At 42.5% G+C, this 288358-nt stretch overlaps 3 protein-coding genes and 1 long non-coding RNA gene across 8 annotated transcripts in view; 1 reads left to right on the top strand and 3 right to left on the bottom strand.

Annotated features, from left to right (window-relative positions):
* ptch2 (patched 2) overlaps positions 1 to 104472 on the bottom strand; it is a 145669-nt gene extending 41197 nt beyond the window's left edge. Inside the window, exons 1-16 of the mRNA XM_067989586.1 lie at positions 104367 to 104472; positions 104139 to 104231; positions 88443 to 88493; positions 85878 to 86067; positions 71348 to 71492; positions 69002 to 69194; positions 32091 to 32280; positions 30044 to 30113; positions 25578 to 25669; positions 16938 to 17133; positions 16072 to 16193; positions 9927 to 10074; positions 3129 to 3260; positions 1336 to 1491; positions 987 to 1085; positions 220 to 345 (exon numbers count right to left, since the gene is read on the bottom strand). Of these exons, the coding sequence (XP_067845687.1) occupies positions 220 to 345; positions 987 to 1085; positions 1336 to 1491; positions 3129 to 3260; positions 9927 to 10074; positions 16072 to 16193; positions 16938 to 17133; positions 25578 to 25669; positions 30044 to 30113; positions 32091 to 32280; positions 69002 to 69194; positions 71348 to 71492; positions 85878 to 86067; positions 88443 to 88493; positions 104139 to 104231; positions 104367 to 104472 (2109 nt within the window). The remainder of the gene's footprint in view (positions 1 to 219; positions 346 to 986; positions 1086 to 1335; positions 1492 to 3128; positions 3261 to 9926; positions 10075 to 16071; positions 16194 to 16937; positions 17134 to 25577; positions 25670 to 30043; positions 30114 to 32090; positions 32281 to 69001; positions 69195 to 71347; positions 71493 to 85877; positions 86068 to 88442; positions 88494 to 104138; positions 104232 to 104366) is intronic.
* Positions 104473 to 115969: 11497 nt separating this feature from the next.
* Positions 115970 to 251440, bottom strand: eif2b3 (eukaryotic translation initiation factor 2B, subunit 3 gamma). Of its 5 annotated transcripts, none has more exons than XM_067990090.1 (13): positions 251165 to 251440; positions 227286 to 227439; positions 222712 to 222871; positions 204243 to 204385; positions 195720 to 195879; positions 189376 to 189487; positions 169637 to 169726; positions 155639 to 155766; positions 152826 to 153016; positions 142317 to 142394; positions 138379 to 138527; positions 127786 to 127889; positions 115970 to 117555 (listed from the first exon to the last, which is right to left on the bottom strand). In XM_067990090.1, exons 3-13 carry the CDS (start codon positions 222857 to 222859, stop codon positions 117503 to 117505), a joined length of 1356 nt encoding a protein of 451 aa, XP_067846191.1. In that variant the 5' UTR covers positions 222860 to 222871; positions 227286 to 227439; positions 251165 to 251440; the 3' UTR covers positions 115970 to 117502. The 5 variants fall into 5 exon arrangements, 4 of the variants coding, with proteins under 4 accessions (XP_067846191.1, XP_067846190.1, XP_067846189.1 ...); XM_067990089.1 differs by lacking the exon at positions 251165 to 251440 and adding an exon at positions 230374 to 230457; XM_067990088.1 differs by lacking the exons at positions 227286 to 227439; positions 251165 to 251440 and adding an exon at positions 226651 to 226929.
* On the top strand, positions 226557 to 228627 carry LOC137325236 (uncharacterized). Its single transcript, XR_010963848.1, has 2 exons — positions 226557 to 227023; positions 227999 to 228627. It is a non-coding gene; the product is annotated as an uncharacterized lncRNA (long non-coding RNA).
* Positions 251441 to 280748: 29308 nt separating the features above from the next.
* LOC137324987 (uncharacterized) overlaps positions 280749 to 288358 on the bottom strand; it is a 73697-nt gene continuing 66087 nt past the window's right edge. Inside the window, exons 16-17 of the mRNA XM_067989686.1 lie at positions 282791 to 283014; positions 280749 to 280964 (exon numbers count right to left, since the gene is read on the bottom strand). The gene's annotated coding sequence lies outside the window, so the exon portion shown is untranslated. The remainder of the gene's footprint in view (positions 280965 to 282790; positions 283015 to 288358) is intronic.

Below are 288358 nucleotides of genomic sequence, written 5' to 3'. Positions count from 1 at the left end.
CAGGTAAGCAACAAGGGCGGTGCAGGTAAATCCAAAGAAGCGTGCAACACCTGGAGCAAAAGAATTTAGAGCCCCTAATCCACCCTCATCCATCCTGCCTAGACCCCACCCCCACCCCCAACACAAATACACAAACATATTGCAGATTGCTATAAAAAGGCACAGCCAACATACTGAGCACATTATATACAATCAAAGCACTTTATATGGTACACCTACCTGTAAGGAAAAAGCACGAAGTGCAGGAATGGGAATCAGAGCAGCCATAAAGAAAGCGATCATGTTATTAATGGATGTGAGGGCGACGCTAGTCCCCGTCCGCCTCAAACATTCTCCTGTCCTATCCTTTAGCACAAAATAAAGTAATCAGTGAAAAGCAATGGAAATGTTTCAAATTGCAACAGATCATACTTGCGGGCAAGACTGAGCAAGTGCACATACACACACAAACATACACTTTCACACCTGTATGCAAATACGTACACCTGTATATAGACTTGCATGCATAGAAATCTTTTTTAATCGACTCCAAACTTATCAACAAAGTCTTTGTTGCTTTTACGTTGGCTGTGGAAGGTGCTTGAGCTGCTTGCTCCTGATACACGGGTCTCCTGCACCCAGCGACAAGCCCAACTTATTAAGTTTGAACTTTTCCTGGGAATACCCAGTAAAAAATCTTCCAAGCCATGTGGATTCAGCACATTTACATTAGTGTCACCACCAAGTGTGCAAGACTTGCGCCAGAAACCTGCGGCAAGCACTTTTTTTAAGGCTAACATAAAAGTTGCTCTTGGCTGTAAGTAAATAGGTTGGATTCCTGATTTCTTCTAATTTATCAACCAATTCAAACTTGTTGACAAAGAAACATACTCTGTCAGCTTTGTGGAAAGCCTCTTTTATAAAGTTCTCCTGATTATCCCATTGTAATAGCAGGAAAGGAGTGAAGTAATATTGAATTCCAGTTTTAAGTAGAGTTTGGTCTTTACCTTGAAAGGAATGTTCTTATTTTGACCGGTCTCAGTGAATGCGTGAGCCAGAAGAAACATATCATCGACACCAATACCGAGCGCCAGAAATGGTAATACCTAGATCCAGGAGATGGAAAGAAATGATTAATATTTGGGATTTAGTATTACAAACAAAATCTGTACCGCAAAAAATTCATTTAATTCCTTCAATGACTAAAACAGATGACTTTTCTACCCCTCCGAGAATGACAATTAACTCAGTTGAAAAATATTCAGCTGTGATCCAGTGGGGCGGGGGGAGGGGGGGAGGGAGGGGGGTAAGGAGTGAGAGGCAGGGATTGAAGCCAGTAAATGTGTAAATGTGTACCTGGGTAGTTGCAGCGTTGAAGGAAATGCCCAGAAGGGAGCACAGCCCCAGTCCTGAAGCTACTGACAATGCCACCAATAGGACTCCAGCCAAACCCACAGCCCCTTGGGATTTTGAGCAGTCCCACCGCAGCATGGTCACACAAGCATATGCCAACTAATGGAGTCAGAAAAAAAAAGAATTAATCATCATACAACAAACAAAGAATACAGCAGAAACAAAAACAGAAAATGCTGAAAACACACAGTAGGTCAGTCAGAACCTGTGGAGAGAACGAACAAGTTAATGTTTCAGGTAAGGGTTGACATTACAGGTGACTACACTTCAAAAGTACTTCATTAGCTGTGAAGTGCTTTGGGATGTCCTGAGGTTGTGAAAGGCACTACATAAATGCAAGTTCTTTCTTTCAGTGTCACTGGAGTTCAAATTGAATGGTACAATGTTGCTTCAGTTCAAATCAGGTGATTCATTGGTAGGAGTTTGCCATCTGTCATTATCGATCATGATTCCCACTTCTGGTGGAAACAAATATCTTGCTTAACATAGAATAAAATATCAAGGCTGCCAAGTATCAGCTTGGCTCAGTGGCAGCACCCTCACCTCTGGATCAGCAGGATGTGGGATTAAGTACCACTCGAGGAGTTGAGCACATAATCTGAACTGACACTTCAATGCAGTCCTGAGGGAGTGCTGCATTGTCGGAGGTGTTGTTACTTGGATGAGACGATAAACTGAGGCCCTGGCCACTTGTATCTATGGCATTAAGAAGAGGAGGGAATTCTCCCGGTGTCCTGGCCAACATTTATCTCTCAACCAACACCACTTAAACAGATTAACTGATCATTTATTTCATTTGCTGTTTAGGGAACCTTGCTGTGTGCTGATTGGCTGCCATGTTTGCATATATAATAGTGACTACACTTAAAACTAATTCATTGGCTGTGAAGCACTTTGGGATGTACTGAGGATGTGAAAGGTGCTCTGTTACTGCAAGCACTTTCTTTAAAATTATATCCATGAATCTGAACAAACACACACATATATATAAAACCAGCCAATCTCCCATGAAGAGTCAAGACCAAAGTGCAGCGGGGTTAGCGGGTAGGGGATAATTAGACCAGGACATGCAGACATAATTCAGTCCCCATTTTGAAATCGTATAATCTGTCCTTATTTTTATATACTGCTTCAATTCTATATTATTATTTAGTTAAATAGCCAAATGGAGAACAGGGTTTCTCTACAGTGCAGGTTTAGGGGCTGGGAGATGCAAAAATGAGGCACTGCAGCACCGCCACTGGCAGAAGGATGTAATTACAGCATAACACATTTACATAGCCAGATTCCATTATAAATATGGACATTGGAATTCATAATGGAAAAAGTTGAGACAGGAAGTGTGTACAGATATAAAATTTTAATATATTGTTAAAGATAAATACACAAACTAGACTGCGTTTTAAGAATGTAATACATCTGATGGTTAAGATGATGCTGATAAATGGCGAATGATGTCGTCTGAACTGTTCAATGTGCTTTTTGCCTTGCAACACTTTCAGCATATGCATTATATCCTACACAGAAACACAGCTACTGCCAATGTTGATTATTCCCCTAACACCATCAATCTGAGATGAATTTAAACCTAGGTTACAGAAGTGAAAGATGAGTTTCCACAAAACTCTACACCTTGTGCCTGTAGATTTCTTTTTTTTTGTGATGACATCACATTCAGAGGCAACCGAACGAGACGTTAACTCTGAACGGATATCCAGAAGTAGAAACATGCTCACCATTAGCAAGTACCCTCCGGCAACTCGGAGTGCGCTAACATCGGAAAAAGACTTCATGATGTCATTAAGGGTGGTGGTGGAAAAGGCGTGGATATTTTGGGAGGAATTCTGAGGCACGGTCTGGTGAGCTACCTACAACAAGAAGTTAAAACAAGAAGTTAAAAATAGCAGTATTACTGCATCATTCAAACCTGCATATTAAAAAGTTTGAAACAACGACCTTCATTTGGTAGTGAAGAAAATCCCTTTAAAATTCAAAGACTCACAATTGCTGAGTTAGGGCTTCTCTGAGGATTAGTTGGTAGAAGAAGTGTGTAACTGAGCCACATGGAACAGAAAGTTCCAGATTTGATATCTGGCCTATGGTGAGTTGGCTGATCTAAGCCAGGGCAGCAGTTGATACATTACAATTGGCCTCAATGTTCTGGGTTAGGAAGAGGGACAAAAAGCAGCCAGGGTTCCCACTGCTGATTGTTATCCAAAGACTCAAGCTGAAAGGTGTCCATGTGTAGACACTGGGTGAGGATAGGGGTTGTCCCCATGAAGGAACAGCCTGCCAACATTCTCTCACAACCCTGAGAACGCTAAGCCCCTTTGTGGCACCCTCACTGCTGCCATGGCTGACATTGCTAGCTCAAAACAGACCTAGAATCAACTTGGGAAAAAACTTCCTGATCTACATAGCTCAATAACACACAGCATATTGCATTCACCCACTAAACCATCGGGGAAACTAGCATTTGTTTTTAAAGGGTATTAATGGTGACTCCTAGTTTTAATATCAATAAAACTGTGGAAAATAGCCACGTTCCAAAACAAATGTCCAAATTAATCTTACAACAATTATTTTAAAGAATCAATCTTGTTGGCCTGGTCTCTCACTAACATTGTCAGGAGTATCATTTTGGAATCAATACTCCAAACAATGGCATTATCCTGATGCATTTGTTATAACACCACAGGTACCTGTATTTTTTATTTAAAAAAAATATAATTTGTAAGGTGTTTAAAAAAATGGAACCTGTTGCTGGAAAATTTTGAGAATAAATATTCACAGACCCCTTCAGTTAAAAAGACTGCAATTAAGGCTTGACACTGTGGCTTGGCACATTGGAATACCAGTGCAGGGTTATTTGCTCCACTCCACTGAGTTCCCAATCTCAAGTGTGCTGTTGGGAGAAGGAAAATCGAATGAAGAGTCTTCCCTGGGCCAGTCCTGTGGGCCTTGTAGTGACTGCTCAAAAGATCCACTTGCAATGGCTTGGGAGCCGGCCGCCCTTCAGTTCTGTTGGCTACAATAGATGCACGGTCTTGAAGGGACTAATAAGACTAGTAAGCTAAGGGGAGAGGGGGGAGGTGAAAGAGCATAATGTGCATAAGGAAGGTGAATACCTCACAAAAAACACACATTTGTAGTATGTTTAAATTAAAACTGAAGATAGAGGACTGAATGCTATTTCTATTAGTTATAAATCTCAATAGGTGGTTTGAATTTGAGCAAACAGTTTGAGAAAATTTTAATTTGACTCCAGATTTTTTTTTCGAAAACATCAGAGAATCTCACATTCCTGTGGAACTTCCTCCGGTTTCGTCTGATTATTGTGTCTTGTCAAAAGAGGAAACATAAACTTGAGGCATGTCTTGCAGCTATCCAACTTATCTGACAGGGTTTATCCAAATCCAAATTTGACAATCCATCTCAGTGATCTTTCTTTTTCTTGGGGTGCTCCTTTTAAACACGTATTTTGATAATATACATTATTTTTGAGTCTTGACAGCTTAGAATAATGGTCGCAGATGCCAAAGATCATTATGGTCAAAGGTCAGGTGAGATCACATGGTCTCTAGAGCACAGCAAAGTTCCCATCATTCACCACCTAAGCTGCCACAGCCAAAGGGACTACAACCTAGGGATTCAGTGAAACATCTTCCACGTTTGTTATTCACCTCATCACAACCCAATTCCCTTTCCAAGCAGGCGTTTCATAGGCCTCAGGTCTTCTCGCAATCAGCATCTGGGTGTCAGTTATCACCAAACAGCTTGTTCCCATAACTCTCCATCTGTCAGAAGCCCAGAATCTGACTCCTTGTACAATACAGCTGCAGACTGATGGAAATCAGCCTGATAAGTAATTCCAGCATTTACAGAAACAATTCTCCCGCACACACTGGAATGAATCCAATTGAAGAGAGAAAGAAAGAAAAGAGGTTTGTTTTCCTTATAATAAAAGAAATCCGTAAAATATTTTCCCATAGAAATGAAACCCTGAAGTTCACTTGGAGGCGTTTATTAAACTGAGCCAACCTGTTAGCACATTCTCGTACTCTCGGTGCTAACACCAACTTTCTTAGTGTGCTCAATATAACCATTGTGCATGGCACAACTAATGGTAAAGGTCAACTCCTGGAGATATGAAATGTCTCTGGTGAAAGCTGACATGGCTTCCAGTGTGTCACTTTTTATACCGATAAAGGCCCACTCATTAAGAATAACTGCAATAAGACCCAATTTCTGCTTAAGGACCAGTTTGCTTTATGCATTTAAAACCTAAGTTTGGAACCCAACCAATCTGCTTATTGATTTATTTCATCTTCCCGTTTCATTTTTGGGGAATTTTCTCTTGAATGCCACCAACTTGTGTCTGAATGTGGTTCCTTGCAACTAGCAGCCCTATGCTACCTTGCCCAAATGGTCATATCTGAGCTCAGACAGTGAGTGTCAAGAGACTATTCCACTGTGGAGGGCATCACAACCAAGACCGATTCTATCCTCATCCCATCATACAAACTTGTACACTTTTCAGCAGGGGTCACTGGATAGGAATCAGTAATGGAAAACCTGGGCTGACTTTTCCTCTCCCTACCAAAGGGTACAGAGTCCAATGTCCCAGCATACACTCTCCATTCTTATGACTCTGGTTTATTGTGCAAAACCCTCCCCTTCACTCTATCATTGGTGACATACCCTTCAAGCACCATGCCGTTGCACTCGAAATTCTCTTCCTAAATTCTTCAGCTTCTCTCCCAACTATCAAAAGCCTCTGCAAATCCTGCCCTCTTTGACCATGGTTTGATCACCACCCCTAACTTATCTCTGTCTTCCTGCTCTGATCTCCCATTAAAGCATCTTGCAATGTTTCATTATGTGAAAGTTGTTATAAAAGTGCAAGTTATTTTTGTTGTGAACTGGCTCGAACCTTCTGGTTTCTAAAGGTTTACTACCACACATTTTCCCATTAGGCCATTGGGAAACCTTTACGTTTTCAGCTTTGGTGCTGTCCAGCTCCTCAACTAGGTTTCTCAATAAAATAAAATCCAAACTTGTCCAAATAAGGACTTTAATGAAGCCATTTAGTTGTATTCTAGTGGAACCAACCACTCTTTATGACATCACAATAACCTCTTTGGTGCTACAGCTTCCTCCCCCTGAAATGAAGAAGCAGCTGAACGAGATTCATAGAACTCACAGCACAGGAGGAGCCATTTGGCCCACCACACTTCTGTTGGTGCTACCTCTTCAACTGAAGCTATCTACTCTAATGCCATTCCCCTATCTTTTCCCTGTGTCATTTTATATTGTTCCTTTTCAAATATATATCCAATTCCATTGAAATGAATTTTATAGTCTCTGTCTCATTAGCCACTTGTGGTAAAGCATGCCATGTTCTAATGACTCTTCTCTGAGCTGGATTTTCCTAAATCTGTCCCAGGAGGGTTGTGGGGACTTCCGCTCGCCACCCTGGCCCAGTGTCCTCTCTGGGACTCATTCTGTATGAAGGATGGGCTCCCAAAAGTATCTCCGCCATTAAGAGGGAGCACCTCTAGATCTCACTGTTCTACCAGTTGGTTAAGAATCTTAATATTTGGTGTATATTTCCTTTCACTGTTTTTTCCCCCAAATTTACTACTTCACATTTGTCTGCATTGAACTGGACCTGCCACCTGTCTACGTCCTCCTGCAATGCCCCTCACCGTTTGCCATGCCCCCTAATTTAGTATCATTGGCAAACTTCATTGTAATTCTTCTGATGCATTTATCCAAATCATTTATATAAATGGAAAACAAAAAACTTTTCAGCACAGATCCCTGAGGCACATCATTACCCACATCCCGCCAATCTGAAATAGATCTGTTTAGCTCCTATCTCTATCCATCCAGCTACATTCCCTTTAATACCATGAGCCTTAATTCTAACAAGCCTCTGATATGTCACCTTATCAAACGTCTTCGGAAAATCTGTATCTACAATATTCAACACATTCCCTTCATCTATAACACTCTGATTTCCGCAAAAGGTAAATTAAATTAATGGAACACGAATTGTTTTTCACAGATTCATGCTGTTGCTGATTAGCCAATGCCTTTCTAAGTTTCACTAATTCCATAAGTCCATCCCATATTAAGTAATCTAGAAGTTTGCCCTCAACCAAGGTAAGATTATAATTTCCTGTCTTATCCTTTTCCCCTTTCTTAAACAGAGATGTAACATTTCTCAACCTCCTACTATTTTTTAAGAGATACCCTCATCTCCTCCCCTTCAGTATTCTGGGATGCATACCATCTGGGCTTGGTGAATTTTTCACTTTTAGTTCTATTAACTTTAAATATAGTGACCTTTTGAATATTTATCTCTAGTAGAGGCTCTTCCACATCCTCCTTAGGTACTCCTACAGACCCACTTTTATCTTCCTATATAAATACTGAGGTGAAATACTGATTAAGAATCTCTGCCACGGCCTCATTCTCAGGAACAAGATGGCCCCCTTCATCTCTAAGTGGTCCCACCCTTCCTTTCACTATCCTTTTGCTTTTTATACACTAATAAAAGGCTTTGCTATTTTCCTTTATGCTGAGTGTCACTCTTCTTTCATACTCTTTATAATCTCCACTTTTGCTTCCCTTATGTATTTTCTATATTTCTCATACTTTGTATATTTGTTATATTTCTGTTAAGTACTTAATTATTCTGACACAATTACATATAGAACGCTGGATGGGTGGTAATGAGTAATGGCTGTCCGTAATTTACTCTAGGGGGTTCAGATGACATTATAAACCATAAAAGCAAAGTCTCAGTACTTTATGGATATCATATAAACCCTAAGATTAAATTACAGCCACATACACACTGTCTGCCACAACAGTGGAATCCTGTTATTCCGATTGGTTTGGCCAGTAGCCAAAATGATCATTGTAGCTGACTGACCAATATATCAAGATAGCAATCCCTGATGTGTACTGCTGATCTATGATCCGTGGTGTGTACTGCACTGCTGAGCAGCACTGCTTAGCAGTCATTGGCACTTTAAACAGCTTATTAAATAACTGCTTAGACCTTCCTTCTGATGAGCTGCTCAGCATTTGCTATAAAAAGAATGTTATATGCTTTTATCTTGTTCCATTCATTGCTCTCAACCCAAAACTGAAAGTGGAGCACTGTGTCAAAGTTCTGGTGAATGATGAGCAGCACTCATGAGATCATCTTTAGGATCCTTTACAGTTAACCAGTTAAGGACAATAACCAGTCTATTAGTAATATCAATAACAATTCATATACTGGATAGTGCAGATCAATGATCAATCAGTTACAACTGAGGCAACTGTTTTTCAACAATGAGGGACTATCATTGAAATGATCAAATCAACTACACTGATCACCAAGAACAATTAGAATAATATAGTAAAATGGATTGTGGCCTTGGAAAGTAGATTTTGATAATTATAAGTGAGTGGTAAGTACAACTCATGATCACTCTAACAGGATTCCATTATATAACGAAGGTAACCTTGAACACTTTGGATGAGCACTTGAAATGCCATAGCATACAAGGCTACAGACCAAATGCAGGAATATGGGATTAGATTAGACAGGGCTTGATGGCTGGCGCGGACACGATGGGCCGAAGGGCCTCTATCCGTGCTGTATAACTCTATGACTCTATGAACCTTGCCAACCTCCAGCCCGTCCTGCTCATCCCTCCCACCAGTTCCCGTTTGGGCTCTGCCAGCAGACCAACAATCTCTGTTCCTCTCCACATTTCCCTCCAGAAGGTGTTCACTCATGAACAAGGCCCTTGCCATCCACAGCCTTATTGTGGATGATTACACTGACATCCTGGCATTGACTGAAACTCGGCTCACAGGTGGCGACAGCTTGTCCCTACTGAAGCCTTCCCACCTGGCTATACTTTCCACCACCTGCCCCGCCCAAACCAGCATGATACCAGTGTGGCTCTTACCACCATATCACGCCTTGGACACTTACCCCTACTCTTCTGCTACTTTCTCCTCCTTCGAGCACCTTACCCTGTTCCACCCCTCTCACCTCTCCTTTAAAATCCTTGTTGTCCACCGCCACCTCTGAGTTTCTATACCGAGATATCCTTCCTCCTCTCCTCCCTCTCTGCACTCAGTGACTCATCATCCTCGGTAATTTCAATTTTCACGTCAACTCCCCTTGCCCTCTCTCCTCTGAATTCACTGACCTCCTGTCATCCCTAGATAACACCTGGCATATTTTCTCCAATACCAATCATCTCCTTAAACCCCTCTCCCCTGCTCCCTCCATCCTCACATCCGACAACAAGTGTGAGGAACTCAAAGATTTTTTGACAATAAGACTGACACCACCTGTTCAACTGCCTCTGTTGCTTCCTGCCCCTTCCCCATGCTGACCAAACAGGTAAGTTCCTTGCTCGTGGAATCAATTTCATATTTCAATTCCCCCCAATATGTAGCATCAACTCCATTCATAGTTCATACCAAAAAAAGTTAGGAAAGAGCACATCAGGGAATACCTCTACGAATTTCCGCTGCCAGCTTTCCAGGATAGCCGTTGCCTTCTCCTCATTCCAGTTGATATCGTGGATTTCATAATCATCCTTGAAATGTTCATAGAGTTGCTTGGGGCTCATCAGTAGATACATGGTCTGGAGAGCTTCGGCACTTGAGTAGGGGAGGAAAGAGGCAAATAAGATGTGTATTTAACAAATACATAAAAAGACTCACATTTATATAGTGCCTTTCACGGCCTCAGGACGTCCCAAAGCACTTTACAGCCAATGAAGTACTCTTGAAGTGTAGTCTCTGTTATAGTAAGGAGGGAAATCACAATGTGTAGTGTATCAGAGGTCACAGCACATCACAGAATGTTTAAGATGAAGACCATATCACTGGGGAGAGGGTGGGTACATATTGTTTATCTATTAATAGTTTCTCTATTAATAAAGACAATATAAGCAATATTTTTATTTCAGAGGCAGGGTGTGGTCAAGGGCAAGGGATTTCACTGCATTTGGTAAGAACAGTTCAGTAGCACAGTGCACTGGAGTTCCAACATGATATAATATGGCATCCAAGGTGGGAAGGAGGTGTCAACATGCTTCCACATAGGGTGGGAAAAAATGGAGGAAGAGGCATGGATGCTTTCACTCACACCCTCGTTTTAAGTTATAGAGGGGTAAAGGCCTGGGAGCGGGTTGGCTGCCCTGCCCTACCCTGCCCTCTCTGCTCAGGGTATATGGTGTGGGGAATCAAGAAAGGGAAACAAGAGGAGAAAATAATCAAATATGTAAAAATAAACACATTTCTAACACATTCCTTGATGGATTTGTGAGTAAATGCACTACCCATTGTGGTACTAAACCAGGTGTCCCACACGTTCTGTGCGGAGTTAGCCAATATCAGCTGGGACAGAAATAGAAGCCCTACAGTTGGCCTTAATGCTCCTGGGCTTGGAAGGGGAGAAATCAGCTAGGGTTCCTACTCCTGATCCCTATCCAGCGACCCACACTAGAAGTGTGCATGTGTGGATATCGGGTGAGGGCAGGATTGGGCTCAGCTGTGATGCCCTCCACAGTCGAACAGCCTATTGACCCTCACATATGAAGATTTTCTACTTGGCTGATCTACGGGAGGCACCAAACTCTGTGGAACTATAGTTTAATATGAATCAGGACAAGAGGGCAAAATTAAAGAACATTTTCAAACAATTCAATAATATTCGGTGTCATTGAAGACTCAGTATGAAGCACTCCGAATGGCTCAGTGAGTTTATGCAGTGAGTAAAATAGTTATACATAGCAGGGAAGTGTGTGAGTTAGCTAATTTCAGCTGGGATGGTAATAGGCATACTATATTTAGCCTCAACAACAGTGATGGATCATGGGGGGGAAACCCAGCCAGCTCCCGACTGCTATCCAGTAGAGCCACAGTTGAATAGGCTGCTGACATTCATTATCAGGGCTAACAAATGAGTCATGACTACTTGAAGGAGGTACTGGAGGGCATCTGTTGCCCCTACAGCTGTGCTCAAGCAAGGAGGGAAAGGGAGCAGAAAAAAATTGGCAAGGAAAAAAAATTAAGAAGGAAGAGTCTCTGATCTGTCTGTGGGTAGAAAAAAACTGCTTTGAGGGAAGATTGATGTGTTTGCTCCAGGAAGAGTTAAAGATTCCTCCTTCAGATTGAAAACTCAAAATTGGAATTTCTTCTTCTCAACAAGCTCATGGTTTCTACAAGTCCCTGTTCTCACTGGTCCACTGTGGCTTCTTACTCATGTAGTTTAGTCACATATACTGGGTCTAAAATTTTAGACCCTAGGTCAGATAATCTATAATAGCTTTGGACATTAGGTGGGTCAGGCCAGTAGAACTCCTCCCAACACTTTAATAACATAATAAATGTTATGGCAGTTCCATCATGGAGACTCCACAGGAGTGTTGTCACAGGTGTAAGTTCAGTTTGTGCTTTCAGCTACTGGGCAGCCTGCTGGTTGGCACTCTGACAATCATAGCTCAAAGAACAAAACTAGGATATCATAAATCATATCACAAAGTAATGTTTCCAAGTCTTTCACGGCCTGTTTAAAGGGATTGTACCACATCCACGGAGATTTCCCAGGTCATGTTCTGGGCAAAGGACCAACTTTGTTGTAATCCCACTCATTTCATATTGGTTTTAAATAAAAAAGAACAGCATCAAAAATACTGGGACTGTATAACATTCCATTCATTTTTTTATGATTTAAAGTATTTCCTTTTTTTTAATTTGAAATGATCTGTGTTATTTTCTCCTGTCTTTGGGTTTATCTGTTTCCGGAGCCACACACTGTTCCCCAGGCAGTCATAGAGTTAGACAGGGAGATCAGCTGCCAATTTCTACCAGTGCCTTTTTGAAGAGTCTGCTGGAAGGTGTAAATTGGTAACCCTGGAAAGGACTTGATTAGTTCGGGAAGAGAGGAAACTCACATAATTGTGATAGCAGCTGCAAACTAGTACACGACCACCATTGACAGTGTTTTACAGAATCGACATCCTGTGCTACTGCACAACTAAAGACAACGATTGCCTTCCCCCACTCAATTAAAAATACACATTTCCATTAATTATTAATGGAAACAAAGCAATATTTTGGGCAAATATATCCAGCATTACCTTAAAGCTGACAGCTGTTCTTAAAGTGAGAGTTTCACTGGCACTATAATATTTTTTTAAAATAAAAGGTGTTATAATATTATTTTTGATATTATGTTAACATCCTTTCCATCCTCCAATGTATTTCTGTGTGATGTTAAATAAAACTGTTAAAATACAGAACGCAGATGGTATTTAAGTGGAGACTGGTTCAGAAGAATTCCTGAACACCACAATGTGAAGTAGCTGAATTAACATGACCACCGTTGAAGATCCAGAGCTTGTCTGGGTTAATGACTGGCCCTGAAGTCCCACATTGACCAAGGCGTTAAGTGTGGCGGATCTCTGGTTGGGGGAACAGGATATGGGGTAGAATGCGGTTCTGCTTGGAGTCGGCCCCATTTGCACCGCTACAAGAAATCCTGGTGGGAGAATCTTCCGCCCAACCCTCCAACCCCTGCATCAAGGGATATGTCTGGAGGAGTCTTCAAGCTATCTCAGGAATACCGCCTATTATGTCCTCAGTAATTCTCAATGGAGCTCTTGCTAACTCTTAGCTGGTTAGAGTTCCATGGAGGCCCCAGAAAAGATCACACAATTCTTTAAGACTAAGGTTATTGGTCCCAGAGTTTGGATCAATAACCTTTCTCAATCCCAGAGGGGATCGATACCTTTCTCAATCCCAGAGGGGATCAATAACCTTTCTCAATCCCAAAGGGGATCAATAACCTTTCTCAATCCCACAGGGGATCAATAACCTTTCTCAATCCCACAGGGGATCAATAACCTTTCTCAATCTCAGAGGGGATCGATATCTTTCTCAATCCCACAGGGGATCGATAACCTTTCTCAATCCCAGAGGGGATCGATACCTTTCTCAATCCCAGAGGGGATCAATAACCTTTCTCAATCCCTGAGGGGATCAATAACCTTTCTCAATCTCAGAGGGGATCGATATCTTTCTCAATCCCACAGGGGATCGATAACCTTTCTCAATCCCAGAGGGGATCAATAACCTTTCTCAATCCCAGAGGGGATCAATAACCTTTCTCAATCCCAGAGGGGATCGATAACCTTTCTCAATCCCAGAGGGGATCAATAACCTTTCTCAATCCCAGAGGGGATCAATAACCTTTCTCAATCCCAGAGGGGATCAATAACCTTTCTCAATCCCAGAGGGGATCAATAACCTTTCTCAATCTCAGAGGGGATCGATATCTTTCTCAATCCCACAGGGGATCAATAACCTTTCTCAATCCCAGAGGGGATCAATAACCTTTCTCAATCCCAGAGGGGATCAATAACCTTTCTCAATCCCAGAGGGGATCGATATCTTTCTCAATCCCAGAGGGGATCGATAACCTTTCTCAATCCCAGAGGGGATCGATATCTTTCTCAATCCCAGAGGGGATCGATAACCTTTCTCAATCCCAGAGAGGATCGATAACCTTTCTCAATCCCAGAGGGGATCGATAACCTTTCTCAATCCCAAAGGGGATCCATAACCTTTCTCAATCCCAGAGGGGATCAATAACCTTTCTCAATCCCAGAGGGGATCAATAACCTTTCTCAATCTCAGAGGGGATCGATATCTTTCTCAATCCCACAGGGGATCAATAACCTTTCTCAATCCCAGAGGGGATCGATAACCTTTCTCAATCCCAGAGGGGATCGATAACCTTTCTCAATCCCAGAGGGGATCGATAACCTTTCTCAATCCCAGAGGGGATCTTGCTTATGCAGGCAAAAGGCTCCCAGTGGAGCTTAAGGTTTTTAAAAAAAGCTCCTTTATCTTCAGTCCAGGAATGCTGTGAGACCTCAGGAAGAGAAACTTACAAGGTGAATTGGGACGGGTGTTGCTGAAGCCCCTTTGCAGGCACCAGTGGCCTGACCCAAATATACAATTGACCCCATTCCCACAATTTCAGATGGGCTTTATGTCTTTGGGCACAGGCAGCCAGGGTTTCTATTCTGCGTAACTGCCGGTGGTGGAGTGGGACTCCTGGAATTTCAGACTCTGCATCTTTACTGATATTAATTTAGCTCCTGCATACTGGCAGGTTCTGTATCTCCTCTTTACGATAGTTCTTCCAATGACATTATCAGCACTCAGAAATAAATAGATAGAAGGATGTTAAAGTTAATGATAATTCTTTTAAATAGTTTATTTTTTAAAAAGAATCTTGGGGGTGAGACTGTCTCTTTAGAAGGGAATGCCAGTGATAAGAACCTCTTCTTTAAAAGGGTTCCTAATGGTGAGATTTCCTCTTTAACAGGGGTCCCAGTGATGAGACCCTCTTCTTTAAAAGGGACCTGATGGTGAGACTCCCTCTTTAAGAATGAAAGAGTGATGTAAGAGGCAGGATTATACGACCATCCACTTACTGCAGCTGGCTACACCAGAGTTCAGGTCAAAGGGCAGCACTGATTGCCCTTGCAAGGAATTCCTTTGCAGTTGGGTTATTGGAAGGCAAATGAGCCTGATTCAGGCTTTAACCCTTTCAAAACCACTTGGGACCAAAACAAAGCAAGCCCACATTAATAAAAAATAATAATTCTGCGTTCGTGTAATGAGACAACCAGCTGGTTATTTCTGATTGGCTAGCTTTCAGTCTGAATGTTCTTTAGCATGTCGTCAAAGTGGGTTCAATGCCCGCACAATTACCAGCGTCAGGTCTAATCATCTAATTCCTGGCAACTGTGATGGCGCCACCCTGAAACACTCCCAAAATGGTACGCACACATTTTCACCCTCATTTGTGAAACACGCATCCTTTTCTGGATGATAGGGTTGGCAGGCATCCTGCAGTCCAAGTCCCTACGTAACTGGCCTGTGACAGAAACATGGGCTTCATCCTGCAGACAGAAGAGCCACGTACCTGGGATCAGAATGCTGGTATACCAAAAGGGCATACACCACACCCACCTCTTAACATCTTGTACTTCTCACTCCCAGGTTAGCTACAGTACAGGTTAGCTGCAAGGCAGAGTCTCTTCGAGAATGTCAGAAATACTATACCGTAACCTGCAATTTCAAAAAGAATATCATCTATTTCCCCACCGTGACACATGCATTTCTCACTCCAGCCACACTTGCAGCCTTTCTGATTGAGTCCCCAGTAGATGCTAATTAGTGCACAATTGGAGACGATTTTGTACTGTGGACTCAAGACTAATAGGAAATGGCTTGAGCCTCCTTAAACTCACTGGGAGGTTTCCCGATTGCCCACTGTAACTTTGGCAGGAGAGCCACGGAAACCCCAGAAAAACGGTTTAAGCAGCATTTACACTGTTTTTCAGGGGTTTCTGCAGCACTTCTGCTGAAGTTACAATTAACAATCAGGAGAACCCCATGGAAATTCATGCCCATTGTACCTATTAGCCTCTTAAGAGAGAAAAGAGACTTTTATCTAATCAGTCTAGTGCGGATTCAAACGGAGGTCACAGAGTTGAGAAGTCAGATTTCTACCTATTTGCACCACTTAGTTCCAATTCTATCTCCTTTAATTTTTCATCCCCCCTCTTGCCTTACCTCAGCAGTATATTCTGGGAATTTTTCTTCACGCCTCCCAAAATCATCTCCTCTAGCCAATGCATAAACTTCTTTGAGAATCCAGGGCAGCCACCAGTTAATTCTATGGGAATATTAGGAGCCTGTAACAACATAAAAATCATGTTTAATTTACACTTAGTAATGTTACTGGTACTTTTTATTGTTCACACTCAAGTGGCAGGTTCTAATCTCAAGTGGGGTTCACGGAGAATAGAGTTTTCCACTAGTTCTCTGTAAAATGTAAGTAGATAACTGGAGCCTTTACTATTAACTTACATGTAAAGGGCCACCTGGATCTGAGTGGTCCCAATCTCTGGATAGTCACACTTGCCTGCACCTACACTTCTTCTGAGAGCCTTCACAAAACATTTAATGCAGTGGATGAACAAAGCAGAAGGGACAACTTTACCGGCAACTGCCAATTTGTGCGTAGGTTTATTCTGTGAACCCATACTCACAAGAAATTGGGTTTAGACTGTTTTATACATAGGACCTGTACCATTGTCAGAGAGAGGAGATTTACATTCTATCAGTCTTGCCTAGATTCAAAAACCCAGGACCAAGAAGTGAAATGGCAGTAATATTCAACAAACTTCACCCGGTCGAAGGCATTCTAAAAAAATATTCATATATCCGCCGCAACTAAAAAGTACACTGGCCACAACTGTCAGAAACTACAGGGTAAATTCTGCTGTTTTGCATTCGCAAAGTAGAGCTTTGTGTGCTGGGGCTGCGCCCAAATTCCCAGTATTACTCCTGGCATGTGGAGCTCTGCACTGGGAGTGCTAAAGACCAAAATTTACCTCGAGGCCGAAAGTACAGAAATAAATTGCCAAAGGGCTTACCTCCAGTGATTGTTTGTTTCGGGCAGTTGGAGGGCACTCAGTGTCCCCTGGTTGTAAGCAGGGTCTATCCATGTATGCATGTCCTACTTGGGCCTTATCTAGCATCTCCCTGAATCCCTCCAAAGATGTAAACTGCCCCAGTTCATCCAGGAGCTGCACAGGGTCAAGGTTCATCCATTGAATATCTGGTTTTCCTCTGTTGAAAGAAAAATAATCCATAAATTGTTCATTTTGGCTAAGCCAGCATATGCTCCGCCACCTCCGATTGATACCGCTGATGCATGAATCATGAGTAGTCTGCGACAGGTAGTCTCTAAACAGAATGAGCAATCAACTCCGCAATGCCTGTATTAATTACCATGCAGGATGAACTCTAAGTGTTCACTGGAGTTTGATGGGATAGCTCATGGACAATTTGTTGTACGCTCAACCAATGGGCTGAAAGTTCAAAACACAGTCTTGACTGGTATTCAAAGTCAACAACTCTCATTGGGCAAGATTTGATGGTTCTTAAGCAAGCCAGTAGATGGAGCTTCATAAAGGACAAATCAAAGAGAAAAAATAAATAATTACCCTTTATACAACACAGCACTATCAAAAGTGCAATAATATTGATCATTATAACACTATGTTTGTCAATCAAGAAGAAGCATCACAGGGTAATAATAGTGGGGGATTTCAACTTCCCCAATATTAACTGGGATACTCAGAGTGTAAAAGGCTTAGAGGGTACAAAATTCTTAACGTGCATCCAGGAGAGCTTTTTGAGCCAGCATGTAGAAAGTCCTACAAGAGAGGGGGCGGTACTGGACCTAATTCTAGGGAATGTGGCCGGCCAAGTGGAAGAAGTGCTAGTAGGTGAGCACTTTGGTGACAGTGACCATAATTCGGTGAGATTTAAGGTGGTCATGGAAAAGGACAGGGAGGGGCCGGAAATAAAGGTTCTAAATTGGGGGAAGGCCGATTTTAATAGGATAAGGCAGGATCTGGCCAAAATGGACTGGGATCAGCTGCTTGTAGGAAAATCCGCATCGGAGCAATGGGAGTCTTTCAGAAGGGAGATTGAGACCATAAAATGGCAACATGTTCCCGTAAAGGTCAAGGGTGGTTCCAAGAACTCCAGGGAACCTTGGATGTCAGGGGATATACGAGAATGGATTAGGAAAAAAAGGAGGGCTTTTGGCAGATACAAAAGGCTAAAGACGGAGGAAGCCCTAGAGGAGTACAAAAAGTGCAGGGGGATACTTAAAAAAGAAATTAGGAGATCAAGGAGGGGCCATGAAATAACACTGGTGAGCAAAATAAAGGAAAATCCTAAGATGTTTTATAAGTATATTAAGGGTAAGAGGATAACTAGGGAAAAAATAGGGCCCATTAGGGACAAAAATGGCAATCTGTGTGTGGAGCCGGCAGATGTAGGAGGGGTTCTAATTGAATTTTTTGCATCTGTTTTCACTATGGAGAAGGACGATGTAGACATAGAAATACGGCAGGGGGACTGTGATATACTCGAACATATTAACATCGAGCGGGAGGAGGTATTGGCGGTTTTAGCAGGCCTAAAAATGGATAAATCCCCAGGCCCGGACGAAATGTATCCCAGGCTACTGTGTGAGGCAAAGGAGGAGATTGCGGGGGCTCTGACACATATATTCAGAACCTCTCTGGCCACAGGGGATGTGCCAGAGGACTGGAGAACCGCTAATGTAGTACCATTATTCAAGAAGGGGAGTAGGGAAAAACCGGGGAACCACAGGCCAGTGAGCCTAACATCAGTGGTAGGAAAATTATTGGAAAAAATTCTGAAGGACAAAATTAGTCTCCACTTGGAGAAGCAAGGATTAATCAGGGATAGTCAACATGGCTTTGTCAAGGGAAGATCATGTCTGACTAATTTGATTGAATTTTTTGAGGGGGTGACTAGGCGCGTGGATGAGGGTAACGCAGTGGATGTGGTATACATGGATTTCAGTAAGGCCTTCGATAAAGTCCCCCACAGGAGACTGGTCAAGAAGGTACGAGCCCATGGAATCCAGGGTGCCTTGGCACTTTGGATACAAAACTGGCTTAGTGGCAGAGGCAGAGGGTGATGGTCGAAGGTTGTTTTTGTGACTGGAAGCCTGTGGCCAGTGGGGTACCACAGGGATCGGTGCTGGGTCCCTTGCTGTTTGTGGTCTACATTAACGACTTGGATATGAATGTAAAAGGTATGATCAGTAAGTTCGCTGATGATACAAAGATTGGTAGGGTGGTAAATAGCGAGGAGGATAGCCTCAGTCTGCAGGACGATATAGATGGGTTGGTCGGATGGGCAGAACAGTGGCAAATGGAATTTAACCCGAAAAAGTGCGAGGTGATGCACTTTGGAGGGACTAACAAGGCAAGGGAATACACAATGAATGGGAGGACCCTAGGCAAGACAGAGGGTCAGAGGGATCTTGGTGTGCAAGTTCACAGATCCCTGAAGGCGGCGGAACAGGTAGATAAGGTGGTAAAGAAGGCATATGGGATACTTGCCTTTATTAGCCGAGGCATAGAATATAAGAGCAAGGAGGTTATGATGGAGCTGTATAAAACACTGGTTAGGCCACAGCTGGAGTACTGTGTGCAGTTCTGGTCGCCACACTACAGGAAGGATGTGATCGCTTTGGAGAGGGTGCAGAGGAGATTCACCAGGATGTTACCAGGGCTGGAGCTATGAAGAGAGACTGGGAAGATTGGGTTTGTTTTCCTTGGAGCAGAGGAGGCTGAGGGGGGACATGATTATGAGGGGCACAGATAGGATGGATACTAAGGAGCTTTTTCCATTCGTTGAGGGTTCTATAACAAGGAGACATAGATTCAAGGTAAAAGGCGGGAGGTTTAGAGGGGATTTGAGAAAGAACTTTTTCACCCAGAGGGTGGTTGGAGTCTGGAACTCACTGCCTGAAAGGGTTGTGGAGGCAGGAACCCTCACAACATTCAAGAAGCATTTGGATGAGCACTTGAAATGCCATAGCATACAAGGCTACGGACCAAATGCTGGAATATGGGATAAGATTAGACAGGGCTTGATGGCCGGCGCGGACACGATGGGCCGAAGGGCCTCTATCCGTGCTGTATAACTCTATGACTCCAGAACCAACTTCTACCCTCACCTTAGTGACAATGGATCCAAAATGCCTTGGGGATTCTGCTGGTCTCCCACTGTAATTCTGGCAGGAGACCAGCAGGAGCCCACAGAAAATGATGTAAATCTGGTTGCACTGGGTCACTGCCATGTCGAGGAGTCTCCTGGTTGTCTTGTATGGGGCAGAATGATGGTCAGGTGGCAGACGAAGGGTGGGGACTCTCAGAGCCGGGAGTTTGCATTCCTCAAGCTCCAGTGGGACCTGTTGTTGTATGTTGTAAACAATTTTACAACACCAAGTTATAGTCCAGCAATTTTATTTTAAATTCACAAGCTTTCGGAGGCTTCCTCCTTCCTCAGGTGAACGAAATGAAACGAAATTTCATTTCGTTCACCTGAGGAAGGAGGAAGCCTCCGAAAGCTTGTGAATTTAAAATAAAATTGCTGGACTATAACTTGGTGTTGTAAAATTGTTTACAATTGTCAACCCCAGTCCATCACCGGCATCTCCACATCGTTGTATGTTGTGCGTGTGGAGGCATAGCGGCATCCACAAGGTGTATGTGAGCCCCACTATATGGCCGAGGGCAGGCAAGCGGCCTGAAACGCTGAAGACAATGATTTTTATAGATCAACTACCTAGCTTGGAGTGCTGAGGGGATGATGGCTGGGGGTGGGTGTGGGTGGGTGTGGCTTAGGGTCGCCTGCTCCACAGGTGGGCAAGTGCTGAAGTTTCAGGCTGGTGTGAACAATTTGGCACTGGAGATGCAACCAAAATGGCACTTGTGCCCGTCTAGCTCATGTAAATGAAGTGCTCTCCCACTAACCCCGCAAACTCCAGCAAGGTCAGCACTGATGGAAGGTCCCGTCAGACACGATCCTGAGCAATTTCAGGCCAATGTATCACGCCTCTTCTGACTAGGCCTTGCTCTCATTCTATTAACCAAGGCTTTTGGATTCTGTGACTCGCTCCTGCCCTCATGCTAATTACACTGCAAGTTTCGGAATACATGGCCAGGAGTTACAATTTCTCTGCCAAGTTTGTTCAAAGATTTTGCTAACGTTGCTTTTTGAACTTTTCTCAATATAACCAAGCAGATGTTATTTGCAGAGGGAGTCTCAATATCAAGGGTCTCTTTAATGAGCATGTTTCACCAGCAGAACCCCTTTAAAATCTTTTTCCTGTCTATCCTGTTGATTAGAGTCATAGAGTCATACGGCACGGATAGAGGCCCTTCGGCCCATCGTGTCCGCGCCGGCCATCAAGCCCTGTCTACTCTAATCCCATATTCCAGCATTTGGTCCGTAGCCTTGTATGCTTATGTGGGATATTGCAATTTGAACAGTGAATCAGAGAAAGGGTGGGTCTGAGTTGGAGGAGTTACAAAGCGAGACGGTATAAGGGAGATGAATTATCATTAACTTGGGGAACCTCTGTATTTTTTTGTTTTGTCTGTTGTCATTTCAACTGTGGGCGTTAATTTATCACTGTCAGATTCAGCAGCTTCTCCAAGTCAATTCCATTGACGATGTTATCCCAGTTACTGTTTGAATAAAAATACCTACTGCCCAAAAAAACCCGACAGAAATAGACATTGCAAAAAGAAGTGTTACTGACAATCATAAATCGCTTTAACTATTCAATTTAAAAAGGGGGCTACTGATGACAAGACTCCCTCTTTATGGAAGTGATAATATCTGTTTAAGTTACTGTGCAGAAAGATTTCCTCTGTCCACTACTTGTAGTGAAATCAAAAACACATGTATGAAGAATGCATGTATAACTTGGCTACAAACAGTAAACAGAAGAAATCTCCCCCATGTCACTAAGTGCTTCTGATTGCTGTGTGCTTCAGTTACTCCACACTTCTAATGTTAGTCTTAGTGGAGAAGGCAACTCTACAGGTAACTTCTGTCAAAGGGTACTGCTTACCCTGAAAGGAACCAGTCCACCATCACCTTCTAAAGACACCAACCACACTGCTGTCCAAAAATCTCACCACATCTGTCCCAGCATTTACAGCAAGAAGTGGACGAATACATAAGGGCACCCCATAAATACAAATATTCTGAAAAATTAACATTTTGTTTTCTCATTGCTAATTTTTTTTCCAAAATAATGAAAAACACATAGAGGTGGTCTGCGGGTAAGTACTTCCTATTGACAATACTTACCCATAGAGGTACCTTCTCCTTTAAGCTTATATCATTGCCAGATGCAGAGTAAAAGACCATGTATTATCCCATTATGGAGGAACAAAGTGAGGGAAAGCCTGATCAGGCCGCGGTGCCCACTCGCATTTCTTAACTTTGTGCAGTGAGACATGACAATTACTGGGGAACTCTCAAATGTCTTGATATTACTGGCGTGTGGTTTGTCCTGGGTCTTTTAAAATTCCTGCAGCGGGCGAGGGGAAGAGACCCTCACTGCCTCTTCTGACTTGATGTTGTTGGGATAGTTAAAGAGATCTGCTTGACAGCTGAAGGACTGACTAAACTGTTAAAAAAAAAGCAACCTGCAAGTGAGTGAGAGGAACAGGCCCTTTATGGAGGCTTTCAGAGGCCGCCCCACCTGTGAGTTTTTCTGTCTGCAGGCTTTATGTTTAAGGAAATTGGACAAATGTCTCACTGGAGAGTGATGCTATAAAAACCCTTTAAAACTAAACTCATCAAAAATCAGGAACATTTTAAAAATCGAAACCAAAAATTAATCTTAACGTGTCAACAAATAAAATATCAATGGAGTCATATTTTGTCATTCAATATTAGTAAGAAAATGTGTTAATGCACTTGTATGAAGTTGCCCTATCCAGTATTTTAATGTCTCAGTTAAAATAGTAAATGCAGGAATTTCATACAAATGTGCTAACATGTTTGTGTTCACACAGCACAATATCAATCACCCTATAGAAGGTAAGCGATGCATAACAATTAGCTAATCTGAAGAAAAAAATCATTTTATAAAGCATTTTGATAGCTGATGTGGCAACACATTAGAATCCTGTTCCCACCATTATTGTTTCTTTAAAGGTGGGATTAGTGTCCTCCTGTTTAAGATCTCAAACTCTTGCTGCAATTAGGTGACTTTTTAATAAACCCATTTTCCTTCAGTGGGCACTCACCACCTGCACTTATCCAGGCAATGTGTCAGTCCCGATCAAATTAATTTTTCATTAAAGGTCTTTCCTCTAAATAATCAGATTACGCCCCACAAACAGAGCCCTGCGGTCTCCAACGCTGGCTGCCACTCTTGATTGTGTCTCTCCCCCTCCCCCATTGTGCTCGTTCCTCCTCCCACTCTCCATGTAACAGCTCTCTTCTCAGCCACATTAAATCATTAATCTCTTCATCTGTAAAATATCCTTTTGTACGGTTTTCTCCCGCCACCACAAAGAGTGTCTTTTTTTTCTCTCTCTTTCTTTCTTCTCATTTCAGTGCATTTCAATACCCACTGCTGCCAGCTCATCACCATTTGGGAGCTGAGCGGTAAACTGGACTCAGGAAGGCAGGATAGAAGAGGTTCCTATATGGATCTTGCACCCTCCTCCCCAGACTGCCTCTCTCCATTTCGACAAGACCTAATAAAGTTCTTCAGAACTGTCAGGTCTCTCTTTACTTAGTTACTTTACTGGAGGGGGGGAAGGAATAAGTCAATCGATTGTCCTTTTTATTTCAAGCCTTTCGGTAACATTTAAATAAGCTAAGATGCTTGGGTGACTCAAGTAACTAATATAAAATGTTACTTTTATGAGCTATAGAATACTGGAACACCGCAGAGTGATAATATGGTAGTATTTTAAGCATAAAGTGCACAAAATATAAGGTTGAAGTTCAAAAGCTTTCAAACTAACAAATGGGATCAGGTAACAATCTCAAAATTGCTCCCTACCATCTGCCTTCATTTAAGATATTATATCTATATATTAAAATAAATGAAGGCAGAGTGAAGTTTAGAGAGCGAGGTGTTTTCTGTGCTGCCAGTGGCTGTCAGCAGATGCTGACTGGTGTCAGACTTCATCTCCTTAATGCATGATGATGTCTGCACAAGAGAAGTGACAATCTGTGACATCACCACCACAGGTTTAACGTTTAGTAGCAAATAATCAGGACAACTGAATAAGTCAAATTCTGAGTTATTGCATGGGATTCTTCGAGTTTATGGGTGTTTTGGGGATTGAATTCCACAACTTTGTCCCTTTTTCCGTGAGAACTATAAGCCAGTGGTCTTGCAAAGAATCTATGACAGATGGCAATGAAATTTTATTGAACATAAATGATTCAATGTTTCAGCATTGGCCATAAAGGAAATTTGAAAAAAGTGTTTTTGAAGGCACTCTCTTAACAAAAAATAAAGACTTTGCTGTCATTTTAGTGATATCTCCTGAGCTTAAGAGCATCACCCAAGCTGAAACCAGAGTTCGGGCTATCGGAAATGAAATGATTAAAACGTTCTTTGAATATTGGTACTGTCTTGTTTTATTAGTTTTCTTTTTATGTCTGCTTTTCAATTTTTTTTCTCATAAATAAAGCCTGCAAATGATTTTGATTTTTTCTTTCCAAGTGAAGGCATTTCAAAAAAAAATCTGTTGGAAAGAGAGACGCGAGTGTACAGGACATCTCAAATAGAAGACAAGGGGGGAAAATGTCCAACTCTGGCAGAATGACACTCCAATAATTCATGAGCAAGGCATCGCATGAAGCAAACTCTTTCTGATTCCCACATACCAGCAACCCCTTCTACTGCAACCAAAGAGAGGCTCCTTTATCTCCTATTTCTTGCTTGAGTGAGCCTGCTCAAGCCCTTTTGTTTTTCCACTTTTGAGAATAGATTGCCATTCTTTGTTCTCCTTTTTCTCTCTCTCTCTCTCTCTCTCTTGCGTTCTCGAACTGGCTGAACTGAAGCGGAAGCTGACGGCACACACAGACTAACCCTCGGCAGTGAAGGGAAAGGGACAGGAGGGGGTGGGTGGGGGAGGAGAGAAATGGGGAAAGTGCTGTGGTTTGGGGGGAGGGAGGAGAGGAAACAAACTCGAAAGATGCTAACTATTGAAAATGTCATACGTACACTGATTTTTTTTTTAAAAAAGCATTTGAAAGAATAAGAGTCAGTGTCAGTTTAACACTACAGAGTAAACACAAAAAAAAAGCTGTGAAAAATCTTTCAAGAATGGAATGCTTGTCAGTGAGTTGATTTTAATCGAAAGAGGGCCTTTTTCTTCTCAGGGGCATTTTTTAAATAGGGCCCGTGGCATGAATAATGTGTACATTTTATTTGTTGGGCAACTTGCAGCAATAAGGCTCAGATTAGCATGAGAATAACTTCAGTTACCGTCTGTTGACAAAGAATTCCCATGGGTCTCTCTGCTCCGCCTGACAAGTAACCACATCGCAGGGGAAGAATGCGAGCCATTGTTCAGCCTCGCAGCACTTTAATTCAGACCAAAAACTTGGGAGAAACGTCCAGTGTGTAATTTTTAGAGTACCAATCCCTAAAACCCCAGAAACATAATAATTAACACAGCCGTACTTACGGTAGGTAAGCAGAACCTCCTTGAAGCTTGGCACCATCCCAGAAACAGTCCAGGGGCGTTAGAATAACACAGGGAAAAAGCTTCTCAATCATCTAGAGGGTGGAAGGAAGGCAAATGAACAAATATTACTACATTTTACCATAAACAAGGCAATAAAAGCAGCAAACTTGGTAGAAACAATTCATTTTGTCTTATTTCGACAGTTGATTTCCATTAATTGGGGTCTGCTGTCAAGGCAAAGTATGTTTGATGATGGGAGGGAGAAGACATTATCCTGTCTATAATTGTTGCTGTGTGTGCATTGATATCTTTGGTTTATGGAGGTGTAATCTCTTTACTGACCCTTCAGTCTCTCACCAAATTACAAGGACTGGAAAAAAATGACTTGATAAAGTGTCATAGTGCTACCACAGTGCTAAAACAAATCTCAGTAGCTAAAGACTGAGGTTTGGGGGAAGGTTTTTCCAGGCTGACCCAAGTTTGTCCTGGATGACTCATGCAATGGGGTACATTCCCAATGCAATGGTAATCCTTCAGTGTCTCACCCCAAATAGTCATTCTTCATGTGTGGTCCTGGACAGTGAAATGTCAACAGGCTATTCAATCATAGATTCCATCAGAGCTGAACCTGATTCTGTCCCTCACCCCAAGGGCCACAGATACATTACCTTCCAGAGGGGTCGCTGTGTAATGATCACCACTGGCTGATTTCCCCCACCTTAGCCCAGGCATGCTAAAGCCAATTGAAGTATCTTTAGCACCACCCTGGTCGAGGTCAGCTAACTCAATATCAACCAGAGACTGGACATGTGACCGTCTTGGTTATTGTGGCTCAATAACACACTAAGTAGTGCATTTACCCAGAGCTATTTGGGGAGCTCACTTTTTAACAGAATTCTTTATAACAGAAAGTGAGTTTTAATAAGCTACCAAAAGTACCCACCATCTTGGGATAGTGGGTACTTTCGACATCCAATAGTTATTAAAAATATTTTTAAACTTTTGTGTTACTGAAATGTTGTTTAGTGGTTTAGGGAGGCTGCACTGTTTCTAGTGAGATTGGTGTGGAGCAGTGGGGATGTGAAGACTAGATGCTGAAATATAACAGAAAATGGCAGGGCTGATTTTATCCCGCCCCACCTGGTGGGAACATGGCAAACGGCTGTTAAAATCACCTCTGAAAACTGACTGCCCTGTTCCTGCCCGCCCCTGCTTTAACTGGGACCTTTTCTGTAGGCAGCTGAGGCGCCTGCCTGAGTCAGCTGGGAGCCTTATTAATATGTGCAAATCAGGGTCCTCTGATACATTAGGACTCCAATAGCATTTTAACTGCCGACTGAGAAGGGCAACTGCTTGGGCCGCCCCCGCGCAGGAGAACCTGTCAGGGAAGAAGCGAAGGCCCTAAAAGGCAAGTTTTAAACTTATCTTTGCGGGGCCAGAATGGAGCAGGAGTTCTCCTCCAGGCCACGCAAGGAAGGTCTGGGCCTCTGCCACCCTGGGCTCCCCTCTTCTCACCCGCAAGACCCTACTGAAACCCCCCCCCCCCAACCATCCCCTGTAACTTATCTGCATGCAATTATCGCCAGCTGCCTCTTTACACCCACTTCGGGCAGGCAGCTGGCCAGCAGGATATAAATAAGACCACTACATTCTCCTGCATCACACCAAGGAAATCGGAGGGTAACAAATTTGATCACTGCAATGGGGCGAAATTCCTTTACTGGTGGAAAATGGCGGAATGCCTGACTTTCACCTGTAATGAATTCCTCCATATGTCACTGTCCTCATTTACTTTTAAATCAGGGGCAGTCACTCTGCGCTCCCGTGCAGAAGGTAGAGATCTAGGGGACGAAATTCAACTTCAGCAAGGGTGTGAAACAGGAGGTAGTGATTCGACCGACCAATATACATGCCGCCTGATTTTCCTTTCCAATGCCCCGGCTGAAGTTGAATTTCACCCCCATAGTTGCTCTATGAGCGGAAACGTGGGGGACTGGCTCCTGAGATTCCCTTAACCTGATGGTACATCTCACTGGCCACAAGGGAGATCCTTTCAAATTCTCAGAAGGCTCTCTAATAGTGATAACACGGTCTACCGCTGGGTTGACAGAGTTTGATGCCTGTCCTTGTAACCAGCAGTTTCTGCTCTTTAACTTCCAGCCCTGACTCTGGTCTGAATGAGCTGGCCTTTTTGGCTAGGTGACAAGACCTGGATCTTCCCACATTGCAGCTGTTTCTCACAATGACCCAGCTCCTCATTTATTTCAAACGGCAAAGAACTCAGAAAAGAATTCTTCCAGGTGTGGTATGGGACTAGACATGGAAGAGAAGGAATACTAGAATACTATATACCGCTGGGTTAAATTACAGATTAGAAAAGTCAAACAAACAGCAAACTGGCAAGTTGTGATGCTTAACAGAAAAAAAGACATTTAACATGATTTAGCAGCACTTTTTATAAGTCTTGAATTCAGCCAAAAACTGTGTGGCTGAGTTTCAAACCTGGGTTTATTAGGCCACAATCATCTGTCATAATTCTTACCTTTTTAAAAAGCTATACTTTTACATATGAAAAGATGCTGTAAAGTACTGATTTCTTGATATAAACAAGAAGATTTCTGATCCTCATAAACTACAATACCCGTTGTGGTCAGTGCTGGATTGATGTTTAATAATTTGTGGTTATGTGTGTGTGCAGGGTGGGGGGTGGGGGGAGGAGGAGGAAGAACGGAAAACAGAGGAGATAATTAATGACGGTGTGTGCCAAACATCCTCTTCCGCTGGAGCATATACAGGCTACGTTGGCAGAGACCACGCTGAACTCCAAAACCATTAGCCAGCCATAAATCAGTGCAGCCTGTCATCAGCCTTCTGCCTCTGCGTCTCGATCATACTAGCCGGCTTTGAAAGCCTGACAGCAACATGCAAGTTCCATTGTACGCAATACCATAGTGTCATATCATGTCAGGATCTCCACATGGGAGCATTTTTTAAAAAAACGTCTGCATCCCCCCCTTCACCATATTAAATTAACCCTTTCGCCTTACAACATAATAAATAATATAGATGCCAATTTGCGTTACAAGACGAAGAGATTGCTCGCTGTGTGGTGTGGGTGTGAGGGCACAGGCCCGTTAGCATTGTGCTCTGCATAAAGAGTAGAAATTTATGTGCGTTGCCAATATTGTTAAGATAATATATGGCTTGCCCAATGATTCAGCAAGCTTATCTAGTGAGTAGCTGAACTATATGGACAAGGAAGGCTTAATCTCCAGTCTGTGCTAAATTAGCTGATCTTAGACGGGGCGGTTGGAGGACTGCTACAGTTGACCTCAGCACCCTTGGGTTAGGGCAGCAAAAATGAGCTATGGTTCCCAGCCCTGACTGTTATTAAGTGATCTCTGCTGGAAGTAGAGGTACGTGAGGATGTTTGGATGGGGACAGGATTGAGTTTGCCTTTGATGCCCAGTGACTATGCCCGGAAAGGAGAGGAGAAAATTGGTGCCTGATGGTGCTAAGAAAATAATCATTGTGGGGAACTGGTTGGTACACTAGTTGGTACACAATTCTCTCTATTTTAGATCTAATAGTTGCACGATCTAAACACAGTTCCAATATATTGGACTTTGGGATATTTTGTTCCCTTCTGTTGGATGGGGCTAACACATGATACTGTTAAACCTTCACTCTGAGTTGCCTCCTGATCGAAATGGCTCACCCAGATCAGAGTGAAATCGATTTTTATACCCACACCACACAGCGAGCAATCTCTTCGTCTTGTAACGCAAATTGGCATCTATATTATTTATTATGTTGTAAGGCGAAAGGGTTAATTTAATATGGTGAAGGGGGGGATGCAGACGTTTTTTTAAAAAATGCTCCCATGTGGAGATCCTGACATGATATGACACTATGGTATTGCGTACAATGGAACTTGCATGTTGCTGTCAGGCTTTCAAAGCCGGCTAGTGTGATTTCATCTCTGGGACATGCATGTGAATCCAGCCCACAATGACAGTTGAGAATTCTCTCTATTTTAGATCTAATAGTTGCACGGTCTAAACACAGTTCCAACATATTGGACTTTGGGATATATTGTTGCCTTCTGTTAGATGGGGCTAACACATGATACTGTTAAACCTTCACTCTGAGTCGCCTCCTGATCGAAATGGCTCACCCAGATCAGAGTGAAATCGATTTTTATACCAACTTTACTTCAATGTGGTCACAGATTCAATGCATAACAAAGGCTCTGTGCACATTTTTGGGATAGAGCAGAGGAAACTTCATCGTACATCAGGACTGTAATGCTAAGTTCAGTGCATAAAGAACGGTTCCCCAGCACTGACATCACTCACTTTGATAATCAACAGAAAATTCTCTGAGAATTATGAATAAAAACAAAAAGCTCTTGAGAGTAAAGGGACACCCTTGAAATAGTGAAGTATAATTTTTGTCATACTCACTCGCTCAATCATTCCATTCTCAATGATAGGCACTCCAGATTTGTGACAGATTTTGTTTAAATCCCAGGACCTGAAAGAAAGGTTAAAGGGCAATGACCTTGTTAAACAGTACACTGATGGAGCCAGCAATGCTAATTACTGAGTGCATGCACATACACATTTGTTTACAACTGTCTGAACATTGTACTGTTAAGAATTTAAATTAAATGTTCTGTAGACGATATTATTTGAGGATACCCCTCGCCCCCCCCCAAAAATACAGGTAAGCAGGACAGGTTTTCAATTGTGTCATCAGGTACTGAGTGGAGGCAAGAAAGAATGACTGAGAGGGAGGAACATCATCCCCGTCCTATGAGATCAGCCGGATGAAGGGGAAAGCCTGAGATTAGGCCATCTGCCATCCTCTTGTCCTGGGAATGATGTGCGGAACTTTCAACTTGAGAGGAGGGCATGAAACGGGCGATATCAGGTTGACCGCCCCACCCGATTTATCCTTTCTGTTGACTTCAAATCAAAAATTGGGCGAGATGTATAACAGGGGGCCAGATTCGCTATCACCTGTTTTACATCCCCGCCCGAAGTTGGAAGTTCCAGCCGATGTGCGGTGCAGGAGGGGGAGAAAATAACATGCCTTAGAAACGAGAGCCAAGCACCCAAAAACAGGAGGCAAGATCGACAAGCAAAATCATCACAATGTTGTCAACATTCACAATTTTGTTAACAAATCATTGATTTTATACTGCTGCTTTAACACGTATGATTCATGGGGATAGAAGGGTGAATCATGTGGATTAAGAGAATAGTAAAAAATTAGTAAATGAATAAAAATGTGATTGTTGGCAACACTGTCGCCATCAGGGAATTATTTTACTTTTGTGTTCTAACTGGGGTTATTTTCGAATGTTCAATGTGGGATCCTATTGCTTCTCCTTACTTGGAAGAACAGTGTTTCAAATTTTGCAACATTAAATTTATCACTATATATAAAAAAATAAATAATTTAACCATTTGCTGTAATATATATGTTTATATACATGTGCATATACATTGAAATTTTGCCACAGTGCCTCAAAAGATTTTGCTTTCACCATGTCAACAGCAAATCTCAACAGGGCTGCTGAGATGTCCCAGCATTATGTAAAAAATCTCTGCTCTACAAGGTTACCCTTTTTATAGGGATACCCTGGTGTCAAGTAAAAATGTTCCCTTGTCCCTAAGAAGCACTAAATGGCAACCATTGACCTCATAAGCAGCCCTGGTGCAGGTAGCAGGCCCCTTACTCTCATTCTCACAATCGAGATTAGTTGATATGGGGTCTGGGGTGATACACTGTGGGGAGAAAATATTTTTTTAAAATTTTGAATAAATTGCTCAATTACACATACAGGCAGGAAAAAGAAGATGCAGAACATTTAAAACCATGATGGGGTGGTGGTGGTGGGGGTGGGATTTTAACTCTTCCCGCTGGGCGGGCGGGTATGGAGCAGGCAAGCAGTTCAAATGGAAGGGCCCTATTTCCTACTCCGTTCCTGCCCTTCACCGATTTTAACACTGCTGGCTTTGGCGGTGGATAAGATGCCTGCCAGGCTCAGGCTGGAGCCTCATGCATAAATCCTAATCGGAGTCCTATGACATCAGGCTCAAGCAGGTCAGCAGCTGGTGGCAGGACGAAAAGGCCCTCCAACTAGTGAAAGTTGCTGCTCCACAAGGAAAGTCGCTGCCTTCCCTGCCTCAGATCACCCCGGCCACCCATACAAGGCCCTCCCGAAACTCCCTCCCCGCCATATACCTGGAAGCGGGCCGGGGGGCCTTGGCCGCCTGATCTTCATCTGCCACCAGCCACTCTGTGCCCCCTTCCTCCCCCAGAATGGATGGGAAGTGCATTGGCGACACTCAGAACGAGGTCCAGGAGTTAAAATATCCCTGGACAGAAAACTTAGGCCAGCGAGTGCGTTTCGGACTTGCCCCGCCTCTCCTGCCCGTTTGAAACCCGCTCTGGGTTAAAACTGACCCTCATGTCAAAATGTGATGGGAGCAGCTTTCTTACTTTCCATATAGCAAGACTTGTACTTTGCTGGCTGCTAGCACGGCATCCAGGTGCTGAAGCAATGCCTCCTGAGTAAGGATATTTTCCTCTTCTTTCTTCGAGGTCTGAATTAGCATCTGTGTAGTGAAGATCGTCTCCTCACCCAGTTTGTCCCGTGTGTATATTAACTCTTGACTCACTCTGCTTCCCACTGCAGAAAAAAACCCACAGAAAAGAACATTTAAAACAATATTATTAATAGTACAATTAACATGTAATTACTGTGACAATAAACCTCAGAAACTTGTTCAAAAAGATATCTATTCACTTCGGCATCAGTCAAGTCGACAATTACCAGCTCTAGCTTAAGGGATGTTTGCTAGGGTCAGGATAGTGTACATGATTAAAATTATCCTTTCACTTTTAGGAACCAGGATCAAATCCAGTTTAGACTGATGGGATGAAAGCCTCCTCTCTGATAGCTGTAAGCTCTGATAGGGGTGATAAACAAAATGAGCATAAGGCGATCCATGAGTCCACGGAAGAAATTGGTACTAAACAGACAGCTTCACACAAAGGCCATAAAAACGGCTGGCACGGGACATGGAAATTTCACATGGTTCAATGGGGTGGCCCTTCTCATCTTGGGGTTAAGCCATAGTTCGTGGAATGGAGTTATTAAGAATTTTATCCTGCATTTAACTCAAGACCTGGAAAGTTTGATTGTGACACTGGGAGAAAAATATTTCACTCCACAGCGCTAACAATCCTCATCTTTTTGAGTACAAAATTCAATCTTCTCCCTCTTCTTCAAAGAGAAATATGCTTTAAATGACATAGCTGCCATTTTGGCTGTCCACAGGCTGAGCATACAGAACTACTGCTTGTTCCCACCCACCTGCAGCCTGGCCCAAAGTTGCAGCACATGGACACCTACAGACTCGAGGGGCTCACGAACACCCACATTGCTTAAGATGGTCCTTAAAACCACTCTTTTGACCAAGTTTTAGGTCACCTGTCCTAATGTCGCCACCTTTGGGTCAGTATCAATTTTTGTCTGATTACGCTCCTGTGAAGTGCCTTATGACGTTTGACTACGTTAAAGACACTATATAAATGCAAGTTGTTGTTGTTGTTGCTCCACCTAACCCAGAGAGGAGGAGAAAGAGGAATTGGTGATGGCTTATTTATGAGCGGCCAACAATTTAACCCTTTTATAAAAAAATGTTATAGTTTTTCTTATTTTAAATTGTACCCTCACAACAGATGTGTGTATATTAAACACTTTAAAACAGTTTTAAAAAAAATTGCTAATTAAACCTTACACAGACTGCTACATTGACTTAAACGCAGTGTTTGAATTTTTTACAATTTATTTTTAAACAAAGGTCTATTGTACCTCATCCCTCCAGAGGGTATTCTAAAAATATGCATAATATTAATTTATGCTGTCGTGCAGCTCTAGCCCAGCTGGTCCTCCCTCCCTCCAGATCAACTGGAAAGTAAAGTAAAATGAGACAGAAAAAAGAAGATAGGAAAGTAAGATATTCAAAACAAGTTAGCCTGTTACCCACAAGAAATAAAAAATACTTTTCCTACAATTACAGTAACTTGGAAATGTGGACCAGTAATTTTTCCACGGTGCTTGATCCATGATCAGGAACTGTGAATTCTTTTTGAGCCCTGAGGTAATATTGTTGACTGTTTACACTCTGTGCTGGATCCATATCAGGGAAAACACAACACTATGCCTTTAAAATAGGAACAGTCCATGCCTTGATTACAGTAATGGGCTGTCTTTTCACTCATAAAAATCTACACTGAGACAGTACAGCCTCTCTTGGCCTGGAGTGGGTAAGGCATTTCCTAGATTGCGTGGTGCATGCCTCTCACTTTCATTCCCCGATAACTGCCCCAGCTCCCACTTCCCCACAGTACGGCTCCATTTCCTACATGCTTTCGTCTGCTGTACAGTCCAAATTGAAGGGCTGGCAGACGTCCAGTGTGAGGTAAAGCAGCATCAGAGAGCAAGACCACAAACAGGGAGTATTATAAAGCATTATTTTTAATATCCTGACAGATGCTGAGTTCCCTCCCCTTGCTGTGGGTAGCCAAACACCGCTGTCTGCTTGGCTCTGTTGATTGGCAGTTTAATACTTGTGCTACTAGGGGGTGGCGAGGCCTACTCAATGAATATCTATGTCACAGCCCAAACACAACCTTCCATTTATACAGGAGCATTCAGTTGTTATGGAGAAACAGAAATGTCACAGTCATTTTATTTTTAAATAAACATGTTTTTGAAGGTATAATAATTAGAGAAACATCCCTAGAGAATAAATTCACCAATCCGGTGCTCCCAGTGGAAAGCTGTGCTTGAAGGGAGAGCAGGTCGAGGAATTAATGCTATCGTTTTGTAGCTGTGTCTCCAGTGCTCAATCTCTTCGAGCATGGCTTCCCACAGGGAGCGCAGGATCAGTGAAGTTATCCTTCTATTTCCTTCCATTAAAGGGGCGCCGTCATCTCATAAAATATATTGCTAAGTAACTTACAAATAAAGGAGAGGTCACCTTTATTATCAAACTCAGATTGTAATCCACTCAGTCACTGGTCTATTGCAAGAACAAAAATCTGATCTCAGTTTCTGTGGTTGTGATATTGTACAGAAGAGAATAGAAGTGTAAAGTCCTCACAAATGTTCCACGTGCCTCAAAACTGGAATGATATGAGTTTTTGCACAACAGCTTGAAAGGGTAAATTCTACACCAATATATTTTGTTTCTCCACCACTGTTAGAAGGGTGCTGCATTCTACATATTTGCTTTGTCCGTCAAAAATCCAAAATTCTTATAACTTAGATGAAAGAGTCACTATACACTGTGAACTAAATCAACTGGATCCCCTGTTAATGCACTAAAGAAGGGCAAAAAAAAACTTTAAAATTGGACAAGTAATGTCATATACAGTTTTATTTTGAAAAGACTAGCCCAGTTCTGAGCCAGTGGCAGGACAGAAGTGCGCACTTATGATTCCTCACAGGGGAGCCAGTGAGTAACAGATCAAGCTCTTCTCTACACTGAGGAGTCAAGGGAAAATTGGAGGGAAAGTCAATCTCAGGGGCAATAGTCGTGCAACTTCTAGCAGCCAGCCATACAGTGACATACAGTGACACTGATCTGGGAGAAGGTCCCCTTTCACCCTTTCGGCCATGGAGGACATGTGGCACTGGAGGGAAGGAGAAGATAAACAATAAAATACCTTACAATTAAACGATTACATGTCAAATGTGACTTTCATTTTTTTGGTTGGTACAGAAATGAATGAGGGCCACACACCAAGCAGTCAGACCCTCAATGAAGAACATACTATTTTATTGGAGCCTTTTGAGTGTGCTGTTTAAAATTACCTACATGTAAATTTAAGCTCAATTTAATTTTATTAGAAATGCTGGAAATAATGGGTACACGAGTATCGTTTTTGATCAAAAATATCTCACAATGGGAAACAGAGAAAGAGAAATCCCTTTCATTTTAAATTTGGCAACGAATTCTAAAGTCAATCGCATATAAGCTTGTAAAAAAAAGAGAAGGCATCCTCGAATTCCAAAAGTTGATTAACTAGACCAAACACGATAAGACAAGATGAAAAATAACCATCTGAAAAGCAACACATCAAAAGAGACACAGCCTCGTTTGATGAGGCCCTGTGTCAATTTCAAACTACTGCTCCCCCCCCTTAACAAGGATAAAACAAAGTTTTTGGACCAACTCGATTCATGATTAACAAAGACATTAACTGGCAAGTTGCACTCTTGAAGAGGGAGTGTTACCATTAGACCCCTTTAAGAGTATCTCTTCATCAGGACCCCTTTTACAGAGGTTAGTCCCAATCGTAACCCTGCTCATTCTGCGGCAACGGTGCGGTGGAGCAGGGGGGTTAAAAAGGAGTCTGGGCGGATGGAACACACTGCGTTCCTGCCCACTGTGCCATTTTAACACCTGAGTTTTCGAGAGCACGGAGGACTCCCACCACAGCTACATTTTTCTACATTAAAGGCGCAATAGAAAGGCAAGTTGTTGTTGTTATTAAAGGATGAGCCCACCTTCTATTTTACAAAAGGAATTTCACCATTAACTTGGAAAGAGGAGTTTGTGTCATTATCGGGGTATCACGCACCATTCATAGCTTGGCAGAGTTGGCAGATGACCTGTTCCCAACCTAATCAAAAGCTCCTCAGAGCATTAAAGTGCATGACCTCCAACTGGTACCACATCAAATCCCCCTACCACAGATAATGTAGTCCTCACCCTCACAGATTCTGTAGCCAAGACTGGGAAGTTACCGCTTGAGCCCTGTGGCTAGGTCTATTGGGGCCCCGTACACATTGCATTGCCATGCCACTTCTTAGAATTCGATACTTAAAGAAATTACATACAACTTTGCCAAAGTTGTGTAAAATAAAAGTTTGTCTCTAATTACTCTCTTTTTGTTTAAATTAGCCAAAAGGACTGTTTAAACAGATAACAAAACCACGCTTCAAATGAATTATGTTCCAGGAAAACCTTTGTAATTTGAATTTTTTTAGTAACTTTGAAAACTGCATTCTGTGTAGGCAAACAAAATGGATACTGTCCCTTTAATTACTGAGTTGCTGAACAAAATTACAGTTATTTGCTATCTCCTGTTCATCCAGCTGGACCACCCAGAATAACCAAGCAAAAAATCTGGCTGACACCCCATCCTGTCATGCCCAAATGCTAGGCGGTATCCAGTTTAAAAACCAACAGTGATGGGAAGCTGTTCCTTCTTTATAATAGTTTTGTTCCTGCAGTCACGTGTTATTTTTCCAAAGCTTCGTTTAAGACACCATTAAGTCAAGTCTGGTTCCTCCTCTTTATCTACAGACATTACTACATAACAAAACAGAATCCCTCCCCGCCATATCAAACTCCTTCATTGACCAAGTGAACATGCTAGAAAGTTGGTCTCATACCTCCACCAAAGCTGCTCCATTCCACCTGCTAGGTGGTGCATGAGAGCAATCCACAGGTGAACATTCATCCCTTTCTGTGGAGAAAGTGCCTGGGCTCCACTCTGTGCCTTCCCATGCCATGCACGGTTGACATTGGGAGGGCAGCAAATGAGGGATGATGGGTATGAACCCTTGCCCTAACAATCTACAGTGCAGTCTGTCAAAGTTCCAACATGTTATACCACCATGATACTCTTTCAAAACAATTTTCCTTCATCAGTTTAAGTTCCTATCTATATCACATTTTACTCCATGGCACAATATAGCACACACATTCCCAACATTGGCCTCTGCCAACGTTGCTCAATAATTAACCACTAAGTGTGATAGAATGAACTCCCAACCCCCAAACTTAGCCTGGAAAAATTTGAAAGTAAAAGCAAAGAACAAGGAGAGAAAATTAGAAAAAATTTGGAAAATGCTAAAATCGCCCCCAAAATATATGAAAATGGAAAATGCACACTAGACTGTTAACAATTGACAAAAGACAATGATTTTCCTGTGCTTCCAATATATTCTAAAGAGGATGACAGTTCTCATATTATGTAATGGGTGCTATAGTTAAGCTGTTAAACTGTTACAGTGCTGAGAGATGACTATCCGATGGTACATCACATCAAGTAACAGAAAGGACCAGCGATACAGGAATATTTTTGCTGCTTGAAGGTTATAATTGCTATAAATTATGTAGAGAATAATGGATACTTGGAGGTGATTACAAGGCTGTAGTCTAATTGACATGTTTGGATGGTTTATATATAGAAGAATGGATGTCTGGGAATGATTATAAGGCTGCAATCTAGTTAAGGGAATGAGATGGTTTATGCGTAGAATAATGGATACCTGAGGATGATTCAAAGCAGTAATGTAATTGAGGGGTTCAGCTAAGCTCAAGTGGGTTTATAATTGTTATCTGAAGCCCAAAGCTTACAGCCCTGAAATTACTCCAGGTAATGCACTTGGGTGGTTTTAATCCAGTTTGGGTCCTTGTTTTTGCTCACATTGACTATCATGAAGGACAGTTCTATGTTGTTGATGTAGGATGACATCCGACTGTAGGGCTGTCAACTGTGAGGTAAACATCGAGCCATAGAGATTACAGCACAAAAGGAGGCCACTCTGCCCAAGTGGATTGACACATTACTATCAAGTACATCTGGCTCAGCTCTATGACTCCGCGTGCTAGCACCCTAACACTTGATGGCATCACCGTGCAGGTCCACTCTTATCTCCATCCCTATCAAACAAACAGCAGCCAATATGGGTAAGCAAGCAGGCTCCAATAAATATATAACCTCCACCTGGTATACAATCATAAGGAATAGAAGTTGGATGGTGGAGATATAAGCCATTATTCAATTCTCAAGAGTTCTGCGATTACTTTAATAACTAGCCACTCTTACCTAGCTTTAGAAAAATGGCCTATTTTAAGTTTCAGTCTCACTCTCCAAGGAGTGACAATAACAATTATTACCAACTGTGTTACAGTGATGACATTTATGATGCCAACAAAACCCCTGAAAGCAATAACTGCCTTGTGTCTTACTGCCAGCCATTTATCTTACAAGTTTTACATCAGTCCTCCTCCCCCGTGCATGAGAGAGAAAAATTGGCTACAAATGGCTCCTGTCTCTCTCCTTTTCACCACGTTCCAGTCAGATCTTGTAACAGATTTGGACTCTTTGACTTGCTGTTTCCTCTTTACTTATTTTTAAGTCAATGGTGTCAATTTTGGAAATACAGTACCAAAAATCTTCATCTGGCAATTTCACTGGGATTTAGTAAAACCCTCACACTGACTGTAGCTGTACTTGAGCCTCAGGGGCACTGAGCCAAGACAAATACACAAGGCAGCATCTTCACTTTTTCAACAGGCAAATGAGCTGTAAAAATATTTTGTACTGGGGAAATCAAAAATGAATTTTTAGATTTTGTTTTAATAAGCACTTTGACCAGCTGGTTATGATATTGCTGTTGCTGTCTACTCAGTACTAAGTTCTGGCTTTCATGTTAGAATTTTGATTCTCTCCCTCATTATTACTGATTATAATAATAATTTTGTTACTTCCTTGATACCTTAATTTGAGTAATTTTCTTCCCCTCCATTCTTTTCGGTTCCCCAATCCATGGACCATACTAAAGTTGATTAAATGGGCAAGCAACACTGCCAGTCCAGCTCTGTAAACAGCTGTCAGATAGCACACAGGAGAAGACCTGGGAGCCTTGCTCTGCCAATTTTTCCATCCCTTCCTGTGGGTAAGCACTTAGCCTCTGTTCTGCACCTTCCCCACAGTCAGAAAGTTGACGGATGTGATCTGGCACTCTACTAATCAGTAGTTCAGGACACTGATACACCAAATCTGCTGAGCCACTGGGCTGCCGAATAGCTGGTAATTATTTTACAAAGTTGCCACATTTTCTATGGATTTGTATTTGGTTTATTTATATTGAATCCACATAATGACACAACAATTTTATTATTTAAATCCAAAATGTGATGATTGCCTGAGCTGTCAAAGTCGATAAGATTTTTGTCGGGTAAGGGTATGGAGTTGAGATACAAATCAGCCATGATCTAATTGAATAGCAGAGCAGGCTCGAGGGACTGAATGACCTACTGTTCCTATGTTCCAATGTCAAGGTCAAAAGTCTTTCAATACCCTAATGGTCAAAAAATAGTTAGGTGTTCAATATCTCGTATTAATAGTCAATCCGTGCATTTAGCTCATTTCTTAAGAACTCTCATTGCTTTAAATATTTTTAAAAAGAGATTAGTTTGAGTGCATCTCTTTCTGTCCCTCCTGTAGATCTGTAGGACAGTAATTACACAAGCTAAGTGCAAGGTGGGTCTAGGATTACTTACACCCCCACCTCCAAAATCTTGCATTTCTCTTAAATATACGACCAGATGTGTGAAAGAAGAGATGAGACTGCTTGTAAACTGTGTCAATGAGACTAAGAAGTCCTAACAACAAGTTGCATTTATATAATGCCTTTAGCATAGTAAAACGCCCCAAGGCACTTCACAGGAGCGATATCAAACAAAATTTGTCACCGAGCCACATAAGGAGATATTAGTACAGGTGACCAAAAGCTTGGTCAAAGAGGTAGCTTTTAAGAAGCGTTTTAAAGAAGGAGAGAGAGGTGGAGAGGTGGAATTAGGGAGGGAATTCCAGAGCTTAGGGCCGAGGCAGCTGAAGGTACGGCCGCCAATGGTGGAGCGATTAAAATCAGGGATGCGCAAGAGACAAGGATTGGAGGGTGGAAGATGGGAGGCCGGCCAGGAGAGCATTGGAATAGTCAAGTCTAGAGGTAACAAAGGCATGGATGAGGGTTTCAGCAGCAGATGAGCTGAGGCAGGGGCGGAGATGAGCAATGTTTCGGAGGTGGAAGTAGGCGGTCTTGGTGATGGAGCAGATATGTGGCTGGAAGCTCATCTCAGGGTCAAATAGGACGCCAAGGCTGCGAACGGTCTGGTTCAGCCTCAGACAGTGACCAGGGAGAAGGATGAAGCCAGTGGCTAGGGAACAGAGTTTGTGCCGAAGACAATGACTTCGGCCTTCCCAATATTTAGCTGGAGAATATTTTTGCTCATCCAGTACTGGATGTTGGACAAACAGTGTGACAAATCAGGGACAGTGGAGGGGTCGAGGGAGGTGGTAATGAGGTGGAGCTGGGTGTTGTCAGCGTACATGTGGAACTTGACATGTTTTTGGATGATGGCACCGAGGGGCAGCATGTAGATGAGAAATAGGAGGGAGCCAAGGATAGATCCTTGGAAGACTCCAGAGGTAACGGTGCAGGAGTGGGAAGAGAAGCCATTGCAGGTGATTCTCTGGCTACAACTGGATAGATAAAAATGGAACCAGGTGAGCGCAGTCCCACCCAGCTGGACAACGGAGGCGAGGCATTGGTGGATGATGGTGTGGTCAACCATGTCAAAGGCTGCAGACAGGTCGAGAAGGATGAGGAGGGATAGTTTACCACGATCACAGTCACATAGGATGTCATTTGTGACTGTGATAAGGGCCATTTCAGTACTGTGGCAGGGGCGGAAATCTGATTGGAGGGATTCAAACATGAAGTTGCACGAAAGATGGGCACGGAATTGGGAGGTGACAGCATGTTCAAGGGCTTTGGAGAAGAAAGGGAGGTTGGAGTTGGGACAGTAGTTTGCAAGGACAGAGTGGTGATGATGGCAGATTTGAAGAGGAGGGGGTCAGTACCTGAGGTGAGGGAACCGTTAACAATATCAGCTAACATGGGGGTCAGGAAGGGAAGTTGGGTGGTCAGCAGTTTGGTGGGAATAGAGTTGAGGGCGCAGGAGGTGGGTCTCACGGTCAAGATGAGCTCGGCGAGGGCATAAAGGGAGACAGGAGAGAAACTAGAGAGAGATACAAGTTCAGGACTAGGGTAGGGGCTCATGCTTGAGCTCAGAATTGCTGTATGACTAAACAGCTCTGTATTTTATTTTGTACAATTATTTTACATCCAACAAGACACTGACTTTTGGAATTTAATTTTACAAGTCAGGAAAAGTGCCGAGTGTAGTTCCTTACAATTAGCTATCAACTAGTACAAAAACCAGACAGGTACTGACAACCATATCAGAAACACAAGTCAGACTGCACTTAACATTATTCCTCTCAACACAGTTAGAGTGCTTTGTAAGATAATTATATGTTTGTACACAGTGGTGAATGCTACAACTTGATTGATAGCGTGATTATGTCTGTGTTCCCAATTGCTTCTGACATAGAACTACATAGAAATTATAACACGGAAACAGGCCATTTGGCCCAACATTTGGCTCCATTTGAGCAGTAGTCCTAATCCCATGTACCTGTTCTGTTCCCATATCCCTTTATCCCCCTTTCCCTCAACCACCTATCTAACCTTTTCTTAAATGTTGATATGGTCTCTGTTTCAATCACTAACTCAGGTAGTACATTCCACAGCCTCACAACCCTCTATGTAAAAACGTTTCTCCAGCTCTTTGTCCTAAATCTCTTACATTTAATCTTATATCTATATCTCCTTGTTCTAGATATCTCAGTCACCGGAAACAGTCTGTTTCTATCTACTTCATCCCATCCCTTCATAATTTTAAACACCTCTATCAAGTCACTGCGTCTAACAAAAACAGCTGGAGGTTTTTAAGTCTTTCATAATGGTATTTCTTCATACCAGGCAGCATTCTAGTGAATCTGTGCTCTGCCCCCTCTACTGCCAAAAAATGGGGCACAATACTACCACCTGAAATTGATTTATTTAGAAGAGAATCTTGCTTTAAAGAAAAGACAACAATCTGAAAATTGCACTGAGAAAGTTGGCACTGAAGTAGATTGTAGGCTGTGCACTTGCCATGGAGTCTGATGTGGCTAGGTAGCAGTTTTTGGAGAGAGGTATTTTATGAACTGAGCCTCCCAGAACCATTCCCTGACACAGCAACTCTGTCCCTTTAAAGGATTACCTAAACTGGTCAATGTAAAACCTTAATAATCACCAAGTGCCTGAGCATAGTGGCTATAAAGGATGCAATGAATGGGGAAAATTTCCCATGTGCTGCATAAAAGAAAATCATGAACCTGTTCTCACTTGAGTCATTTTATGGAAATGAAACTTTATATCACATATCAAACCACAGCACAATTTAGGCACACATTTTTACTGTACAGGATAGCGGTATCTATGATCCCAGTCTTATGTGACAATACAATCTCAAGAGCACAAGTATCCAAAAAAGCTTTGCAGCTGACAAGTTTGAGACCATGAACCAGGACACTAGAAGTATGTGTCAATATATTTTCAATAGCCCAGAGTTTTTGACACATGTTTGTGGGCAGAAGGGGAGGCATTGTGGCCATATTAGATTAATAGTTTCAAAATGCTGAGTCTCTGAGGCAAATTCTCAAGAGGCGCATTCCCTGTTGTACAGGTCACAGTGTTTGCTTTCTACATTAGAGGTTGCTAGTAACCTATAGGACCCCATCAAATTTCACTTATTGGGGGTAATTTTGACTTTGTGCGATAGCGTAAGTCAGGAATCGGCAGCCCATTTTACATCTCTCAAAATTTTTATTTCCATTGTTGCTTCTGATACTGCAGTCATTAATTGTGCCAAATAAAATGAAAAACCCTGTGACTATATGGCTCTTTGTTAAAATGCATAAACAAACACAGCTCTATTCATTGCAGTGGCAGTTCAGTCAGCCTCACTGTTTTTTTCTGATGCTCTTTGCTGCTGATATTTTCTGTTTCTGCTCAGTCTCGCTGGTTTTGGACTGTGCTTACCATCTCACTGAAAATATCCCAAAATTAGATATGCAACCCTATGTTAAAACACTGATTCTCTACACTGCAAATGTTATGGGTGTCCAAAATGCAGCAATTGCACGGCAAAAATCTCACAAGGAAGCACGGAGACTTTGGTTTTAGCCTCTAGCAGCTGTGTGGTGAGGGTGAGGAGGAGGGTGTTGTGTTTGAGAGTCTACTTTCCACAATAAATATACTAAAATTCATCTCTGAAACTTGCTGCTCTGCAGTGATATGACCTTGCCACCTGTGGAAATTTAAGTTTTTCTTTAACTCAGCCTTACTCCCTTCCCCTCCTCCTTCCCTTCACTGTGAACATAGAAATGAAACTGTTGCTGCTGAATCCTAATAATCATATAACTGTTTTTGTGCCAAGAAATGTTGTGCTTGGATCAGGATTTCTATAAACTCTAGATAAAAATAGCCAATTGGCATATCTTTGTACCCTAGCTCATTTAAAGCTTTCATTCAGCAATTCAATTTAAATAAAAACCACAGAAAACATTTAACAAAAGCATTACTTTATACAACACTGATTAGACTTCTAATATGCTGCTGCAGTGAAATTTGGTAGTCTAGAAACTGTACTTAGTACAGATATTTAAGATTTTAATATTTCGTATCAGGATTTTGAAGGAACTGGAAATTCTATACTACAGGAGTGAATGGTTTAGTATTGGGATTTCTAAACCTGGATGAGGCATTGATTCACTTGGAGTTAGTCTCTTTAGTAATGCATCAATCTGATGTCAAATCTGGTCTCTGTATCACAACTTATAATGCAAGGCAAGGTATCTTGAACTTGTGGGCACACCTATCATTGGGGGGATTCTTTAGTCTCTCAGTACAATACAATACCAAATAACCTGAGGGGAATGCACCTGTAAATCCCTCTAAAATGAACAATGAAAATACCAAAGCACCAATTGTGAAGAATCAATCTTTTCATACATTTAAGACAATCGCTGACAGTCACACATAATTTATTCCATTCCTTTCCAAAAACAAATTGGGCCTGTCAATAACTGCTTTACAGCAGACAGCAGTCAGTGGGAGTGGATACAAAATAAAGCTTTAAGAGTTTAATCTCACCGCTAAAAGTCTGTTATATTTGTGAAGGGTTATATGGGAAAGGATATAGCTGACTCTTGTTAAAACACATTAAAAAGGTCTACGAAATGCTAGCACAGGTCACTTTTTCCCCTCGTTAGGCACTCAGCCCCTCCCCCCATGTAACCATGCACTATTCCCCAACATACAAGATGCAGGAAGGCAGGCAACCTGCTCCTAGGACTCTTGGATTGTTGCTCTATGTTGAAAACTTTTACCAGGGGTTGGAGAGAGGAGGAGGTGACTCAACTTCCCATCCCTCCCTTTGAAGTGGCAAACCTTTGCTGTCCATCTTTTCCCCAGTGCACCCTCACTGATAGGACAAATAAGGTCAGGAGCTCGGGCACTGGGGGGAATTATCGGCATGAGCCTGTATCCCATTGCTCCATGGCACAGCGTACTGATACATGAAAAATGACAGTACCACCATCCTATTCTAGATCAAACACAGGTGACTCCAGTCAATTCCAATCCCAAACATAACACTGTAATGTGCCAAATTGCGCCCATTCAAATTTGCTTATCAAATCCCAATCCAGGCAGGTCACTTAAAAAGAATCCCAACTGCTACCACAAACCATTCTCCAATTACCTGTATTTTTTTTATTCATTCATGGGATGTGGGCGTCGCTGGCAAGGCCAGCATTTATTGCCCATCCCTAATTGCCCGTGAGAAGGTGATGGTGAACCGTCTTTTTGAACCGCTGCAGTTCGTGTGGTGAAGGTTCTCCCACAGTGCTGGTAGATAGGGAGTTCCAGGATTTTGACCCAGCAACAATGAAGGAATGGCGATATATTTCCAAGTCAGGATGGTGTGTGACTTGGAGGGGAATGTACAGGTGGTGATGTTCCCACACGTCTGCTGCCCTTGTCCTTCCAGGTGATAGAGGTCGTGGGTTTGGGAAGTGCTGTCGAAGAAGCCTTGGTGAGTTGCTGCAGTGCATCTTGTAAATGGTACACACTGCAGCCATGGTGGTGGAGGAAGTGAATGTCTAAGGTGGTGGATGGGGTGCCAATCAAGTGGGTTGCTTTGTTCTGGATCGTGTCGAGCTTCTTGAGCGTTGTTGGAGTTGCACTCATCTAAGCAAGTGAAGAGTATTTCATCACACTCCTGACTTGTGTCTTGTAGATGGTGAAAAGGCTTTGGGGAGTCAGGAGGTGAATCACTCGCCGCAGAACACCCAGTCTCTGACCTGCTTTTGTAGCCACAATATTTATGTGGCTGGTCCAGTTTAGTTTCTGGTCAATGGTGACCCCCAGGCTGTTGATGGTGGGGGATTTGGTGATGGTATTGCCGTTGAATGTCAAGGGGAGGTGGTTAGACTGTCTCTTGTTGGAGATGGTCATTGCCTGACACTTGTTTGTCGCGAATATTACTTGCCACTTATCAGCCCAAGCCTGGATGTTGTCCAGGTCTTGCCGCATGCGGGCACGGACTGCTTCATTATCTGAGGGGTTGCAAATGGAACTGAGCCCTGTACAATCATCAGCAAACATCCCCACTTCTGACCTTATGATGGAGGGAAGGTCATTGATGAAGCAGCTAAAGATGGTTGGGCCTAGGACACTGCCCTGAGGAACTCCTGCAGCCACGTCCTGGGGCTGAGATGATTGGCCTCCAACAACCACTACCTTTGTGCTAGGTATGACTCCAGCCACTGGAGAGTTTTCCCCCTGATTCCCATTCCCGATTCATTGACTTCAATTTTTCTAGGGCTCCTTGATGCCACACTCGGTCAAATGCTGCCTTGATGTCAAGGCCAGTCACTCTCACCTCACCTCTGGAATTCAGCTCTTTTGACCATGTTGGGACCAAGGCTGTAATGAGGTCTGGAGCCGAAAGGTCCTGATGGAACCCAAACTGAGCATCGGTGAGCAGGTTATTGGTGAGTAAGTGCCGCTTGATTGCCCTGTTGACGACACCTTCCATCACTTTGCTGATGATTAAGAATAAACTGATGGGGTGGTAATTGGCCGGATTGGATTTGTCCTGCTTTTTGTGGACAGGACATACCTGGGCAATTTTCCACTTTGTCGGGTAGATGCCAGTGTTGTAGCTGTTCTGGAACAACTTGGCTCGAGGCGCGGCTAGTTCTGGAGCAGAAGTCTTCAGCAATACAGCCAGGATGCTGTCGTGGCCCATAGCCTTTCCAGTGCACTCAGCCGTTTCTTGATATCACATGGAGTGAATTGAATTGGCTGAAGACTGGCTTCTGTGATGGTGGGGATCTCATTACTCATCCTACTGACCATCATCAGTCCATCATGTCATTTCTCGTTTGCTTACTAACAATATTTTACAAAATATAATCTTTTGTATTTAATATCTGAACTTGGGTTCCAAATTGTGTAGAGCTCAGATACAAATTGTGTCATTTGTCAATTTTAAGGGATTTTATAGTATTCTTGATTCAAGCTGATGTAGATCCAGGAATACTATTTCTTGTGAAGTTATGTTATGTATTTTCAGTTTCATTTTTTTTATGCCAGAAGTGATTCTCTTTGCAGACACTGGGGGTAATTTTTACTTTGGGCGATAGTGCAAAACAGCCGATATCGGATCAGCCGCACATTATACATCTCTCCCGATTGGAAATGAAAATTGTCCAAAGTCAAAATTACTCCCAATGTATCACTGAAGCACGATGCCAGTCACACTCAGAGATGAATGACACCATTACCAATTGTGTGATCAGTGTTTATTTTACAGTGAATAATGAGTATTTGGGAGTGACTACAGAGAGGAAATCACAGCAAAAAGTTCAGAAGGCATCATGGAGTCATAAATGAGCTTAATGTCATAAATGAGTTCATGGTAAATTGGATAATACCCTGTTTTATAAGGACAGGGGCATTATACTATATAATATATAATGTATTATTCTGCTAAGGTGGATTATGTCTGTTTAAGGCCATCATCTAAAGGGTCGATTTTAACCCTGGCCACCCAGCGGGAAAGTCCTGGGGGAGGTTAGAGTTTAATTGTTCCTTAGGCGGTAGAACTGACTGCCTTTCTTTCTCTCTTTTTAAGTGTAATTGGTCATTCAGTCATGGGTTGTAACAAAACGTTCTATTTTACTGCGTTAGAACATTTTCTAAATGCAATATTGGTTAGCTGGGAGTAATTGTACAGCAGTAATTTCATCAACGGGTTCAGATGGCTTCATAAACCACAGCTCAAACAGCTTCGAACCATGTCTAAACCCAGATATATGTATATCAAATCCATTCCATGTTCTATTATTTTTAAATACATACGTGAATTTAGTGGGAGTATTTCTAATTAATTTCTTTTCCATTTCTTTCTCCATTGTCATGTACAGCCAGGACCTGCCGTGCAACTGATATGAAGTGATGGGTCTCGATTTTCTTCCGTGGTGGATTTAGCACTGGAATGGCACCAAAGCTGAACCTCTGCCAGTCAGTGTAATGCCTTCCTGAATCAGTCCAATTTTCCTCAGTTCACCTTCATTACATATTCATGGTGGATTTCTGGTGCTGTCAGCACCCTCTATAGAGAGTAAGTAAATCCTGATAGGGTTAGATGAAGTCGAGTGGGAGGAGGCTCGTGTGGAGCATAAACACCGGCATAGACCAGTTGGAACCGAATGGCCTGTTTCTGTGCTATAAATTCTATGTAAATCTAGTCCTGCTACAAAAGCTGAAAGGGCCACGGCAGCCATTTTGTGTCGGTAATTAGGTGGCACAATGCAATGTCAGAATCTCTGTGGCTGGTGCATCTTCAGAGCACCAAATCATTATCTTTAAAGATTCTTCAGTTGAAATGTGACTGTATATAAACCAGCAAAGGAGGACTTTAGCCCACAGAAGGAGGAGGTCTTAGTAGCCACCTCACCCCCCATTAAAGATACCTTCTTAAATCTGAGTTATATTCCACATGATAGCACAGAGTGCCTTCACTCTCTCCACTTTCTTCTTAAAGGGGAAATGGCTGCCACCTCAATCACCTGGGGGTGGGGGGTGCAGAGGAGAGAGAAGAAAATCACTGTGGCACTTTTCTAGGGTGGGGGTTAGGCAGTAGATACCACCACACATTTTTTTCCTGTTAAATCTCCAGGACCGCCCAAAAAAGAACAGATTCCCAGAGGAACATCCAGGCCAATGTCCTTTACTGGAGGATTAATTATCATAACCAGTGCAAGTTTGTCGAATGATAATCTGGAGTTGACTACCATTAAAGTTATCAGTGGGTAATAATGCCTTTCACTGGGTTATATCAGAGTCCTGCCTATAATAACAGCACTCCCTTTCGCTGGGTTATAACTTTCTCGTGTACATTATACCCTTCTCTCTTTCACTGAGGTACAGAACTCCTGAATATATCACAAGACTGATGCCATGGCCACACAGCTCAGTCAATGTATTTTAAAGTAATGGAAGAGCTTTTATTTTAAAGCTACGCATCTATTTTAATTGGTGATAAAACAAGCGTGTCTCCGTCATCTAGCAGCATCGAGAAAAAGAAAAAAAATGACATGCCCTGCTCTCGGGCTTTTCTTCCAATCATATGGCACACATGGCTTGGGCCACCTTCAAAGTGTTGTGGGTAGGATTAGCTGGATTAGGGCTCCACTGAAAAGATCCATGCTGCTTTGGAGGAAGTCTCACTGTGGACTTGCTGAAAGAGACTTTTTTTTTTATACCTGTCCCAGCCACTCCTGCCTTCTATTAGAAAAGTAGGGGGGGGGGGGTGGAGAAATAAGCCCAAGAGGCTCATAAGTGCTCTCCAGCCAAGTGCTGTCACAACATGTATTGGCCAGAATGTTTTTTTTGTTTTACATCATTGTTCAATAAGGACCTTTCCCAGAACCACCTTCTACATTTTTAAGGGGACTAGGGGTGGGGGGGGGGGGGGGGGGTGAAGAGAAAAAGAAAGAGAGAGAGAGAGAGAGAGGCCTTTAGGAGAAGCTTTGTTGAAAATAAATCTTTCCATTCCCTGAATCAAGTAGCAGATGTGTGCTCCACCTCAGGCCCAATAGGCAGGGCTCATCGAGCCTCCTCTGAATGAATGCAAGGCTTTGTCACTACCATGAATGTCCGTCAGAGATGTTCTGTAACAAACAGGGGAAAAAAAAGAATTCTCTACAACAAAAGCAGGAGACCAAAGCCTCCACATAAAAAAAATAAACCAGGGAAAGTGGGTGGAGGAGAAGAGAAGGAGAAGGTCGGGTGGGGGGGGGGAGGTGGGAGGTGGGGGGAGGATTATATAGAAGACAGTTAAGATCCTTGTAAAATTGGGAAGGGAAGGAAAGGAAGAAGTTGAGTGATTAAGGGTGCAAGGAAAGTGCTGCTGTCTAGTTTGTTTTACAAGCCTAAGCACTCAATCCCATCTGGCTTTAGCCACTCCATACTTAGATTCAGAAACCAAAGACCCTGACTGGGTTTGGGACAGTGTGACCCAAAGAGGTACAGCTGGGAACTATTGAGCCCTGAGACTCCTGTCAGCCTTGACATAAATTTCCACTGGTGCTGGCATTTACGCAGTTGGCATTTCCATATGTATAGACTTGCCTGTACTAATTATGCTAATCATCTCTTCTGTTGGCTCCTGTGAAAAATGGCCACATTAAGCACTCCACTGCCTGCTAATGCGGCTTAATGTGTGGCTGAGATATACATTCATCCTGCTCTGAAAGGCAAAATTTTTCCACATTGCTGGCTTCATTCATGGAAAAAAATGAATTTGTTGAACTCACATCAGTCCTCTGTACCAAGGCAAGTGAAATGTAGGCTAAAATAAAAAGTGACTGTTAATTTTTCTCTCTCTCAATCCTTTCTTTAAAAAAACACAACCCACTACCTAACAAAATAATATGTGCATTAAAAAAGGAAATTACTTTATCCCCTGGCAGTCAGGGCTGTGCAATGGGAAGGAAAATGCCTCAGTCCTGTCTCCCTCCCCATCCCTGCCCACCACCTCCCCCCAACCCATCCCTGTCTCAAGCAAGCTCACACATTTCACATTAGCAGGCTAGGCTCTATTTAAATTGTGTCCTTCGTTCTACACCCTCCCCCACCAAGTGAAAGTTGTTGAGATTTTATGTTAAAAAAGGAAAACATCTACCAAGGAAGTAATGGGCCATTTACCAGCCCATACTAATAATGATTAAAATACTGGGGTGAAGAATATAATAAAAGTGTCTGTCTAAAAAAAAACCCCTCATTATATTAAAAAATAAACAGCCTTCGGGACAATTTGACATCTACAGCAGGTATCAGGCAGCAGTCAGCAGCTCGCAAGTCTCTCTCACTCAAAAAAACTGGGACAGATGTGGGAAGCGATCATCCTGCTTCTGGATGGACAGGGTCAATGCTGTTAAGGATGGAGGTGGTGGTGGTGGTGAGGGGGGTGGGGGTGAAGAGAATGATACGTCAAACAATCTAAGCAATAACAGAGTTGTCGTCCCACCCACACACACACAGGCAGACAACAGTTTCAGCTAGAAGAGAACAGCTGACTCCAGGCAGACCAGCATGCAGTGTCTTCCCAACATATACAGTGCTATCCAGATTTCATCAGTAGACAGGAATCCTCCTATACGTGCAAGCAGTCGCAAATACTGACAGCATCTCATGCACAGGGTCATGGTAACCCAATAATTTCAGAACACTCTGCCCCTCTGTCTTATAACGAATTCATCCATGGTCTCTTATTCTACACACACACACTTACTTATCTTCCACTAGATCATTCTAGCTCAAGCAGTTCTTTGCAGGACTAGCCTATACTACCAACTAGATCTTTATATATGTTGTTATAGTGCTCATAGTCAAAACCTCCACTCGTGCCTTTTCAAAATCTGGTGTGAGATCCCAAGCCTGGAAGCAGTACTATATATACTGCGAGGCTCCTCGCTTCCATTTCAGAGGACAACAAGCAGATGGTAATAAATGTTAAACATACCACTGCAGTGTCATTAAAGAAAAATACTAATGCAAAATATTTTTTTAAAGCTGAAAATACTGCTTACTCCTTAAAAAAACATTGCTTCCCACTCATGAATGCAATTAAACAGGTAAAATACTAAACTTCTATCTTTAATCTGGCTTAATTTCTGCCCTGATTATTAATGGCAATTTATTTTTAAATGAACAAACGCACATAACAACCCTGATAAAGATCATATCGTTCAAAATGTCTCAAAATTCAGAATTGACATCTTCAACTTGATTGCCAAATTGATACCTGTCGTCACTCTGATGATGTCAGGGCCTAAACCTTGGTTTATCAACAGCACTATATCAATTAGTAATACGCTGTTACTTTACTGCCTTCCGACTGGAATCTCCTACTGCTTTCTCATAAGCAGAAATGAACCACATCACCACCACCAATCCCTTTCCTAGCATACAAAGGACTCACTCCCTCTAAACCTCTCACTGCACCTCTATCTGGAGCCCGAAGGCTGTTGCCTCTTTTGTTTATGCTTACTGCTACTAAGGTATGCAGTTCTGCAGCAACAGTTTATTTGTGTAGCTAGTGCCCCACAGTTCATGGGCCATGGCTACAGCCTGTGTTAATAATACCAGCATGAACTAGGCCTCCTGGTTGTGTTGTTAGAGGGACCAGAGTCTTTCTATATCTTTACCTCAATATGCAAATTAGAATACACTCTACTAAGGCGGCACAATGCAATTGAGTGCTCCAATGTACTATGGCCAGGAAATTCCACCGGGCCTCTACCAGTAACCCGCTGTAATTTTGGCAATAAATCGGCAAAACCCTGAAGGAAATGAGGGGGATCCGGTTATGTCATGTCGAGCTTCTGGGTTGCCTTGTAAGAGACAGAATCTCTGTGAACCCCTTACAAAGCAAGTAACAGGCTAAGGACGGGTTAGGGGCAGGGAGTTCCCACTCCTAGTCCTGGATATGGATCCAGCATATCAATATACTGAGTAAGATGAGGTGTATTGGCCTCACCAAGGGCACATGAGGGCCCCACCGGTGGAGTCTACAGGCCTGGAAAGCAACCTAGAATCCCAAAGAGGAAAAAAAATGTTTAAACTTCCTGTTTGGCCCTCTTACATGAGGATCAATGGGAGTAGTGCTGGAGTTGGGGGGTCGGCATGTGCCTGGACAACTCCCCCTCTCTCTGAGGGCAGGTGGCTAACCAAATTTCTGTTGGCATGGGGCAGGTGAGAGCCAAAGAAGTACCCAAATGGCATTTCTGCCTCCCTCCCGGTACCATGTAAATGAGATATCCTCCCACTGACCCTGCAAACCCCAACAGGGGTTAGTGTTGGAGGGCACAATCCTGGGGCCAATGGTGTGGAGTGGTAGGACACAATTTCACAGCCTGATTTTACATCTCAGGGAAAGTCACAAAGCAGATAGCAGTGTGTTACCCCATAAAGTACAGAGGCGGAAAATAAAAATGGGAACTATTTCCATGCTACTCTCCTCTTTATGTCAGCTTGGCTCAGTTGGAGGCTAAAGGTTTTGGGTTCAAACTCTACTTCAGGGCTTGAGCGCATAATCTAGGCTGACACTTCAGTACAGTACTGAGGAAATACTGCAGATTCAGATGAGACGTATCTACCTGTTCAGGTATATATCAAACTACATGTAGTATCATGAAAAACAAAGCTCGATGCTTCCCTGTGGAATATAATTTTCAGTTCTACACATGATGCAGACTGTCATAGGAACAGCAGTAGGCCATTCAGCCCTTCGAGCCTGCTCTGACATTCAATTAGATCACAGCTGATCTGTATCTCATCTCCATTTACCCACCTATGCTCCATATCACTTAATACCTTTACCTAACAAAAATCTATCAATCTCAGTTTTAAAAGGTCCAATTATCCCAGCATCCACAGCCTTTTGGGGGAGAGAATTCCAGCTTTGTGTGAAAAAGTGCTTCCTGATTTCGCTCCTGAATCACCTAGCTTTAATCTTAAGTTTATGTCCCCTGGTTCTTGATTCCCCCACCAGAGAAAATAGTTTTCTGTATGTACTCTATTGAATCCTATTAACATTTTAAACACCTCAATCAGATCACCCCTCAATCTTCTATACTCAAGGGAATATAAATCACTCACTCTTTATATTGAAGTCAGCCTAGATTAGTAATTCATGCCTTAGCCTTATTCATGAAAATAAAAACATTTCCTTTATGCGTACTGAGTATCTTCTATTACAGTAGTAATCAATCAATTCAAAGGTATTCATTAGGCAAATGAACCTCCATCTTTCCTCCAATTTGTATGAAATTATATTATAAAAGGCAGTTACAGAACTCCCAAGTAATCAATGGCAAATCATTTCTAGATAATACTTGTTTTCTGTGTTGAAGGGGATTTTATGAAGGTATGAATCTAAAGCCTACTTACTGCTGTATTTCATTAGTAGATGACCACTCACTGGGTTTGTATATGGTGTATGGTACAATGTAATAGATAGTTTATAGTATATGTTCCACAATGATGTCATGGGATGAATCTAAGTCACGGTCTGCATTAGCCATTCAATTTTTGACAAAATTCAGTCCAACAGTTTATACCTGTGAAGGGGTGTAACATAATATGGGCAAAAATTAAATTCAAAGGGGTAATTTTAATTTTTTGAAGAAAGGGTTTTATTAAGGACTCATTTTCTGTGAGATTTTTTAAAAATATACACACTTCAGATGGGTTTGAGATTTATTTCAACAATTTGTATAACGGTGTTCTACATCCAAAAACAAAAAGACACAGTACAGTTCACGCCATTTTACTGCAAGTTTTTGATATGTTTACACAACTTTTACATTGGGTGGAAATGGTTTGTTTTGTTCCCTCCATCACGGTTTTTGTCAGAAAAATTTGATAGGAAGCTAAAATATTCAATTTGTTTACATAAAAAACTTGCATTTTGTCTTTACAGATGCTGATCTGACCTGCTGTGTATTTCCAGCATTTTCCAAGTTCATTTTGTTTGGTTATAGTCAAAACAGAGACAACAAAACTAAATTAAATTATCTCATGTTGATAACACATTGTCTTACTAAAAACTTAAAAGTTATTAAATTTCTCTTCCCTCCCCCCCCACAAAGAAATGCGGAATCTTTCTGATTCAAAATTTCCCAAGCAATAGATGATTCCAACTTCAGGCACTGGACTGGCATCAGCCTTCATCCTCCATCGAAAAATCTCTGCTTATTTAAGCTCCTTTAAGTTGCAAATCTAATACTAAACACGTACCCCCTCGAACTCAGCTTCAGTGCAGCCAGCTCCTCTTCCAGCCTTCTCTTTTCTTCTCTCTAACAATGGTCCCTTGGCTCTATTATTCCCTCCATCCAAACCTTTCAATGCTTGAGCTCAGATGGCCAGCATTTTCTTTTCTCACTCAGTAGTTTTTCCAACAACTCATTTACATATCCTCTTCTTTTTTGCCAAAAAGCCACAAATTCGAATTAAAGTTGCTCATTCCCTCTTTTCCCTAAGCCTTCCGTAGATCTATATTGTAACGCAGAACACTACAGTAGTATGCCATCAACTGTTTGACCATCTGTAAATAGTTCTTTATTCCTCTTTTGAGTGAGTATTAATAATCAGTGTACATATATATATGTGTATATATATATATATATATAAAACTGTCCTAGTAAGGAATTAGGATACATATGCTTTGTTCTATATGTGTTTTTACATACACTCACATAGAATAAAGCATATAACTGTCAACATTGATACCTGGTGCTGACACAAAACTGACCTAATATGGAATAATGTCACCTCAAAAGATCACTGCAGTACATTTTATAAAAAAATAACAGACACATGGGTGAGATTTCAAGAGTAGATTAAATTACTGCTTCATGGCCATTCCCAGCTATATTTTTAATAATTGAAGAACAGATCTGCTAATCTTTGCATTCCTGGTTCCCTCCCCCTGGACCAACAGATGTGATGCAATTATGCCTCTAACCAACCCACACACAGCCTGGAAAATGGGACTCAGGCTAAAGTGGTTGTAAGTATACATTCGTAATCTGCCAAATTCTCTGTACACAAACGATGATCCTGACATGAAAATTCCGTTATGTGTTTTTATTTTCCCTACTTTCTCTGGATTGTTCTACGGCCAATTCAAGAACCCCAGCTAAAGTGGGGTATTGCCTGAGATAACCTTGTCGACGGGCTTCATACTCCTAAATGGTGGCCAGAGGTCTGATTCTACATAGATCCCTGGTCATCTGTAATGAATCTCCAACAGCCAGGGCATGACAGGAGATGACATGGATGAGGTAGCTCCCTCTAAGGGTGATGCCAGATCTACCCAATCCAGCTGGCTCTCTCAGACGACTGAAGAAGTGTCAAGTAGAAGATCATCCAGATGGTTGGGGAAAGAGAGAGCAAAGATAGAAGTTGCAGGACAACTTGATGACCCAGCACAAAGAAATACAGCACCATGGCCTTGTCATGAGGCCCATTGAGGAACAGCAGACTGCCACCACTGAGGTAGCACTTAGAAGGAGCATGAGATTATGTAGGAGATGCCATACACTCTCATCAAAGGCAAGTACTGGAAAAGCAAACAGGAAGAGAACATACACAAAACAATGTAGGGAAACAAACTGGTTACACATTCTTTTGAATGTTGTTTAAAGATTTATTTTCAGATGGGACTTATTAATGTATCGTTCGATGGGTTGATCGTCATGTATGATGGTGGAAGCAGCGTTGATGATTAGGCAAAGTTTGTTGTTCATGGGGCCAGTATATTGTGCACAAAACCACACGACTGCTCATGCAGACATACACTTCCAAAGTCAAGTAAAAGTTCAATCAATCAATCATTGAAGCACCAATCTCCCTGGCTACATATCACCCTCAACCATCTCTTCTTCGTTCTCCTCTTCCTCTATCAAGGCTTTAGACTACCCATTCTCACTACCTTGCTTACAGTTACCCCTCTCTGGATGGCAATATTGTGCAATATACAGTAGATGCAGACAATTTTCAACACCTTGTTGGGACCATAGAACAATCCCTTCCCAATCTATCCAAACAATAGAATCGCTGCCTTAGCATGCTAATTATATTTTCTATAAGAATTGGGTGGAGCCATTATCTTTGTTTTATTTGCTTTCCACCTCTGTGGCCAAGTGGATACCACACACCTGAGGTGCAATCACTCCCGTCTTTTCTTCCTGCTTCAAATCCTGCATTGGTGTTGGAATGCCCAATAGAATTCCTGTGTTGAACACTGTGGTTGCTGCTAATGTAGTTACTTTGGGAATAGGGTATCTGCAAAAGGAGTCTTACATTGAAAATGCAGCGGCAAATATAAGCAGCAAGTAGTGCACCAAAGATAATACAGATATAGCTATGTGAAAAGCAAAAAAAAACTTTAAACACAATGCTAAACTGTTAATCACATCTTTAGAATCAGACTCCAAAAGACCAGAGCAGGAAATCCCAGCAGCCCCCATTACATAAGGGTAAGTAGAGTGAACAGATGAAAAAGAAAGATTGCTGATTTTGGCATAGGACCAATTTGCATAGGATTGCCTAAAATTGTGGGGTTAATGTGGCATTTACATGCTCTATGCAATGTCTCTAAAAATTGGCTACATTTGCAGCTGATCAACTTTGGCGCTGCACGAATAGGGCATTTGGGCCTACTTGGCTGGTACAGTGAGATGTACTCCTGGAACGCATGTCCACCATTGCTGAATCGGCCCTTATATTATATTAATGTGGTTCACCTGATAAGAACATGCATAACTGGAATGTGAGTTTCGGCCAAATTCAGCAGTAATCGTCACTAAATCTCACTCACAACGGTCACACGGATGCCGAGTGTGAGAAATGAAAGGTCACTCTGAGTCTCTTCTGAAATTGGGGTTATGGTGATTGTTGGGAGCCGTGTAGCTTTATTCTGCATCTAACCCATGCTACACCTGCCCTCAATGTCTGATGCTGACATTGTGGGGAAAATAAGATAAACATATTCAGCTTCTCAGCATCAACATCCCTCACCTTGATAAACACAAATAGTTCACCGAAATGATTAAGAAAATTAAAAATGTGACTATGCGATAAGTATTCAGATTACTTGAAGCTTTAATCATCTGGTTAGGAGTTGAGTTGCACACTTTAACTCTGAACTGTCAAGTGGCCTTGTTTCACAGTCTTTATGGTTTAAATTAGCCAGTCATAATCTAGAGCTCAATTTATATGAGTAGCCTTTTCAGGCACTCTTAGTTGATAGCCCTATTCAATGTGCAAGGAGTCCTTTCTCATAAAGTTTCACTCATAAGAAGGAATTTCATCATTAGTACTGATTAGGAATGGAAAGTATACATTAAGGTAACCCATCACTGCCACAGAACCATTCCCTATCTTTCCCGCCTGGGCTGCTCCCTAGGAACTTAGCTGCTGCTTCCCAAGTTCCCTGCTCCCTCAGGACTTGGCTGCTGGGCTTCCCACTCCAACAGCCTGCTCCTTTGGGTGTCGAAAAGAAAGGAAAGAGCAGGCAAAAGAAGAAAAGGGACAGGAGGCAAAAAGAACAAAAGACATGATAAAGAAAGATCCAGAAAAGAAGACAAAGAGTGAGAGAAATGTAAAGGAGGACAGGGAGACAAGTAGAAAAGAACAGGCAGAAACAGAAAGAAAGTGAGAGAGAACCAGCAAAATAAAGACAATACACACACATGTGTGGTGCTGCTCAGGATCACTTGGATGATGAAGTGTTTCATATGTATTTCATACCAGGGGTGTAATGTTATATAATGCACAATGTATTACAGTGCTACGGTGGCACTGTGTCCCTTTAAGGGCAGAAAGTCTAATTCTTAAACTAACACGGACTGAGGTCACTCAGTGTATAATTGTTTGGTTAAGGAATTTTGAAGCTTGGCAGGTGGTTGTCATTTTGAAGCTGTAATTCAGAAGAATGTAGGATTAAAACAGGATGATATGTGGAGTGTGTGTACACTAGATGTATCATTTGTATTATATTAAAATAATTACAGATACAGACATACTCAGACACGTATAATTGGTAATGCATATTTAACAAAGTTTTATATTTAGCAGACCTTAATAACACCATTATATATATATATTAATTAGGAGATCCTCAGGCCGCTTGGTTTTGACGTATGCTGGGCCTAATTTTTATATATATATATATATATATATATATATGTATAGAATCATACTGCACAAAATGAGGCCATTCGGCCCATCATGCCTGTGCCGGCTCTTTGGGCGAGCTATCCAATTAGTCCCACGTCACTGCTCTTTCCCCATAGCCCTGCAAATTTTTCCTTTTCAAACACAGAATATATTCAATTCCCTTTTGAAAGTTACTATTGAATCGGCTTCCACCACCCTTTCAGGCAGGGCATTCCAGATCATAACAACTCGCCTTGTTAAAAAATAAATTCTCCTCATCTCCCCTCTGGTTCTTTTGCCAATTATCTTAAATCTGTGTCCTCTGATTACTGACTCTCCTGCCAATGGAAACAGTTTCTCCCTATTTACTCTATCAAATCCCCATATAATTATAAACATCACCATTATATTTCCCCTTAACCTTCTCTAGTCTCTCCCGTGTATCTGCATACGCATGTTCTCCTGAAGTACGTAAAATTCCATGTGTAATCACAAAAGACTGATTATGAAATCCTGCATGCCTAGTAGGAAAGCTGAGCTCAAAGGCAGCTCAGGTCAGAGAATGGGATAAAATGTTATATCCTAAATTCTCCAACCTGTGCTCCCTGAGTGCGGTTCTCTGCTGGGATCAGGGCCTAAATTTTAACACGGAGCTGGGGGGATTCCTGAAGGGAAACTCGGAAGTACGGGTTTCCCGAAGGTCCTTATGATTTTGACATAAGGATGTCTTTTTTTTGTCAGTTTCCTGCCTGACAGGCCAGGCTGACTGACAGGCTGGCTGTCAGTCAGACGGGAGAAGAGCTAGGAAGTGGATGCGAGAAGGTAAGTCTTGGATGGGGGGGGGATCAGCCATGGTGGGGGGTTGGGTTCGGGGGAATCGGTCAGGAGTCGTTGGGGTCGGGGGTCATCGGGGGGGGGCCCGAGGTCGGGAGTCATTGGTGGTCCAGAGTTTTCAGGGGTGGGTCGGGAATCATCGTGGGTCGGGAATCATTGGGAGGGGTTCGGGGTCTGGAGGTATCTATCAGTGGGAGTCTGGAATCATCGGGGTTGGGAGTCATGGGGGGGGGGGGGGTGGTCCGTAGTCATCGGGGGGGGGGGTGGGTGTTAAGGAGTCATCGAGGGGGTGGTCCGTAGTCATCGGGGTCTGAATTCATCGAGGGGAATCGGGAGTCATTGGGGGGGGGTCCGGAGTCATTGGAGGTCAGGAGTATTCAGCGGGGGGTCCGGAATCATTGGGGGGGGGGCGTTGGAAGTCATTGGTGGGGGTCCAGAGTCATCAGGGGTTGGGAGTCATCGGGGGGGGGGGTTGGGAGACATGTGGGGGATGGGAGTCACGGGGAGGGTCGAAGATCGTGGGGGGGAGGGGGGGGGGGTCGGAGCGGTCACTGCAGGTAGGTTTGTTGGGCCTGAGGGGAAGCACTCCTGCTCCTCCAGGCCCACAAGCAGTGCTACAAAGGCACTTAGCTGCAGTTTCGAGCCTTCTCGCCTCCTGTTAAATGGCATGGAGTAGAAGGCCCGGGAATCCCGGCCCCCAGAGGTTAAAAATAAAAAAGCTGTAAAAAAGGAGGCCCGCAGCCTCCTTTCAGTGACCGACCCGACTCCTAAGAGTGGGTTAGTTGCCCGCCCATCGTCCCGCCTCTGTTAAAACCGGAAATGGGCAGGTTGAAGGCAGGTTGGGTCGGATTTTAGAATTTTAAAATTTTTACTGCCCCCCCCCGGCCCCCAACCCACCCATTCTTCCGGGTTAAAATTTAGGCCCAGTAGATTGATTATGGAGTAATTCCCTTATATATGCATTTGTAATCGATTTTAATTCATTTCTTGTAGGATTAACTAATCTAAGATTTAAACTAAATTGTAACTCCAACTGGATGGGCAGGGGTAATCTCCACCCTGAGAAATGGAACGTTTTGTGACTTTTTGACCTCCTTCCCCCCACTACAAGCATTTGCACTCCCAGACCATGTACAGCAGAGGTTCGATACAAAGTAAAGCTCCTTCTACAAAGCATTGACAGAAGGGCACCACAGGAGTGTGGTTTTTTTTGTATTTCCCACACTGGCCATCTTGTTACCTTTCTGGGTGACACTGTCAATTTAATAATGAACTATGGGCATTTTTATAATATGGACCTCCATCTTCTAGGAATCAAACCTATGGCAGAGACAGAGAGCAACTGGACTGGTTGCCAGGAAGGGTGTTTGAAGCCAAGACACATTTAAGAAACACTGTATTCTGTAAGAATGAGATAGGTAGGGCTGTTATGTTATGTCATGTACTCAGAATGACAAAAGGTCACCAGGGCCAAAAGCGCTCACCCCATTTCTTACTCGACTTATCCCTGTATTTCCACTCATCTATCTCTCCCTCCACCACCATCTCCTGGGAGAGGCAATTCAGGAACCTATGCCACATATTCCTCTCTGCCCCTCAAAGGAGATCAGGCAACCCCCAGGAGGCCCCAAGGATGAGATCAAATGAACCAAAGGGCCTTTATTCATAACATTGACTGCAACATGATTAGGAATCTAATCAGCTTGCAATCAATTCCTGTTATTTTCCTCCACTCTGCTGAGAAAAGAAGTCTATATGAGAACTAATTGCTGTTTCCCTCATTCACAGAAAAAGCTTTAGGTAAAGGTCAACCAAAGTACAGAAGCCAAAGACAGGACTGTTATTACAGTTCAAATGACTAACTAGAGAAGTTTTTAGTACACGTTGAGTACCTGGATACTTTGAAAATATTTTATTCAGATTAAAATAACAAAAGAACCTGGCTACTCTAGAACCAAGAAAAGGAACTAAATGGTTAGTTGAGCAATTAAGAGACTGAACTATTGAGCTTTCTTTTCACAAAGTCTCATGCGTTTGTGTGTGAACTTTTAGTTGAAACCAATTAGGAAGAACCTGTCAAATGGCATTAGGAACAACTCTAAGATTGATGCTAAATTATGACATGTAACTCATCCAAATTTGCGACATATCTTTGCCAGTTTCTTGGAGCTGTTGGACAGCCTCATTTCTGGTGATCATGTGTACATGATAGGTTATAATTGGTAAAGGTCCTATCATCACAGTTACAGTCTATATACTAAAAAAAAGCAAGTTAACTACAAAGGCTGGAAACCTGAAATAAAAATAGACAATACTAAATAAGAAGAGAAAAGACTGCTTTATGTCCTGGTGTAGATCATTTTTCAGAATGAGTTCTGATGAAGAATCTATACCCAAAATGGTAACCTGTCTTTTCTCTTTTCAAATACTGATGGACCTCTTGTGTCTTTCCAGCATAGAAAGGTTGAATTTGCCTCCACCACTCCCTCAGGCAGTGCACTTTCTACTTTTATTTTTATGCTATTCCCAGTATAGTAGTGAAAGAAAACTCAACATCGCTTTAATACAAATCAGGTAGTACAACAGCATGCCAGTTCAAATCATGAGTTTACCATAGTTGCAATCTCTTACTGTCCACCATGGCACCAGACTTTAGCAAAAGAAAAGCTCCACCAAAGATGTAATAAAAATGCTTCTGCAAACTCCACAATTACAAAGAATTACACAGGATACAGTGTGTTTAAAAACATCACATGATTCAGTGCTTAGGTAACTGACCATTCCAAATTTTGTTCCTGCAGTTTATTGCATCACCTGAATACATCTTTAATTTATTTTTAAACGTAACTTGTAGTTCTAACTACACGATGAATGATTCAGTAATATCAATGTTGGACCCATTGCCCAATGCTTTATCTTGTATGTTTTGTGCTCTATTCTACCATAGAACACACTGGATCATTCATTATAGCAAAATTCTGGCACTACCAATGGCTAAAATTAAAACTTAAATTAAAATTAAAATAGGGCTTTGTCTTTCCAAAGGTTGTTTTTGTTCCAACATATAATATTTAAAAACTATTTAACAAACTTGAAAAATAAACCCCATGGAATCCAAAGTGGCAAGAGATTTCCTTAACATTATCTTAATATGTTTGCCCTCAATAAAAAAAAAATTCTTACTTTGTGCAGCAGTGTGAATGCTGCAAGAGAATACACAATGCACTGAGGTCTCCTGGGCACGTATTCAACAAAAACTACGGGTTACTTTCCAGACAGATTGTAATCAACTCAAAGATTTGCCCAGAGTCCTTTCAACACTGCTTAACAGAAAAGTGCAGTATTTGTGAGAAACTGGCTGGTGAACCACTTAAATCTGATTCAGATAGCAACCCTTTGAACAAGCCATGAGGGATTGCAGGGGGCACTAGCTCCACCAAGACAAGCCTCTGTTCCTTAAATGCAAAATATCAACTCTTCTACATCTTTACTTGTCTTGTTTTAAAGCTGAATATAAAATATTTACATAGGTATATGTTTTTGAAAAAGTTACTGGATTACTGAAATTTACACATGATAAATTAATTTTCCAATTTACTTCAATCTTTGGTATTGTGTGTAAACTCCTCCAAAATGTTTTGACCCACTATCTAGAGTCATTCTCAGCTGCTCGTGTTATTCAGTGAAGCCCTCTGTACATAGTGACTACATAGTGGGACACTTTCAAAGGGTGATCTGAAGCAATCAGTCTTATGAAATACAGTCAGAGGCTTAGGAAGACACAAAGTAATGAGAAGACTCAAGGATAAATCCGGGAAAATTTACATGAGAGCAAAGGCAGAAATGAGACAAAACTCCCAATTCAAATTTCAAGTACATGAAATAATACACACTGAGCAAGTCAAATCATGATGAACTGTTACGCAATCAATCTGATTAATATCCTCTTTCCTTAACATATATAACATGGATTAGCAAATAAGTTATACTGTAACCTATTGAAGCAGTTCACTGCTCTCCCTGTTTATAAGGTGGATTATGGCATTGTAATCATGATCCTTTATTTTTTATATAAACCATCTGCTCCCTTTAACAGAAACACTCCCTTTTAACTCATTTCCATCTATTTTCTATATGACATTATCCTGAACACAAAAAATTCTCGTTCCAAATATTTTGCTTCCAAATATACACCTAAAATAGCTCAGGTGCAGCAAAATACTATAAATCACTTCAAAGCCATTTATATTTGCCAAAGAAAATTCAGAAATTTGAAAAAGTAATATATAAAATCTAAAAGTAATAAGCTGACATCAATCTACCTTTTTGTACCCTGAAGCCTTTAATCCAAATCTAAATTCTTAAAAAAGTTATTTGTTTGTAAATTGTCACTGTTTTACACAGACGCACGTAGATGTATAAAATTAAACATACTCCAGGTCTGACCAAGAGTGGTAGGATGCAAGCTTCTCCACAGAGATCTCCAGTATCAGCTGGCCACAGGAGGAGGCACTGAGACTGGGGGAGACCATAAGCTTACTTTGAGGGAAGGGAAAACTGCAAGGTGAGTGATTTGCCGGGGAGAGGGGGGCATATCCTGGCAGTGAGTTACAGAACACCACGGGGAGTAGGCTGCCTGTCTTCTTTTGCACTGGAGAATGTTTCTGATGTTGATAGGAAGGACCTAAAAGAGCATAGAAAAATCACTTTTTTCTTAAGGGGGGAAAAGGGGAATCATCAAACCTTTTTCATAAAAGCCCAATGACATGGAAAGCCTTCGATAAAGTCCCGCACAGGAGACTGGTCAAGAAGGTACAAGCCCATGGAATCCTTGGCACTTTGGATACAAAACTGGCTTAGTGGCAGAAGGCAGAGGGTGATGGTCGAAGGTTGTTTTTGTGACTGGAAGCCTGTGGCCAGTGGGGTACCACAGGGATCGGTGCTGGGTCCCTTGCTGTTTGTGGTCTACATTAACGACTTGGATATGAATGTAAAAGGTATGATCAGTAAGTTCGCTGATGATACAAAAATTGGTAGGGTGGTAAATAGCGAGGAGGATAGCCTCAGTCTGCAGGACGATATAGATGGGTTGGTCAGATGGGCGGAACAGTGGCAAATGGAATTTAACCCGGAAAAGTGCGAGGTGATGCACTTTGGAGGGACTAACAAGGCAAGGGAATACACAATGAATGGGAGGACCCTAGGCAAGACAGAGGGTCAGAGGGATCTTGGTGTGCAAGTTCACAGATCCCTGAAGGCGGCGGAACAGGTAGATAAGGTGGTAAAGAAGGCATATGGGATACTTGCCTTTGTTAGCCGAGGCATGGAGTATAGGAGCAGGGAGGTTATGATGGAGCTGTATAAAACACTGGTTAGGCCACAGCTGGAGTACTGTGTGCAGTTCTGGTCGCCACACTACAAGTAGTTTGTGATCGCTTTGGAGAGGGTGCAGAGGAGATTCACCAGGATGTTACCAGGGCTGGAGCGCTTCAGCTATGAAGAGACACTGGGAAGATTGGGTTTGTTTTCCTTGGAGCAGAGGAGGCTGAGGGGGGACACGATTGAGGTGTACAAAATTATGAGGGGCATAGATAGGATGGATACTAAGGAGCTTTTTCCCTTCGTTGAGGGTTCTATAACAAGGGGGCATAGATTCAAGGTAAAAGGCAGGAGGTTTAGAGGGGATTTGAGAAAGAACTTTTTCACCCAGAGGGTGGTTGGAGTCTGGAACTCACTGCCTGAAAGGGTTGTGGAGGCAGGAACCCTCACAACATTCAAGAAGCATTTGGATGAGCACTTGAAATGCCATAGCATACAAGGCTACGGACCAAATGCTGGAATATGGGATTAGATTAGACAGGGCTTGATGGCCGGCGCGGACACGATGGGCCGAAGGGCCTCTATCCGTGCTGTATAACTCTATGACTCTATGACTCTAACACTATAAAAATAATACCTTCAAAAAATAATAAGGCTGCAGTTCCCTGAAGATATTGTCATTGCCCATCTTTATTTGAATCAGCAGGGGGGGTTAGATGTTGACATACAAGCCTAGCAATTAATGTTACTATTAACAGACAAATGATAAACAAGTTTGTATGACATTCCTCTGTCCGATATTTTAACATAGGTGTTAACCCATTTATTTTGGCACTCTACAAATTCACGTTATTGGTAAGGTCTCTGGTTAAATAAGGAACAGAGGACAAGCACGTTAAAATTCATCCACTGATAGTTTCAGCAGTAATTTCTAAGGCTGCATTTTCTAAACTACTAAATATGTTTTCTTAAAAAAAGCTACTCAGCACATAGCACCACAAATAAACACCTAAACTTCAACCAAAAAAAAGTCACAATTTAAAAATTTTACCAAACACCTTCCTGATGAATAGTTCAAGAGCACATCGGTATTTAAAAAAAAATTCAAATACACTAATATTAAGAAAAGCCAAATTGTTAATTTGTTACTGGAAGCTCATTTTCAAGTTTTCTATTGAATTTTATATTCACGATACTGTTATGAAGTGAGAAGAAAAGAAACATTAAAAAGCAAAAAAGAATGAAAACTTTTTTCACTGCAGTATTTTCAAAAGATATGAACTGTAACTTCCTTTTTTGAAAAATTCTACCATGTTCCTCAAAGGGTTAACATATATTTACTGTAGTTTGTGCAGTTCTTGCAATGCAGCCCATTAAACAAAAAAAAGATGTAGTGCTTTAGAACATAAAAGTAAGAACAGCTGCTCTTCCCCGTGGCGTTGTTTCTAGGAAAAAAAACTTTTAAAAAACTAGATGAAAGAATTAGGAGAGGCATCACTCTCCTCTTTTTTCTTTTTCCAACTGCTGTGAAAACCTTGTGTGCAAACAGGTGGGTAAACTTTAATGGCATTCAGGTTTCGTAAGAGAGGTTTCCTCTATTGTTGAATGGAGTCCAAGAATAGTTTGAGACCACACACACACACACACATACACACACAACTCCATGCAGGGTCAATAGCTCAAAATGGCGTAAATTTCACACACCACATCTGCTCCTGGGAGCAAAACAGCATAAGTTTTTTTTTGGGGGGGTGGGGGGGGGGGGGAGTCATAAGCAGGGCTTAGAAAGGGTCGGAGTGTGAAAACTGAATTGAACACATGGCCCTGAACTGTCTGAAACAGAGAGGGAGGTGGGGGAGTATCAGGAAGCACAGCACACAGGAAGGGAAGGGAGAAAGTCATGGAGAGAAAAAAAAACTCAGTCAAAGGTAGCAATTAGCATACAAATGTTAAAATAAAAACAGCACAGTGTGGGAGAGACCGGAAAAATAGGAAAGAGAGGAAGAATGATCAGTTAAGAGACAGAAAAGGGACACACAAGTAGCTTCACAGTTAAAACTGGACAAATTAGATGCATTTTTACAACTTGAAACGGCTGCAAGCGGAGTCTGCAATAAACCATTCACTACTGCTGTCTAAAGCTATGCTACATTTCTACCAGTAGATGACTATGTTATTGTAAATGATGTTTGGAAGCTTAAAGCTACTCAAGATGAACATGGCTGCTTCAAAGCAGATTTAACCCTTTGAAGAATGCAAATGTGTTTCTGTACCCAAATTATTTTTTTTTTAATCCAAATTAATGAGTTAAAAAGCACTTTTTTTTAATTTTAAGAATGTAATGAATTAACGAATGTTTATTAGTTTTTTGAATGTCTTAAAATGCTACTTCTGAAAAACACTCAATCTTTAGAAACTTGCAGAAAATCAATTTTGCAGAAGTTATCTGAGAGAAATAAATCATAAGCCTCAGTGCTGAACACTAACCATATGCAGAATCGAGAACCTGGTAAAAGAGGTTATTATGGAGAAATTTTTAGACTAATTCAATCCCTTCAATAAATTGCCTTGAAAACCAAACTGCCACACCATGCTAGTGCTGTGGTCGACTTTTTTTAAAAGTTAGCTTCTTTAAAACTAAGATTAACAATAATAAATTAGTAACGCTAGATGTGATGTACAATGCATTATCGTTGGGATTGCATGGTTATTGCGCCATCTTCTTGTTCACTGATCTGCCAAGCTTCCTTGCGACTCAATGTACCAGATGAGAATGCCCCTTTAACAAGAATGACTTCCCTGGAGCAGCTAAATTCCGCTTAAGGTTTGAAGTTAAGTTCAATGTTTACATTGTCACTATCCCACTGATACAAAATTGACAGAAACAGAATTTGAAGAGATTGTGTGCTGAATAACTAGTTAAAAATGTCCATTTCTCCTCAATGAGACTAAGGGGAGAAAACTATTAAAAGCAAAAAATAATAAGCTTCCATATTTCTGATTACTTGTTCACTGTGCCCTGCCATTCTGATGTCACTTGCTGCCTCCTTGTATTCAACTCCTTGCACAGCTGCAACAAGGACACCATCTGGAGTACTCCCACAACCTGGAATAACGGTGGGAAGGACAACAGATGGAATCTTTAGTAGCAAACCAGTTAAAAGGCATTTTTCAGGCCCTTGAACATTTACATCTTCAGATTTTTAGATAACCTATAATTTCCTCCCCCCCCCCCCCACCATGTTCTTTTAGTCAGAGGAAGTCTTGGACAACTTCACAGCCCAGAGGTTTTAGACAGTGCTGTTTAAATGTGAACAGTGAAGAGTAAATGGAATTAATAGGAGCATCAATTCACCAATGTACTGTGGATATCAAGAATTCTCTGCTTCTACGTACAAAACAATAAAATCAGTTTGCTTATGAATGTAAACCTTGCAGGAGCTGCTGCTCCTCAACTCATCTTAACTTCAAACCAAAAAAAAATACATGAAGCTTTGTTTTAATTCAACCAACACAATACAAATTCCTGAGGTACTACCTGCCTTCCCATAAACAATCAAGAAAACATGTATACAAGTAAAAATTAATGTTGACTTCCATGAACATTTCTGCAGTGCAATGAATGTGCTGTGGTATTGGTGATATAGGTGGTTTTGCAAACATTACATTTGTGCAATTGAGATTGGCACTAGGATGAGGATGAGGGAGACTCAGTAAAGTTGGGCAGTGTAGGGAATGTATTTCCGGGGATTTATAGTGTGGAACAAGCTGCCAACATATTCTGGGTGGGTGAATAGAAAAGGTAACCTATACATTGTAAACAGTCATTTTAAAGTCTCCATTAAGAAGGTTTATCAAGAAAGGGAGGCAGTAACAGAAATGGAGAATCAGGAGGCTAGAGGAAGATCTGTGTTACACTGAAGAGAAATGGAAGAAATACTGCAATGAAAACCATGCATTTATGATAAAACACAGACTAAATACTGTGAAGTTTGGATGCAAAGTGTTTGGATCTAAAACAGAAAAGGTGTTACATGATAAAATTGAGCTCAGAAAGGTCAGTAAGGACCGATTGGAGTCAGTCTGTGTCATTCGCTCAGGGTTTCATTTCCAATTGTCTGAATATTGTAGCCCATTTGCACTTATATTGGTTTCTTTTCCGTTTGTTTGTTCTCCATTTCTTACTCTCTCTTACCTTCTACCCAAAGCTGCTCGATGTCAGTCTCAATGCTAGCAACTCTCAGGCCAACAGCAAAAGCTCCAAAGACCAAAAGACCGATGAAGAGGAATTTGCCACAATGCTGCTGGATGCTGCAGCCCAGCCTGAATAGCAGGGCCTGGAAATGGGCTCGCAGCCACAGTGGTGCCCGGCGCCCTTCTGCCTTCCCCTAGGGAAAAAAGACAAAAGCAGCGTCAGACCAGGGGGCTATTGGGAGAAGGAAAGAGAAAAAGGAAAAAAGGAAGGAGAGAAAGAAAGCAGAAGGATAGAGAGGCTACAGAAAGCGAGAGAAGGTCAAAGGATGCGGAGCTAGAGAAAGGCAAAGGATGGAGAGTGGGGAAAAAGAGAGCTGAGATGGATGCAGAGAGAGAAAATAAATAAAGAAAGAAAAAGAGGGAGGATAGGGAGAAGGAAAGAGGGAGAAAAGAGACTGAGGAGAGAGAGAAAAATGATGATGGGTGGTTAAATAAAGGGTGAAAAAATGAAATGTTAGGTTAGGAAATGTAAGAATAAAAGGGGGAGAGACCAGGGGAGGAGGGAAAAAAAGGAAAAAAGGGAAGAGGGAGAAATGGGAAAGGAGGAGCAAGGGTATGGAGAGAGTGACTGAAAGAGAGAAAAGAGAAGAGAATGTGGGGAAGGAGATAGGAAAGAAAGAAATAGAGACCATGGAAAGCAGAAAGAACAAGGAGAAGGGGAAGGAGAGGGGGAATGGCAAAGGCAAAGAGAGAGAAGACATAGAATCAGATAGTGAAGGGTAAAGAGGAAGAAAAAGCTGAAAATGATCGAGCAAGAAAAAAAAGAACAGACAGAAATGGCAAAAACAAGGGAAGAAAGCATCAGGAAAGATAATCGAGATAAATAAGAGAAAGAGAAGGGAGCCAGAATGAAATAGCAACTGGAAATAAAGAGATCTGGTAAGTACATAATGAGATAAAACAATGTTAAGAGAAGAAAGATATAAAATGTCAGTGGCATTTATAAAGTAGATACTGGAGAGTAAAATAACTTGATTCAGTACATTCACACCATTTTCCCCTTATTGATCTTGCATTCTTCATCTCCTTTTTCGTTTCTTCTTTCCATAATTCATTATTTCATTCTGCTGTTCCTTCCCTTGTGTTCTCAGTTTCCTTCTCCTTCACTCCTTCCCCTCACACTCATTCCCTTTTACTATATCCTTTCAATTCTTCCATTTCCTCTCAGTCCATAATTCTCTTTCATTTGTTCTTTTTTCTTCACTTCTTTATTTACCCTTCTTTTTTTCTCTCTGATTTCATACCTTAGCAATTTTAGTCAGTATTTATTTGTCAGTGTTTGATTCTTTCTTGCCTCCATTTTCACTCTTTTATTTTATGCTTTTTTCTCCTTCTGTTTCTCTCCATTCCCTTCTCACTTTCTTCTGTCCGTCAGTCCTTTCATTCCTATTGCCATTCTGTCTTTTGCTCCTGGACATTTTCCCATCCTTTTGTGTCATCTTTGCCTCCCCTTCCGTCAACTCTTATCAAATGCTCACTGGCTGAATCCTCTCTTCCTCTTCAGAATTGTCAAGCTCCTCTATATTCTCTCACTTTGCAGATTTATCTCCTTTTCTCCTTTCCCCCCCTCTCTCTCTCCCTTTCCTGTAAGAAATTGTTTCCTCCCACCGCAGATTGTTGTACATTTCCCCGAGTAACTGCCTCCATTAATTTCAATCAAAAATCCTGACACTCTTCCAAGGTTTCCTCAAGTTCAGCGATCACTGTGCCAGATAAAAAACAGAGCTCCCTGGACCCGCAACATCGCAATATCCAGGGCTGTTACACACAAGGAAACTCACAGGCTGGGGCATATGCATGCACACCTGTGTACACATTCTCACACGTACACATTCACTCTGAATGCGCACACACAACACACACACACAGTGCGTGTACTAAACGCACATCCACTCACTCATAAACCCCCAGGCACCGTCTTCACCAACATCTGCACTAACTGTTATCCGGAGACACGCTCAGTCAATAAACCTATCCCCGTCTCTGGAGGGAAAGCAGTTTCTGAAAATATTGACAACTTTTTCTATAGTTACTTTCAAAACATCCAACCACACTTCCTTTGGCTGGGAAACGTGCATTTTCTAAATAAGAGAACAAACCTCACATTAAACACGCGCCTGAATTAGAAGAGGTCCTAGCTTGATATTACTCTTATTAATAATACAGCAGTTTCAAAAAAAACTTTACCAGGAGCCCTGCCGACATCCTGGTGTTATTAATGTATTATGATATGTTTCTTATTGCGAGGGAGAAACTTAACAATCAGAATATTCTTTTTTTTTTGCACCTTGGAGATCTGTTTCAACGCAAAAGCAGCGTGGCAGTAGCTGGGTCTCCGCAGCAGATCCGAGCAGGCGGCCGGGGGATGGTGACTGTACCTCGGGGGCAGAGCTCCATCGTTCCGGGGAAGGTTAGCAGCCGAAGCCATGTCGCTGGAAACCAGTCGCAGATCGTTCGGTTCAACAATAACAACAGCAATAATCCCCCAAAAGTGACAAGAAAAACAGCTGGAGAATCCCTAGTCTCTTCCTGAGCGAAAGCCTGATATTTCCATCCCAACATTTCGCGCAGAAATCCTTGAGGATCTTGACTCTACATCCACGTGTAGTTTTTTTTTCTCTCTCTCTCTCGCTCCCTTTACCCGTCCTTCTAGCACCACGGAATAAAAAAGAAAACCCTCTCTTTTAGCTCAATCTTTACTTCTGTCCCCGATCTCAGACATCCAACATTTGGAGAGAAAAACCCGCCTCCAGCCCATCAAAAAGAGTTGATGGAAAGTCCTCTCGATCGGATTCCCATTGGCTAAGGAAGAAGCAAATTACTTAGCAAACATCTACTATTATTAGCTGCTAAGCAACAGCTCACCAAAGTGGACGGACCACCCAGGCTGCTGGAGCATCAATGGGAGGTAGCGAGAACTTCTGCATACAAGATCTCTGCGGATCTTTCCAAAACCCTTGCATTTTTTAAAAATACCAAGCTTCCCATCTGATACTTGAAGCTGCCAGCTAAATACGATCATATATACTTGAGGTATAGGCACACATAAAGGTCTTTATCGTTGCGAATAAAGTTTGTTAAAGAGTTTTTTTTAACAAAAAAAGGAAAGTAGTGGGAACGGCAGCTCTCGCTCTCTCTCACACACACACACAGAGCCACACACAAGTCTGTGTATGTGTATTTATATTAGGTATGTATGTATGTATATATAAAACATCGTGAATTGCCTCGTGAGGTACCCGGGCCCCCTTAACCCAACAAACGCAGGGGAGGTCCCAGTTGAATTCTGGAGACTGCATAAATAAACCAAGGGCAACTAGATCTGAACAAATGTTGTCCAGAAATCTGCCATTGCTAATGCTGTTAATAAAGTGGAGCGAAAATGAATGAGGGAAACGTGTAGTGAAACTGCATCCAGCCATTTACAAGGCTGGGGATCTGAATATTTTATTGGCTGAGGAATAAAAGGATGATAATGAAAAGGAAAAGAGAGACGGGACTGGGGCTGATCTTGTTTTCAATGCAACGATTTAGTTAGAACAATAAAAAAAATGTAAAAGTAGATCACATTGTTTTAAGATTTTAATATTACTCAAAACAGCAATACCCAATATCCTTATCCAATGCGGATTTTAGATTATCCATATAAAGCTGGGATAGAGAGTTTAAAATAAGAATATGTGTTAAAAAAAATTCCCAAATCAGACGGGCAAGTATTTGCGATTTCTGATTTGAGACATTATAATGAAACTTTTACACGTGTGTACGCTTATATAAATTTATATAAATGTATGCGTTGTGTTTGACTTCAGAAAATGTTGTTTTCGTTACAGCCAGCAGCTGCACTATGTTTTTCCTTCCCTGAAGGTTGTTTACCAAGCGGCTAAAATCCTGTGGAAACCCTGACTGCCTGCTTCCACAAAAGCATGTGTATATGTTAACATTACTAGTGTCCAACATTACCTTAAAGGACACACAGCATGCCACCCACCAGCACTGATAGGATTAATTATGATAATTTATTTCTTTTCCCCTTTGTCGACCTAATGAATGGTCTTCTTTAAGATTTTTAAGGTCTTTTGTTTGTCTTTTAAGGATGTATTGTAGGATTGCAGATAGCAGGTGGTTATTCCAAACCCGCCTTTGTCTCCATTGGGGGCTTGACGGAGTTTCGGCCGGACGTGGGTTTACTCCTAACTTGCTTCTGCACAATCCACAGTCGTGTTAAAATGTAACAGCAGAAGGAGCATTATTGTAAAATCTTGTCCTCTGCGGGGCTGTTTCACAGACCCTGTTAAATTATGTTCACCCCCACCACCACCTCCTCCATGCATCCTGCACCACCATTCAGTGGGGTCTTTTATAAAGGATCATATGTGTTAACATCTTGTCAATATTCCTAGATATTTCACTGCTCCACTCCTTTATGTTAACAGCATTTATACTTTTAAAAAAATAGATCGCTACTTTAATAGCGTATAAACTTGAGCTGATGGTATTATTTCAATAAAACTCGAAATAGAAGCTATTGCTTTCCCTTTCCGCACATTTTTTTCTTTCCGCACACACTGCATAATATTGAGTGAAGGTGTATTCCAGCTACAAGTTTAACAGAGACATATAAACTACACGCGTTGCCCCGCTCCAAATGGTCTCCAATTAACCTTTATAATAAATGTGAGACCCAGATGAGTTCAATCACACAGTCGCCCATTTGTGTAGCTGGAAGACCCGGTACCAACTACAGCAGCGACCTCTACGGGGCACTTAGGATAGACAACTTAGCCAATATTTTTATGGCCGGTAAGTTTTTCCGGAGCTGCGGCGTTACGCGCGGAAACGGGGGTTTTCCGGCAAAGTAACGCCGGCGGAGCGGGAGCAGCTCCGAGGGATTTCCCGACTATTTACATAACAATTCATAATTTAGATTCTGTGTCAATAAGCGATTCCTGACACTGCGGGTGTTACAAGGTAACTGACAGACTGTAAATTAGTGGTGGAAGTTCAGAGTGAAGTATCTGGGAGTGATTATAAAATTGAGGAATTATCTGGGCCAAACTATCTGGCCGTTATAATCCAGGAGGGGTAATTAGCAGCACATAGAGGGGATATTTAGGCCAGAACACGTGGAAAGGGGGTAACGAGAGCAGAGCGTATAAGGGTTTATTGGAGCAGAACATGTGGGGAAAGTTATCAGGACAAAGCATGTAGCGAAAGTCTTGACGCTGAGAATATGACCAGGATTATTTTACTGTATTGTCAGAGGGCTTATCGGGACATTGTTGGAGGCGATGCCAGGATAAAAGTCATGATGTGGAGATGCCGGTGATGGACCGGGGTGGACAAATGTAAGGAATCGTACAACACCAGGTTATAGTCCAACAATTTTATTTTAAAATCACAAGCTTTCGTCAGGTGAGTGAATGAGTAAGAGGTTCTCAAATTGCATATCTTATATTAGGCTGGGACACCATCACACCAATCAAAAGGTGTGGTTGGTGTTCAGACAGGTTAGTCACGGAAAACAGTAGGTCCCAGTATGCTGAATACACATTGTGTCAAATTACACAGACAGAGAGAAAGAGACCCAAAAGGCAGAGAGAGAGAGAGAATATTAAAAACAGATAACTTTTTTTCCCCCTTGCTGGTGGGGTTATGTGTAGCGTGACATGAACCCAAGATTCCGGTTGAGGCCGTCCTCATGGGTGCGGAACTTGGCTATCAATTTCTGCTCGACGATTTTGTGTTGTCGTGTGTCTCGAAGGCCGCCTTGGAGAACGCTTACCCGAAGATCGGTGGCTGAATGTCCTTGACTGCTAAAGTGTTCCCCGACTGGGAGGGAACCCTCCTGTCTGGCGATTGTTGCGCGGTGTCCGTTCATCCGTTGTCGCAGTGTTTGCATGGTCTCGCCAATGTACCATGCTCCGGGGCATCCTTTCCTGCAACGTATGAGGTAGACAACGTTGGACGAGTCACAGGAGTATGAACCATGTACCTGGTGGGTGGTGTCCTCTCGTGTGATGGTGGTATCCGTGTCGATGATCTGGCATGTCTTGCAGAGGTTGCCGTGGCAGGGTTGCGTGGTGTTGGGGACGCTGTTCTCCAGAAAGTTGGGTAATTTGCTGCGAACGATGGTCTGTTTGAGGTTGGGTGGCTGTTTGAAGGCGAGTAGTGGAGGCGTGGGGATGGCCTTAGCGAGGTGTTGGTCGTCATCGATGACATGTTGAAGGCTGCGGAGAACATGGCGTAGTTTCTCCGCTCCGGGGAAGTACTGGACGACGAAAGGTACTCTGTTGGTTGCGTCCCGTGTTTGTCTTCTGAGGAGGTCTATGCGAATGTTCGCTGTGGCCCATCGGAACTGTCGATCGACAAGTCGAGCGTCATATCCCGTTCTTACGAGGGCGTCTTTCAGCGTCTGTAGGTGTCCATCGCGTTCCTCCTCGTCTGAGCAGATCCTGTGTATTCGTAGGGCCTGTCCATAGGGGATGGCCTCTTTGACGTGGTTAGGGTGGAAGCTGGAAAAGCGGAGCATCGTGAGGTTGTCCGTGGGCTTGCGGTAGAGTGAGGTGCTGAGGTGCCCGTCTTTGATGGAGATTTTTGTGTCCAAGAAAGAAACCGATTCTGAGGAGTAGTCCATGGTGAGTTTGATGGTGGGATGGAACTTGTTGATGTTATCGTGTAGTCTCTTCAGTGATTCTTCGCCGTGGGTCCATAGGAAGAAAATGTCGTCGATGTATCTGGTCTATAGTGTTGGTTGGAGGTCCTGTGCAGTGAAGAAGTCGTGCTTGAACTTGTGCATGAAAATGTTGGCGTATTGGGGTGCGAATTTGGTCCCCATGGCTGTTCCGTGTGTTTGGGTAAAGAACTGGTTATCGAAGGTGAAGACATTGTGATCCAGGATGAAGCGGATGAGTTTTAGGATGGTGTCTGGAGATTGGCTGTTGTTGGTGTTGAGTACTGAGGCTGTGGCAGCGATGCCGTCATCGTGGGGGATACTGGTGTCGAGTGCCGAGACGTCCATCGTGGTGAGAAGTGTTCCTGGTTCAACTGGTCCGTGGGTGCTGAGTTTTTGTAGGAAGTCTGTAGTGTCACTACAAAAACGCAGCACCCACGGACCAGTTGAACCAGGAACACTTCTCACCATGATGGACGTCTCGGCACTCTACACCAGTATCCCCCACGATGACGGCATCGCTGCAACAGCCTCAGTACTGAATACCAACAACAGTCAATCTCCAGACGCCATCCTAAAACTCATCCACTTCATCCTGGATCACAATGTCTTCACCTTCGATAACCAGTTCTTTACCCAAACACACGGAACAGCCATGGGGACCAAATTCGCACCCCAATACGCCAACATTTTCATGCACAAGTTCGAGCACGACTTCTTCACTGCACAGGATCTCCAACCAACACTATACACCAGATACATCGACGACATTTTCTTCCTATGGACCCACGGCGAAGAATCACTGAAGAGACTACACGATAACATCAATAAGTTCCATCCCACCATCAAACGCAGCATGGACTACTCCTCAGAATCGGTTTCTTTCTTGGACACAAAAATCTCCATCAAAGACGGGCACCTCAGCACCTCACTCTACCGCAAGCCCACAGACAACCTCACGATGCTCCACTTTTCCAGCTTCCACCCCAACCACGTCAAAGAGGCCATCCCCTATGGACAGGCCCTACGAATACACAGGATCTGCTCAGACGAGGAGGAACGCGATGGACACCTACAGACGCTGAAAGACGCCCTCGTAAGAACGGGATATGACGCTCGACTTGTCGATCGACAGTTCCAACGGGCCACAGCGAAGAATCGCATAGACCTCCTCAGAAGACAAACACGGGACGCAACCAACAGAGTACCTTTCGTCGTCCAGTACTTCCCCGGAGCGGAGAAACTACGCCATGTTCTCCACAGCCTTCAACATGTCATCGATGACGACGAAAACACCTCGCTAAGGCCATCCCCACGCCTCCACTACTCGCCTTCAAACAGCCACCCAACCTCAAACAGACCATCATTCGCAGCAAATTACCCAGTTTTCAGGAGAACAGCATCCACGACGCCACGCAACCCTGCCACGGCAACCTCTGCAAGACATGCCAGATCATCGACACGGACACCACCATCACACGAGAGGACACCACCCACCAGGTACATGGTTCATACTCCTGTGACTCGGCCAACGTTGTCTACCTCATACGTTGCAGGAAAGGGTGCCCCGGAGCATGGTACATTGACGAGACCATGCAGACACTGCGACAACGGATGAACGGACACCGCGCAACAATCGCCAGACAGGAGGGTTCCCTCCCAGTCGGGGAACACTTTAGCAGTCAAGGACATTCAGCCACCGATCTTCGGGTAAGCGTTCTCCAAGGCGGCCTTCGAGACACACGACAACGCAAAATCGTCGAGCAGAAATTGATAGCCAAGTTCCGCACCCATGAGGACGGCCTCAACCGGGATCTTTGGTTCATGTTACGCTACACGTAACCCCACCAGCAAGGGGAAAAAAAAGTTATCTGTTTTTAATAGTCTCACTCTCTCTCTGCCTTTTGGGTCTCTTTTTCTCTGTCTGTGTAATTTGACACAATGTGTATTCAGCATACTGGGACCTACTGTTTTCTGTGGCTAACCTGTCTGAATACCAACGACATCTTTTGATTGGTGTGATGGTGTCCCAGCCTAATATAAGATATGCGATTTGAGAACCTCTTATTCATTCACTCACCTGACGAAGGGGATAATCTCCGAAAGCTTGTGATTTTAAAATAAAATTGTTGGACTATAACCTGGTGTTGTAAGATTCCTTACAGGATAAAAGTGGTAGAGTTACTGGAGGGGCTACCAGGGAAACGCAAATGGAAGCCTGTCTCGGTAGAGTGAGAAAAAAGGGTGCAGGTGGGGAGTGTTGTTAGCCAAAGTGAGATGTGGGGGTATCATGTTGCAACGGTTGAAAGGGTTAGGGCAAATTGGGTCCAGCAGAGAATGGGCAGAGTTCTCAAGGAAGAGTGCATAGTTGGATCTTTAGATAGGATGGTGGCCCACATTCTTTATAAGGGGTCCTGATACTGCATGCTCCCTCTTCAATAGAAGTTCTGGAGACTTGTCAAGCCTCATTTATTATAATTAACAATCACTCAAATTGGTTCAAAAATCTAATCTATTTTGAATTATGCCTTTCCGAAAAAATAAATAGTTCCATATGCTTTAATATGTTTGCAATCTGTTCACTCTTACCAATCAGACTCTTCTTTCCTGACACAGCTAAAGGCTGACATCAAACAACTGGAGCAGCTAATGTAAACAGCAAATGGACAGGAAAGAAATCTGGAACAAGATTGCAGATAATCACATTTTAAAAAAACTAGAGGAGGAAGCCACATAAAATTATGTTTATAATAATTTAAAGAAAATTGTGAAGAATTTAATATTTTATTTTAAAATTGTGCTTTTATTGCAATTGTTTTTGATTAAACACATTGACATACTTCATATTCATAATACACAGTGTACATGGTATAGTATAGAAGGTAGATTGTGGTAGTGAGTAAACTTTACTGAGTGCTTTGGGTTGTGCACAGTCCTGGAGGATTGATTCCAGGTAGCGATGGTGGTGCTAATGTGACTATAAAATCCTTTTAATTGAGCTTCTGTTTCTCGTTTGGTTTACAGTATTCACCAGTTCTACATCCTATTATTCTTATATGTTCAATTATTAGTCTTCCCTTTCTCTATGTAAATGTACTCCCCTGAAAGTCTATGTATTATATAATAAATTAGAGCTTTACTGACATTTGCAGTTTTAGTTCAGTAGTATCAAGGCTTCCCTCTCAACAACTAGACCTCTTCCATAAATTATAACTTATGGTACTATCTCTTTAGTCCTTTCCTCTTTTTTTGTGCTCAATTGTTTCCTGGTGTTGGTTTCAATCCCCCATACAAACACACATTTGTACCTCAGACTACTGACTTCCTATTGGTAAATTACACAGGGATATCTTAAGCTACAGCTATGCTGCTGTTATGGCCATCTTGCAATGTTTATGTGGCTCTTAATGGAATCCATTGTCCAGTCAGAAAGGTCACATTTCTTTAAGGTTCTACAGGCTTGAATTTACATGCCAATCTTTGCCCCAACAGCATTGACCTACTGCTATCTAGAAGGTGGTGTCATTCCTTGCTAAGCTAGTATAAATGAGCCATGTAGTTACTGTAAAAGATGACAGTACCACCTGTCAGGTATCTGGGCACAGCAATGTTTGGTGCATTTTCAGTGAATGTAGCTCCTTAAGAAATGTCAAATTACAATTAATAATTCAGTTTTCTTCCCACTGGTGCCCACTACACTTTGTAAATGTATCATTTCTTCCTGTTTGCAGTTAATGCTGGATACTTCAGAACAGTTTGAGCTGCCCACACTAAGCACGTGTGGCAAGTCTTTTGCCCATCCTGTCTCCATCAGGAATAGTATGAAACATGAGTGGAGACATAAAAGAGGTAAATAAATATAGAATAATGCATATGTGGGAGTGATTACAAGGCTGAAAGCTTAAGGAAACAGAATCACCAAATGCTTGTGCTCATCAAGATGAAGGAGGTTAGTGCTGGGAGGTCAATTCCCTCAATAATGTACAACCAAAGCCTCAAAGGAGCATCCCCTACTGTGCCAGTGTGACAGTTCCATTTCCCACATCAGTCATTCTTGTGGCTTCTCTGAGTAACACTGGCAATTAATGCCAAATAGAGCTGAATTATGGGCAGTTAGTGCTATGGACCTGTGCCCACTAGGATTGAGACTGCCACAGACTCATTTAGCTAAGAATCTCTTGCAGGCCACAGAGAGAGGAGATTATCATCCCTTCAACCTGGGGTAGATTACAACCCAAACCTTAGAGATGAAAGGACAATTAAAAAAATACATTTTAAAAACCCAAGAAGAAAATTAATAGCAAACCCTGTAAAGCTAAACATGATTTTGATAGGTGTAGGCACCCAAACTTTATGGTAAATGAAGTTTATGTGTCTATAAACAAACACCATAAATCCATCACTGACAAGGCCTTCCTCTGAACTCCCATTTTCATCAATTACACACATAATACATTGTGCTGTGTTATTTCTGAGAAAATAATAAAGCAGCATGAGTTCTACTTAATTTTTTAAAAGTTTAAATTTTCTCATTTTAAAGTTATTTTTCTTTCTTTAGGTACCCCCTCAACCTCCCATCAATCACAGGAGGATAGATAGACTTTTGTCAGTGCTGCTTTTAAGTCATTCTTGGCCTGGGATTGCCTCTTTACAGATTTTACTCTTGCCTGCTAGGAAATGTGCCTCCACTCTCTGTCCCTTTCTGACAACTAAGATCAGCGACATGCTAATTTGGAACCTGCAAGGACTTGACCCTCATCACTATTTTAGAGTACTGTGGGACATTAATACACCAATTCTCTACATCACCAGTCCTGCATAGAAGTGTTTTAGTAATTCACTTCAAACCATTTATTCTCATAATCTGAGGCTGACTCACTCTTAATCATGAATTGCTAATTCATCTCAGATCATCACTCATTCTTGGAATATGTCATCCATTATAAACATGAAGCCAGAAGTGCTCCCAATTAACTTGCCTCAAACCAAGCAATTGCACAATCAACCCCTAACAGTAGAAAGTCATTTGTATGAAGATGAAAAACAAAAAATCAATTCTCCTTCAGTGGTGTACAGAGCAAAGGCTCCATCGATGTAGTTCTCTACCAAACAGACCAGAAGGTATCAGGTCCCCTCTGCATTAACCTATCTCAGTCAAAGCAGTTCCTGGGCTAGTAAGCAGAACAAATGAGTGAGTTCAGCTGTGATGCCTTCCATTGTTTAATAGCCCATTAACATTCACAATCTAGGTTCACACATGAAGAATGGACTCCAGGAGGCTGTCAGTACCTATGGACTCGTACCCCAGCAATATCAGTGCCTTCAGGAAAGGAGGGTAAAAACTGGGGAACAATCCGTGTTCTTTGTGGAATTCTGTAATAACAACAACTTGCACTCATATAGTGCTCTTAATTTGGAAAAATGTCCCAAGGCACTTCAAAGAGGTGGAATCAAAAAAGTGCCAAGCCAAATTTGGAGGCATTGCCCGTGTAGGTCAGCTAGGACAGGAATGATGGGTGAGTGATAATGTCCATAAAGAACAAAATGATGATTTTCATGTTTTGAGAATTTTGAAGAGTACAAGAAGCGTAAATACATGCCAACTGATGATGATAACTCTACTTCTGTGAATGTGTTATCTCACCATTAATTGATATAGTATCTCCAATTTTATTGGAAACTAATCCTGAAACCATATTTTTGTCCTATTTCTTCATAGTGCAGACTAGTATTGCCTAATTAGCAGACACCATTGCCTATTTCCAAAATGGATGTTTTATATTTACTGAGAGCTGCTATCGATTGCTGTGAAAAGCCTGCGAGCCTAACAGCAGTTCATGATACCACAGTGCTTGCAACTGGCAGATATCATAAGAAATTCTAGAAGTATTAAGTTTAAAAGATAAATCCTTCAGCAGAATTTGAATCAGTCATTAACATATGCCGAATGGCCTCCTTCAGTACTGTAACCATCCTATGATTCTGTCTACAACATTCTTTTGCTTAATCTACAGTTAAAAACAGAGGCCCTGAAATTCTACAGGGGTTCAACTGGTCTCCCATCATAACTGGTGGAAGATTGGCAGAACCCTTAGGGAAACAGCATACATAACTGAAAACAATTGTTTTTCACTGTTTCCTGACTGGTAGAACCCTGCAGAATTTCAGGACCTCTGTCTATTTTAGCCAGTTGTAAACAATTTTACAACACCAAGTTATAGTCCAACAATTTTAGCCAGGTTCAGCAAGCAGTGTGGTCTAATCATCTGGTGTTAAAGGAAAACTACAGACATCTTTGTCAAAGTATATATTATCTGATTGTTTGACACTCTCTAATCCATGTTGCATTCTTTATGATATGGATCCTGAAGCAAAAAATTGAAAGAAAATAAATTAGAAGTAATAAAAACTATTACAGCTACAGCCACTGCCCAGAATTCCATACATGTTGGAATGGAACTCCTCCATAGTCTCAAAGCATGTTGTGATATCTCCTAGGTAGGAATCTCCTTTTGAGGTTATTAGTTTAGTGCTGAGTTCAGGCGGTCGCCTAAGCTGCTTAAACTGAGGACCACAGGAAATTGGTGTTGGCAGCACAGTTGACGGAAATGGGGCGGTGTCTTTCCCCACATTTTTCGGGGTGCCCCGATTCCGCCAGGCGGGAGGATTCAAAATTCACCCCCTTGTCTTCAGATAATGTCACCATGGAGCAGCATGTAGATGAGGAAGGGGATGGGACCAAAGGTAGTTCCTTGGGGAACTCCAGATGTAACGGTGTGGGGGTGGAAAGAGAAGCTATTGCTGGAGATGCTCTGGCTCTGATTGAATAGGTAAAAACATTGGAACAAGAGTAGGCCATTCTGTCCCTTGAACCTGTTCCGCCATTCTATTAGATCATGGCTGATCTGGACCTCAACTCCATTTACCCACCTTTGCTCCATACCACGTGATATCCACATCTAACAAAAATCCAACAAAAAAGTGTGGAGCCAAGCAAGTGAGTTCCACTGAGCTGGACAACGGATGAGAGGCATTGGCGAACGAGGGTATAATCGACCGTGTTAAGAGATGCAGAGAGAAAATGCATAACAGTCATAGAGGATGTCATTTGTGACTTTGACTCGGGCCATTTCAGTGCTATGGCAGGGGCAGAAACCTGATTGTAGAGATTCAAACATGGAGTTGCAGCAAAGTTGGGCACAGATTTGGGAGGTGACAACATGTTCAGGGACTTTGGAAAGGAAAGGGAGGTTGGCAATGGGTCGGTGATTTGCAAGGACAGAGTAGTCAAGAGTATCTTTTTGAAGAAGTGGGTGATGATGATGGTTTTGAAAGGGAGTGAGACACTACCTGAGGTGAGGGAACAATAAGCAATGTCACTGGCTGGGAGATCAGGAAGGGAAGTTAGGTGGTCAACAGTTTAGTAAGAAAGGGGTCAAGGGAACAGCAGAAGGGCCTCATGGACAGGATGAGCTCAGAGTTGGCATGGGGGAGCCGGGTGAGGAGTTTAATTTGGTGGGGAAGGGGGGAAGCAGCAGAGTTGTATGGTTAGTGTACACATTTTTTTTAAAAACTACACAAGTAGAGTAGGGGGTGCTCGTCTGAGATTGGGGTGAAGCAGTTTACTGGGGCAGAGTTGAGGAGTTTTTCTTGATATCTGGCTGTGCTACAAGTCATTGACTTGGGAGTGCAACATGCTGACCCTGAGTGCCTGTGTTTCATTCCCCAGCACTGATGTCCCTCCTTCTGATAAGTACAACAAAAAAGTTACTGTTATGCTCCTAAAAGTGAATTGAAGCCTTGGCAGTTAGTCCCTCGATTAAACAACCCCTTTTTTGTTACAGATACATTTTCTCTGCTTTATTGCTCGTATGGTCAAAATATCTTTTGTTGGCCTATTTAGCTCACTCGAGTTGTCAGAGTATCTTTTTCTATTGCAAATTATGGGCTAAATTATGTAATTAAGTTCCAATACTTCCTATCTAAAGGCCATTCTCCATGCTATCTCCTGGATTATGGATAAAATAATCCAATGCGTGATTGATTCCTTTCTTGTAGAACAACCACTGATTACAGTTAAAGTTAGACACTACTGTTCATTTCAAACTGATAAAAGGGATCAATTGTATATGTGAATTTGTCCAAATTGTAACTGGTTGCCATTAATAGGTTGTGAACATGGGATAAATAGCCCATCAGAAGCAAGTTATATAAATACTGATCTGATTTAAGCACAGAGATCCAAGGAAGAGCAAAATACTTACCTTTCATTCATTATACAGAATTACAATGGCTTAAATCACTTTCCATATATTGAACTGAAATTCAAAGGACTAGACCTTTAATATATTAAATTCAAATGGGCCAAACCACTTCCCATTCATTCCAATTACACAGAATTCCAATGAATGAAACCACTTGCATTGGAAAGAAGTTTAATTGACTAAATTCATTTCAGAATTCCAATTAACTAAGTCATGACTTTGTTAACTTCAGATCTTAGCTACACCCACCGTTTTCTTCCAAGTAGAGGATGCTTCTGATTGAGGAGGGTCTGTTAATGCCCAGTGGGAGGGGAGGTGGTTTGACCTTTCATCAGAGCACAGCACTGGTCTATTTACATTTATTTTTTTCTTTCTTCGTTTTCCTATTTTCTCACACTTTTGTTTGTTTGGATCTCTCCTATGATTTTTCACCTCCCACTACTTGCACATGTTTATTATATCTGTGTAATAGCTCACTGATGACAGTTTGCATCATCCAATGGGCCCTGCAATTCTGTGTGGGTTCTGCCAATCTCTCGCCGTAACTTTGGTGAGCGACCGGTGGAATCCCCGGGGAAACGGGTAAATGGCCGTTTTCAGCTGTTTACACAGTTTCCATAGGGACTCTGCCAGTCTCCCACTGGATTTATAATGGGAGACCAGTAGGACCTGAGCAGAATTTTGGGGCAACAGTTTTAACTTAAGCAGTTTAAAATTCATTTGACCCACTATCTATCTTCCTGCGATTGGGGAGAAATAGTGAAACGGAACAGTGGAAGTCTACATTAATTATTCTTCACCGTGACAAATATGAAATGTTTTTGTCCCCGATAAATTATTAGGGACCGTTGAAACCAGTTTAATAAATTTCCAGATTTTTTTGTTTGGGTGTCGAATCATTAAAAACTGATTTCCTCTTGAAATAGCTGGAAAAAAACACAAAATTTTCCCATTTTTGTCTTACCAATAGTTAGGTACAGAGATGTGCGTGCATTGCTAAAGAAAGAAGAGCTTGAATTTACATAGCATCTTTCATGACCTCAGGACGTTCCAAAGCACTTTACAGCCAATTAAGTCATTTTTGAAGTGTAGTCCCTGCTGTGATGTAGGAAACACGGCAGCCATTTTGCACACATCAAGGTCCACTAAACAGCAATGAGATAAATGACCAGATGATGGGCAGAATTTTAACTTTCAAACATGGGTGGGTTGGGGGCGGGTGGGAAGGTAAAAATTTCAAAATTCTCAAACCCGACCCCAACCCGCTTCCAACTTCCAGTTTTAATGGAGGCGTGTTTGGGTGCGTGCGAGTAACCTGATCGCCGCACACAGGTCCATCATTATCATATGGTAATAAGGCTCATTTGAAAAGATTTCAATAGGGATTTAAAATTAACGCCTCCAGCACGGCTTTCCCGGGGCTCGGGAAACTCCCCCGTGAAACGGAGGAATGAGCTGCACTTCATGGGGATGTTTCAACTTGTCATTTCCTGAAATGAATAAAGGCTGAGTGCTTACAGCTGGTTTCTCAGTTCCCTCTGGCAAACGTTTTGCTGAGAGCTCTTGTGGTGAGGCACGTATTGCAGAAGTTTGAAGGCTTTCAAATGGACAAAATCAGGATTGGGGGTGGGGGGTGGCAATTGGAATTTGGACGAGGAAGACAATTACCATCCACGGCAGCAAGGTTGCGCTGCGGTGGGAACTTCAGGTGCACAAGAGAGAGGGGAATAGAATGGACAATGACAGAGAAGAGAACAGAGTGGAGAATGATAGAGAGGAGAACAGAGTGGAGAACAGCAGAGAGGAGAGCAACAGAGGGGCCGAGGTCGCAGGAGGCACTAACAGGGCGTACGGATAGAGGGTCTGCTTCCTTGACCTACCTGAAGAGCAGTGCCTCCATAAACAGATGGACATGGCAGCTGGTCGCAAACATCTGCAGCATCCAGAAGAAGAGCTGTTCCTTGCTGGACCTGGTGGCCACGCATTGCCAGTCACTGTCAAAGTCATCACTGCTCTCAATTTCTTTGGCTCCAGCTCCTCCCAGGGCGCCACCGGAGACATCGCCGGAGGCTGCACATAAATTAATAAGGCAGGTCACAGATGCATTGTTTTCCAGGGTTTCCACTTATGTGAACTTCCCCCCGCGACTACAATAACCAGAATGAGCAGGCAGTCGGATTCGCATCTGTGGCTGGATTCCCACAGGTACAGGATGCCATTGATTGCACAGACGTGGCAATCCAAGGACCACCAGAGCAGTCAGGAGTATTTATCAACCGCAGTGGATTTCACTCCATCAATGTACAGCTGGTGTGCAACCACAAGAAGAGGTTCATGCAGGTCTGCGCCAGGTTTCCTGGGTGCTGCCTTGATGCTTTCATACTGCGACAGTCCAACATCCCAGACCACTTTGCACCAGGAAACAGACTTAAGGGCTGACTCGTTGGAGACAAGGGATACTCCCTTCAAACTTAGCTGGTGCATGGCTGTACGTCCTGTGACGGTGCATCCTCAGAAGTTATGAGCTACTCTGAGGAATCGTAGTCAGGCATGTCCACAGACTGCTGCTCTACGCGTGAACCCCCTGGAAGACTTAAGAAACGGATATGAATTAGTCCTGGCAAAGTAACAATCTTGCCAATCAGCATACTCAGGCTTCTCATAGTTCTGTAATTTATGAAATAAAGTCAACATGTGTGTCAGAAATATTTTAATTCTGTCACCAGGCATCTACGAGTTCCCAGTCTCTCAATCTCCTATTATCAGGGACGCAGATGTGCCACTTATCTTCATGGCCTCCTCCTCTGCATCTGTCAGCTGCACAATTTGTGGCGGGCGACCTCCAGTCCTCTCCCTTGCATTCTGCGCTTTCTTCTCCTACAAAGGGCGAAAGAACAGACCTATGAATGACTGGCCGCCTCCGTGGAGCTTCAGGCACAGCTCTCAAATGAGTCTATGCAGGCTATGTCCACAGCCATGCAGGAGATGTCTGCCGCCTTAAACAAGATGACAGGCCTTACAGTGCCTTCCAGATGTGCACCAATGTGATGCATCTGTCTCAGTGCATTGGGTGAGGGTGACTATGAGATGCATCACATTGCATAAGGATTTGGGGTGACTGGCAACGGTGGATGGATAAATGGGGACGTGAGGAAGTGTATAAAAAGTGAACCATGGGAGCTCTTGAAACTTAAGTGCGAGTGAGGAATGATGTGATGGAATACGCTTGGCAAGACAGAGTGAGAGAGGATTATTGTACATCACAGGATATATGTGAATCACTTTTCCTGACCTGGTTAGGTCATTAAACTGCTTCCTGTACTGCATCCAAGAACAGAATACAATGTTCCTGATGCTCACCTCCTCAGCAACCTCCAACCATACCTTCTTGGTGAGAGCAGCAGGTTTCCTCCTCCCGTTGCTGAGGAAAATTATGTCCCTCTTGCACCTGACTGCACCCAGCAGTAACTCAAGGGAAGCATTGTTAAATCTTGGGCTGCCCTTGCTCATCTTGACTCTATGTTCAATAGCTCTCATCATCTCCTTCCAAAACCTCCTGGCTCCTCCAAATGCCATTTTTGCATTGACTCTTTTAATAGGGGCGTTTAGATTGCGCCATGCGGGTGCGCATCATGCCCGCTGTGGCAGCTTGGAGACGTGAAATCCAGAAGTAAAATTAAAATTTGGCAGCCACATTGAAATCACACATTCCGACCTGCTAACTTTACTTCCGGGTTTCACACACGCAATTCCCCCTGCGCACCGCTCGCAACTGCCACTGCATTAATATCCAGGCCAATCTGTTTTAGTGGTGTTGGTTGAAGGATAAATATTAGCCAGGACATCGAAAGAACTCCGCTACTCTTCTTTGAAAAGTGTCATAGGATCTTTTATGTTCAGTTTAACATTTCATCTGAAAAACAGGTTCACTGACATTGAAGTATCAGCCTGGATCATGTGCTGGTGTGGGGCTTAAACCCACAACTTTCTGACTCTGGGGTGATAGTGTTACCACTGAGCCATAGCTGAGACATTGCATCCATAATGTCAAAACACATACACTACAATGATCACTGTTCATAGTGCAGAATTAAACTTAAGCATCAACTATTTAGTATTTCAGTCAGACTATAAAATTATTTCTGGTTCACAATACTGTGGGGGCGATGTGCTAGTTTAAACATTAATTTTAGCATTAAACATTTTGCACTCCACTGTACATTCACAAATAGTTTCTTACTGCTCAGATAGCTTGACAGTAATTTGTAATCATGAAAACTTACATTACTTTAGGAACTACCATTGAGACCATAAAAGTGATGTCCGTGAACTGTGTAAATTATTATGGGTTATCATTTAGTCTTGTTAGTCTCTTGCATGTTTCCTTGAGGCTTAGTGAAATTCAAAATAAAAATTGATTTTTGTTGATTTTTCTCTGAATTTACCTTGCTTTTTTGGACTCTGATTTTTCTCCAATTTTCTCCCAGTTTTTAATGCTGAATAAAAAATGAAAAACACCCAAAAATATCCAGGTTTTTAAAATTAACAATAAAAACTTACTTTAAAGGTCCTTATAGATTATTTATTGGATTCTTTCTTGCAGGCTATAGCACACACAGGGTTAAAATTGGTTAGTGCTTTATCTGTTTCTGGAGGCTGCAGAGAGTATGATATGCTGCCACGTGATCTGATCTGCATGGATCGTCGCTGCCACTGTCCTTGGATGGCGTACACATCTCATTGATCAATTCTAAACCCTTTAAATGGTCTATGTGTCCAGCCTTCCATTGAGTTACAAGCATCCTGTGAGGCTGTTTACTGTACATTTGTTTGGCAGCTGTATTTATGTGGGAAAACGTTGTTTTGAATCCAGTGAATGACTACTTATACGTAGTTATGAGAAATATAGCTTTAATGCTTTTTGTTCTGAGATATCGTCAAAGGAATTTGATGCTGCATCTTGGCCGGTATTGCCTAAAGATAACGTCAGCCTGGAGCCATCAAGGGTACGAGTTAGTTAGAGGACTCCTTGGTAGCAGATATCCACATAAGAAGTAAAAGACCTTCATTTCACAGGTTAGTTTTATGTTGAGAGTTAGCACTGTGGAAGTGCATTTGTTGTTTAATTCCAAGGAGAATAGTCTGTAAATTTTTTGTTTTGCACTCAATACTGTTCATCTACCTGTTTCAATGTTCAGTAAATTTGCCTCGTGGTTTAAAGTCGGTGCCTTGGTCTACTGGACCCTATGTTTCTCTGCCTACTGAAGATGAGATCACGTGGTAGCATGTGATATTCCAGTAAGCCAGGTGCTAAAATGCTAATCAGGGTTGAGGAACAATTTCAGGCCGGCTTCAGGCCCTTTGCAACACTGAGTCTGGGCCCAAAAACGGGGTTCATAAGGGACATGAAGTCCACTTATGGGTGCAAGCACTGATGCTGAATCCAAGGAAAATATCTAGTGTAAAAACCCAATAATGTAAACTTAACACGCTCATACAGTAGTAACTGTGCCAAATATGCATCAGTAAAAATTGATCATTGACTCTCCTATATTCCAAAATGGCCTTAATTCTAGTACTTGCACCAAAGGTAATTTTGAAATAAGATGTTATTCTTGTTGCAAGTTATAATCTTATTTTCTTCTCTTAAATTTTCCCAAAGCAGTTAAGAGAATGGCTGGAAACCTGCTCCCAGCTGTCCACCAATGCTGTTTTCTAAAGAGCCACTGGAAGGTATGACAGAGTGGCCTGGGCTAGTGGGATTTACTTTTTTCCTACAACTTTTCCTCCCTTCTTTGAAAGAAGTATCTAGCTACCCATGATAGCATGGTTAAAACTCACAGGCATGGAGGACGGATGATGCAAACCTGGGACCCATGACTCTGCGATGCAGTGCACTTCTTCAGTCATTTTGATTTCTGTCCAATGTTCTGTTTTTAGTCTGATGTTAGACCTAAAATGACTTCAGCAGTGAAATGGTTAACAAGGGTACATTTCTGGCATGCCCATAATGTGTAAACGTTTTTTCAGACCTGACACATTCCAGTGAGTTTAAACTGAGGGTTGCAGCACCAGATGGATTCTGGTATAAATAGATCGTTTCTTCTACTCCTTGTTGTTTAGATTAGTTGCACTGAGTGCAGTCCCTGAAACATGCTTTATTTATACAGTAGATGTATCAGGAAAGCCCGTTATCCTGAAGTGCCCCTGATGCACAAAATCTGCTCACTCTGGTACAGCCATAATAATCTCTTCTACTCTTGTTTACACTACAGTTGTAAAACTGGATTCTTTCTTGTGTCCCATTTATACTCTCACTTGAGAACTTAAGCATTTCCAATTTCCAGTGCAATCTGATTTCTAACCAGCAATAAAACTGTCACAGATTTCGCAAAACAGATTCTGTCAGACCTAATATCATTGGTGGTCCGTTGAATCCACTTTGAGTAGAACGGGAATGAAATCAGAATCATCCCAGGTTCATTCTGCACCAGGAAGCATTGTAAAGTTATTCTGCAATGAAAATAGTGTGAATGAAATAAGTTCCCTTTGAATCTGGTACAAAATAATGATCTTCCTCATCAACATTTTCTTTCCTTTCTATCTCCATTCCCACCATTTGACCTTAGCACACATTGAAGTCAAATTGTGTGCCCCCAAACCAGACTGGACCACACTCTTGTCCTATACTACTTCCTTCTCGAATACATTAGCTTTTTATCTTTAACGATGTTGCCAGCCTAAGTAGTTTAGCCACATTGAAAATTGAAGTCAATGGGAGTCAGGGGGAAAACTCTTCAGTGGCTGAAGCCATACCTAGCACAAAGGAAGATGATAGTGGTTGTTGGAGGCCAATCATCTCAGCCCCAGGACATTGCTGCAGGAGTTCCTCAGGGCAGTGTCCTAGGCCCAACCATCTTCAGCTGCTTCATCAATGACCTTCCCTCCATCATAAGGTCAGAAATGGGGATGTTCGCTGATGATTGCACTGTGTTCAGTTCCATTTGCAACCCCTCAAATAATGAAGCAGTCCGAGCCCGCATGCAGCAAGACTTGGACAACATCCAGGCTTGGGCTGATAAGTGGCAAGTAACATTCACGCCAGACAAGTGCCAGGCAATGGCCATCTCCAACAGGAGAGAGTCTAACCACCTCCCCTTGACATTCAACGGCATTACCATCGCTGAATTCCCCACCATCAACATCCTGGAGGTCACCATTGACCAGAAACTTAACTGGACCAGCCATATAAATACTGTGGCTACAAGAACAGGTCAGAGGCTGGGTATTCTGTGGCAAGTGACTCACCTCCTGACTCCCCAAAGCCTTTCTACCATTTACAAGGCACAAGTCAGGAATGCGATGGAATACTCTCCACTTGCCTGGATGAGTGCAGCTCCAACAACACTCAAGAAGCTCGACACCATCCAGGACAAAGCAGCCCGCTTGATTGGCACCCCATCCACCACTCTAAACATTCACTCCCTTCACCACTGGCGCACAGTGGCTGCAGTGTGTACCATCCACAGGATGCACTGCAGCAACTCGCCAAGGCTTCTCCGACAGCACCTCCCAAACCCGCGACCTCTACCACCTAAAAGGACAAGAGCAGCAGGCACATGGGAACAACACCACCTGCACGTTCCCCTCCAAATCACACACCATCCCGACTTGGAAATATATCGCCGTTCCTTCATCGTCAAAATCCTGGAACTCCCTTCCTAGCAGCACTGTGGGAGAACCTTCACCATACGGACTGCAGCAGTTCAAGAAGGCGGCTCACCACCACCTTCTCAAGGGCAATTAGGGATGGGCAATAAATGCTGGCCTCACCAGCAACACCCACATCCCATGAACGAATAATAAAAAAAAAATTGGCAAAATCAGTGCTACACATATTTGGCCTAGTAAGGCCACAATGGCAGACTCAATTGTACATGACTGCTCACCCCGGTGCATCCCAGTCAAATGCAGCTTGACCATGTTGCCAGAATGAGGAGTATGAATATAGCTAAGATTTATGGTGCATGCTTTCTAGCAAGTAGTGACTGGTAGCCATAAGGAAAATTAAGACAGGCAGCCATAAGTAACTGGCAATAAGTAACACAGAAGGAAGTACATCAAATAAACTACAGAGGCAAAGAGATTGGCAAAGCAAAACAGTTTGGATGGTCATGAAAATGCAGGGAGATCTGTCTAACTAAATATCCTCTAATTTTGATCAAAATATAAATGTACCACAGGACTCAAAATTCAGTGAAGTTGTACGTGACTCAGTAGTGATTCTGCAATATATTGCTTAATGTTACATCACTCAATGACTACAATGATATATAAAATGGATACCATAATTGAAGTTGTTGAATGTAGTATTTATTTACATGAATAATGAATGACAAGGTCACAACTTAGTTATGCAGGTCAGCTTCACCCATGGAATAAACATGACATGCAATAAAGTCATCTGTAGCATTCTATTTATATATCTGTGCGGTATAGTTAAATATTTAAAAGAAACTTACATGCTATGAGTGGAGTCTGTATTTATTGAACGGCACGGAACCTAGAATGCTCAGGGGCAGTCATCAAGTGTCACTGAAGACCATGTTGTATGTGTGTGAGCTAGTTATTAGGACTTCATCTTAATGGGAAAGCTTGTTTGCTTCTATTTTATTTCAGTAGTGTTTATACAAGTTTCTTGTGGGTTATATGTGTTTTTGTGTGTCAACCGTATTAGTGCCAACAACTTGTTTTTTTGAGCTGTTGGTATCCTAGAATGTTATGGGGTAATCACAGCGAAGGAGTTGTTATGGTTACAGCTAGTGCGCGCTGATGATGAAAGCAAGCAGACTTGCAGAAAATTAGTTTTGGTTAGTTTGTTACCTCATATATGTGGAACAAATTTCTCATTCCACATGTGTGAGGCAACGAAAAATTTGGTCGTGCAGCGCCCATTTTTCAGGTGCTAACCAGTCTACTGAGCTCCCGGTATGGTGGGCAGGAAACGCACGCATATTTCCGACTGGAAGTGCGCCCTCTGCCATTTGGTGATGGTGGAATGGTGCGCTGGTGGCGGGAGCACATGGCGGGAACATTTAAAGGCCAGAATAATTTATTCAAATTAGGGTCCTGCGCGAATGCAGGACCTGTTGTCGATTTTCAAATGTCCCAGCGCTTCACTCGTCAAGTGCACAACTCGCACAGCACCACATGAGGTTAATCGGCAGGAAGGCCCCCTCACCAGTGCTCTTTAAAAGGATAATGCAGTACTTACAGGTTTGTTGCTGGTTTCTCATTTCAGGCTGCTGCTTGACTTCTGGGTGTTTTTTGGTGTGTTTTATCACTCTGGAAAGTTCACTTTGTCTACACAAAGATTTTGCTGGTCTTGCACTATTGTTGTTGTTTGCCTCAGAAATAGTCTGATTGCATTCAATGGGTGGTCTCATAGGGATGCCTTTGGGGCTGGCGGACGAGGGGGAGTAGCAAGGAAGACACCACAGAGTAGGAGCAGCTGCCAGAAGAGGAAGGAGGAGGAGGGCACTGCACAGGAGACCATACCCACAGTGCAATTTCAGGGAGCACCTCTCCTACATGACCTTTAATCAGGAGCAATTTATGAGGCGCCTTCACTTCACCAAGGAGACTGTCACTGAACTATGTCACCTGCTGCAGCCACAACTCGGGCATCGAACCAGGGCATGGACAGCACTGCCTGTGGGTGTCAAGGTCACCGTGGCCCTCAACTGTTATGCCGTGGGTTCCTTTCAAGCTGCAACAGGTGACATCAGTAATATCACCCAGTTTGCAGTACACTGATGTAACAAGGAGGTCATTGAGGCTCTTTACGCCAGAAGGAACACCTACATCTCCTTCCCAATGGACAGAGCAAAGCAGGCTGAGAGAGCGCTAAGTTTTGCCCACATAGCAGGCTTCCCCAGTGTGTAAGGTACCATTGACTGCACACACATTTCCTTGCATGCTCCCCATCACCAGCCTGGAATCTTTATCAATTGAAAGGGATTCCAGTCCCTCAACATACAGCTGGTTTATGACCACAGGCAGCACATCATGCAGGTCTGTGCTCTCTATCCTGGCAGCAGTCATGACTCTTTCATCCTATGCCAGTCCTCTGAGCTGCCTTTATTCCAACCAGGCCGTCAAGTTACAGGCTGGCTTTTGGGCGACAAGAGCTAGCCCCTCCAGACATGGCTCATGACTCCTATCAGGAACCCTCCCGTCAGGCATAGCTGCGGAACAGGCCTACAACGAGAGCCATGCTGCCACAAGGAACATCATTGAGCAAACAATTGGCATGCTCGAGCAACACTCCTGGAGGAGCTTTGCAGTACACCCCTGAGCGGGTAGGAGATGGCCTTGGAGGATTACCTCAAGCAGCACTGGGCCTGGAGGGCCCGACTGAAGACTGTAGCATCTTGGCATCAGCTGCAGCAGTTTGGGCCGGCTGGCTGTGTGGCTGAGAGCAGAGAAAATGAAGTGGGTCTTGAAAGCATCTGCAGGGAGAAGTCAGAAGAGACAAAGATGGTTAGGTATGAAGAAACCTTACACAACGTTTCCTCCAGCGTTGCTAATCTTCACCTCTAACCCTGCCCACGATGGCTAGCACACTCTCTTCAAGCGGGGAGAGGGTACGTAGACATTCTATTCCTCCTTTGGTGTCAATCTGTTGCCTGGTGTTGGATGCAACATTCTCCTGCAAGAAAGAAGGGAGTGCATTTGTGAGAGTCTTGTGAGGTGTTTGGAAAATGTGGCTATCATGGTAGAATAGCTGATAGTCTGTGAGATAAGTTGTGGGTAAATGAGGGTTGTAACAGTGTTGAGTGTGAGTATGAGGGGAAGGAGATGCAGTGAAGTGTGATACGGTGATTGTAGGAGAGTGAAGGGAAGTGGGCGAGGGGAGTGGTGTGAGTGCAATTAATGAGGTTGAAAGTGGTGCAGCTGTGAGCAGAGAGTAAGAGAGCAGCATTCTTACCTTCACAACTCTAGTTAGATCATTAAATTTCTTGCGGCATTGCAACCATGTCCAGGATGCAAAGCTCCTGGCATCCTGGCATTGACTTGCTCGGAGGAGGACGAGGATATCCCTCCTCCTCTCCACTGCCTGCACAAGGGTCTCTAGGGCAGCATCGGTGAACCTCAGAGCCCACTCACCACCTGCTCAAGCCACTTCTTTAGCACAAGCTTCTTTGGTGTCCGCAGCCAGAATGCACCTCCCCATTAAGAGGTGCTGGCTGCCTTTAAGTGGCGTCATAGACGCTGGATATCCAGGCGCCCACCCCCACCCCAATAGGCGTGCAGCCAATGAATAGCGTGGGTAGCGCTAGCTGCACACCTGCGTGATTATAATTAGCAGGTAACAGGAATATTATGTGCTGTCTGAGTCAATACTAACAGGTGCGTGCAGTGTGTGCCCCATCCCCTGCCGAAAATGGGCGCAATCGGATTTCTAGACCATAATCTTTGACTGAATGATGCAGCGAAATAATATCTAAATTGATCACCATTTTCAGTTGTGGGGGAACCAAACTGGATTATTGTGATGTTTCATGAGAATGCTAGTTTTTAATTTATCGTTTACAACTAATTCCCCCCCACCACCCCACCTACTCTCTCCTAGAGTTAGTGACTCTTAATGGTCTACAATCCCACATGCAGTATCTATCCTCCAGTACTTTTCTCAAGTAGCTATTCTCCATCTGTGAACCTAGTAAGCGAGTGTCAGTTGGCTATTCTATCATGGGGACCATCAGAGCCCTATCTTTACCCAGCACTCTCTGTCTCTCTCTCTCCCTCTTTCACTCACACACATCAGCAGAGGGTCACAGGATTGCAATCAGAAGTAGATACTCTGGCCAAATTTTTCATTTCCTAGCTCAGGAATGCAGGACAAAGGAACCCGCTTGATTGGCACCAGATCCATCACCTTAAACATTCACTCCCTCCACCACCGGTGCACCGTGGCTGCAGTGCGTACCATCTACAAGATGCACTCCGGCAACTCGCATAGGCTTCTTCGACAGCACCTCACAAATACACAACCTCTATCACCTAGAAGGACAAGGGCGCAGGGGAACACCACCACCTGCACATTCCCCTCCAAGTCACATACCATTCTGACTTGGAAATATATCGCCGTTCCTTCATCGTCACTGGGTCAAAATTCTGGAGCTCCCTACCTAACAGCACTGTGGGAAAACCTTCACCACACAGGCTGCAGCGGTTCAAGAAGGCGGCTCACCACCACCTTCTCAAGGGCAATTAGGGATGGGCAATAAATGCTGGCCTTGCCAGTGACACCCACAACCCATGACTGAATTAAAAAAAATTCCACTTTGCATTTGTGTATTTTCACAACCCTGTTGCACTTTTTAATACAAAGCATAATGTTAGAGTAGGCATTCTGAAATTAGGGGGGCAATTTTAACTAAAGCCGTCGGGAAACTGATGCAATTAGGTGCAACGCTAGTTTCACACCCTGCCCGATTATACTCTCCATTGAAGAACAATATTTAGTGGGTTGTAAAACAGGCGTTCCACCCGATCCCGTGGGTTTCCTGGCTGGCGAGTTAGGTTAAAATTGCCCCCTAGGAGTCTATTCAGATTTCCATCTCCAATATTCAGGAGTTGTCCGTTGTTAGACTCAAGAATACAAGAAAGTATTAGATGAGAAAAGAAAAATATTTGGCCCATTAAATCCAGTCTTTTCAATAGACATTTGCACTCTTATGGATTTGCATCTTATTTATTATTATTCATGAGGGTCTGCTTCCCTTAACCAGTCTCCACAGGAGCATAGCCTCTAGTTATCTCACTGCCCTGATCTCCTTAAACTGTAATGTTCTTAACAGTAAGCTAACAATTTAATTTTACAATTATGTACCAGAAAGTACTATGTGCACAAAATATACCATAACTGAATCACATTTGTAAATCCACGTAAACTTTCTTCCACCCAAGATAAAACTTCTGTGAGATTTCTCCCTGCCCTGCCTCCCTCCAAACCAAAATGCCCAGCTTAACTTACAAACTATATTATTTGAGTCAAACTGCAAAAAAAAATTGGTGCAAAAACAAAAATCTGCCTCTTGATGAATTGAGCATAGTAAAGATTGAGTAATAATTTACATACATGTCTATTACAGTCTCAACCTTTGAACATCAATTTCTTGATATAGAATCATAGAAATTTACAGCACAGAAGGAAGCCATTTGGCCCATCGTGTCTGTGCTGATCGAAAAAGTCCTATCATGCCTAATCCCACTTGGTATAATGTACATCCATGTAAATTATTAGTAATCATTCTTCCCACTTTGGAGGCATTCTTTTCATCAATTTCAGGCACCAGAATTGTAGATTACTATTTTGTAACCACTCCTAGATAGCCATCATTTCCTTTTGAATTCATTTTTAAATAACAGGAATAACTACAGTTAATCCAGATATATGGTATGCAATTGTGATGAGTTTTTGGAAACACTCCCTGGGAAAGGTAGACTGTAGCCTCTTTAGAGTATGAAAATTGGCGTCAATGCCCCTTTAAGTACTGTGAGCTTGCAGAGAAAGTTTATTTATGAAACAGAACATTGGAGACAAATTGGTGGAGAGCAGCATGAACGTGCAGGAGTCAGCGGTTAGGCCTGACTGCTCTATGTGGGTGGGCTGCTGGTTCACCCACCCTGATTTCTCTGTGCATAGTGAATGACCCTGACTTATAATCTCTATGTCCTTAATGCTCTCCTATTTACATGTGTAGTCCCCCCACCCCCTTTGCTTTTCATTTGTATGGCTTTTGGCTTCACTGACCACCAGGACAACACAAAAACACACTTTGTTCATTCTCTTCCGTTTCTCTGGGAGGATTCCAGCAGCAGAGTCTCATCAAAACAAATGTTAACAGAGAAGGAAAATTAAAGGGGAATTGTAATCACTTAAATTACCCACAATCCTAATGGTTATTAAACAGAAAGATTTTGAAGCTCAATGTTTCTCCCTTATCTTTTCTCATGTGTCTTAACCTTTAAGTTGCTGGTTGAAGACAGATTGGGAAGAGACATTTGTGTGGAACTCCCCTCTACTGTGACACCAAGGCCTTGATTTTCCTCTGTGGTTGGGTTTGCATTAGGGTGGGACTTCTGCCTGCCATTGTGACCCACGCTCTGACCCCCGACGTATTTTCCAGGGTCAGGATTATTCTAAAATTCAGGGTTAGCTCCCAGTATTATTTGTGCTCTCTATTGGGAGCTCACCTCGAGGGAAGGGAGGGGGTGGAGGTGGGGGGCACGGGGGCAGTTGCAAATCTGGTGCCCTTGCAACTTTTAAATGGCTGTGGGAGCTAAAAAGGGGCAGGCCGCTGTTTGTGAAGTTGGAAGGAAGCCTTATGGTGCTGCAAAGAAGTGTGTCTCTTGGTACTGCAGCACAACACACAGCCTTAATGTTTTCTGCCTTCTCTGTAGTTGTTTTATTGGCTCAAATAAGGGAAAGGAGTGAGCAGATCTTTGAGACAGAGGGAAGGAAGTCAACAAGAGTCTAACCACCTCCCCTTGACATTCAACGGCATTACCATCGCCGAATCCCCCACCATCAACATCCTGGGGGTTACCATTGACCAGAAACTTAACTGGGCCAGCCATATAAATACTGTGGCTACAAGAGCAGGTCAGAGGCTGGGTATTCTGTGGCGAGTGACTCACCTCCTGACTCCCCAAAGCCTTTCCACCATCTACAAGGCACAAGTCAGGAGTGTGATGGAATACTCTCCACTTGCCTGGATGAGTGCAGCTCCAACAGCACTCAAGAAGCTCAACACCATTCAGGACAAAGCAGCCCGCTTGATTGGCACCCCATCTACCACTCTAAACATTCACTCCCTTCACCACCGGCGCACAGTGGCTGCAGTGTGTACGATCCACAGGAGGCACTACAGCAACTCGCCAAGGCTTCTTCGACAGCACCTCCCAAACCCGCGACCTCAACCACCTAGAAGGACAAGGGCAGCAGGCACATGAGAACAACATCACCTGCACGTTTCCCTCCAAGTCACACACCATCCCGACTTGGAAATATCGTTCCTTCATCGTCGCTGGGTCAAAATCCTGGAACTCCCTTCCTAACAGCACTGTGGGAGAACCTTCACCACACAGACTGCAGCGGTTCAAGAAGGCGGCTCACCACCACCTTCTCAAGGGCAATTAGGGATGGGCAATAAATGCTGGCCTAGCCAGCGATGCCCACATCCCATGAATGAATAAAAAAAAACAACTGGAATAGTACAGGCACATTGGATGGAGGTGGTCTTGACAGTCAAGGAGTGAAATTGGTCTTCGATGGTAGTGCAAAACAAGCGGTAGCGAATCGGCAGCCTGTTTTACACCTGCTTGATCTTCTTTTCCATTGAAGACACTGTCTGTTTGTGCTCGATCACCACCCAGGTGTGCATCAGAGTTCTGAACGGGCAAGCAGACAAAGAGGCCAGTTCCTTCTGAAAGACTAAATATTAACATTAGCCGTAAAATGTAACTGAAAATTAAGGAGCAGCCCCTTCAGCTAGTGAAAAAAATATAGTGGCATCATCCTGACTGCAGAATGGGCAGGGACCAACCGAAAAATGGACGGTATAACTGAGGAAAATTTAACTTCTTAACCGAAGGGCTGTGAGCAATACTACTAGTCCAAAAATGGAGGATAATTCCTGGAATATCCAGGACTTCACTTCTGTGAATGTCCCATTTGTTCAGCAGATGGGGAAGGAGGTAGGGTCATTCTAAGCAATCGAGACTCTTCTACGGTGTGAACAAATTGTCCTTTTTTTAAATTAAAAAAATAAAAAGGTAAGTAACATGGTAGTGGATTCACATCATCCATCATGACTTACTCGAACATTACAATACTGCTCATTACATAGAGAGCTGTCCCAGCACTCTTTACAGGGCAATGTATAGTGAGTAGATACTGAGCAGAAAAGGGAGTGTCAGGAGGGGACAAAAGCAGTCAAACAGGATGGTTACAAGGAGGGTTTTGAAGGCAGGGAGGGAAGTGGCAAGGGTGAGATGTTGAGGGAAGGAGATCCACGTGGCAGTGTCAAGATGGCAGAATGGGTGGCCAACAATGGTGAAGTGGAAGGATTGAGAAATGAGCTGGTGTTGGAGGACTGAAGAGTGCACACAGGAAAAAAGGGCTCAAGTTGAACATGGAGAGTCAATGGCATGGACAGATTTGAAAGCGAGGATGAGAATCCTAGTAAAATTCATTCTCTGAGATATGGGAAGCCAGTGGAATTTAGTGAGGACAGGGATGATGGAGATGTGAGCTGTAATGCAGCTGAGGACGCAAATGATGGCATTCTGAATGACATGTAATTTATGTTGAGGCACGGAGGCTAGTAATGGGAGCATTAGAGAGTCCAGAAACTAGGTGGTAAAAAAGTGCACTGGGGTTTCTGTGGTGGAAAGAAAGACTTGCATTTATATAGCGCCTTTCATGACCTTAGGACGACCCAAAGTACTTTACAACCAATTAAGTGCTTTTGAAGTGTAGTCACTGATGTAATGTAGGGACTGTTGCAGTGGAGGGGGAGAAATTTGGCAGGGGTGAGTGATGTTGTGGAGGTTAAAAATGAGTGATGTTGCAGGAATACACCAAGGTTCCGCACATCTGAGTTAAGACTGAAGTAGCAACTGGGGAGTAAGAGTGAGTTGAGGCCTGAGGCAAGTAGGTGTTTGCAAAAGATATCTTTGGTTTTGCTGATATTAAACTGGAGGAAGTTTTGGCTCATCCAAGTCTTAATGTTGGATAGATAGTTGGAGACGATGGTAACAGCTTGGGGTTGATGGGGGGAGGTGGTGAGGTAGAGCTGGCATCATCAGAGGTGGATACCTGAGGCAGTAATGAGCAGGGGGAAAGGTTGGGAGGCAAAGGCAGCTGATCTCAATTTTAAACATGAAAATGTCCATCAGTTCCTCACATTTGGGGGTAAATTTTAACCCGGAAGAACGGGTGGATTGGGGGCAGGGGGGCAGTGAAAATAGTTGGTTTTGGGAGTGAGACCGCATCCTGGCTCCAACCCGCCAACTTCCAGGTTTGATCCCGACGCATCTGGGTCTGCGTGTGCTTCTGGGACCCGGAAGTCTCGCTGGCTTTTATTTAAAGAGCCAATTGAGGTACTTAAACTAGTTAAAGATGTTAAATTTTTGTGGTTTGAACTGCACAAGCCATTTTAACTGCTTCTGAACATGTCATCCGTGGCCTTTGAAACACGCCATGGAAACGGAGGCGAGTTGCAGCCGGCACCCATTTGGACCTTTAAACCAATTGACACACGTGATGAAAAGGTGAGTTTTTGCAGCAGGGCAATCAGTTCTCTCAGACAAACGTTTGGCTAGGAGTTCTTTGTGTTTAGTCTGAGATTTCTTTCTTCACAATGAGAATTCTTTTGTTCACACATGTTTACCTACATTTTGGACCCACACAAACTGACACCATCAGGATGGGGGGGCACAATGGATTTACTCAGCAGTGGATACAGCAAAGGCCCTGACAACATCCTGGTTGTAGTGCTGAAGACTTGTGTTCCAGAACTAGCCGCATCTCTAGCCAAGCTGTTCCAGTACAGCTACAACACTGGCATCTACCGACAAAGTGGAAAATTGCCCAGGTGTGCCCTGTCCACAAAAAGCAGGACAAATCCAATCCGGCCAATTACCACCCCAACAGTCTACTCTCAATCATCAGCAAAATGATGGACGGTGTCAACGACAGTGCTATCAAGCGGCACTTACTCACCAATAACCTGCTCACCGATGCTCAATTTGGGTTCCGTGAGGACCACTCGGCTCCTGACCTCATTACAGCCTTGGTCCAAACTGGACAGAAGAGCTGAATTCCAGAGGTGAGGTGAGAGTGACTGCCCTTGACATCAAGGCAGCATTTGACCGAGTGTGACACCAAGGAGCCCTATTAAAACTGAAGTCAATGGGAGTCAAGGGGAAAACTCTCCAGTGGCTGGAGTCATACCTAGCACAAAGGAAGATGGTAATGGTTTTTGGAGGCCAATCATCTCAGCCCCAGGACATCGTTGCAGGAGTTCCTCAGGGCAGTGTCCTAGACCCAACCATCTTCAGCTGCTTCATCAATGACCTTCCCTCCATCATAAGGTCAGAAATGGGGATGTTCGCTGATGACTGCACAGTGTTCAGTTCCATTCGCAACCCCTCAGATAATGAAACAGTCCGTTCCTGCAGCGAGACCTGGATAACATCCAGGCTTGGGCTGATAATTGGCAAATAACATTCACGCCAGACAAGGACCATCTCCAACAAGAGAGAGTCCAACCACCTCTCCTTGACATTCAACAGCATTACCATCACCGAATCCTTTGCCATCAACATCCTGGGGGTCACCATTGACTAGAAATGAAACTGGACAAGCCACATAAATACTGTGGCTACAAGAGCAGGTCAGAGGCTGGGTATTCTACGGCAAGTGATTGGCCTCCTGACTCCCCAAAGCCATCTACAAGGCACAAGTCAGGAGTGTGATGGAATATTCTCCATTCGCCTGGATGAGTGTAGCTCCAATAACACTCAAGAAGCTCGACACCATCCAGGACAAAGCAGCCCATTTGATTGGCACCCCATCCACCACCTTAAGCCTTCACTCCCACTACCACCAGCGCACCGTGGCTGCAGTGTGTACCATTCACAGGATGCACTGCAGCAACTCGCCAAGACTTCTTCGACAGCACCTCCCAAACCCGCGACCTCTACCACCTAGTATGACAAGGGCAGCAGGCACATGGGAACAACACCACCTGCACATTTCCCTCCAAGTCACACACCATCCTGACTTGGAAATATATCGCCGTTCCTTCATCATCCATGAATGAATAAAAAAAAACCATCGGCAGAGCAGTGGCACACCTGGCTGCTCGTGCTGCCACTGAGTCACTCATATTTGATAGACTCTTATAAGGAGATCTGCGAAGTGAAGATAGTGAAGTTCTCAGACCACCTGGAATGACCACCACCACCACCCCCCGTTTGCACGAAACAGTCCAACAACTACACATACAGCCAATATAAACACGTCCAATGGGTGTCATCAAGTCCTGCTGTTCATGATGCGGCACATGCAAGGGCGCTGTCATGAAAGGGACTCAAGAATGGACAAGACGTGGCAGTGGTGGTGACAAGTATGATATTTACTGTGAATATAAAAAAAAACAAAGAAATGAAAAACATGGCATTCTGTCAGACACCCTTGAGCATACCCTTGGTGATCACAAAACCTTCGCCTTCCTCTTCCTTCTACTTCTATGGGGTGCATCCCTTGTGGCTTCAGCAGAGATAGTGGCAGGTTGCTCAGGTCCCTGTCCTGACTGCTGAGATGCTCTCAGCCATCGCCCTCTGGGTTTTGGAGCCTGTGAGGGCCCCGCCAAAGACTGCTCCACTTGTACCTGCGAAGGGGAAGACTCGGCTATTGGGAGAGGAGGCAGCATTGCAGGTACCGGGTTTGGGGAGGGGGCAACGGTGAGATGTGGGAGCGCTTTGAATGGAGTCCCCACTTCGATATCCCTTTTCGCCATCATCCCCCTCCTGGGCCAGGGCCACATCATTGCTACCACTGCTGGACAACAGCTTGGAGGACATCGGTGATGTCTTGTAAGGTCAGTGCTAATGCATCTGTCTGCCTGTTTAAGGCAGCAGAAAGTTGACCACTCTGAGTCCGCACGGCCATTGTCAAGGCCTGAATGGACTCATTTGTGAGCCGTACTTGAAGCTCAATGGAGGCTAGCCTTCTCTCCATCGCAGATATTCCCGCACTTACCTTCACCACCAGTCCACTAATGCTGGAGGTGGACTCCTCCATCCTTTCCCCTGTTGTGGAGAGTAAGCGTGGCATGTCTTACAGTATGTCGGAGAGGTGCATCTGTACCTCAATCATTCTCCTTCTCAACAATGGCCCCCGGGGTTCAGCATCAGTTTCTAGCTGAGCAGAACTTGGAGAGGAGTGCACCCCCCAACGTGGACTCTCCACAGCTGCCCCTTTCACCAGTGTCTGCTCGTGCTCACTTGTGTACGGAGAAATCACCAGGTGAGAACCAAAATAACTCTCTAATAGGACCCACTGAGGTGTGAGTATCTGCGCTGGTGCATGGCTTGTGCCTCTGAGGAATCGTCCTCTTCCATGGCATATGCCTCTTCAGCACTCCTTGAAGGTCCTGGAAGAGAACATACAGCAATATTAAGAATCATCGCAGAAATGATGTTGCGATGAGCATGCTGAGATGTGCCTCAGGTCAATCATTGATAACATCAATTCATGATGTGTGTGAAGGATGTTAAAGTTCTGTCACCAGCCGTTTGTGGGTTGCCAGTCTTGTCAACTCCGACGACCAGGCATTCAACTGCGTAGCTGAGATCTAATGCCTCCTTCTCCGCCTCTGTCAGGCCCACAGCCATCTTCAGCCAGAAGTGGCGAGTGGATGTCCATCTCGGCCTCCTCCCGATATCCCCACCATCACAGAAGCCAGTCTTCAGCCAATTCAATTCACTTCACTCCACGTGATATCAAGAAACGGCTGAGTGCACTGGATACAGCAAAGGCTATGGGCCCCGACAACATCCCGGCTGTAGTGCTGAAGACTTGTGCTCCAGAACTAGCTGCGCCTCTAGCCAAGTTGTTCCAGTACAGCTACAACACTGGCATCTATCCGACAATGTGGAAAATTGCCCAGGTATGTCTTGTCCACAAAAAACAGGACAAATCCAATCTGGCCAATTACTGCCCCATCAGTCTACTCTCAATCATCAGCAAAGTGATGGAAGGTGTCGTTGACAGTGCTATCAAGCGACACTTACTCACCAATAACCTGCTCACCGATGCTCAGTTTGGGTTCCGCCAGAACCACTCGGCTCCAGACCTCATTACAGCCTTGGTCCAAACATGGACAAAAGAGCTGAATTCCAGAGGTGAGGTGAGAGTGACAGCCCTTGACATCGTCAGCATTTGACCGAGTGTGGCACCAAGGAGCCCTAGTAAAATTGAAGTCAATGTGAATCAGGGGGAAGACTCTCCAGTGGCTGGAGTCATACCTTGCACAAAGGAAGATGGTAGTGGTTGTTGGAGGCCAATCATCTCAGCCCCAGATCATTGCTGCAGGAGTTCCTCAGGGCAGTGTCCTGGGCCCATCCATCTTCAGTAGCTTCATCAATAAACTTCCCTCCATCATAAGGTCAGAAATGGGGATGTTCGCTGATGACTGCATAGAGTTCAGTTCCATTCGCAACCCCTCAAATAATGAAGCAGTCCGAGCCCGCATGCAGCAAGACCTGGACAACATCCAGGCTTGGGCTGATAAGTGGCAAGTAACATTCGTGCCAGACAAGTGCCAGGCAATGACCATCTCCAACAAGAGAGAGTCTAACCACTGGGTCAAAATCCTGGAACTCCCTTCCTAACAGCACTGTGGGAGAACCTTCACGGCACGGACTGCAGCGGTTCAAGAAGGCGGCTCACCACCACCTTCTCAAGGGCAATTAGGGATGGGCAATAAATGCCGGCCTCGCCAGCGACACCCACATCCCATGAGCGAATTTAAAAAAAACTATTTGTGTAGGCCCCCCTCCCGTCCTACTCCTTTCCCGTACATTTTGCGCACTCTTCTCCTACAAGGGGAGAAAGAACAAACGTGTGAGTGGGTGAAGATGACATGATCTCCCAATGGACGCATTGCTTTGAGTGAGGCTGACAATGAAGCAGATGCATCAAAGGGTGACTATCAGACAGATTCATCACATTGCATCAGGATTGGGGTAAGTGGGATTGGTGGGGTCACAAATTGGGAGGTGAGGAAGTGCACAGAAAGAGAAGGTAAGTTAATGATAAGACTTAAGTGGTGAGCAGTGATGTGATGGAGTAGGCTTGGCAAGACAGAGTGAGTGGGGGTAAGGTGCACCGCAGGATGTAGGTGAATCAGTAACTGTATTCACATTTCCTGTCCTGGTTAGGTCATTAAATCGCTTCCCGCACTGCACTCACAACCTTGCCACCATGCTTCTGCTGCTCAGCTCCTCAGCCAGCTCTGGCCAGACCTTCATGGTGACAGAAGCAGGGCATTTCCTCTGATTAGCCGGGTATAGTATCTCCCTCCTGCTACTGACACCAGCCGGTAACTCCAGAGAAGAGTTGCTAAAGCTGGGTGCTGCCTTACACCTGTGATGCTGCTTCTCTACACATTCCTCCTTTCTCCCTCAAAATCCATGCTTGCAATGGCCCTTTAAATAGGAGTAGGAGTAGGCCATTTGGCCCTTCAAGCCTGCTCTGCCATTCAATATGATCATGGCTGATCCTTTATCTCAATACCATATTCGCACTCTCTCCCCATACCCCTTGATGCCTTTTGTGTCTAGAAATCTATCTGGCTCCTTCTTAAATATGTTCAGTGACTTGGCTTCCATAGCCTTCTGTGGTAGAGAATTCCACAGGTTCACCAATGTCTGAGTGAAGAAATTTCTCCTTATCTCAGTCCTAAATGTTCTACCCCGTATCCTGAGACTTTGTCTAATCCCTTTGATATTTTCTAAGTGTTCTGTTATCACATCCTTTATAATAGACTCTAGCATTTTCCCTACTACTGATGTTAGGCTAACCAGTCTGTAGTTCCGTTTTCTCTCTCCCTCCTTTTTTAAATAGTGGGGTTACATTTGCCACCCTCCAATCTGCAGGAACTGTTCCATAATCTATAGAATTTTGGAAGATGACAACTAATGCATCCACTATTTCCATGGCTACCTCTTTTAGTACGCTGGGATGCAGATTATCAGATCCTGGGGATTTATCGGCTTTCAGTCCCATTAATTTCTCCAGTACTATTTTTTTTACTAGTACTAATTTCTTTATTTCCTCCTTCTCACCAGCCCCTTTGTTCCCTAGCATTTCTGGGAAGTTATTTGTGTCCTCTTCCATGAAGACAGAACCAAAGTATTTGTTTAATTGCTCTGCCATTTCCCTGTTCCCCATTATAAATTCTCCCGTTTTTGACTGTAGGTTACCTACATTTGTCTTCATTAATCTTTTTCTTTTTACATACTTGTAGAAGCTTTTACAGTCCACTTTTATGTTCGTTGCAAGTTTACTCTCATACTCTATTTTTCCTCTCTTAATCAATCTCGGTACTTTTTTGCTGAATTCGAAACTGCTCCCAATCCTCAGGCTTGCTACTTTTTCTGGCAACTTTATATGACTCCTCTTTGGATCTAATACTATCCTTAATTTCTTTTGTTAGCCATGGTTGGGCCGCTTTTCCTTTTGTGTTTTTGTGCCAGAAAGGAATGTATAATTGTTGCAATTCATGCATTCGTTCTTTAAATATTAGCCATTGCCTATCCACCATCATATGCCTTTTAGTGAAGCTTCCCAATCTATCATAGCCAACTCACTCCATATACCTTCGTAGTTTCCTTTGTTTAGATTTAGGACCCTAGTTTCGGATTGAACTACTTCGCTTTCCATCTTAATGAAGAATTCTATCGTGTTCTGGTCACTCTTCCCTAAAGGAGCCCGCACAACAAGATTATTAATCATTGCACAATACCCAATCTAGGATAGCCTGTTCCCTGGTTGGCTTCTCAACATACTGGTCTAAAAAACCATCTCATACACACTCCAGGAATTCATCTTCCACAGTATTATTGCTAATTTGGTTTGGCCAGTCTACATGTAGATTAAAGTCACCCATGATTACTGTAGTCTAATTTCCTGTTTGATCCCATCCCCTACATTACCACTACTGTTTGGAGGCCTATAAACAACTCCCACCAGTGTTTTCTGCTGCTTGGCGCTTCTCAACTCCACCCAGACTGATTCTACATCTTGATTTTGAGCCAATATCCTTTCTCACTATTGCTCTGATTTCATCCTTTACTAAACGCCACCCCACCTCCTTTTCCTTTGTGCCCGTCCTTCCTAAATATCGAATACCCTTGGATATTCAGCTCCCAGCCTTGGTCACCCTGCAGCCATGTCTCTGTAATTGCTATTATATCATATTCGTTTACATGTATTTGCACTGTTAATTCATCTACCTTATTACGAATGCTTCGTGCATTCAGATACAATGCCTTCAGATTTGTCTTTTTAACATTTTTAGACATCTTAACATTTTTTTGTACTATGGCTCTATTTGTCTTATTACCATTTTTTCTTACCCAGACCCTATATGTTGTCTTTTGTTTGTACGCTCTGTCCCTTCCTGACACAATCTGGTTATCCTTACCCCAATCACTTTCCTGCACTGCTTTTTTGTCTTTTCTCTTTAGCGTTCTAGATTTCTCTCCACCGGGACCCTCCCCACCCCCCCCCCCCCCTCTCTTATTTAGTTTAAAGCCCTATCTACCTCCCTAGTTATTCGATTCGCTAGAACTCTGGTCCCAGCATAGTTCAGGTGTAGTCCGTCCCAACGGAACAACTCTCTTTCCCCAGTACTGGTGCCAGTGCCCCGCGAATCGAAACCCACTTCTCCCACACCAATCTTTGAGCCACACATTCATCTCCCTGATCCTATTGACCTTATGCCAATTTGCTCGTGGCTCAGGTGATTATTACCTTTGTGGTTCTGTTTTTTAATTTAGTCCAGTTCCCAGCATGTCATTCAGCTGCACAGTACGCCTGCTGCGCAGCTTGGAGACGCAAAACCCAGAAGTAACATTAAGGGCTTTCAATTTAGTCGCGATTGCTCAAAAAAATGCATTAAAAATTTTTCCCGGTTTCCCACCCGCTTATTGATCCCCCCCACTGAGATCCTGCTGCTAGGTTAACATTTACCCCTTGGTATCTGAGCTCTCTAAAATATCCTAAAGCACTTCACATACAATGAATTAATCTGAAGTAGAGTCATTATTCTTATGTAGAAGCCTTTTTGCACATAGTAATGTCCCACAAACAACAATGAGGTGAAATGACAAATTGATTTTTTTTTGAATGGTACTAAATTATAAGACCAAGGGTTAGAAGAATGTTTACCTGCAAAGAAGTGGATATGTAGAACATACTCCCAACAAAAGCAGTTGATTCTATTTCAATCAAAGTTTTCACAATGGAGCTGAAAACTATCTAGTTGGGAATGCCTCTGAGGATTATAGAGACAAGTACTGACCAGCATGATTATGTAATATATGGAACACATTCCTGTGATATTGGAACCAGGACACTGATCTGTGAAAAGTAGCTACTTAGGGTTAAATGGTGGAAATGTGGAGATGGATGAATATTCTGGAGTTACACTTGATGGAAGGATTCCATCTCCTTCTCTACTAGAAAAATGTTTTGAAATTTAACGAACTCTGGAACGTAGTTAATAAACTTTAACAACATTTCCCGTATTAACTTTTCACCCATCAATTCCATGCATCTCATCTTCATGTTTGTTGCATTTCTGGTGTCATAGGACCATTGGAAGAGCTGAGCTGGAATAACTGGAAATATAAGATATAGGTGGATTGCTGACTCCATCTGACGTGTGCTGTTTTCATCTTCCTAATATTTAAACTGACGAAACAAAAAATAATTATGCAATGGTTCTAAACAATTTAAAAACATGAAAGCTCAATGGAATGCTAGGACAATAGTTTGATCCAAGAATCCCACAGTGATTGCGTGCTGTCACCTGCGTCTTACGGGGGACCATTGAGTGGAGGGCGGGCATTTCCTACAAAAAGGCAGGAGAATCATCTTTTTCTGTACCTCTCTATGGCCTGTTTTATAGCTGCATTAGTAGAGGCCTAGGAGAAAGTCACCTGACTGTCATCTCCAGCTGGGGATGGTGCCAGGCACAGTGGAAACAAGAGAAGAAAATAAATCAATAAAACAATGAGTAAAAAACATTGAATAATCAACTACCCCCAAATAAACTGGCAAGAAGAGATGGGGAAAGGGGAAAAGGGAATGGAGTTTTTACAGTGTGTACAGGATTCCTTTCTTACCCAGTATGTAAAAAGTCCAACAAGAGAGGAATCACTGCTGGATCTAGTGGGAAATGAATGAGAGCAAATAAAAGAAGTAAGCATAGGAGAACATCTAAGCAATCGTGATCACAACACAATGAGGTTTAAAATAATGATTGAGAAAGACATAAGACAAAGACCAAAATAATAGATTGAAAAAATGCTAATTTTGAGGGGATGAGAATGGAACCAGGGAAGGTAAATTGGAAAAAAATGTTGACAGACAAAGAGATAGAACAGCAGTAGGAAATATTTAAAATGGTGTTCAATAGAGTTCAGGAGAAATATATTCCTCTAAAAGCAAGAAAAAAGTAGCTGAAAATTAAACACCATGAATGAATAAAGAGATACAGGTAAAATTGAAACTAAAAGAAAAAGGCATACTGTAAGTGCATAGACAATAAAGGAGAGGATGACAAAGTGGTTAGGAAAGAAGTAAAAACAAAATTAGGAAAGCAAATAGGAACTATGAAATTAAATTATCTAGGAATATAAAAAGGAATAGTATTCTACAGACATATAAATAACAAAAGAAAAATCAGAATAGGGATAGGACCACAAAGGGGTGTACAAGATAAACTCACAGGTAATGACAGCGAAGTGGCAGAAATATTGAATAATTATTTACCAGGGAGACTAACATGATGGGCAAAACATTAGAAGAGATCAAAAAATATATAAAAACATTTAAGGCAGAAAGGGAGGGGGGAGATAATTGATAAACTAATCAAACTTAGAGCGTATAAAACCCCTGGTCCAGATGGATTACATCTGTGAATATTAGAAGTTTGGGAGAAGATAGCGGTGGCATTAATACATATATATAAAAATTAATTAGAAAATGGAATAGTGCCAGAAGACTAGCGGACTGTTAATATTATTCCCATATTTAAAAAGGGAGATGGAACAAGTCCAGGGATCTGTAGACCAATTAGCTTAATGTCAGTGGTAGGAAAGATAATAGAATCTTTATTCAAATATGTAATGGAAAAACATCTAGAGAAAGAAAATATAATAAAGAATAGTCAGCATGGATTTCAGAAGGGAAAGTCATGCTTGACCAACCTTGTTGAATTCTTTGAAGAAGTAATAGAAAGAGTAAACAAGGGTAATGTAGTTGATGTAATATATTTGGATTTTCAAAAGGCCTTTGATAAGGTGCTGCATTGTAGACTCATGACTAAGGTCAGAGCAGGTGGAGTCAGAGGACAGGTAACAGAATGAATAGCAAGTTGGCTACAAAACTGAAAACAGTGAGTAAGGGTTAAGGATAGCTACTCAAACTGGCAAAAGGTGGGAAGTGGTGTTCCACAGGGATTGGTGCTGGGACCACTGTTGTTCACAATTTACATTAACGATTTGGATTCGGGAATCAGAAGTACAATTTCAAAATTTGTGCATGACATCAAATTGGGGGGTGTAATTAATACAAAGGAAGAATGCATCAAAATGCAAGAGGACATTAATAAACTTGCAGAATAGGTCTGTAATTGGCAAATTAATTTCAATATACCTAAGTGTGAGGTGGTGCATTTTGGTAGGAAGAATAAGGAGGCCACATACTACTTGGATAATAAGTCTAAATGGGATAGAGGAGCAAAGGGATCTAGGGGTACAGATACACAAATTACTAAAAGTAGCGATCCAGATTAATAAGGCCATAAAAAAGGCAAATCAAGCACTGGGGTTCATTTCTAGAGGGATAGAATTGAAAAGCAGAGAAGTTATGTTAAACTTGTGCAGAACCTTGATTAGACCACACTTGGAGTACTGTGCACAATTCTGGTCTCCATACTATGGAAAAGATATGGAGGCATTGGAGAGGGTGCAAAAAAGATTCACAAAGATGATACCAGAGCTGAGAGGTTATACTTATCAGGAAAGGCTGAACAGGCTGCACCTTTCTAGAAAAGAGAAGGCTGAGGGGTGACCTGATAGAGGTCTGTAAGATAATGAAAGGGTTTGATAGGGTAGACGCAGAGAAAACGTTTCCACCTGTGGGGGAATTAAAATGTAGAGGTCATAAATATAAAATAGTCGCTAATAAATCCCATAGGGAATTCAGGAGAAACTTCTTTACCCAAAGAGTGGTAAGAATGTGGAATGTGGTACCACAAGGAGTAGTTGAGGCAAATAGCATAGATGAACTTATGGGGAAGCTAGATAAGCACGAGGGAGAAAGGAATAGAAGGGTATGCTGATAGGGTTAGAGGAAGCTCGTGTGGAGCATTAACATCGGCATAGACAAGTTGGGCCAAATGGCCTGTTTCTGTGTTGTAGTTTCGATGTAAACTCCATAAATAAATAAAACTCTCTAACTAAACTGGGAATGAGCAGCTCAGCTTAACTGTTCGAGGCTGCATCCCCTTAAATCGTTATTTCTCTCTCCCTCCTGACACACACTCTGCTTTTCTCCTTTTCATACAGATGCACAAGAGTTGAGAAATCTTTGAAACATGTCTCCTGTGACGAAAGGTCATCAACCTGAAATGTTAATTCGGTTTCTTTCTCCACAGATGCTGCCTAACTTGCTGAGTATTTCCAGCATTTTTTGTTTTTACATCTGTGACATACTCAGGTAGGAATGATGTGGCATGTCTCCATGGATAAGACAGTTATTGATTATACTTGCTGAAAAGTTATCTGAAATGCAGGTTTACATAGTAAGTCCTATCAGCCAAATCAATATTAGACATAAGAAAGTTATACATCTCCTTGAATATTGAACTTAAGTGCTACTTGTCCTTCCATTGGTGGTTGGATTCTGAAACACTTATCTGAGAACCAGATAATCTCTGGCTATTTCATCTGGTTCCTCAGGGGTGTGAAGTCACAGTACAGCACAAAATCGTCCATAATTCTGCACTAAGCCACCAGTCTTACAGTAGTTTTTCTCTTGACAAAGACAATCAGCACATTTCATCAATAGTTCCATTCAATATAAACTTCATTTGGTTCCTTGCTCCCATGCTAATTATTTTATATTTATCTACAATTGATTGCAAATGCCATTATTGGTCCAGTTACCTAAAAGTTCCAAATTCTTCTGAATCTGGTTGCAATATTGCTCATAACTTTTGCAGTGCCTGTTTTGGTAATTGTGGAAATTTTGCTTATATATTAAAAATAGCTAGGATTCCAGGGCCAATCTTGAGTACTCAAGAACAGGGAGATTCTTTTGGTTTAACTTATATGATTTTAGATAAGTAGGGTAAATTCTTTTTAAAAATGTGTTTGACCCGCTATCTCTAGGGGAATCCCTTGTTTTACTGGCCGTGATGACAAATACGCATAACTGGCCAGATCTAGTCAGCGTAGTCAATTACAAACAGTTCTCCTGAATGGGTTTTCTTTGTTTCATGCCTTTGTTGAGAAATTAAGTGAGTCAGAAAACTGCATCTCACATCTACTTAAGTGATAAGAAATAGTTAACATTTTGATGGCCTGATCATGAAGCAGAAATTGTTTGATCATCAAAGGGAACAAAAAGCAAATAACTGCAAATGCTGAAAATCTGAAACAAAAAGAAAATGCTGGAAACATACAGATCAGCCAGCAACTCTGGCGAGAATAAACTATTTAACATTTCAGGTGTGGGCCCTTGATCAGAACTTCATTATGAAGGGCCTACACCTGATTCCACAGAAGCTGACTGACCTGCTGAGTGCCTCCAACATTTTGTTTTTGATCAAAGGAACTTGCGTCTACATCGAAGAAACAACATCCATATAAATTAAGGTTGGTCAGTAATTTCCAGTTCCCTGCTTTGCTCTGACCCTACTCATTGCTGTCCGTGGGACCTTGCTGTGTGCAAATTGGCTGCTGAATTTCCCTACATTGCAACAGTGACTACACTTCAAAACTATTTAATGGGCTGTGAAGCACTTTGAGATGTCCTGAGGTTGTGAAAGGCACTATATAAATGCAAGTTTTCTGTAGGATTGGACAGTGAGTAATGTCAAGAAAGGTGTATTATGATATTACCTACCCATCATTATTCCAGAAGGGATTTCTTCAGTTCCTTGATTTGGTAGCCATATCTAACCTAGACTGGGGCAAATTGGAGAAGACAGCTAAAACTTTTGTAGAAGAGCAGGAATCCTCAAAAAAGCTTGACCCTACTCATTATCAACTATTTAATTGTCCTGCAATGCCTATATCTGCCTAGTGATGGAATACTGTAGCTGTTTTTGTTATTAAAGAACATTTCTTATACCAGGACTTAATATTGTCAAGACTTGGTGAGTTGAGCTTATTCTATGCCAGGGTTGACCTTTTGCAAAGTTGAAGAGATATACCCAGGCTGCTAATCCTTCACAAGACTGTAGCAACACCCTGGAAATTGCAAATGGTTAAGCACACCTTCATATTAATGCAAGAGATGCTTTAGCTGCATCTCAGCATCCGATATCAATACAAAAAATCCACACATAATGCCAAGAGCAAACTTTCTAATGCTACCTCTTTCCCTGCTTTTGTACACATTGGTTAAACTCAATACTTAACAGTTGGGAAACCAGAGTTTCTAGAACATACATTAGGCTATTCAAATGTGTTATCTATAAGTATCCCAGTAAAATATCTCCAAGTCCATGTATATAACAATGACCATCATTAATTCATAAGACAACTGTCCTTGTTCCAACTGTTTCCAGCTATTGTTATGCCATATAATATGAAATATAAGGCAATGTCAGTGTCAATATGAAAATGTCACACTGGTACAATATTTGGTGCTCTTCTAAAGTTGAGAGTTAGGGCACAATAGATGGATCTTTCTAATTCTCTAATTAACCCATGCAATACCTCATCTGGGAGTGCTTGATGCTAGCAGTACAAAAACATGAAAGAAATATTAATTCACCAACAGGGGCATCCCTCACCATAAGCAGAAAAATCACCCTTAATTTTTATATGTATACACATATTATTTTATGCACACATAATCTATATTAAAAGTCTTGCATAAATGCACATAGCTGGCATTTGCCGTAAATGTCACATCAAAATTTGAAGTTTTCTTCCAAATATGATCAACTTCAAGAATCCTGATCCAGAGCTGTTCCGTTGTAAAAGTCCAGTGTGCAACACGTGCAATTGGTCACCAAAACCACTTTTTTTTTTGCAATGTATCCTAGAAAGGATACCATAATTGTAGCTATCTGAAAGCACTTGGGCTCAAAAACGCAAGTCCAAACTTTGTTTTCATTTGGAGAATTATGCATCATTCAGGAAGACCCAACTAGAATGGGCAGGTCATTTGGGAAGTTCAGATGACGCTCATAAATTATTTGTGTTTTAATCCAATGGTTTACAAATAGGTATTCATCAGTTTATTAATACACCATCTGAACCCCATGATCAGATAACTGCTGGTCACTCATGAGTGCAAAGTTCAAAACCATGAGATTTTTTTTCAGCCTGGAGGAATACATTCCCAATCAAGCTCTCTGTATACAATTCTGAGATAGGAATATAGGAACAGGAGTAGGCCATTCAGCCCCTCGAGCCTGTTTCGCCGTTCAATTAGATCATGGTTGATCTGCATCTTAATGCCATCTAACTGCCTCAGTTCCATAACCTTCAATACCCTTGCCTAACAAAAATCTATCAATTTCTGTTTTGAAATTTTCAATTGACCCCCAGCATCAACAGCTTTTTGGGGGAAGAGTTCCAGATTTCCACTACCCTTTGCATGAAGAGGTGCTTTCTGACATCATCCCTGAACAGCCTACCTCTAATTTTAAGGTTATGGTCTCTCCCACCAGAGGAAAGAGATATACCTTTTCACTGATTTATATTGGTTTGGGTTGGTATCTTCACCTACCGTCACTGTGTTTTTGGTAACAATTCTCATGTGGGCCAACATCATGTTGATATAAAAATGTTTTTGCAATATGTCCTTGGGATATTCTGTAAATTGTATATTTTACAAATCAAAACAAACACCAAGGTGTAAACAGATCTTTCTTTTATTGAGATAAATATAGATAAGCTGCAGGAACCTTATAAATCTGTACTGTCAGTATTTGGGATGAGCAATAGGTTGGGATAGCGTAGGCTTCTTTAAGGGGCAGCTACTTTCTGTATTTACTTGATGATCTCATTCAAAAAAAGAAAAATCATACCTGAATCTGTGCACCTGTGTGAGAGATTAAATAAATTATAACATGGATACATTTTTGGTGACATGCTAAACGGCAGATACAGAAACCTCATCACAGAACCAATACTCATTTTCATACATGAAATGTTAATAGGAGTAGAAATTGAATGACAAGTTTAACAGCTAAGCATCAGATTGTTCAAGTTCAAATAGCAGCACTGTCTTAATGTTAAAACTTGATTGCCACTCTATAGGTGAGGTCCGCAGTCTTTTGGGTGGGTTTGGTAATGGGAAAACTTTACAATGGTAGAGAGTCATAATGTTGATGTTGGGAAGAGACCAATTCCCTGTGGCCCTGCCCTGCTTAACAATACCTCTGGCAGGAGGATATGGAGCAGCACTGTTTGTGGAGAAGGCTGAAACTCAGATGGTTCCACCATCTAAATGCAACTATGAAAACTGGAGTCATGCTACTTTGCCAAGGTTGGCCCTCTGACACTAGTCTCACTCATTTTGCTTCCTATTGATTCCTGCAAACCCAAATGTAATACAATTTTTCTTGGTTCACTTTCCCCTTTCTACTTGGCACCATTAACTAGCTGTGCGGGCAGTTAGATTTCTGGTTCCCTCTTACACCTTTACCAATGCAAATGCCATTCTGGAATTGGCATCTGAAAGATCAGATAATTCACCTGTTGATTCTCTCTGTACATGCTTGGACTTCTGTTCAGTGCCATCTTCTGCAGCAACAGATGCAAACCCATGTCCTATTATTCTACGGCAAAGCTCATTAACATAAGCCATGACTTAATTTCTACTGATAATCCTGCGAGATGGATATGTTCATATGACTTCATCCTCATTAGAAAGAAATGACTCAAAGAGATCATCACGACTTACAAGCATGAGAAATCCCTGCATGCCAACCGCCTTATCAAAGTTGTCAGTACACAGTACAATTCCAATAATTGTTTTTTTAAAACCTTGATCATTTAGGGTTGTTTCAAAAGGGGGATCTTTATAGAAATCATTTTTTTTTTAAAAAGGAAAATGCCTGCCACCTACCATTCTGATTGATCTTAATTAGCTGTTGCATGAACTGAGGTCATCCAGATTTTTATCATCAGGCATTCCTGACATATTCCTCTATGAAAACAATACCATCTTGTAGATGTCCAAGATATGGCTTTAAAAAACCCCCAATACCAATCAACTTCTCGGACAACAGAAATTAGCTCTTAAAGGAGCACAGTCAATTCAACCCCAGTGCCCATTTTTATTCAGTGTTTAATGTGTCTCGCTATGATCCGTCGAAGCTGTTTCGTATCTGATGATGTCCAGGTGAACAGCAACTACAGTGGTTCCAGAACATCAGCAACATTATCATATCTCCATCAATCGATCATTGCCCACTATCACTTCATTCACGTGTTTTGCTGCAAGAACAAAGGGGGAAGAAACATTGAGTATAAGAGGAAAATTTAAAGAAATAAGAAATGTATGTAATATTATTAACAGTAAGTAATGCTCCCCCCAAAAAAACCGTTGTACTTACCTGAAATTTCACCTCTACTTTTACTGGTTGAAGACATGGTATAAAGTAATATGTTTTTAATGCAATAACTTATTTTGCATCGTCTAGCTGTTTTTTTTAATAGAAATCAAATCACACTAGATAGCTCAAAGCTAGACAGTCAAGGACTGTTATGTGAACATTGATATTTAATGGTGATTAATGATACACATTACAGATCAAAAGGTTGGAAGGTCACCTTTGATGTGGGAGTTTTAACCTTTCTAGATACCCTTCCTTTTCTAGGTAAAACATTTAGTGCAGGACTCCCTTTGAGAATGATTTATTTTAACTACTTCAAAAAATACTTTTCTGCCATTTGGGTTCTGAATCCCTATACCAAGCACCATCCCCTGACTAAGAGTAGTGTCAGTCATTAACACAGCTTCAGTGTGTGTGGTGTATTTGTGTTTATTCTCGCACTGTGGGACTTCAAATTACTCCCAGTCAAATCCCTGATGTCTGCATTGAGTTCTTTTTTAAAAAACAGGGCATTTTTAACTCTTAGACTGTTGGTAGCTCTAAATGATTTTCTCCCTGAGTTGGACAGTTTTGTAGGTTTTCAGCTCATGCAGTGATGCTATATTAGTAATGAAGCTATTCAAATGTCACAAATAGCTTTAGTACTGTAATATTAACCCTCAACTACAAAAATAAACATTTAAAATACAATTTTGCTGGAAAATAAAAAAAAATTGCTTGCTCTTTTGGTCACTTCCTCCATTCTCAATAGAAAGTTGTAGAGATACATGAAGTTGATCAGCATCTGAAACAGAAAAAACCTGGGGGAAAATGTTAATTATTTTCCCATTCAGATGCAGATTGACTTGCAGTGATTTTCTATTTTTATTTTAAAAATAGGCTTTAATTGGATACAAATGTCCTGTGAGTTCTTTTATCTTTGCCCATTGAAAACCAGGAGTGGAGATGATTAACATGCTTGATGTCAATCCTTGATTTGTTTTTACATATCAAAACTGATACACTTATCTGTAGCCCACAAAACAGTGTGCCCAGACAAGTATAGTTAAAATTAACAGAAATAGATAAGGAAAAATTACATTCCAGCGCAGTACGGAGAGAGTGCTGCACTGCCGGAGGTGCCGTCATTCAGATGAGACATTAAACCGAGGCCTCATCTGTCCTCTCGGGTGAATGTAAAAGATCCCATGGGATTATTTCAAAGAGCAGGGGAGTTCTCCCCGGTGTCCTGGCCAATATTTATCCCTCAACCAACATCGCTAAAAAAAATTATCTGGTCATTACCTTATTGCTGTTTTTTGGACCTTGCTGTGTGCAAATTGGCTGCCGCGTTTCCTACATTACAACAGTGACTACATTTCCATTGGCTGTAAAATACTTTGAGGCATCCTGAGGCTGTAAAAGGCGCTATATAAATGCAAGTCTTTCTTTTTTCTTGTCTAAATTATTCATACTATATACAATTTGACTTTTTAAAAGGGGTGCAAAAATAGTGACCCTTATAACAGGATCGAACCCTATATCATTAGCCTAACAACTGCTATTCTATGTTGCAGTGAACGGAAACAGTTTTGTTCATGGACAATTTATGATCTTAACCATTTTATATCAGTTGAAATTTATAATTTTCTACTAGTTCTTCATTTTTATTTTACACAAATGCAAAAAAGTGAAATAAATGTACAAAGCAACAAATGGCCTTTGCCCAGCTGTAAGGATGTCATGGTTCTCAATCTTGAACCTTGCTTGGGAATTGTACTAGAAATTAATCTTTCACCAATCATTTTAATCTATAATGAAAGGATTTCATATTGCTCATTTCTCCTCCAAAGGAAAATGACCATCAAAAGGTATTATTTAAAAATCCATGGAATTTATTTAGTTGGTGAAAGACTGGTGAGCCCACCTTGATGGGGCTCATTAGTTATCAGTCTTTCAAACTTATAAAATAAACAGTATTCCTTGCCATGGCGATCAGTTATCCTCTATCAACATTTCATAAAAGTAAAGGTGTTTCTTGATTGATCATGAGTGATGTAATGATTTATAAATTATGTCTTAAGGTGTAAAATGGTGCTACTGTGAATTAGTCATTAAGAGTGAGAAGGAAGGGGATTGTAGGATAATATTATGAATAATTCAAACCTAGTTGCGATGGTGAATAACATTAGTTTAGACTGGTTAGAGATTTAAAAGGGGTGGGGGGGGGGAGGTGTTAACGTTCTAATTGATTACAATGTGTCTTATCTTTATAGGAATGTCATTTTTCATGTAACTACATATTGTGATCTTCAGTATTAAGTTAAGGTATTTTATAGGACTGAATATTTTTGTTGGCCTGCAGAGATCTGTATTTCCTGAATTTAAGGACATTTGGACAATAAGCTTGGTCTTTGCAAGCTGAAGAAAAGCAGCACATGTAAAAAAAAAATTCAATAAAACTACTACTTCCTTTAAAAAAATCTATTTACGCAGACCTGCGTCTCCACTATCGTATCTACGATGTATTGTAAATCATTAATAATAAAAAAAATGCACTGTTTTACAAGAAAATCCCCTTGTAAAAGTCATTAAGTCAGCCTGAAATCCTGTTGTTTGAATCTGTAGAGGATAAAGGACTTGCAGCTTTTGCCAGAGCAGACACTGTTCCTGACAGATGTTAAGCTCATCTCATGATGGATCGCGCTGGCTCAGGACAATGACCCCTTTGTATGAGATTCAAATGTCAGGACAACAGAGAGCTTAGTGTAAAGCCAACTTCCCTTTACTTGGGGTGGTGGTGGGGGGCGGAAGGAGAAATCTGCTTGCAAGCTCAAGGATAGATTGCTGCTGCCTGTGATAGCTTTTAGTGTAAAAGGTTAGTTCCTAGGCCAAGACCACCAAGAAACCCATTCCCTCAGGACTAACTGCTGCAGGTTGGCTTATGCGATTAAATATACCGATTTTTGTAAACACAGTACAAAAAGACAACAAAAACATTTCATATCAGAAATAAAAATGATAATTTTTACATGCAAATTTTTCAAAGGGAAAAGTAAGGCCCAATATTGCTTTCAGCAAAAGGATTTAAATGATAAAATACTGTATCATTCTGTTATATACTTTTAGTTTTGAAAAGAAAAAACTTTTCATTACTCTGCTAGTCTATCCTCACCATTTATTTTTATTCTCCTACCATAACATGCACTACTTTATGACTAAGGAAGGAAAGCAACCTGTTCCTATGTTTCTTCCACAGCTGCTTGAGGTGGTGCCATGGTTTGAGACACATTCCAAATTCCCCTCTCAGGAGAATATCAGATTTTATAAAAGTTCTTTTCATAATTACATTTTATTTGAAGGGGTTGTAATAATCTGCAAGAATGAAAGAAAGAGAGACAGCCTCATCTTTGTTTGGCACCTCACTATAACTGTGTACCCTTTCTTTCCTATTTTCTTCCCTCCTTTCCTAAAGACAAGGGTACACATCCATGCATGATGGCAGCCCTCCAGCAACTCAAACAAGTTTGATATTTGAGCCCAGGCATTGAATACCCATAAGCTATTCAACAGTGGGTAGGCATCGCAGCTGGTGCGCAAACATGAACATCCCAACAGAAATTGTTGGATTGCAATCAGGAGTTAGAACTGTGATTAATCTTTCCACTCACTAACCTTGGGATGCTTAGGCCAATTGTAATGCCCCCGTTACCGACTTGGCTGAGATCGGCTAACTCAGGACAGATCAGGGATCAAACCTGTTTTTTCTATGCTATGTTTTATTTTAAAAGACACATAAAATCCAGAAATTTCTCTGCAGAAAGCACCCACCGACAGAAAGAATCATTAATTTTAGTCGTAGCATCTGAACGTTTTTTCTGTGTTGTGAGAATGAGGCGGAGGGTATGCTGGGAATTGGTTTATCTTGCCTGATGATCTCACTAAGATCCATTTTTGAAACCTGGCAACTCTCATTTCTTCAACTTCAAGGGAACCAAAATATATATATTTTTAAACATGCAAGGCATGTGAGTGCTGCTCCCCTGCTGCAAACTTTTCTCAGATCTTCCTTCTATCCTCAAAACCTTTGCGCTGGCTGATTCCTCACTCTCAGCAACTTTAACCTACACATGAACTCACCCTGACCCATCTCTGCCTTCTCAGTCTTTCTTGCCTCAATTTCACCAAACACAAATTTCCACCTACATACACGGCAACTTTCTTTACCTTGTTATCAAGATGGTTCACAACCTCCAAGGTCACTGACGGGGCCGTCTCTAAACACTTATCTTTTTCACCATGCATGTTCCCATGCCCGCTTCTGATCCCTCTAACCTCTCTTTCTGCCTTGGAAAAAAAACTACTCAACTCCCTTATTAGTATCCACTCTTCATTTTTATCACTTTGATCTGCAATGTCTTTTCATAGCAATTTCTGAGTCTGTATTGTCAGCATGTCATTCATATAAAAGTTGGCTGAATGGTTTTGAATGTTCTTTAATGCAGGACTAAGGGAGTGGTGAAGGAGGTAACAGGGGCTGTTAATACAGAGGTCCTTTGTGTAACTTTTTAGGGGAAGGGAATGAGCAGGTCACTGGAAGTGCTGGGCTATCAACTGATCTCTGGTAGCAAGGCGTTTTGGTGGCCTTCCTTCCTCTGCTTCTACCTCACTTTCACCCAAGTCTTCCCCATTCGATAATGACAACTGCTGCTACTCTGCCTCCTCCAACTGCAATCCTCTCTGTATTGCCACGTTGTGCTACACGCAGGAGACTTTGAGGTATATTGTAAGGAGCCCCCAGACTTATCCAGGCACCTGAACCTTTGCTTCAAGAGCATTATAGTGTGCTCAACGATGATCCTGATGGTCGAGGCGGACATTAATGGAAATTAAAGCCCTCCCTGTTGACGAAAGCTGCTGGCTGGTCTTCTGGTGCCTTGGCACCTACATGAGTGTACTCTATAGCCCCTTGGACACAATGGAAGCCTGCCACTGCTGCCAATCCCAGAGTTCTGAATGTTGTCATCCACAGGAAAGGTGATGTATTGGTTGGTCCTGGCAAATAGGGCAGTGGTGATCTGCTTGATGCACTTGTGCATTGCAGACTGGGATATGTCCCTTCAAGCACCCTGGAAGAAGCCAGTGCCAAAAAGGTTAAGGGCAGTGGTGACTTTGACAGCCATGGACAAAACCTAGCCACTTGGCCCAGCAGATCTTGTTGCAGGAGCCTGTAGAGACCAGCTACAGCCTGTCTTTAGAAGCACAGCCTTCTCATGCAGTGCTCCTCAGATATCCAGAAAACTCACTCTTGGCCTATAGACCCTGTGTATGGCTTTCTATGAGCAGCCCCCTTCACCTGCTGTCTTCTAACTGGCCCACCTGCTGCTCCTCCTGGTTGTTGAAGCTGCTGCTATTGTTGCTGCTTCTCTTCCTCCATCCAAAGCAATAAAGCAAGAATGACCCCCATGATAAGCTGTGAATGCTTATTCAGGGTGAGTAGTGCAAAATAATTCAGAACAAACAACAACCCAAGCTCAAAAGTCCTTTGGAAATTCAAAAAGCACAATATGACTCAGATCCCTAGGATCCGAGTGCCTACACCTGAATGTCCCTTTAAAAAGTGCTTCCAGTGACTCTCTGAAACCAATCCCGCTAGGTTTTACTTAGCAGGTTGAGTGCTGACGGGGCTTCCGATTTTGAGTTAAAAATGTCAGGATCCTAGTCACAGGACCTTGATTTGCATGTATTTATGAGGTTAAAACCACCCTGAATGACTCCAAATAGCAAGTGTACTTTATTATAATCTCTATAGCATATCTCTAACTTATGGGGCTCGATATTAGGAGGGCTGCGGGTTCACGGCGGCGATTGGGTAACGCGCCCGGTGAAATCAGTCTGCCCCGCGCGCGATCGCAGCCTAATTGGATCCACTTACCTGGTCTTCCGGGTTCCCCGCTGCTGACTGCGCGGCGGGCGGGCTGTGCACGCGCAGTAATGTCTGTCAGCTGGAGGAGCTCCATTTAAAGGGGCAGTCCTCCACTGACAGATGCTGCAACAAATAGGAAAAATTACAGCATGGAACAGCCCAGGGGGAAGGCTGCTCCCAGGTTTAATGATGCCTCACTCCAGCTCTTATTGGATGGGATGAGGAGGAGGGGGAGGACAGAGATCTTCCCCCCCGGTGGGCGGGAGGAAACGGCCTGCCTCTGCCACCAGGAAGCCTGGCTCAAGGTGGCAGAGGAGGTCACCTGCACTACCAACATATCGCCCACCTGCATATAGTGCAGGAGGCGCTGCAATGACCTAAGTAGGTCAGCCAAAGTGAGTACACTTACTCATTCCCCTACACTCCATCTGCCACATCACCGCCCCCACCCCACATCTCCTTCTGCACTGCCAACACTACTCTGTCACATCACCCCTCACACCCACTCAAACCTCATCCTCATCTTACCTGCACTTACTCACCTCGCCAGTACTCATCCGGCCACTACCACTCAACCCAATCCTCATACAATCTCATGGCTCTCTCTCATACTCACCCTCTCATGCATCTCTTTCACGGTCAGCCTCACTCAACCTGCCACTACCTGTGCTGCAGGCACAGGGCATGCATCACATATGTGCAGTAGGAAGCGTAAGGCAAACATGTTGTGAGCATGAAGGGGATGCACAAGGGTGTTTGAGGGTTTGTCATGGTTTTTACTTATATTTAATTTCTGACCAACTCACATCACATATTATATTGGCACCACTACTGCCACGTCTTTGCGAATCTTGTCTGGTTTGTGCAATAATGCCCTATCCTCAGGATCACAATGAAGACCCACAACTGATGCCACCCATTGTGTCACTGCAGAGTGGGTGTTGGTGTATTTGCAGGGCTCTTTTATGCAGACGACTGAGAGACATCGGTGATGTCCCCGGTGGCACCCTGGAAGGATGCGGAGGAGAAGTTGTTGAGGGCAGTGGTGACTTTGACAGCGACAGGTGCACTGCTGCTCAAAGAGGGCCAGGAAGCTGAGTCTCGGTCTGTGGACCCTGTGTCGAGGGTCGTGCCCTCTGCGAAGCATCTCTCTCTGCGGTTGCCCTCCCTCCTGCTGTGCAGGTGGATGTGTCACAGCACTGTGTTGTGGAGCTCCATGTGTCAGAGGTGGATGGCGTGGCCGGTGAGGCTGGTTGCCCTCCGAGGAGGTCATGACTGCAGCTACAGCGGCCCCCATCCGGAAGATGTACATCTGAGGGGGTCCGCAAGGTAGGTACATGTGTCTAGACCCCGGGTTAAGTGTGCAAGTTGGTGAATTTTATTGTTAGGAGGAGGGTGGTGGAGGCCAAACTTTGTCCAAATTGACAGAGTGGTCTCCTGCAATGAGTGAGGGTCACCCCCCCCCCACCTGTCAAATGGACCTTTGCAGCTGCCACAGTCTGATGGCTGCAACACGTCCATTTCAACTGGGACTGTTTCCCCCAGTACGGGAAACAGTCCCAGTTGTTTGTAAAATCCCACCCCTCCTGAAATATTCCCTTAATCAGGTCTGTTAACGACCTGAAATACCTACATAAATACTGTCAAGTGGCACCCCGCCGGCTTTAATTGCCTGCAGGAGTTCCACAGGCGGGGGCTGCGCACGCACGTCAGCGCATCTGTTGGGAACCCGGAAGTGGGCGTGTTGGAGCCAGGCTCCCGACCCGCTCGGGGTTTCCCCAATTTTTGGATCCCCCCGCCAGGAACGCACCCGATAGCGGGTGCTAATATCGGGCCCATGGTGTCCGCTTATGAAGGCTCCAAGTGGACAGCAAGGCCTGGAAACATGTTCCCAGACCTCCATTAATGCTGTTTTATGAGTGGATACCTGGAAGTGTGCAAGAGCAGTCTGTATCCCTGGATGTTCTATCCCTCCAATTTTTCCTTGTTCTGCTCAGCACCAAGACTTTCCATTCGTGTTTGTAAATTTCCATTACATTTGTCATTAAGGCCATGGAGCTTCGAGGTCCTGATGTAACTCCCTTCTGAGCATGTGATGCACATGAAAATATTTTGTCTCATCACAAGGCAGGACACGGACAGTTCCTTGCAAAATAATGCATTCTATTTTAGGAGGACATTTGCTATCCTCTGCAGAGGATATTAAATGAATGGGAGTATGTTTGTAAGACCAGAACATATTCAAGGGGTCTGAATGATATGGGGTGTGTGTCTGACTCTCATAATCATTACTAAACTACAGAACCAATTATCATGGTGATTTTACTGCCAGATTCCTGGTTCTAGTCACTTCAGGCAAGTTTGTTTTTCCACAGGCTACAAAGGATACTTTTCTTCTTTTTCTCTTTCACCCCCTCCCCCAAAAAACAAAGAGTGTACTACTTTGTACTAAAATATTGTGTGGTTTCGCAATAGTTTCTGTAATCCTGGGCCATGTAAATATCTGGAGAATGAAAATGGTTTACTGACATAGCTAATGTTAGGCTGGTCCCAGTGTTTTGTTAGATTAGCTTTGGAGTCAAGAAAGATTCCACAGAGCTTTTACTTTCTAGCAACTTTTATCCAGGATTATTCAACTTTCTTCGAACATTGGGTGGAAGTCCATGATCAGGCAAATTGGTCTGTGGAATGAACAGCTATTTTCTTCTAGTCTTTTTTTCTCAGACCTTTTAGTCAGCACAAGCACTATTTGGCAAGGCTCTTGGATCAGCTTCTGATTGTTCTCTTTAAAATTTTAAGAAACACAAACAATCCTCTGAACACATACCATGCTTACCAAAAGATTTCACCTGCTGAAAACACCCAATGAGAGTAGGAATATGCTCAAAGATTTTCTATTAAAAAAATATTTGAGTACTAGGCAAGGCGTTTGAGAACGAGAGCGAGAGCGCACAAGAGAGAAATGTTATCGTTCCCAGGGCTGGTTGCATAATGTGGATGCGGCGATTCTGCCAGCTGTCAAATGTAATTACTGTAAACCAAATGTTTAATTGTTTCATGAAAAAGTTAAATGTCCTGAAAACTTTGTATTGCAATGTTTAAACTAATAAAGGATGTTTAAAACAATAAAGCTCTGAATATTGTCTTTAAATTGTACTTATTTGTATAATAAATTCAACATATTTTCAATTAAACTAAACAATGTTTATGCTGTTGGTAATGCCATTTGCATCAATAGTAGACTATCTGGTAAACATGTAGTAAAAGAATTCAACATTTTCATTGCACAATTAAACATTTAGTATAGAGCGAAGAGATACATATTTGACAGCTGGCGGGGTGTCAAGCCCCATTCTATGGCAACCAGATCTGGGAAAGAAACAATACCAAAATATTTAGTGCAGTATTTAATTTAAATAAAATAAACAAATCGCCCAGTGCCTGATCTCAGCGAGGGCTGTTTACAGAGAGTGTCAAGTGTAGGTGATGCGCTTTGCTATAGAACGGTGAAGAAAAGTTCCTTTTTCATAAATCAGAGGAACAACAAGCCCAGGTTCATTCTTTTAGGATTTGATTCAACAGTAGCATTGGAAGAGACTTGGTAACAAGTCCTCTTAGCTATGGAACATTGTATGGTACTTGGGAGGGAGGGGACTTAAAAGAAATTTATGAGCGTATGCATATATTTTTAAATCTTAAAAGGCGCGCATTCTAACTAACATTTTAATTTCTGGAGTAACGCTTCACAAGTTTAATTATTAAAACTACTTTAACTTATGGAGTGTGTTAATTCAATTGCAACAGCTTTCAGGAAGGGTCAACAGCTACTTCAACCGAAGGAAAATTAAATGCCATGAAGAGCTGTGGGACATATCAATGGATGTGGAATTTTATATTTTAAGGAAAGCTGCTAAAAATACTTCAGGTGAGACAATGAGTTTCAAATCTCAGCCGTGTTCCCATAATTGGAATTATGGGAAAAGCAATGTCAACCTCGTGGCTGGTTTATGAGGGGTACTATCAAAGGCCTAGAAACAGATCATCTAACCACAGTTTTGGTCCTGGAATGGCACGTGGGAGAGAACAAGAAAATAACTATAAATATATATTTTTTTAAAAACTAGGTTTACAAATGGTGCTTCATCACAGTAGTTCTACACTTTCTTTGCTTGCAAGTAGAGAGTGATTATTAATAAAATTCCTTACACTCAGCATCAACACACTGTGCACTTCCCACCAGACAATCCTTGAGGTCGGCCCCTTTTCCAATGACCGCTCCACTGCAAATAACACTGCCCTGTATGCAGCACCTGCAAAATAAAACAGAGTTAAAAATATCACTAAAGAAAAGAAAATGATTTAAACAGGATACAGATTTGTACATAATCCACACAGTGAGTTGCCCATATCAGCCAGGTCATCTTCAAAAAGTGCTGAGCAGAAGCCAGGTGTTTCCCCACAAGGGACTATGAGGGAAATAGATGCTTTAAATTAGAAGGCAAATCATCCTGCCCAATCTTGCACACCTCCTTGTACTTCAATTTGGATTTAGTCCTCATGTAGAGTTCCATTCAAAATGTTAACCTATTTTTCACTTTCAGATGCTAGCATGTTGTCTAAATGTAGCATTTTTTGTTTTTATTTCTGCTTTCATGTTTTTTAAAATCTCAACGCAAAATAAGTTCTGAACAACTTTATTTTGCCCATAAAACCAAAAGCAAATTACTGAAGATGCTGTAAATCTGAAACACAAACAGAAAACATTGGAATCACTCAGCATGCCACGCAGCATCTGTAAAGAAAGGAAAAAAGTTAATGGGGGTAATCTTGACTTTGAGCGATACTGTAAAACGGATGATATCGATTAAGTCATCTGTTATACATTTGTCCTGATTTTCATTTCCATTGAAGTCAACAGGCAGCTGAATCGATATCATCCATTTTACACTATCGGCCAAAGTCAAAATGACCCCCAATGATTCAGGTATAACCCTTTGTCAGGATTCAAGAAGAATTATACCTGAAACGTCAACTTTTTTCCTTTCTTTACAGATGCTGCCTGACCTGTTGAGTATTTCTTGCACTTTCTGTTTTTGTGTATTTTTCCCATCTCAGGCATAACATAAAACAGTTCCTCTATAAAACATTCCATGCAGCATTAGGCTTGAGTTCACACAACTAATTTCCTTCTGTGAGTAATCCATAAACTTTCATGTATGTGTCACATTTTATGAATAAAATGCACATGAAGCATATGTACAGTTTAATAAAGGCCTTAAACTTGTATTAAAAAGTAATTGCTTCCATCCCTAGCCTTTACTATGTTTACATGCATAACATACAGTTGGGTACATCTTTAATAAATTTAAAGAAGGGAGTGCCACCATCAACACTCGTTATTATAATCCCCTTTTTAAAAAAAATCCTCTGCTCTTTTATGCAGTAACCCTTATGCAACAATCCAACAGGGAAGGGTCACTTAAGCTTCTCTGGCAATGGGATTTTGTAGCTGGCTTCTATGAACTTTGTGAAAATGGGCATGAGTTCATAACATAAAACTACCCACAATTTGGCACTGAATTGCAGACTCACTCAACAACTTGCATTTATATAGCACCTTTAACATAGTAAAACATTGCAAGGCGCTTCACAGGAGTGTAAATCAGACAAAAATTGACACCAAGCCAAAGGAGGAGATATTAGGGTGCGTGACTAAAAGCTTGGTCAAAGAGGTAGCTTTTAAGGAGCGTCTTAGAGGAGGAGAGATGAGAGGCGGAGAGGTTTAAGGAGGGAATTCCAGAGCTTAGGGTCTAGACGGTTGAAGGCACGTCTGCCAATCCTGGATTCTTTATATTTTTGAGCTTTCTTGAATAATTAGTGCATTATTTCTGTTGTTGTACATTGATAAAAGCATTTTCTGTAATGATAGTTAATTTTCCTTTGGGTAGTTGATACTATTGTTTAGAAATTAGAACAAGGGTCCCCAGGAATGTCAATATTTGCAGGGAAAGATGCACAGAAAGGATTGAAACTGCTGCTTATCTTGACCATCAAATAAATCAATAAAAGGCTATGGTTCCTTTTCAAACAAGTTGAGGTATTAGAAACTAGAGCCATGCTAGCTTCCAGTAAACAGTACTCTCATGAAATTATAAGCAAAATTACCTGCATGTACAGATGCTACCAGTATTTATTCTGTCTCGGTCCCTGGCAGCCTGATCAGCTCCTTGCTGCACCACCAACAGCTGATGAATAGTTTATTTTGGCACTATTGCTGTGTGAAAGACTCAGCCATTTAGGTGCCAGCTTCTGGGATGGGATCACAGGGATTGACATCTGAACTGTGGACCACCAAATAAGTAAAATGCCAAAAAAACCCACTAATTACTAGTGGTGTACACTCTCTTGCCTCCCATGTAAACAAACAATTTTGGTAGAGCACAGAGCCAATACAGTGCACAAGCAGGTCTCTGCCCCCACCCCCTCACACTATGGGTAGGTTTATTATCTATTCATCATTTATTCGTCAAATTCTGGGATCGCAGAACGAGAAACACATATCAATTTTTCTGAGTTTAAAAAAAAAATCACCCGTAAGGGTTTTCTTTCATTTAAAAAAAATTATTAGTGAGCTTTATTTAAGGTCTGGTGACTGCACTGTATGGAAAAGCTAGGCAAACAGATGATGTATGTTAACTTAAAAAAAATTAAATGTGAAATGTTAGACCATTCCAGAAAGGAACTTAATATTAAACTTCAAGATGCAGCTTCCCTGACGGCCCAGTGGGTAAGAGCATCTAAGCCATAAAGACCTAAAGACCATAAGGTCCTAGGTTCAATTCCAGGTCAACACTGACTTAGCCGATCACAGCTGCGGCAATATAATTGACTTCAACACTCCTGGGCTAGGGGGAGAAAAAATTACTCAGGATTCCCACTCTTGATCGCTATCCTAAGGTTTGTGTGAGACATTAGCTTAAGAACAGTATTGGGCTCAGCTGCAATAACTCTCCATAGTCGGTTTGACACTCATTGTTTAGCCTCATTCATAAATAGCTATTTGGGTGACGTCTTGGAGGCTTCTGGCAACCAATGGAACCATATCCCAGCAAGAGTCAGCACCTTCACTACAGAAGGAGAGGAGAAAATTGAAAAAAAATGAAATAAAAAGCTTCAAGATATACTCACCATAAATTTACAATACTGTTCAATAAACACTGTGATTGCATTGCAAATCATTAAACTTTAGTGCAAGCATTCTACAACATAGAAAGTACTGAGACCCACCATCAACAAAATAAAAATAAACTCAAGACTGAAGTTCAGAATAAATATCAAAGAAATATATAACAGATATCCTGGAGTAGTCTCATGGCAGTAATGCTACCTAGTGGTCTGTCTTTTGATTCCTTCCTGTTTTTCCAATAAGTATTTGTGATGCTACAGGAGTATTCTATGAGTATGCACTATTATGGGACAGACACTCCTTCACTAATATCACTCAGTAGATCAGCTGTCACTGATTACATAAGATATAATGTTCAGGCTATTTGATAGTTACTTTCTCTTTTGTTACAGTTTTTTTGCAACAATATGTCATAAAGCCTCAAAGTGTGTTCCACATCATATTAGCAGCATTTCCATTTCCCATAACAGCATGGCCTCTCAAAGACTGAAGACAGTTTTATGTCCACTAAAAATTGCAACAAGGTTGTTTTCTGTAAGGATAGAAGAGAGATTCCCCCCTCCCAAAAATGGTATTGACTGGATTCAAAATGACAAAAGCAGTCCAGTCAACAAAGGACTAAGTTCTCACCCACAGTGCCACTCAGATCTCAACACCTCTATTAGTGTTAACTAATTTGCTAGGGGTGTCTGATATTTCCTAGGCACTGAGATTGGACAATTGGATCAACTCAATGTTACATCACATTATATTTACGAGATCCGCATTTGAGTTCTATATGTTACGTAATCATACCCTGGTGCACTCAGTGACATTCCCTCGGAGTGTCTTTCTAGTCCTGTAAATTCCTATGTTCCTATAAGTGTCTACTGAAATGGGTGATGGTAATCCTGCTCCCTTGTGCAATATTGCCAGTTTCAAATTGTGCAAAATTAAACAATCATTGTTAAAAATAATCAGTTTTGAATTATACATTACAACAGTGACTACACTTCAAAAGTATTTCATTGGCCATACATCGCTTTGGGACATCCTGAGGTTGTGAAAGGCACTATATAAATGCAAGTCTGTCTTTCTTTATAAATTTCTTGGGTTGCCAAGTGACGAGGACCGCACTGCTTTCCATAATTCAAATTTTTATGTAATTGATAATTTCTCCTATATACGTTTCCTTTTACTGGCAATTATTATGCACTTTTAATTTTTTTAAATATATCCTCAAATTTGCTAGTGCTTGGGGAACGGTCTTGGGTATTTGATGGTCAGTGAGGCACAGAGGAGTGAAGAAAAGAAAGAGAAAAAAATCAGATAGCAAAACTTAGGTAGAGAGTGAGAGAGAATAACAAATGAATAATGATTGAGAGATGGTAAAGGGTCGAGGAAAGCGTGAGAGAAAAAAGAACAAGATGGTAAGAGGGCTGAGAAAGAGAGAAAAACTGATTTTTTAAAGTTTCTAGTGGCCATTTCACGAATGCTACCTATCTCTTTGGTTATTTGCTGCCTTTAAAGTCCCAACGATGATGAAGATTTCTTCTTTTTTAAATTAATTTTTGAATTATTTTAGCATTTTAAAAAATGATAAACTCACCAGTGAGAGAGAAATACTGAATATCCGAGATGATTCACCCCGATAATAACTATACCCTCCCACAACTAATGCATTGGAAGGGGGAGATCTCCCTGGACACAACTATGTTTTTATTCATACAGCTGAACACATCTAATGCCGACCCTTTACCTCAAATGTTATTTGCGCAACAGCACTGAGTAGAAACTCTGCCCAATAGAAATGTGATGGGAGGGATCGTAGCAGCTCAATTAAGTTCAAGATATGGAGTGTAGAGGAGAACTCAGTACAAGCTAGTGAGCTCAAATGCTCCTACAGCACTGGAATCAACTGCTCTTGTCCCCCAATATCTCATTTTTCTTTCTATATACATTACCTTATAGACATCACACAGTGGGTGCAAATTAAGTAAAAGTGGTGAGCGAAGGTCAGTGCAGGCAAGAGTGAAAGGTAAGTGGGTCTTAGCACAGATAGGATGCACAGCAAAGTTTTGGACAAGTTGGCGTGTGTGTTGAGTGGAGCTCAGGAAACACTCAGGAGAACATGGGAAAAGTCATGGAAACATGGGAAATGGGTGATGAAGGCAGCAGCAATGAGAGTGAGATAGGAGTCCAGAAATCCAATGGTGCTGTTGCGCCACCAGAAGAACTTCCAACAGCCACTAACCCCACCCCAAATCCTGGGAATGTGGTCATTTACACTGGCAATGGCATAAGAGAGATGTTCAACTTAAGTTGCCAATAGAAACTTGGATCTGCATCTTACCAGCTTAAGAGGGGGAGCAAAACGCCATTCAGGCCAAAAGGGACCAGATTAAAAATAGTATTTTTTTTTGGAATCACTCAACATGTGACTCCTGTTGAAAGCGCAATCAATCCTTTTCAACTTGAGACTCCATTATAGGTCCACCATGGAACCAATGCCTGCTCTCATTGGTGCTATTGGTGGAATACCTATGAATAACCAGGACTCCTGGACACCCCCAAATTGCTGCTGGGACATAGGGGGAAGAATGGGCAGAAGAAGCACCATACCTCATTCCCGAATAGGGATTTTCTCCTTAGTACAAATGAAGGGAAATCCGGCATATCTGGGTTCTGCCCCAAATTCCACTCTCCTACCCACCAATTTCAGGTTTTTTATTTTAGAAAACATCAAAATTTGATGGCTTGATTACATTTTTTTTTATCTTAGCCTGTCATATTTTAACATCTATTTTTGTTAAAATGCTATTTAATTATTTATTTATAAACAAGAGTGATTTTTAATGTGTCCCTAGGCGCTTCACAGAGGGGAAAACGGATGCTGTGCAGTGGCAGAAGTTGAAAAAACATGGTCAAAGAGGTAGATTTGGATGAGGCTTATGAAAGTGGGGAACAGAAGTGGAAAGACACTAGAAATTGGGGAGAGTATGCCAGAGTGTGAGGCAAAAATAACTGAAGGCTCTGGCTCTGTGTACAGTTCTGGTCACCCTATTATAGAAAGGATATTATTAAACTAGAAAGAGTGCAGAAAAGATTTACTAGGATGCCACCGGGACTTGATGGTTTGACTTATAGGGAGAGGTTAGATAGACTGGGACTTTTTTCCCTGGAGAGTAGGAGGTTAAGGGGTGATCTTATAGAAGTCTATAAAATAATGAGGGGCATAGATAAGGTAGATAGTCAAAATCTTTTCCCAAAGGTAGGGGAGTCTATAACGAGGGGGCATAGATTTAAGGTGAGAGGGGAGAGATACAAAAGGGTCCAGAGGGGCAATTTTTTCACTCAAAGGGTGGTGAGTGTCTGGAACGAGCTGCCAGAGGCAGTAGTAGAGGCGGGTACAATTTTGTCTTTTAAAAAGCATTTGGACAGTTACATGGGTAAGATGGGTATAGAGGGATATGGGCCAAGTGCAGGAAATTGGGACTAGCTTAGTGGTATAAACTGGGCGACATGGACATGTTGGGCTGAAGGGCCTGTTTCCATGTTGTAACTTCTATGATTCTAGGATGCAGGGGGTAGGGGAGATGCAGAGCAGGCCAGAGTCAGAGGAGCGGAGGGCCTATAGTTGCTGGAGGCAGCAAGGCCATTTTGAATTTAATGCATTAGGGAATGGTGAGCCAATGAAGGGCAGAAAAGGCAGGGATAATAAGGGAATGGCACTGAAGTGTGGAATAGGGTGAAGACTGTGGAATTTTGAACAAGCTGGATTTTAAGAATCTCTTTGGAGCTTTACCAGTGTAGTTTCTGAGCTGGCATTTATGACAAATGTCTGTGGTTGACACACACTATCAACATTTCTAGGGCCCCTGTCTGCATGAGTGGACCAACATTCCTGCTGGCCAGCACCCCCCCACTAACACCATGCCCAAAAACCTACATGCTGGGCTCCTGCTGCACACTGTGGGCAGGAATTCCCATGACATTGGGAATTCCCGTTCACAACTGTGCAACACCATCAATTGCGGTAGAAAGGCCATCAGGTTGGATCTCGAGCGCGCTGCTTGGGGGAAGGGGGAAATTGAGAGGAGATTTTGTGGGGAGTGTGGAGAAATGCAAACACCAGGAATACCATTGGGAAGGAGGAAAAGGGTTGTATTTGAAGTGTCAATTTTTTTGGTGCTGCATCTGCTTTTTGAAGTCATGCCACATAACAGAAATGGGGTATCTTACAACATCACAATGTTACAACAGGACCATAATGGGGTTCAGCTGAAAGAAGGAGGTGGGGTTACCAGTGTGCCTTACTAATCTGGTGTACAAGTCAATAGATTTTACAGAATTTATGCCACCTTATGACTATCATTTTTAAGTTGGAGTATCTTAACGAGCAAGCTTTATATATCAATTCTGTAGCAATGAAAGTACATTAAAGGAGAAAAATACACATTAGTGAATGAAGTCTAAACCTATGAATTATAGAGCAGCAGAAAGAAAGCATGGAATAAAATAAAATGGCATGCTAATTACAACTTTTAAAAAAGTTAGAATTTCCTTTGTTGATTTTCTTTTTCTGGTAAAGGCTGTTTATACAAAAAAAGGTGCACTTCAATGAAATAATTTGAATTAATTACAGATCTAAGCATTTCTTTAAACATGTTAGTTCAGGATTATACTATAGCTCTGTGATCAAACACAGCTGTATGGAGACTCTTCTTTGAAAATAGCCAAGCAGGCTTGTTTGACTCTTTGCAAGTTGCACATTGTTTATTGATCTTCCTTTTAAACAGCAATTATGGCTGTGGGTGGGCTAGGGCAGAAGATGTAATTATGATATTAAACTGCAGTATATTACAGGAAACTTTTTTTTGTAGTTTTGGCACTGATAGTGCAAGGTTCTGTTTGGATAACAAATACTAGCAAAATCAATCATCTGAACAATGTACACAGACTTAGAAAAACAATAAAACGCACAACGTTTCCACTAAATTATAAGGTGCTACTTCTGTGTTTTCTTTTTGAAAAGTAAGATTTTTCTCTCCCAAATCACGCTTGCATAAAATCTGATTAATGTCTACTTATGTATAAAAGGCAATTTGCTGAAGTTGACTTTCAACTACTTCTCAGGTAAATAGATCAGAACTGGAGATGTTAATATTGAGAATCTTAAAGAATGGGTAACTATAGGGATAAATACTCTAAATATTAACTACTTTTCCCTGGATATGTACAAATTATTTTTTTCCACAAAATCTAACCCTAAAGTTTGAGTGCTCTTTTTTAAAAATTAATTCTTGTGAAATGCTGGTAAAGCCAAGATTTACTACCCATCCCTCATTGCCCTGAGAAGGTGGTGGTGGTGAGTCGTCTTCTTGAACCGCTGCAGTCTGTGTGATGAAAGTATTCCCACAATGCTGTTAGGTAGGGAGTTCCAGGATTCTGACTCGGCGACAATGGAGGAACGGCGATATATTTCCAAGTCAGGATGGTGTGTGACTTGGAGGGGAGCTTGCAGGTGATCGTGCTGACCTTGTCCTTCTGGGTTTTGGAGGTCATGGGTTTAGGAGGTGCTGTCGAAGAAACCACGGCAGTTTGCTGCAATGCATCCTGTAGATTATACACACTGCAGCCACGGTACACCAGTGGTGGAGTGGGTGGATGTTTAGGCGAGTGGATGAATTGCCAATCAAGCGGACTGCTTTGTCCTGGATGATGTTGAGCTCCTTGAGTGTTGTTGCAGCTGCACCCATCTAAGCAAGTGGAAAGTACTCCATCATACTCCTGACTTGTGCCTTGGTGGAGAGGCTTTGGGGAGTCAGGAGGCGAGTCACTCGCTGCAGCATTCCCAGTTCTGACGAAAGGTCTTCAACCTGAAATGTTAACTCTGTTTCTTTCTCCACAGATGCTACCTGACCTGCTGAGCTTTTCCAGGATTTTCTGTTTTTAATTCTTTCTTTCCTTACTAGCGAAACAAAAAGGCTGCTTTATTTGGATTTTTTTTTAAAAGGGGGCTGCTGAAATTTTGAAAAATTATCAGCAAATACATTTGACATCCTGATAATTTTCTGATTATTCATCTTTTGCATCATCAACTAAGATGGAAGACCACTGAATTCTGCTCCTGAATACCATCACAATTGTCCTCCAATTCTCCAGGAATGGTGGAATGAACCATCCACATTTCTCTGTGGTAGAAAAGGTAAAATGAAAAAAAGCACCTTTCCCATCTGAAACTTGAAAGCAAATTCCTATTGAATGGAATGGAAATTCCTGGTTTGAGAAGTAGTGCAGAAACCATTCACTCTGCTTAAGACATCAATGAAAGTTAGAATAGCCTCTATAGGTCAAGAGCAAAGGTGCGACATGGGCATCACTAGCAATGTGAGACACCTGACTAATCATCAAGAGACCCTTAATATTCCTTTACCTCTTGAGCCTCAAAAGGGCATTTCAGCTTCCTGTTATGCCATCAGACTGAATGCGCACATTTATTCATTGAAGTTCAATTATTCTAAACAATATTTTTTTTTATCACAACCCAATTTAATCATTTCTGTCCTCTCATTCCTGTAATTAAATTGCTATTTTTCTATTTTTTTAAAACCATGATGAATGTATGCAGTAAAGAAACCTAGAAAACTAGCAAAAGCTGGCCAACAGTTTAAAAAAAACTGATCACAGAGCACAAAAAGCTGACAACTTCAAAACAGCCATGAATATAAATGTAGGAAAGGAAGTAATTATATGGAAAGTGCAGTGGGACATCAGCTTGTAACTTAAGCTATAGGTATACTTTTACTCATATTGTGGTTGTAGGGGTTGGGGGGGGCGGGGGAGATCAGAAGTATAAAAAAGCCTAAGAACAATATAGGCAAAAAACGTACCTTCTAGGAGGTTGTGATAGGAGGGACATAGTCATGCTTCCCCACCACCCCAGAAATTTTGATTTTTGACACTTTACTTGGGGCACTTTCTACCATTTTGAATTCTACAATGACCATGGGATCTGCATTTTATTCACCTGAAAAGGAAAAAAGCATTTGCTCAACTTTATTGAAAACAACCCTCTATTTACCATTTTGGGAATTCAGCATTTTTCTTTGTATTTTAAAATTTCTTTCTCCGAGTAGCTGCAGATAATCTACTACTTGGAGAAACAGTTTTGGTCAATTTTCTTCTTTAAAAAATGCCTAATTTCAGATAGGGGATTCAATTTGGTCTGTTTGAGCATAGGTCAGGGTTATAAATAGCAAGTGTAGAATTGTACATAGTACTTTCAAATGTTGCCCCGCCAACTGGCGGTGCCTTTCTAAGGAAGGGGGGGGGGGCGGTCTTGAGACAGATCCATGCTTTTTTTCACCCCTACAGCCATTATATAGGGCAAGAATACAACTTCCTCAGTGCTGGCGACTGCATTACAACAAAAGCGAAATATCTGGAACAAGTTCTGCTTATTCAGAAGATGACAAGGGTGGCTATGAAACAGGATAAATAATGCAAGTAATTTTTTCAAGTTAAATTTTGTGAAGCACATGGGGGTGAGTGGTATGATAGCAGACTTAAATCATGACATTTTAAAAATCAGTATTCAGATATTTTCTTCCCATTGGTGCAACCTCACTCACCCTTCTTCGATAGTGACATTGTGCATGATTACTGTATTAGCAATTTTTACTTTCTCTTTGACTGTGCAGGATGCCCCGATGATTGACCGCTCGATAGAAGTCTTCTCTGCCACTTTAGTCAAATTGCCAATCATACTGTCAGCACCAACCTGTGTGGAGAAAAAATACATAATGTTAAAGTGAAAATGTATGTCTGAGTTGCTATATAATCCCAGGTATTATAAAGGACGATATGTATACATTTACTGATTAGTTCCAGGCCCTTGCTTTCTCCCAGTGTTTTATGTTTTAAAACTGTTCGTCAGATGCAGCTTATGAGCAAACATTTTTGAGTGAAAAAAGCCCCCTCTCCCTTTAATGACAATATGAAATTCAGCTCCAACTTGTCACAGTCAATGGAATTCATTCATGACACATGGTACTGTGGTCAGAGCTGCTCCAGTCATGTCAGTATAGGGGCTTTTCACTTTAGCTTCTTTCGCATCAGCTTTTTGCAGATTGTAAACATAGTGCAATGCATTTTTTAACAAAGCAGTTTTCCAGACTTCTCCGCTCTCACTGAAAACATACCTTGCTGCAACTGTGTACAATTGTTTTGCATCTTTTCTTCGAAGGTAAATAATGAGGAAACAGAACGATCAAGTGCTGATTTTCCAAGGACCTGCCTGCAGCGTGGAGCCTAAATGTTCTGACTTTGGGTGAGGCTCCATACAGGGCCTGTACCGTACCCATACAAATGTCAATTTTTGAGTTTTATTTCCTGCTGATGCTTTACTTCATCATTCTTAGTTACTGCTGGCATTTAAATTTCAATGTACAAAGTGATGAGGATGAGTAGTCCTTTAGGGGTTCCGAACATGGGGCATGATTCAGATGATGAAGAAAAGGTCATAAGGAGCCAACAAATGCAGGTGCAATGACAAATGAGATGTTTGGTCTACACTCATCGCGATGCTGAGTTCTGCATATATTGGCCCCTTTCACACCTACTTGGTCACATCCAAGAGGACATCGGTCTTTGCCACCTCCACTTCATAAGAGGGACTGACACAGAGTTGTACCATCTGCCGCAAGATGACCTACAAACAACATATGGAACAGGGACGGCTCTTCCCATGGAAGGGAAAGTTATCATAGCGTGAAGCTTCTATACCGTTGCTTCTTAAAATTCACCACCTGGGACATCTGCCATATCGGACAGTATGCAGTGCACACCTGTGTGAAACAACTGCCAAATGCTGTGTTTTCAAGGGGTAACACCATCATTCCTGTGGAAAGGAGACATCAGCTGGACAGAATACACAGTTTTCACCAGGTGGCCATTAGTGGTCATTATCCAGGAAGCAGCCACAATATCTCCAATACATCAGTGCACAGTACCCAAACTAATAGAAGAACCAACACTAGGAAATGGTTCTCAGGAAAGCAGGGGTATGTATCAATGGCTGCTGACCCCACTGAGGGCTTACCCGCCTTCGGTGTGCCTTCTGCAGCAGAAGGAGCAGTGCAGTGTCTCGACTGCACCATTGCAAACAATTGGTGAACTTTTCTATCATCAAAATGTGCCCTTTAAGAGCCACTATTTTGGCAGATTTTCCACTCCCTAGCCAACTGGGTCAGCTTTCCATGTGCCAGTAGCCTATTCAAATTATGGAAAGGACTCTCATCAAAATATATGGCACAGTGCGCCATGAGCTCCCAGTGTAGACAAGCCTGCACCATGGGCCAGCTCAAGCCCATTTTTGATGGACATGGAAAACCCGGGCTTTAATGTGAGAGATGCAGACAGTATGAAATCACAAAAAGTACAGAAGCTGTAGTATAGAGACAAAGCAGGACCGAGAACTTAGCAGACAAAAATAGGTGAGGTTGGTTTAAGTGAAAGAGTGAGAGAGATGCAAAATACAGTCAGTGAAACAGTAAAATTGGGGGGAAGAATTTTTTCTGTATTTTTTAGAAATGTGCTTTTGGAGAAGAGTGAATAGTTTGTGCACTCGTGAAAATACTGATGATTATGGATGGCTCTTCCAAAAAAACGATCACACACACCAAGATTATTTACAACATTAATAAAAATGCTATTTCTGAATTACAGTCTTGAAAAGTAACAAGAAAATAATTTTAGGTGCGTTAAAATGTAACCGGCTATATTTTTTTCAAAATGTAGCAGCAAAGCTAATATCAACAATAGTAAAAACGACTTTTGCACTCCAATGCTTCTGATCCTTTCAAATTCTCTCAAATGTACTAACGACTTCATGGAAAAGTAAAAAATAGAACAGAGTTATAAATATTTAACCATTCTATAATCTAAGTGAACAGGAGGAATAGGGTTATAATAAAGCAGAAGGCTGTCTGAAGTGGTCTGCCCTTAATTACAACCTACTGTACTCTAGTGCATCCTCTATTGCCTAACTCTGACTGTGTGTGGGCTGACAGGTTACTTGCTACAGTCAATGTTTGTTTTGTCCAGCTGAGCAATGCTTCTGGTGTTAAGATACACAAAGCCCACCCAGGGTTTTGAAAAGCAGCCCATCCGCCCCTTCTTATGTGGGATTGATGTATCTAAGGACAGGAAGTTCCTGTTACAAATCTAGTTCCAAATATTTTCCTCATTTCTTTATCCAGAAAGTCCGCCCATAAAAGCATGCATTCAAAATAAAACTGAAAAAAAGATCACTTGCAACACAGAAAATGATTACAACAGAAATGTTTTATCCATCGTTATGTTATCACCACTTAAAGAGGAAGGCAAAATAACAGTAATTGCTTTAGAAAATCCTCAGTCATTTGCTATTAGTTTCTGGCTCAAGTACCATCACTCAGAGGGTTAGATAGACAAAACTGCCCTTATAGTGTTTCCTCTATTTATTGTGGCACAGCAATTGGATGCATTAAGACCCATAGACACAAACCTTTAATTCCTCACAGAAAGATTCTCAACCTACCTGCGTCAACAAGGTGAGGCCCACAAAGGAAGATGGGGAAAAATAAACAAAAAACAGTCATCTTAGAATGCTCTCTCTGACTTCTTATCACCCCATTACAGAGCAGCCCTGGCACAGTTCACTGACATTTCTCCAGGAGAGGAATAGTGCACTGTGTGTATAATCTAAAAGCACAAAAATATAATTAAAAATGGCAATAGAAAGAAAATAAATTTCAATCATATGCCCTTTAAGTTTCTTTACATTTCACAGACCAACAAAAATCAGAAATGATAAAACTATCTCACTTCAGGTCTCTATTCACAAAGTTGCCATTCAGATGATGTCAGCTATCGCATTCAAGTAGCTCCACAGGATGAAAGACAGATTGGAATCCTTTACATTTCTGGATTTTGATCAGGTGGGCTGTACCCTTGGCTAGTGTTCAGATTTCCAGATTCAAATGTCACCCAACCAGCATCCAATTGGAAAGGAATCTTGTGCCATGGAGCTGTAGCTGACATGATCAGTGAATATAGAGGCAAAAAATGGTGGCGGCCTGCCGAGGAGGGGAAATTATATTTAATTAAAAACACCTCCTTAAGATAAGAAACATTTGTAGAGGTAATTTTATGAAATCATGCTCCGGATGTGTAGTCTCATGTGCCAGGTGCACAAGTCGGGAATTTGACCAGAAATCACCATGATTTTTCATTCATTAGTTTTAAATGGATGGAAAATTATGGAAGAGTGTGTCCAAATTCCTGAGATCAAGGCTCTATGCTGTAAGCACCTACTTGCATTTTCAGGTGAGGGAATTATTCTGCATTGAAAAGCACCTAGCTTCAGATGTTTACTTTTGCTACTTATTATGAATCAAGTAGAGGTAAGTGTATGCTTGCTACAGTAGGAAGCCCACTGGTCAATGGATTCTGAATGACTTGAGTACAGTAGAACAGACTGTATTCAGTTAGAAGGCTCAAGATTCACTGACACATTATTTGTACTCACCATACATCTGTCAGTAATTTGTGCCGAAGTGTGTATTAGCGATTCATCTTGGGATAAAGCAGACAGGAGCTTAGGAACCTGGAAGATAAAAACCAAGAGAAGGCGATCCACCTTATGCTGCATTGTGTGGAAAAAAAATAAATCACTGAACCATCATCCGGTTTTCCACAAAGAATGAACACAGGATATTGTATGATTGTTTTTGCCTAGTGATACATTCGCTGCTCCTTCATTACAGACAGAAAAAGTTCATATTGGGGTATTATTCATCACCAGTGTCACAAATATGACTGACTTACAGTCAACATCAGTTAAAATAGTACTTTTAAGTTGAAGATTCAAATTCATTGCAACATTACTAAACTACGCTGATAAATTTCAGATGTGCAGCTTCCTCTTCACCAAAACAATTGCTTGCCAAAATATATCATGTGACCATGTCAGAAGAAGCTACCATATATATTCCAACACCAAAATCAAAATGATTTGCATGTGACCAAACAATATTCTTCACTTCTGTGCCTTTCTGTAATTCTACTTACATTTATATAGTATCTTTCACGACTTCACAGCTAATTAAATACTTTTGAAGCGCAGTCACTATAGTAAAGTAGGGAAAAGCAGCAGCCAATTTGTGCAAAGCAAGGTCCCACAAATAGCAATGAGATAAATGACCAAATAATCCGTTTTAGTGGTGATTGTTGATGGATAAATGTTGTCCAGGACACCGGGAGAACTCCCTTGCCCTTTTTCAAATAGTGCCATGAGATGTTTTATATCCACCCAAGAGGATAGACAGGACCTCGCTTTAATGTCTCATCCAAAAGATGCTATCTCCAACAATGCAGCACTGTCTCAGTACTGAACTGAAGAGTCGGCCTAGATTATTTTTTGCCCAAGTCTTTGGATTGGGTCTTGAACCCACAACCTTCTGACTCAGAGGCAAGAGCTACCACTGACCTAAGGTTGACTCTTATGGTGTATAGTCTTTACAGAACAGTGTAGAGTCCACAAAGAATAGCAGATGTTTAGGGGTAATTACAAAACAGCAATCTCAGCAAGGAGTTCAGATGATGTTATTAACCATAAATAGAGGGATTGAGATTGACTGTTGGATGCCCAGGATTAAATTACAACTAGCATTTAAATAGAGCCTTTACCACAGCAAAATGTCCCAAGGAACTTCACAGGCGAAATCAGACAAAAATGGATGCTGAGCCAAAGGAAGAGATATTAGAAGGGGTGAACGAAAGCTTGACTAAAGACATGGGTTTTAAGGAGGGTCTTAAGGAGGACAGGGAGGTGTAGAGTTATAGAAATGGAATTCCAGAATGTGGGGCCTAGACAACTCAAGGCATGGCCGCCAATGATGGAGAGAAGGGAGGGGAAATGCACAAAAGCCCAGTCAGAGGAATGGATTGTTCTGGGGGTAGATCTAGGGCTGGAGAAGGTAACAAAATTAGGGAGGGTCAAGGTTATGATGGATTTTAAACACAAGGATGAGAATTTTAAATTGGAGGCGTTGAGGAACTGGGAGCCAAAGTTGATCAGGAAGGACAGGAGTGATGAGTGAGCGCGACTTGGTTTGGGATAGGATATGGGCAGCAATGTCTTGAATGAGCTTACGTTGACAGAGCTTGGAGGATGAGAGGCTGGCCAGGAGGGCATTGGAATAGTGGAGTCTGGAGGTGACAAAGGCATGGATGAGAGTTTCAACAGCAGATGGGCTGAAGCAGGGGCAGAAACATTCAATGTTAGAGGTGGAAGTAGGTGGTCTTTGTAATGGAGACAATACAGGATCAGAAGCTCAGCTCAGGTTCAAATAGGATGCCAAGGTTGCAAACAGTCTGGTTCAACCTGAGATAGTGGCCAGGGAGAGGGATGGAATTGGTGGTAAGGGTAGAGAATTTGTTGAGAGGGCCAAAGACAATGGCTTTGGTCCTACCAATGTTTAACTGGATGAAATTGTGGCTCATCTAAAACTGGATGTCGGACAATTAGTTGGACAACACAGAGGTAATGGAGGGATCGAGAGAAGTAGTGAAGAGATAGAGCTTGGAATTGTCAGTTACATGTGAAAGTTAACCCCATGTCTTTGGATGATGTTGCCAAGGGGCAACATGTAGATGAGGAAGAGGAGGGGACCAGGATAGATTCTTGGGGAACTCTCGAGGTAACAGTGCAGGGACGGGTGGAGAAGCCATTGCTGCAGATGCTCTGGCTTCGATTGGGTAGGTACGAGTGGGACTAAGCAAGAGCAATACCATTGGGCTGAACAATGGAGAAGAGGCCTTGGAAGAGGATGGTGTGGTCAACAATGTCAAAGGCTGCAGAGAGGTCGAGGAGGGTAATGCACCACAGTCATAGAGGATGTCATTTGCGACCTTCATGAAGTCCATTTCAGTTCTGTGGGGTGGAGGAGACCTGATTTCAGAGTTTCAAACATGGAATTGCAGGAAAGATGGCCACGAGTTTGGGAGATGTAAACACGTTCATGAACTTTGGAGAGGAAAGTGAGATTGGAGAGGGGGTGGTAATTTGTAAGGCAAGAGCAGTTGAGGGTGGGTTTTCTGAGCAGGGGCAGGGGAAGTAATGACTGCAATTTTGAAAAGGAGGGGGACATTAACCAAGGAGAAGACACTATTTACAATGGGACCATGTATGGAAGCTGGTTGGTCAGCAGTTTAGTGGGAATTGATACAAGGGAGCAGGAGCTGGGACTCATGGACAAGATGAGCTCAGAGAGGGCATAAGGGGAGATAGAAGAGAGACCAGAGAATGACGTGGGATCAGGGCTGTAGCAGGGGGACCCCTGGGGAGAGGTTCGGCTTGGTGAGCAAGGGTATAGAGGGGATGTAGCAGAGGCAGTTGAATGGATGGTCTCAATCTTAGTGACAAAGGAGTCCATGAGCTTCTCGCACTTATTGTTGGAGGTGAGGGTGGAGGGGGCACGGGAGAGGGGTTTAAGGATACTATAGGCAGTGGAGAAAAGAACTATGGGGTCATCTTTGCTGTTCTGAATGATCCTGGAGTAGTGGGCTGTTTTGGGAGAGGAGAGTGAGACCATATATCATTTGATAGTCCAGTCAGATCTGGTGATGGATATCTAAATCAGTTTAAAATTACACCTTAAATCATACCCAGGTATATATTAATTATAAATTACAGGGTGGAGTTTATTATGTCTGATCTGACCTCACTTTGTCTTTTTTGCTTTGGTGACTTCTTGCAATTGAGATGCTGAAGGATAAGCAATTGTGACAAAATCATTGCTAATTTATCAACTGTTACTCCAGTTGATTATAAAGAAACAATGCAGTTGTTTATCAATAAATAATGTAATTAATGTATGGTTTATTGTTTAGTAATTTACTGTCAGTACCAGTCATGATACCCTAAACTTCTAAATCACACACCATTATTAACTCTTTATTGATATCAGATTTGCTTTACAATGTGCAGCAATCACTGTATAATAATAATGAAAGTAAAAAATATTAACTTAGAAACATAAGACTATTAAGTAAAGAATAACAAATTCTTGGCAGTTTCCCACTCTGGGTTCATGATGGCATCAAAAAATTTAACTGAATTGCTATTATAGCTCATTGTTAGCTGCCTGTTATCCCATTATATCCTTCCTTAGGTAAATACTTGCCTTAGAGCCAGTGCAACGAAGGTTCACTAGATTGATTCCTGGGATGAGAGGGTTGTCCTATGAGGAGAGATTAAGTAGAATGGGCCTATACTCTCTGGAAGTTAGAAGAATGAGTGGTGATCTCATTGAAACATATAAGATTCTAAGCGGGCTTGACAGAGTAGATGCTAAGAGGATGTTTCCCCTGGCTGGAGAGTCTAGAACTAGGGCACACAGTCTCAGGATAAGGGGTTAGACATTTAGGACTGAGATGAGGAGGAATTTCTTCACTCAGAGGGTCGTGAATATTTGGAATTCTCTATCCCAGAGTCCTGTGGATGCTGAGTCATTGAGTATATTCAAGACTGAGATTAATAGATTTTTGGACTCTAACGGAATTCAGGGATTTGGGGATATGGTAGGAAAGTGGAGTTGAGGTCGAAAATCAGCCAGGATCTTATTGAATGGCGGAGCAGGCTTGAGGGGTCGTATGGCCTACGCCTGCTCCCATTTCTTATGTTCTTATGTTCATTGTTCATTAGTCTTGGTTGGGGGGGGGGGGGGGGGAGGGAAAAATCGCACTTGCTTTTGTTTATATGAAGGAAAAGTATGTGTTGGGAAAAACTGGAAAGAAAAAGGGAAGTATTAAGTAAACTAAAAAGAAAAATACCTTTAAAACAGGTCAAACAATCCTCCAGTGCAGAGTGCTAGATACATCTATGCATTATGTTTCAAACAAAAAGTTAATAAGCAGCTAGCTGTACTTATAGAATGTGTTCATTTGTAAACACTAATTTCTCTGCAATAATGTTATTCAGACAGTACAAAGACATTCTTATTGCAGTTGGTTGTCCCCATCACAAATGCAATACATGTCAACAACTCCATTTTGACTAGAGACTTATTTTCCTTTGCTATAGTCACATCTTTCCACTCACTCAAATGGTTTCTCCAACCTTCCAAGAATAAAAGAGGATAGGTGCGATTATTGGTTCAGCAAACATTTTCAAAACAATAGTTTTCCTCTTCCATTGTTTAAAACTGAAGTTTTGTGTGACTGCTTTTTAAGGAGCAGATGATCAGTTATACCTAATACAAACATATTTCTTACTTGAAGATTTAAATCAAGATTTGTACCCTATGTTCTGCAGTGAAGTACGGCTCATAAAAAATGCTTCAACTAAGTTCTTTGCTTGAACTTTGCACCCGACCTACTGAAAGTACAAATAAATAACACTCACATTTATATAGTGCTTTTCATGTCGAAATGCCTCAAATCCTTTCATACAATGAATTGCTTTATACACAACAAATTATTTCAAACCACACTGCTATCGTAAGCAAGATAGGTTTACCACAGTTCAGGCAAAAGTTAATTTGCTTGTTTATTTAAATTAAAACTGGATAACATTTTTGCCCCATCCAATTCACGTGTCTATTGAAAATGAATAGTAATCATTTTGATCCCTATCTAACCAGTATTTGATATAGAGAGCAGCAGAATTTAATTTTCAAGCAGCTTTAAAAATAAATATATATAGTTTACCATTTGTTAGTAAGTGGTGGTGTCAAAGAAGGGGCAGGAACCAGCCCATTACCATCAAGGCAGCCCTGTACTTTGAAAAATGTAGCAGTATGGTTATACTGGGTAGCCGTATCACTCTCTTGTTGCTAGTAAGTAGGAAAGAAGATGAAATAGGTGGCAATGCTGACCGATGCATCAGTCAGTTGTTTTATAAATCTGTGAGCAGCACATTGGCTGATAGAAGCTGAGCTAAAATGGTTGTGTGCACATGTAATCTTCACTGGCAGTGCCAGCCCTATGGTGCAGGTTGGCTGCAGGTGTCCTTGCAGCAGATGGCATGGCCAAACATTGTCTTCCTGCCGACCAGAAGCCTATGGAAGCCAATTCCCCATGGTCATTGTGAGGTAGGTGTATCTGGACCTTCAGATATGGATTGGTGGTCTTCTGATTAACATGTCATGCCTTACACCATCTTGTACCATGTAAATCATGAAATATTATGATTGGGTTGTTCTCTGAACATCCCCAGCATTAAGATAACAGTGACTTGCTAGATGCAGTGGCTTCTCCTCATCTGTGCCCTGTAAATCACCATTGCTATCTTGTCAAGCTCTCTTCACCTGCATCCTCTAAGATGTCTGTACCTGTGCTGGTGATTGCAAAAGTTGGAGAGAGGAATGAAGAGTGTTGTCTTGTCCTGGCCTACTGGCAGTGCTAGCAGGCTGCTGTTCTGGGCCTACAATGACAGAGTAATGGCTAATGTTACATTGCTGTCTACAAGTGACACCTTTCAATGAAGCTTGGATTACAGGATATTAACTCTGTATGCAGCTTATATGGTTGTGTGCGAGAGTGAGTAAGAAGGTGGCAAGAGATAAGAACTGGATGGTACTGACACCATAGCTTCTGGAAAGCTTGCAGTTTTAGCTTCTCTTACCTCCCCCCACCCCCACCTTCCCCCACTACGCTCATAGGCAAGGTTATCCAAGGCGGCTTCTAATTTATAAACTCTCTTCCTGTTCAAAATGTTCCTGTGTATTATTTGCCATCTTGTCATGCAAGCAGTGAAGTAGTCTTGACATGTTGTAAGTCAAAGGACCGCGAGTACAGTGATAGACACATACCAAAGCTGCTGTCCATCTTGAGTGTCATTAAGTGGCATGCATCACGCAACTGGGTTGTGCTACAGTACTTTTATGTTTGAAGTCCTTTGAAGGTGTGAGTATTCCAAGTTTTCTGCTGTAAAAAACAGCTATAATGTGTGCCCTATGCATATGTATGGATATCAATAAAATAACTGGAAGGTTATGTGAGGGCTTGACATGAGATAGCAATAAACATGCACCAGGTTGCTCGGCAGTATTCTGGCATGCATATGTAGCCAATGTATATGGCAAATAGAACTTAGTCTTATCTTAGCAGCTTCCTTAAAGTGTGCCATCTTCTTCCCAGTCTGTTCCCAGGCTTTATGGGTTAGTTTAGCCACCACCTTCTGCTAGACATGCTGTCCTGCTCTCCTCTGGGAAGGGCACACTGGAGCAGCACAGGGTGACCCTCAACGCACCCTCATGCAGAAGCACCTCCACTTCACCAGCCATCAAACATAGAAAAGATAGAAATTACAGCAAAGAGAAAGCCATTCAGCCCATTGTGGCTGTGCTAGCTTCTCATTAGAGTGTAATCCCTTTCAAGAATGTATTCAATTCTCTTTTAAATATGCTGTCCCAACAGTGACAAGTGGTAAAGTATTCTATATTTTAATAATACTCCATGGCAAAAAATTCTTTCTCACTTGATCCTTTGTTTTTCTAGTATTAATCTTGAATCTAACGCTCTTTTGTTATTGATTCACAAACCAGTGGAAAAAATATTATTTACTCTCTAAACTTTTCATAATTTTCAAAACCTCTATTAGATCCCTCGTTAACTTATCTGTTCCAGTGGAAAAACAATATCTGTAACCGCAACTTCTCATTCCTGGTGGCATTTTGAGTGAATCGTCTCTGTATCCTTTCCATGGCTCTAATTTCCTTCCTATGGTGGAGTGCTCAGAAGTACATGCAATACTCCAACCTTTGCCTAGTCAACATCTTGTACAAATTCAACATCACTTCCTTATTTTTTTATGTTCAGTGCCCAGTATCTCATTTGGCCTTTTATGGCTTTTTCTACTTACATCTTTAAAGGCTACATAATTCCACCCCTAGATCTCTCTGTTCCTCTACTCTGTTAAAAAAATCATATACCATTTAGGAGTTCATTTCCTTTCACCGTTCTTTTAAAAAAAATACTATTTTACATTTTTCTGCATTGAACGCCATTTGCCTAATCTGAGATTCTAGATCCTCCTGCCATTTCCTGTATTCCTCCTAAGTTTGTCATGTCAAGAACTTGATATCATCAGCAAACTTTAATTCCATTCCTCTGTGTCAATGTCCAAATCATTTAGATAAAATGGGAAAAAAAAGTTGTAAGCACAGACCACTGCTTATATCTGGCCAAACCAAACCATCCATTTCCCCTTATACTTTGCTTTCTGCCTCCTCGCCATCTCTCCATCCATGCAGTTACATTCCTTTTAATATCATAAGTCCCGTAATCATTATCTTATGTAACACCTTATCAACCACATTATGAAAATCCATATATAAACAGCCACTAGGTATTTCCAAACACTTCATGCTGCAAACAACTTTAAAATGCTCTAATATGCCCTTGAAATATTTACAGCCTTTTAAAGGTTAAACCAATTTTTTTGCCTCAAATGCAGCCAGAAAGAACAAACTTTCATTTATATGGGGCATTTCACAACCTCAAGCGCTTCACAGCCAATTACTGCACCCGAAACACAGCACCCGATTTACACACAGTAAGTCCCAGATAATCTGTTTTAATGATGTTGGTTGAATGATAAATATTGGCTAAGACACCGGGAGAACTCTCCTGCTCTTCTTTGAATAGTGCCTTGGAAACTTTTATGTCCACCTGAGAAAGCAGATGGGGTCTCAGTTTAACGTTTCATACGAAAGATGGCACCTCCAACAGCGCAGCACTGCCTCAGTACTGAAATGAAATGTCAACCTAAATTAGGTGCTCAAGTTCTGGAGTGTGGCCTGAACCCACGACCTACTGACTCAGAGGCGAGAGTGTTACCGTTGAGCCAAAGCTGACACCTAACTGGCTGCGTCTCTTTATATGTTGCCATAATCTTGTGTCAGAAGTTGTTTAAGAACTGCTGATGCATAAAAATCCTCCCTCCCCCACACCATCTGGATGAGCTCTCAGCGTCAGGCCCAATATAGGCTGGGACCTCACTTACATTATTACATGTTAGCTGATATTGTTAATGATTCCCTCTCTTCAGGTACTGTCCCCCTCCTCTTCAAATGTGCTGTTATTACCTCCCCCCCAACCCCTCAAAAAACCCAACGATGACCCCTCTATCCTTGCAAACTACCACCCCATCTCCAACCTATCTTTTCTCTCCAAGGTCCTTGAACGTGCTGTCGCCTCCCAAATCCGTAACCATCTTTTACGCAACTCCATGTTTCAACCTTTCCAATCAGGTTTCCGGCCCTGCCACAGCACTGAAACAGCCCATGTGAAAAGCACAAATGACATCCTATGTATCCATGACCATGGTAAACTATCCCGCCTCATCCTTCTCGACCTGTCTGCAGTCTTTGACACGGTTGACCACACCATCCTCCTCCAACGCCTCACCTCCGTCGTCCAGCTGGGTGGGAACTGCCCTCGCCTGGTTCCATTCCTATCTATCCAGTCGCAGCCAAAGAATCACCTGCAGTGGCTTCTCTTCCTCTTCCAGCACCATTACCTCTGTAGTCCCCCCAGAGTCTATCCTCAGCCCCCTCCTATTTCTCATCCACATGCAGCCCCTCGGCGACATCATCCGAAAACACATAAGGTTCCACATGTACGCTGACGACACCCAGCTCTAACTCACCACCACCTCTCCCAATCCCTCCACAGCCTACGATTGGTCATGCTGCTTGTCCGACATCCAGTATCGAATGAGCAGAAATTTCCTACAATTAAATATTGGGAAGACCCAAGCCAATGTCTTCGGTCCCCGCCACAAACTCCGTTCCCTAGCCACCGACTCCATCCCTCTCCCTGGCCACTGTCTGAGGCTGAACAAAACCGTTTGCAACCTTGGTGACCTATTTGATCCTGAGATGAGCTTCCGACCACATATCCGCTTCATCACCAAGGCCGCCTACTTTCACCTCCCTAATATCTCCAGTCTCCGCCCCAGCTCATCTGCTGCTGAAGCCCTCATCCATTCTTTTGTTACCTCCAGACTTGACTATTCCAATGCTCTCCTGGCCGGCCTCTCATCTTCCATCCTCCATAAACTTGAGCTCATCCAAAGCTCTGCTACCCTTGTACCAACTCGACCCATTCACCCATCGTCCCTGTGTTCGCTGACCTACGTTGGCTTCTGGTCCGGCAACGCCTCAATTTTACAATTCTCATCTTTGCTTTCAAATCCCTCCACGGCCTCACCCCTCCCTATCTCTGTAACCTCCTCCAGCCTTACAACCCTCAGAGATTGCTGCGCTCCACCATTCTGGTCACTTTCGCATCCCCGATTTCAATCGCTCCACCATTGGCGGCTGTGCCTTCAGAAGCTTGGGCCCTAAGCTCTGGAATTCCCTCCCTAAACCTGTCCGCCTCTCTACCTCTCTCTCCTCCTTTAAGATGCTCCTTAAAACCTACCTCTTTGAGCAAGCTTTTGGTCACCTGTCCTAATATCTCCTTATGTGGTTCGGCGTCAAAGTTTGATTGATAATGCTCCTGTGAAGCGCCTTAGGACATTTTACTATGGTAAAGGTGCTATATAAATGCAAGTTTTTGTTGTTGTAGTAATTAAGCTACGTTCTAGGGGCAACCCTCTTCCAATCAGGCAGGTGCAAATCCCACTACACTTGCTCTTGTTGGGACTAGGAATTGACCTAAAAATTGGTGCTACTGTGTCTGGCAGTATAATGGGCCTGAATCAGTATATACAGTTTAAATTCCAAAATCAAAGAAGTACATTGGTTATGGCTGTACCTCTTCGAAGTAAATTTTACTTCCCCACACTGCCAAGTTTAGATATTCTTGTCATCCAAATTCAAGGTTAAACATGAATTATTTTCAATATTTCACCCCCCAAAAAATAACAATGATCAGCAATAAGCAGCAACATCAGTTAGTCAGAATTAATTTTTAACTAATCGATTTTTATCCTCATCATGAAAAGCCCTCTTTAAATGGGCTGCCAGTGGAGAGATAGCCACTTTAAGTAAAAATAGAAACTGCACTAGTAAGATACTCCTCTTACCTGTCGATTAGCTTCAATATATGAAGCTAGAGTATTTACACGATAGCATATCCCTTCCTTCATAATATGAACATAGCAACGAAGTTTGGATCCGTGATATGGATCACTCATATCTCCATGATGATCATTCCAAAAGGATTTTTCTCTGGCTAAATTCAGTAGATCATCCTCTTTTGCATAACTGAATATATCTTAAAAAAAACACACAAACAAACCGTTAGCACAATGGATGCTGAGCAAAATGACTGCAAATAAGTAAAGAGGTAACAATTTGATCAAGAGGTCCTGCAATGACGAGGATTCACAATACCAGTGATTATTCGGGCATGAATTGAAGTTCTAACACAATCAGAGCACAGTTAAAATCCAATGCAAGTAAACCATGGAGTTCATTACTACCGTTAGGTCCCACACTAAACGTTACTTTTGTGCTTAAATCAAAATGATACACCGTTCCACTTTTGGCAGCTCTAAGTGCTCCCAGGTTAGATAGGGCACGAAACCAGATAAAGCCCCTATGCCCCATCTCCTATCATGAATGAGTACTTTTAACCCATACTCAGAAGAATATTCATCCTGTATGAGCATGAATTTTTCTATTCTCCACACTAGCTATCCTTATGTCTCGGTATGGTACTGACAATTTAATACCAATTTTAGCTGAATTATGGTCAGTTTTGTGCACCAGATCTGCACCAACTAGGAACTGGTCAATTAGGAAGGGGTTTGAAGCTGACCAAATACATTTCACATGGACTTACAACAGACATTTCCATTCCAAAAGTTGGGCCTGGATCCAAATCCAGGTTCCAGAGATAAAATGAGAGTGACTGTGGTGTTTTTTTCCCCAAATATAGTTGATCAAATTAAATACAGATAAAACAGACATCAAATGGAGTTTCAAACTGCAAAGACAGTTTATTGATGCAGTGGCAGGCAGAGCCAAAGTGAAGGGGCATTTTGTTATATCCTACATTTATAGAAATACTGTTCCTTTTTGAAAGCAATTTAAAAAAATTAAAACTATATAAATGTTTTTAACCCTTCTGATTTCAATTTTAGGGATATTACATTAATTCAGTCCCCTCACACCATCACACTTAGACACCGTTTCAACAAAAATATTCCTCTCCCAAAATACCAGTAGAAAAACTACAAAAGAATACTACAGCTAATAACAACTCTAAAGCTGTGGGTTTTTTTGACTAATGGTGAGTTTCTTTCTTTCAAGCGGTGGACTCAACTCCCCTACTCTTTCCTGCCTCCAGATTAGCTACAGTGACAGTATGAGACAATAAGCCTACCTCATCCTGTCACTCTCCCATGTTCCATCTGGGGCAAGAGATTCAGTCAACAAGTAAGTGGAGTATGTGAAAGGCCACTGCTGCAGTGTGTTCAACTGGACTGGATTCAGAATACTGGCCCTGATCTAACAGAAGGATATGCAGATAAGGCTAGATGAAGTAGGGTGTGTGGAGGCTTTTGTGGAGCATAAACACCAGCACAGCCCTGTTGGGCCAAGTGGCCTGTTTCTGTGCTGTAAATCTGCAATCGACTCAACCTGTCTGGATGCAGAATATCTATCAACTCTGGTGGGACAGTAGGCGTCCTGATCTTATTTAAATTATTTTTCGTTTTGAATTAAAGGTTTTTAAATTGCTGCTGAAGGAACCATAATATTAGGGATTTTACCACTACCACCACTAACTGCTGTGTACTTTAGGTACTGCAAAGAAAACGCCCATGGAGATCTCAGGTTAAAATACAGAGATGCTGTAGTTAGCTTACTCCGAGCTCTCCAACAACACTGCTGCATAATAGTCCACAAGGAGGTTGCAGGGGAATGGCCCACCCCAAGGAGAAAAAGCCTGATCTGTGCATGGCAGACATCAGGAATTCACTATGCAGATGTAAGCTGGGGTCATAATGATCCTCAGCTCTGCTCTTTGGAGGTTCTACTACCAACCTCAAAGAAATAGTTGTCTGGGATCAGGAAGGATAACGATCTGCACTCAATGTAATGACAACTGGTCAAAGGTCCTGTGAGACATAGGTCAGTCACAGCACATGATGTACAGCTTCTACCAGAACTGGAAAAATATCAAGCGTCTGGAACCTTTTCCTAGTGACATTACAACAGGTCCCCAGAACACATCCCTGCAGAAAGGGGATGGATTAATGCTAATGACGATACACTATCACTAGTACAGAAAAGGGGCCCCATCCCAAAAGCATCCATGGTAAGGGTAGGATTGCCCCTCTGTACCTCCACCTAAAGTGCTTTAATTATTGCATAAATATTGGCCATCAATGTACGCTCTTGTAAATGCAGTACTGAGGATATAAATTAATATTGTATCAGTGTGAAACCAGTGTACATTCTTTCTTTGTTTCAAAAAACATTATTGAAAATTTTAAATTTAAAGAATTGTTAAGTGCTTGCTTGTTTTCATGTTTCAACTTCTAATCTATTTGTTGAGAATGTTGTTTCTTGAAATAACATGGGAAAAATAAAGAGGGATCCACCACTTCTCGCCTGACCAGGGCTTTCCTTCCAGAGAGACCTATCTTGGAGTCTTTAGTGAGCTTTCTCACAATGGAAACTTAGAAACATTTTTATTTCCCAAGTGCTTAAGAGATGTGATCTTTAAATTGAAAATATTCCCCTGCAGCATTATTATTTATATTATATTCTTAGAGTAAAGTTAAAAAAATGATCAAAACGGGTTATATTTTTGATTTTGGTGCAGGTTGGGACTGCAGTCCTGATACTGTTAGAGCTCATTAAGCCCAACACAGCCCACTGAACTAACCTATTGGTTTGGTGTTTTTCTTCTGATCCTCATTTGTGTCCTCCTTAGAAAGCTGAGAAGAGCTAGGAGCAGCAAACTGCTTTCGGACCAGATATGGAATGAGCTCGCCCCGGATTGACATGATAGACCTTTGAAGAAGAAACATTATTACTAATAAATAAGAATGCTCTGCGCAGTTATGGTCTATTGCCATAGTACACTGGAATACTGAGGTGATCTGCAAGGAGTCAAGATGTAGGCTGTCCATTGCAATAATCCCACAGAGAATACCTCATCGATGGGCTGCCATAGTAAAGCAGCAAGTGGGGCAGGTTGATGGGTGGAAGTAAGGTACTTCTTTATAGGAAGAGTCAGTCCCAGCCATTCTTTTATATCTTATTCTGGCAACTGGCATTGGAAAAAGCCTGGCAACAAGTCACCTGCGTCCTCTCTCAGTTGGGTAATAAATAAAGCAAAATGAAACAGCTCTTCTCAGTAATCTAATAAAAAACATGAAATATAGCATCTTACTCCTTGAAAACCATTTATCAGGTAAAATGCAATAGTAAAGTCATTTTTGCATCAGTAAACAGGCAAGTCTTGTTGGGGTAAAGGGATCATACAGTCATTAGTTCGTACTGATATACAGAAGCAGCTATCAACAAAGCACCCCATATTCTTTTGTGGTATACATGGGCAAATTTATCATGAGCAATGATTGGCATTGATTTTCATATACTGTTGTTGGTTTTAAATGGTTAACAATCGGAGCAGATCATGGTAGAATGGTAATTTTCTAATAGCACAATTTTTGTGGATCAGGTTATTTAATGAAAGATCTTGCATTTATATAGCGCCTTTCACCTCCAACAATGCGGCACGCCCTCATTACATCGAAGTATCAGCCTAGATTATGTGCTCATAAGTCCTGGAGTGAGACTTGAACCCACAAGAGTGCTATTACTGGGCCAAGCTGCACTTCCATAACTACTCACAGCTCCAGGTGCAGATTTGGATATGTGTGAGAAGCACACTAATGGCAGGAGTAGAAAAATTGAGGCACAGTTGAAAATGAAAGGAATGTTGACAAATGAAGAGAAATTGCAAAACAGAGGGGCAAAAAAAATCTTACAGCTTTTGGAATGGCTCAAAATACATCTCAAACCATTGGCAGCCTTTGGCAAGGCTGAAGGGGAAGAAGCCTAAGAAATGACTGTCAAAAATGAAGGGAAAGGAAACCCAATGTGCAAGCATGACTCTGTAAGCAAATGACAGAACAGCCCAACACTTGACCCCTGTTTGAAGGCTAATGAAGCAGAGATGATCCTGCATGAAGTGATTGCAAGGAGGGTTGCCCTGTTTGCTACTCAAGGTTGTAGGCCATAGCTACCCATTACTGTCACTGGCTGCACCAGCCCTATTCTGCACGTTAGCTGCAGGTATCATCCGCATCTGGCTCAATATCAACCCCGAGCCTGTGAATTCCTGATGATAATTGACAGGTGGGTGCACCAAGGTCTGCAGATATGGTTAGTGGCACATTGGCTGGTGCAGTTTATCAGGCTTTTCTGGCTATTTACCCTTCTGGCATGCCTTAATTTGTGCAATACACTTAAAGCATATGATACTGTGATTGGGATGCTTCTCAACAAGCATCCAGTACTAGAGATAGTCAGGCCTCTACATGTTGTACTTGTGCCGTCAGGTCCGGTGTCATGGCCTCCCTTGGGAATTGGACTCTCTCCATTCATTAGTCCTCTGCCAAAGCAAGATGCGTGCACCTGTGTCTAATAATGTGGCAGATGGGCATATGACACCGCTGGTGCAGCCTGACCTGCCTTGCATCCTTCTGCTGGTCCTGTTCTTCCTGCTCCTCTCCCTCCAAAAAGCTACAATCTATGGGGTTTCCTCATGGAAGACTTATTGATGACCATATTGGAGCTATAGGGAAAAAAAGCAAAGCATTACCACAAAGGTTCGTGAAAACCGAAGTGGCAGCAGGAATAAAAACAAAAAATTAAGAAAACAGTGCAGAAGTGGCTTTAAAGCTATCGATTAATTCTTCTTACGCAGTAACTATATGGACTTATACATGTGTGTAATATGCACTTGGTGTCTTACATATACAAACAACTGGAAATAGCGCGTAGGATGAAATCATATCATCTGCCATTACTTTAATATAATGAAGTTCCTGCCTGTTTCAGCTGGGAGTTTCCTGCCCATTTGAAATGTCTCCATAAATGTATAAAATGCACAAAGCAGGATGGAGATCTGGACTAATGGGTCTTCATATCTTTTTTTGGTCCATTACACCCCATAAATTCATGCACATGGTGTATTACAAATAGAAAAAATGGGACCACGGTATTTTGCTTCCCAGATTTTTTTTAAAAAACTGTGGCCACGCACAATAAAGCTTTCAATATTATCGGGTTATGTGCTTCCACAATGGATAAATTAATTTATCCAGTAAGTAGCTGAGCCACGAAGGCCAAGATGGTCTGAGGTTTGAACCCCATGTGGTGCTGAATTAGCTGATCAGAGATGGGGTGACAGTAGGGAACTACATTAGCCTTAGCATCCTTAGGTTAGGGAATGGAACTTTAGCTAGAGTTGCCGCTCTTGATCTTTATCTCTAGCTTTTGCAGGTTGTCTCTTGCAGTCCAATATGATGCCGACATCAACTGGCTCACAGAAGAATATCAGAGGATATCAGTACTCATGCAGCTGTACAAAACCACAAAATCTACACTTTCAGGAAAGGACAGAAAGGAATCTCAAGAAATTATCAATATTGGAGAATCATTAGCATGAACCTCCAGTCTATGTCCTTGTGTATGACCATATTTGAAAAACAAAGCAGCCAAATGGTTTTTGGAAAATTAACTTCAGTAGGCCTGAAAATACAAAGAAGGCTCATGTATGTTAATGGTGATACAGTTCAGACTGAATTTTCAATAGTCCTCGAATGTAGACCCAACAATAAAGGAATACAACCACCATAGTCTTTCCCCTTCCCTCACCGCAGTACTTGGATGCAGTTTATAATTTCCATCTGAATAAAGGAGCTGAACAACATTTACTCTGTATTTCTTTGGCTCACAGAAGTGTCGCCCATTTGCAAATACCTGAATTAAAAACTCATACCACTTTAAAGAATAGATAACATAGTTGTAAAACACGTCTGGGACAGGGATTAGACAGATTATATTTATATAACTGGGAATATGAATTAAAATAGCAATAAAGGTTGAGAATAACAACTCAGGAGATATACACTGAGAAAAGTTCTGATACAATAAGGGGATTGAAAAGATTTGATGCAGGTAAGAGTGGTGAACACCACATACTTTTTTGAACAATACATTACGCACTGTTTGTTTCATTTCTCACAAAATGTAGTATAAGAGGAGAAGGAATGCCAAGCTACTTCCTTTATTCTTCTTTTACTTCTGCTATAACTAGACATGAGATTTAAAAAATAATTTGCACATGTATTAGGTAGATGTGAGAGAGTTGTGGTTACTGGCACACTGCAGAAAATAGTAAGTATATTTCTAAAAGAAGAAACTGAATTAAAAAAGTGTTGCTTGTGTCATGCGCAGATGTGGAATTCAGCAATTGTGGGTGAGGGGTGGAAACTGCACATTTAAATGGATACTGCATATTACACATTGGAGGTAAAATTGGACTTCGGCAGTAGCTCAAAATGGGTGATTACAAATCGGCAGCTCACTTTTCTTTTCCATTAACTAATCTTCTGCCTTTAACTTCCTTACTGAAATTATTTGAGTAGACAAACATTGGTAACCTGTGAATGGATGTTGATCTAATGCAATTGTGAAAGATGCAGTTGTTTATTGCCTTTTGTCTCAGTACAATTTCAAAGGGATTTGGATTATATTTCTCTGGGGAGCCTGTTTATCCAAAAGTCAGCCTTCAGCTTGCCATCCAACAGAAGAGCTCTGTGTTTAAGATTGCACTGATCAGCAGGGAAGCTAGACCAGTTTGAAACCAAGGCATAGTTCACAAGTGTTAGAAGTGAGCTTCAGAAGTACATTTACCCCTTCACTGCGCCAGTGTGACTTTTTCCACATTAGGTATCCTTATAGTCTCTGAGAGAAACTGCCAATTTAGAGACAGATTCATGCTGTGGTTCTGCTCATTTTCTGAGGAATCTTTTTGGCTGCCCTGCTTCTGCTCCACTCTGCTTCTCCCCAATACAGTCTCTTTGATTGAAGCAGAGGAGAGGTGTGAAATATTGGATAAGGTAAACATAACGAGAGAGGAAGTACTAGAGGGACTGTAATCCTTGAAAGTTGATAAGTCACCAGGACAAGATGGATTGTTTCCTAGGCTACTGAAGGAAGCCAGGGAGAAGATAGCGGATGCTCTGAGGATCATTTTCCAATCCTCACTAGATACAGGGGAGGTATCGGAGGACTGGAAGACTGCAAACGTAGTACCATTGTTTAAAAAGGGTACGAGGGAAAGGCCGAACAATTATAGGCCGGTCAGTCTTACCTTGGTGGTGGGCAAACTATTAGAATCAATACTGAGAGATAGGATAAACTGTCACTTGGAAAGGGATGGTTTAATCAGGGATAGTCAGCATGGATTTGTTCAGGGAAGGTCATGCCTTACAAATCTGGTTGAATTCTTTGAAGAAGTGACAAGGAGGATTGATGAGGGTGGTGCAGTTGATGTTGTCTACATGGATTTTAGTAAGGCATTTGACAAGGTCCCACATGGCAGACTGGTCAGAAAGGTAAAAGCCCAAGGGATAAAGGGAAATGTGGCAAATTGGATCCAAAATTGGCTCAGTAACAGGAAACAAAGGGTAAAAGTCAATGGATGTCTTTGCGAATGGAAATCCGTTTCCAGTGGTGTGCCACAGGGCTCAGTGTTGGGTCCCTTGCTGTTTGTGGTATATATTAATGATTTGGACTTGAATGTAGGGGGCATAATTGGCAAATTTGCAGACAACACAAAAGTTGGCCATGTAGTTGATAGTGAAGATGATAGCTGTAGGCTCCAAGAAGATATCAATGGGTTGGTGGAGCGGGCGGAAAAGTGGCAAATGGAGTTCAACCCGGAGAAGTGTGAGGTAATGCACTTAGGGAGGGCAAACAGTAAAAGGGAATACGCAGTAAACGGGAATATATTGAGAGGAGTAGAGGAAGTGAGAGACCTTGGGAGTGCATGTGCACAGGTCCCTGGAGGTGGCAGTACAGGTAGATAAGGTTGTGAAGAAGGCATACGGAATGCTCTCGATTATTAGTCAAGGTATAGAATACAAAAGCAGGGATGTAATGATGGAACTGTATAAAACGCTGGTAAGGCCACAGCTGGAGTATTGTGCTCAGTTCTGGTCACCACATTACAGGAAGGACATAATTGCTATGGAGAGAGTGCAGAGAAGATTTACAAGAATGTTGCCAGGGCTTGAAAATTGCAGCTACGAGGAGAGATTGGATACGCTGGGTTGTTTTCCTTGGAGCAGAGAAGGCTGAGGGGAGACTTGATTGAGGTGTACAAAATTATGAGGGGCCTAGATAGAGTAGACAGGAAGTACCTGTTTCCCCTAGCGGAGAGTTCAAGAACTAGAGGACATAGATTTAAGCTGATTGGCGGAAGGATTAGAGGAGACATGAGGAAAATTTTTTTTAACCGGAGGGTGGTAGGTTTATGGAATTCGCTGCCCGAATTGGTGGTAGAGGCAAGGACCCTCAACTCTTTTTAAAAGTACCTGGACCTGCACCTAAAGTGCTGTAAGCTGCAGGGCTACGTACCGGGTGCTGGAAGGTGAGATTAGAATGGGCACCTGGTTGTTCTTCGAGTCGGCGCAGACACGATGGGCCGAATCGCCCCCTTCTGTGCTGTATCTTTTCTATAGTTCTATGATTGCCCCTTGCCAAGAAGCTAGCTCTGAGGTGTCTAACTTGACCCTTTTTTAAAAAAATAAGGAAGGCAGGCTGACTTTTCTTCATATTAAACCTACTTATAGCATTGTTTTGTATACTCATACCATGTGTAAAAAAAAACTTGTGCTTTCACTCACTGAAAAAGCACCCATTGATTTTAATGACAAATCATGTAATTGCAGAGCCTGTTTACTGCACTTTTGGTAGCTGGCAAAAATTATGCATATTTAAGCAAGTTGTACACACATTGAGAAGGCACTGACTCCTTTGCTGGGGTACGGTTCCATGCATTGCTATACAACTCTTCTCCCAAGTGGCCATTATTTACGTGTGAGCCAAGTGAGTACGAGCCAACTCCAATCTTCTTGGAAGTGCATGTGTGTGAATATGGGTTACAACAGTTGTCACTGTGCAGCAACAGAAGTGGGAATCCTGTGTAATTTTCCTTTTGGCAACCCAGGATGCTGCAGCCAATTGCAGTGGCCTAAGTGAGATGAGCTAATTCAGTACAGATTGGGGATAAAATGAGCGCTTTCTAATCTTAATGGCTCAGAGATAAAGACTTGAAAAGTAATACTTAATGCTTATTTTAATTACCTACAGACATAGGTTTTCAATTTTTTTAAACTCAATATTCCAATCTTTGGAAACTCAATATTCCTGTCTTTGGAAACTATCACAGACACAGTGATAAACAAAGAGACCTGACAATTTAGTATTAATCCCTTAGATTTTAAAAAAAAGGAAGTGTGGTAGCTTTCTATTGCAGTTGCCGTATTATATATCTGGACTAAGAGTGCGTTTAGGTTATCCTCCAGATACAAAGTACAAATGTACATCCAAAAATAATGTACACATACATAACATTCATATTTCCCAGACAACTTGGGCTTCATTTTAGCACCCGCTATCGGGTGCTTTCCTGGCAGGGGGGCTCCGAAAATCGGGGAATCCTGGAGCGGGTCCGGAGCCCGGCTCCAACCCGCCGACTTCCGGGTTCCCCACAGACGCGCCAACGTGCGCGCGCAGCCCCCGCATGTGGGAATCCCGGAGGCAATTAAAGCCAGCGGGATGCCACTTGACAATATTTATCTAGCTATTTCAGGTCATTAACAGACCTGATTAAGGGATTATGTGAGGAGGGGTGGGATTTAACAAACAACTGGGGCTGTTTCCCATACTGGGGGAAACACTCACAGTTGAAATGGATGTGTTGCAGCTATCAGCCTGTGGCAGGCAAAGGTCCATTTGACGGTGGGGGGGGTGGGGGGTGGGGGGGGGGGGGGGGAGGGGAGGGGTGGGGGGAGGGGAGGGGGAGACCCTCACTCATTGCAGGAGGCCACTCTGTCACTTGGGACAAAGTTTGGCCTCCTCCTGACAAGAAAATTCACCAACTTGCACACTTACACCGGGGTCCAGTCACATGTACCTACCTTGCGGACCCCCTCAGATGTACATCTTCCGGATGGGGGCCGCTGTAGCTGCAGTCATGACCACCTCGGAGGGCGAACAGCATCACCAGCCTCGCCGGCCACCTCTGACACGTAGAGCTCCACAACAGAGTGCTGTGACACATCCACCTGCACAGCAGGAGGGAGGGCAACAGCAGAGAGAGATGTGTCGCAGAGGGCACTACCCTCGCCACAGGGTCCATAGACCGAGGCTCAGCTTCCTGGACCTCTCTGAGCAGCAGTGCACATGGAGGCTCAGAGTCACTCGACATGTAGTCGTGGACATCAGCAGCATCCTTCATGCCGAGCTGCTCCCGGTTGGCCCGAGCACCATCTTCTTACCTGTCGCTCTCAAAGTCACCACTGCCCTCAACAACTTCTCCTCCGTATCCTTCCGGGGTGCCACCGGGGACATCGCCGACATCTCCACAAAAGAGCCCTGCGAATACACGTACACCCACTCTGCAGTGACACAATGGAGTGTCATCAGTTGTGGGTCTTCACTGTGATCCTCAGGAAAGGGCATTATTGCACAAACCAGACAAGATTTGCAAAGACGTGGCAGTAGTGGTGCCAATATAATATGTGATGTGAGTTGGTCAGAAATTCAATACAAGTAAAAACCATGAAAAACCCTCAAACACCCTTGTGCATCCCCTTCATGCTCACGACACGTTTGCCTTACGCTTCCTACTGCACATATGTGATGCATGCCCTGTGGCTGCAGCACAGGTAGTGGCAGGTTGAGTGATGCTGACTGTGAAAGAGATGCACGAGAGGGTGAGTATGAGATAGAGCCATGAGATTGTATGAGGATTGGGTTGAGTGGTAGTGGCGGGATGAGTACTGGCGAGGTGAGTAAGTGCAGGTAAGATGAGGATGAGCTTTGAGTGGGTATGAGGGGTGATGTGACAGAGCAGTGTTGGCAGTGCAGAAGGAGATGTGGGGTGGGGGCGGTGATGTGGCAGATGGAGTGTAGGGGAATGAGTAAGTGTACTCACTTTGGCTGACCTACTTAGGTCATTGCAGCGCCTCCTGCAATGTATGCAGGTGGACGATATGTTGGTGGTGCAGGTGACCTCCTCTGCCACCTCGAGCCAGGCCTTCCTGGTGGCAGAGGCAGGCCGCTTCCTCCCACCCGCCGGGGGGGGGGGGGGGGGGGAGATCTCTGTCTTCCCCCTCCTCCTCACCCCATCTAATGATACCTGGGAGCAGCCTTCCCCCTGGGCTGCTCCATGCTGTAATTTTTTCTATTTGTTGCAGCATGTGACAGTGGAGGACTGCCCCTTTAAATAGAGCTCCTCCAGCTGACAGAGCTTACTGCGCATGCGCAGTCAACCCGATGCGCAGATCAGCAGTGGGGAACCCGGAAGACCAGGTAAGTGGATCCAATTAGGCTGCGATCGCGCGGGGGGCAGACTGATTTCGCTGGCCATACCCCTCCCCCCGCGAACCCGCAGCCCTGGTAACATCGAGCCCCTTGTGTCTATTGGAGGTCATCAACACATAAGCGAAAGTGAAAGATTCGCAAGCCCCCCTGAATAACCTTCATGCAAATCAAACATCTTTTTTATGCATGCTGGGCAGGTCTGTGCTTCAATGTGTGCACTCCTTACAAGGAGGCCCTGTTAGGTTTACATTAAGATGGGGTCCAGACTACACTACTAACTTTTCCCTGAGCGCCCCTTTATCACAACGGTCACATAGGTTTCCTGGCATGGCCCTTAAGCCCGGGAGGGCCTGGCAAGATTAGACGCTGGACCTGGTGGTCCAAATACAGCTGTCCAAAAGATGCGTTTCAAGAAATAATAAAAACAAATTTCTAAATGGGCCCCGAGTTTAGACTGTAAATACCTACCTGCCATCTGCAAACCGTATGTTTGGTCTTAAAGAGATATTTCATTCTAACTGCTTTTATTGTTACTAAAAAGTTGGAATTTAAATAAACATTTGTATATTAAGTTTATTTCTGTACAATTTTACATTAACAGCAAAACGAAAATTTGGAAAGAAACTCTACTGGATAGTTTCAAAGAGACAGAAACCCTTTTGTAGACCTAAGTAAACTTGTTGAGAAAATAGTATACATTTTTTTAAAAATTAAATAAAATTTCACAATGTTCTCCTGTGTTCTTTCTCAGCAATGTACTTTTAATAGCTTTGATTGTAATATGATTCTGTTTTTATTATGTTTATTTGGGAATGGGTACAGAAATATACGTATAGGCAGTCAAACCTCATTACAAACTTTTTGGGACTGGCAAAGCCTTTGTTCCACAATCCTGAAATTATGCAATGTTACCACAATGCAGCGAGTAATATGTTCCAACATGCAACTACGTGAGTTTCTGGAGAGTAAAGGGATTGAGGGATATGGGGAGCAGGTGGGGTTAAGATCACTCAAAAAGTGACAGATTTATTGACCCAAACAGCCTTTCTTTTGTTACTCGCACATTTCCTGTGGCACTGCTCCCAGTAAAGGGTATGCTGTTTTATAAAGACAGGAGCATTATACCACCTGATACATTATTCTGTTGCTAATGGGAAGCCACAAGATATGATTGAGATCAACTAGATGTTGTTTTCTGTTGTTGGGAATGTTTCTGTGAAACCAGCAGGAAATGACCTACTTTCTCTTTTTTATCCTTTTGTTCCCCAAGTGTAACATGGAAATTTGGACCTGTCACAAAGTGTGATGGGCATTGCTCAAATCTTTCATATAGATAGATTATTTTAGAATCATAGAATCATAGAAGTTACAACATGGAAACAGGCCCTTCGGCCCAACATGTCCATGTCGCCCAGTTTATACCACTAAGCTAGTCCCAATTGCCTGCACTTGGCCCATATCCCTCTATACCCATCTTACCCATGTAACTGTCCAAATGCTTTTTAAAAGACAAAATTGTACCCGCCTCTACTACTGCCTCTGGCAGCTCGTTCCAGACACTCACCACTCTTTGAGTGAAAAAATTGCCCCTCTGGACCCTTTTGTATCTCTCCCCTCTCACCTTAAATCTATGCCCCCTCGTTATAGACTCCCCTACCTTTGGGAAAAGATTTTGACTATCGACCTTATCTATGCCCCTCATTATTTTATAGACTTCGATAAGATCACCCCTTAACCTCCTACTCTCCAGGGAAAAAAGTCCCAGTCTGTCTAACCTCTCCCTGTAAGTCAAACCATCAAGTCCCGGTAGCATCCTAGTAAATCTTTTCTGCACTCTTTCTAGTTTAATAATATCCTTTCTATAATAGGGTGACCAGAACTGTACACAGTACTCCAAGTGTGGCCTCACCAATGCCCTGTACAACTTCAACAAGACATCCCAACTCCTGCATTCAATGTTCTGACCAATGAAACCAAGCATGCTGAATGCCTTCTTCACCACCCTATCCACCTGTGACTCCACTTTCAAGGAGCTATGAATCTGTACTCCCAGATCTCTTTGTTCTATAACTCTCCCCAACGCCCTACCATTAACGGAGTAGGTCCTGGCCCGATTCGATCTACCAAAATGCATCACCTCACATTTATCTAAATTAAACTCCATCTGCCATTCATCGGCCCACTGGCCCAATTTATCAAGATCCCGTTGCAATCCTAGATAACCTTCTTCACTGTCCACAATGCCACCAATCTTGGTGTCATCTGCAAGCTTACTAACCATGCCTCCTAAATTCTCATCCAAATCATTAATATAAATAACAAATAACAGCGGACCCAGCACCGATCCCTGAGGCACACCGCTGGACACAGGCATCCAGTTTGAAAAACAACCCTCTACAACCACCCTCTGTCTTCTGTCGTCAAGCCAATTTTGTATCCAATTGGCTACCTAACCTTGGATCCCATGAGATTTAACCTTATGTAACAACCTACCATGCGGTACCTTTATCAGGGGATTGTCTAAATAAGCTGCATCCTACTTTACTGAATGTAACTGAGTTTCAAGGGGGATTGTGAAAACTGTTGTTACAAAAGATGTGTAATAATAAAGGTCCTATTGTATACTTATGCAAGTGTATGGATTGAAATGTATTTTTTTATACACAGACACAGAAAAAGTATATATATATGGTTTACCCATAGAACAATGCTTATCTTCTCGGAGTGCAATCACGTGGCTGAGGCTGCTGAGGAACTAACTCACTGGGTGTTTCTGGCTTGCACTTTTATATTACAACAGTGACTATACTTCGAAAGTACTTAATTGGCTGTGAAACACTTTGGGATGTCCTGTGATTGTGAAAAGTGCTATATAAAGGCAAGTTCTTTCTTTAGTCCTCTATTTTCGGTCCTTGTCAACTGTACCAACATTTATCTGTTCCAGCAAATCAAAAGCAACTTTTGAATGGCATGGACTAAAATGGACAGTGAGAATGTGACATTTTTCATGTTTTGCACTGGATATTCTATTGGGTTCAGCATCACCAGTTGCTCTCATAAGTGGGCCTTGAGTTCACCACTATCCGACTGCACCTTTTACTACCTGATAATTAGTTATAATAGCATGACAACATTACTGACTACTAAACTATCACACATTCTGCCATGTGTATTCTCCTTGCTTTACAGAATGCAGAACAGAAAGAACTCTAGCAAGAGATGGAATGACTTCAAACTAACAGTTTTATTTTACATAAAATACAGGAATGAACTGATTATAGTTTTCTTAGTGAGAACAATTTCCTACGCACCTTAGCCTACATGAAAATAATAAACACAAAATCATATTGACCCCTTAGGCATAAACCATTTTCAAGCTTAGCTATTGCAAAACTATCTGGTCCTGACTTTCTTTAACTGACAACCAGGGCTTTTTCGTCCACTCTATCTCTGAGACACTTCTCTGATACCAGCCTTACGTCTGTGTGGTCAGGGTTCGGCCCACTGAGCTTTCAACCATTAAAGGCCCCAGACTGAGCTCATCCTTAGAACTGTGAAAACAAAACGTCAGGTTCCACATATATGCTGATGACATGTAGCTCTACCTCATCACCACTTCACTCGACCCCTCCACTGCCTCTGATTTGTTACGCTGCTTGTCCGGCATCCAGTATTGGATGAGCAGAAATTTCCTCCAACTAAATATTGGGAAGACCAAAGCCCTGCCACAATATTGGGAAGACCAAAGCCCTGCCACAAACTCCATTCCCTAGTCACCGATTCCATCCCTTGCCCTGGCCACTGTCTGAGGTTGAACCAGACCATTTGTGACCTTGGCATCCTATTTGACCCTGAGATGAGCTTCCGACCCCATATCCACTATATCACCAAGACTGCCTATTTCTAACTCCATAACATCGCCCATCTCCTCCCTTGCCTCAGCTCATCTGCCGCTGAAACACTCATCCATGCCTTTGTTACCTCTAGACGTGACTATTCCAATGCTCTCCTGGCTGGCCTCCCATCTTCTACCCTCCATAAACTTGAGCTCACCCAAAACTCTGCTGCCCGTATCCTAACTCGCACCAAGTCCTGTTCACTCATCAGCCCTGTGCTCGCTGACCTACATTGGCTCTCGGTCTGGCAACGCCTCAATTTTAAAATTCTCATCCTTGTGTTCGAATCCCTCCATGGCCTTGCCCCTCACTATCTCTGCAACCTCCTCCAGCCCTCCAACCCTAAGGATCTCTACGCTCCTCCAATTCCGGCCTCTTACATATCTCGATTTTAATTGCACCACTATTGGCGGCTGTGCCTTCAGCAGTCTAGGCCCTAAGCTCTGGAATTCCCTCCCTAAACCTCTCCGCCTCTCTACCTCTCTCTCCTCCTTTAAGATGCTCCTTAAAACCTATCTCTTTAACCAGCCTTTTAGTCACCTGTCCTAGTATCTCCTTATGTGGCTTGGTGGCAAATTTTGTTTGATATCGCTCCAGTGATGCGCTTTGGGATTTTTTGCTATGTTAAAGGCGCCATATAAATGCAAGTTGTTGTTGTGGATAAAACAACACATTTTTTATTGTTTATTTAACACAGAATAGCTACTTGTCAAGAGTGACTGGAAACAATCTTTGTTAATAGTCTAAGATGCCTGTCAAAGACTGGCCATTTCAACAGACTGATCTTCTAGGGCCTTTTTCTTGCTTCAAAGCTACAGAAACTTGCATAAATAAGCAGTATGGATGCCAGCATATCTCAGCTGTGACTCTGAGTACCTAATTTGCACAATTAATTTTGAAAAAGTACCACTGGACCTTTTATGTCATTCCCCCACAAACAGTCTGATAGGACATTGGTATAACTTTGACAACACCTCCGAGAGCGCATCACTACCTCAGTACAGTACATGAGGTGTCAGCCTAGATTGTGTATTCAAGCCCCGGAGTTGAAAACTTAACCGGCCTGGCAGGGGAGCACAGAATTTCCCAGAGCTGCTGGCAACCTAATGATTAAACACAACTTTTTATAAACATGAACATTCCCTCACTATAATGAAATCTATGTATAGGATTACATTTTTAGACCATAATTTCAACCTAGATGTTTAAAATCTATTTCCTGTCCCTGATCTTCACCAGTGACATTTTATAGACTGCTGTTCTGAGCATATTTTGAATGCCAGGGAAATTTATAACTAATTTTCACAAGAGCACTTAAGAACTAATTGTGAAATAATGGTACTATAATCTCTTACTTGTTTTCCACAAGGAAATCCAGAACCCATTTCTTCATGCAGTACAGATGGGCGTCCACAAGTGCGGTTTTTATGTGCATCCTAGGATGCCTGCGAAAAAAAAACCCAGCAATTACTGTATGTTTACCAACCATTCATTGGCACCTCATTGCAGTATGGTTCCACGAATGCCAGTCAGCATTTAGTGCCTTCTATGAGCCTCAACAGTGAATGTTGGTGGGCCTTTCTCCTCTCCTTGTGCCTGAAGATGATGGACCCTGTAAACCCCCCCAAACGAAGAATTCACCACAAAATCCCACCTCACATTCCACTCCACAGTGCTACTGAACCTCATGTTCTTCCTCCATGGTACTGCCACATCCCAGAACCATCCCTCTAATGCGATCACAGCCCAGTAGATGCCTCCACATATACAACTGCCGCTAAACCCCACAACCCACCCTTTCTCACCACTACCAAATCTCACATACCTACCTGTAATCTGTTATATATTGCCTACCATCTTCCTTCATATTCTTCACGTGAGCAGAAGTATAATACAGTGAGATTTACATGGACGCTGGGACTCAAAAAAATTCAAAATCATTTTGGCCACAAAAAAATCAGAACTCAGTAACTATAAGAAGTGATAAAAATCTATCAAAAAAAACCCAAACCAATCAAATTGCTCAAAATGTTACCCCAAACATCTTCAGCCAACATTTTTTCTCAGCAACTAAAATTTCTAATATTGCAAAAAAGGTGTGTAACATACTGAAGACATAAAAATACATTTTATACAAATTTACCGATAAAATGGTCTTTTGTGCCTTTAAGTACCATAATTAACATTTTATCCAGAAGTTTTAGCCTCTCTCAAAAGCCTGGTCATGAAGTTGATATTATTCTCAGAGTTATCACTCTCCCTGCCAACTGAAGATAGTTACCAACCATTACCTGCCTACCATTCCCAGGATGGTACAGTCTGAGCATCTACAGGGGGGATGGCAGGCAGCACACCTGCCTGATGTCATCATTCTGATGCCCTGTGAATTTTAGCTGTCAGGCCTCATTCGTACATGATTGACAAGCTACCTGCACGATGGCATCGCTGACTCCATTCACATCACTTCAACATTGGTCTCTGCATTTGCTGGAAATATCTCAATCGGGAAGATGAGGTGGAAGTAAGGCCCCAGGTTTTTTTGGTGAGGGCACGGAGGGTCATCCTCTTTCCATCAAATGGGAAAAAGATGCCAAAGCAAAAAATTCGATAGTCCTAGAGAGAGGTAGTCAACACTAGAAACATCACCCCCAGACCTCGATTCAGTGCAGGAAAAGGACCTGACCAGAGCAGCAGGGGTGAGCACAGGTCTTCATATCTCGATTTCTCTGCATTAAACTTGGCAACACCATAACCTCTCCACCCTCAACCCCGCACCCCCTCCCCCCGCTATGAACATTTTTCTCCCCTGCATCACATCCTTCTCTGCCAATCACAAGTGGACACTGCACCACCTCTTCTCATTTCAAACTCTCACACCTCTTGCTTGCTGCCTTTACAGCCACTAACTGCATTCTGTTCTCACATGATAACAATGGCAAAACAATGAACTCCTCTGATGACTCCTTTCTAACTTCAGTCAAGCCTCTTCCTTTCCACTGAACACCTCGCACCTTGCTTCTTCTTCTCAGCACAAATACTATAAACACACATACTTTATGAAGAAACCCCACGTATTTGCACATCCCTTTGCAATAGCCACTCACTAAATCTCTCTTTTTCTGCAGGAAAAATTGTCTCACAACACAAGGGAGAGGAGCAACAACAGGTGAGGACCAGCTAACATCCAGGCCCTTAGCGAAATGAAGCAGGCAGCCCTGGAGATCAGAGGCCCATTAAGAACAAAAAGTATCAGAGGTGGTGAGGCTGGCCAGGGGATGGGGGAGGGGGAGGAGGTGGTGGTGACACTGAGCAGGGTGTTTGCACAGTGAAGCCTGTTATCTGCTACTGTGCGGCCTGTCAGTGTCATGCCAACTCTTGTCTCTAGGTCCTTTTCAACACCTGGATCCCGTGAAAGAGGAATCAGAGGAGGACAATCCTCTGGAAGCAGCAGCATCATCATGTCCTCCATTCCTCCCAAGCACTCCCACAAATATTGGCACCCCGGGTGGTTTAAAGAGCAAGTTAGCGAGGTCTGCACTTGGTGGAGCAACCAGCATGAGTGAGCAGGAGCAAGGACTAGTGGAAAGTTCAGCCCAGGAGATGGCTCTCCAGAGGGCAAGCTCAGCTCGAAGCTCTACTGAAGAGGATAAAGATGCTAAATTCAGGGGTCCAGCCTTCAGAGGTAAACTCCTTTCAGGCACACATGCAATTGTCCAGTATATTGGAAAGCCCGCCAAGGAGTTGCTGTACCATATCTGATAGTTTGGAGGAGTCGGCTACCAGCTTTTGTGGCATTCGGTCACAATGCATCCGAACTCTGCACTCTACCACGAAGGGTGTGGCCACCTCAATGGATGCTGCAGCCTGACCATCACACCAGGAGTCTGTGTCCCCAACTTTTGTTGCTTTGATCAAAGCTCAAATTGCTGCCACACAGACTCTGGACTCCATCATCTGCTCACCTTGGATAGGCTGATGGACCACATTACTAGGGTCTTTAAAGGCATCACTGATCTCCTGCAGATCAGTGGAAGTGATAAGCCACAACCCCTAGTGGCACAACGGGAATGGCACATATTGCCCACCTTCAGGATGTGAACACATCTGCTCCATCACCATCCTCAACCAATGCCTGTCATGTTGCCAGAAAGCCACCTGGGCCAGACTGCCCTGGCAGCAGCCTACAGCCAGGTTTGAGCTCCCAGAGGTCACCAACCACGAGCATCTCAAGGATCCTCACTTAAGCAATAGCTGCCTTCCACCAGTTATGCTGAAGCTACCGGGGGGCACCTCATAAGAGTAGTAGGATTAGTCAAAAAAAATTGAAAAAGGCACCATTGGTTGACACTTGGGTGAGAAAGGATGTCAAAGCTCTGATTGTTGTAGAAATTAAAATATTTCACCTTGTCACATTTGGAACTTTTGCCTGCAATGTGGTTTAATTGCAGGTTATTAGTCTGCATTGTCAAGAAGGTATATATATGATAGTTGTCTCAATGGTTTTAATGTTGTTTATTGCCAGGTTAAAGGAGTGACAAAAGAGGAAATAAGAACTGTTGATGCAGAGGGGAATTGTAAAGGTTTTAGGGGAATGAGCAGGTCAACGAAAGCGCTGCGAAATCAAATCATCCCCAGCTTCTCTGGCTGCAAGATATTGTGGTAACTCTCCCTCTTCCGCTTCTTCCTTGCCTTCACCCAAGTCTTCCTCGTCAGATGAGAGGGGTTCCTACTGCATTTCTTCCTTCATGTGCAATCCTTTTTGAATTGTGCGATTGTGCAACATGCAGCACACTACCACAATGCATGAGACACTCTGTGGGCTGTATGGAAGCCAGCCCTCAGGCCTATCCAGGCACCTAAACTGTTGCTTCAAGAGCTCAAATGTGTGCTTGTTAATCATCCTGGTGGTCCCATGGCTCTGGTTACAATGGAAAGTTATTGCATATAAATTTAATGCACTCAATGGGACCTATACAACTTAATTACAATCCTTGTCACTCGTGAGAAAAAAAATCCGTGTTAATGATTATCCTCAATATTCTATTTATAGTTTGTTGAGAAATGGCAGTTTTATATAAAGTCTAAGCAATAGGTTATTGCATTTTTAATAATGTCATTGTAGTCATGCTTTTTTATATAAGTTTACAATGAACTCAATTGCTAACAGTCATCATTAAAAGGTACTTCTGGAGGTCTTTCAATACAGATGGACCACCTAGTAGCTGGATAGGGAAAAGTGCTTCACTGCTGAAGATTTTTTTTCCTCCTTGTTTTGTGGCAGCATATGGTGATTTAAACTGCTTGGAAGGCTACAATGCTATGACTGCTCAATTCATCAGTTTTACTCAATCCACCAGTGTGGATGCTTCCTTACACATAATGAATATTACTGTATGCAATCCATCAGCCGGTGCTATACATATCTCCAGTATGCAAGACAATTTTAAAAAAATTCATTCTTGGGATGTGGGCATCGCCGGCAAAACCAGCATTTATTGCCCATTCCTAGATTCCCTGACAACTGAGTGGCTTGCTTGAAAGCAACCACGCAGTTTTCCCACTGTTTACCTCTTCAGAAAGTATCCTAACAAAATTCCACAGATGACTGGGACTCTAGTGGTTAATATGCATTTTGCTCAGGTGCTTGCCCACAGTGAATAACGGAAAATTAACAGCCAAATATACCATGATTTATTCTAACGTACACCTTCGTGGATAACCCAATAGCAACATTGATGGCATTCTCAAAATAAGCTCTTTGTCTTGATTAGGGAACGGTATCAGGCACAGACACATGGTTGGTGGGAAAAGAATGGAAAAAAAGTATTTTTAAAATGGAATAATATCCCATGACAAGAACAGTCCTTTCATAAAAGATACAATTACACATTTGTATCATTGCGAATTGTCGACACAACTCGGTACTTGACCTGTGTGCATTAAAACTAGATAATGCATGGCATACTCCACAAAGACCATCTATACACCAATTTGAGTTTATAACAGGCACAGGGTTTAGTGCAAAGCTGCATTTTAAAAGTGCTCAGGTGGCCTGCTGGTCTGAGACTAGCACAAAAGGATATAATTTGGTCCATGTTTGCGCCAGTTTTTTGCTAGAGCAATCGAAAACTAATCCCACTCTTCTCCTCCTTCTTCGCTATTAGTAACAATTTTAAACTGATGATGCTTTGTCACTGACTCTCCAACCAGAAGATATTATCTTTCTACATTAATTCTATAATATTCCCTATATAAGAACATAAGAAATAGGAGCTGGAATAGGCCATATGGTCCCTTGAGCCTGCTCCGCCATTCAATCAGATCATGGCTGATCTCTGACCTCAACTCCACTTTCCTGCCCGATCCCCATATCCCTTGATTCCCCTAGAGTCCAAAAATCTATCTATCTCAACCTTCAACGACTCAGCATCCACAGCCCTCTGGGGTAGAGAATTCCAAAGATTCACAACCCTCCATGTGAAAAAATTCCTCCTCACAGCTTACTTTCCCACCTACCTTTGTATCATCAGCAAACTTGGATACATTACACTTGGTCCCTTCATCTAAGTCATTAATATAGATTATAAACAGCTGAAGCCCAAGCACTGATCCTTGCGGCACCCCACTAGTTACAGCCTGCCAACCTGAAAATGACCCGTTTATCCCTACTCTCTGTTTTCTGTCTGTTAACCAATCCTCTATCCATGCTAATATATTATCCCCAGCCCCATGAGCCCTTATCTTGCATAACAACCTTTTATGTGGCACCTTATCAAAGGCCTTTTGAAAATCCAAATATACTACATCCTCTGGTTCTCCTTTATCTACCCTGCTAGTTACATCCTCAAAAAGCTCTAGTACGGTCAAGCACGGTTTCCCTTTCATAAAACCATATTGACTCTGCCTAATCATATTATGATTTTCTAAGTGTCCTGTTACCACTTCCATAATCACGGATTCCAGCATTTTCCCGATTACTGATATCAGGCTATCTGGCCTGTAGTTCCCTGTTTTCTCTCTCCCTCCTTTCTTGAATAGTGGGGTTACATTTGCTACCTTCCAATCCACTGGGACCATTCTAGAATCTAGGGAATTTTGGAAGATCCCAACCAGTGCATCCACTATCTCTGCAGCCACCTCTTTTAGAACACTCAAATGTAGGCCATCAGGTCTAGGGGATTTATCGGCTTTTAGTCCGATTAGTTTCTGAAGTACTTTTTCTCCACTGATATTAATTACTTTAAGTTCCTCATTAGCCCCTTGGTTCCCCACTATTTCTGGTATGCTTTTTGTGTCTTCTACTGTGAGGACAGATATTTGTTTAACGTCATTTCCTGATTCCCCATTATAATTTCTCCTGTCTCAGCCTCGAAGGGACTAACGTTTACTTTTGCTACTCTCTTCCTTTTTACATACTTGTAGAAGCTCTTACAATCCATTTTTATATTTCTTGCTAGTTTACTTTCATATTCCATTTTCTCCCTTTTGATCAATTTTTTGGTCATCATTTGCTGGTTTCTAAAACTTTCCCAATCCTCAGGTTTATTACTCTTCTTGGCAAATTTATAGGCCTCTTCTTTTAATCTAATACTATCCTTAACTTCTTTAGTTAGCCATGGATGGACCACTTTTCCCATGGAGTTTTTATTTCTCAGTGGAATGTACACTCATTGAGAATGTTGAAATATTTCTTTCTATAGACTCTGTTCATAATTTTAAAAGACTTCAATTAAATCTCCTCAGCCTTCTTTCCAGTGGAAATCGTACTAGTATCTCAAATCTCCCAACTATAGTTTCTCATCCATGGCATTATCCTGGTGAATTTATGTTGTACCCTCCCTACGGCCTTAACATCCTTTTTTCTAATAGGGTGCCAGAAACTGCACACAGCAGTCTGTCTCTAACTGTGATTTAACCATAGCTTCTACAAATTTATCACAACCTTTTCGTCTTGTACTCTAAGACCCTATCTACAAAATCTAAAATATTACTGACCTTTTCTTATGGTTTTATCTACCTACACTCACAGCTTCAGGCAATTATGTATTTGAACCCCTTGGTCTCTCTGTTCATCCACACCCTTCAAGCATCTTTGAAAGTTGTGTATACTCCCATTCCTTATTTTTCCTCCCAAAATGTTTTACCTCACTTCTTGGTATTAAACTGCATCTGCCACCTGTCTACCAATTTAGCTAACCTGTCTATGTCCTCTTGAAGTCTTTTACAGTCCAAAGATACTCAGTTCTGATATCGATTAAAATAGCAAGGTTTCAGTAATACTGACCTGCCTAATATTACAACAATCTTAGGGAAGAAACTTAGAGGAAGTTTAAAAAAAAATTGGATCACAGATGAATTAGAGCTTAAGTAGTGCCTAGATGCACCACTGGATCTCCTGATGGGACAGCGACGGTAATCTGTTCAGTTTGGAACCCGCAAATGAAGGGACCTCCAATGAACAATAGCCCAGATGGAAAAATTCATACACTGCTTCCATCTGTACCACAATCAGTTCTTACTACCATGATCTCCTGTTCCAGACTATGCCAGGGAACTGGGATGAATTAGTTGTAATAGCCCACAGGGAGTGGCTGATACCAATACTGCAGAATTAATGTAGGCTAGAGACAAAACCAAATACAATAAAACTGAAAAGAAAAAGAATGACAGGTAAGGGCAAAAAAAATACAAAGACAGACAGACCAGCTCCATCAAGCTAGAAAAAGGACGACAAACTATTAACACAAAAGCTATAATGTAGTGCTTATTTTTGCTCTGATGAAGTTTTCCATCCTATATCTTGCTTTCAGAAATTGCCAGACCTGCTGTGTATTTCCAATATCTTGTGATGTAATTATTTATTTCTGTTTTGTACAGTGTGCTATGATTCAGGGCACTGGAACACATTTTTGTATGAATCAGATATTTAAATCTTTATATTAAAATTTATTTTGAAAACCAAATTTAAAAAAAACGTTAATAAAAAGATCATGGTGATGTGGTGGTTTGTGGGTGCAGTATATCAGAGACGATTGGTTGACTGTGCATTCTAGCTCATAGTTCCCATATGGCGAGTTCCTTGATCTTAACCAAGCTATCTGGGGCAGGGGCAATGAGCAGAAGTAACCCATTACCCCCCACGAAAAGCAAAGCAAAACGCCTAGCAGAAAATGTCGGTATAGGTCTGGGAGTAAGGTCTTGCTTGCAATCTCATTGAGGAATGTTGTGTGTTACAGATGGAACATGAAGGTGATGTGTGGGGGTAATGAAATAGCTTAAAAACTGAAAAAGGATAAACTAAAAATAAACCTGAAACTGATCACCAGCCATGACAAATCACTGCAATAATCTGGATCTCTCAAAAAAGTGATACAGAACAAAGATAAAGATATTTTTATTAATGAGTTTGAAGTTTTACTAATTTTAGTTAAAGTGGTTGAAGCCCTAGAATGTCATAAGGAAAAATATTTTGCTTGTTGGAACAGCAAATTCTGCATTTCTTTAAAGATTACATCATTTTATATATACTCTGATGACTAACATGTGTACAATCAGGCATGTGGTATCCATGTTTCTCACAAACACTGATAAAGCTCTACAGCAAAACCATCTCTCCTTTGACCCAAGCATACCATGTAGCCACTCAATTTTCCATTGTTCTGCTGAGCAGAGATAGCACCTACTGTGCATCAGGTATTCACACATATGGAAACGGTTTGCATCTTAAAAAATCATTAATGGAAAGGTGTTCATCAAAAACAAGCTGTATTATATACTGAGGAAGAGGTGTTTCAATTTTTTTCTTTTCCATAAGTGGCAAGATGGGGATATAGGTTTGCAAACAATACATGTGCTCCAAACATGAATTATCTCCTTGATGTAAACAACTGTTGCATTTTTTTTTACACAGACCATTAGGCCATTTAGTTCTGGAGTGGATCACACTATTAAACTAAAACTACATATGCAATTGAAAAAGATGTTCTCTTTCGCAGTTCACACAGACCTGATTAACAGACAGATAAGCTGGGTCTGACCTCAAAGTTACCCGTTCCAGAACAGATTATATCAGAAGCCAACAAACAGTGTCTTTTCCCGTTGATGTCAGATTTAAGCCCAATAATAACTAAAGCAGGGATCCTTAACAGTAACACCATCAACTCTTGATATTAACAAGTTGATGATCAATGGAATTAGAAATTTAAAAATGGGTATACAACAATAATTAAAATCTATCGACACCAATTGTGTGTAATTCCAGGGCTGATTGCTGCCTCTGTTCTCTCTTCATTTCTATGTGTAACATATACTGAACGCGCACCATATCTTGCAACTCCACACGAGGTCTATTAGTATATAACTATTTCATAAGGAGCTTACTTTCTCTAATGAACCCCCATACTCAGATTAGCTTCAAGATAGTGAAGAAGCAACTTACAGGATCTATTAGGAAGCATTAAAGGGCTTTTAATTCTTACAAAAATAAAAACAAATTTGTGAAAAATAAATTTCTTTTAAGACCATCTTAAACATTCTGAAGGGGGAGGGTGAACAGCCAGAAGTCGTGGTCCATTTCAGTACCAACTACATCGGTAAAAAAAGGGGATGAGGTCCTGCAAGCAGAATATAGGGAGTTAGGAAATAAATTAAAAAGCAAGACCTCAAAGGTAGTAATCTCAGGATTACTCTCAGTGCCACGTGCTAGCGAGAGCAGAAATAGGAGACTAGGCCAGATGAATGCATGGCTTGAGAGTTGGTGTAGGAGGGAGGGGTTTAAATTCCTGAGGGATTGGGACCGATTCTGGGAAAGGTGGGACCTGTACAAGCTGAACGGGTTGCACCCAAGCAGAACCAGGACCAATATCCTCGCGGGGGCATTTGCTAGTTCTGTTGGGGAGGGTTTAAACTAGTACGGCAGGGGGATGGGAACCAAAGGGCAGGTACAGATAGGACAAATTCAGACCAGGAAACGGGAAGTAGAAAAGCAGTTAGTGACGTAGTTAGCGACTCAGAAAGGCAAAAGAAACAAAGGTTAAATAGTGTTCAGCACAGGAATTTGACAGGGTTAGAGGGTATATACTTCAATGCAAGGAGTATTACAAACAAAGCAGATGAGCTAAGGGTACAGATAGACACATGGCACATTGATATCATTGCTATAACGGAAACCTGGCTTAAAGAGGGGGATAATTGGCAGCTCAATATCCCTAGATGTATAGTTTTCAGGCAGGATAGAGTGGGTGATAAAAAAGGAGGATAGGTAGCATTATTGGTTAAAGAATCAAATACAGTTGTGAGAAGGGATGATATGCTAAATGGATCATCAATCGAGGCCATATGGGTTGAGCTAAGAAATAAAAAAAGGGGCAGTCACACTACCAGGAGTGTACTATAGACTCCCAATTGCGAAAGGGAGATAGAAGAACAAATATGTAGGAACATTTCTGAATGCAAAAATAAGAGGGCAATAATAGTAGGAGACTTCAACTACCCTAACATCAACTGGGATTCAAACAGTGTGAGGGGCACAGAGGGCGTAAAATTCTTGATTGGTGTCCAGGAGAACTTTTTTAACCAGTACGTGACAAGCCCAACAAGAGGGGATGCAATTCTAGATTTAGTCTTGGGAAATGAAGATGGGCAAGTGGGTGAAGTGACAGTGGGTGACCATATTGGGGATAGTGACCACAATTCAGTTAGTTTTAGCATTATTATGGAAAAGGACAGAGTTAAATCAGGAGTAAACGTTTTAAATTGGGGGAAGGCAAATTTTACAGAACTAAGAGGTGATTTGGCAGAAGTGGACTGGACACAACTATTTGAGGAGAAATCAGTGACAAGCCAGTGGGAGGCACTAAAAAGTGAAATTCTACGGGTACAATGCAGACACGTCCCCTCAAAGAAAAAGGGTGGCACTGCTAAATTTAGAGCCCCCTGGTTGTCTAGAAGTATACGGGGCAAGGTAAAACAGAAAAAAAAAGCTTATGACTGTCACAGAAAACTAAATACTGCAGAAAGCCTAGAGGAGTATAGAAAGTACAGGGATGACGTAAAAAAGGAAATAAGGACAGCAAAGAGAGGGCATGAAAAAATATTAGTTAGTAAAATTAAAGAAAACCCAAAGATGTTTTATCAGTACATTAAGAACAAGAGACTAGCTAAGGAAAAGGTGGGACCTATCAGGGATGATAAGGGTAACTTGTGTGTAGAAGCAGAGGATGTGGGTAGGGTTTTAAATGAATATTTTGTCTCCGTATTCACAAAGGAAAGGAATGATCCGGAAGAGGAGAGGTGTGAAATATTGGATAAGCTAAACATATCGAGAGACGAAGTACTAGAGGGACTGGAATCCTTGAAAGTTGATTATGTCATCAGGGCCAGATGGATTGTTTCCTAGGCTATAGAAGGAAGCCAGGGAGATTATAGCGGATGCTCTGAGGATCATTTTCCAATCCTCACTAGATACAGGGGAGGTACCGAAGGACTGGAAGACTGCAAACGTAGTACCATTGTTTAAAAAGGGTATGAGGGAAAGGCCGAACAATTATAGGCCAGTCAGTCTTACCTCGGTGGTGGGCAAACTATTAGAATCAATACTGAGAGATAGGATAAACTGTCACTTGGAAAGGCACGGTTTAATCAGGGATAGTCAGCATGGATTTGTTCAGGGAAGGTCATGCCTTACAAATCTGGTTGAATTCTTTGAAGAAGTGACAAGGAGGATTGATGAGGGTAGTGCAGTGGATGTTGTCTACATGGATTTTAGTAAGGCATTTGACAAGGTCCCACATGGCAGACCGGTCAGAAAGGTAAAAGCCCATGGGATAAAGGGAAATGTGGCAAATTGGATCCAAAATTGGCTCAGTAACAGGAAACAAAGGGTAAAAGTCGATGGATGTCTTTGCGAATGGAAGTCCGTTTCCAGTGGTGTGCCACAGGGCTGTGTTGGGTCCCTTGCTGTTTGTGGTATATATTAATGATTTGGACTTGAATGTAGGGGGCATGATTGGCAAATTTGCAGACGACACAAAAATTGGCCGTGTAGTTGATAGTGATGAGGATAGCTGTAGACTCCAAGAAGATATCAATGGGTTGGTGGAGTGGGCGGAAAAGTGGTAAATGGAATTTAACCCAGAGAAGTGTGAGGTAATGCACTTAGGGAGGGCAAACAGTAAAAGGGAGCACACGGTAAACGGGAATATATTGTGAGGGGTATAGGAAGTGAGAGACCTTGAAGCGCATGTGCACAGGTCCCTGAAGGTGGCAGTACAGGTAGATAAGGTTGTGAAGAAGGCATACGGAAGGCTCTCCGTTATTAGCCGAGGTATAGAATACAAAAGCAGGGATGTAATGATGGAACTGTATAAAACGCTGGTAAGGCCACAGCTGGAGTATTGTGCTCAGTTCTGGTCACCACATTACAGGAAGGACATAATTGCTATGGAGAGAGTGCAGAGAAGATTTACAAGAATGTTGCTAGGGCTTGAAAACTTGCAGCTACGAGGAGAGATTGGATACGCTGGGTTGTTTTCCTTGGAGCAGAGGAGGCTGAGGGGAGACTTGATTGAGGTGTACATAATTATGAGGGGCCCAGATAGAGTAGACAGGAAGTACCTGTTTCCCCTAGCGGAGAGTTCAAGAACTAGAGAACATAGATTTAAGCTGATTGGCGGAAGGATTAGAGGGGACATGAGGAAAAAATGTTTTACCCAGAGGGTGTATGGAATTCGCTGCCTGAATTGGTGGTAGACGCAAGGACCCTCAACTCTTTTAAAAAGTACCTGGACCTGCACCTAAAGTGCTGTAAGCTGCAGGGCTATGGACTGGGTGCTGGAAGGTGGAATTGGAATGGGCACCTGGTTGTTCTTCGAGCCGGCACGGACACGATGGGCCGAATGGCCCCCTTCTGTGCTGTATCTTTTCTATGATTCTATGTATTAACGGCTGTTGTTACACTGCACCTTTTGTATGAGACTGGTACCGCTTGCAACATAGGAACCTGTCTTTGCCCCATATTCCTTGATAACGGTACCTAACAAAAATCTATCAAGCTCAGTCTTGAAGATTCCAATTGACCCAGCATCCACAGCCTTTTGGGGGAGCATGTTCCAGAGTTCAACAACCCTATTCATGAAATAGTGCTTCTTCATTTCACCTCTAAATGGCCTAACTCTAATTTTAACATTATGCACCCTCGTTCTGGATTCTCCACTAGAGGAAATAGTTTCTGTGTATCTACCCTATCAAATCTCTTTACCATTTTAAATACCTCTACGTTGACAGGGTGAGAGGAAGTAAGGTGGGAGGAGGCTCGTGTGGAGCATAAACACCAGCATAGACCTGTTGGGTCGAATGGCCTGTTTCAGTGATGTAAAATTCTATGTAAACCAAGATGAAGGGTTTGCCCACAGTACACGCCACCAGCAAGCTTGAAAAGAGCAGGATAGAAGATGAGGTCAATCCCGAAATACTGATTAGTTGATGCCAATTTTTAAAAGCCTTTATATTGTAGGAGATAGGATAGACTGAGGAGATAAACAGATCTATAGTTCTGCTTCAGCAAAAGGATCTACTGGGAGGCGTTGAACCCATAGCTGGTTTCTGCTGACTAAGTATGAATGCTTAATTGTCAGATATGTTTTTTTTAGGCTCATACTCTAAAAGACCTGAGCATAACAGGAAGGAAAAAGTGGACAGCAGGAAAAACTAAATTCATTTCTCATTCTTCTTATCGCCACAGAAGCTGGAAGCAAGAAAGCTACTGCATAAAGAGAGAAGGAACCAATGCCGGAGCCTTTAACATCTAGACTGCCAGCAGGAATTGGTCCACTCCGTCATGAATGCAATCACTTGCACTCACCAGCCCAGATAGGTTAATTTGGGGTGATACGGATAGTCTAGATGAGGAATTGACATAGGGTAATTTACAACTCTCAAAAAAGCCAGGGGATAAAGGTGTCGGAGGTGGAGCATGATGTGCCTGAGTGGAGGCTTCAGACATCTCAAACCTTGCCTGTTGAGCATCCAGGCAATAATCTCAGGGGCCCTATCATGAAAAGATAAATGATTGCAGAACATCAGAACCAGATGAAGACACTGCAAAGACTCTCCAAAGACATGTGACAGTTGGCAGGGATAGTAGCAAAATTCAATGCCATACTTTATAGTAATATCCGAAGATGGTTTCTCCACAATATAGAGCATCCTGGAGTGAATGGCAGCTCCAAGAGCTTCTGCACATGTCCCAAAGAACAAAGATACCTTGTGACACATACCTCCATAGATATACTGAGGAATGATCTTCTGGGGCTACACACTCTGGTGGCTGGGTATGGTGGAGAAGTGGTTATGTTACTGGACTAGTAATCCAGAGGTTTGGACTAATAACTAGAGAACGCGAGTTCAAATGTTGAAAATTTGAATTCAGCTTAAAACATCTGGAAATAAAAAGCTGGTATCAGTAAAAAGGACCATGAAGCTGTCGTAAAACTAATGACCTTTAGGGAAGGAAGCCTGCCGTCCTTACCTGGTCCGGCCTATACTTGACTCCAGTCCCATACCAATCTGGCTGACTTTTAAACATTCTATAGATTCTGGAACGGTTCCTGCGGATTGGAGGGTAGAAAATGTAACCCCACTATTTAAGAAAGGAGGGAGAGAAAACAGGGAACTACAGACCTGTTAGCCTAACATCAGTAGTAGGGAAAATGCTAGAATCTACGATAAAGGATATGATAACAGGACACTTATAAAATAATAATAGGATTTGCAGAGTCAACATGGATTTATGAAAGGGAAATCATGTTGACAAACCTCTTGGAGTTCTTTGAAGATGTAACTCGTAGAATAGATATGGGGAAACCAGTGGATGTAGTGTATTTGGATTTTCAGAAGACTTTCGATAATCGATAAAGGTCCCGCACAGGAGGTTGGTGAACGAAGTCAGAGCACATGGAAGTGGGGGTAATATACTAGCATGGATTGAGAATTGGTTAACAGACAGAAAACAGAGAGTAGGAATAAACGGGTCTTTTTCAGATTGGCAGACTGCGACTAGTGGGGTACCACAGGGATCGGTGCTTGGGCCCCAGCTATTCACAATCTATATCAATGATTTGGATGAGGGGAACAAATGTAATATTTCCAAGTTTGCTGATGACACAAAACGGGGTGGGAATGTGAGTTGTGAGGAGGATGCAAAGAGGTTCAAGGGGATATAGACAGGCTAAGTGAGTAGGCAAGAACATGGCAGGTAGAATATAATGTGAAAAAATGTGAAGTTATCCACTTTGGTAGGAAAAACAGAAATGCAGAGTATTTTTTAAATGGTGAGAGATTGGGAAATGTTGATGTTCAAAGAGACCTGGATGTCTTTGTACATGAGTCACTGAAAGCTAACATGCAGGTGCAGTAAGCAATTAGGAAGGCAAATGGTAGGTTGGCCTTTATTACAAGAGGATTTGAGTACAGGAGTAAAGATGTCTTACTGCAATTATATACGGCCTTGATGAGACCGCACCTGGCGTATTGTGTACAATTTTGGTATCCTTACCTAAGAAAGGATATACTTGCCACAGAGGGAGTGCAACGGAGGTTCACCAGACTGATTCCTGGGATGGCGGGATTGTCGTATGAGGAGAGAATGAGTAGACTAGGCCTGTATTCTCTTGAGTTTACTCTCAACCTGTACTCAGGACACAGCAGACCAGCTACGATATACCGCCAAACAGACGAGGCAACGGAACTACGCTGCCTACGTGAAAACCAAGAGCAGGAAGCTTGAGAAACTCGGCATCACCACCAGCATCGACCAAGCTTCCCCTGGTACCACGGTTGCAACCACAGGGAAGTCTATCGTCAATTTGTCCGACCACACCCTTCAACCAGACGAAATCGAAGTTCTCAGCCGAGGGCTCAATTTCTGTCCCACTACCAAAATGGACCCCACTAGTCTCGTGGCAGACACAGAGGAATTCATCAGGAGAATGAGGCTCCGGGAATTCTACCACAAACCCCAAGATTTCAGCAGCGAACCCAATGAGACAATCAACGATCCGGAACAGCAGACAGAGGGATCCGTGGTACAGCAACCGAAGAGGAAAGAGTCTCACTGGACTCCTCCAGAGGGTCGCTGCCCTCAGCTTGACATGTATGCTCAAGCTGTCAGGAAATGCGCCTATGCCAGATTCATCAGCCGCACTCGGAAGACAGTCCAGAATGTCACCCGAGCACAACGCAACGCCATCAAAGCTCTCAAGACCAACCGCAACATCGTCATCAAACCAGCGGACAAAGGAGGAGCCATCGTCATACAGAACAGAACGGACTATTGCAAAGAAGCATACCGACAACTGGACAACCAGGAACACTACAGACGGTTACCCACAGACCCGACCAAAGAACACACCCATCAGCTCAACAAACTGATCAAGACCTTCGATCCAGACCTTCAAAACATCCTACGCACTCTCATCCCACATACTCCCCGCGTGGGAGACTTCTACTGCCTCCCAAAGATACACAAAGCCAACACACCCGGACGTCCTATCGGATCAGGCAACGGAACCCTGTGTGAGAACCTCTCTGGATACATCGAGGGCATCCTGAAACCCATCGTTCAGGGAACCCCCAGCTTCTGTCGCGACACTACAGACTTCCTACAAAAACTCAGTACCCACGGACCTGTTAAACCAGGAACACTTCTCACCACGATGGACGTCTCGGCACTCTACACCAGTATCCCCCACGATGACGGCATCGCTGCGACAGCATCAATACTCAACACCAACAACAGCCAATCTCCAGACGCCATCCTACAACTCATCCGCTTCATCCTGGATCACAACGTCTTCACCTTCAATAACCAGTTCTTTACCCAAACACACGGAACAGCCATGGGGACCAAATTCGCACCCCAATACGCCAACATTTTCATGTACAAGTTCGAGCACGACTTCTTCACTGCACAGGACCTCCAACCAACACTATACACCAGATACATCGACGACATTTTCTTTCTATGGACCCACGGTGAGGAATCACTAAAGAGACTACACGATAACATCAACAAGTTCCATCCCACCATCAAGCTCACCATGGACTACTCCTCAGAATCAGTTTCTTTCTTGGACACACGAATCTCCATCAAAGACGGGCACCTCAGCACCTCACTCTACCGCAAGCCCATGGACAACCTCACGATGCTCCACTTTTCCAGCTTCCACCCTAACCACGTCAGAGGCCATCCCCTATGGACAGGCCCTGCGAATACACAGGGTGCTCAGACGAGGAGGAACGCGATGGACACTTACAGACGCTGAAAGACGCCCTCGTAAGAACGGGATATGATGCTCGACTCATTGATCGACAGTTCTGACGGGCCACAGCGAAAAATCGCGTAGACCTCCTCAGAAGACTAACACGGGATGCAACCAACAGAGTACCCTTCGTTGTCCAGTACTTCCCCGGAGCGGAGAAACTACGCCATGTTCTCCGCAGCCTTCAACATGTCATCAATGATGACGAACACCTCGCTATGGCCATCCCCACACCTCCACTACTCGCCTTTAAACAGCCACTCAACCTCAAACAAACCATCGTTCGCAGCAAATTACCCAGCTTTCAGGAGAACAGCGTCCACTACACCACACAACCCTGCCACGGTAACCTCTGCAAGACATGCCAGATCATCGACACAGATACCACCATCACACGAGAGGACACCACCCACCAGGTGCACGGTTCATACTCCTGTGACTCGGCCAACGTTGTCTACCTCATACGTTGCAGGAAAGGATGCCCCAGAGCATGGTACATTGGCGAGACCATGCAGACGCTGCAACAACGGATGAAAGGACATCACGCAACAATCGCCAAACAGGCGGGTTCTCTCCCTGTCGGGGAACACTTCAGCAGTCATGGACATTCAGCCACCGACCTTCAGGTAAGCATACTCCAAGGCGGCCTTCGAGACACACGACAACGCAAAATCGTCGAGCAGAAATTGATAGCCAAGTTCCGCACCCATGAGGACGGCCTCAACCGGGATCTTGGGTTCATGTCACACTACACGTAACCCCACCAGCGAACAAATATTATCTGTTTTTAATATAACGGGTCATTGACTGTCTTCCTTCTCTCTCTCTTTTTTTGGGGGGGGTTTGTATATTCGGTGGCCTTTTAGGTGACACCTTTCTGTCTGCTCACTGTGATTGCCTTGGCAACGGGCAGTAATCACCAGGCATTGTTCTGTGATTTTCAAATGCGAAGGATTCGAAAATTTCATTTCCACACCGTTCACCTGAGGAAGGAGGAAGCCTCCGAAAGCTTGTGGAATTTAAAATAAATTTGTTGGACTATAACTTGGTGTTGTAAAATTGTTTACAATTGTCAACCCCAGTCCATCACCGGCATCTCCACATTGAGTTTAGAAGAATGAGCGGTGATCTCATTGAAACATACAAAATTCTTACAGGGCTCGACAGGGTAGATGCAAGGAGGATGTTTCCCCTGGCTGGGGAATCTAGAACCAGGGGTCAGTCCCAGAATAAGGGGTCGGCCATTTAGGAATGAGATAAGATGAAATTTCTTCACTCAGAGGGTGGTGAATCTTTGGAATTCTCTACCCCAGAGGGCTGTAGCGGCTCAATCATTGAGTACATTCAAAACAGAGATCGATAGATTTCTAGATATTAAAGGCATCAAGGGATATGGGGATGGTGCAGGAAAATGGCATTGAGGTAGAAGATCAGCCATGATCTTGTTGAATGGCGGAGCAGGTTCGAGGGGCCGGATGACCTACTTCCGCTCCTATTTCTTATATTCTTATGACCTCTGAACTGGTACCTGGTTACTTACTGACGACACTTGAACTAACCTTTTGCACCTTCTATCAACAGCATTGAAAGATAAGTAGTTACTTGCTCACCATTCTTGAATGGCACCTCGAGGCGGTAAAGTATTAGAACTGCTGTTCTAAATTCAAAACCATCTCAGTCAAGTAATAATCCAGTAAATAACAACACCGGCAGCAGGAAATAGGATAAATTCTTTTGTCAGGTTATATATTTTTAAAGTTGCACTTGTGGAATTGTGAAAATAGTATAAATATTATTCATATATATATATATATATATATATATATATAAATAATATAGAAAAATATATTTGTAGTTTAACAGGATGTGGATCCTCCATAAGCCATCTTAATAAAAATAATAAATGGCCAATATTATTCCATCTGGAAAAGCAAGCATGTAGCTCTGAAAGGTGTAAGACAGCTAGATTTTTTTTGTTCTATACAACCTGTGAATGAGCTGGTTTATAAAAGGCTTGTAAAAATATGGATGGTCATGCATGGATTTAGGGGAACAAAGCTGTATTCAGGCTGGCACTGCTGGACCCACAGTACTCATTTGTAAATGCTATTCTCCATTCGCAATGCACCAAGCCTGCCAAAAAAGAGTATTAACTAAGCAATGTCAAAAAAGGGTAGCACCAATAGTCTAGTTACGGGAGCAAGACAACCATGTTTGATACAATTTCCCAGCTACTCAACTGGCTAATATAATATTGCTCCATCTGACGGAAGGAAAAGTCTGAACTGCCAATAAACCTATCCTGTCTCACAAAGCACTAACTATGCCCAGAGATAGGTAGCAGGACTTTCCAGTGGAATTCAATCCAAGCAGTCTCACCTATATAACTGAAGATGTTAAATAATGAAATAGAAAGAGTATATCAGACATCGGCTCCCCACGTAGTGAGTTCATGCTCTCAGTTGCACAATTGGGGCAGAAGAGAGGAGGAAGAAATGCTAAGCATGCTGGAATTACTTATTTTTATACCACAGTACTACGAGCAAGGGAACTATCTTGATTTTTGAAAAGTAATCAAGTCGTTAAGAGATTTATGTATAGTTACGATTTCCCAATAGGAAGAAGAAATCAAAACATCTTTTGCCCACAAATAGCAGTCTTTAGACAAGAGTCATACTTGTTACTGCTCTTTTTTAAGTCCCCATTTATTTGAACCCATTAGTACTTGGTTTGGAGAAACAAAGAAAGGGAGTAGAGAAAGTGCTATAATTACTCACTTCTGCATCATGGATTTCCTAATGACCAGCTCGTCATCCAAGTCAGCTTCATTAGCCATGAAAAGTAGACGTTTGCACGTGTCGTCGACTCCAACAAAGTCCCTTTGTTCAGCTGCACACATCATCAAAAAATAAAAGAAAAACTTGTCATTTTAGCCATGTCATTCAAGACTTCTCGGTGATAAAGAAGCTTTGGAAAAGTTTCAGAGGAGGGCCACAAGGATGACTCCTAGCTTAAACAATCTTAGTTACTCAGATAGACTTAAAAAGTTAGAGATGCTCAGGCTTCAGGACGATTTAATAGAAGTTTAAATAGTTAAAAGATTAGATTATATTCCTATTGATAGATTATTTCATTTGATAGATTCAGATAGACCAGGAGTCATGCGTATAAGTTACGCAAAAGTAGGGCTAGGTTAGATGTTCAGCAGTTCTTTTCTCAGAGGATCGTAGACCTATGGAATAAGTTTCCGGCTCATACGGTGAGTGCTGACTCTCTAGATACTCTCAAAAGAGAGCTGGCTGGGCGGAGATCACGCCTTATAAAAGGTAGGTGAAATACGAGGTAATATAAAAGCATGGTCAATGTAGGTTTCTGGACTAGTTTCGATCGCCTAAATGGGTTGGAGAGGAATTATCCAAATTTTTCTCCTCCTGATTGGCTGTGGGTTTTTAGCTGTTTTTTTGCCTCTCCTGGGATATAACATGGCTGCTGATGGGTCGGCATCACGAATATGTGGGGCATGTTTGATGGACCAGATGGTCTTTTCCCGCCCGTCGTTTTCGTATGTTCTTAGAATAGAAACTTAAGTCATCCAAAGTGATGCATTCACCAAATGATATAAAGGGAGATATCTGCACACATACTAATGCACACTTTAAAACAATTGGCTAGCAGCAGTTTAAGAACAGATATTTAATGTTCAAATTTCCCCCGACAATGACATCATGAATGTAAACTGTGGGCAGTACTCCCTATTCATGTTGTCACTGTAAGGGAATTGTACAAAGAAGTCTGTTCCTCAACTAGACATTTCAGAAAATTGGAACAAGGGAGGACTCCGAGGCAGCAGTAAAGTAGAAGCCTCTCCCATTATCAAAGTATCATAGTATGGTACAGTACAGAACATAAGGAGGCCATTCGGCCCATTGTGCCTGTGTCCACTCTTTGAAATAGCTATCCAATTAAATCCACTCCCCTGCTCTTTCCCCATAGCCCTGTAAATTTTTTCCCTTCAAGTATATATCCAATTCCCTTTTGAAAGTTATTATTGAATCTGTTTCCACCACCCTTACAGGCAGTGCACTCCAGAGCATAACAACTTGTTGCGTAAAAAAATGTTTCCTCATGTCATCTCTGGTTCTTTAATTTTAGCATTATACCACATATGGAACATATAAGCAGTAATCTTGAGAGGCTCAGCTTCCAGCATGGAGCTGCAGTGAATAGTCCAATATAGGGCTATAACAGTATTGGGTCAATTCTGCACTCCTGTCTAGTAAGGATCCACTCCAGAAGCAGAGCCTTGCACAATTACCTTGATAACTACGCAAAAGATTTAACACTCCCACACTCCAAACAACACTTTCTGAAATACCTCACATTCCTCACCATAAAACACTGATAGACTGGACATCATTAGAGCAATCTAACATACCGACCCTATTTAAAAAGTGTATTATAACAAGCCTCAGTTAGCACTCACTGCTAGATCATTCTCTGAATAATTATGCTGCTCCTTATCATACATCAGTGTTGTCACTTGAATGATGAAAAAAACCTGCAGTACAATATAGATTCTGTCTTGGATGAAATACTTTGGGTAGACATCTCTAAGTTGAAAAATCCTAACTAATACTAGGGATATTCTATAGGATCATAGAAACAGGAGTAGGCCATTCAGCCCCATTGAGCCTCTTCCGCCATTCAATTAGCTCATGGCTGATCTGTATCTATAACTCCACCTACCCGCCTTGGTTCCGTAACCCTTAATACCCTTGCCTAACAAAAATCTATCAATCTCAGTTTTTAAATTTTCAAATGACCTCCAGCCTCAACAGCTTTTTGGGAGAAGAATGTTCCAGATTTCCCTATCCTTTGTGTGAAGAAGTGCTTACTGACATCATCCCTGAACAGCCTAGCTCTAATTTTAAGGTTATACCTCCTGTTCTGGACCTTCAGGTCAGCACAAGGAGGTCGATAGTTCGGTCTATGAAGAAATAAGAAGGGTATGTGAGAACAGGAAAGCTATTTTAATGGACGACTACAATCAACCTACTAAAAATTGAGAGAACCCAAGTTGTCTAGAGTCAGAGCTGGTAAAAGTAATATATAACTGCTTCAAAGCTTAGTCTGCTAGAGAAGCCACAAGAGGACGTACTCAACTAGACTTGGTATTCATAAATGATCCAAAGTATAAAAAATGGAAGTCACGGTACCCCTGGGCAACAGGAACCTCACCGTGATTAAGTTTAACATATCCTGGGGTTTAGAAATACCAATGACCAAGAGCCAGGTTTATTACTTTAAAAGGGTTCATTTCAAAGAAATAAGGGAACAACATAAGCAAACTGATCGGAGGAGTTTGTCCAACATTTCAGTAAAAGACATGTGGAACAACTTTAAAGGCACAATGTTCAGCATTCAGATAAATGCATAACTAAAACCAGCAGGCTCAGACTAAGTAGATGTAACACTAAATAGATTAACAAACAAATGGGGAAAAAATCTCTACAAATCCTGCAGGAGGAAAAGGGATGGAATTCACTGGGATGAATATAAGAACATGCAGAAACATGTTAAAAAGGTGACTAGAGTGGCAGAGTGACCTAGAAAAAAGCATTGTTACAGTAAGAAATTCTTTTGGTATTTCAATAGTAAGAGTGTGATCAGAGAAGAGTTAAAGTCATAAAATATGCAAACTGGCTCAAACAGAGGATAAGCACCAGACAGTAAACATTCTGAATGACTACTTCCTCCAAGTATTTATACACGAGTAACCTGCCCTCTCCAAATGGAGTAATCCAAGGCAAAATTAATTACGTTAATGTAACTGAACTGAAGTCCTAGACAGGCTAGAAAGACTCAAAAACAATAAATCCCCACTGATAGATGGTATTTATCCAAGAGCTAAAGGAGAATAGGGAGATATGTGAGGCATTAACAATCACTATGAAGAAATCACTCGATACTGGGGAGGTACCGATAGACTGGAAACAGGGAAACATGGTATCCATATTTTAAAAGGGCATTGACTAGTCTCAGGCAATAATAGGCGCTTTGTTGTTACTGCAATCCCGCGTAATTTGGCAGAACAATGGCAGATGAAGTTTAATACAGACAAATGTAAAGTACTACAAATTGGAAGGAAAAATGGGCAACACACATACTCCATGAATAATGTTGAAACAGCTACGGATGAAGTTGAAAAGACCTAGTAGTCTTAGTCAACTCAGCACTCAGAATGTCTAATCAATGCAGAGTAGCAATCAGCAAAGCCAATAGAATGTTGAATTATATAGCCAAAACAATGGAACTGAAGACAGAGGAAGTCGTGGCCAAATTGTACAGTACAGTAACCGGTGCTCTGGTTAGACCGCACCTTGACCATTGTATCCAGTTCTGGTCATCTAGACAAGAAGACATTCAAACACTAGGCTCAGTGCGGAGAAAAGCCACATAGTTGGAACCCAGTCTTAGAGGTTTGAGTTAAGTAGAAAGACTGGAGAAACTTGGGCTCTTCAACCTTGAAAGGATACGTCTGAATGATCATCATATAAGATGTATACAAGATTGTAAACAGCATAGAAAAGGTAAATCTGGAAAATTACTTTAAGTTAAACTGAAAGTAGAACTAGGTTCACAGGTTTAAACTAGCAAAAGGCAAAGTTTATACTGATATCAGCCATTTCTTCACACAAAGAGTGATCAACACATGTAACGGACTCCCAGATGTAGTGGAAGAAAAAAACCCTGAAATCATTCAAGAACCAATTGAGAGTTGCAAGGGGGACTTTAACATCTTTCTGTATGGATGAGCAGAGGATGAGCCAAATGGCCTCTCACATCCATAATTAAGTGTTAGCCTTGGCTCAGTGGTAACACTTTAACCGGAGTCAGAAGGTCGTGGGATCAAGTTCCATGCCATGGATATGAGCATATAATCTAGGCTGACATTTCAGTGCAGTATTGATTGAGCGTTGCACTGTTGGAGGTGCCGTCATTCGAATGAGATGTTAAACCGTGGTCCCATTTGCCCTCAAGTGGATGTAAAAGATTCCATGGCACTACTTGAAGAAGAGCAGGGGAGTTCTCCCAATGTTCTGGCCAAAATTTATCCCTCAACCAACACTACTAGAATAGAATCATAGAATGGTTACAGCACAGAAGGCGGCCATTTGGCCATCGAGCCCCTGCCGGTTAGTCCCATTGTCTCACTCTACAAATAGCCCGTAGCCCTACAAATTTTTTCCCTTCAAATATTTATCCAATTCCTTTTTGAAAGTCACGATTGAATCTGTTTCCACCAACTTTTCAGGCAATGCATTCCAGATCCACTAAAACAGATTATCTGGTCAATTATCTCATTGCTGTTTGTGGGGCCTTGCTGTGCACAAATTGGCTGCCACATTTGCCTACTTAATAACAGTGACTATGCTTCAAAAGTAATTTATTAGCTGTGAAGTGCTTTGGGACATCCAGAGGCCGTGAAAGCCACTATAACAAAGCAAGTTATCTTGTGTCTGGAGAAAGCAGTTAGGTGCCACTAATCAAAAAACAATTTGAAGTTATAAATTAAGGCTATATCACATTAAAGGATACTAACACTGTATTAAAAGATATTAGCTTTAGTTTAATTTTTCTACAGCGCATTGATCTCAATATGCTAAACATGCCTGGTGACAACACTGTTGCATATTACTCTCAATTCATCAGCTCAATTTGAGAGACCTGTAACATCTAGTACTTCACCCCAGTGTAACATAGCTGAAAAGCTCTGATCAGACACAGCTCATACCAAAGGACAAAATCTATAATTGTACTGCTAGGTGATTTTCCACAATTGTAGTGTATACAAAAGTTTCATACACCCACCATAATATTTTATTAAAATTATAGTGACAACACTGATATACCACATGCTTTACTTGACCACTTGACATATACAGTACCACATTATAATATTTTGATATAACACTGTTTTTAGCCTTTTTGGCTCCCTAAATAACAAAATATGATACAGCCTCTCTACAACACACTGTATAATCTCTGATGTAGTCTTAATGATCTCTGATACATTAATTAGACCAATGCCCCTCTTTAATCTCTGTGACAACATGCATTGGAGCCGATTTTCGTCCCTGTTTTCAGGTGGGAACGGGTGGTAATGGGCCAAGAATTGCAGTGCAGAATTTAAGATCCCATTCTTGCCAAAGTCCGACTCGCTGCAATTTGGGAGCATGCCAGGAAACAGGCTGGAGCCTACTTACGATATGTAAATTAGGGTCCCATGCTGTATCTAGAACCCTGGTGCAATTTTGTTGTTCCACTGGGTGGAGTGTTGAGCAGCTGAACAAGCAGTCCTTAAAAGGGACTGGGTGCAGGCTGCTCTAAAAACAGCAAAAAAACCCTGCTGTGGCAGTGATCATTATGGGGCTACAAAGAGCATGAAATGAATGAATCTTCCACCCGCTATCAGTCCCTCCATTCACCTCCCCTGCCCCGGATTGCCACCTCTCCCCTACTGTCTCACTTTCGGCTCTGTTCCATAAAGGAGCCACCAGATTTCCCGCAACCCATTCCCCTACCCACTGATCAGCGAGCTGTCTAGCAGTGTTCATTCAGCACTGGCAGCTTGCTTAAATTATTCTAATGAGGCCCAACAACGAAAACTGGTTGTGCGTTGTACTGAATCTAACAGGTGAGCGGCGGACATGCAATGCCTGCCTCTTGCTCAATGGAATCGGACACACAAAAATTTTTTCTAATTTTGTCTCTGACTGACAAACCACATTAAAGATGGGGTTGGATTTTCAACTTACCACCCCAGCGTAAAACTGGTGTTGCAGATCAGTCGTCCATTATACAAATCGCCGGATTTTCACCTCCATTGATTTCAGTGGAAATCGTGTGGGTTTGCTTAATGGGCGGATGATCGGCAACACCAGTTTTGCACCTGCCGGCAAGCTGAAAATCTACCCCACTGTCTCCATGAGTATATAAAAAAAAACACTTATGGTGCAGCACTAAGAGGCTTCCATAAGGAGTTTGCATACTACCACCTATTTGATGGTATTCTCAAAAATCAATTGCTTGATTTTTCTTTCTCCTCGGAAAATTTTACCTGCTTTATTTGTTCCCTTCTGGCCTGGCACAGGTTCAGTAAAGTCATGCGCTTTACGCATCAGCATCGACATTGTGGCATCGTGTGCACGGAACAGGTCTATCACCTCATGCAGAGCTGCATCAGTGATGAGGTCACAACTGATCACTAACACATCCGTCTGTGAAAAGAAAAACGATTTTACAATTTTTTATGCAATTCAATTTTCAATACAACATGGACGTTTTGACTAGAAAATGGCTCGTGTAGGAAAAGAAGGAACAAAGGAAGAGAAAAGGACAGAAAAGAAACATAGTTACATAGTGCCTTTCATATCAGGATGCCCTGAAGTGTTCACAGTTCATTAATGAAGTCGGAAGTGTTGGTTTTGCAGTCAAACCCAGCAGTCAACTTGCACACAGCAAGATCCCTCAAACAGCGAATGAGATAAATGACCAGGTCGTCTATTTTTGATCATGTTGGTTGAGGGATACATAGTACCAGGAGAACTCCCTGCTCTTCCATAAATAGTGCCATGGGATCTTTCACGTCCACCTGGACAGTTTAATGTCTCGTCCAAAAGACAGCACCTCCAATAATGAAATACTCCCTCGGTATGCACTGAAGTGTCATCCTTTATTACGTGCTCAAGTCCTGGAGTCAAGCTGAAATCTACAACCTGCTGACTCAGAGGCAGAGCGCACTAATGTACCAAGCTGATTACTACATAAAATATGTTTTAAGGCATTAATAATTGAGATGACATAGCCATAATATACCTTAATCATTATGTACCTTTGGATCAACAATGCATCATGTGGATAATTAATTCATCCTGACCTGAAGTCATTATTGCAGTTTGTCAGCGAGTTTCAAATAGAAAAAAATGGGCTATTCCAGCCCGTTCAGATGCAGTAATGAACGTTTACCATTTGGTAACATATACAAAAACCAATTCTACAATTTCCTGATACCTGGTGCATATCTCAAGGCAATACATCAAACTAATGCCTGCTACAATAACAACAGGTTTCCACGATTTATCAACACAATCAGCCATTTTTCTGTTTTTTTTTACTCCTTTCAATCTTGGTGGTGCCTGCACCATAGGCATTGGCTTCTCAGTAATAGCAAAATAAACAGCAATTAAACTGTATTTTGCCATTGCATAATCCAATGAAGTAGTTACTAAAAGATCAAAACTGTCAGAAATTGTGTTGGGACAATGACTATCTATCAGCTCAGATAAATTGATATTTCTCTTCAGACTACATATTGGAACATGTTGTACCAATGCATGGTCCCATGCTAGGGCAGTACTTTGCTCCTTACCAATTCATACAAAACACTAATGTGCTTCCATTCTCAGGTTAAGTGATACCGTATACTTTCAGCTCCTGCATCACTTATCAGCTTTAGCCTTGTTCATTTGCACAGATCATCTCCACACAGACCTTATCTGTCACAAAATTAATTTTAAAAAACTACAATTTGATGAGTATGGGTTATATACTGACCAAAAAAAATGTTAGTAATTCTTTTCAAATGCTTATTTTATGAAAAGGTCTGACAGCGGTGCAATAAATTGGAGCACCAACATGTGCACCATAGTGATAGCTTGGAGGTTTAAGTTTGTGATCCTGCACATATTGAGATAATGATCTAAGCTATGCCACTGCTTTGCCAGAGTTTGAGGATTATGTTGTACCACTTTTGAGCATTTCCTAGCAAGCTGTTTCAAATTGGCAGAGATTTCAGACCACGTTGCCTACCTGTACTCTCTGGTGGGTATTGTGTATGGCATCAGGAGGCAAAGGAAAGGTAAGAGAGCTAACATTATAGAACAAGTAATCTCACCCTCAGTAAAAGTAAGAAAAAATATAAACAAAATAATCGTGCCAATGCAGAAAGGCCCTCTTTAAAGTGTTTGGTTTCATTTATTCGAGAACTGAAAAGAATTTCACATCATTACCCAAACCACATTACCGCTAATCACTTTGAAATTGCACATACTGTGCAATATTTTTTAAACCACACTTTAGGCAGAGCGAAATATTCTTATGCAATTTGACTGGCTGATGAAAGAAAAAAGTTTTCACCAAGTTAAATGAAGCAGTCAAATCAGCCATCCAAAACCAAACAGATCAGTAATACTCAATGACATAATTAAGGAAATAAATAAATCACAGTGCAGACTTTCCACAAACATCAAAATGCCACACTTTCTCTAGTTAGCTGGTGCATAGTATCAGCCACACAGAAAACAAATGCATAGACTTTAAAGAATGTTAAAACACCTAATTTAATCTACAGCAACAATTTTTTAAACTTTAGAAGAAATATATTCCTTTCAATTCCCTTTCCACTGCCTCAGCGTGTTGACATTTCAGGTCAGGAAGTCACCAGACAGCTGACATCAGCCACTGGCTCAGACAATGAATGAGTTCCATTGAATTAGTGCTGATCAGCATCGTTTACAGCCTGGGTGCAGATCCAGAGGCATTGATCATTTTGAAATTCACTGCCAACTAAGTACTTCTGTGTATTCTTCATCCCTTCAGTCATGTTCTCCATTAATCACAAAAAAATGATCAGGTAAACTTGTCCCCTCAACCTTTTTTCAACTTTTGAAAAATAAAAATCATGCATTTTCACATAGCTACAGAAATTATGCTGTTAACTTTTGAAGAGGAGTGAGTGTGTCTTTTAAGTAAAATTAGAGGAATTAATGAATCAAAGAATGTTTCTTAACTCAAAGTATGCTTACAATAAGAGGGACTGTCCCATAATTACAGATGCTCCAAGTTCCAAAGTAATTATTTTACCAGTTTTCAAAGAATGAGATATTAAGTTACATGCATATTTCTCATATTGAGAATGTTTCAGTGTTTGAGTTACTCAGTTCCTGTTGTCCTTTGTATAGTTAAAATACTTTAAAGTTCATCATCTTTAACAAATTACATTGCAATTTTAATCTGGAATGCTTTGAACCCTTTGATTCAAAACCCCGGGTACATTTATATTCAGTGATTAATTAAGAATCTCATTTTGGAATTTTACTTAACTTAAAATGGCTGTAATTTTTATTTTAGATTACCAGTAGATTTCCCATGGGATTGTTCACAGTGAGTCGGAGGATATGCTGTTTTTCTAAAAGAGGTGTTGTACCATGTAATGTTCAATGTATTATTGTGAAGGCCACTTATTTACTTAGACTAAAGAAGTAAAATTACATTTTTATTATATGGCATTTGGGGATTGGTGAGGTTCCCAGGAGGTAGGTTCATGCTGAAGTCTGCAAAGTATTGCAGGATTCTGGAGATAACAGTATTGGTCATGTTGAGTGAGGTGGAGAGGCAAAGGAGTTTCGGGAGAAAATACTGGAAAATAGGGCCCAGGAGGCTTAAGCACTATTCCCAATGGTGGGGTGAAGAGGAAGGGTTGCACAAGAGGCTACAGTCAGAGAAATGGAATGTTTGCGGGGGGGAATTTAGGGCACGGGAGCTTGTTCAGATAGGGCAGGGCAAGGCCGCGGAAGGATTTAAAGAAGACAAAGATTTTAAATTTCCTCATGTTGGGAGCCAGTATGTCAGTGAGGACAGAGGGATGAGTGAGAGAAACTTGGTAGGGGACAGGTTCATAGAGGGTGGAAGATGGGAGGCCAGCAAGAAAAGAATTAGAATAGTTGAGTGTGGAGGTGATGAGGGCTACATAGGAGCAGAGAAGGTAATATGGAATCTGAAGCTGGTCTGGTTTGGCCTAAGTGTGGCTGGGAGGAGATGTAATCAGTGACAAGGCAGCAGAGTTTGTGGTCAGGGCTGAAGACAAGACACATCCAAAACTGGATGTCAGACAAGTAGTTTGACAACACAGAGGCAGTCGAGAGAGCCGGTGGAGAGGTAGAGCTATTGGTCTTCCATATACATATGGAAGCTGGCCCTTTGTCTGCGAATGATGAAGCCGAGGGACAGCATGTAGGGACGGCCCAAGGATAGATCCTTGGGGAAACTCTAGAGGTGATAGTCCGGGGGTACAAAGAGAAGCCATTGTTGGAGATGCTGTGGTTACATTCAGAGAGAGGAACGTAACCATGTAAGGGCAGACGCGTGGAGCTGAATAATGGAGGAGATGCTTTGGAAGAGGATGAACAATGCACTACAGTCACAGAGGATGTAATTTATGACTTTGCTGCTATGAGAAGAGCAGAGGCTGGACTAGAGGGATTCAAATAGGGAGTTTTGGGAAAGATGAGAACACAGTTGGAGGCGGCAACATGTCAAGAAAGGGATGTTGTAAATGGGACAGTAGTTGATAGGATGAATGGGTCGAGGGTGGGATTTTTGAGGAGGGGATGATGATGAAGGTTGTAAAGAAGAAAGGGAACCATTAATAAAGTTGGTTGGCATGGGAACCTGGAAGGGGCGTTGAATGGTCTGGAATTGAATGGGAAGGGGATCAAGAAGTAGGAGGCTGGTCTCATGGACATGATGAGCTTGGAAAAGATGGTGGGAAAGATAGGTAAGAAACTACTAAAAGATGGGGTCCTGCGCTAGAATAGATGGGAAACCCTTGGAGGTTGGTGACAGGAAGGAGGCAGCTGCAAGGATGATCTTGATCTTGGAGATGAAGAAATTCATGGGCTAGTTGTAGTATTTCTTAAGACATTGATATTATTTCATATAGTTAAACTTGATTGCATTTTTTAACAGCAGACTTGAAACTATCCCTCCCTCACCCCCCGAACCATTAACTATCCCTGAAAAAAAGAAACCTTTGTCGATGCCTCTCTATAGATGATGACTAGGATATGGACGAGAGCCTCCTTCTGGTTTTCCTTGGATATCCCTCCACTAGTATCTAGCCTCCACTATGCCTGCAACCAGCACCTCAGCCGAGACATTGTTTATCATGTCAACAATGCCTCTTCTAAAAACTTTTACACATTGTGAGGATTTCGTAGGGAAATATTGCAATGAGTTCTCTGAGCACCATCCCATCACCTTTCTTATTAAAATATATTAATATATATATATATTAAAATATATTAATATTTTAATATATATATATATAAATATATTTTAATTTGGTATTTCATTCTGGTATTACTTGTAAGTCGCTATAATTTGGTAGATTGTTAAAATAACAAGTCATTCAACACATTACACAGAAGGTTAACAGTGTGGAATGTGGGACGCAAACAAGATAAAAAATGCAATTTCTGCAAAAGCAAGAATAAACAGTGAAAATTACTCAGTTAAACAGGAGTGACTACACAGGATGTAGATATCATCAAGGTTTCCGAATAGCAATTTCTATACACTTAACAGAAATATTTGCTTTTCAAGTAGTTAAGTGGATTTAAATAAAATAAGTTTTAGCATGGGGGGAGGAAGAGAGGGCATCTTTAATTGCATAATTGTTATCTTCATGAGAGTATACAGAAGGCCCAGGGTGAAGTGACAGTTTAATGTTCCATTCACAATCATACAAAGCTAATGGGCCAGATTTTGCTGCAAAAATAACGCGAGGCTAACACAACTCACCGTTATTTCTATGCAAATCGAACAGCGACTTCCGCAGTTAAACGCAGAAATCCGGAAGTTGCTGCACCGGATGCCCTGCTCCTCCGAAAGCTGCGCGAAAAAGGCATCTCGCCGCCTGGCTCCCCATTCAAATGAATGGAACAGCGTGAGGTTCATGCACTGACGTCATAGATACGGACTAATCTCGCCAGAAAAAGTTAGGGCTTGTCCATTCTGATGTAAGTACCCTTTTAATGCCGTGGTAAGTCTTAATGACTGCCAAACAACCTCTCTGGCACTGAAAATTAACTTTAACAAGTGTGGGGTCTCATTCCTTCAGATTTTAATTGTTGCTGGACATTTAAAAAAAAAGTAAATAAATTTTTGTCTCCTAATTCAATCTTTCTTTCCCTCTCTTTATTTCACTTTCTGTTCCTGATTTGACATTGAATTCACTACTCTAATTTACACTTCCTGGTTCAGCACTTCCTGTGCTGCTCATTAATGATTCTTCAATCTGATTGGTTAAGGAGACACACAGTTGCTTGCCCTGTTCACACAGATCTCAGATGCCCTGTAGAGGGTGTTGCGTTGAATGGATCTCTAATTTACAGGAAGTTGCCGTGCAAAAGCTCATAGAAAGTCTATGGGAAAGTGCAAGTCTAACAAACGGCAGGCATCGTTCGTTCGCCGCTCATAGCAAAATCCAGCCCAATATATATTTAGAATAAAATTTCTTGTACCTGTCTTATATATCAAGTACAGTAATGTAATGATAATCAAGTTTGTCATCTGTATCGAGCCATTCAATTGTCTTGTTCCATACTGGATAAAGTTTAAGCCTCTGTGGTTTTTCCTTTCTAATACAGTCCTCACCACTTATAGCAGGTGTGCTGGTGTTAACGGGATTTGCCTGCTACACGGAGTGGAAGGTGTAACCAAAATATATTAAAAAGGAGTACTCGCCTTGTTCCAAAAGGTAAAGCTCACGCGAAAGCTCACACAAGGGTAAATACACCGACTGTCTCGGGGCCGGGGCCTCAATCTACTTGGCCATTGTCCTAGAATACCTGACAGCCGAGATCCTGGAGCTGGCGGTCAAGAGGCGAGGGGCAAAAAGAAGTCGCACATCATCGCCTGCCACCTGCAGTTCACTATCTGTAATGAGGAGGAGCTCAACATGCTGCAGGTGGTGTCACCATCACCCATGGCGGCATCCTGCTCTACATCCAGGCCGTGCTCCTGCCCAAGAAACCTGGTACCAACCCGGCCGCTAGTGGCAGCAAGTCAGCCAGCAAGAAGGACTCGAAGCAGTCGCAGGAATTCTAGAGACCCTGAGGGAGATTGGGGGCAGGGACGGGGATGGTGGAGACTGGAGGCGGCAGTGCTGCCTGATCCAAGTCGCAGAAATCATGAATGGACAAAAAAGACGAGTCACTATTTACATACAGACACATCGCTAAGGTAGTGGCACTTAAAGGAGGTGCAAACAGCTGATTGAAACTGTTTGAACTGCCCAAAACAGTCAGTGCACTTAACACCTTACAAGTGGCACCTTTGTATTTGACTCCTATGGTTAGCGTTATATGCCTGATTATAGACGGCTGCCTGTGATTAGCATGTACGGTGTAAGTGGTTGGAGCTGTAGTTATTTCCTATCTTTGATATTCCCAAATCCTATTACGCAAAACTATCTTCCCAATCACATTGTACCAAAAAATTCTTCCAATCACATTCAAGTAAAAACAATCTACTGAAATACAGCTGCCACAACCGTTCCTCACCCATTCCATTATAGACCCCCAAAAATATAAATGACCGCAGAACAAAAAAATAAAATAAAATTTATTCACATCTCCCCTCGCCCCATCCTCCTCAAACAGCACCCAACAGACTTCTGAACATCCTGTACTCCAGGTGCACCCTCCCACATTCTGACCTGGCCAGTTTACTCCCCAAATTGGTGACCCAAAGTAAGCGTTGCAATGTAAACAGACAACAGGTGCATAAGTCTATCCCTAATTCAAAAGATCACAATTCCTCGGAGCTATTCTGAGGTGCTTGCTTGTGCTCTAGCATTGCTGGTCAACAACTTGCCGTGGAAGAGAACAGGGGAAAGCGAAAAGAAATAACGAACCACAGAATGGAAAAGAGGAGACAAAGAGAAGAGAGTTCGAAGAAAAGAGGAAAAGGGAGGAAAAAAAGTAAAGTGAAAAAAATTAAGAGGAAGAGAGAAGTGAGAAAGGTAGAAGTGAAGGAGGAAAGGAAAAGAAACTTAATACAATGGATCAAAGCAAGAGTGAAACAAAAATGAAGAGAGAGTTTTTTTGCAGGCTTTCTAGAGGGGCATGAGAAGCTATGAGATTTTTTGTGGGCTCAGCTAAAACATTTTTCCAACCACTGACATAAACAACAACAGCCCTGATATGCACGAATGCAAGAATCTATCTATTATAAAAATAATCCCTATTTTACTAATTTATTTCAGATGGAAGCAGCAAACAGACAAGAGTGGTTGACTGAAATCTGCACACGGATTGGGTAAGAAAATGATGACACGTGGGCACTTGAGACTCCAAGAAATTTATTTTTAATTTAGTTGCACTCGAGCAGCAGGGGGGTTAGGAGAAAGTCGGAGAGTGAGGGAACAGAAGAAAGCTACAGACAGAGGTTGACAAAAGAAACAGGGACTGGACACACAAGTTGACAGGGATTAGTGAACAGTACATAACCCAAAGAGGAAAATATTATAGAAACGACAAGAACTGGGAAACAGACAATTAGGGAAAGAGAAAAAATATTGCAGAAACTGCAGTGAGCAAGAGAGGCAGAGATAAAAACAGGGATCGAAATAGATACTCAGAAAGAGAGAACAAGTATTATATATAAAAAATAATTTTACAGTATTCTTTTAGGAGGAAGGAGGGGCATAAGCAAGAGTTCTCTCAGTATTCTTAAAAATGTGACAATAACTGGTGGCCACTTAACAGGACAATACTTTTACCTCAGAATAATGCACTACCTTAATTTTTTCATGTATCTGTCGTAAGGAGTCTGCAGTCCCCATGTCTGTGTCCTCACGAATACACACCATATCCAATTTCATTTTTGTGTCCACTGGTAGTAGTTGTTTCTGTACTTCTCTTGTTGTAACCACTATTACTTCTGGAAAAGAAAGAAAACCCTTTATAGTCATTGTCATTCTATGTGTACATACTGAGCACAGAACTTCCAAGTAATCAATCGCATATTCTTTCTTAATGATCTTACAATTGGTGAGGAGGTTTAGCTGGAATCATACACAGAGATTTGAGTAGGGTTTATGAACATTATGTCACACAAAACTGCAGTTTTGTTCCTTCCCCACTGGCTTTGGTGTGGTCTTAGTTAAAACAAAACACTCTTTCCCTCTCACCTGAATTTAGATGACTATTACGGATGCTACGCTATTAGAGTGTCTGACATGCAGAATGTGGGTCATAGTTGATCCTCAAAGTAATTAGGCGTATGCTTACATATAGGCTCGGTTTTAAAAAGGCGGCGGGATGGCAGCTGGGGGGGGGGGGGCGGGGGCGTCAATGGGCGCACAGCGAACCCCAATAATAAAAACTTACCATTCCCCAAGCGATCGCGACTTAATTGGTGGCCATTAATCTTGTTTCTGAGTTTGCCGTCTGAAAGCTGCACAATGGGCAGACTGTGTACCCGCATGACAGGCTGTCAGCTGGAGCGTCTGGATTTAAAGGGCCATTGCTCCAATGGGTTTTGCTGGAGCAAAGAGCAAGAAGACCCAATGGAGCAGCACAGGGGCAAGGCTGCTCCAAGATTCGGTGATACCTCACTTTAGGTGCTGCTGGCTGGGGTGAGGAGAAGGAGGAGGAGGAGGAGGGAACTATTTTACCCGGATGACAGGTGCCTCTGCCACCAAGAAGGCCTGGCTCGAGGTGGCAGAGGTCACCAGCAGTAGCAACATCAGCTGCACTTGGGTCGCACTTGGCAGGAAGCGTTTCAATGACCTAACAGGTCAGCAAAAGTGAGCACACTTACTGATTTTCCTGCATTCCATGTCGCATGTCACCGCCCCCCCCCCCCACCAAACTCATTCTGCACTGCCAAGACTACTCCATCACATCGCTCCTCACGCCCACTTAAGGCTCATCCTCAACTTACCTTCACTTCCTCACCTCCCCATTTGTGACCCCACCACTTCCACTCACTCCATCCTAATCCAATGTGATGTACTTGTCTGATACTCACCCTCTGACGCACCTCTTTCACGGTCAACCTCACCCAAACCAATGCATTCATCGGCTGACCACTTCACCATCACTCATTCACACGTCTGTACTTTCTCTCCTTCTAGGAGAAGACAGCACAAAATGCACGCAAGAGGGTGAGGACTGGAGGGGGCCACATGAACTGATGTTAACAATAATTGGCATGTTGAACACCTCAGCATGCTCATCGCTACATGACACTTCTGTGATGATGCTTAAAATTGCCTTCTCTTCTCCTCTTAAAGGCCCTTCAACGACTGCAGTGACAGGAGAGGGCGATTCCTCAGAGAAGCTCCCTGCCTCTGAGGGTGTACCGTCACATCTTAGCAAGCCATCCACCAGGGCAGATCCTCACGCCTCGGTGAGTCCAAGTTGTCAGTTAATTGGGTTGGCGCCTGGTGAGTCACCACACACAGGTGAGCACGAGCAGACACTGGTGGCAGGGGCAGCTGTGGAGAATCCGCATTGGTAGGCACACTCCTCTCCAGGCTCTGCTCAGCCGGACGCAGATGCTGAACCTTGGGGGCCATCCTTTAAAAGGAGAACGATCAAGGGACAGCAACACATTTGCGAGGTACAGGAACAGGTGCCATGCACACTCTCTACAATAGAGCAGAGGATGGAGGAGTCCAACTCTTGCATTAGTGGAATGGTGGCACAGGTACGGAAGGGAATCTCTGAGATAGTGTCACAGGGACGTGAGGAACTGTCTGAGATAGTGTCGCAGGTAACAGCGGAAATGTCTGAGATAGTGTCGCAGGTAAGTGTGGGAACATCTGCGATGGAGAGAAGGCTAGCCTCCATTGAGCTTCAAGCACGGATCACAAATGAGTCCATTCGGGCCCTGACAACGGCCGTTCGGACTCACTGTGAGCAACATTCTGCCACCTTAAACAGGTAGACAGAAACTTTACAACTGGGCTTCCAAGGCATCATACATGTCCTCCAAACTGTTCTCCAGGAGGGTGGGAGGAATGATGTGGGCCTGGTCAAGGAGAGGGATGATGGCGAAAGGGGTCATGGAATTGGGGATGCCACTCAAAGCACTCCCACGTCTCACCCATTGCCACCCTCTCAACCGGTACCTGCAATTGCTGTCTCCTCTCCAAGTGGCCAAGTCAGTCCCTGCACAGGTGCAGGTGGAGCAATCTTTGGAGGGGCCCTCAGGGGCTCCAAAAACCAGAGAGCGTAGGCTGAAAGCATCTAATCAGTCCGGCCATGGACATGAGCAACCTGCCACTAGCTCTGCTGCAGCCAAAGGGGATGCACCACGTAGAAGTGGTAGGAAGAGAAAGGATAAGGATTTGTGAATTTGTAATAACAAAGGGTGTGGACAAGGGTGTCTGACAGACTGTCATGTTTTACATTTATATTTGTTTTTTTGTTAAAGTCACATTAAATGTTATCATTCTCACCACTACTGCCACGTCTTGCCCATTCTTGACTGGCTTTTGTGATAGCACCCTTTCATGTGCTTCATCATGAATGGTGACACTTGATGCCACCCAGTAGGTCACTTTACAGTGGGTGTATGTGTAGTTGCAGGACTGTTTTGTGCAGGGGGCGGGATGGGGGGGCGGGCGGGCGGGCGGCTGGTGTTGGGCGTTGGTCTTCCTAGGCGGTGTGAGGATTGGACTCTTCTCACTTTCTGATGTTACGAGAACTGTTCACATACGAGTGACTCCCTGGCCTCAGGAGCAGCCAGGTAAGCTGCTGTCTCCCATGGGTTCATCCTCCTCCTCAATGTGGATGGCATATGTGGATGGTGGATGAGGGCATGGGGCCTCCTCAACCGGTACCCCTCTCTGTTATGCAGGACACAACACAACACACTACTATAATGCGACCCACTCTAGCTGGTGTGTATTGAAGCACTCCTCAGAACGATCGAGGCACCAAAATCGCAACTTCAGCAGTCCTAGCACATGTTCAATTATAGACCTAGTGGCAATGTGACTGTTGTTGCATCGACACTGTTGCTCGCTGATGGGGTTCCTCAGAGGTGTCATGAGCCATGTGTGCAGGGGGTATCCCTGGTCCCTGAGGAGCCAGCCCTTAAGGCTGTTTGGTGCATGGAAGAGGCCCCGGATGTTGGATTCCCTCAGAATGAACGAATTGTGGCAGCTGCCAGGGAATCTGCCACAATTGTGAAGAAATCTTTTGCGGTGGTCACAAACGAGCTGGGCATTGATGCAGTGATAACCCTTTCTGTTGATGAACATTCCTGGCTCGTGTAGAGGTATTCGTATTGTTATATGGATGCAATCAATTGCACCCTGTACACGTGGGAAGCCAGCCGTGGAGTGGAATCCCACTGCCCTCTCCGTCTGGCTGAGGTTGTCCATGGGGAAGTTGACGTATTGCAAGGCCCTGCGAAACAAACCGTCGATGACTTGCCTTATGCACTTGTTTGCAAATGACTGACAGACCCCAGCGACGTCACTCGTGGCACCCTGGAATGATCCGGAGACGAAGAAGTTGATGGCAGTGGTTCACTTTAACAGCAACAGGTAATGAGATGCCGCCAGGCCCAGCCGGGAGCAGCTCGGCATGAAGGAGGCTGCAGATGTCTGCGACCACCTGGCGACTCACTCTCCGCCTCCGTATGCACTGCTTCTCAGAGAAGTCCAAGAAGCTGAGCGTCGGTCTGTAGACCCTCTGACGAAGGTAGTGCCTCCTGCGACGTCACTCCCTCTGTTGTTCCCCTCTGTGCTCTTGTGCAGGTGCCTGTGGCGCAGGACTGTGTTGTAGAGCCACAAGTGGCTGAAGTGCACACCGTGCCTGGCGAGGATGGTGACGTTCCTCGTCCTCGAATGAAATGGTGAATGCAGCCATCGTGCTCCCCATCCTGATGGCGTCAGTTTGAGTGTTAACCAAGAATTTTCACACAAAGATCTCCCAGCCAAAAGTTTGTCGGAGAGAACTGAGTGCCCTGCTGCAATAACTCACCTTTTCTCCCTATCTGCCAAACAGGGGTTTAAATGTCCAAATGGCTGCCGGCTGAAACACGACTCGTTTCCCATGGCGTGTTTCACACAGCACGTGAAACACGCTGAGGCAGCATTGAAATCGCTTGCCTTCATAGCTAATCACCTTTTTGTATTTTTAAACTAGGTTAACTAGTTCAATTGCTGCTTTAAATATCGTCCTGCCGGCTTTATTTGCCGGCAGGACTTCTGGGTTCGGGAACGGCGTGCGTGCCCAGATGACTCTGGGTCACGTGCGTTCTTTGGCGGGTTGAAGTCAGGATTTCCGCCCGCTACTGGGAAATGCGATTTTCTTTGCCCCCCCCACCCCCAACGTACCCACACTTCTGTTTTAAAATCGTGCCCATAGTGTGTCTCAACATACAAATTGTCGAGCTGGAAGACCAACTAGCTAAACTGCACACTATATACATGGAGGAAGAGTATCTGGAATAGGTTTTCCATGTGATTGTCTGAGACAGTGAGAGGGAGACAGTGCAGAAAAAAAGCAAGATAGTGGTTCAGCACTTAAGGTATGTAAAAAAAAGTAGGAAGAAACAGAGGGAACCTGTGGAACTAGAGTAGTCCAACGGATTATCAGCACTAGTGGTACACAAAGATGGAACCGCAAGGTATAACCACAAGCAAGCCAATGGTACAGGAAACTAAGTGTTTGTTTAAGATGAACAGGGAACAGTTAAGATTCCAGAGTAAAAGGGATTGCTAGAATCTCCTGCAAGCTGTTACAATCTGGAGCCCCAAATCGTATAGCGCTTCCCAGGTGCCAAGGTTTGGAACATAGTGAACAGGTGGCTATAATTCTCCATTTCTTCTATCTACCTTTTTTTTCCCTCTTCTCCGGTCCACTCTTGGGCACTTCTCCCATTCTCCCCCACTTCCTGTCACATAGTCATGCCAGTGATGAGCTCTTCAGAGAATGCAGAGAGGTACAGAAGGTAGCTATGGGCTTATCCAAGGGAGAGATTCAAGGCTGGGACATCGGCAGGAGAGTAGGAAGGCAAAGTAGTGATAGGTTGGGGTAAGAATTACAGGGACAAAGTACTAAAAAAGAGAAATGAAAATGGGTAGGACATTTAGGACTGAGATGAGGAGAAATTTCTTCACTCAGAGGGTGGTGAACCTGTGGAATTCTCTACCACAGAAGGCTGTGGAGGCAAGTCACTGAATATATTTAAGAAGTAGCTCGATAGATTTCTAGACACAAAAGGTATCAAGGGGTATGGGGAGAGCGGGAATATGTATTGAGATAGAGGATCAGCCATGATCATATTGAATGGCGGAGCAGGCTCAAAGGGCCGAATGACCTACTCCTGCTCCTATTTTCTATGTTTCTAAAAGTGGCATGACTGAGTGAGAGGAAAGGGAGGAACATAAGAGAAGGGCCCAAAAGAAGAAGAAAAAAGGAGATAGAATAATAGGCTCCAGTCCAGAGCAGCAGCCAAATTGCAGACACGAATGTACACAGAAGGAATTCAGGTCATACAGGTGTGGCAGAGATTAGGAGAGGCATGTCTTGGTCATAAACAGAGGACAGGGAGGCGACGATATGAAACATTCCAAAGTTAAAGAAGGCGACAGCAGAAGTGAACTCACTAAACAAAGCAAAATATGTACAGTATTTTTGACATGCAATAAGCACTCCAAATCAGAGAAAGAAGTAAGGCTTTGTGTGTATATAGTTCAACCTGTAATAAGAATCAGAAACAACATTCTAAAAGGCCAGTAATCTAACAATCTTCTTCATTAATTTAACCGCTACATCCAAATGACTGTCAAAGTACCACATCAAACTCGGAAACTATGACTTTAAGGCCACCTTAAAGCACAGAAATGCAAAAAACCTGTCTTGACAAGAAGTAAATACTTCAAGCATATGGATTACACCATGTATCACCTTATAGATAGAGTTCACACAAGCATACTGGCACAAGATATGCTGTAGCAAGAATAGAATTAAGGTTAACTTTATCTACTTGACTGCAACCAGATAAACAATATACAGTAATGTATTCCTGCTACCTATCTTTCTGTCCTCTGCTCATTAATGGGTTTACTTAAATGAAAGAAATGACCTGGAAATATCCTGGATTCTGTCTATGTAGAATGCCAAAGCCCAATCATTAACGTGATCATTTTTTCCAATTGTGATGATAGGTAAAACAAGGTTTTAAAAAAATTGTCAAGTTTATGCTCTCCAGAAGGTGGCGAGTGCTGCTGGCCCACAACTTATGGGCTGCTGATTCCCACCGGTACATCATCCAACTGGCCATGTGTGAGTCTAGATAGTGAAAACTGGTAGCCTATCCAACCCTGGAACAGCATGTCTAAACACATTTTGTCCTCATTCAAAGTCCATTCTTGCACATTGTTCAGCAGGGTGCACTGAGTAATGATCAGAAACAGGAACCCTGGGTGTTTTTCTGCTCCCTATTTCAAAGGCACTTAAGTCATTTGTAGTACCACTACTGCCACCCTGACTGACAGCAGCTAGCTCACCACAGAACAGGAATCAAAGCTGGCATTTCCTAGCTTGTACATTTTGGTTACTTCTTGGTTAGGGGAGCCCAAACTTGGATATTATGATTTCAAAACAAATAAAGCATAGACATGAAACAAAAAGATTGATCTGGTAGTAGGACCACCATAACTGCCAAAAACAGTATGGTTTGTTCACCTCAGAGCACAAAATTTACCTACTTGACATGAAAATAAAAAGGGAAAGAAAAGGTTTTAAAGCAAGGAACTTATGATCAAACAAAACCACAATCAACAGCCCAACACTGCTCGAGTTTACAGCAGAGTGGTTCACTATTGGTGTATAAACCCAGGGAGAGAGGAGGAGATAAATTAATGATAGCCTCCACATCAGAGACTACTTTGACCAGGAATAGAGGCTTTGGTTGAAGCTTTGCAGCTGTAATGGAAAGCAGTCAGATATAGGCCTGAGGCAGGGAGTTTTTCAGGCAACAGCTTCTTTGATGTGATAAGTGCAGATGGTCTTTTAGTGGGGGATAGGCCCCGTACAATTCCCGCACCCAAAGTGTAAAACAGCAACAGATCAGATATCTATGAGACATGCCAAAAATCAGCCAAAGATAAAAGGAAAAACTGAACCAATCAAACCATTCAAAATACGTTTTGAAGTCTGTTTTTTTCCCTCAATAACTGAGATTTCTAATGTTGAAAATAAGGTTTTAACATAATATTTAATTACATATTTCACAATAACATTATTAAGCTCAACCATAAAATTGTCTTTGGTGTCTCGAGTACCTTCATTAACATTTTTACTTGGAGGCCTCGGCTTCTTTCAAAAGCCTGGGCTTTAACTTTCTTTCCAAAGTCATCACTGTAAGTGGAAGTAAGTGACCAACTACGCCTGTACTTGCAATTCCTAAGATGTTATAGTCTGGACGTATTCACTGTGAGGAGTTTTGAAGCAAACATTGGTATGATTCTCTGTGAATCTGAAAGTGAGTTTTTCCTCATGCTAAAATATAATTCCTGATTTTTCTTGCTGTTCCAAATAATTTGAAAACAATCTGCAGAATGAATTTTAAAAGCTTTTTTTTAAAAAAAAGATAAAGTTTCATATTTAAACTAACAAGGACTTATTTTTTTACTTCCAAGAAGAGAGCCTGTATACCAGTACCTGCTGTTCATTAGCCCTGCACCCTTGCAGTTTAATGGAAAAGCTCAGAGGAGTGTGTGGTAACTGATTTTTTCATGATACCATAATGATGAAATTTGGAATTTTTATCTGAGATAAATCCTATTTTTTAATGATTGATAAGACTGAGTACTTAACAGCGTTCCAGAACATATTGTTTGTAAGCGCTGGCCCTTCACTCTTTTTTCCAAGCAATTGAAAGTTGCTGCTAGGACACAGAGAATCATTTTTGGTTTCAATGCCACAGGACATCAACTAGCAATATATTAAAACAGTATGCCAGGGCACGGATGGGTCCAATGAAGACACTAAGAAAAAGACTATGGGGACAAAACTCGTGGAACCCCACTCTGCCATCGTCACTTCCTGAAGAAACCGTTACCCCCATTCCAAATCCCAGAGATAGGGTCATTTTAATAGTCAGGGCAGATGCCTACAGAGGCGGTACAATGGCCCACCTTGGAAGAGGTGCCAGAAAGTCAGAGTAGCAATCTATTGTTCCATTGGAGGAAGCCAGAAGTCCTTATGGGATCAAAGATTGGAATGTAAATTCCCCTGTAGGGAACCCAGTGCCCCATTCACGCTATGGAACATAACTCTGCTGGGCAGAATTCCCGAGGTAGTCCAGGAATACCCCAATATACGTCTCCAAGGCTGGATGAGGATGATGTGTTTACACCCTCTCTCCCCGATCAGAATTTGGGATGCATTAGTGGGGAAAAAGCCTAGCAGATCCGGGTTCTGCTCCAAATTCCTGTTCCCCATGAGGATCTGCCCAAGATGCCCTCTCTCACACCAAGAATTTCAGCCAAATATTTAATATCCAGGAACCAATGAAAAAACACTTGCTTCATAGTTTAAGTTGGAGCTCTTGCACACCTCTTCAAATTCTTTTACTCTACATGTGCACCTTTGATCCCATTTTTACACCATAGCAATTCCATCCCCGCCCCCGCCCCCCGGAACAACATAATGTTTCATTCATTATGAGCAATGGCACAGGAGACCCACAAATACTATATTGCAAATGGTACGACAGCACACCCAGACTTCCTGCTTTGTTGCAGAAGTAAAACAATCTTAAATGTTGGGTGCTTTTGAGCTGCATTATGAAACTGGCAAGCACATTCCAATCTGAAGAGATGTTTGACCAGATAGCAATTGAACTCTGAGTGACCTCAGACTGCAACTATTTAAAGCAACTAGACTTTGTAACCTCAAAGTGACAGGCCAACTTAAACATAGCTCCACCGTAGCAGCAGAATACCATATAATGTATCACATGGTCTAATACTCCTGTCATTATAAAATAGCATATCATCCAATAAGAAATGCCACGAGATTTGCTGGTATGTGTAAGTAGTCTGGAATAGCAGGCTCCAGGGTGAACAATGAATCTTTTTTATACCACTAAAGTATGCGCTGAAAATAGTATGGAACCTTGCCGTATCCACCTGATCTCTCTGGCTGGCAGCAAACCATAAGACATAATTTGAAATATATGAATCAAGTTTATTAATAAATAATATTAACAGAAGCAAGATTAAACCTGGCAAATTTCAGTTAAATACAACATTTTATTTAATTCACAATGTCTCTTTTAAAACAATAAAAGTCTTAAAGACTTTTTGCACGTATTTGTGGTATTACTTGGGTCATGTGTCCAAGCTTTTACGTTTGAAATTAACTCCATAGAGTCCTTTGTCAGCCTTCATTGATACAGCAAGAAGGGAATTGAATAACAAGTGCTATTCCCCCGGGTTACATCTTTTCTTTTCCTCTGATATTAAGTGGATATAAAAGAAAGATTGAGGTTGTTCACAATTAATCAAAGCTGAAAAACACTTCCTGCAGTGACAGACCCATCAAAAAAATTACGTTTCATAGGTATTAGGACAGTCTCCTAAGACAAGAAATTCGCACACCATCATTTTACAACCAAACTCAGACTCTTACTTATAGGATCCTCTGTTGGGACAGTTGCAAAGGACAGAGAAGTATGAGCAATAATTAGTTATTTCTATCACCCAGGTGGACTTTTTGTCTCCCAACATTTGTTAAGCAATCAACATAAACAATGCCCATTGATAAAGACATCTACATACTGTTCAGGGATGCAGATTTGCTTCACCCCCTCACAGAGGAATATTGCTCTCAAACAGCCACCACAGAAATCTACTTTTAAAAAAAAACAAGGTGGCATTGGACAGATTATCAATGAATTCAAAATATATAACATGGAGATTTTTCAGAAACAGTACAGGTCGCTGATCTGTCACAAATGTTAAATCTAGAGTGCGTTTCGTCCATCACACTTCCAGTGTCATGTGTGTCACACTTAGTTCAAATATCGTAGTCATAAAATTGCAACAAATCAGAAATGAGCAGGGACCAATCAACAACTAGCAAGCAGGAAAGAAAATAAACAAACAATCACAAAGTTCAAAAAACTTCAGTCAATGACAACTACGAATAAAAAAATGCGAGCCAATCAAATTTTCAACATATTTTTGAAAATCCTTTCACTCACCATTGTGTTCTAAACTATGCTGGGAACTAAATACTGGAAATAAGGTTTGCAACATAATAAAGGCATAACAATAACATTTAAAAATGATTAATTTTAACTAAACACCACCAATTTGTGTGTCAGAAATGCTTATAACAATGTTTTTAATCAGACAGCTGGAAGAGGCTCAGCTTGGACTTCACTGGAATTCCTCAGAGGGCTGTGGATGCTCAGTTGGTGAGTATATTCAAGACTGAGATTGACAGATTTCACTAAGGGAATTCAAGGGACATAGGGAAAGTGGAATTGAGGTAGAAGATCAGCCACAATCTTATTGAATTGAGGAGCAGGCTCGAGGGGCCGTATAGCCTACTCCTGCTCCTGTTTCATATGTTCTTAATCCCACAGCCATCATGCCCAACTGAAGAGACTCACCAGGTTTTAGGCTACAGCCCCCAGCATGCATTTGTGCTAATGACTTGCAGACTGGACATTGACAAAGCATGCCTGGACTGACTAGTTCCAAGGGCCAACTCCCTCTAGCACTCTTTTTCAATAGAATTACGGCAGATAAAAATCTTTAGGGAAGCCATTTTTAGAATCAGTTATGATAATTTGAATTTTTATTTTTTGTATAAACATCAAAGCAAAGGAAGAACTATTCAATGTTTTCTGAAGTTACTTTGAAAGCAAAAATGGTGTACACTATTTACTAGCTTATCTCTCACAACAGCAAGTACATTTACAGAGACAAACAGATTCAGATGAGGAGAAAGGAAAGAACAAACTTGCATTTGTATAGCACCTTTCATGTTCTCAGAATGTCTCAAAGCACTTCACTGCCAATGAATTACCTTGGAAGCGTAGTTTTGTAGGCAAACATGGCAGCCAAATTACACACAAACTGCCAAGTGTGGATGAATTCAGACCAGGTTTTCATATTTTGCAATGTATTCCACATGCATCAGTTGCATTCTTTTATTTATCTCAGAACTGAAAAACAACCATTATTCTTAAAGACAAGAGCAAATTCTGGGAGGATCTGCTATTATTCAAGTTGGGAGGTAGGTTCTGAATAAAAGTGCTGATTTAAACATATATAATCAAGTAGAGCCTATTGCTAATACTAAGTCATGTTGCAGAGATATTTGGTAAAGAGACAAATTAGTTTAATCTTTTCTTAAGTTTTATAAATTTTTGGCCTTTGCTATAAAAACCCACACTGTAAACTGATGGATAGTAAAGGTAAGGAGCTGTTCCAGCTTAGAGATTTATTTCTTTATGTAAAATTGAAGTCCATGGGAATCAAGGGGAAAACTCTCCAGTGGCTGGAGTCATACCTAGCACAAAGGAAGATGGTAGTGGTTGTTGGAGGCCAATCATCTCAGCCCCAGGGCATTGCTGCAGGAGTTCCTCAGGGCAGTGTCCTAGGCCCAACCATCTTCAGCTGCTTCATCAATGACCTTCCCTCCATCATAAGGTCAGAAATGGGGATGTTCGCTGATGACTGCACAGTGTTCAGTTCCATTCGCAACCCCTCAGATAATGAAGCAGTCCGAGCCCGCATGCAGCAAGACCTGGACAACATCCAGGCTTGGGCTGATAAGTGGCAAGTAACATTCGCGCCAGATAAGTGCCAGGCAATGACCATCTCCAACAAGAGAGAGTCTAACCACCTCCCCTTGACATTCAACGGCATTACCATCGCCGAATCCCCCACCATCAACATCCTGGGGGTCACCATTGACCAGAAACTGAACTGGACCAGCCATATAAATACTGTGGCTACAAGAGCAGGTCAGAGGCTGGGTATTCTGCGGCAAGTGACTCACCTCCTGACTCCCCAAAGCCTTTGCACCATCTACAAGGCACAAGTCAGGAGTGTGATGGAATACTCTCCACTTGCCTGGATGAGTGCACCTCCAACAACACTCAAGAAGCTCGACACCATCCAAGATAAAGCAGCCCGCTTGATTGGCACCCCATCCACCACCCTAAACATTCACTCCCTTCACCACCGGCGCACAGTGGCTGCAGTGTGTACCATCCACAGGATGCACTGCAGCAACTCGCCAAGGCTTCTTCGACAGCACCTCCCAAACCCGCGACCTCTACCACCTAGAAGGACAAGAGCAGCAGGCGCATGGGAACAACACCTCCTGCACGTTCCCCTCCAAGTCACACACCATCCCGACTTGGAAATATATTGCCGTTCCTTCATTGTCGCTGGGTCAAAATCCTGGAACTCCCTTCCTAACAGCACTGTGGGAGAACCGTCACCACACGGACTGCAGCGGTTCAAGAAGGCGGCTCACCACCACCTTCTCAAGGGCAATTAGGGATGGGCAATAAATGCCGGCCTCGCCAGCGACGCCCACATCCCATGAACGAATAAAGAAAAATGTAGTATTTCCGTACATGCAGTGGGTAAAGTCAACAGTACTTCCCAGAAACCAGTCAAAAAACACTCAAAGCACTGGCTCAAAGATTTCTTACAAATATCTTTCCAAATTCTTACAATGGTGATGGGCGGCACCTCCTCCCCACTTCAACATTTCAACATTCCTCATTACAACAACATAAGTTCTGACTCACTGTGGGCAATGCCAAGGGAGATCTGCTTGCAATTACAAAAAGCACTTCATATTATTCTGTAGAGGAAAACTGGTTCACTATAAAAATGTATAATGCTTCGCTGAGGGTTTTTGTGGTTTCATCCTTGTTCAAGTCCATATCATAGAAATTTCATGTGGGTTTATGATGCTGAAATGAGGAGATTGCCCTCTGACAGCAAATTTTGCTAAAAGATGGACTTAATCAGACTTAACCTAATTCATAATTCTTTTCTAGTAAAGGTCATTTTGAACTCCCAAAAATGCAATTATGGACAAATTTGCTTGAATTGAAAGGATGTCATGCAGGTGTGCAACTTTACAGCATGTGACTTTGATGAAGAGGAATGTCTACGGTACCAGAATCACTTCTGGGAAACCGCTTACAAATAAGACACCAGTACCTAGACAAATGTAAAACATTCTCTAAAATAATGCCTTCCAATAACAAGCATGATTAGCCATAAGCAGCAAATTCTCTGCAGTGCAGCCTCACTTCTAAAACAGGAGTATGTACATAGCAATTGAATGTTATCTCAATCTAGTGTGACTTACAACACGCCTGTCTCATTAGAATCTCCCTTCTACCAACAATACCACCTTTATTTTGTTTTTTAAAAATAGGACTTGAGTTTTAAAAAAAAATTTGAAGCTTATGTCATCATGAACTTCTGGCTTGCAAGATCAAAAGAAATGCCGGAAGATTTTTGGTCTGCCACCAACTTACATACTAGCAAACAGAAACACTGCCATCCATAACCACTTAGGGTGTTCCTCGGCATCTTCCACCCTTTCAAGCAGGATGGTTCTAATATTAAAGGAATAGGACTTGAGAATGGTTGTAGTATTTTTAAAAAGTTATAAAAACATACTTAAAAAGTGAATAACTATAAACTTAAATATTGCAGATTTATCTGTGGGTTAAAACAATATAGTGGTTAAGTGCAACAACACACAGGACAGGATTTTGCTTGAATTTATTAAATCTAATTTATATTTACTTGATTGCCCGATGTTCCACATTCCCTGGTGGTCAAGGCGATGCATTTTTTTTTGAGCAATATGCAATTTATTTGTGGCTCTTTTTTTTTGATTGCCATTTGAATTTGGATCACAAGCGTGATCTGATGTATCTGGATAGTGTTCAAAATACAGCCTACAAAATCACATGCTGAGCGTTAACTCATGGGCTGAACAATGCAGCCTGTAAGGTCATACTGGCCTTATACTCAAATATACCCAAATAAACCATGGTAAAATTATCCCACAACAACTGCCTTCTGACCAGAGTCATCTTTTGATTTGTACAGGCTGAGGCAACCTTAGCTCCCAGCACAACCCCTACTTCACTAAAAGCAATAAGCAATATATGGTGCTGGAAGTCAAGGCTGAAAACTGAGAAACATCATGTTTCAAGGCAAGCCAAAGAAACACCACACAAATGGTAATTATTTTCAAGCTTACAAAGTTTTTTTTATAAGAAGATTTAGCACTTGTACGTCAGTTTCTGTACTGATTCGAATGGAAGTGTAAAGTTGAATGCAACAACTAGAAATGGTAGATTTGGGAGTTATGCTGAAGGTGAGGAGATATGAAATGTACAGGGAGGAAAGTGGAAGAAACAGTTGGGCTACGGAAAAGTTGGCAGGTAATAAGTGGAAAAAGGTTGTGGCAACTGGTTGGTAAAAGAAAGTGTTGAAAAGTTTCAGAAAGAATTCAGTGATGAGACGTTGGCACATAAGAGATTAAAGGGATGAGGTCTGAGCAGGAAAGGAGAAGTTAGGGCAGTAACAATGAAGAGAATAGTGAGGGACATGTGAGTGAGGAAATGTAAAAATCATAATTATAGTGGGTGAGAGTCTTGGGACTGAAAAATAGAAACACTTGAAGTGATAGAACCATGGAAAAGATACAGCACAGAGGGGGGCCATTCGGCCCATCGTGTCCGCGCCGGCTCGAAGAACAACCAGGTGCCCATTCTCTTCCCACTTTCCAGCACCCGATCCATAGCCCTGCAGCTTACAGCACTTTAGGTGCAGGTCCAGGTACTTTATAAAAAAGAGTTGAGGGTCCCTGCCTCGGGCAGCGAATTCCATACACTCACCACCATCTGGGTAAAAACTTTTTTCCTCATGTCCCCTCTAATCCTTCCGCCAATCAGTTTAAATCTATGTCCTCTAGTTCTTGAACTCTCCGCTAGGGGAAACAGGTACTTCCTGCCTACTCTATCGAGGCCCCTCATAATTTTGTACACCTCAACCAAGTCTCCCCTCAGCCTCCTCTGCTCCAAGGAAAACAACCCCAGCCTATCCAATCTCTCCTCGTAGCTGCAATTTTCAAGCCCTGGCAACATTCTTGTAAATCTTCTCCGCACTCTCTCCAGAGCAATTACGTCCTTTCTGTAATGTGGTGACCAGAACTGCGCACAATACTCTAGCTGTGACCTTACCAGCGTTCCATCATTACATCCCTGCTTTTGTATTCTATACCTTGGCTAATAACGGAGAGCATTCCGTAAGCCTTCTTCACAAGCTTATCTACCTGTCACCGGCCACCTTCAGGCTATGCACATGCACTCCAAGGTCTCTCACTTCCTCTACCCCTCTCAATATATTCCCATTTACTGCATATTCCCTAAGTGCATTACCTCACACTTCTCCGGGTTAAACTCCATTTGCCACTTTTCCGCCCACTCCACCAACCCATTGATATCTTCTTGGAATCTACAGCTATCCTCTTCACTATCAACTACGCGGCCAACTTTTGTGTCGTTTGCAAATTTGCCAATAATGCCCCCTACATTCAAGTCCAATTCATTAATATATACCACAAACAGCAAGGGACCCAACATTGAGCCCTGTGGCACACCACTGGAATCGGATTTTCATTCACAAAGACATCCATTGACTTTTACCCTTTGTTTCCTGTTACTGAGCCAATTTTGGATCCAATTCACCACATTTCCCTGTATCCCATGGGCTTTTACCTTTCTGACCAGTCTGCCATGTGGGACCTTGTCAAATGCCTTACTAAAATCCATGTAGACAACATCCACTGCACCACCCTCATCAATCCTCCTTGACACTTCCTCAAAGAATTCAATCAGATTTGTAAGGCATGACCTTCCCTGAACAAATCCATGCTGACTATCCCTGATTAAACCATCCCTTTCCAAGTGACAGTTTATCCTATCTCTCAGTATTGATTCTAATAGTTTGCCCACCACCGAGGTAAGACTGACCGGCCTATAATTGTTCGGCCTTTCCCTCGTACCCTTTTTAAACAATGGTACTACGTTTGCAGTCTTCCAGTCCTCCGGAACCTTCCCTGTATCTAGTGAAGATTGGAAAATGATCCTCAGAGCATCCGCTATTTCCTTCCTGGCTTCCATCAATAGCCTAGGAAATAATCCATCTGGCCCTGGTGACTTATTAACTTTCAAGGATTCCAGTCCCTCTGGTACTTCGTCTCTCGTTATGTTTACCTTATCCAATATTTCACACCTCTTCTCTTTAACTACTACTTCCGGATCATCCCTTTCCTTTGTGAATACGGAGACAAAATATTCATTTTAAACCCTACCCACATCCTCTGCTTCTACACACAAGTTACCCTTATCATCTCTGATAGGTCCCACCTTTTCCTTAGCTAGCCTCTTGTTCTTAATGTACTGATAAAACATCTTTGGGTTTTCTTCAATCTTACTAGCTAATATTTTTTCATGCCCTCTCTTTGCTTTCCTTATTTCCTTTTTTCCATCATCCCTGTACTTTCTATACGCGTCTAGGCTTTATGCAGTATTTAGCTTTCTGTGACAGTCATAAGCTTTCTTTTTCTGCTTTATCTTGCCCTGTATACGTCTAGACAACCAGGGAGCTCTAAATTTGGCAGTGCCACCCTTTTTCTGAGGGGACGTGTCTGCATTGTACCCGTAGAATTTCACTTTTTAGTGCCTCCCACTGGCTTGTCACTGATTTCTCCTCAAATAGTTGTGTCCAGTCCACTTCTGCCAAATCACCTTAGTTCTGTAAAATTTGCCTTCCCCCAATTTAAAACGTTTACTCCTGATTTAACTCTGTCCTTTTCCATAATAATGCTAAAACTAACTGAATTGTGGTCATTATCCCCAATATGGTCACCCACTGTCACTTCACCCACTTGCCCATCTTCATTTCCCAAGACTAAATCTAGAATTGCATCCCCTCTTGTTGGGCTTGTCACGTACTGGCTAAAAAAGTTCTCCTGGACACCAATCAAGAATTTTACGCCCTCTGTGCCCCTCACACTGTTTGAATCCCAATTGATGTTAGGCTGGTTGAAGTCCCCTACTATTATTGCCCTCTTATTTTTGCATTCAGAAATGTTCCTACATATTTGTTCTTCTGTCTCCCTTTCGCTATTCGGGGGTCTATAGTAGGTCTATCTACTCCTGGTAGTGTGACTGCCCCTTTTTTTATTTCTTAGCTCAACCCATATGGCCTCGGTTGATGATCCATTTAGCATATCATCCCTTCTCACAACTGTAATTGATTCTTTAACCAATAATGCTACCCCCCCTCCATCCTGCCTGAAAACTCTATATCCAGGGATATTGAGCTGCCGATTATCCCCCTCTTTAAGCCAGGTTTCCGTTATAGTAATGATATCATGCTGCCATGTGTCTATCTGTGCCCTTAGCTCATCTGCTTTGTTTGTAATACTTGTAAATGATTCATAATTGATGGTAAAGAGAGAATTGGAAAAAGACTAAAAAATAAATCAGTAACACTGGGGAAGGGAACTTAAAACCAAACAGGAAAAATGTACTTAGAAACAAACACAGAGTGGCACTGGAAAAAGCTGTACTGACAGTAAAAAAATACCCACAAATGTCCAGGGTGGGAATAAAAGCAAGTAACAGATCTAGTAAAAAAAAACTGGAAGCGAGAGTTAAAAGGAAACAGAGCTATACTTAGAAACAGAAATGCTAGGAGTAAGAGTAAAAGAATACACAAATAAAAAGCAAAATACTGCAGACACTGGAAATCTGAAACAAAAATTGAAATATCAGGAAACTCACAACAGCACAGTCAGCATCTGTTCAGAGAACAAATAAGTTGACATTTCGCATGCAGACCCTCTTCACAACTGGAACAAAAGAGGTGGACTGGTATGCAACCATGTTTTAGCAAAGACTACAAGTCTGTAAACAGATTTTAAAAACACATCTGATCCAATTCTATACAATGGATGCAAAACAAGAGAATCCCTGTACCTTGTATTGCTCGCATGTCTACTCCAGTGAAATATAAATACGCAAGAACACAAGGGAGGATTGTAAATGTGATATTGATAGATATAGAGAGAAAAACAAGTTATTTTGGATTTATGTTGGGATTTATACACGGTTTGCCATTCCTTGTAGTTATTCCTTTAAGTGCAGTAAACAGTACTTACCTTCAAACCCAAGTCTTTCTATAAGATTGAGAGGATACCATATCAGTGGTTTGTTTCCAACCGGTAGGAGAGGCTTTGGGATATTGGAGGTTAGATCCATCATGCGGGAGCCACCACCGGCTGCCATCAACACTGCCTGGAACTCCATCTTACGAATTTTCTATAAAATATATATTTAAACAAAACGCACATTAGCTTTTAAGGTACTGTACTGAAGGTGTTCTACAACTTTCAATTGAGACATCCATTTTATGAGTCCATGCTATGCTTCATTAGAGATGAAAATCTCACAACTATGGGAATGATACAATATTCATATGATTGTCTTCATGATATTTTTGACAATCAACAACAGCCAGTAATTGCATCCTTTCATCAACCACTTGCTCAGACTTAATCAGGCCATGCAAAACCTTGACATCCTGTTCAACCCACTGCTGACCTTCAAACCATATAACCTATACATCACCAAAACTGCTTACTTCCACCTCCGCAACTTCATCCACCTCCAACCCTAATCATCCCCAAAACACTTATCCACACTTTCACCACGATTACTCGATTTTTCAAATGTCTTCCTTCCCCGCACCCTCAATAAATTCCAACTTTGTCCAAAACTCAGTTGCCTGCATCATGCCCCACATTAGATTCCGTGCACCCTCAAGCCTCATCTGTACTACTCTACACTGGCTTCTTGTCCTCCCTCACATTGGATTTAAATCCTCACCTTCAAATCCCAACATACCTTTACAGTACCCTAATTCTGCAACTTTCTCTAGTATTATATTTTACATTCTCTCCCACACCATTTTGTCCTCGAACTCTAGCCAACTGTGCATCCCCTACCTCCCATCACACTACCATTCACCTGACGAAGGAGAAAGCCTCCAAAAGCTTGTGATTTTCAAATAAAACTGTTGGACTATAACCTGGTGTTGTAAGATTCCTTACACTACCATTTTTGGCAAAGGCTTTAACCACTTCATACGGTCTGGAGTTCCCTCATTACTTCCCTCTCCATCTTTTAAAACCTTTTCGACCAAGCTTTCGGTCATCTCTCCAAATTCTTCCATCATGGCTTAACATCTGTTTATTTTTATTTTTTGCCTCAGTAAAGCACCTTGGGACATGTTTCTTTGTTAAAGGTGGTATCTGTATGCAAATTGTTGTTGTTGATAGCTATGATCTAATGTAGAAGCTGTGAATCCCAATTCAAAGCAATTCTTCAGCATCAAAGTCCTCTATGCCCATAATGATGTGGAGATGCCGGTGGCATCTTTTATGCTGTGGCATTATGCCCATAATGCCACAGCATAAAAGCAACAAATGCTGTTGATAGAGACTGCAAGAGTGACTTCTATATCATGTGGAGAAGTGTCAGAACTTATTAATACCAACATGGTTCTTTGTACATAAGTTTACTTCATTTAGATTTCTTGCTATCTTTTACTCTTTTTTAAAAAATAGGGAATTGTTGCTCAATTCTCTATGGTTCTACAATATGTTATCACACTGATTACAGATCACTTTTTTTATTCATTCATGGGATGTGGGCATCGCTGGCAAGACCAGCATTTATTCCCCACCCCTAATTGCCCTTGAGAAGGTGGTGGTGAGCTGCCTTCTTGAACCGCTGCAGTCCGTGTGGTGAAGGTTCTCCCACAGTGCTGTTAGGAAGGGAGTTCCAGGATTTTGACCCAGCCACGATGAAGGAACGGCGATATATTTCCAAGTCGGGATGGTGTGTGACTTGGAGGGGAACATGCAGGTGGTGTTGTTCCCATGCGCCTGCTGCTCTTGTCCTTCTAGGTGGTAGAAGTGGCGGGTTTGGGAGGTGCTGTCGAAGAAGCCTTCGATGATATAGACTTTATTTTAGAGTTAATCGCAAAAAAAATAGATTTATTTGATTCTTGTCGAACTTCAGTTTATATTACTCATGCTCAGCGCTGATGACCCACTCCCCTGTGTGAGGAGGACAGTGCCGATTACTCTCACTCCAGTGAGGAAGGCAATGCTGATGACCCACTCCCCAGGCTCAGCCCACCCCTCCTCCAGCTCTCCTCTCCCCGGACTCGGGTTCAGACTCGGGCCCGCTCTCCCGTCCACGGACTCGGGCCCGCTCTCCCGTCCCCGGGCCGGCTCTCCCGTCCCCGGACTCGGGTTCAGACTCGGGCCGGCTCTCCCGTCCCCGGACCCGGGTTCAGACTCGGGCCGGCTCTCCTCTCCCCGGACTCGGGTTCAGACTCGGGCCCGCTCTCCTGTCCCCGGACTCGGGTTCAGACTCGGGCCCGCTCTCCTGTCCCCGGACTCGGGTTCAGACTCGGGCCCGCTCTCCTCTCCCCGGACTCGGGTTCAGACTCGGGCCCGCTCTCCTGTCCCCGGACTCGGGTTCAGACTCGGGCCCGCTCTCCTGTCCCCGGACTCGGGTTCAGACTCGGGCCCGCTCTCCTGTCCCCGGACTCGGGCCCGCTCTCCTCTCCCCGGACTCGGGTTCAGACTCGAGCCGGCTCTCCTGTCCCCGGACTCGGGTTCAGACTCGGGCCCGCTCTCCTCTCCCCGGACTCGGGTTCAGACTCGGGCCCGCTCTCCTGTCCCCGGACTCGGGTTCAGACTCGGGCCCGCTCTCCTCTCCCCGGACTCGGGCCCGCTCTCCTCTCCCCGGACTCGGGCCCGCTCTCCTCTCCCCGGACTCGGGTTCAGACTCGGGCCCGCTCTCCTGTCCCCGGACTCGGGTTCAGACTCGGGCCCGCTCTCCTGTCCCCGGACTCGGGTTCAGACTCGGGCCCGCTCTCCTCTCCCCGGACTCGGGTTCAGACTCGGGCCGGCTCTCCTGTCCCCGGACTCGGGTTCAGACTCGGGCCCGCTCTCCTCTCCCCGGACTCGGGTTCAGACTCGGGCCCGCTCTCCTCTCCCCGGACTCGGGTTCAGACTCGAGCCGGCTCTCCTGTCCCCGGACTCGGGTTCAGACTCGGGCCCGCTCTCCTCTCCCCGGACTCGGGTTCAGACTCGGGCCCGCTCTCCTGTCCCCGGACTCGGGTTCAGACTCGGGCCCGCTCTCCTGTCCCCGGACTCGGGTTCAGACTCGGGCCCGCTCTCCTCTCCCCGGACTCGGGTTCAGACTCGGGCCCGCTCTCCTGTCCCCGGACTCGGGTTCAGACTCGGGCCCGCTCTCCTGTCCCCGGACTCGGGTTCAGACTCGGGCCCGCTCTCCTGTCCCCGGACTCGGGTTCAGACTCGGGCCCGCTCTCCTCTCCCCGGACTCGGGTTCAGACTCGGGCCCGCTCTCCTGTCCCCGGACTCGGGTTCAGACTCGGGCCGGCTCTCCTCTCCCCGGACTCGGGTTCAGACTCGGGCCCGCTCTCCTCTCCCCGGACTCGGGTTCAGACTCGGGCCCGCTCTCCTCTCCCCGGACTCGGGTTCAGACTCGGGCCCGCTCTTCTGTCTCCGGACTCGGGTTCAGACTCGGGCCCGCTCTCCTGTCCCCGGACTCGGGTTCAGACTCGGGCCCGCTCTCCTCTCCCCGGACTCGGGTTCAGACTCGGGCCCGCTCTCCTCTCCCCGGACTCGGGTTCAGACTCGGGCCCGCTCTCCTCTCCCCGGACTCGGGTTCAGACTCGGGCCCGCTCTCCTGTCCCCGGACTCGGGTTCAGACTCGGGCCCGCTCTCCTGTCCCCGGACTCGGGTTCAGACTCGGGCCGGCTCTCCTGTCCCCGGACTCGGGTTCAGACTCGGGCCCGCTCTCCTCTCCCCGGACTCGGGTTCAGACTCGGGCCCGCTCTCCTGTCCCCGGACTCGGGTTCAGACTCGGGCCCGCTCTCCTCTCCCCGGACTCGGGTTCAGACTCGGGCCCGCTCTCCTGTCCCCGGACTCGGGTTCAGACTCGGGCCCGCTCTCCTGTCCCCGGACTCGGGTTCAGACTCGGGCCCGCTCTCCTGTTACCTTCTCGACGTTTCTATGGCGCCTCCTCGCGCAGCCACGCTCTGCTAACGGAACACGGCCGCCTCCGCCGATGTCGCAAAACAAAGCCGGCGGGCGAGTGAAGGGAAGGATCGCAGTTCACCCGAAGGTTTGAGTGTCCGGTGTTTTCAAACGGTGGCGGTCTGGGTCTGTCGCGGGATGTGTGCTTGGTGTTCGGGGGAATCGTGTCCCGCTCGAAGCTGAGGAATGGAGAGAAGTGACCCTCATTGCACAGTCAGCACAAAACGACAGCTCTGGGGCTTCCCACACACACACACACACACACAACTCAAACCCTGACCAAAAACACAAGGTGCAGCTCAAGAACAACCCTGAACAAATGCTTATTACCAAGGTGACTGAAGTTAAAACTATTTACATTACATTGTATTTCAGGATTTTTAATCAGTGTTTTGGGCTCACGTTCCACAATTCATTTTGCTTTTCTGTGAAAACTGAAACCCAAGGGTCTCAAGTATGACTTTTTTTTAAAAAAAAGTAGTTACAATGGGAGTGCAGAGGAACATGAAATTGTCATGACTTAAACGATAGCTCTGTTCATTAAACTTATTCTGGCATTGCCAGGCTGTGCATGGAATGGTAGAGTAGACACTCACTGCTGTGGATATTTCTTTGTATTCCCTCTGGGTAGTATTCCTTGGGATCCTGCAGTGCTCAGTCACAAAGTGTATCTCCCTTTTCTGCGTCTCACATCCTGCCACAGTGTTTCCACTGCCAATCAGAGAACTTCCTGCTGACCTGGGAGCTTTTCTGAAAATGTAAGATCAGTAATGATGAATCCTGCCCCTTTAAGGTGCAGCAGCACACTGTTTCCTGCACCCAGACCAGCGAGCTCTGAATCTGATAATTTTTTAACACCTGGAGCTTGCCCAAAAATTATAATGAGATTAATCCCCTCTCCGCTCCTCCGTGCGCGCGCCCCCCCCCCCCCCCTCAAAAGAAATTACAGCGGGGTCAACACTCATTAGAACTGCACTTTTGAGAAAGCCACCAGCAGTCTGATTTGGATATAAGGCTAGATGGAGTGGTGTCCAAATTTGCAGATGATACTAAAATAGAAAACTGTAAACAATTTTACAACACCAAGTTATAGTCCAGCAATTTTATTTTAAATTCACAAGCTTTCGGAGACTTCCTCCTTCCTCAGGTAAATGTTTCAGGAGCTCCTTGAAGCTACGCATTTATACATATAGAACAATACACTGGGTTCCCTCCCAGATACCACCATCACACGAGAGGACACCACCCACCAGGTGCATGGTTCATACTCCTGTGACTCGGCCAACGTTGTCTACCTCATACGTTGCAGGAAAGGATGCCCCAGAGCATGGTACATTGGCGAGACCATGCAGACGCTGCGACAACGGATGAACGGACACCACGCAACAATCGCCAAACAGGAGGGTTCCCTCCCAGTCGGGGAACACTTCAGCAGTCATGGACATTCATCCACCGACCTTCGGGTAAGCGTACTCCAAGGCGGCCTTCGAGACACACGACAACGCAAAATCGTCGAGCAGAAATTGATAGCCAAGTTCCGCACCCATGAGGACGGCCTCAACCGGGATCTTGGGTTCATGTCACGCTACACGTTACCCCACCAGCGAACAAATGTTATCTGTTTTTAATATAATGGGTCATTTGCTGGCTCTCTCTGCCTTCCGGATGTTTCTGCCTCTCTCTGTTTTTTTTCTCTGTTTTTTTTTCCCTGTTTGTTTTTTTGTTGAATGTGTATTCGGGGGTTCTGCAGGTGACACCTCTCTGTCTGAACACGGTGATTGCCTTGGCAACGGGCAGTTGCAGGGGCAGTCTGTAAACACCATGTATTGTTCTATATGTATAAATGCGTAGGCTTCAAGGAGCTCCTGAAACATTTACCTGAGGAAGGAGGAAGTCTCCGAAAGCTTGTGAATTTAAAATAAAATTGCTGGACTATAACTTGGTGTTGTAAAATTGTTTACAATTGTCAACCCCAGTCCATCACCGGCATCTCCACATCACTAAAATAGAAGGCATAGTAAATCATTCTGAGGACCAAGGGAATGTTGATAAGATGGTGGAATGGGCAAAAAAGTGGAAGATGGGATTCGGACATTAAGTTTGAGGTGGTACATTTTAGTTAAAAAATGTAATAATTATACTTTGGAAGGTTGGATGGTGTGGTACAGCAGAGGGATTTTGAGGTTTCATGTTCACAAAACATTAAAAGCAGCACCTCAAATGGATAAGGCCATTAAAAAAAACTAATGGTTTTATGGCAAGAGGTATAGAATATAAAAATCGAGATGTAACGGTGACCCTTAGTAACAATAACAATAACAATAAGCACCTTTAACAGAGAAAGAGTCCCAAGGCACTTCACAGAAGCGTAATCAGACAAAAAAAATTGAGCCAAAGAGGGAGATATTAGGAGGGATGACCAAAAGCTTGGTCAAACAGGTGGAGTTTAAGAAGAGGAGAGGGAGGTGGAGGGGGTTAGGGAGGGACCTAGCCTATGAAGGCACGGAGTGAAGGGAGAGAGCAATGCACAAAAGACCAAAGTTAGAGGAATGGAGTTCAACTAAGACCACTGTGCAGTTTTGGGATTCACACTATAGGAAGGATAAGGCAATAGAAAGGATATAGTGCAGATTCACTAGGATGCTGCCTGATATGAGGAAGTACAAATTTGAAGAAAGACTTGAAAAACTGTGTCTGCTTTTATTAGAACAGAGGAGATTACGGGATGGTTTGATAGACACGTTTAAAGATATGACGGCATGGGACAGGGTAGAGAGAAACTGTTTCCAGTGGTTCAGGGTTCTAGAAGGAGGGGACATAGATATAAGATTAAATGTAAGAGATTTAGGGCAGCAAGCAGGAGAAATTTTTTTTACAGAGGGTTTTAAGAATGTGGAATACTCTACAGGTGTTAGTGATTGAAGCAGAGACCATTTTAACATTTAAGAATAGGTTATATCGGTTCATGAAGGAGTAGGGGATAAAGGGATGAGGGAACACGGTGCACATTGGATTAGGACTACTGCTCATTTGAAGTATAAACACCAACACAGACTGGTTGGGCCAAATGGCCTGCTTTCATGTTGTAATTTCCATGTATTGTGAGAGCCAACGGAGCAGTCTCAGAATCTGCAGTTAGAGAGCCAGCCAGAGTGGGAGAAACATGAAAATCAGGTGTGCAGCAAATGTATAAGGTACAGTTGAATCTTCCTGTAAAGTTTTTAATTCATATATTAGTCTCTTGTTGATGCTTCTGCCAGACTTCTATATTAATGAAGAACTTTACCGTAAAAGCCTTACATCCCTCACTCCCAATCCTGACAATCATGTCTCTCCGACTCCTGTACTTTCTCCCTGCTGGTGCCTCTCTCCTTTCTGGTAGCTCTCTTGCTCCTGCCACCTCTCCCATTCCTGGAGCCTTTCTCGCTCCTGCCGGCTCTCTAGTTGCAGTTTCTGTCACTGCCTTTCTGCTGCTACTTCAGCAAGGAAGAAATTCTGTTGGGGAACCAAAAAGTGAACTTGTCCACAAAAATCTAAAGTGTGTATATGCCATATACCAGCGCATGTAACCTCAATTACAGTTTTGGATCACATTGTTTCAGTAATAACTAAGAAAAAAATTCTGAAAACACGTTCAAAAATAGTGAATTGTAATTGTAATAGTGAACTGTGATTAGACTCTACCTTAGGGGATAGCTCCCGAGGACATCAATGGTACATGGTTTGAACGAGGTCTTGTGGCAAATATTGAGCCTGTCACAATACTCCTACGATACCAACAACTTGACAATAGCAGACATGCATAAAAAGCAACAAACTCACTTACACACATTACTCTATGGCTTGTGTATGTTTTAGTTTTGGTTTCAGTATACACACTGGGTTAAAGGTGGCATTCACTCCCACCCAGTGCTGTATGTACAGCATGCACTAGGTAAAAGGAAACAATTCATTCACATCTGTTACTGTGAGGTTTGTTAAAACCCCTGTGTGTATACAACACAACAGGTAAAAGGAAATAAAAGAAAGAACATGCATTTATAAAGTGCCCATCACATCCTCAGGATGTCCCAAAGTGCTTTACAGTCAATGAAGTACTTCTGAAGTATAGTTGCTGTCGTAGGGAAACACAGCAGCCAATCTGCGCACAGCAAGGTTCCACAAACAGCAATGAGATGAATGACCAGATAATATTTTTTAGTGGTGCTAGTTGAAGGATAAATACTGGCCCGGATACCGGGAGAACTCCCAGCTCTTCTTCGAATAGTGCCGTAAGATCTTTTACGTCCACCTGAGAGGGCAGACAGGGCCTTGGTTTAACATCTCACCTGAAAGATAGCATTTCCGAAAATGTAGTACTCCCTCAGTACTGCACTGTGAAATGTCAGCCTAGATTATGTGCTCAAGTCTCTGGAGTGCAGCTTGAACCCATGCACTTCATAATTTAGTCACTTTTGGTTCTATACAAGTCATTCATATTTTAGTGTCAATCCTTCTGTTTGTACAACATACACTGAGTAAATATAACATATTCACTCATCTGGTATAGCAGAGCTTGTGTATGTCTCCTGTACTTGTATTTCATTCAGGGCCTGTCAAGTGAATTGTCTCCTTTTATATAGTGCACACAGTAGGCATGGAGTGCATAGAAGGTCAGGTCTTAGCCATATGAGGAATTAGTGGTCATTCGGCATTACTGGCATCCTGCTGCTCCCTGTTAGTGCCAACCTGTTGTGCCACTTAATACCAAACAAGTTTTTAACAGCTAAGCTTTATTGACCACTAGCAATGTGTTGGGGTGATAAATATTTGAGACAGGTTTGGGGCATGTGGTTCATTGGGAGCTAATAAAAGTTCTCAGGAAGGGTTCAAGATGAGATTTTTTTTAAGAGAAAACAGGAAATGGATGACTGAGGTCCAGTGCAACATATTCCCACAGAGAATAATAATGAGGTACAGAATGAAGTAACTGTTGATGTCATTTATTATCGTGCCTGATCTACATTCCCTCTCAAAGAAAGTCAGTGTTTACAGCCCATTTATAGTAAATTAGTGCCGAGGTATCAGATCTACAGACTGCCAAAATAAGTGGTGCAATTATGGGAAGTACAGATTGGGGGAGGGGATTAAATGTAAAATGTTTTCAGGCTAATTCTTTGTAATGGTTCTGAAATTGTTGCCATCATCAGGAAGACAAATCACTGGAAACAATGTGGCAATTAAAAAGACAAGAAAATGGTGATGTGGTTGTGCAGTTTATTGTAATGTCAATATGATGAAGGGAGCTGGTGCCCACAGTTCTTCCCCACTCAGTGATTTCCTGATCTTTTTCCACACGGTTGTGGGCAAGACACTGAGCTGTTGGACCAGGTTGCTGTATTGTTCGCATCCTACTTGCCAATTATAAAGTGACATTTCCAGAGGCATTTTTTTATTCATTCATGGGATGTGGGTGTCGCTGGCAAGGTCAGCATTTATTGCCCATCCCTAATTGCCCTTGAGAAGGTGGTGGTAAGCCGCCTTGTTGAACAACTGAGTGGCTTGCTAGGCCATTTCAGAGGGCAGTTAAGAATCAACCACATTGCTGTGGGTCTGAAAACTCATAGGCCAGACCGGGTAAGGATGGCAGGTTTCCTTCCCTAAAGGACATTAGTGAAACCAGATGGGTTTTTACAACAATCCAGTAGTTTCATGGTCTTTATTACTGATACTAGCTTTTTATTCCAGATTTTATTTAATTAATTGAATTTAAATTCCCCAGCTGCCGTGGCAGGATTTAAACTCATGTTTCCGGATTACTAGTCCAGCAACATAACCACTATGCTATTATACCCGTCTCCTTAGCTCCAGAAAGGCCGTTTGGCCTACCGGGACCTAAAGGAAGGGGAATAAGGAAAAATTAAATCTAAAATAAATCTTAAAATGCTAAGTAAAACAGCTGATCCCCTTTAGGCTATTTTATTATTATCTTTGGGCTATTCTAATATCTTAAAAAAGTACTCTATCATGGACTGTACCTCATGGCCCGGCATATCCCTCATTCCTTGATCAGCATAAAACCAGGAAATCAACCTTGGTTCAATGTGGAGTGTAGAAGGCTGTGCCAGGAGCAGCACCTTGCATACTTTAGAATGAGGTATGGAACCTAGCGAAGCTACAACACAGGGCTATGTACCTGCTAATCATTAAAAGCAGAAGGCCACAGGCAGAGTTAAGCAGTCCCACAACTAACCAATCAGAGCAAAGCTCTGTACAGCTATCACGTCCAGTCAAGAAGATGGTGGCCAATCAGGAAACTAACAGTAAGATGAGGCTCTATGAACATCTCAATCTTCAAGTGTGGCGAGTGCAAGAGACAAAGCAAAAGTGTTTGCAGGGGCTTAATTTTAAAACCTAGCCGGGAAGGGGGCAGGGGGGGTCAAATTGAGGTTGGGAAACCCATTAGTACGGGTTTCCCGGACGTCCTTCCGATTTTGATGTAAGGACGTCTTTTATTTCTTTTTGTCGGTTTCCCTTCTGACTGACTGGCTTGATTGACAGGCTGGTCTCAGACGGACGGGAGACCATCCAGGGAGAGGACTTCTTCAGGTAAGTGTGCAGGTAAGTCTTTGTTTGTATGTATGGGGGGAGGCGAGGGGCATGAGTAGGCATAGAAAGGCATGGGTGGGCATAGGTTGTTACAGGGGTCGTGAGTCATTGGGGATGGAATCGGGGATCAGTCACGGGTGGGGTGTCAGGATCAGGGGTCATCGCGGGGGTCCGCAATCGTTGAGGGAGAGGGTCGGAGGATTGGAGTGGGAGGGAGGGTCGGGTGTCGGAGAATCGGAGTAGGGGGAGGATCGGGTGTCGGGGAATCGGAGTAGGGGGAGGATCGGGATAGGAGGATCGGAATTGGGGGAGGATTGGGGGTTGGGGTTCAGAGGATCGGAATGGGGGGAGGATCGGGGTTGAGGGTCCGTGATCGGGGGCCGAGGGTCTGTGATCGGGGATCTGGGGTCCGTGATCGGGGGGGGGTTCCGCAATTGTTGGGGGGTTGGTGCAGGTAGGTTTGTTGGGCCTGGGGGAAGCACTCCTGCTCCTCCGGGCCCACAAGCTGTGCCTTTCTAGGCACCTGCCTGTTAGTCTTGGGCCTTCTCGCCTCCTTTCATGAGGAGTAAAACAGAAGGCCCGGGAATCCCAGCCCTCTGGGATTGAAATCAGGAAGTCCAGAAAAATGGAGGCCTGAAACCTACTTGAAAGGTTTTAAGGCCCAACCCGCCTCCTGGGAGCGGGTTGGTCGCCTGGCCCTCTTCCCGCACCGGTGAAAACCGAAAATGGGTGGGTTGGGGGTGGGTCTGAAATGGTGGCAATTTTCAATGCCTCCCGCCCCTAACCCACCCGTTTTTCAATGTTAAAATTGAGGCCCAAGTATCTGCAGCTTACTCGGCCTAGTCCCTAGGTCCCCACCATCATAGATACCAATGTCCAGTTCACTCCATGTGACATTAAGAAGTGGCTAAGTGCACCAGACATAGCAGAGTCTATGGGCCCTGACAACGTTCCAGCTGTAGTGCTGATGTCCTGCGCAGCAGATCTAGCTGCTCCCCTAACCAAGCAGTTCCAACTATGACACAGGTATCTACGCAACATTGTATAAGATTGCCCAGACATGTGCTACCCGTGCAAAAAAAGATAAATCTAACCTGGCCAAATACTGCCCTATCAGCACACTCCCAATCATCAGTAAAGTGATGGAAGGAGTCATCAGGAGACACCTACTCACCTGCTCACAGATGCTTTGTTTGGGTTTCACCAGAACCACTCAGATTCATACCTCCTCACAGTCTTGATTCAGATGTGGATGGAAGAGCTGAATGCAGAGGAGAGGTGAAAGTAGTTGCCCTCGACATCAAGGCAGCATTACAATGAGTATGGCATCAAGAAGCCCTAGAAAAGCTGATCAATAATTGTCAAATGGAAAACTCCAGTAGCTGAAGTCACACCTAATGCAAAGAAAGATGATTGCACTTGTTGGAGACACTCGTTTCAGCCCCCGGATATCACTGCACAAGTTCCTCAGAGAAGCGTCCTTGGCCGAACCATCTTCAGCTGCTTCATCAATAATCTTCTCTTCATCATAAGGTCAGTAGTGGGGCTGTTCAGTGATGATTCCACAGTGTTCAGCTCCGTTGACAATTCCTCCAATAATGAAGCAACCTGTGGCAACCTAGAGCAGGACTTGGATAACATCCAGGCTTGGGCTGACAAGTGGTAGGTAACATTCATGCCACATAAGTGCCAGGAAAACCATCTTCACAAGAGAAATCCCAGCCATCTCCCCTTGACCTTCGGTGGCACCACCATTTCCAAGTTCCTCACCATCAACATCTTAGGGGTTACCATTGACCAGAAGCTTAACTGGGGACCAGACATATCAACAAATTTTCTACAAGAGCAGGGAAGTGGCTGCGTACTCTGTGACAATTGGCTCACTTTCTGTTCCCTCAAAGCCTCGTCACCATCTTTGGTAAACCAATATACCCAGAACTAATTATTGTATTAATGAGATGACTGTAATTAGATTATGTGACCACACAAGGGGAAGATTTCTTCCCTCTATGCTTGTGCAACAAAATTGTAAATCTGTTTCTAAATAACAATTTTATGATTTTGCTATCTGTAATGCATAAAGGATTCTGTCACCTGGAATGTTATACCTATAAGTCAGCAAATGTCTTATATATGAAAAAAATAAAAGCAAAGTAAAGTCTCTATATTAGACCAAAATTACTACAATCTTAGCAGTAAAACTATTTTTGAAGAACTTATATAGTGTAACCTTCAAATTTAAGCTTTCTTTCAACACACAGACCTACGTGTAGGATTCATAATCTGAACAGATATTTTCCAGCCAGGAGACTTAATATGGAATACAGTTCGTACTGTATTGTTCTGCACCCCAGCAGGCCAGTCCCCTTGTGAGAAAGTGCCCTCTGCAGTGTGAGACAAGAGAGAGAACGGTTTGCTGGTAAGCTCGGGTTGGCAGCAGTCTTGTGCGATTTGTCAGTAGAAGAGACCTTCGACCTCTTGGATGTAGGGGAAACATCATCGCAGGGAGCTGCTGAGACAGAAGTAGGTGTATTAAAGTTGCTCACAGCTAGAGATGGAATGCCTTCTGCTTCCCCATAAGTACAGAGTTACCAGCCCCTGGTACACCCCTGGGGATCACAGCATGAAGAGGTGGATTAGGACCCATAGGTTTGAGAAGAAGAACTAGGATCATAAGAGCACGGTGATCTGTACACACAGTAAACTAATCGTACAATCATAGAAAGGAATGGAATGAGGCCATTCAGCCCATCGAGTCCGCGCTGGCTCTATGAAAGAGCAATCCAGCTAGTTTCTCTCCCCCACCCGAAATGTGTAGCCCTGCAAATTTTTTTGCTTTCAACTACATATCCAGTTCCCTTTTGAAGGCTATGATTGAACCTGCCTCCACCACCCCCTCGGGCAGTGCATTCCAGATCCTAATCACTCGCTATGTAAAAAAGTTTTTCCTCATGTCACTTTTGGTTCTTTTGCCAATCAACCTAAATCTATGTCCTCTGGATCTTGACCCTTCCACCAATGGGAACAGTTTCTCTCTATCTACTCTGTCTAGACCCTTCATGATTTTGAACACCTCTATCAAATCTCCTCACAACTGTCTCTGTTCCAAGGAGAACAACCCCAGCTTCTCCAATCTACCCACATAACTAAAGTCCCTCATCCCTGGAATCATTCTAGTAAATCTCTTCTGCACCCTCTCTAAGGCCTTCACATCTTTTCTAAAATGCGGTGCCCAGAACTGGACACAAAACTCCAGTTGTGGCCGAACCAGCGTTTTATAAAGGTTCATCATGGTTTCCATATTTTAGTACTCTATGCCTCTATTTATAAAGCCCAGGATCCCGTATGCTTTTTTAACCGCTTTCTCAACCTGCCCTGCCACCTTCAACGATTTGTGCATAAATAATCCCAGATCACTCTGTTCCTGTACTCCTTTTAGAGTTGTGCCCTCCAGTTTATATTGCCTCTCCTCGTTCTTCCTACCGAAATGTATCACGTCGCATTTTTCTGCGTTAAATTTCATCTGCCACGTGTCTATCCATGCCACCAGCTTGTCTATATCCTCTTGAAGTCTATCACTATCCTCCTCACTGTTTACTACCGTTCCAAGTTTTGTATCATCTGCAAATTTTGAAATTGTGGCCTGTACACCCAAATCCAAGTCATTAATATAGATCAAGAAAAGCAGTGGTCCCAGCACTGACCCCCTGGGGAACACAACTGTACACCTGCCTCCAGTTTGAAAAACAACCGTTCACCACTACTCTCTGTTTCCTGTCCCTTAGCCAATTTTATATCCATGTTGCTATTGCTCCCTTTAGTCCATGGGCCGCAATCCTGATGATAAGCCTACCGTGCGGCACTTTATCAAACGCCTTTTGAAAATCCATATACACGTCAACTGCATTGCCCTCATCTACCCTCTCTGTTACCTCATCAAAAAACTCTTATCAGGTTTGTTAAACATGATTTGCCTTTAGCAAATCCATGCTGGCTTTCCCTAATCAATCCACACTCATCCAAGTGACTGTTAATTCTGTCCTGGATTATCGTTTCTAAAAGTTTCCCCACCACTGAGGTTAAACTGACTGGCCTGTAGTTGCTGGGTTTATCCTTACACCCTTTGAACAAGGGTGTAACATTTGCAATTCTCCAGTCCTCTGGCACCATCCCCGTACCTATGGATGTTTGGAAGATTATGGCCAGTACCTCCGTAATTTCCACCCTTACTACCCTCAACAACCTAGGATGCATCCCATCCGGACCGGGTGACTTATCTACTTTAAGTACAGCTAGCCTTTCAAATACCTCTTCATCATCAATTTTTAGCCCATCCAGTATCTCAACTATATCGTCCTTTACTGAGGCTCTGGCAGCATCTTCTTCCTTGGTAAAGACAGATGCAAAGTACTCATTTAGTACGTCGGCCATCCCCTCTGCCTCCATGAGTAGATCTCCTTTATGGTCCCTAATCGGCCCCACCCCTCCTCTTACTACCTGTTTACTGTTTACATGCCTGTTGAAGACTTTTGGACTCCCTTTTATGTTGGCCGCCAGTCTATTCTCATACTCTCTCTTTGCCCCTCTTATTTCCTTTTCCACTTCCCCTCTGAACTTTCTATATTCAGCCTGGTTCTCACTTGTGTTATCAACCTGACATCTGTCATACGTCCCTTTTTTCTATTTCATCTTACTCACTATCTCTTTTGTCACCCAGGGAGCTCTGGCTTAAGTTGCCCTACCTTTCTGCCTCCTGGGAATGTGCCTAGACTATACCCGAATCATCTTCTCTTTAAAGGCCGTCCATTGTTCAATTACAGTTTTGCCTGCCAATCTTTGATTCCAATTTACCCGGGCCAGATCTGTTCTCATCCCATTGAAAATGGCCCTCCTCCAATTGAGTGGTTTTCCTTTCGAGTCGACTGTGTCCTTTTCCATAGCTATTCTAAACCTTATGATACTATGATTGCCGTTCCCTAAATGATCCCCCACTGACACTTGCTCCACTTGGCCCACCTCATTCCCTAGAACCAAGTCCAGCAATGCCTCCTTTCTCGTTGGGCCGGAAACGAACTGGTTAAGAAAGTTATCCTGATCACATTTCAAAACTGCTTTCCCCTCTTTGCCCCTTATAATATTATTATCCCAGTCTATATTAGGATAGTTATGGTCCCATTCACTTGGTGGTGCCCAGATCCATTATGTCATACATAAATAAACCTTGTCACACATCACAGTTCTGTGCATACACACCATTAAAGGCACAGAGATACTTATGGCATATACACAGACTTGTACAGTAATGCAAACCAAACTAAACATTGCTACTAATTAAGCAGGCTATGCCTGTTCTGTAAACACCAATGGATGTGCATGTTGATGAGCTACTGGTTAGGTGCAGAGCAACAGAGGACAAGCAGATAGGACAGACCCAACACAAAAGAAGCATCCCCCATTTTCCATTTGGTGTAATATATTCTACAACAAAGGTCAGGAGCAATGTTCACTAGTAGATAACTTATTGCATCAATCAGTATTGACAGCAATTAACAAAGCCTTAACTGGTATTGGCAAACCAGTCAGCATTAAAATAATGAGTGCACATTAGTGCTAATAAATATTTTTTTCACAGAGCAGAAAACTGATAATAGTAGTGATGCTGCTGTTGTTTTTCTCCCAGTTTTCTGCCCCTTTTAACAGTAACTCCCAAGGATGCTGGCAACAGAAAACACAGGAATGTACTACTCTTAACGGGTCTTGATGTTATCAGAACTCTTTTTAAAAGGAAGTGAATATTTTCTGTTCATTAAAGTGAAGGGTTCCTGCACAGTTATAGAGTGGTCAAATGCAGAGTAAAAGCTCCTTTTATGTGGGATGATTATCTATATTAAAGGTGATATCTAGATGTAAATTGTTGTACTCGGCTCCAGCCTCAGCCAAGCACTCTCCACTCAAGCACCATGCCAATTCCATTTTCTACATCAGCCATCCTTGAACCCAATGAGACTGCCATTATGGGCAGTTTTTGTAATATGGATCCTTATTTATTTGGAGTTGGGCTGAAACCATCCCACATTCATTTTGCTTAGAACCATTGCAACCATAAGTGAGAGATTTTCAATCCATCCACAAGTGGCTCAGATTGCAGCATACTAATGTTCTGAGAAGCTTTGTGACAAAATAGCAGGATATCAATTTTCTTCTACAATTCTACAATTTCCTCCAAAAGAACTGTGGGAAGGATGTCAACGTACCCCACTCTAATTTACCAGTAAATTATAGAACGATATCAGCAGAGACCCGGCATTGCCCATCTGTTCTCTCATTTAGGAAAATGACATTTGATATAAGGGGAATCTGAAAAGACCAAGGAAGAAACAAATAAAAATGAGGAGAAAATAGTTACATTCATTTTCTTTGAGAGGCACCATCTTCATGAAAAATGGTTGGCAAATTCTGTTTACAAGCTCATGATGTGATGTGCAAATTACTTCAAAAAGCCTCATAGTGCCATATGCGTGTAGCAATATTGTGATGAAAATAACACAATTCTCCTGGCTCTTCTCCCTCTCCAAACAGAAGCAAGTTTGCCAAACACTTTTTCATGAAGACAATTTCCTTTTAAATGTAGCCATGAAGAAAATAAGAATGACCAGATGCAACTTGTAGAACAACTGCATCTCACTGCTGTTTGGCAATAAACTAGGGAGGGATAAATCTCCCAATCAATGAGGGTGGGGGAGTACATACCACTATTAAGTTAATGTTGATGTTATGTTTTAACTTTGTTTTTAATTTAATTTAATTTACATACTATTATAAAAATGATTACAAGCAAAAGGAACTAACTCATAATTCCAGAAGGGGTCATTGCTGAGCAAAATGGTTCCTCATGTTCTGAGACTGTGCGACTTTAATGAATAGTACACGAGCACCATGTACTTGGGTGATCAATTACATGAGTTACTGTGCTAGTCAGCATAATAATTTACATGCTTTAGATACTGTCTGGGAAGGAACTTAGGGAAGCCTGGCCTTCGACCTTTTAAACACCCGAGTCTGCTTAAAGTGACAGAGAAAAATTAGAAGCATGCAAAACTGCTACTTGGGAAATTCTCAATTGATGACTAAATAATCTACATCCATTGTTTACAGCTGCTTTGCCACCCACAACTGCTCACTTATACTGCTCTCTAGGGCAGCCTAGTAGCACTTGTGCTAGAGCCAGTGTCTGCAGAGTGAAAAGAGGGCAGCCAAGGCAACCTAGGCAGCTACCTCAGAAAGTTATATTTGCTTCTTGATTTGTAAACATAAGTAATACTATTCCATCAGGACTGTGTGAGGAATGTAGACCTTGAAATTATGCTGTGTGATATTAGTGTACGATTACTTAATGCATTCGTATGAAATTTCTCTGTCCATCATTTTAATGGGGACATTAACCCATTTATTCTAAGGACTTTAATAACTTCCTGCAATATAGAATGGCAGAGAAAGTTTTTTATCTCCCAAATGGTACAAGACTAACAAATGTTAGCATCAGTAAATCCGTGACCCTGACAATGGTCCTGGGTTTGGTGCTCCCCGTTCCATGTTATTTTTAACCGTGATCAAAGGTACACCTTTTGGCCTGTTCTGAGATGGGATAAAATGAAAACAGTAATTCCTACAATGCTGTGCTTGTCGTGTAGAAAATTTTGGTTGCAGTAGGCACCAAAAAATTTTCAAAGCTAGAAACTAGTTTATGGTTGTAACTCAGTGGTACACACATCCTGGGTGAGAGTTTTCCACAAGTGAGGTGCGGCAAAGAAATAAAGTCTGAGCTGTAATGAATGAAACAGCAGCCTGTATGGTGATGCACAGTTTGTAGGACTGCTTTGCAAAAAGTCCCAGTGGATGTTCACTGCAGCCCTGTCTGGACTGGAGTGCTGCCAGTGTCATAACAAAGCAAGCTGCTGCTTGAAGCTCTGTTTTCTACTTATCACAACAATGTATTAGAGTGGAGCAGGTGGCCATTCATTCATTTCAACACAGAAATAGCGGCTTAGAAACTCGTTGATGCTGCACCCATTTTACAGGTGTAAAAGGGCGTCTAGGCGTCCAACATGACCGGCGGCATGCGCATGCACATTCTGCACTGGAAGTGCACCTCCTGTCATATTGGTAAAGGCTAAAGTATAGGTGTCCAGGACATGTGCCTGAAACTGGTGTTAGGCCCTACGCATGTGCAAATAGGGGGTTTATTGCCTGTTCAGAACTCCGTCCCAAAATTGGGCTGCCCTGAACACAGCCAGCACCAGGCTGGCTGCGTTCAGGATAACCAAGTCTACATGCGGCTTAACTTCCAGTTCTTAAAAAGACTGCTGGAGGCTGCCACCAAAAAGATAGGTTTAAAAAAAAGTACCTACCTGAACGTGGAGCCGGGAGCAGGCCCCTCTCCTGATCGCCGCATCCCTCCCGATCGCCTTCCTCTCTCCCGATCACTTCCCCCTCTCCCGATCGCCTCCACCCGTCTCCCGATCATCTACCCCCCTCCCAGGACCTACCTGAGGGCCACTGCCGGTAATGCAGGGGCTCAAAATTTAACTTTGCCTCACCAACAAGCTGTCTGGGGACACACAGCAGGCAGCTGAAGCTCGCTGATCTAATTTAAGTGAGGCCCGAGGCCCAATATCGAGTGTGCCTTGGATGTACCAGTGCAGGGATCGTTCCCTGCGCCCAGCTCACGCCGGCTGGTCAGTGCTATCCAATTTCACCCTCAGCATGTTTATCTGTCTCACCATCAAAATGTATTCTTTGATACCCCATGTGCAGATCCTGTGTAAGTTAAAACCACATGCCGATCATAAAGGCCTGGGTACTAATCATGCCAGGCAATAGGCACAAAATAACTGGGATTAAAGACCAGGAAGCCAGGTAACATAGAAATGATATGAAAGTGATGTTATAGGAACAGAAAACATCATAAAGTAGTTACATATTTATATATATTAAAACTGGACAGTTTATCCAGCGTTGATTTACTCCTATCAGGTTTCTTGCGTAATAAATACTCTATCAGATTATATTTTAAAAGCAAATAGCATTCAATTCATTATAATATAGGTTGCAACTGAGGACTGGTGTCAGCAATCACCCTATACTATTTTACATTCAGCCAGGAATCCAGATCATACAAAAACTGATCAATACCAGGTACGGTAGAGGAGACAAAAACTCTGGAGGCATTTAAGAGGCAGTTAAATGCTATATCATGATGGGGAGAGATCATGGGTTTTTATAGGATAACCTAGATGGGCCAAATAGCCTTCTTTATTGTCTGAGTGTTGTCTAGATGCTCCCCATGTAAGTAGATCAAAAAACTTGACTGAGAAAAATGAATTCAAATGTTTTCTTCTAGAAAGGATAACAGTGCTCTATGGGAGGTATTACATATATTGTGAGTGATTCTCTAGTGATGCTTTTATGATGTGTGGTTAATGCAGATACCACTAATTTTATTTGTAACCCTCTGAATGTAGTTAAAAGTATCACAATCAATGATTAAAAAAAGGCAGGAGTATGAAAGCACAGAAACCCAGTCGGCTTAAATACCCAGAATTGTTCAATCACACGCCACTGCTTACAACAAACTGTAATGCCTCTGCCTTTTCAATTCAAAATGTTATAAGCATTATATTAGCATTGCCAAATTTTGCAGTGTTGGGCCAAGTTCAGTTTTGTTTGCATTTTCTTAATAAATGCCTATGTTGCATTTCACAAAGCAAACACATTTTGTCACAGTGCAAAAAGAATGACCTTATTGAATTGTATCCCTCATTCCTACAGCATGGGGTAAATTTTAACATAGCGGTGGGATCTCAGCTGGGGGTGGGGGGGTGTCAATACCTGGGTGGGAACCCGGGAAAACATTTTTGTGCGTTTACTCGCGTGATCGCGACCTAATTGAAGGGCCTTACTGCGACTTCTTGGTTTCGCGTCTTCAAGCTGCGCAGCGGGCGTACTGTGCACCGAATGACCTGCTGGGAGTTGGATTATTTAAAGGGACATTGCAACCATGGATTTTGAGTGAGAAGAGAGCAATTTAAAGAAATTGAACACAAAGGACAAAGCCATCACCCTGCTTTACTGACTCCTCACTTGAGATACTACTGGCCGGTGTGAGGAGCAGGAGGGAAGTCCTAGACACCCGGGATACAAATGGAGGTGGGGGAGGGGTGGGGTGTTGGTGGTTCCAGGTGGTCTGAGTATTCACTATCTTCACTTTGCAGATCTCCTTATGAGAATCTATCAAATATGAGTGACTCCCTGGCATCACGAGCAGCCAGGTGTGCGGCTGCTCTGCCAATGGGTTGCCCATCATCCTCCTCTTCATCCTTGTCTTCTTCAATGTTGATGGCAGGTGTGGATGCTTCATGAGTACATGGGACCTCATCCACCTGTAACCCACTCTGTTGAGTGATGTTGTGCAGGATGCAACACATGACTATTATTCAACACACCCTCGCCGGTGAGTACTGAAGGGATTCCTCAGATCGATCCAGGCACCTGAAGCGCATCTTGAGCATTGCTATGGCTTGTTCAATGACAGACCTGGTGGTGATGTGACTGTCGTTGTACTGCTGCTGTGCCTCGCTGGTGGGGTTTCTCAAAGGTGTCATGAGCCACATCTGCAGGGGGTATCTCTTGTCTCCAAGGAGCCAGCCCTTAAGTCTGTCCTGTGTGTGGAAGAGGGCCGGGATGTTGGATTCGCACAAAATGAAGGAATCTCGCTGCTGCCAGGGAATTTGGCGCACACCTGCAGAAACCTCTTCCGGTGTTCACAAACCAGCTGTGCATTGATGGAGTGATATCCCTTTAGGTTGATGAACAGTCCTGGCTCGTGCAGGTTCTCGGATTGTTACGTGTGTGCAAACAATTGTGCCCTATATCCGTGGGAAGCCAGCCAGAGAGTGGAAACCCACTGCCCTCTCAGTCCGACTGATGTCGTCGATGGGGAAGTTGACGTGGTCGGATGCCCTGGCAAACAAGCCATCCGTGACCTGTCGTATACACTTATGGACAGACGACTGAGAGATCCTGATGATGTCACCGGTGGCGCCCTGGAAGGATCCAGAGGTGAAGAAATTGAGGGCACTGGTGACTTTAACTGCGACGGGCGATGTATGGCCACCAGGCCCAGCCGGGAGCAGCTCTGCATGAAGGAGCCTGCAGATGTCTACGACCACCTGGTGATTCAATCTGAGCCTTCGTTGGCACTGCTCCTCAGAGAGGTCCAGGAAGCTCAGCCTCAGTCTGTAGACCCTCTCATGTGGATAGTGCCTCCTATGACTTCGGCCCCTCCATTGGTCCCCTCTCTGCCCTTCTGCAGGCCCTTGTGGCGCACCCGTCTTGTGGAGCTGCAACTCCCAGAACTGCACGCCTTGCCTGCCGCGGATGGTGATGTGCCTCCTCCTCAGATGTAATGCTGAATGAAACCATTGTGCCCCTCATCCTGATGGTGTCAATTTGAGTGTGTCCAAAATGTAGGTAAACATGTATGAACACAAGAATTCTGAGTGTGAACGAAGAAATCTCAGTCTAAACACAAAGAACTCCCAGCCAAAGGTTTGTCTGAGAACTGATTGCCCTGCTGCAAAAACTTCACGTCAGTCACTGGTTTAAAGTTCCAAATGGGTGCCGGCTGCTACTCGCCTCCATTTCCATGGCGTGTTTCAGAGGCCATGGGAGACAGATTCAGAAGCAGTTAAAATGGCTTGTGTAGTTCAAACCACAAAAATTTAACATCCTTAAGTAGTTTAAATATCTTAATTGGCCCTTTAAATAAAAGCCAGCGGGACTTCCGGGTTTCAGAAGCGCGCACGGATCCAGATGCGTCTGGGTCAAACCCGGAAGTCGGCGGGTTGGAGCCGGGATGCGTTACCGCTCCCAAAACCGACAATTTTCACTGCCCCCTGCCCCCAATCCACCCGTTCTTTGGGGTTAAAATTTACCTCCATGTCTCTACTATAGCATCCCATGAAGGGTGGGGGGAGCAGATGAGAGCCAAAGCTTAGTGTATATTGTGCTCATGGGCTGCTAACTCAAGATTATTTAACTTTACGCAGTGCACTTGCCTTAACTACCATGCCACATGAAACCCCACTTTTGTGTTGAGAAACAGCAACACTTTTATTAAAAATATGTTTTGACGACACCTAATCCCAATAGGTAAAGCATCCATATATTGCAGCATTTACTTCTTTTTATGTGAACTCCTTCACATTTTTTTTTAAAATGGCCGGAGGAAAATGCCCTTGGCATTTGTGCTGCACCCATGCAAGACCTCACTCACCACTAAACCGTGATGACCCTCTGAAATTACGGATTGTCAAAAGAAAAGCTACTGATATCTCTGCAGCTGTCTCTGTAGCAGGCCTGTATCGCCTAGAAATACGGTAATTCAAGAGGCAGATGTTTGCAGGGGAATGCAGGACATAGATACAGAAAAACATATTTGCTGTATCAACGGCTAGGACCTGCATGCAGCAATGTTTATTTCCTTGACTTCTTACCAGGAAGAAGGAGAAGAATATTTACAACTTATTTATCTGCCCTTTTTCTCCCTTCCCTCCTGTACTGCATCCACCACAGTCCAGCAGAAAGTGCAGACATACACCCTGCACACAGGCTCTGGGAGAGGTCCACGGGGGATTTTTTTTTCACGTTCTGCTGTGCGTGATGGGGAAAATGACCTTCTCTTCATTTAATTCCTCCTGCCCGGAAAATTACCTTCCCTCCTCACAGCCACGAAGACAAATTGGCTATGTATAAAATCACAAACCCACATCCTATGTTCTGTGCGAGCTAGAGTACCAGTAGCTGTCAGGTCACCTTGTTGCCTATTTTAACATTTTTTTCAATTACAAAAGCATTGCTTCCCTCAAAGGGTTAAAACCACAGCCTCTGTGCTCTAGTGTGATAAAGAAAAGGGATACTGTTGCATTCACATGCAGTTCAATCACTTTAAATTGGCTAATTTAGGTGAAATGTGGAGCTCAGAGGGTGAGCTGAACGCCTCCAGAAATCCCAGATTTGCAGCTTGACTTCCCATCATGGCCTAAAGCACTTGTAAATCAGATTCAATTCCCCAGAACAAGCATCGCAATCTCATTGGCTGGGACCATAAACACAGCTGAATGGACCACCCAAGCTGTAGGCCGTGACAGCTGCCTTTCCCCTGGGGTCCCTGTGGCTAACACACAATTTGCTCAGTGTGTGTCTCTGTTATTATCCTGGTTTATGTGATGCTCATACACATAAACTCTGTACTGCGTTGAGTAGAAATCAAAGCCTGATAGCAGAAGGGAAAGGCAGAGGCAGGCCTTGGCGTTGATGTCAGAGCCATCAATGGCCATTTTTTTTTGTGTGTGCAAACATCTGTTTCTTCCATACATTTTAGGGTCACGAGCAGAAAGATTGATTAATTAGTTCAACAAGAATTTCATTTCATATCTAAAGTAGAATGTGAAGTTGTGGATAATGTGCTACATGCAACATGTATACAGAGAAACATTAGTACAAAGCACTCTGCTAAAGATTAGATCTGATTTTCCAGAAATTTTATATACTTAAAAAAAACAGGCAAACTTTTTTTTAAATGCAATTTTGCATCTATGTTATATAGTCCGAATGAGAACGAGGGGCAGGTGATCTGCTTCCTGTCTTCTGTCACTCACTTGGTAACCCCTCTCAATTCCACTTAGATAAGTATGAAAGTGATTGACATTCCCTCAAAATGTATCCTCCTTGTGGAAACGTGCTTTACCTTAATGCAATGATACTCCTGATGATCTGGCTGAGACCTTGAAATCCTAATATATGACAGAGTTTAACCACACGGAGCCCATGGTTTGAAACAACTTAGAGGATCAATTTGTCCAGTTTATTTATATTAAAAATATAAATGCATTTTTAAAAATTTGCTTTAAATTTGGAGTCTCTAGGGCCATGTGGAAGTCCTCTCTGATGTGTATACTGATGAAAGTATGAAAAGGTAAAGAAAAATGGAGAGTAAGGAAATTAATGAAGAAAATCAAAGGTGAGAAGAAAAAAGACAAATTGTAAAAGTTTCTGCTATAGCAGTTGAAGCATTTCATTCACAGCATTTGTAATAACTGTTGGGAATTGCACTCTTAGGGGTTATATTTTTAAAAAGTCATTTGTATATAATTGTATTTTCATTTTTCAGCTAGGTACATTCCAAGTAAAAATGATCCAAGTTGTATTCCTATTTAATGTTTTAAAAGTGCATAGAATCTTTAGTGAAGATTTTTGTATTTCTATCGTTCAGAGTAACCAGCATAAAATTAATTTGATCAGAAAAAATAAACATCTTCTCAGGAATCACATTTTTGAAACTAGGATGCTTTGAATTTGATGACACCCAGTGGTGAAAAGTCATTTACATCTTTGAAAAGAACTAATCTGGTGTCAACTGTAAGAGCAGCCTCTACAGGGCTTTTAGTTCACAGCATCTTGGACTGAACTGTGAATGTTCAATAAGAGCTCCCTCTACAGAACTTAGAACAGACAACCAATTGACGTTACAAGTTCTGTGCTATTAGTTTGCATTCACTGGGAACTGGACGAGACTCTATGAGCTCGCTTACTTAGAATCTTTTGCCTTTTTGCCTTTCAGTCTGGGAGATTCAAATTCAACCCCCATCCTGCTGCATCATCCAGTTCCCATGCTGGATTTCAACCTATCGAAGGCATATTGTTGACGCAAAGTAGTGGGAACTTTGTAATGCATCTGGCTCATGTCAGCCTATCCTGAAAGTGCTTGATGTTGACCCTGGATGCCCAAAAGTGTTCCATTCCTCTTGACTAAAAATCTTCTCTTTCACGAGAACAAAAATTTGCTGAATTAAACATACAGTAGAATCTGATTATAGTGATCAATTTGCCCAGTAGCCCAAATGATCACTATAACCAGCTGATCATCACAGCCAATTCCCCAGGCTTTCGGCAGCTCACTGTGTGATATTAAAGCATTAGATCCTAAACTTAAAGCACGTTTGAATAACATATATGTATCCAAATATTGTAAGATAAATTGAGTTTTAAAAGCAATTCTCTGAAACTGCTCAGAATGCCAGTTTGCTCATTACTCAGCAGCTTAACTTTGAGGGTTTCTTCACTCAGAGGGTTGTGAATCTTTGGAATTTTGTACCCCAGAGGGCTGTGCATGCTCATTCGTTGAGTATATTCAAGACTGAGATCGATAGATCTTTGGAGGCTGAGGGAATCAAGGGATATGGGGATAGGGCAGGAAAGTGGAGTTGAGGTACAAGATCAGCCATGATCATATTGAATGACGGAGCAGGCTCGAGGAGCCGTATGGCCTATTCTTGCTCCTATTTTTTTATGTTCTTATGTTCTTAAGGTTCCGGTTAGCATTGAACAGCCTGGTTTCAGCGAATTGATTATAAAACTCAGTTTATCTGGCAACATTAGGATGAATATATCTTGTACGAATATGCTTAAGTTTAGGACCTTCCACTTATACTCATCTAATGGCTACTTTGGATCACACAACCTATAAATTTGTTTTCTTTAAATTGCTGGTTAGCATCTGAGCAGCCCTGCTTCAGATCAGTAACTGATCTAACAATAACTTATCAGTACAACCAGGGAAAACCTTCATATAAGGTTCAAATTTTTGGCAATCGTGATTTGAGTATTATCACTAAAAGTAGATTCTATTCTAAATAAAAAGAGAATTAATAAAAAACTAAAACAAATCAACTAATAATAAGATTTCGGGGTCTTTGAGAATCAACTTTAGTTTCTGCTTTGGAGATTTTTGTGAAGTTGAGGATCTAATCCCACTCGAGACTTGTTGACCTTTAGCCCAGAAGAGAAGAGATGTGTACTCATTGCATTGCCCTCTCTCCAACATACAGCCAAGGGAATTGGACACGTATTCACTTCTATAACATTACGGTCTGACTGTAGATCCTCTCCTAGATTGATCAGCCAGGGAAAACAAATGCAAATTTCTCACTCAATTCCCTCCCCAGGTATCGCAATCACCCGTCCCCTTTCTAAAAGACCATCAGAGATCGTTTCCCCTTGCTAAAGCTGCAGGGCAGGGAATGCCACAGAATGTCTAGTGACCAGATAACTTAAAAAAAAAACTACTACCGCTGCTGCAGCTCCAGCAACAAAACTGTTGCTTGAGTGAATTGGGTAAATTTAGAGTGCTCGTGGAATAAACCAAAATAACCTGATTTGGCCATTTTTTACTTATGAGTTTGGCTCAATCAACCAAACAAAGCATGCAGACCTAACAGAACATATTTTGAGGAACAGCAAAACAAAGCATTGTGTCAACTTTGTGGAAAAATAAATGCCACCTGAAGTTACAGGGGAAAAAAAAATCATTATGCGTTGAACATTCTGTAAGTCTTCAATCAGAAGATAATGTACAGAAGAAAAACTTCTGTAAGGGGCATTGTTGAAAAATCACGAATATCCTGGATGAATTACACCTCGTATGAAAATCAGGCCGAATATGCTGTGTAAACCTTCACCCGGATTGTAAAAAATATGTAATTGTGTCATGGGAGAACACACCACATGGCATTTGGGCACAGTTCAAATGGGTGGAGATATGGCATGATGATGTGGCACATTTTGATCAAACAGCCTGAGAGGGCAGAGTTATTGAGCCTACCCAAAAACTCCCCAGTCAGGCAACAATGCACCTTTAACCCATCTAGTAATGATGTATGCCTTCTTGGAATCCTGCATTTAGTGGAACAACAAATAAAAGCTAACATAAAGCTTTGTGATTACATAGTACCAACAGTGATGTTGACAGACATCCCTCAGGGAAGCCTTCTGTTGCAAGTTACTACTTGGGGACTTTAAGGGTTGGGCAGGACAATTTCCTGCCTGTAGTGCTGTGGTCTCATGGGTGGTTTCCAGAGCCAGTCTCCAGAGTCCTATCAGCTCTTCAAGCAACAGTACATAAATCCTTCTTTAGCCTTAGGGAGTATATAAACAGCTATGGAAGGAAACCTAATGAACTTTGATGCAGTTCTGGGTGACCCAGAAAATGGCGGTTATCAGGGAATGCCATATATAATTGACCTGGGATATCTGTGGTTATAGTAGTGGTGGTCTGAGGGTGGAAAAGCTGCTAAGTGCTACTGGCATTTGTCACCATTTGCCCTTTAGGCTCATAACACTATGCATCAGTCAATCAGAAGCTTTCATTAAAAATTCAACTGCCTAATGTAGTGATTGCTGTAAAGATTTAAATGGGATAGTTGGCAGCGTCCTTTAAAGTAAGAAAAAGTATCATCTTCTGATATTGTTTCTGTACTTTGTTACTTGTTTTGATGTCTGCCTTCTTTTTTTTTATTGTTTGAGTATTTTTCACTTGTAAACTAGAAACCTCTACTTATAATTGCTCTGGTAGTATGGCATTATCACATTGAGCTCTTTATGTAAAGTCACCACAGAATCAACTTTTCCCTATAGAGACTAGTTTGTTACCACTTTTTCCCAATTCTAGCAGCCAGTTTATCAAATTTTCCAATGCAAAACATGGGCTCTATTATTAGTAATTACACACTGAAGTTGGAAAACCTTAACTGGCTGACACAATTTGTAGGAGGGTGTTATCTTATGAAAAATGTTCACACTTTTTTTGCAATAGTTTAATATCTAAATAGCCAATTGTGAGAAGTGTTATAACATGTAATTAAGACCTGAGAATTTGTCAAAGTTAGTGAACAGTATGATTTTGATTGCAACTGGCATTTTTGTTGATAAACTAGTTGCTGAAACTTTCTGATGACTTAGCGGATCAATTATTAACCAGTATTGAACTGACCAGAAAGTCCTTGGTTCAATCGTTGGTCCGTGCTGAGTTAGCTGACAGCTGTAAGGATGTTACATTTGATCTCAGTGCCTGGGGGCTCAGAGGAGGAAACTCAGGCCTTGTTCTTGCTCCTGGTTGTCTTCCATTAGTCGCTGTTGGTAAGTGCACATGTGTGGGCATTGTATGAGGTCAGGATTGTGCTCATCTGTGATGTCCACCACTGTGAATCGCCTGAAGGTCATACATGAAGGATGGCCACCCGGTGAAGTACTGGAGGGTGACTGCCACCTGTGAAACAATTTTACTCATGCTCATTCACAACTCCAATGCCATATAAAAATTGTGTTAAAATAAAGTAGCAGAAAAAAATCTATATATGTGGCATGATATAGAAAATTTATTTCCTCACTTCATTTTAAATATATTTTTATGACATGAGAAGTATTATTAGGAGCAAGTGGAATGGAAACCATTGATATGGAGGGTGGAACAGTTGAAGGATGCTGGGAAGCAGATGCGCTGGCAACAGCCATGTTATTTATGGTGTAAATGGAGCCGTTTAATGAAAGGAGGCGGTGTCTCCAAATTCTTGGATCTGGATTCCAGCTCAAGTGCTGAGCATAAATAGCTTCTGTATATGCCCAGCGCACATTGGGTAAAAGAGTAATACTTCACTCACGTCTATTGCTATATGATTGTGTGCGCCTGCATATATATTCATACAGTGCACACTAGGTAAAAGCAGACAATTCACTTATGTCTGGTACTCTACATCTCAGTATGAATTCCCAAACTTCCAAAGTGACGACACCACCCATTTAAACATTTTAGCCTGGAGACAGACAATTGTCCAGAAACTGGATGTGTGACTATTTTGACAGTATTAAAAGCAAATAGAAAATGTTGGGGTTTTAAGATTGATCGTTGACAGCATCAGCAATACAACTCTGTCCATTGGACTGACTTCAGTGCAGTAAGAATTAAAGCTTTCTCCGCCTGAGTCTGCCTGTCTGTGTCTGTGGGTGGTCTGATTCTGTTAATTACATACTAGACTTTTTGTTTGAGTTTTGTGGGGAGGGGAAGGCTAGCAGGAAACGGAAATACATGTAGCTGGCAATGACCCACAGCTTGTTCATCTGCTGGCTGACTGGATGCTGTAACCTAGGCAGGAAATTATGACGGATGTGAGAGAAAAAAATGAAATGTGGACTTTCGTTTTCTTTGAGTCCAGCTGAGTATTAGTCATCCAGTAAGTGAGAGCTATTGGTTACTGAGGAAACTATAAAATACAGTGGATTCTTTCTGTTATCAGAGTGCAGGAGCAGGGATGTCTTACTGCAGTTATACAGGGCCTTGGTGAGACCATACCTGGAGTATTGTGTGCAGTTTCAATCTCCTTACCTAAGAAATGATGTCCTTGCCATAGAGGGAGTGCAGCGAAGGTTCACCAGACTGATTCCTGGGACGGCAGGACTGTCGTATAAGGAGAGATTGGGTCGACTAGGCCTGTATTCACTAGAGTTTAGAAGAATGAGAGAGGATCTTATTGAAACGTAAAAAATTCTGACATGGCTAGACAGACTGGATGCAGGGAGGATGTTTCCCCTGGCTGGGGGGTCCAGAACAAGGGGTCACAGTCTCAGGATACGGGGTAGGACATTTAGGACTGAGATGAGGAGAAATGTCTTCACTCAGAGAGTGGTGAACCTGTAGAATTCTCTACCACAGAAGGCTGTGGAGGCCAAGTCACTGAATATATTTAAGAAGGAGATAGATAGATTTCTAGACACAGAAGGCATCAAGGGATATGGGGAGAGAGCAGGAATATGATATTGAGGTAGAGGATCAGCCATGATCATATTGAATGGTGGAGCAGGCTCTGAGGGCCGAATGGCCTACTCCTGCTCTTATTTTCTATGTTTCTATGTAAGAGTTGGCAGGCTCTTCTACTGTGGGGGCATCACAACCAAGGCTAATCATGTTCTCATCTGATATCCATACACACACACATATACTTCCTTCTGGAGTCACTGGATAGCGACCATGAGTAAGATTTTCTCCTCCCTAACACAGAGGCACTGGGGCCTATTGCACAGCTCCTACTTCTGACCCCATTGAGCTCAGATAACTCAGCATTGACCTGGGACCAAACCCGGAACTGTCTTGAGCTCTGTATGGCTCAGCTATTCACTGAACAAGCTCGATGAGCTATCGAGAGAGTCTAACTAATTTGTTTTAACTATAAAATATAGTGGCCTGCAGTTTCCATGTTATTTGCGCCCAGAGACACGCGTAATCTGGGCACAAACCAATTACATGGCTTAAAAGATCACAGAACTTTGGGCATAAATGAGTCATATGCGTCACCACAATACGCCTAAGTCACCTCGATCTTTTATGGCCGTCCATCAAACCCTCTGCCACAAAACCGGCCATGCCCCCGATACTCAAATGTGAGGATCCTCCAATTGCTTTTGATCGGAGGGTCTTCACATTGCGACCAGAATTTCAGGCACAGCTGGAAATAAAGTAATTCATCTGGTGTTTAATTGCAATTTTTTGAGCTTTTAAAAAGAATTTATATTCACTGAGACCTGCTAAGTATTTTCTGTCTTTGTGGAATAGGTAAAAGTCACATTAAAAATTGAAACGCTTCCCTGATTGCAGGTTCTTAAACATGTATGCCTGGTGTGCATAAATGATGGTTGAGTGAGTTGAAACTTCAATTTTCATACCGAAAGAATAAATATATGTAGGTTTGGCGCTTTCCTTGGGCCCTGATTGTTTACGCTGATTTCCGCCCATTTTAAGTTTGGGTGTATTCTAATGAGATTGGGAAGATATTTGGGTGTAACTTGACATTGGCAAAATGGGCGGGACATTGGGCGCATTTTCAGGTTTAACTTCTGTATTGCGTCAATAGAGGAAACTCCAGGCCTCAAGAAGCATTTGTGAGTCATCAGTAAACAATTTCTCCTTTTGTAACATTTAGGATTTATTGGTATTTCAGTAAGATACACTTCCCCTTTAATGACATCTGATTCTGAAGCCCAGAGTTTTCCTTTGAATTAAAAGCCATACTTAGTTACAGAACAGTGTCCAAATTCCTGTTGTGCTTTCAACAGTTGCATACCAAAACCCATCTGCATGCCTCTGTGAGGTTGAGCCTATCATGCTAAACCTACCATAACATACATTTTCATTCATCCTTGCTTCGGTAACCTCTTTATCCAGCTGTACAAGGAAATTACAGCATATAAATCAATGTATAAATCATTTTTTACAATAACAATAGAATACCCACTTTCCTCCCTAACCCCCAAAATTTAAAAATCCAGACTAAACCAAGGGGACGCATTAATCACTGAATCATTGAACCACACACAGGCACAAAAATAAAATGTCATTTTTCCGGCAGCCTCAGCAGTCATATTGTATCATGATTGATGATCCACTTTCAGCTCGCAAGTTACAAAGGTGGCAATTTGGAATTCATTTCACACACATATGTGAAACAACAACCAGCCAAGGATGGATTACAGAGGTGTAAGTGGTATCATGATAGTTTTGAGTCCTTTACACGTAAGTAACTAATCCTCAACCACTTATTACTTTATAAAGTGTACAGCACAATTGACTCTAATTTCCATTTAAGAATGAATTTGTTTCTTCCATCGAGTTCTCACTTCATAATTTTAATTGAGAACATACAGAAGTATAGAAGAAGTCGGTTTGGCCCATTGAGGCCAAGCCTTGTACAATAAACTGAACATGATTTGCACGATTGCAGATTTTTCTTTAGTACTTGACTGTAAATGAGGAAGAAGTCTACAAGTATCAGAAGGAAGGTGAGAATAAGCATGCTCCTCACTTTCACATACACTTCTTGTGGATTCAAGAAGCATGGCACAAACCTAAGTTGAGAACTCTTGCACCTTCTGGGAGTTACTATTTAAACCATTACATACAACCATTTCTCTTTTGCATACACTCTTACATTGTTTCAAAACTCAACTTTTTTTGAAAGTGGAGAACAGCAGGATGCCCAGGATTCCAGGCTGAACTTCTCCTCTACTGTGAAGGGATATCTCAGCTATGGGTGCAGAAGAAAGCCCTGGTTCCCTAAAAGCCACTCTGTTTCATCACCTTCAAATAATTTCATTATGCCTCAGGTGGTTGCTTTCTGGATAATAACTATTGACATACATAATAATGTTTCTGTAGTCAGATATCATTTGAGAATTAATGGAGTGTAAACTCCTTCAGTTCATGTTGGCCACGTGGTTGATATGCCCACCTGGGTGGCAGCCACAATGTCTTGCACGTGAGAAAATTCTGCTCCCCCACTGAAATCTCTGTGTCCTGTGACACCTTCTTTCCATAGGCAAAGTGGTTAAGGTGCAAAGGCTGGAAATCACCCTTTGCAAATGTAGCAGGCTCAATTTTGAAATGGAACGGGGAAGGGGGCGGGGGTTAAATTTAAGGTCAGGAAACCCATTAGTGCGGGTTTCCCAGACCTCCTTACGATTTTGATGTAAGGACGTCTTTTATTTTTTTTGTCGGTTTCCCGTCCGACTGACCGGCTGATTGACAGGCTGGTCTCAGTTGGACGGGAGACCAGCCAGGGAGAGGATGTCTGCAGGTAAGTCTTTGTTTGCATGGAGGTGGGGGGGGCATAGTTGGGCAAGGGGCATAGGTGAGCAAGGGGCACAGGTGAACAAAGGGCATAGGTGGACAAGGGGCATAGGTGGGTAGGGGTGGGCAAGGGGCATAGGTGGGTAAGGGTGAGCATAAGTGAGCACGGGGGCTGAGTCATGGGGGGTGGGATCGGAGGTCAATCATGGGGGGGTGGGATTGTGGGTCATCGCGGGGTCCACGATTGTTGAGGGGGAGGGTCAGGGAATCGGGGTCGGGGGATTGGGGATGGGGGTTCAGGGCCGTGGGTCAGGGTCGGAGCGGGAGGATCAGGGTTGGATGATCGGGGTTGGGGGTCTGCGATTGGGGGGGCTCCGCGATGGGGGGGGGGGGGGGTGTCGGTGCAGGTAGGCTTGTTGGGCCTGGGGGAAGCACTCCTGCTCCTCCGGGCCCACAAGCTGTGCCTTTGTAGGCACTTACCTGCAGTCTCGGGCTTTCTCGCCTCCTTTCATCAGGTGTAAAACAGAAGGCCCGGGAATCCTGTCCCCGAGGGGTTGAAATCGGGAATTGGTTAAAAATGGAGTCCTGAAGCCTCCTTGAAAGGTTTTAAGGCCCAACACGCCTCCTGGAAGCGGGTTGGCCGCCCGCCCCTCGTCCCGCCCCAGTGAAAACCAGAAATGGGCGGGTTGGAGGCAGGTTTTGGGCCGCCTCCAACCCGCCCATTTTCAATTTTCAATGCCCCCCCCCCACCCCAACCCACCTGTTTTTTTACTTTTAAAATCGAGCCCAGTGTTTCTCCCTTGCTTGATGTAAGTGTGCATTACAGAATGCTCAACATAGTATATTGTCCCTTGCATAGGCTTGAAAGAATTCAATTGCATAAAAACCTCATGCTGTAACTAACCTTCCCTTCCAAATAAAGAGCCATTCCTGTTCTGGATATTGTCTGCAACTCATCCTGCAACATATGGTACAACTCTGTGACAGCCTGGGGCTGATTTTGAAGTAGCGCCCAAAATGAGCGCAAAGTTGATGGAGTGGCTGCTCCGCCTATCGTTTGTGGCGGAATGAGGCCTGATCCAGTTCGAGGCTGAGGCCTCATTAGCAGGCAGCCGGTAAGCTGCAGGCGGCAGGCAAGTGCCCTGCTGCAACTTGCTGATTCTGGGAGGGCTGGAAATCACAGTTTATGCCACTTTTCCGAGGCTTTCGTGGCTCTTCTATTGAAGTTATTGTGAATGGGCGGAAGAATCCCCACAGTAATTCCTCCCAAAGTTACTTGATTTATCCTTTTCTTCCTTCTTGAACAGAGGTACTATATCAGTTACTCTACAATCCCACAGCACAATTTGCATATTTAAGGGGGTTGAAAAATTGTGACCAGAGCCTCTGCTATCTCCTCTTTGACTTCTTTCAACAGCCTAGGATCCAGGCCATCAGTGCCTGGTGACTTATCCACCTTGAGTTCTGCTAATTATTTTCAGATCCAATTTTTTTACTACAGTTACCTCCAACAATTGTTGCATACCCTCCTATCGTACTGCTACATTCTCACTTTCACCATAATTTATAAAAACCCATCCAAAAATATTTATTTAATCTCTCTGCCATACTTTAATCCTCCATGGCTAAACTCTCACTTTCATCTCTGAATGGTTCTACACTCTCTTTAATTAATCTTTCATGTTTTATATGCTTTTAAAATCCCATATTATTTCTTTTATATTATCTGCTAGTCTTTTTCACATTCCCCATTATCCCTTCAAACCTCCCTTTTTACTTCCCCATTGCAATGTCTATATTTCTCATGATTACTTTTAATATTGTTAGCCCTAACCTTATCATATTGCCCCCCTTTTAAGTTTCAGTTTAGTTTTGATGTCCCTATTTATCCACAGAACTCTATACTTTGATTCACCCCCTTTTCATCTTATAAGAATGTATTTATTTTGTACTCTATTGATCTTATTTCTGAAGATATACCACTGCTGATCTATGAACTTGTTTACTAACTTTTCTGGCCAGCTATTTTAGACCATAACCCCTTTTTATCTCACCAAAATTTCCCTTTTTCCAGTCCAGTACCCTTATCTTTGATGTTTCATTATCCTTTTCTTTTCTTACATTAAACCTATGTTATAGCTAATATTTCTCAATTGTTTTACTCGCATTTGCCTCACTTCATTTCCCAGAACTAAATCAAGAAAACTTCTATCTTTGTGGACTAGAAACATACTGATCTAGGAAGTAGGCCCGGATGCATTCTAAAAAGCATTTCCCACTTTGATATTAACTTTATTTCAATCTATCTTGGGATAGTTAAAATCTCGCAGTATTATTGTTCCGTTCTTCTTACATATCTGCCTGAACTGCCTACAGATCTCCACTGCTATGTATCTCCACTGTTTGGTGGCCTATAATACACGCCAAGAATTGTGCCATTTCCCTTTCTAATTCCCTTATGGATTCGATCTTAACATAACCCCTTAGGGCATCCTTATTTAGTGCTATGACAGCATTTTTCACCAACACTGCCACCCCACTCCCTATTTTCCCTCCTTATCACTCCCGAAAATGTTATAACCAGGAATAGAGAAGTGTTGGCAGAAAAAAAATGTAAAAATGGCAGACTAACCAGCAAAACCAATGAATACATGGAGGAGGATGCAATTGTAAATAAAATAAAACACTTTTAACAGCAACTCAAACAATAATCCTTTAAGAAGCCTTCTTTGTGAGCAAGCCAGGTTGCAGGATTCTCAATGTGGCCATTCAGTATAGGTGAGGTGTGTGCTGTGTGTTGAACCTCACCCATACTGAATGGCTAAATCAGGAATTCTGGAATTTTAAATTGCAACTTAATTTTACAAAGTATTCAGTTTAATGATGCTTGCGCTTGCTATTGAATATTGGTGAGGTAATACATCTGATTTTAATGCCTCATACTCACCACCAGCACAGCTCTGTGCCGCTGATAGAGCCTTGTAAAATTTATACAACTGTAATCTTTACAACTGAGGCTGGATATTCTGCAAGGCCGTGATCCCTCCCGGAAGTATGGCCCACTCAACATCATGAGCATTGACCCTGCCTTAGTTTATGAGGTCAGCGAGATTGACTTAATTTAGGCTAGATCCAGGCATTGGAAACATCTGTCACTGGGAGTTTCTCATTTGGTGGTCATAAATATGGGCTATAAAGACCTGCAGCAGTTCAAAGGGTCACAACACCAAACTTCCTTTTGGCTGCTCAAAAGCAATTTCTTCATCTAAAAATGTCAGAGATGACAGCTTTGAAGATTCTAATATTGAAGTGCTGCTTTAAGAGGTTAAGCTTAGGAAGGGGGCCCTCTTTGGAACTGATAAAAGGGGGGCCCCAAGGAGAGCTGCAGTACATTAGTGGAGGGAAGTGGCCAGGGTTGTCAGTGCCATTTCTACATTTGATGTACAGCCAGTCAGTGCTGAAAGGAGTTTAATGATCTTACCAGGTCAGGCCAGGTAAGAGGACTCAGTTACATCTTTCAAGAATGTACTGTTCTGAGCATGTTTACAATCACCTCCACCACCGTGTGCTAAAGTGCTTGAATCAACATTAATGAGGTCGTGTGGTGCTTTTTACACCGCCTAGCCTTTACCGAAAAGTGTTCTTTTACTCATATCCTTACATGCATTCAACTCACAAGAAGCCTCGTATGGTATGCAATTGTTGCATGCACCTGTCCATTATGCCCATTTATGGGCTGTGTGCCAATATCTGGGTTTTACTGCATGTCATGGTTATTGAAGCTAATTCGATCCTTTTGGGTTTTACACAAAACAAGGCAGCCCACAACAGCTAAGAGAGGTCAACCACAGATGACACCCCTTCAACCAGGTAAGTCCAAACTCCTATGAGGAGGAAGCATGTACACATCTTGGGAAGAGAGGCCATTGAAGGTATCAGAGAGATGGGGAAGTAGACAAGACTTGGCAGGATTTTCTTCCAGTTTAGTGCCTGTTTTCAAGTGTTACCTGGGTGGGTATGGCAGAAGATTGTGAGAGAACCTGTACTTCCATATCCCCACCCACCTGTATAGTCATACCAATCTTCTGGTGTCACTTCTGCTGGATGCTGGTGATGTTACTGGACTAGTAATCCAGAAAAAGTGAGTTCAAATCCCACCATGGCAATTTAAGAATGTGAATTCAGTTTAATAAATGTAGAAATAATAAGTTGGCATCAATGAAAGTGATCATGAAACTGTCGGATTGACGTAAAATCCCAACAGGAAACCCGCTGTCCATACCCGGCCCGGTCTGGTCTTTATGCGACTCCTGTCCCACATGAATTTGGTTGACTATTAACTGCCCTCTGAAGTGGCCTAGCAAGCCATTCAGTTGTATCACCACCTTCTCAGGGAAAGTAGGGATGGGCAATAAATGCTGGCCTCATCAGCGATGGTCACACCCCAAGATTGAATTTTAAAAATGTGGCCTAACCAAGGTCTTGTACAAGGACAAGATGGTGTGTTTTATTTTAGATTGAACAGTTATATTAATACAAACTAATATCTATTTGCTTTGCCTACGGCTTGTCGGCATTGATCAAGAACCTTAAGTGAATTATGGACTAAAACACCAAGATCCTTTTCTCTCTCAACCGATTTCCATTCTGTTCCATGTAAAGTGTAAGTGTACTTGGTGTTGCTCCTGCCCAAATGCATAACACTGCACTTATCTAGGTTAAATAGCTTTTGCCAGAGTTTGGCCCAGTCTCTCACCGCATCTCCTCCACAGTCCTAACATACATACGAACATACGAAATAAGAGCAGGAGTAGGCCATTCAGCCCCTCGAGCCTGCTCTGCCATTTGATAAGATCATGGCTGATATGATTGCGACCTCAACACTACTTTCCCGTCTACCTACTATAATCTTTGACTCCCTTGTTAATCAGGAATCTATCTAACTCCGCCTTAAAAATATTCAATGACCCAGCCTCCACCGCTCTCTGGGGAAGGGAGTTCCACAGACTCATGACCCTCTGAGAGAAAAAAATTCTCCTCATCTCCATCTTAAATGGGAGACCCCTTATGTTTAAACTGTGGCCCCTAGTTCTAGTCTCTCCCAGAACAAGAAACATCCTCTCAGCATCTACCCTTCTAGTCCCCTCAGGATCTTATATGTTTCAATAAGATCACCTCTCATTCTTCTAAACTCCAGTGTATACAGGCCCAACTTGTCCAACCTTTCCTCATAAGATAACCCCCTCATCCCAGGAATCAGTCGAGTGAACCTTCTCTGAACCTCCTCCAAAGCAATTATATCCTTTCTTAAATAAGGAGACCAAAACTACACTCAGTATTCGAAATGTAGTCTCACCAATGCCCTGTACAACTGTAGTAAAACATCTCTACTTTTATATTCCATTCCTCTTGCAATAAATGACAACACTCCATTTGCCTTCCTAATCACTTGCTGTACCTGCATACTAACTTTTTGTGATTCATGTACTACGACACCCAGATCCCTCTGTACCTCAGAGTTCTGCAATCTCTCTCTATTTAAATAATATATTGCTTTTCTATTCCTCCTGCCAAAGTGGACAAGTTCACATTTTCCCACATTATATTCCATCTGCCAAATTTTTGCCCACTCACTTAACCTATCTATATCCCTTTGCAGACTCCTTATGTCCTCTTCACAACTTACTTTCCTACCTACCTTTGTGTCATCAGCAAATTTAGCAACCATACATTCGGTCTCCATCCAAGTCATTGATATAGATTGTAAATAATTGAGGCTCAAGCAGTGATCCCTGTGACACTCCACTCGTTACATCTTGCCAACTTGAAAATGACCGCTTTATGCCTACTCTCTGTTTCCTGTTAGCTAACCAATCCTTTATCCATGCTAATATGTTACCCCCTACACCATGAGTTCTTATCTTGTGTAGTAGCCTTTGATGTGGCACCTTGTCAAAAGCCTTCTGGAAATCCCAGTACACCACATCCACAGGATCCCCTTTATCCTTGTTGCTTGTTACTTACTCAAAGAACTCTAATAAATTAGTCAAACACGATTTCCCTTTCACAAAGCCATGTTGACACTGCCTGATTGCATTGAGATTTTCTAAGTGCCCTGCTATAACCTCCTTAATAATAGATTCTAGTATTTTCCCTATGATAGATGTTGAGCTAACTGGCCTATAGTTTCCTGCTTTCTGTCTCCCTCCTTTCTTGAATAGAGGAGTTACATTCGCTATTTTCCAATCTGATGGGACCCTTCCAGAATCTAGGGAATTTTGGAAAATTAATACCAATGCATCTACTATCTCTGCAGCCACTTCTTTTAAGACCCCAGGATGAAGTCCATCAGGACCTGGGGACTTGTCAGCTTTTAGTTCTAATTTTTTTTCAAAACCCTTTCCCTGGTGATTGTAAATGTTTTAAGTTCCTCCCTCCCTTTCACCTCGATCCACAATTATTTCTGGCATGTTATTTGTATCCTCTATGGTGAAGACGGATGCAAAATATCTGTTCAATTCATCCACCATTTCCTTATTCTCCATTATTAATTCCCCAGACTCACTCTCTAGAGGACCAACGCTCACTTTACTCACTCTTTTCCTTTTTAAAAACCTGTAGAAACTCTTACTATCTGTTTTTATGTTTCTAGCTAGCTTTCTCTCGTACTCTAATTTCTCCCTCCTTATTATTCTTTTAGTCATTCTTTGCTGTTTTTTATATTCTGTCCAATCTTCTGACCTGCCACTAATCTTCATGGAATTTTCTGCTTTTTCTTTTAATTTGATATTATCTTTAACTTCCTTAGTTAGCCACGGATGGTACGTCCTTCTCCTAGAGTCTTTCTTTCTCACTGGAATGTATCTTTGCTGAGTGTTGTGAAATATCTTATTAAATGTCTGCCACTGCATCTCTACTGACCCTTCCCTTAACCTAATTTCCCAGTTCACTTTAGCCAGCTCTGTCTTCATGCCCTCATAATTGCCCTTATTTAAGTTTAAAACACTAGTCTCAGACTTACTCTTCTCTCCCTCAAACTGAATGCGAAATTCAATCATATTGTGATCACTGCTACCTAGAGGCTCCTTTACAATGAGGTCATCAAGTAATCCTGTCTCATTACACATTACCAGATCTAGAAAACACTCGCACAAATTTTCGGATCATCTGTGAACTTGCGGTCCATTCCCCAAACACTTACATCTAGGTCATTTATGAAAATAGTAAAAAGCAGTGGTCCTGACACCGATCCCTGTGGGACACCATTGGTAATCGGCCTCTAATCCTTGAGGAAGTAAATTAAATTGCTAGGTCTGGTAAACCATGGATCTGCGACTTGTGCACAACTGACTGTCTAATGTTAGTAATGTATCCAGTCACAGCCTGGAATGACTTTGTAGTGTAAAAGTTCAAGGCAGTTGTGACCTTTCTAAGCATTGGCGGTGAATGTAGGTTGGGTTGCCGCATGTGGTATAATTCATTGATAATTTCCTTTATCAATGGATGTGCAGCCTCTGCAGATACTGGAAGTAAGAGCTCCTTGGTCTGTAGATACTCATGTGCGTTACTGCCAGGTGGTGCTGTGCATCTCTGGCGTTGCCTGACTACCTTGGCATTAGTCTATTGCTCCTCTTCTTCCTCCAAAAAAACAAAGAAATAGGGGTATTCCCAGTGGGAAGCCCTTTGTGACTTCTGTGCGAATGTGAGTTGGGGCTGGGGGAAATAGCAACTGTGCAACAAAGGCACAAAGGTTAAAGGTGAAGTTCTTGTCAACACCAAAAAAAATCATCAAAATTGCCTGAGAAATAAGTTTTCTATAAATTCTTAGAGGGTACTTTTCAGCTCTTTAAATCCATTTCTGCTTTTCCTCTAATGCTTCACAATTCTGGGTGTCTGTTTCATCTAGGCGAGAACATGACTAGGTGCAATTGAGGCAGTAAAGCACTTCTGCCACCTGCTGGATATGATGGTGAAAAATGGGCAAAAGTGGGTGGTGATCCAGTGTAATGGATTCCATGGGGTCGATTTTGAAATGGTGGTGGGTTGACAGTGGGGGGGTGAAGATGCGCGTGGCAAACCCGCATAAACAAAACTTACCGTTTCCGACGCAATCGCATGTTGATTGCTGATAATTGACGTCCTCTCCGGGTTTTGCGTCCAGCAGCCAGCCTGATTGAGGGGTGGGGGGTGGTGGTGAAGAGTGGGACATCGGGGGGGGTGAAGAGTGGGACATCAGGAGGACATTGTGGGGGGTGAAGAGTGGAACATTGGAGAGGGAGACATCGGACATCGGAGCAGGGGGCAAAGGTAGATTCACTTTGAGTTTACATTTCCGTCTGTGGTTTTTTATTTAATTTATTTAGTTTCTTGTTCCCTGATCCGGCGGTGGGCAAGCCACCCAGGTAAGTTAAAAATCATTCTAATCACTTACTCTGTCACAGGTAAAGTGCCTTAACTACCTCAATGAGGTACATTTGACTCTGCGGGACTTTCGTTTTCGGGTTGCCCGCACGCACACAGTTGGGTCCCTGGGAAACTCGGAAGTTGGTGTGTTGGAGCTGGCTTCCGAACCCGAACGGGATTTCTGGAATTTTTGGAGTCCCCCCTGCTCCCAACGCACCTGCAATTGCCCCCTAAAATTGAGCCCATGTTTTGCCCCTGCCATACTGCCTGAAAATTGGGGAAAACGCAGAAAATCTAGGTTTTGTTGTTCTTAATAAAAAGAATTTTCATTTGGAGTATCTTTGCTTTAGTTACTTAGTATTTATTCTTTTTATATGTCTGTATTTGTTGATGCAATTTGATTTCATCCTTTAGGTAACTGCCTGTTTTTGCTATTTTGTGTCCAAGCACAGTGCTCTGTCTTACAAATGTCCTTGCCAGCTCTATTCTCTATATGAGCTTGTCTGCTTGACCTCATATATACGTTTAGAATATTAGAAGAAATATTTTCACACAGGTTATTAGAATGTTGAATGCTTTACCACACGTAGTTATTGAGGCAGGGACTGTAACAACTTTCTAAAGAGAATTGGACAAGGGTTTTAAAAAGGAAGAATATAGAAGGAAAAGGGATGAGAGTAGATAGCTCCAGCTGAAGATTTAGCATCAGTACAGGCAAGATGGGCTTCTGTACTGTAATTTCTATAATTCTATCATCTCCACTCCATATTTGCTCAATCATTTTGTCTGTTCCATTCTATGATCCTGTCTACTTTAAATCCAGGATTTTCCGTACTACATTCTGATTTGTTGCACTTATGTAAATGGATTCATTTTGTGCACTCTGAATTTTATGTTGAGTTCATCTTTTGGCCAATTCAAGGTATTTCACAATTATCATAAATTCGTAGAAAATTTACGGAACAGAAGGAGGCCATTCGGCCCATCGTGTCCGCGCTGGCTGAGAAACGAGCCACCCAGCCTAATCCCACTTTCCCGCATTTGGTCCGTAGCCCTGCAGGTCACGGCTCTTTAGGTGCACATTCAGGTATTTTTTAAATGAGTTGAGGGTTTCTGCTACCAAATCTCACAATCATTTTCTTTTTCCGAAGTTCCATTTAGTTAGTAACCAATCCATTTAATGACCGGTTAAAACTCTCCTGGTAGCACAAGTTTGCTCATTAGTTTCAGCCTTTGGATTTGTGGAAGACTTGGCTGCTGTACCAGTATCTAATGGTTTGTTTTCAGGTAAGCTATTCTTTTGAGTCTTTTGGACAATTCATCTTATCTAAGTTTTGAACAGATGCCAATGCACTCATTCAGTGAAGGTTTCTGCTCTGGAACGTTTTACATTAATTCCAAAATTGGCCTCTTACCTGTTGATTTACGGGATTCTGAGATCTCTGTGGAACCATCTGGCACGGTCTTCGTCAGCAATCAAGGAAAAAGAGATACAAGGCTACTACTTCCCCCTTTATGAGTTGGATTGAGGTCTGAAGTTATTAATTACTCTTTGAGTTTGAAGTCTGAAGTTATTAATGAGTCTGTGGAAATGTTCTGAATCATTACGATAAATGATCTCATGTATATCTTACTTAAATCTCCCACTAGCTTTTTGAGGTTTATGGCAATGATTTCCCCGATGATTCCAAATTAACAGAGATATATGTCTACTGCAATGGAGGAAGCTAGTAACTCATTGCTAAACCATTACTTTGTCTTTGTAAGTAGTTACTAGATGAGAAATAGGGTACTAGGTAGGCAACAATGTAAGAGGTCAACAGTGGTATTGTAACGAAGTAAATATTTTTCTGTTAGATTTGCACCTGCTTTGAGCATGGTTTCTATCACCGAGATGACGTCCAAGACTTGGGTATTTGTATGCAGATATGTTACAGCTTTGGAACCTAACTTATGTCTGGATTCTGTTTCAACACTGTGATGCTTGGCTTGGCTTCTGTTAGATTCTGGATTCTGAAATTTGAGCCCCGATTTTAATTTGGGGTGAGCCAATACAAACAAACACAAATTGGCTGCAGTTGAGGGGCAAACTGCTCCCAGAAAAACCTGGTGCTGCTGATATCAGGGCTGTCATTGAGGCACGATCTCTCTTAAGGGACAGGCTGGTATTGCCAAGAAATGTCTATTTTTGGCTTTTTCAATAAAAATAATTTTTTGCTGCTTCTGTACTTGCTACAGAATTGTGATAGCGTTTTACAGTGTTAGAGGCAGTATTTAGTACTGTGCCACCTGCCCTTTTACACTATGGCTTATTTGGGAGCAGAGAAGGGGAAACAGCCACCCTAAAACCTCTCCTTGACAGCTACAGAGGTCATTCGCCGGGACCTCCCCTGAGCCATTAACACTCTTTCCCTACCACAGAGAAAGGAACCCCTCTCCCTGACCAACTGCCCTATGCCACCTGAAATAAAAGAGAAGCCTCAGAGTCAATCCAGCACCCACCTCCTATTCCTGTAATATAATTTTCCATACCCACACTCGATATCAAGGCGTGGTGCCGGAGGATTGGAGGGCTGCTAAGTTGTGCCATTGTTTAAAAAGGGAGCAAGGGATAGATCGAGTAACTACAGGCCAGTCAGTCTGACCTTGGTGGTGGGCAAATTATTGGAATCCATTCTGAGGGACAGGATAAACCGTCACATAGAAAGGCACGGAGTAATCAAGAACAGTCAGCATGAATTTGTTAAGGGAAGGTCGTGTCTGACAAACTTGATTGAATTTTTTGAGGAGGTAACAAGGAAGGTCGATGAGGGTAGTGCATTTGATGTAGTCTACATGGATTTTAGCAAGGCTTTTGAAAAGGTCGCACATGCAGATTGGTCAAAAAAGTACAAGCCCATGGGATCCAAGGGAGAGTGGCAAGTTGGATCCAAAATTGGCTCAGTCACAGGAACCAAAGGGTAATGGTCGATGGGTGTTTTTGTGACTGGAAGGCTGTTTCCAGTGGGGTTCCGCAGGGCTCAGTACTAGGTCCCTTGCTTTTTGTGATATATATTAATGATTTGAACTTAAATGTAGGGGGCATGATTAAAAGTTTGCAGATGATACAAAAATTGGCCGTGTGGGTGATAGTGAGGAGAAAAGCTGTAGACTGCAGGAAGATATCAATGCACTGGTCAGACGGGCAGAAAAGTGGCAAATGGAATTAAATCCGGAGAAGTGTGAGGTAATGCATTTGGGGAGGGCAAACAAAGCAAGGGAGTACACAATAAATGGGAGGGTGCTGAACGGTCTAGAGGAAGTGAGGGACCTTGGAGTGCATGTCCACAAATCCCTGAAGGTAGCAGGATAGGTAGATAAGGTGGTTAAGAAGGCATATGGGATACTTTCCTTTATTAGCCGAGGCATAGAATATAAGAACAGGGAGGTTGTTCTGGAACTGTATAAAACACTGGTTAGGCCACAGCTTGAGTACTGTGTACAGTTCTGGTCACCACATTACAGGAAGGATGTAATTGCACTGGAGGGGGTACAGAGGAGATTTATGAGGAGGTTGCCAGGACTGGAGAATTTTAGCTATGAGGAAAGATGGAACAGGCTGGGGTTGTTCTCTTTGGAACAGAGGAGGCTGAGGGGTGATTTAATTGAGGTGTACAAAATTATGAGGGGCCTGGATAGAGTGGACAGGAAGGATCTATTTCTCTTAGCAGAGAGGGCAATAACCAGGGGGCATAGATTTAAAGTGATTGGTAGAAGGATTAGAGGGGAGCTGAGGAAAGGTTTTTTCACCCAGATGGTGTTAGGGGTCTGGAATTCACTGCCTGAAAGGGTGGTAGAGGCAGAAACCCTCAACTCATTTAAAAAGTACCTGGATGTACACCTGAAGTGCCGTGACCCACAAAGCTACGGATCATGTGCTGGAAAGTGGGATTAGGCTGGGTGGCTCATTGTCGGCCAGCGTGGACACGATGGGCCGAGTGGCCTCCTTCTGTGCCGTAAATTTTCTATGACTCTATGATTCTATCCCTATTCTTCCACCTACTTCTTGGCACAACAGTGCCAGCTTCTTACCAGTTGCCTCCAAGCCAGACTGTAGGGGCATCCAGGCTGCTGCTTGGGGTGTGGCTGCCATCCCAGCCATGGCACAGCAGCACGGACTCATTCATAGCCTTTAAATAAACCTGAAGCCCACCGACATGCAATTTACAACTGGCACAAATACATTAAATTAAAAATTTACAATTCTTCGTCAGATGGTGTCCAGATAATAATCCTGCCCCATCACCTGCATGAATACTCCTTCTGGTTCTCCCGTGGGGTTTTAACAATGCCTGTTCCTTTAATCGTGTTGCTGCCTTTAAAGCACAGGATGCGCCGAGGTGTCCTCTTTTGTTTGGCCAATGCCCAGTAATGTTTCCCATATATGCCCATTGCGCACTCCTAATATTTAAATTATGCCCGACAGGAAGTTCAGGCTTTGTGAGTGGTTTTACATATAGTAAAATAAGAGAATACAAAGATATGGAACACATTGTCTATTTTGGCGCATCATATACATATGGCTAATCTGGATTATGTGTCCTTGGACCACACATCAGTCGATAGCTGGATAACCAATTGCTTCTATCCTCTGCCTATGGTCAACTACAAAGGCATGCACAGTCAGGCGATTCATCAGGCTGATGAGACTGCATAATGTGCCTCGGAGGAATAAGGAAGCAGCTTCCAATGTAGCAACTCTCCAATCTCAGTCCCTACCATCAACAGAAGCCAGAGGCACATTATGCAGTCTCATCAGCAGCCTGTTGAATCACCTAACTATGTATGCCTTTGTAGTTGGTATTTTCATAGATTGGACATATAACCATGACTGAAGAGGACAAAGAGGAGACATTGACCAAAAAAAACAGCCTGAAGAAACATACAAGACGCCATCCTCTTTAGACAGCATACTTAAATACATTTCCATCCGTGAAGAGCCTGCCTTTCTGATCTGTTTGTGAATGAATGCTGACATGCACCAGCCTAGGCCTCTACACTGCTTTATAAACCACATGCAATCTTTAAAAATAATCAGTAAAATTCCAAGCAGTGAATTCAATGCAGCGCTTGGTAGTAGCAACAGCTATTGTCCATTATGGGAATACTATACTGTTAAATGAAAACCACATTAAGAGTCCCAAGCCTAATGTAAATCAAGTTTTAACTAGGTTAGCACAATTGCTCTACTGTGACATTTCTTGGTGCAGTAGTTTACAAGGTAAACGACTCCTTTTAGTTGTGCACAAGTACAATATTTAAAGTAACAACACTAGCAAAAGAAAACTGAGAGAAATTGCAATTGTATTTTATAACTATACATACTAGAGATCTGGGTGGTACTATTGGTTAGAATGCTGTTCTTTCAAATCCAGGCCAGATTGATGAAGTGGATGTCTCCTTTCTTGATGCCTATAAATTTCACAAGTTAAGTAACTTTGAGCAATTTCTAGTACTTAACATAAGTCTACCCAGGAGAGGGGAAGGAATGTTATTGTGGAACAGCACATCTGTGCTCCAACAATCTGTAATGTTCAGTGGTGGAACAAATTAGTGCCTGTGGCTGCTCATTTTGAGAGATTTTAATCTTGGTTATCTTGCTTAGGGAGGTGCAGGATGGATACCAATGAAGGTTGGAGAATGAGCCACCTCAAAACCTCTCTTTCACACAGTGGCAAAGGCCCATAGAAAACTCCTACTAACTATTCACTTTCCTGGATATGTCCCACTATCCTTAGGAACAAAGGAGTCTACAGGACTGGAAGAAATAATTTCCAGCCTTAGGGCCTGACCCAAAGTTCAAACACTACATACCTCAACCATACCCATCAGTAGCCCTGCCTGCCAAAAATGTATCCACCTTCTTCTTGAAATTAATAACATCCTTTGTTGTCATTACCACCCTGTGTAGATTTTACCATACATTCAACACCTGCTGCATGAAAAAGTTATAGAGGTGATTCCATGAACCCGAGTCTCCAGTGAAGAGCTGCATTTGAATGGAACGTAGGTTGGAGATAGGGCTACAAAGCTGTAGAACTGATTTCTGACCTGTGCTCCTTTTGAATTATCCCTTTTATCAATTTCACCATTGCTTTAGGATCTGATTTATCTATTCCATTTAGGATCTTAAATACCTCAATAAGATCATCTCTTCCCCCAATGTAAACATCCTTTGTAGTCTTTTATCTCAGTACAGATGCAGAATCCCATTTATCAACTAGTTGCCCTCCAAATTAACAGAGATATATGTCTACTGCAATGGAGGAAGCTAGTAACTCATTGCTAAACCATTACTTTTTGTAAGTAGTTACTAGATGAGAAATAAGGTACTAGGTAGGCAACAATGTAAGAGGTCAACAGTGGTATTGTAACGAAGTAAATATTTTTCTGTTAGATTTGCACCTGCTTTGAGCATGGTTTCTATCACCGAGATGACGTCCAAGACTTGGGTATTTGTATGCAGATATGTTACAGCAATGTAAACATCCTTTGTAGTCTTTTGTCTCAGTACAGATGCAGAATCCCATTTATCAACTAGTTGCCCTCCAAAGCCAAAATGTTCACCCTGTAGTATGTTACCTAGAACTGTACACAATACTGAAAGCAGGTGTGGATCAATACTTTGCTCTGCGGGCTTAGCGGGTAAAAGCACTGATCACTGGTCTGTTGTGACTTCCTGATTGTTTAGTAGGTAAAGGCACCAATCCTCGGTCTGTGCTGATATATTAAAAAGAATACAGATGCACTGTAGTCTTTACAGGGCAGTAATCTAAACTAAAGCTTTTAGATTATGGAAGTCATCTGAAATGCTTAATTGGATTATTGTCTTGCAATCCATTTTATTCTATGTACGATCCAGACCCACAATTTAAAATTCAGTCAAGGGAATACATCTTCCTCAGCTACAATGATTGTCATTGTTTCCAGTGAAAGACCGCATCAAAATCATCTCAATAGTTACAATGTTAAGCGATGTGAGTTTATATTACTGATCTCAAATAGTGTTCCGTTGTGCTTCCTTGGGAAAAAAGGTAGGTGTTTCACCAGTCTTGACTGGGTAGATGGGTAGTCAGAGGGCAAAGGAAGGTCTTTCCGTAGACTATTCAAACACACCTCCTCATGGGTTAATTAGGAGGCAGAATTGATCATGTCCATGGAACTGTCCAAGCCCTGGGTCCTATTGACCAAGGAGGGTGGTGTGTGTAGAGGTGGAGAAGGGATGAAAGATTGCACAACGGGAGTAGCCCAGTTGAAATTCACACTTGATCGAAGGACAGCAGTGACCAAAGTAAAACATTCCAAATTATCTGACTCACTCTGTGCACAGAGGTCCTGATCCAAACATAATCAAGTTCCAAGCATAACATTCTTAGCAACCCAGCTGTGCTTATATATCAAAATTCAACCACACTTCTCTGCACATGGTGAGGTAATCCTGTTCAGGGAATGAAAACATCCAGCTGATTAATAATTTAAAATAAACTTCTATAATATTGTACTTCGAAATTCTAATTATAAAAAAGTTAAACAGATTTAAGGTGATTGGCAAAAGAACCAAAGGCGACATGAGGAAAAACTTTTTATGCAGCAAGTAGTTATGATCTGGAATGCGCTGCCTTAACGGGTGGTGGAAGCAGATTCAATCGTGGCTTTCAAAAAGGAATTGGATAAATACTTGAAGGGCAAAAATTTGCAGGGCTACAGGAAAGAATGGGGGAATGGGACTAACTGGATTGCTCTTACAAAGAGCGGCACGGGCTCGATGGGCCGAATGGCCTTCTTCTGCGCTGTAACCATTCTACAATTTGTTGGACTACAGGTGTATGTTAGGCTGTGTCCTTTGAACTATGGCAACCTTGTCACAAAAGAAAAAAAAGTTATGACCAAGGAGAGGAAATAAGGGTAAAAACTCTACTTCTTAAATAAAGTTCAAATCTCTTCTAAACAATATTGGTTTGCAAAGAAATGTAATCCTTTAATGGGGATTATTTTTGAATCAGATTTTCTTTTGACTTCTATGAAAGACAATAAATGTGCAGCATTTGTATCTCAAATCCATTCATTTAGTCTGCAAAATCAATGGGAACAACAATGAAAAAAAAATCATGAGAAATATCATGAGAGCGAAACCTCAACTTTGTCCCTATTTTATCACTGTTATAACTAAAAATATAGTTATCATTTGCTCTTTGAGTCATAATAACCTCTGATACTCCAGATGTGTGGGCTCTGTAATGTTTTCATTAAGCCCATAAGGCGCTTTATAAGTCAAAATGTTCCAAGATGTGTTATTACCAAGAGCAAATTGTCGTACAATCTGGTGCATGTACACAGGAGGGACGGGGAACAGACAGAGATTACACTGAAAGGAAACTGTTTCCAATATAAAAATATTTAGCTTGAATTGGAATGTGCTTAAAGAAAAGATGAACTTTCTCAGTAAGCTGTCTAGATTTAAGTGAAACTAAAAACATCTCACTGCACTCTGCAGTCTCTGGAACAAATCAGGCTCTACAGATCTAGAAGGTTTCTTTGCCCAAATTGATTTCCTACGGAAATTTTCAAGAACTACCTCAATTTACGTAGCAGAAGGAGTACTACAACTTCTGGAGAACTACTGGCATTCTATGGGACACAAGTGGTGAAAATGGCAAGTGCCTGCCGAGAATTGCATTTTCTACCACTTGGCCTCTCTCCTCAGCTCTAACTGAACCGTACTAGTCAACGAACTGCCTCTCTAATAAGTTCACTTGAATCAAACTGGACTCACAAGATATAGACACTTAAAGGCTCAATTTTAAACCCGAATTGCGGGTGCATTGGGGGGCAGGGTGGCTACAAAAATTGCAGAAATGCAGAGCGGGTTCGGAAGCCGGCTCCAACCCACCAACTTCCGAGTTTCCTACAGACGGACCTGTGTGCGTGCGGGCGTCCTGAATCCGGAAGTCCCGCCGGCTTTAATTGTGGGCAGGATGATAGTTAATGAACCAAATGTACCTCACTGAGGTACTTAAGGCACTTTACTTGTGACATATTAAGTAGTTAGAACGATTTTCAACTTACCTGGGCGGCTTTCCTATGGCTTCTGATTCAAGGGCCGGATCAGGCAAAAAGAAACAAAATAAATGAAATAACAAACCATTGCAAGAAGTTAAAACACAAAATCAACCTACCTTTCCACCCTGCTCCGATGTCCAATGTCTCCCTTTCCAATCTCCCCCTCTTCCCCCAACCCCGATATCCCTCTGATCTTCCCCTGTCCGTCCCATGCCCCCCCGATCTTCCCCTCTCCCACCGACATTTCACTCTCCCCGCCCCCATGTCCCCCCAATCTTTCCCTCTACCCCCCGATCTTCCCGTCTCCTGCCCCGATCTTCCCCTGTCACCCACCAATCTTCCGATCCAGCGCCGATGACTTCTCGTTCTCTCCCCCCATCTCTCCCCTCGGCATTGCAGCTCCTGTCGATAGCCAGCCTGTCAATCAGATGCACCTTCACCCCCCCCTCCCCCGCTGGCAACCCGCCACCATTTCAAAATTGAGCCCTTATTGGGTAATACACTAACCTGGAGGCTTCTCAACATTAGTCAACCAATCTCCCAGATTTTGGAGCATGTTTTACTTTAACCAATCTGTTGTTCTATTCTCCACATGCAACGAAGAGAGTACTAGGCTCTATACAAACATTTTGAAGAATAAAACTTAAAAAGGATCATGGAGACAATGTATGGGTAAATGCTTGCCACTGATGCTATTTACCCTATTTGCATATTGGGTATCAGCTGTGAATATCACATTCTCTTACTAGGAGATTTACAACACAAAATGGGGTTAAAATTGGATCTCATTGCACCCATTTTCTGCCCAGAGGCCCAATTTAGACGGCCAACCTCCCGCTTCCGAACATGTTGGAAACGCATCCGAAGTCATATAGGTTCGGGTGCAACAGAGGCATCCATGGCAGCCACATAAGAAAGGCATTAGGCCGCTTGGATATGTTAATATGGGACCTAATGCCTGTTTTAGGACTCAAACTGGAAATTGGTTTATATTGAACGCAGGAGGCCACCACCACTGAGATAAGTTTCGTTAAAAAAAAACTTACCTTAATATAGAGCCAGGAGGAGCAAGGTGTGCTCCTCCCAGCTCCACAGTAAAACTACGGGTCACTGCCGGCCACCGCTCACCTCCTCCCCAAGATTTATTTTAGGCGCGGCCGACCTTGCTCCCCTCCATGATTGACAAGCTACCTCTGGGGCCGCAATGGGTGTCCATAGTCTGTCGCTGGCCTCCTTAGGAGCGTACAGCATGCGCTGCACCGGGAGCGCACGTTGTACGCATGATTTGGGCGCGATGTGATTTCCAGACCAATATTTCTTCTCTCCCACCCTCATATTCCTGTAAATTAATCTATAGTGGTAGAAGATTATCCTCATCTCTTGCAGAGGTCGAGTAACCTGAATTATAACTGATGTACTTTCTCACGCTACTGTTCTTTTTGATTGCAATACGTATCTGTTTTGGACAAGATGTTCAGAAACTGGAATTACTTTGCAGGATGACTAAATTGGAATCTTCTTTGGCCTGCTCCAGCTCCTAAGAAGAGAGGCAGTCTTTGGATGTCACACTTTAAATATTTTATTAACCAAGTTTAATTGTGGGCTTAAGTTGGAAAACGAAATTCAAACCCAGTTCCAAATGTAATGTAAAGAATTTTTGTTAGTAGGGGTATCATTGGATATGGAGCAAAGGTGGGTAAATAGAGTTGACATACAGATCAGCCATGATCTAATTGAATTTCAGAATAGGCTCTAGGGCTGAATGGCCTACTCCTGTTTCTGTGTTCCTATGCTCCCATGTAAAACACATACGTGGAATTCTGGCCTGCTTAGTACAGGATTTGAGCCGTGTCTGATCGGAGTCGGGATATTTTACTACCAGTATGCCTGTCATGTCGTGGTCATCACCACAGTTCTGAAACAAACAATTTGGAAATAGTGGCATAGCCCTAATTACTCTCTTCCTCCCATACTGGCAGTCATCCATGACCAGGGTGGAAAAAATGGCAAGATACTATTACTAGTAGTAAAGCACTTAGGAAAATCATTATATGCATTTACTGCCCAGCAGAAATTCAAGCCCTTTGTTATCTGCATTGTTTATACAAAAGTATATTTAAATCCGAAGAATGACAAAGTTAATCTTAATATTTATATTTTCTTTCTTTGAAAGGGGACTGAGTTTTCAGTACTCTAGAGCAGGGATGTTCAATTGGAGTGAGTAGAGACCTACTTACCAAAAACGTTAGTGAGCCTGAGGTCTGCTGGCAAAGTGGACCTTGAAGGATATATTAATATTGATCTAATTATACTGTATCGATTTAATGGTATATTATGAATTCTTTAATATATTTATTCTGAATGATGTTACTCCCCACTCAGATTACACAAAAAGGAAAGCTTGGACATGGACAGGCATGGACTGACATTGGACACAGCATTTTTTGTATAAAAGATATATACTAGTGGTATCCCATGATGTTGCTTGCAGTTGGGTGTGAGGTCTCACTGAGGTAGCCTCAGTCAGGTGGTGAGCAGATGGCGGGAATGTTGTTTGTAGAGTGGGAAGGAAGGAAAAGTGGGCAGTCTTTGGGTAGCGACAGACCTTTCGATGAGGGTGGAAGATTGGGAACCTGAAAGGGGCAATACATGTGTAGGAAGGCTGCAAGAGCAGACACAATTCAGGATGGAAATATCAATTTAAAAACAAAATTTATTAATTTGAGTGTGTAGCTTATTCATTTATAAATCTGTTTAACTTTAATAATGACCTTTAATAATTGCCGAGACTGGCAAGCTATCATGGCAGCCAAATGATACACAAATGTTTCTTTTGGTACAATGTGATGTCAGTTTTGTGATAAACCAATCAGAAATGACATTATTGACACCAAACAGAAATAGGAGAAACACCAAACCAATCAGAAAGATTGGGCACGAGCCCATATGTAACAAATCAGAAAGTACCCCCGCATAAGACTTCAGATAGACAGACAGACAGGACACGAGGAGCAGAAAAAAAATATTCCTAACACATATATTTTCATCCAGGCAGTTATAAAACATGATGGTGTTCATTGTTGTGTCTGCAGCTGCAGCTGACCTGAAGACAGGAGGGTTGACTGTATCAGGGTGTTTAGTCATCTAACTGCAAAAATGAAAGATGATAATATAGCTTTTATAAAGGGTTGTTAAAGCATTGAAACAAACAAAAAGGAATGAATTAAAATGCCTTGCTACTTCTCCCTTCAAAACCTACTTCTTTGGTTATGCTTTTACTCACCTCCTGTTGGTGCTCAGTGTTTAGTTTTGTGAAGTTCCTTGGGTTGTTTCACTACATTAGTTGTTATACAATGTCAAGTATAACCAATTCGCTACCAAATCACAGCAGGAAAGAGCAGCATATTTTAGAAGTCTAGTCACGTTTGTATATAGTCTGTATTGTTCAGCATTTCAGTTATTTTAGATTGACTCGCTGAATGAATGATTCATTGTGTTATAGCCCAAAGATGTGCCAATTGGCTCTGCTTATTCCTGTTTTTATAGAAATCCTGATCCAAGGATAATTCAAATATAACATGTCTTGGCAAACTCATCATTCATCTATTAAGATTTTAACGTAATAGGAGTAAATGGGAAATTATTTGGTTTTTGGGATTTTATTTCTTCAGTTTCATGCTTTGATTGTCTATCTGGCGTCAACTGAATAAGATCTGCATTGTTATTAATCCAGACTACAGTGGCGAATACCTGACATGTTGATACATTACTTCCTCTTGCAGTGTTTAAGCCACATATTCAACATTTGCTCTCTACAGCAAACTCTCAGGAGGGGGCCTGCCTACAAAGACAAATTGTCTTGGAAGTTCTACAATATTTTTCTTTAAACAAAACTGTGGACTGTATATAGCTGGTTTAATTTTTAACAAAGTTAACAATTGTGAATCAATAACCGTCAATTGATAGATTCAACATTATTACATTCCAAGGAAAACACTTCTGGGGTTGGGTTGGCTCTTTTTAATGTCAAAAAGACAGTAATCTGCCCTTTCTCTTATCCTTTCCATACCTTAGTTCAACCTGTCATTTGCATTTGGTCCTTTGTCATGGGGTGGAGCACAATTACATTTGATTGGATCTGTTTGGGCATTAGAGAATCTACAAGAAAGTCTGTCTGAAGGACATAAATCCTTCTGTATCACAGTAATGTTGGGGCAGCTTGTATTAGCGTGTTCTTTAAATAAAGTGCCAAATAAAATCAGTCGTGATGGATATAGATTTTTAGGCATATTCATAAAGCTCCCTAGCATTCAAGGCAATGTAAAGTAATTAGAACCTGCAAACATGTAAACGGACTAACTTTAAATTGATCAGTGATTTGTACCTCTTGAAACCTCTAGAGGTCCAAAAGCAATGCAGGTTTGGAACCAATGTGGCTATTTGTTTCCCCTGCCAGTATTCCTTAAATTGTCTCCTTTCTTGGACCTAGCCACCTCTGCACATGTCGCCTGCTCAGCATTAAGGAAGTGAGTTTCTGGGTGTTGTGCATTAGGTCTCTCAACAATGGAATTGCTCATGAAAGCCGTTCAATGCATGAACTTGCAGCAACAGCAGCGTGATACTCATCGTTCAGAAATGTGTTCCACTGAATCAGGATCAGCTGCGATAATCAAAATTTCATACTTTAACAACAGGAAATGAGCCCCTTCACCCATTTAAGAAATGATCAGTTCAGTAATCCAGACATGCTGATCTAAAGCTCGTGAAAGGCCCCTTTCACGGACATGGACACGTCCTTCATTGTACAGGACGTAATGCCCAAGAAAGCAGCAATTTTCAGCTCAAGCCCAGACCTTTCTAATGTCAAAAAACAAGCCTGCAAGGAGATAACCAGCTGGTCAACACTATCTTCACTGCTCCTTCAGAACAAACTGAAAATCCCCAATTGAATGAGCTACCTTTCAGCAGAAAGATAGCAGCTATACATGAGTGTGGGGTAAGAATAGCACACAGGTTTTAGGCCAGAGGTGGGGGGGCATTCACTTAAATAGCACAAGAAATGTTTTTAGTTCACCATCTTTGCTTTGTCTTCTCTGTAACGTTCATTTCTGATAAGGCATGGAGGCAACAGTAAGTTCAGGTAATGAGAATGGTTGCTGTGTAGCACCAGAAGAAAGAAAAACTATTCTATGGCACTTAATTTATTTTATCCTCTGGTAATTACATGTATTTAAGGTTAATTTGATGGATCAGTATGTTTAATCTAGTGTGAGCAAGAAGAATGCCTTAACTGAAATTGGTGGCAATCAGATTGTCTCCAACCTCCCTTGCCAGTGCTATCAAATTTTCTTCTCTTAGAATCCTTCATCATCCATGGCCATGGCATAAGTACTTAGGTTATTCATGTTAGACACTGCAAATGAATGACAACGTTATGTAGCATGCAGTGGACACTAACTATTGTGCATACTTTTGATGACTCATATTATATTAGCCCCACAACTGATTAAGGACACAAAAAATTACTACAAGGGTATTGTATAGCAGTTGTATGACAGATACTTACAACTGTATGTATCATCTTGTATTCCTGGTTTTAATCTCTGTTCTGCTGGCATTTACAATAGGTTATTGGCCGTAACTTTAGCCCATAACCCATATCCTCCAACAGCCTTTCATTGTTTCAGATGCCACAGGCAAAGGCAACTAGCTGAGGATGTAGGAGTTATGTGTTGATCCTAAGTAATGAGCATTCATCTGTAAAGACCCTTCATTGTGCATCAGATGTGAACTGAATGGAACCTTTGCTGGTTGACGTAAGCCATGAGAATGAATTTGTGCTCTCTTATCTCAACACAAAACAATCCCTTCCACAGTCTTGGGAAAAGCAGCAATGGTGAAGGATTGTTGTCTCTTGAACTGTTGATCCTCACCACTGTGATTCCTCTGGGATAGTATAAAGGTCACCTCTTGAATGTCGGTGGACATAAATTATTTAGTAAATGCCCAAGAAATCCATTTTGGGTGATTAGAATGATACAGCATTAGAAACATTTTCTTTGCCTTCAGGTTCACCATCCTATTCCAAGAAATGCACCATTCCTCAGTTGAGAGGACCAGCAGACAACCGATCTACTCCTAGGCTCCTGTCGATGGTGATCTGAAACAGATGGCTAAGGAGGTATGTGGCTGGCAGCGTCCTCAAAAGGGGGTTGAGTCACCTTCTCAGTTTTCCCTTCTTGAATTTGAAGAAGTGTCTGGCAGTTTTCCTTTCCTCCTTCACTTGCTCTGGTTTGAGATTAGAAACTCCTTGTATTAGATTGTGGGAGAGAAGTCAAGTCCTACCACTGCAGGATTGCAATTTCATTTCTTCGCCAAAAAGAGGGTAAACTGGAGGTGCTTCTGCCATAAATCAGAAGGAGGGGGCAATGGCTTTTTGGTTCTGCAGGAATAAATGCTTCTGCTTTTTTCTTATTTGTTTCATAATTTCAAATTGTTACTTGCAACTATATTACTTTCAAATGCAGGTAGTTCGTATCATTTTTCGTATCAGAGTCCAGAACATACAGGAATAAAGTCAACAGCAAAAAGGAAAGTGAGCAGCATAAACACTGGTTTCTAGCTGTAAATGACTATTAACCAAATGCAAAGACACTTATGACAAGAAACAAGAATTAGAGAGAGGGCAGAAAACAGCAAATTGGAAGTCTCTATAAAGTATAAAAAATGAAGACTGAGCTTTTAACCTACAGTTTCTGAATTAGGATCAATTTGGACTCTAACAAAAATAAGAGACATGAGACTAAAATATAACTTCAATAACTAGAAAGATGCTTTGTTTCCCTTTTTGCTGTTTCCAGGCAGACTCTTCAACAATTTACATTTCTATATTACTCATTATGTACAAAAGAGATGTCTCAGAGAGGTGGAGAGTGGGCATGCGAAGGTGTCCAAATTATCTGCAATTACAAACATACACCTTTATCAAACAATTAATTTTATGCCCTATTCTAGCCTATTGCTTCACCCAGCGATTCCTGACTTCTTCCAGATCAGTGGGAGAGGCAAACACAATGATAAACATATATTTCATCATTTCTGTGTTGTGGTGGTGTTTGTAATGTAAATGAATATACTTAATAAACATTATCTATATTGAACAAGGTCAATGTTTCGGTACCTTCTTAATGTTTTTATTTTGCTTTGACAGTATACAGAAAAGTATCCGCAAAGATGTAAGCCACACAGGAACACAGAAATGTTTTGATAAAACACTAATCATGATCTGGAGCTCTGATTAATAGTCACAGGGTAAAATACTTCACATTTTTGGACAATGTTCTAAAACAACAAGGTTTTGTCCAGTGTAAAATTCTTACTATTTCACAATGCGTGCTCCTGATATGTGAATAAAATGTGGTGGAAAACAAGTTATTCACTGAACAGGAATGCATTGTAAATGTAAACGCAAATAATCAAATATAACAGAAAATTAGATTGGATCAAACTTAATTATTTAAGTCCAAATTATCCACCCAATACCGAAAAATGTCATTTGTCAATTGGAGGATTCCAGGTTTCTTTTACTTAGAAGCGAGGCTTGGTCCTGTTTGAGGTAAATCAAAGTAATTCTTTGCTGACAATGACGAGTCTTTTCTAGTCTTCTGAGCTCAATCTGGGAAAAGATATAAGACAGCACTGGTCAGTAAAAAGAAAGAACTTGCATTTATATAGCACCTTTCGTGACATCAGGATGTTCCAAAGCGCTTTACAGCCAATTAAGTACTTTGTGAAGTGTAGTCACTGTTGTAATGTAAAAAACCCGGCAGTCAATTTGCATACAGCAAGGTCCCACAAACAGCAATCAAACAAATGACTAGATAATCTGTTTAAGCGATGTTGGTTGAGGGGTAAATATTGGTCAGCACACGGAGAGAACTCACCTGCTCTTCTTCGAAATAGTGCCATGGGATCTTTTACGTCCACTTGAGAGGGCAGAGGGGGCCTCGGTTTAATGTCTCATCCAAAAGACGCAGGTAAGAATGAACAACAATCTTTCAGTGTTTAATTCACTGCCACTTCTCTTCCAAGAATGCCCACCTTGAAGTTTTGCTCTTCTCTCCGTCAGGATTTCCATTCGTCTCTTTTACCTTGTTCACCTTCATTGCTTTCTGTTTCCCGTCTCATGTTTGAACAGGTATCTACTATTTTCTTAGGCAGCATCCGAATGAATCTGTGTTGTACCCCTTCTAAAGCTTCAATATTCTTTCTATAGTGTGGAACTCAGTATTTTAACTGATATTATTAAGGCTTTAAATAGTCTCATCATTACCTCTTGGCTTTCATATTCTACATCTCTTGAGATAAAACCAAGAATTCCACTAGCTTTTGTTTTGAAATAGGCTCATGAACCTGAGGTGCTGCCTTAAATGTCCTGTGAACCTGTACCCCCAAACCCTTCTAATCTTCCACAGCAGGAGCCTACTTCAATTCAGAGCATAATTATTACTGTTATTTGTTTTACCAAAATGCAACACCTCACACTCACTCATTGAATTCCATGGGCCACATATATATATACACACACACACATATATCCTTTTGCATCTTCCTTTGGTATTCTGAAGAATTAACTATGCCTCCTAAGATATTTAAAATGTTCACCCATTTTTGGATGGCTGTATTGAAATAATATGCAAATTATGTAAATTCACCTAATGGTTCCTGGCACTCAGTATTGCTATGGGTGGTGCAGTGGCCATTTAAAATTTAATTGTTCCAAAAGCTTATGCGGACCATTGCTCTGTATTCCTAGGTATTAATTTTTTTTTTAAGTTAAAACTTTTAATTTCCACCAGCAACACAGAGGCTGCCAGTAACACTACTCTGAGGTAATTGTAAACAATTTTACAACACCAAGTTATAGTCCAGCAATTTTATTTTAAATTCACAAGCTTTCGGAGGCTTCCTCCTTCGTCAGGTAAATGTTCAGGAGCTCCTGAAGTAAGAGGTAAGTTTCAGAACTCTGAGGTAAGTTTCAGAAGCCCCAACTTTGACCCCCGCCACCCCACTCCACACCAACCCGAGCAGACTCCCAGGTAGAGGCTGGAGAGCACACATAAAACATTTAAATGGCCCAGAGACTGGAAATTTGGCTGGTGTCTTGTCATACTGAAAATGTGGTCTAATTCTATTAAAGTACAATATTTATTCTACTGTGTCCATCATTGTCTCCTTGTAGCATGTGAAACAATGGGGGGGGGGGGGGTGGGGGGGGCAGGGTGCGGGGCTGGTGAGTAGCTCAAGTCTGCTCAGCTCTGGTGATATTGAAAATGTCTGCACTGGTGGATTTTGAGATTAATCAACAATATAATAATTATTTTATGAAAGTTTAACTGATGGATTATTGGAAGTAGAGTTGCATTGTTCATGATTCTCTTACTACTAATATGGAGGTGTAAAGCTTCTTTAATTCATTATAGAGATATGAGTTAATTGCACCTGATTTTGGTTGCTGTGTGAATGTATGGTAGAAACCTTCTTTCTGCCCATTCTACGCTGTTGAAAATTGTGAGGAGCATAAATGTGGTCTGACTTGCATGGTGAAGGCCACTGTGAATCAACGTTGCAAGATTCTGTGAAGCAATTATTGGCTGATTTGATGGAAACTGATTTGACGGCCTCCCTTCTTGGTTGGTCTTTCAGTGGAAGCTTCTTAGGGGAGCCTGAAAGCAAGAATTGAAATACATAATGTGCAAGTCATTGTCCTTTTCCATTTTAACCCTACTGCACTTCCTCATCTTCCTCTCCTACATTTGTCAACCCATCATTATTTTCCTGAGATTTATATTCTCCAGTCCAGTTTTCAAAGCAAGCAGATTTTCATTTTGCTGTGCCTTTAACAAGTATTTTTCATTTTCCCTCATTAGCTCCCCACATGCCATGCACATTCCCCGACTAAGGACACAGGTAGGCAACTTATTCTGAGGTTTCTGTCTGTGCCACTTTGTAATTGGTTGCAAGGAGTTATGTAAGATAAGCCCAGGCTGACTTGTCCAATGATATTTCCTCCCTCCCCCTTCAAAGAAATATCACACGACCGGCCTGTGTTTCCTTTCTTCCAACAGCCCAACTGAGATCTGGAACTCAGTGTGTGGAGAACTGTGTGTGAGCTGGCAATCCACTACTCCATGGCACTACCTAGACATAAAACATTTTTTTAATATAATTGTATTAACTAAGTTTCATGCTCAGATCAGTATCCCGTCTATTTTTAAGGCAAGACCAAGAACTTGTATCAAATTATTAGCTTATGTTTTGGGTTTGTGCTCACAAGGAACTGGGTTGAAAGTGCCCAAGCTCCTTTCACATGGAACTATTGTAGCTGGTGAAAATGGACACTTCTTGGGTTGGTGAACGCACTTCCGGTTGGGGAATATTCTTCAGGTTGGGGAATATTCTTCCGGTTGGGGGCATACATTCCTTAGGCACCAATATCCCTCAGTTTGACAAAACCAGAATTTATAATGTAGAACCATTAGCATAGTGTAAAGTCTTGATGTTGGGGAGATCACCTACCAAGCGATAGTTAACATAGTAGGTACAGCACAGGAGGAGGCCATTCAACCCATGGTGCCTATGCCGGCTCCTTGAAAGAGCTATCCAATTAGTCCCATTCCCCTGCTCCTTCCCCATAGTCCTGTAAATGTTTTCCCTTCAAGTATTTATCCAATTCCCTTTTGAAAGTAACTATTGAAGCTGCTTCTACCACACTTTCAGGCACTGTATTGCAAATCATTACAACTCGCTGCGTAAAAAATGTTTCCTCATGTCACCTCAGGCTGTTTTGCCAATCACCTTAAATCTGTGTCCTCTGGTTACCAAGCCTTCTGCCACTGGAAACAGTTTCTCCTTATTTACTCTGTCAAAACCGTTCATGACTTTGAACACTTCTATCAAATCTCCCCTTAACCTTCTCTGTTCTAAGGATGTGGAGATGCCGGTGATGGACTGGGGTGGACAAATGTAAGGAATCTTACAACACCAGGTTATAAGGAGAACAACCCCATCTTCTCCAGTCTCTCCACATAACTGAAGTCATTCATCCCAGGTACCATTGCATTAAATCTCTTCTGCACTCTCTCTAAGGCCTTGACATCCTTTCTAAAATGTGGTACCCAGAATTGAACACAATACTCCAGCTGAGGGATAACCAGTGCTATATAAAGGTTTAGCATAACTTCCTTGCTTTTGCACTGAATGCCTCCAGCAATAAAACCCCAGATCCCATGTGCTTTTTTAACAGCCTTCTCAACTTGTCCTGCCACCTTCAAAGATTTCTGTACATACACCCTCAGCTCTCTCTGTTCCTGCACTCCTTCTAAAATTGTGTCATTTTGTTTATATTGTCTCCCCTCATTCTTCCTACCAAAATGTATCACTTCACACTTCTCTGCATTAAATTCCATCTGCCATGTGTCTGCCCATTTCACCAGTCTGTCTATGTCCTCCTGAAGTCTGTTACTATCCTCCACATTGTTTACTACATTTCAGAGTTTCGTGTCATCTGCAAACTTTGAATTAACGCCCTCTATAAAAAAAAAATTTCCCTTCAAGTAATTATCCAATTCCCTTTTGAAAGTTAGTATTGAAACTGCTTCCACCACCCTTGTAATTGCTGGGTTTATCACTCTCCCCTTTTTTGAACGGGTGTCCAACACTTGCAATCCTCCAGTCCTCTGGCAAAGTCCCTATATCCAAGGAGGTTTGGACAATAGACTATAGAGTAGTGATAATGGGGGACTTAAATTATCCCAATATAGCCTGGGATAGCAACAGTGGGGAGGAAGTGGGCAAAAATGGGGAGGAATTCCTGAAATTTGTACAAGTATTCATTGCGAAGTATTCATTTAGTACCTCAGCCATGCCCTCTGCCTCCACAAGAAGTTTTCCTTTTTTGTTCCGAATCGGACCCACGCTTTCTTTGACTACTCTTTTACTATTTATATGTTTATAAAAGATTCTTGGGTTCCTTTTTATGTTAGTCACTAATCTATTCTCATACTCTCTCTTTGCCCCTCTTATTTCCTTTTTTAGATCTCCTTTGCACTTTCTATATTCAGCCTGGTTCTCTAATGTATTATGAACCTTACATTTGTCATAAGCCTCCTTTTTTTGTTTAATTTTAATCTCTATATGTTTAGTCATCCAGGGAGCTCCAGCTTTGGATGCTCCTCCTTTCCCCCTCGTGGGAATGTGTCTACTCTATACCCAAACCATCTCCGCCCTGAAGGCCTCCCATTGTCCAATTACTCTTTTGCCAACCAATTTTTGATTCCAATCCACCTGGGCAAAGTCCCTTTTTAACTCACTGAAATTAACACTCCTCCAGTTAAGTATTTTCACATTTGATTGTTCCTTGTCCTTTTCCATAGCTATTCTAAAACTAAAGATATTATGATCACTGTTCCCCAAAAGCTCCCCCACTGAAACATGCTCCATTTGCCCCACTTCATTCCCCAGAACTACATCCAGCAATGTATCCTTCCTCGTTCAGCTGGAAACACACTTTTCAAGAAAGTTCTCTTGTACAAATTTCAGGAATTCCTCCCCATTTTTGCCCACTTCCTCCCCACTGTTGCTATCCCAGGCTATATTGGGATAATTTAAGTCCCCCATTATCACTACTCTATAGTTCTTGTATCTTTCTGTAATTTGTCTGCAGATTTGCTTCTCTATCTCCTTCCCACTATTTGGTGGCCTATAGTATACACCCAGTAGCGTAACAGCTCCTCTATTGTTCCTTAATTCTAACCAAATAGATTCTGTCTTTGACCTCTGAGCTACATCATCCCTTTCCAGTGCTATAATAGTTTCTTTGATCGATTCTGCCGCCCTGCTCCTTTCTTTCCTTCCCCACCTTTCCTGAATTCCTTGTAGTCAGGAATATTAAGTAAGCAATCCTCCCCTACTTTGAGCCAGGTCTCTGTTATTGCCACTATATCATAGTCCCGTGTGGCAACTTGAGCCGCAGCTCACCAATCTTATTTACCACGCCAGTTGCTTTTACACACATGCATTCCACAAACTCATCTTAGATCTTCGGGTACGGTAGCATAGTGGTTATGCTACTGGACCAGTAATCCAGAGGCCTGGACTAATCCAGAGTCATGAGTTCAAATCCCGCCATAGCAGCTGAGGAATTTAAATTCAATTAATTAAATAAAATCTGGAAAACAAAAACTAGTATCAATAATGGCAGCCATGAAACTACCAGATTGTCATAAAAACTCATCTGGTTCACTAATGTCCTTTATGGAAGGAAACCTGCCGTCCTTACCCGGTCTGGCCTATATGTGACTCCAGACACACAGCAATGTGGTTGATTCTTAATCGCCTTCTAAAATGGCCGAGCAAGCCACTCGGTTGTACAATCTTGCTACAGAAAGTCACAATAAGAATAAAACTGGACGGGACCACTAGGCACCGGACACGACAAAGGCAAACAAGCCCAGTCGACCCTGCAAGGTCCTCCTCACTAATGACTGGGGACTTGTGCCAAAATTGGGAGAGCTGTCCCACAGACTAGTAAACAACAGCCTGACATAGCCATACTCACAGAATCATACCTTTCAGCCAACGTCCCAGACTCTTCCATCACCATCCGTGGGTATGTCCTGTCCCACCGGCAGGACAGACCCATCAGAGGTGGGGGTACAGTGATATACAGTCAGGAGGGAGTGGCCCTGAGAGTCCTCATGAAATCTCATGGCATCAGGTCAAACATGGGCAAGGAAACCTCCTGCTGATTACCACCTACCACCCTCCCTCAGCTGATGAATCAGTCCTCCTCCATGTTGAGCACCACTTGGAGGAAGCACTGAGGGTAGCAAGGGCACAGAATGTACTCTGGTGGGGGACTTCAATGTCAATCACCAAGAGAGGCTCGGTAGCACCACTACTGGCCAAGTCCTGAAGGTCATAGCTGCCAGACTGGGCCTGCGGCAGGTGGTGAGCGAACCAACATGAGGGAAAAACCTACTTGACCTCATCCTCATCAATCTACCTGTCGCAAATGCATCTGTCCATGACAGTATTGGTAGGAGTGACCACCGCACAATCCTTGTGGAGACGAAGTCCGGTCTTCACCAAGGACACCATCCAACATGTTGTGTGGCATTACCACCATGCTAAATGGGATAGATTTAGAACAGATCTAGCAGCTCAAAACTGGGCATCCATGAGGCGTTGTGGGCCATCAGCAGCAGCAGAATTGTATTCCAGCACAATCTGTAACCTCATGGCCCAGCATATTCCTCACTCTACCATTACCAACAAGCCAGGGGATCAACCCTGGTTCAATGAGGAGTGTAGAAGAGCATGCCAGGAGCAGCACCAGGCGTACCTAAAAATGAGGTGCTAACCTGGTGAAGTTACAACTCAGGACTACATGCATGCTAAACTGCGGAAGCAACATGCTATAGACAGAACTAAGTGATTCCACAACCAACGGATCAGATCAAAGCTCTGCAGTCCTGCCACATCCAGTCGTGAATGGTGGTGGACAATTAAACAACTAATGGGAGGAGGAGGCTCCGTGAACATCCCCATCCACAATGATGGCAGAGTCCAGCACGTGAGTGCAAAAGACAAGACTGAAGTGTTTGCAATCATCTTCAGCCAGAAGCGCCGAGTGAATGATCCATCTCAGCCTCCACCCGAGATCCCCACCATCACGGAGGCCAGTCTTCAGCCATTTCGATTCACCCTACGTGATATCAAGAAACGGCTGAGTGCACTGGATACAGCAAAGGCAATGGGCCCTGACAATATCCCGGCTGCAGTGCTGAAGACTTGTGTTCCAGAACTAGCCGCGCCTCTAGCCAAACTGTTCCAGTACAGCTACAACACTGGCATCTACCCGACAATGTGGAAAATTGCCCAGGTATGTCCTGTCCACAAAAAGCAGGACAAATCCAATCCGGCCAATTACCGCCCCGTCAGTCTACTCTCAATCATCAGCAAAGTGATGGAAGGTGTCGTCGACAGTGCTATCAAGCGGCACTTACT

The sequence above is a fragment of the Heptranchias perlo genome, chromosome 9 (genome assembly GCF_035084215.1).
Source record: "Heptranchias perlo isolate sHepPer1 chromosome 9, sHepPer1.hap1, whole genome shotgun sequence".
NCBI classification, from domain to species: Eukaryota; Metazoa; Chordata; class Chondrichthyes; order Hexanchiformes; family Hexanchidae; genus Heptranchias; species Heptranchias perlo.
The sequence above is the reverse complement of the archived record's forward strand: the minus strand, read 5'-3'. Positions and strand labels throughout refer to the sequence as shown.

Excerpts from the sequence above, each read along its gene's own strand:
- eif2b3 (XM_067990090.1), bottom strand. The coding sequence starts at position 222,859 with ATGGAGTTCCAGGCAGTGTTGATGGCAGCCGGTGGTGGCTCCCGCATG. Across the intron at positions 153,017-155,638 it reads GAAAAACACCAAACCAATAG|ATATATTCAGTTATGCAAAA; the intron begins GTTAGTTCAGTG and ends GTTTTTTTTAAG. Across the intron at positions 117,556-127,785 it reads ACAGTGTGTTGATGCTGAGT|CAAAACACGTGAATGAAGTG; the intron begins GTAAGGAATTTT and ends TTGTTCTTGCAG.